Consider the following 288,358-nt stretch of genomic DNA (forward strand, 5'->3'; position numbering starts at 1 on the left):
TCTTAGCGGACTTGGAAATTTGTTTTGTTGTGGTCGAAAGAGGGATTCCCGATTGGAGGACTCGTGTCCGGTTCCTCCGATTGGAACTCCAACCTATGAACTCTATGTGAAGCATGGCGTGGGCCCCATCACGTATAATGAAGTATGGATCCGATACACCAGGAAGGATGGTGTCCTAAAATGGCCCCAATATGGTAGTTTTGACACGGAAGTTTTAAAGCCCGGCCGGCGATGTTTGACTCTTTCCGCCTCTGGCGAAAGGAAGCCAAACAGAAATTAAAATAGCAAAGAAAAATAAAAGAGAAAAGGGAATCTCGATAATGCAAGCTGCTATACAGTTTAAAGATAACGAAGAAGAACAAGCGAGTGAGCAGCTGCACAGGCAACGTAAAATGGCGATTGATAAATGCTACCCAGTTTTGCCGCCTCTTCAGCAGGATGAAACAAAGGAACTTGAGAAAGATCCTTTAATGTCGCATTTGCTGAGCTCGCCACCCCCTTATGCGCAGAGTGCTACAGCACCTCCGCAACATTTAGTTGTGCAACCTCCGGTTGTTTTGCCTTAAATTCTTCCACAGCCGCCAGCTGCTCTTCAGTTGGCTCCTACTGCTATGGCGCAGCCTCCTCAAGGGCCTCCAACTTTGCTACCTGCTCCACCTGTATTTCCTACGACTTTGCTTATTGTATCGACTACTTCTTCCGATATTCCTTCCGATACTGCCTCCTCACCTGCCTTGTCTCATCCTGTTTTTCCTCCTGTTCTTCTGTCGACTTCCCCTTCTGTTCGACAGAGGATGACTGATACTGTTGCTAGTCTTCTATCTCCTTTCTTTGGGGCACCAAGTATGACCCCTGTTTCAACGCGTAAACAGTTGCGTAGTCAACTGCCTGACTCTAGAGAACGGGAAACATTGGATTATTTGGCACATAAATGGGTTACTGATCCCACAAGATATGAGCTAGAGTCTGTTATGGGAAGCACCAAAGCAGAGATATGTTTTTGACAAAATGTGTTTTTCTTTGTGAAGAATTGGAGGATAATGGTGTGGAACCCAATCCACCTGAGTTGTGTTGTGTACGGTTCGAATTTGCGAAAGGCACGATTGTGGGTTCCGATGTTGAGAGAGCAGTTGCAACATTGTTGTCATTTAGGAGTGAGGCTATCTCTCGGTCGTTGTTTGAGCCTGATCCCTCTGTTAGGAGAAAAGCGCGACATTATCCAATGAGAGAGGTTCCTCCGGTATGGAAGGAAGAAGTACCTGCTGGCGCAAATAATAAACCCCCAGCTGTGCCATCACATTTTCAGCGTGTTTGGGTACATGTTCCATGGAAACGTGCTGAAGTTCTGGCTCTTAAGCAGACTTTACCTGACCCCCGGAAAAATCCTGCAGGGTATTATAAGGAACTATCTCAGACTGCAGACTCATGTGTTATGAATCTAGCTGATATAGACATGTTGTTTGGAAATATGGTTCCACAGCCTTTGTTGGGATTGATTTGTCATACAGACCATGCGCAGGAGTTAGGTGATACCTGGGTTATTATTGCTGCTGCAGATGGCCGGCAAGTTGGTGGTGCTAAATCTGAGCCTGTAGTAGCAGAACTCCCTGGTAAGATCGTTACTTATATGAAGACCTTAATGCCTGCGATGCGTGTAAATTGGGATAAATTGTCTGCATGTAAACAGAAGAAAGAGGAAACCGTGTCGGATTTCTTCACCAGGTTTGAAGAGACGTTTATCGACCACAGTGGTCAAGACATGAGTACAGAAGGTGGTCAACGATTGTTCGTTGACAAGTTTGTGCACAATTTACTCCCCGAATTGTGTAAGAAATTGAAAGATTCAGAGAGTTCTTGGGCCGTTTCCTCATCAGCACAGATATTGCCCTTAGTAACTTGACTGCTGAGCTCCAGTTGGATCGTCTTATGACTCTTCAAAACAGAGTTGCGCTTGATATCATACTTGCATACCGAGGTGGGGTATGTAAAGTGATCCAATCAAGTTGCTGTGTTTTCATTCCAGATAATGCTCCAACAGTGTACCAGGCCATTTCCAAACTGCATAAGATCTCCGAATCTATTCATGTGGATAAAGGAGATTGGTCGTTAATGGGATGGTTCTGGGTACTAATATCCGCCTGGGGCTGGAAAATTCTGATGGTCATTGGGATGATCTTAGCCATCCTTTTCCTGTTCTGTCTGTGCGTACAGTGTGCTCCTACTATATGTGGCCTCTGCGCTACATCATGTGTAAGGAAACCTGTATCGAGGAACGAGCTAAGTAATAGGATGATGCTACAGCAACATCTAGATGATTTTATGAATATAGACCTGGACTAAGATTAGCGTGAGTGTAGGTTAATTGCCTATGTAAGGGCAAAAGGAGGGTCTGTGGTAAAGAAATTTTAGTCCCGTGTCATAAACATTGTCGTATCATGACGATTTTGGTATCAGCAGACCGAGAATGACGAGTATACTATATACAAGTCTTTTCGTCCTATTCAAGTAATGAGATCACCCTGAAATCAAGGATTCAGTTCTGAACCCTCGGGTTCCATTTTGTGTACGGCAGCCATTTTATGGTTGCCCTCACATAGGCCGATGACTAAGGCCGACCGAGTCCATGGACACGTACACCTTTTGCTGACTCCTGTGTGACCTGGGCAAGCTGACTCCGGTGCCTAAAGCCAAAGCTGCTCAGCCTGTTTCTTTCCCAGTGGCCGAGCGAGATTAGGGATCAAGCCACAACATGCCATAAACTTTTCTATACACAACTATGTCTAATCTCACACACACCTGCCTCTGTTCCTTTCTTTATGGCCTGCTTTACGATGAGGAGGTGCCCGTTTTTATTAGGGGTCCGTCCGATATCTGAAGAAAAGTGTTGGGCCTTGCCGGGTAATTGATTGTGGGCTGGACAAACTGAAATATGACTTTTGAAAAATGAACAGCACCCTTCAAAATTAAATACACAGTTTTTTGATAAACGATGTCTCAGTATTTGTTAAGACACGTACAACATTGTCATGCTTGTTTTCCCAATGAATATATACACAAAAGACTTTAGATCTTCAATTTTCTTTTTTTATTCAGGTTTTCATTTTCCTTAAAATAGCCAAAAAGCCAACGCGTTTTGTCCGTCACCGGACTTCTTCAGGGCTATACATGATACAGAAGAGATACAGAAACACATATTTACAAAGTGCAATCCATAAAAAAGGAATAATACCTAAACAAACAGACGTTATCTAAACAAACAGAGAACCAGAATTGTTTTCAATACTACAGAGAAATTTTCACACATAATAACTTTTTGGGGGAAAACATTTTCATGGGTAAAATTACCAGATAATAGAGAAGACACAGGAGTACATATCCAAAGTTGTACATAAGACCTAAATCGAATAATATAATTGATGTGCATAGGTTCCCATACCTATAGTTGCTTTGTAGTTTTTATAATCGACATACTGGTGACTAATGAGGCCACAAAAAGGAAATTTCAACAAACCTAATGAAATCATATACATAAATACATTTATCTACAATTGCTGCAGTTGCATATGTCAAAATTATAAAAAACATGTTAGTAAATGTAACAATCAAGAGAAAAACATAGAAGAATACCTGAGTAAGCGTATAATAATCAAATTCATAGGTGCTGCATAATTTCACGTCAGAAAAAAGTTCATCTGCAAGGGTAATGATAACCTATAAGTATTCTAATACAGTTCGTTATATCGATGTTTAATCTGAATACAACTTTATATACTCACAAAATGTCAAAGGAAAATCCTTTCTTGTATATGGAGTTTTGATAGTTCAGAATGACGCCATAAAAAGATGTAGCAACAATTTTAAATTGGCCAAGGTAAGCCTTAAAAAGATAATAAAAAAAGAACAATGTTTTGTTTTCCTATTAGAAGGAAAGGAAAAGTCTTTATATCAAAACACACACAAAATTAAGTTATAAACTATAAAATAAGGCCAACCAGTAATAATTCATAGGCACGTTCTCCACATACGATCCCAATTTTGAGCAATGGGATACATAAGCAAGAAAGAAATCTAGTGAAAGTTATTTAGACGTCCTCAGTCCAAAGAACAGTATAAGATAAAGTGCAGCCCCATCTATCTTTGATAGGAAAATGCAAGGTACTACCTCACCTAAAAGAAAGATGTTTACTAGGAGTAATGAGCAGCGCCATCTTGGATAAACCCAAGGTAGACAGAGTCGTTATCAGGTACCTGCCCAATTTGCATGTGGAAGCGCCCTACAAACTTATATGCGTGAACAAAATGTATCTCCACGCTATATAGTCGTGCCCCAATTTGGTTCTACTACTTAAAAATGGAAGGAAGGAAAAATCGTAAGCTCCACTTACCAACAAACCGCAACGACGAACGTAGCAACAGGTCCTCTGGTTCAAATGAAAGGCCCAGAGGGCCCTGCTTATATACCCAAGGTAATTGACAAGTAATTGAACAATTGCTAGAGAGAGATCCAATATTAAGACGTGCGGGCGTGGTGAAAAAAGGTCGTAATCACACCATATTCAGTGGGCTGTGGAGCCGTCAAAAAGCGGCGCCATTTTGAATGAGCAAAAATCCTATCAAAACAACATTACCATGTGCTAACAAAGTGTACACAGCTTTACAAGTTAACAACACATAGTAAACAGTGATGAAATAACCCAAAAGGAAATGTACTTTATTATAACAGATGAGACAGAACGTGAATAGTTCATAGAACCCTATTTAAATTTTGACGCAAACGTGCTCCCATAATAACGCGAAACACTTAGTAGGTTAATCTATATAACCTTTGATTACTCAAAAGTCAATGTGTGAGAATTGTCACACAAAGTCTTTATACAATGTCGTATGGGGACGTTTCTGAATTGCTCAACCGAAGTAGAGACGACATATTAAGACAAGTAAAGGAACTTCACAAAACAGCAGCGCCATATTGGAACAGCCATATAATGCGAGAAAACGTATAACGTTGCGGTATAAGAAACAACAGAGTTAATAAATAACCGCCGAACACAGCGACATCACGAGACAACAAAACTACCTAAATCGATACACCATATTGAAAAAAATAATATAAAATATAAATGAATACACGCGTCCCTATATGGAAAATCTACCCGACCCGATCGCAAATTAGGAAAAAATATTACGAGTAATGCAATATAACTCAACGTAACTCGTATTACGTCTATAAATCTGAAATAGATGGATGGCAGTATATAATTACTGTGAAAAGAAAATAACACATAAAAAAGCACATCTATATGAGACAGCTGAAATATCAGCAACTTGTAAGAGCAAAAAAGAGAGGCAAAATGGCAGCGCCATATTGGAGCGAGTCAAACAATACATGAAAAGTTTCAAAGAATCAAAGTTAAGAGTTAACAATGGCCACGATTCCTTACTGTAATTTCCTTATTCGATTTAAGTCTTATGTACAACTTTGGATATGTACTCTGAGGGTATATGAATTCTTGTGTCTTCTCTCTATTATCTGGTAATTTTACTCATGAAAATGTTTTCCCCCAAAAAGTTATTATGTGTGAAAATTTCTCTGTAGTATTGAAAAAAATTCTGGTTCTCTGTTTGTTTAGATAATGTCTGTTTGTTTAGGTATTATTCCTTTTTTATGGATTGCACTTTGTAAATATGTGTTTCTGTATCTCTTTTATCATGTATAGCCCTGAAGAAGTCCGGTGACGGACGAAACGCGTTGGCTTTTTGGCTATCAGCGATTATTTTAAGGAAAATGAAACACTGAATAAAAGAAAGAAAATTGAAGATCTAAAGTCTTTTGTGTATATATTCATTGGGAAAACAAGCATGACAATGTTGTATGTGTCTTAACAAATACTGAGACATTGTTTATCAAAAAACTGTGTATTTAATTTTGAAGGGTGCTGTCCATTTGTCAAAAGTCTAGTTTGTCAAGGGAGTAGGGTTTCCTTATCTTCCTTGTTGGGTTTGTATAGGGATTACATTCCTGGTTCTAGCACCTTCGCTTTGGACTTAGTTGCGGTACTTAAATAGTGGTGCAAACGTCTTTGCCTTAATCCCTAAAATAAAACAAACTGAAATATGGGCTTGTCATCATGATTCTGCTTTTTCTTTGTCGTGAAAATATGTGAATGGTCAACTGTAAATAAGGAATGTTTGCCTGAAGCATAATATTTGGTATAAAAGGGATGACCAGCTTTGTAAAAGTTGAGCAGTCTCCTGAGAACATACACCGTGTTGTACTTCTAGGATGCCTGTTACTGGTTGCAGCCAATAAATTCGATCTTTGACTTCACCAAGAAGACTCTGTGTTTCTGTAGTCTGAGACAGGAGAACTCGAAGTCTTTGGGTGTGTCCCCTGGCACCGCTGGGTTCCTAAAAACCCGGTACTTCACCTCTGGTTTCCACCTCCAACATCCACAGTGTCAGCACTGCCAGAGCCAAACCATATGAGCGCTACAGCAGCCACAGTGTGTTCTGATATCCAGTGTAGTTCCCTCGGTGATTGCTTGGTGTTCAAAACTCTGCCGCCACCGCCCTCAGCAGCCCCGCAGAATGCCTACAGCATGACAGAGGCTGAAGAATTATGCCGGCGGAGAGAGAGGGAACCAATCCTGGCAGCTGCAGTCACGCTTCAGAGCAGTGTCAATCATTCATACATTGGCCAGCGTGATGCCGACATCAGGGAGAAGGTACAGACGGCAGTGGATGTGAGCTCTCGCAGGAGCTATGGTGCTCCTGATTTGGTGTTCAACGTGCCGGCCACCATATAGCCTGTCGCCTCAGCACACATGTCTCACTCAGAGCCGTTAATGCAGTTGAAGCCGATAAAGGTTTCCTAACTTTAACTTAGCCTTAATCTTTGTTTTATTGATTGTGTTGTCCGGTGCAGTGTCGTGGAGTGGAATGTCATGGGGTAGAGTGTCGCTGAGTAGAGTATTGTAGAGTGGTACCGAGTGGAGTACAGTGTTGAGACTGAAGTAACGTAGAGTGGAGTACAGTGGAGTGGAGTGTCATAGAGAGGAGTGTCATATAGTGGAGCGTCATACAGTAGTGGAGAGTGTCATAGAGTTGAGTGCTGTAGAGAAGATTGGAGCATATTGGAGTAAAGTACTGTAGAAAGGAGTGCTGTAGAGTGTAGTGTTGTAGAGTGACGTGTTATGGGTTGGAGTGTTCTAGAGTGGACTAGAATGAAGTACAGTGGCATAGAGTGGAGGGTAATACAGTGCAGTATTGTGGAGTGTTGTAGAGTAGAGTGGAGGAGAGGAGAGTGTCATTTAGTGCAGTGTTGTAGAGTGTACTGTCATAGAGAGTAGTGTCATGGAGTAGCATAGAGTGGAGTAGTTGAGTAAAGTGGAGTAAATTGGAGTACTGTGTCATAGAATACAGTGGAGTGGCAAAGAGGGAGTTGCTTAGATTGTCGCAGAGTGGAGTACAGTGTCGTAAAATGGCATGGAGTGGAGTAAAGTGTCATACAGATGCATAGAGTGAATAAAAGTGCTGTAGAATGGAGCGGCATAGAGAAGAGTGCAGTGTTTTAGAGGGGACGGGCGAAGAGTGTCGTACTGTGAGGTCGAGAGATGTGCTGTGACGTGTCATGGAGGAAAATGTAGCTGAACAGAGAGTCATAGAGTGCCATAAGGTGCTGTACAGTGTTGGAGTAGAGTGTCAAAGTGTGGAGGAAAGTGTTGTAGAGTGTAGCGTGAGAGAGTAGAGTGCCGTAGAGTGTCTTAGAGTGGAGGGGCATAAGGTTGAGTGATGTTCAATGTAGTGGCATATCATAGAGTTGAGTGATATGTCATAGATCAGAATGGTGTGGAGTGTTGTAGAGTGGAGTGGAGTTATTTAGAGTGAAGTGGTGTGTCATAGAGTGGAGTGGCGTGTCATAGATTGGAGTGCATGTCATAGAGTGGAGTGGCATACCGTAGAGTGTCTTTTGTCATATGTACATTTTTTTGGTTTGTTTTTAACAGGTACCGAGGAGTGAAGTGGTGTGTTGTACAGTATAGGAGAGTGCCATGGCATAGAGTGGTGTCATCAATTCTTTGTTTTCTTTTGTCTTTTCAAAAGATACTGTGGTACGTCCTAGATAGCACTGTGGTACTCTGTTACCTTAAAAAAATATATAGAACAGTAACACATATTTTCCCTAACTATTCACACTATTGTAAAGTACCTCAAGTCTTCCTATAGGTGAAAATGCATAACTTTGTATATCTGACAACCAAAACCAGAACAAGGCCAAAGTGCAGTAGGCAGACATAGCAACAAAATGGCTGAGTTATTGATTGCTACATGAGCTATCACTTATTTGTATGTTTTTAATCTATAGGAAGACATAAAGCACTTTACCACAGTCAGAAAAGTTAGGAAAAATTATTTTAATTGTTGTATATATATATTTTTAAAGGTAACAGAGTATTGCAACACTATCTAGAAAGTACCAGAGTATCTACTGAAATGAAAAGAAAGGATTTATGACTAACAATAAAACACTTTTTTATTGTTGTTTATTATTTTGTTAATGTTTGCCATATTTATTTTTTATTTCACAAGGTACTGCATTCTTTCGTAGGTAGTACCATTGGTATACCATTTCCTTTCTTGTGAAATATATAGAATAATATATATATACTTTTTCCAACTTAGCAATTATGTAAAGTGCCTTAGGTCTTTTACTACTAACATATATCTCAGATCTAAACCCAGAACACAGCCAAAAATGGTCTAAACAATAAAGATGCATTTTTCTTTGGTAAGGGTAGTTATTAGCCAATAATATTTAGTTTTTTCATCGCTATGTATCACATTATACCACAAAATTACTGTGGTATACCGTGACCCAGTATATCACTAATATTTTGTCCCTTATTACTGCAAAACTACTGAATGATTTTTTATGAAATAGCAAAAAGGATCCATGCCAGACCAATATCTATATTCCTGCAAAATGTCATAGACATCCATTCAGCCATTTTGCTGCTACGTCTGTCTAAAAAGTCTATGAAAGATGCATTGGTGGAAAAAGGTGTTTTCGGACCCCCCCCTTTTTTCTTTACACCCCCTTAAGTAATCACCCAAAAACGTTGCATTATCAGCCAATGTAAAAAAAATCCCATTTACTAAATAGTTTGCAATAGTGGAGAAAAAAAATCAAAAATTAATTTAAAGAAAGCTGGTGTGTGTAAATATTTGTAATATATTTAGGCATTCCTGTTTTCAGTTTCTATTTTTGCCGAATTATGGTGGGGTTTTTAAGTGTTTTCAAGCAATTTGAATACCTTAAAAAAGAGTGGTTATCAGTGGTTAACATTTTCACAGTATTAAAAACGACAGAAACAATGTTTTTCCGGTGTTTATGGAATGTTTAGCTTTTATTATTGCTTGTATTCTGCATTGGTAGTACATGGAATATAGACAATGTATGAATACAAGAGCTCCAAATACATTTGTTACAAATCAAACTTATTGTAGTACATCATACAATAATTCTTCGGGGAGTCTTTGGTCATGCACAATCACTCTTTCCTTACTATGTAAACATTTATCTGTGAAAAGGCCCTCTCAACATTGGCACATTAGACAGGCAAAGCCAAAACAGCCAGTACATAATTTGCAAACTCTGGCCACTGACATAGCATTCAATGCCAATACTGGTGCACCTGAAGTTTGCGATTCTCTGGGACAGGTTCTGCAAAATATTCGATGAACTGGGGGCATGTGCCCTTAGAGTTTTTGAAGCGGTCAAAAATGAAGCAGAACTTTTTAAAGTCCGGAGAAAATTCCCCTTTATGGAAGGGATCTAGAACTTGTGCAGAGTACCACAGTGAGGCTTCATCGCCCTCAAATGCCATGTCATGTAGATAGGCTTTGCCTTCATAATGTGTTAAGTTAGTATGAGCTTATTAGAAGTTTAAACACCATTTTTCCTTTCTGCTGCTTCGGTACACGGCACATATTGTTATTAATGCTTTGAGCCTAGTAGAATATTTTGCTTCACACGAGAATAATATGTTTTCCTATTGTTTCAGCTTTGCCTGGTAAGCTATTTCTGAACAGTGAGTGCCGAGTCCTTCAAGGGTATTTCAACACAGTGGTTGATGTTAGGTCAGATCAGCACACGTCCTAGACATAACACGTATGCAGCTGTGGCCAACTCTGGCTTTTGGCGCGTTTAATAATGCACTGCGCAGAGCATGCACACACACTTGATGAATATTTTGCATGCAGAGAGCTGGGGTAGAAGATGATGTGATTCCTTTCTACTGAGACCAGAGGTATGGGGACGCCCTTATAAAACCCAAAGAGACCTTCTTTAGATATAATATAATGTACTAGCAAGGGAGGGTAAGACTGAGGAGCTATTTAGCCTTCTTCCCTTTAGCATTTGAACATGCTTTCTCCCTTTGTATTTTATGGACTAGTAACTATGCTGATAACCTTGTTGCTTTTAATATGTTTGCTTGTATTAGCTAAGATACTGCGCCTGAGAACACGGCATTAGAAATAAATATTTCAAACTTGCACATGTCTTCATTTACTCCTCGTTCTGGATTGGTATGTTAGTATAACGAAAGAGTGTTCATGTGTTCCACGTTACCTGAGGTGTTCTAAGTCCATGTTCTGGGTTGTCTAATCATTGGGGGAATGGAAGAACCAATGAGACACTGATTGCTAGTCTGGTAGGGGATTTTGGATACTGAGGTGAGTTTTGGTACACCCTTATTCACTGAGGTTCTAAGTTCTATGCACAGTTCTGTGTAGGAGCAGAATTCCTGTGACATGGCACCCAATCGTTGGTGGTCTTATTACATGACACTTGAGTAGTGCTTATATCAGTCCTTAACCCCCTTCACTGTTGTTTCCGGAAGACAGTGGTGTCGGACAAACCTACCTATAGTCACATAGGTCTTTTCAAGCTTGAATCTTTTCAAATGGTTTCCTTTTAAATTACTACCCAGTTGTGCTACGTAGTTTTTTATTGTACCTCTTTCTTACTGTGTCACTATGGCTGACGTTGACATACCGCAGCATAGTCAAATTGCGGTTTGCATCATTTGCAGGCTTATAACATCGGGTTGGAGGGCATTGCAGTTATTATAGTTGTGAGTGCGGAAGTAGCTTACCCATACGAATTTTTCGATTCGTGGGTGACCTTCCCGGCTGTGAACGCAAATACTAATGTGTTCGACACTTTTACTGCTACTGCCGTGCCTTAGGAATATGTTCCATATAGGACACAGGAGGTTCCGATTAATGCTTGGCAGCATCGAGTTTGGTTTAATGGCGCCCTACCCCACACTTTGTTAGGCTCAAGGTTAGGTCCTTTGTCCATTCCAGGCGCTACATTGCCTGTTTTGGCTGGATTTACACCGCATCCTAGACATGGAGCGGTTCCCGTTGCTGATTTACGGCTGTTACATACAGTCACAATTAGTGTAATTCGGTCATTAGTGCAATACATTACCCTCAACCTCCCGGGCGGGGCCCCAGGTGCTGCAGCGCTTCCAGCCGGACCGAGCGGTATGAAGCTTAGTCCTGTTATGGTTAATGTAGTGATGGGCAAGCGCCCCCAGGATAAGCATGATATGCCTTTCTGGCTTGCCGAGAAATTTGACCAGCTGGAAGCAGCATTTCCTAACACGACTCCTGTTGAGAAACACAGGATTCTGACAATTAGTTTGCCTAAAGACTTGATACCAGAGGCAGGTGACTGTGAGTCTTGGTGTAAGATTTTTGCGGCGGTGTACACGAGGTGCTTCGGCACTCCGTCAATGACCGTCCTTCCCTCGGTCATTAAACTTGTTCAAGATGAGCACGGATCTGAGGCAGCGGTTGAATTTGGTATGCAGCTCTGCAGCAGTTTTGACGTAGTTTCCGGTTTCGTCCTTGCGAATGTCAAGGGAGATGCGGTAAGCTTTCAGGTGTCTAATGCTTTGCAAACGGTGCCCGATGCCGATAAACCCCGCCAGTTACTGAGAATTATTACGGCGGCTTATAAAACCGTGGGCCGTAACAGTTGGGGTTTCGAGCCTTTCTCAACAAAAGAGAAAAAGCAACCCCTAGGGCAGAAGTCAGAAACAGACAACCAGCCCAAGGCTAAGAAGCAAAATTGGCCAAAAAAACTAAAAAAGGGTAAACAACAGCAACAGAAACAGGGGTCACGACCTGCATGTGGAGTAGTGTGGCTCACTGGTTAGAGGCGGCAGACCCGGGAGCAGAAGTCGGCCCGGGACCAGGGTTCAATTCCCGATGCGGCAGGGTCGTGGACTTGGGTCAGCGGATTTGATAATTCTCGTTTCGGTGCTTACTCTAATCAGGGGTCCCACTCGGCAACTCTCGGCATTAGCTTGCCTAATCTCCACAATGGCCCCATCAACGCCGGGGATGCCTGGCTCCACCTTGGGGACTCCCAGCAGGGACCATCCCACGGTCTATGCCACAGCCTTAACCTCAATATCCCATCCGACGCAAAGCTAAGGCTTCAGTTGCGGAAATCCTTGAAAAATTGGAATATCAAGGTGTAATTGAAACTTGTGTGTCACCGATGAATAACCCTCTTTTTACTGTGACCAAGCCAGACGGCTCGTTCCGTTTGGTATTGGATTACCAGTGTTTGAACTCGCCTTGTCGTACCTGTGCAGTACAGAATACCCACGGCTCTGCTTTAGTGGATGGTCTTGTGCGTAAACGGTTTAAAACCACACTTGACATTTCCAAGGTTTTTTTTGCCCACAATTTGGATGGTCTTACAGCTAGATTCATGAAACAAAAATCGGCTCGCAAAGGGCCAGATTCTCAGAATCTGGCCCTTTGCAAGCGCAATTTTTGCATTTGGGATTCATCATCCCAAATGCAAAAAACGGTAATAGCGAAATCGCATATTTGTGAGGAATTGCATTTAAGGAATCTCTATTTGAGATTCCTTAAATGCAATTCATTAACCAATTTTAAATTGCGAATTCGCAATATTTGGTCGCTATTTACCACAAAGTCAGACTTCGTGGTAAATAGCGAGAAAAAAAAGAAAAAATCACTTTAGTGCATTTTTCTCAGTTGCATGTTACACACACACATGTCCTTTGGACATGTGTGTGCGCAACACCTGTGTAAATTTGCATTTCAGGGGTGCTACACCCCTGGCACCCTTGAAATCGCATCCTTATTTGCGATTAGCAAATTGCTAATCGCAAATAAGGAATAACACCCCATTCATTCCTATGGGCCTGTAGGCCCATAGGAATGAATGGGAAGTTAGTCCTTATTTGCGATTAGCAATTTGCTAATCGCAAATAAGGAATGTGTAGGAATCGCCATTTATTTAGCGATTCCTACATGAATCCCGTTTTGCCAGTCCTTAATAGCGATTCCTTATGAATCGCTATTGAAGACTCGCAAAACGGGTCTTTGATGAATCTACCTGTTAGTTCCCAATGGACCAGTTTTACAAGTGATGGCAAACAACGCCAACACAAACGTTCACCTATGGGCTATAAGAATAGTCCAGGCGTGCTTGCTGCCCGCATTGTCTGTCTCTTTGAGAGAGTGGACACGGATGCGTGTTCGTATGTGGATGACATATATCTCACAGACGACGAGCTTTGGGCGCATCTGTGTCACGTTGACCGCATAACTTGTACCTTTGCGGACTTTGGTTACAAATTCAACTTTGCAAAGTCTCACATTGCAGAGTACACAGTGTTGTTCCTGGGCTATGAGCTCAACGATGAAGGTCGAGGATTGGCTCCTCACTTCTTGGAGAAATGCGCACAACTGCGCGCTCCCACAACTCTGAAAAAGTTACAGTCCTTGCTGGGATTTTTGAATTTCGGGCGTACATACATTCCTGAATATACCCAGCGTATCAAGCCTTTGTATGCTTTGATACACCTACTTTTACCAAATCTTGCTGGCTGCTGGAACATTCAGCTATTTTGCAATCTTTGCAGGCTGATCTTCTAGAGTCTAAATTCTTACTGACTCGTGATAACCACACCAACCTGGTAATAAGAATCATCCCTGGGGCAGTGGGTTTCACTTACCTTACTTTTAACGAAGGAGACAGAGTACCTATTGCTTACAAGTCACACTTGTACTCCTCGGCAGAAATGCGGTTTTCCACGGTGGAAAAAGTTTTGACAGCAGTGCAGATGGCGATTCTTAAGGAACGTGCACTGTCGCAGTCAAAACGCATGTTGGTTGTTACCCCGTATCCTGCATTAGAGGCAGTGATGAAAGCCAGTGTACCTAATTCTAAAGCTTTGCACCCACGGTGGATACAATGGGCAGCATCATTGACGTCTCCGGATGTCACATTTATTTTTGATGCCTCCCTACAGTCGCAAGAGTTTTTGCAGTATGAATTTGTTCATCCTGCGCCTTTGACTATGCGGCCTTTGGAGGATTTCCATTGAATCCTATACACTGATGGTTCAGCGCAAGTTACGCATGGGTCTAAGCATGCATACGTTTCAGCTTGCGCCATTGTGGTAGGTGCCATAGTGAACGAGGAGTTCAAGTCCAGGGTCGTGCACACGCAGACCTTAGGGTACTGCACCGCACAATTGGCAGAGCTTCGTGCTCTGATGCTTGCATTGGAGTACGCTGATCCTAGTGTGACGACTCTTATTGTGAGTGATTCTTACTACTGAGGCCAATCTTACAATGAAAACCTGTTCTTTTGGATTCAGAATGATTTTCGTGATTCCAAGGGTAGCACAATAAAACATAAAATGATCTGGGACCGAGTGGCTGAGCTTAAAGAGCAGTTGCCACTCGTGATTGTAATTCATACTCTCGGTCATCAGCGCGTAGGAGTTCACACTGTTGGCAATTCTTTGGCTGATGAGGCCGCAAAATCAGCAGTATCGACATATTTGGTTGCAGCAGTTACACGTTCCAAAAGTAAGATTGATGATGATATCTCAGCAGCTGTTGCTGCGACTGAGAAGGGAAGTAAATATCCTAATGGGTTCCCTTCGAAGTATTCATACCACTTAAGTCCTGATAAAGTTCCTTCTGTGAAAATACCTGACGTTGGTGAAAGGTTGATTCCCAACGCGGACCGCAGGCCAGCGCTGATTACTGCAGCCCATGAAAGTGTTGCGTCTGCGCATGCGGGCGTTTCGGCTACTGTATCTCAGTTACAACAACGTTTCTGGTGGCGGGGACTGTACAAGCAGACGCGGGATTATGTCCTTCAATGTGACATTTGCCAGCAGATTAAACCTTCAACTGCTGCGGTCCGCTCCAGATACAGTTGTACATTTCTAACAAACCGCTTGGTTGTGTTTACTTAGATCACTGCGGTCCTTTTTCTTCTGATACTGCGTATAAGTACATCTTAGTAGCAGTTGATTCATGCACACGCTTTGTGTGGGTGTGGCCACACCGCAGCGCTGATTCACAAACTGTCATAAGAGACTTGCGTGTCTTTGTAGGGATTTTTGCCTGTGGCACCTTCCATTCGGATCAGGGTCCTTCTTTCGCCTCTAAGGCGTATAAGGATTCCATGGCTTCGTTGGGGGTCCAAGTCAAGTTTTCGGCTCCATACAGACCTGAGGGTAATAGTGTTGTGGAATGAATTAACCGAGATTGAAAGCAGTCTTTGACAGCTAGAGTTATAGGCACTGGAAGGAGCTGGCTGGCCCACCTCAATAGCGTGCAGCGTGCTCTAAATAATCTCACTAGAAGGTCTCTGGGTGGGCGGACCCCATACGAAATGCTCTTTGGTATCAAGATATTTGTACCGGACCTTGACAGTCTAGACCAGGCAGCTGTTGCTGCCTCCTTTGACGTAGATGAACATTGCAATTTTTAACAGAATCTACAAGAGACAGTCTTGCAAAGGAACACTTGCCCTCTGATGATGCGTTGCATATCCTGGTAGTTGGCTGGCTACCCCAAGTTGGAGAACTGGTTCGAGAGAAGATTGAGAACAAGAAAGAATTTGGTCCCTCTTATCGAGCTCCAGTTCCAGTGCTTGGTGTGAAGGGCACAAGAAGAGCCATTTTACCACCACTTCCAGGTCGTAAGGAAAACAGGTATATCTCCATTGACAATGTCAAGATACACAGAGTGGATGATTTTTCTTAGTATGACACTTGCAGTCTCATATCCTTCGATTTTGAGAAATTCTGTTATGGCCCCGGCTTCTGATCCAGTGCCTGATGTTGCCCTCGAGATGCCTGGAATTTCTAGTCCTTTATTGAGTACACTACCTGGTACTCAACTTGATGAAACTAACTACACTTACCCAACTGACTTATCAATGCCTGATTTGCAAACTCGCTTGGCTACGGAATCCAGATTTTCATTTGACACTGATTCACAAACATCGAGGAAACCTTCAAAGGTCTGTTTTGGCTAAATTGTTTAAGAAACATTTTTTGATTCCCCCTTGGACCTACATTTGGTTGGTGCTTTTTTCAATTTACCTTTTCATGTCAATTGGCTTTGTTGTGTATTTTTTTCGGCTTGTCAATGGACACTATGTCGAGGAGAGAACATGCTTTCGACATATCAATGGAACATTGGCTCCCTATTCCTCATCGCACAGCTTGAAGAGAGACTTGGCTTTTGTTAACATCATTGCTTGGCCCGTTTTAGATGGGATTGTATGGGATGCTGTTCGTTTTCAAATTCATTGGCCCACTGAGGTTATAAATGTCCCTAATGTGCTTAGAGTTTCTATGGGGGATGTAACTAAACAAAATATACGTTCTAATGATTGGGATGTTCAGGCCGTAGAAGCTTTGTTTTCTGATTTGAAATATTATGCTGCCTTTGATGCAGAAGATTTGTATTTAGAATCTGCTAATTACGGTGATTTATATTGTTACCAACATTTTGGCAATCACTACCTGCATAAAACTAATACCAGGAGGAACACTGCTAATTATACAGAATGGGAGCATTGTCCAGATCCTATACAAGGCAGTTCTGCTACCTTTTTGAAAAGGTTCACTTATTTTACTGATTTTGATCAGTCAAATCCCAATGCATTTTATTTTAAGATAACCGAAAAGTCCACATCCAAGGTTAGACTTACAGATACTAAATTATTGTATTCGAAGTCCTTTCTAGACCAGTTAGCTGTAGGTGGCTATGAGTTGTGGAAGGATACAATTGACCTTAAATCAGTTTGGGGTTCTAAAAGCTGGCAAGTGCAAGGCGCTGAGGCTTTGCACTGTGCATGCCTCATCCCGAACCATATGTTGTTCTTGAATTCTACTATTTCGTAGACAACAGGCTTTTGATTGGCTACTAGTAAAAAATTAAATGCTCCTTCTTTTCCTGAATTGGAAGAATATTCTGGTTGGAATAATGCCACTAAATTTTCGATCACAGAGTTACAAACTCTGTTGCAAAATTCTTCCTTTAACATATCCAGTTTGGATCCTAAGGGTTGGTTGCTCTGGCACAGAAGCGCTGATTCTTGCCAGCATCGTTTTTTGGGTTTGGCTCAAGGCTTTACACAGATCAGGGTGGATGCCCGTTTTGAAAGTGGCCATTCTGTTACTACCTATTCTGTAGGCAAATTATGTCAGAATTGGATCAAACATTCCACTTTGACGTCGGTTAAACTACATTTATCTAAACTGACTAACGATGTTGATCTGATTGATTTTATAAAGGGCCTGGCTAACGGCAGATCTAAAAGTTGGATATATGCTATTTACAACGAAGTCTGGAAAACGTCTCAGATTGAGGCGGCTACCCGCATTAGAGCTATAGATCAGGCTAATTTAGAGAAAGTGCTAGCAGTTGTAGATAACAGCATTAATACGCTTTCTTATCGCATTTACACATTGGACAATATTGTATCGTCTGTTGTTGATATTGTGCAGGATGAAGTATCTGTTTTGTACCATGGTCAAAATCAATTGCGTTCCATTATTCAGTTTGCTTGGACTTTACAAACCTTGAAAGCTGGCAAAGTGCCATGGCATTGCATGAACATGTCATCATTGTTTCCCCCGTTTAATTTGACTGATAAGCAGCGTTTACTGTCAATGAAAGATGCATCCTTTTCTATGTTACACATTGAAAGGTTAGAACCATTACCGTTTTCTGTGGCGGAGGCCGATTTGGCAACGTGGCTTATCCACGGGTTAATAACTCTCCCGTTCCCTCTGTTCAAGTTCGAGGGATGTATGAAGTACTTTGCAATTGGTAGATATGAACCTCTTGGAAGTGCTTATCTCCATGAAGCTTGGTCGCTTCCATTTACCTATTGATGCCTTAGGGAGGGTAAAGAGGTTTATTTGATTGGTGAGGATTGCACTGAAACACCAGATCACTCATTGATGTGTAGACATATCCAATTACATGGCTCTTGTAACTAGAATGAGCCGAATTTAGCCTGTATTTTGAAAGGTACACCTGTGCCTGCTATCATACCCACATTCACATTACTGACAAACAGGAGTTATTTACTTTTAAACAATGAAGATTGCTGTGGGCTAATAAAAGGAATTGTTTATGTAGTTACCGTCAGTGAACGTGTGGTTTGCTGTAAGAATGTAATGTATCCACCCCCGCATGGGAAGCTTGATGTTTCCATCTGGCCCAGAATTCCGACCTTGAAAGCAGAGTTCAACAAGATGAGTCGCCTAAGAGCTCTATTGTCCCAGAAAGAATTTGCACTCACATCTGCTCGTGAGACATTCGTCCTTCACGTGGTGCATGCTTTATTAAATACTGACTTGCCTTTGCATTTCGGTGAATTAATTCACACTATCTTTAATGCATCCTCCACAACGGGGCTGGCCCACTTTTTTAAAGTTATAAGCAGTGGCCTTGTGACTTCATTTCAAACTATATTCGGTGTCTTCCCTGCTTTCTTTCATTCGATTTTTTCCAGCCTATTTGGTGGATTTGCCTTACTGCTGGCTCTAGCTGCAGGCCTTCTATTGCTGTTTTGTTTAATTCAAAATGGATGCACGTCCTTTGTTTCGAGACGAGCTATCGCGACTGGCGCTGTTTCGCAACCGAAGGCTTGAGTACTATGGAGCGCTGCCTCTTGCAACCTTGAGTGCAGCTTATGGATTATCGTTTTGATTTTCCTACTAAACATGTGTCCAGCCTGTCTTTCATTGCCTGAGTTGCGATTTCAACTGGGCCCTGGTTTTGTGTCTCTGCAATACGGTGTCTCCCGATGTGGATTATATTCAGCTAATGAGCCCCTTAGTTGCTCATGAATTGCTTTGTTCTAATGGAGGGATTATGGCCTTTGCAGCGATGCATGGATTACTGGGTCGTTGGAATGTGTTCGCAGCTGCGCAAGATTTCTTGGCACTCAGCTTCATTGAGAACCCACCGAGTTGTCCTCTGATGGTGCTAGAGGCTAGAGGTAATTGAAGAACATGTATGTTCTTTCCCATTGTTGAATTGGATGGCTGAATTATTTTCGGATGAGAACAGTGACTTCCTGTTGGAGGCTGTTGCCGCATATTTTGCATATTCATTGTTAGGATGAGATATGTCATCGCTTCTCTCTCCCATAACCGAGGTCATTTATTGGACATCGAACATTTTTTATTTTTTTCAAGCCTCTACAAAAAAAATTCTCTGCCCCAGGCCTATTGACTTTGCTAAGGCCAATGACTCAATTTATTGGATTCACATTTACCTTTGTCTATGTGGATTTTTAAAGACGAAAGTTTTTATTTTTATTTTTTACCTTGTGCAAATTTGAGCTGACTGTCGTTCTTGAACTTCCAAAAATGTGCCCCTTATCTTATCTTATCCGTGCTCGGATCAAGGGAGGGTGTCATGTAGATAGGCTTTGCCTTCACACTGTGTTAAGTTAGCATGAGCTTATTAGAAGTTCAAACACCATTTTTCCTTTCTGCTGCTTCTGCACACGGCACATATTGTTATTAATGCTTTGAGCCTAGTCGAATATTTTTCTTCACACGAGAATAATATGTTTTCCTATTGTATCAGCTTTGCTTGGTAAGATATGTCTGAACAGTGAGTGCCGAGGCCTTCAAGGTTATTTCAACACAGTGGTTGTTGTTAGGTCTGATCAGCGCATGTCCTAGACATAACACATATGCAGCTGTGGCCAACTCTGGCTTTTGGCGCGTTTAATATTACACTGCGCAGAGCATGCACACACACTTGATGAATATTTTGCATGCAGAGAGCTGTGGTAGAAGATGATGTGATCCCTTTCTACTGAGACCAGAGGTATGGGGCTGCCCTTCTAAAACCCAAACAGACCTTCTTTAGATATAATATAATATACTAGCAAGGGAGGGTAATACTGAGGTGCTATTTAGCCTTCTTCCCTTTAGCATTTTATCATGCTTTCTCCCTTTGTATTTTATGGACTAGTAACTATGCTGATAACCTTGTTGCTTATAATATGTTTGCTTGTATTAGCTAAGATACTGTGCCTGAGAACACGGCATTAGAAAAAAATATTTTAAACTTGCACATGTCTTCATTTACTCCTCGTTCTGGATTGGTATGTTAGTATAACGAAAGAGTGTTCATGTGTTTCCCGTTACCTGAGGTGTTCTAAGTCCATGTTCTGGGTTGTCTAATCATTGGGGGTATGGAAGAACCAGTGAGACACTGATTGCTAGTCTGGTAGGGGATTTTGGATACTGAGGTGAGTTTTGGTACACCCTAATTCACTGAGGTTCTAAGTCTCTATGCACAGTTCTCTGGAGGAGCAGAATCCCTGCGACAGACGGGCAAAGCCAAAACAGCCAGTACATAATTTGCAAACTCTGGCCACTGACATAGCATTCCATGCCAATACTGGTGCACCTGAAGTTTGCGATTCTCTGGGACAGGTTCTAAAAAATATTTGATGAACTGGGGGCATGTGCCCTTAGAGTTTTTGATGCGGTCAAAAATGAAGCAGTACTTTTCAAAGTCCGGAGAAAATTCCCCTTTATGGAAGGGATCTAGAACTTGTGCAGAGTACCACAGTGAGGCTTCATTGCCCTCAAATGCCATGGTTGGTGAATGGACACTTCTATGAATCATTGCAAAACATTTCTAATGCATTGAAAAATAAAGTTTCCTGAATGGCTCCTCAACGTTTCTTGGCATACCAAGTGGCAGGCATTCTAACATGAAACATGCTGCAGTGCCAACGTCACTAAAAGTGTCTCCCAGCCTACTCTCAAGGAGATGTTTCACATCTACACCATCTGAACTTTTGATAGACAAGGGTGTTGGTAGGCTATAGATTTTTGATTATGCCCACTACAGCAGTCATGTTTTCCTATAAAAATCCAAGAATGCAGTAGAGTGTACTTTTTTTCACATCACTATCAATATGCGACCAAAGATCCTAACATTTCTTGCCTTTGGCATCATCACTAAGCAAAAATCCTGTAAACGTTCACCATACGGACAATATAGCATTTCCAATCTCTAGGACTGTGAACCACCAGCTTAATGACACAGTTAGGATGACTCTTTCTTTGATGCCACACAAAGCACAAGATGAGAAATCTTTGTGTTTTAGTTCCAGCGCAGACAAAACAGTGCACCAGAATAGACTACAAAGGCAATAGCATTCTTCATGAACTCTGAAGATTTTACAGTAGCTTTCAGCATACCATCTAGCAAGTAGCAAGGATAATTTACAGGAAAGCACTTTAGTTCAGGTATCACTTTTGACAGGTCATTATATGACGTTTTCTTATATGTAGCTGAATCACAGCAAATACAAACAATATCACTCCAATCTTTGTTGAACTTGGTAAGAACTTTTTGTAGCAGCATTCCAGGCGGCACTGCATTCCATATTTGCTTGATGACAGCACTCTTTTCACATATCACTTACTATCAATACTGTTTTGCTAGAAAAGGGGCTGATGTATCAAAGGGTTTCCCCCATTCGGTGTCTGTGGGTAAATGTGATGGTACATATTGGGAAAGAATCTTATGCAACAAGGCATTTTACCTATTAGTGAAAGAATCAAACATAGCTAAAATATCAATCATAATTGTGATATTTCCTGATTCTCTACAGTTTATAAAAAATTTAATAATACCTAAAACATGCTCTAAACACTGCATCTTTAGACCAAAGAAAACAAAACTGGAAAAAGCTAATGGAAGATGAAAAAATATTCTAGTGATATACCTCAACCACAAAACACAAGAAAAATATTAGCCCAGTCTTTCTTGCTGCTACCTTGTATAACAAAGTTACATTGTATTGGTCCCTTCAGGAAGAAATAAAAATCGCTCACTCTCCTTTTCCTTTCTTTGAATGGTATGGTGTTTGTGCTTGTGGAGGTTTTTATCAGTATTTATAGGTTTACACTGGTGAGGTCTATTTCCCTTTCGGTGTGGTCTTGTCAGTTAATATAGGTTTAAAACTAAAACAAGATAGTCTAAATATATTCTATGTTTTCATGTTTTGCCCTAAATATATATATATTTTTTTTATATGTCCAACATCTGTGTGCAAACAATATTCAAGCCTTAGCTCAACAATTTAGACCCAAACTGTTGGCAGAGATTTTGAAATCTAACTGCAATACACATTTTGTGAAGATAATGGCAGTGTCACATATCTGTGCTATTGGCTTCTTCCTGAACAATGTTAGTGAATCAAATGGAATGCTGCAGTAAAGTCTTTCAGCTGACTTCAGACACGTTTTAGATGTTAACATATGCATGACTACATTCAATTTTATACAGATAAAGCTACACTGAATAATGTCAAGACCTAGTTGTATGGTTCAGGAGGCATGCCACATGTTTTTAGTGTCATAGATGGGCCTCACGTTGCATTGGTGCCACCTCATGACTGGAACCAAGTGTATAACACGCTCAAGCACTTCCACTTCATCAATGTGCAGGTGACTTGCATATTAGACCTCTACATCACAAGTGTGTGTGTGTGTGCAAGATTTCCTGCCTCAACCCATGACTTGCTGAAGCTACACAAAACTTTGCGATCCCAACAGATGGAAGACCTTTCAGCAGTGAGGACCTGGCATGTTTCTAAGTGTTAGCATTAGTTTTGTCTTGATATTATTTGCTCAGATGTTGGCATTCTGCCATGCTTACAATTATATTTCGATTTATATTTATGTTTTTCAGAGAACTCCACTTATCCTAGCCACACATGCCTCATAACACCACTGAGAAACCCAACAACACCTGAGAAAATTTGCTTCAATGAGGCCCATGTGCAAAAGAAGAGAGAATGTGGAGAAGGCTTTTGGGCACCTGAAGGTCCAGTTCCAGTGCCTTGACAAGTCTAGATGGGCCCTTCTCTATGCTCTTGGGAAGGTCTGCCAGATGGTTATGTTGTGTTGTGTTGTGTTGTGCAATGCACAATATTACCCTGTGGAGGAGCATCCACTTCCTCACTGATGGCTACCAATGTGAACCCCAGGGTGATGTTGTTGAGATACATCCGCAAGATGACGGTGATGAAGAGGAAGGCAGTGGTTTCTGGTGTGAACTCATTGAAAACGTATTTGCCTGATGATAAGTTCATTGAAGTACAATAACAATATTAATTACAATACATACATATCCCCTTTTACAATGTTTACTCTTAGTACTATATTTTTCAAAGGTTTTCTTGCAAACATTTGCGCTATATAAATGTAGAAAATTTGTAGATTTGGCGAAAACAATTACATCCTTGAAAAGTGTCATATAAAGATAGGCATGTCATGTGAGATTACATATATTCTAGCTCTTGGTGATACAATTAATTAATCATTGAAATTTAAAAGGCAAGAGTTTTTTGCACACATATTAATATGTCTGCAAACTTTTTCCTAGGCCATCTCATCCTGTCACCTGCTGCAGCACTAACAAGACACAGTGGGTATTTGGTAGTCTTCCACAGACACTGATGCTATTCAGACATTGTAAGATGCCGGAATATTGATGTTATGTGTTTGATAATAATATCAGTACACTTCGTCTCATAGTGGACTGATGCTAATGTTACTGAGTTTATTTTAAGGTAATTGACACAGGCTGCATCTGCCTCAAACTATATAGATCTGTTTCTTGAGTTGTTCATCTGTGGTATGTCTATAGAAATTTGATGTATTCTACAAGTATGTCTGAGCATATTATGTGCAATAAATATGAGGAAAGAGTCAAAATGTGACTGATGATTCCTTTTGGTGTAACTAACATGTTTGGAGGACCAGTTGTAATAATGTAAACATGACTATTATCTTCAAAATAGGTGCTTTTTGGGTACAGCTCTGTTTTGTCCACCTTTTTCATTATTCATCTAAATATTTTTCTTATTTGTATATTTCCTACTGCTGTGTGTCATCTTTTTTTGACAACCAATTGTATTCAGTTTTTAATGTAACAACGAACAGCACCATTCAGAGCTACATGTACATTATCAGAATAGGGAGAAAAACACATCGCAGTGACATCAAGGTTACATAGGGAAATCAATGAGAGCATATCCACGTGTACCTGAAGATCAGACCACTCCATCTCAGTCATCGAGCACCCCGACCCATTTGCCCCACATGTGGCAACATTTCTCAGGACACCCTCTGGCTACATAAAAAGGACACTCCTGCACAGAGCACCAATCCACCCCCCGGCGCCAGTGCCCTAGAGTGGGAGGAGCAGTGTCCAGCCAATGCGCAGCAATGTCCCTCTTGGCGACCATCACTGCTGTGTTGAGGAAGAGCTTCTTAGCCCTGGAGCTGTCCAATCTGTCAGTGACGCCCAGTAGAACATGTGTGGGATCAAGAGGCACCTTCCAGCCCAGGAACCCTGTCTTGTGTTAAAGATTCCCAATATCTCTCAATCGCAGGACACAACCATACCATATGGTAGAAATCAGCGTGGGGGTGGGGACAGCAGGGTCAGTGGGCGTCAAGCAGAAGCCCAGCTCAATGGAGACACAGGGGTGTAAGGTAGGCAGCATGCAGAATATAAACTTGGACCAGGCGGAGCCTCGCCGATATCGCAATCATCCTGGGTGCCATCAAGGCGTCACTCCAGTCCTCATCCTCCAGAGCCCCAAGCCAGTCCTCCCACTTCTCGCGGAGTAGGGAAAGGGAATTAGCAGTATTGTTGGTGATTGAGCGGTAGATACGAGAGACTCCACCCTTCCCCAAATCCCCAGTCAGAACCTGCGCCTGGTGGGCTATATTCGGGTAGGGACATGCCGTCTGCAATGTGGGAGTGAAGGGCGTGGTGCAGTTGCAAGTACCGAAAGAATTGAGAGGGATGGAGGGAATGCCTGGCCTGTAAGTCCTGAAAGGATCGGATGTGAGTGGCGCTCCAGTTGTCAACCAGCAAGGTTACCCTGATAAGATACCACTGCCGGAACCCTGACAGGGAAGCAATTTCACGAAGCCTAGTGCCACACCATAATGGAGTGTAGCGGGTCAGTCTACCTGCCCATTGAGTATGACAAAGTGATGCATGCCAAGCCAGGAATACGCTGCACGTGACCTCTGGAAGAGCTCGGGGACCTGCAGACCCATAAAGCATCCCTTGGAAAGAGGAGAAGCCCAAGATGTGAAGCTCCAAGCAATACGCCAGGTCGGACCAGCCACCATTAAACCAGTCATGAATCGTGAGGAGGCGAGTCGCTAAGTAGTAGAGGTAGAGGTTTGTCATTCCGAGGCCTCCGTCAAAAGGTGGGATTCGGCATTGAGCCAGGGCCGGCCTGGACCTCCATCCACCCAAACGAATTTAGTGGCCATGCCGTCCATATCCCAGAGCCAAGATCTGGCAAAGGAAAGGTGGGTATTCTGGAGCATGTACAAAAAACGGGGCAAGATCATCATTTTGTACAGGGCAATCCTGCCCAGAGGGTTTAGAGGCAGCGTGCGCCATTTAAGGAGGTCGGCGCAGACCCACTTGACCAGCGCGGGTGACATTAAGTTCCCGTGCGAGGTCAGGGAGAAGGGAAACCCAGATCCCAAAGTACTTGAACGACAGCCGTCCAACAGGAATCGATGACTGCCAGTCAAAGCACTCGCGTGATAAGGGTAAGGGGAAAAAGACGGACTTTCCCGGGTTAAGCCACAGGCCGGAAGCTCGTTCAAAAATAGCCAGTGCCCGAAGGCAGCGAGGTCCCAACCAGGCTCGGTCCATCAGGAACAGCAACACATCATCAGGGTATAGCGCGAGTTTATCCTCCGCTAGGCCGGGCCACCTCCAGCCAGTCAAGGAATGGTCACTGCGGAACAGGCAAGCGAACGGCTCCATTGCCAGAGCAAAGAGGATCGGGGAGAGGGGGCATCCCTGCCTTGTACCCCGTCCAATGGGGAAGGGGCGGGATAGAGCTCCATTGATGAGGACCTGTTCCCGAGGACGGTGATAGAGTAGTCTCACCACGGCACGGAAAGGAGTGCCAAAGCCCATCTGTTCCAACACCGCATCCAAGTAGCTCCAGTCAACGGAGTCGAAAGCCTTCTCAAAATCAATAAGGAGAAGAGAAAAGTGTGGAGTAAGCAGGTGTCGGTTCTCAAGGGCAAGGTGAAGGCGTCGGAGAGAGTGTCTAGTCCCTTGGAGAGGCATGAAGCTGCATTGGTCAGGGTGGACAAGCTGGGCTAAATGCGGCCGTATGCGATTGGCCAATATGGAAACGAAGATCTTGAGTTCTGTATTGATGAGCGAAATGGGACGATAGTCCGAGCAGCAGCACTGCGAGGGGGCTGGGACTTAGGAATAACGACAATGGTAGCGAGATCCGTCTCTGGCCGGAATGAGCCACACTCCGCCACTTCTTTGTACATCGCCATGAGAGGTGGAAGCAGGGTATAGCGATAGCATGGATACAACTCCTGGGGGAGTCCATACGGCCCAGGAGTCCTACCAGCCGCCAGGCGCGAAATGGCGTCTGCCACCTCCGTGAGGGGAAAGTCCAGCGCAGCCACGTCTGAGTCACTAAGACGTGGAAGAGAGAGCTCCTCCTGATGGAGGAGGTCAGGGAGATAAAGACCAGGCGAACGCACCAAGTAGAGGGTAGTGTAGTAGAAGGCAAAGCATTGGGCAACCGCTACCAGGGCACGGTGGAGCATTCCATCAGTGTCTGTCATCTCGGGTATGATAAGGTTGGCCATAAGTAGGCGGGAGGCGGTGGAGGAGCTTCCCATTTTTGTCTCCCCAGCCATACACCCGGGCCACGGACGAACGTCAAAGAAGCTTGGCAGCTTCCAGAGAGGTCTGACTCATCTCATCTCATAGGAACGCCAGTCTCCGTTCCTGGCATCAGATCGAACGTCGGGGTTCAGCGCCTAAATCAGGGCGGCCTGTGCCTCCAGCCACGTAAGCTGTGAGTCGCGCGCCGTGCGAGCGAGTTTCCACTGGCCCTTGGTGAACCCCCTAATAGTGGCCTTACCAGTCTCCCAAAGGGCGCGAGAGGAGGACACCGAGCCTTGATTAGTGGTAAAATAGGTAGCAAGTTCAATACCATTGCTGTCCTTGAACTCCTCGTCCTGGAGGAACCAGGCGTTGAGTCGCTACAGCGGTCGGGAGGCTTAGGGAAGGGCCCCTATATGAAGTAGCACTGGAGAATGGGCCAATAGGCCCCTCGGGAGGATAGATACGGCCTGGAGCGATCAGCAGTTCTGAACCGGCAGGAAAGCATAGTCAAGGCACACATGGGTGTGGTGAGAGGCAGAAGTGTGGGTGTATTGCCTAGCATTCGGATGCCACAGTCTCCAGGCATCTCCGAGCCCCAAGCTGGCCGCCCATGAGGAGAGAAGACTGGACTGGACAGTCCTGGAATTAGAGGGAGGGGACGCAATGTCGAGACCAGGGTCCATAATGGCGTTGAATTCGCCCCCACCACGGTCAGTCCAAGGGGTAAAGCCGTGATCAGCTGGGTAAGTCAGCGGAGTGTAGGTGCCAGCAGAGCAGAAGGGGAATAGACAGACAGCAAGGTTAGCGGGCAGTCCCCAAGGGTCACTTCTTAAAGAATAAAGCAGCCCTGAGGGTCGTGTATCACCTTACGCGCCACTAGGGGAAGAGTGCGACGCACCAGAATTGCCACCCCTCTGGACCCCCTACAAAACCTAGAATGTCAAACAGCGCAATAGCCATAACGGGCAAGGAAATGACATATTTGGCCTAGTAGATGGGTTTCCTGAAGCATGAGTATGTCTAACGCCTGGCGCAGGGTGTATCACAGGATGGCTGCATGTTTGATTTTGTCCAGCAGGCTGTTAACATTCCAGGACATTAGGCGGCGCGATGAAAGCATGCTAGACTCGCCAAGGAGGAGGAGACCATGGGGGGAGCCAGGTTGCAAGGCAGCTTAGCTGGGATAAGAGAGGCGCTGCAACTCCCAGAGCCCGTGGATAAAGTAGCGTAGCTGTGTATGGGATGTGTTCTCCCAAATGTAGTGGATCAAAGGTGGTGCAAAAGACGGCAACTTTGAAAAACAAAGCAAACAGGAGCAGAGGCTCCAACCCCTCCCACACCCCCACCCCACACTTCAGGAACAGAAGCGTCTGTCGCCCGAACAGTAACAGAACACTGAAACACCAAGCTTAAAATGCTTGGAAACTGGGAAAGTTGTGGAGGACCCCTCCTCATATTAGGATGTTAAAGTCTTATACCACATGTGAACAGTTAGTGATCAAATGGGATACTAGTCTCGGACTCAGCCACTGGTCTCGGACGACCCCAACCAGGAACACTAACATCATATGAAAGGCTAACATCGCTGAGATGTGGTCAGGCCAGCTCGATGAGAAGAGTCAGGCTGCGGGAGAGATCGGTGTCCCGAAGATCTATCAAGGACGGCTGAGGCGAAGCCGAACTGGGGTCGGAGTGGTCCAAAGAGCCAGAGCGATGCCTGGCCGGAGAGGTCTCCCCGAAAGGCCCATGCATGTGGCCCCGCGAGGGGCCCATCCGAGAGGCAGGCGTGCATGTTGCCAGCCTCAGCGCCTCCCTGAGTGTCTGTGGCGCGGGTGGAGCACAGGCACATCCCACCGCGCGCCTCCGGTGGCAGCAGGCTGCACGCGGTCCTGAGCAGGCATCTGCAGCGGGCGTTCTTCTGTTGCCCATGTCCACACCTCCTCTGGTGTCTCAAAAAAAATGGATTTGTCCTGAAAGACCACACGCAGCCGTGCTGGGAAGAGTAGCCTGTATTGAATGTTAAGCGAGTGCAGCTTCTGCTTAACCTCAGCAAAGGAACGATGTTGGGATTGAACCTCCCGGGTGGAATCAAGGAAGACCATTATCGTCAAGTTCTTGTGTTTGAGTGGCTGCTTTTTCCGGGATTCGACCAGGATAGCATCTCTGTCCCGGTAGTTGAGGATTCGCAGGATAATTGCTTGTGGCTGCGGCCAGGGTGAAAGCGATCTGTGCACCCTCTCGATCATGAAACTGGGGGAGAACGCGTCCTCGGGCATCCAGGAGCGTATCCAACATTCTACAAAGTCCGCTGCCCGACCCTGCTCCACGCCTTCAGAAAATCCAACCAGGCAAAGATTGTTGCGGCGGGCATGATTTTCTGCATCCTCGGCCTGCCGGTGGAGCTCCTGTGTGTGGGATTGGAGCCGGTTCATCTGGGCCTTGATTTGCTGAACGTCGTCATCCACGGCAGACACTCAGGACTCAGCTTTCTTAATCCGGGTGTTAGCGTTGCAAACATCTTGTCGGATTAGCGTTTTGTCTACACGGACCTCCGCAATCTTGCCCTCGACCAAGGACTGAGATGACAGGAGCCAACGGAGGGGGCCCAGGACCCCACGCCGCACGAGCCGTGCAGCCGACCAGAAACCTCAGGCAGTTTCCGCAGACCAGGAGCTCCACATCGGACGGGTGCACCAGGTCAGATGAGCGTATCCGGGCAACCCAGCGTCGGTCCCCCCAGGCAGAGAAAGAAGGTGTAGCCACAGGACCACCCACAGGCCCCTGCCGAGAAGCCCAAGCGCCACTGCCCGAGGTAGTAGTCGAGGACTCACCGACCCTCCGGTACTCCACGGGTGAAGGTAGGGGAGGGGAGAAGCCCAGACGGGCACGGAGCAGGCTGCACACACCGTCCCTCCCCTGCAGCCTGATCAACGGTCAATCCCCCTCCCAGAGGACCGCACCCCCTCAGCAGCGTGAACACCTCCTCACCTCAGTTGTCGCAGGGGGGGAAAGGAAAGTTGCTCGGTGGCTCACAGATACCAGTGTAGCGTGGTCCAGGACCCCAGGATGGCCAAGCAGCGCCCCGCCACCTCCGTGGCCACAATGCAGCACCAAAGGCCGCCAGAGGGGTCACAGGCAACAGTAATCCAAACCGGACCCGGCCGACAGCCAGTCGGTCCACCGGATTCACGGCAGCTCAGGGGGGCCCACAGGAGCAAGGCAGTGGCCCCCCCAGCGGGGAGGCAGTCAACTAGATCACCGGTGGGAAGCGGAGACACCACAGCTCCTCCTCAGGCCACTCAGGCAGGGCCGGAAGGCGGCTCCAGGCAGATCCAGGCTCCCGAGATGCTGGGGGAGCCCGGGAAAGCAGGCAGGCGTCTCCTGGGCCCCCACAGCACCAGCCGCTCCACTGCCAGGAAAGGGGGCATTCTGCAGTCCCGCTGGCAGGGCACAGGAGGGCGGCGAGTCAGCCCCCGGGTTCACGGCCCACAGGAGCAAGTCGGCGGCCCCTCCAGCGGGGAGGCAACAGCACAGCCTTGCCGGGGGCAAGGAAGACACCCCTGCTCCTCCCCAGGTCAAACGGCTGGAGCTCGAGGGCGGCTGCAGGCAGTTCCACACTCCCAAGATGCAGGGGGGAGCCCAAGAAAGCACGCAGGCGCTCCCCAAGCACCCGCAGCACCAGCCGCAGCGATGCCGGAAGAAGGGGGGGAGGCAAATCCACAATCTCGCCAGCCGAACCCAGGAGGCCAGCGACGAAGTGCCCAGCAGTAATGCAGTCAGCGTGACGGAACTGGCAGGGAGCCAACGGCCACGGCGGAAGACGCCATCTTAAGAGAGGCCGTGAGGAAGTTCAGAGGAGAAGAGGCGTCAGCAGCGCCAAGGATCAACAGCCAGCACCACAGCGGGTGGCCTCCGGACCTTCAGGTGAGCGGGTGAAGATTTGCAGGGTCACTATGGTTCCGATGGCAGGTGGATGCAGGGTGGATGATGGAGGGGTCCGGAGCACTCCTAAAGTGCGACCGCCATCTTGACGCCCTTGGCCGCGCCCACTGTGTGTCATCTTAATGGTTTAAATTATGGCAAGTGCTTGTAGGATCAGATAATGGATACTTATTCCTTGCTGATGCATTTGGAAGCATAAATACTATGATATTAAAAAAATATATAGTCTAACTTAGATAAATGAAATGTTAGTCTTTTATTATGTTGAATTGTCTATTGTGTGTAAACAATATGAGTGCGTTTCATTATACATTAGGTATGTGTAAAATATTATTAAAACATCTCTTCTTAGTTTTAGAATAATATTCCAACATACATTCGCTAATTAAATCAAAAAGATAATAGGAAACAAATAATCATTTTCGGAAAATGAGTATACAGATATGGTGAATGAGAAATGATAGTCGAGCCTGCAATTGGTAAGAGTCCTTTTCTAGACACCAACCCCTGACTGGTTTGCAAATGTGGGAACTGAAGGTGGATTGGATGATTAGTCTGCATGCTAACAAAAGGAGTTATTTGCTTCTCTTGATGTACTGAATTTGGTTTGCTGCTGCTGCAGGTATAAGGTGAGAGTGACAAATGGCTTGTGCAGTTAGAGTAGTAGCTTTCATTTTGTGAGGTGAAGATGCGATTGATACGTTGATATAGAGCAGTTGTGTGTTTACAGACGTGTCTGTTAATATGATGGATGCGTCTGTCATCTGAAAACAAGTCTGATACTGCCGTTCTCCCTCGTGAGGTGCCCCAGTTCCACTTAGATGTCAGACTACTTTAAACATGGCTGATATATGTTTACCATACAAACATTCTTAGGGGCATATTACCAACGATTAGTGATATTTATCGCTAACTAGGCTTAGCAACTCATTTTTTATCGCTAAGCATCGCCGTAAATTATCGCTGAGATAACGTGCTATTAGCAACGGTTATCTCCAAAGTGATATATTTTCCGGCGATAGCGTCAATATCGCTGAGAATACAGCAATATTCACGCATTAGCGACAAAATGCTCTTAGCCATGTTATCCACCTTCCATTGGATAACATGGCTAAGAACTGGTCAGAGCAGGCGTTAGTTTTTGGCGATAGCGGGAATATTTCCATCGCTACGCCTGCCTTGCTAATAGGCGATAGTGACATTAGCGACTGCTTTCAGTCGCTAACAGGTTGGGTACGCCCACTTTGCATGTCATTAGCGATAAATATCGCTGACATGTAAAGCGGGACCCAAACTGCTCGCTATCGCCTAAAGCTGTCGCTAACTGCTGTTAGCGACAGCTTGCTAATAGAGCGATAGAATTATCGCCGCTTGGCGATAATTGCCTATCGCCCTGCTTGGTAACATGCCCCTTAGAGTTGCATCCATCAACGTTGGACTGGAAAACCGACGAAAGACTACTGAGGATAAGCCAACAAATCCTACTCTGTCATGATGGACGATGGTCCTTTAGCACAAACTTTAAATATGGCGTACTGTATCGTTACGGAGAGATGATGAAGTAACAACCATTCATACGCCAAACTCGAAATCAGGCCCTTAATGCAGTGATTAATTTGTAAACAAATAATTGCCGGGGTTCTCGTCAGGAGGCAGCTTGCACCAGCCCATTTCTCATTTTATCGGTGCTTTAAACAGCACCAACTGCTAACCATGAAAGTGGGGAGAGGATGTGGCGTAATGGCCAGGGCTACCGATTCCGCATTGGCTCAACATCCTGCAATTCTGGGCAAATCACTTAATCTCCCCGTGCCTATCATAAATGAATATGTCCTTAACTGGTGCTCATGAAAAGCACTGGTGTTGATTATTAGGTGCCTGTGCTGAGCACCGGAATCCACCGGCTCAAATTAATCACTGCCTCAATGTCACCAGGCAACACTATTACATGAAACCCTCACTATGATACACTCTGCACATGAGTGTTACGATTTGATTCCCCATTGGCTTAACCTGACCCGGTACTTTTGTTGTTCGCCCCAAGTCGCCCCTTTTCAACACCTACCTCTCACATTACATCTAGATCTTGTGTGGCTTTGAGAGGTTTTTCCATAGTTCCTTTCGGGAGTCTGCATTTCTACTTTCATTATGCAACTTTCCATTAAGAGTAAATGCATTTTTTCTCCATTTTATTGTTTCTTTATAATGTACCGCACTTCCACAACCAGGAGGCCTGGTCCATGCTTTTGAAAGCATTTTAAATAAAATAAATAAGAAACAACAATTAGGTTCTGAGATACTCTGTTGTTTCTTTATAGCAGGATTTTCCAGACTTGTCATTCATGTATGTATGTTTATAGATATGCACGTATTTTTTACTTTATGTAGAATTTGCATATAGTGCTTTGGCATCCTGGTCTCTTATCTGAAACGTTACCATATCTATTGTGAATATGGTATGCAGTGAAATTGTAAATGAATGTGCTGAGTGTTAAATCAATTCTGGGGATAAGAGTTAATTTCTGAATTTCATATTTATAGATGATCATTAGAGTTTTATTGTTTGTTTACAGCACTGTTTGCATTGTGCATGCGTTCTGCTGCCTTTTAATTGAAATAATTTTGATGACCAGAATCTATCATTATAATTTGAATGGGCAATATGAATTCCGTGGTAAGTGATGGATAGATTTTAAAGAAGGCGAAATGTGTTTTATACACTAAATGTGATGTAGTTTTGCAGGTATACTTAAGAAGATCAGTATTTATGTTTTGTTATATACCATAGTCTTGGTTTGTTACTATGACACGCGAAATGGTTGTGTTATATTTCTTAGGCGTGTTCCCCATTAGCAAATCAAGTATAAGTTTTATTATAAAACATGCAGAGTTAATAAAGACCATCACGTGTGTAAAAAAGAAAAAACAGTTAAATAAATTGTAATAGAGTTCAATGCAAATTAGAACAAATTAATTTCCAACGATTATACGATAATTAACTTGGAAATTAAAAATCCACATGAGCTAAAAGTACAGCTGCAATAAAGACAGTTCTGAAGAGATGTCCCTATGATATTCTCAGTATTCGGATTTTATCTTCTGTTTCATAACACTAATAAGCAGAGATTGTCGGAACTAAAAGTCCAATGAAGTACTAACGGGACTACGTTTCATGTGCTCAGGGTCAAGTGCTTTACACACGGCCTACTTTTGTCCCAAAGATTAAGCATAAATTGGTAAAATCGGCATTTATTATTTATTTTACAGGTTTCATCTATTCCACAGCAGCTTGTCTGTAAGTCTGAACTAGTATCTGATTGAACACTGTGTGGAGTAACAGTCGCAGTCCTTTTAGAAGCACGAGCCAGATGCATGACATGAATTCCTTTGCAGCCCCACAGAGCCTGAAATGTAGGTCGTTGTTGAGTTTGAATTTGAATTTGAATTTAAAAACATTTGTACAGCGCACGCTTACCCAACGGTTTCATGGCGCTAGTGAAAGATCAGTGGATGGCAGCGGCAACGGATTTAGGGGAAGGCTTGAGTGAACAGGAAAGTTTTAAGATTTTTACGGAACAGGGAATACGAAAGGGAGGTGCGTAGAGCTATTGGGAGGGAGTTCCAAAACGTTGGGGCCAGGACAGCGAATCTCACTCCGCCCGACCTCTGCTTTTTAAAGCGAGGGATGGTAAGAAGGGCCAAGTGAGCCGAGCGGAGTTCTCTGCCTGGGCAATAAGGTTTGATAAGAGAGCAGATGAATTTAGGAGCAGTGCCCGCTCTGGCTTGATAAGTAAAACAGCCGAGCTTAAACAGGGCGCGCTCTCTTATCGGGAGCCAATGCAGGGTCTTGAGTAGTGGGGTGACCCGATGATATCTGGGAAGGCCATGGATCAGACGGGCCGCCTGGTTCTGCACCAGTTGCAGACGGTGGATCATATATGCAGGGGCACCGTTATAGACTATGTTGCCATAGTCTATCCGAGATAACACCATGGCCATCATGATGATTTTTAAGGCAGGGGGGGAAAAGAAGCGGGAGACCTTCCTAATCACTCTAAGGGAGAAGAAGGATGAGGAGACCACAGAGTTAACTTGAGGGAGAACCGAGAGCTGGGGGTTAAGAAAGATACCCAGGGTCTTCACTTTAGGAACCGGGAGTGGAGGGACACCAAGGGAAGGGGGCCAAAAGGAGGGAGACCAGGGACTGCAGCCACCTCCGGTCAAGACCAGTTCAGTCTTGTCCGGATTGAGTTTGAGGTGGCTGCAGTTCATCCAATCTTGGATAAGGGTCATGGTGGTTTGAACATTCAAAGCGGATGCAGATGAATGGGATGTGAAGTGAATGCCGACCCTGTGCAATTATTGTTGACCTGTCTTTTTCAGCAGGTTTACACCCAGACCTTTTGCTTTTGTTGCCATTTTGGTTTTGTTTGGTTTAGATAAGGATTACTTATTTTTCTAAACTGGTGTGGTGTCCATTTGTAGTGTTTTCATTGTATTACAATACTGTATATGTGCACAAATACTTTCACACTGCCTCTGAGATAAGTCTGCCTGCTCGTGCCAGGCTACCAAAGGGGTGAGCAGCGGCTATTTTAGAAGTGTCTCTCCCTTACCCTGACTAGGAAGAAGGGTCCCTACTTGGACGAAGGTGCAAACCATTGCCAACTAGGGACCCCCATTTCTAATAAATATGAAGCGTCTTTTTAAGTTTTCAGAAAGGCTATTGTTGAAGTAGGACTGTGGCTTTATGGTGGTGTATGTATGTGTAATTTGCCGAACGTGGTTTCATTTCATAATTGAATCTTAGTCCTCTAACTAGGGTTTTTTCGGTATCAGTTTGCTCAATTTTTTTTGTAACTTCTAGTTGTTATTGACTAAAACCAAAGATAGTAGGTGCGCCTGTAGGTGACTCTTGGATTTCTCCAGATAATCTCTCTGAGGTCAGACTAAGCTTGTTGTAGCCATGTTGGGCCATATCAAATGATTCTGAGTAACCGGCATGGACTGTACCCAGCCTATGGCACATTTTTAAGAATGCTTTCCTACATTTCTACTTTCTAAATCTTGTTTAACAAGGCCAAACTCTAGCCGTACCTAGGCCTGTGCTGTGCAATCTAAAAACACACCTGGAGATCTGGGCAATCAAGGCAATCAAACAATCCAACAATTTGGTGTGTCTTCCCCTCAATATTTCCCTTCCATACTTAATGGGTGGGCCAAGTTTAGCTTTCATGACATCCAAATGGAGTTAAAAGTGGTGCCCCAAATAATATTTATAATGTGTTGAATGCTATACTTAACAACAATGTTTTTGATTTCATTAGTTTGCCATTTGGCATAAATGAGACCCTGCTGTCAAGTATTGACCCCCGGATAATTGTACAGCATTCCAGTTTCTAGTGTCTTGCCATTTATGTGGCAGGATCTGCAGATGTTAATTTTTTCTCATAATTTGTCAAGAATGCAAACATTGCAGATGTTGTTAAAAGGGTTTTCCCATACACATAATCAGGGCCAAGAGGTTTGACTAAGTTTCACATTCAGGCCGGAAACATGATTGATTTAGGGGCACTATTTTCAAATCAGTCAGCCAGGCCTTTTCTAGGCTTGTTTAGAATCAGACCTTTTAGAGCTTATTGTAGGAAACATGCATCTTGAAAGATAATTGTTAAATATTATTCTTAGGCTTATTGTTTTCAATTGCCATTAGCGTGTTTGGCGGGTGAGGACAAATATTCACATACAGATTTACTTACATGTATATTTACTACTATGCCTGGGTTTAAGTTAACACTTTTCTGCTATTCACCTTTTCCAAGTGTAGATTTACACCTAAATTTAGACTTACATATCTTCACCCCCTGTGGAGCGTCCTATAACATGGTTTACAAATTTAAAGGTACTGACTAACTTTTCACAAATAAGTGGAGCTCTCTATCACTGTGGCGGAGATTGCCTTAAGGCAAAGTATTGGGAAAAATGTTAAAGGGTAGTAATATTTGATATATTATTAAAATATTGTAACATAAAATATTAAAATATAAATGTAAAATATTTAAAACTAATTACTGTTAACCTAGAGATAATACAAGAAAATGTTACATCATACTGACAGAATATATTACATGTGTGTTAAATAATGTATTCATATATATATATATATATATATACATATTACCTACTGGCGGTCGCCAGTAGGTATATATAGTTAGGATTTTTTCTCTATGGGATTTTTGAAAATTCTATGTCTAATAACTTTGGCGTTTGTGGACGGAATTGGCTGAAATTTTCAGGAAAATGGCACATTTTGTTTCTGAGCAGCCCTTGAAAATTTGGGGGGGGTTCGTCAAGGGGGGGCCGAGAAAAAAGGGGGGTCCCAAAACGTGTTTTTAACATTGACTTTTCCATAGGGCGGTTGGCCTCACTTTTAGCCCGAACGGCTGAATGGATTTGCATGAAACTTGGCAAAATTGTAGGGACTGGTAGCCCGATGTGCCTTTTGTAGGTCTCAATATATGTGCTACAGTGGATTTTGAGAAATTAACGTTTAAAAAAAGATATATATCTGTAACAGCGGACCGGGCAGCGCTCCAGGACGCGTACTTTTCGCGCAACGGAGCTTTGTGAAGCGAAGCTGATTGGTTCTCCGGCGTCTGTCAACATTCCAAACAGTCCGTAGCGGCCGCCATCTTGTCTCTCGGTAGGATCGAGAGACAAGAGGAGGCGAAAGCGAAGGGGCAAATGACCATAAGGGGGAATAGTAGATCCTCGCTGACCCCCTAGGTTTGATGTGGAGGTTTTAAAAGGGCCCCGCGGGGCAAAAAAAAATAATAATAATAATAATCGAACGGCTGAATGGATTTGCACGAAACTTGGTAAAATATTAGGGACTGGTAGCCCGATGTGCCTTTGCTAGGTCTCAATATATGTGCTCCAGTGGATTTTGAGAAATTAACGTTCAAAAAAAGATATATATCTGTAACAGCGCTCCGCTTCGCGTAACGGAGGTTTGCGAAGCTGATTGGTCATTCTGTCACTGGGCTATAGTTGGGCTACATCTGGCTGATATTTGGGCTACATTTGTTTTTTTTCGTCTCTGGCGGCCATCTTTGGGCTACATTGGGCTACATTAGGCTTCATTGGGCTTCATTGGGCTACATTGGGCTACATTTGGGCTCCAACATATATATAGGCCAATGTAGCCCAATATATATTTTTCAAAGTTAATTTTCGTAAAAACCACTGGAGCATATATCTTGAGACATAGCAAAGGCACATCGGGCTACCAGTCCCTACAATTTTGCCAAGTTTCGTGGAAATCCATTCAGCCGTTCGAGCTAAAAGTGAGTCCAACCGCCCTATGGAAATGAAGGAAATGAATGGGTAATTTGTAATTAGCAAATAGCTCATCGCAAACTAGGAATGGTAAAGAATCGCTATTTATTCCTTAAAGTTCGCTATTTAGGAAATGCAAAAAACTTTGATGATACATATGGCGGTTCATCTCTAACAAGATAAGAAGCATAGGGATAGATTTATGATGACTGGCGCATCACCAGGGATGTGTTAGTCATTCTGTGCCGCTGTTCCGTCACCTATGGTGTGCTGCATTTACAATGCGGCGCATCATGGGGCAAAAACAGCACAGATGCGTGATGTATCTGTGCCGTAAAGGTGGCGCATTGCTGGAGTTGTATCGCAAGTGTGATGAAGCTCCAGCAAGGGTCGGGGGTGCCCCTGTCGCAGGGTTTCTGTTCTCACACAGAACTGTGGACAGAGGATTGGAACCTCGGCGAATTAGGGTGTCCCAAAACTCACCTTAGTAATCAAAAACCCCTTAGCAAGCTAGGTACAGTGTCACATTGGATATAACAAACTCTCAATGTTTAGACAATCCAGAATATGAACTTATAGTACCTCAGGATACGTGGAACTCATGAACAGTCGGTCGTTATATATTTCTTAGAAACCAGAACATGGAGTTAAGAAGAACACATGTGTATTTGAAATGTTTATTTACTAATGCCGTCTTCTCAGGCGTAGTATCTTAGATAATACAAGTACACATATTATCAGTAGCAAAATTACCAGCATAGTTACTAGTACATAAAAAGCGAATGGTGACAGTATGTTAACATGCTGTAAATGAATAAGAGTTAGCAACACTTATAAGCAGCCGCGGGCCGTGGAGGGAGTTACGGTGGGGCAGGGAGGCGGGGAGGGGGAGGGGCAGGGTGGAGAGGGCTCCACCCTGCTTCTCCCCCTCCCCGCCTCCCTGCCTCACCGTAACTCCCTCCACGGCCCGCGGCTGCTTATATCTCACCCTCCCTAATACACATATTATATTATTTGCTAAGAAGGTCTCTTTGTGTTGGTTTAGGGCGTGCCCATACTTTAGTGTCTTAGATTTGAAGGAATCACATCAGCATACACCAGCTCTCTCTTCATGTGAACCGCATCAAGTGTTGTGTATGTGTGTTCGGCAAAGCAATATAAAACCCGCCTCATGCCCAGAATTGGCAGAAGTTGCACTTATGTTATGAGTATGAAGTCGTGGAGATCAGACCTCATAACAATTCTGTATCGTGTTGTTCTTGAAACTTTAGCACTCGCTGTACAGATATAGTTTAACAAGCAAAGCAGATAGTAGAGCAATAACATATTATTCTCATGTAAACCACGATGAACTACTAGGTTGAAAGCTAAAGCAACAACTAAGTGTCGTGTGCAGAAGTTGCAAAAAAGGAAAAATGGCGTTTAAACCGGTAATGAGCCCATGCTAACTTAACACGGTGTAAAGATATCCAGGACCTAGATGACACCTCCCCATGATCTGGAAACGACCTGAATAAGATAATAGAAGTGCCATCTCATGAGAGCAGATTGCAAGTTTATATGTGGACGGTCCGCAAGGTAAAGCATTAAAAACTAGGAAAATTTAATGCTAAAGAAAAATAAAACAGCCAAGTACTTTATCGAGTCTTAAGCCAATAGGCAAGGTAAATAATAAAAACTTGACAAATAAGTCAATGAATGGTCAATGAAATGCTAGTACTCAGCATATCAAACATGAAAAAGGTCTATGACATAACTGTGTATGCAAAATAAGCTGCAACAGCCTCCAATAGGAAGTCACCGTCTTCATCCGAAAACAGTTCAGCCATCCAATTTAAAAGCGGAAAAGAACATACGTGCTCTCCCAGCACCGGATCCTCTATCACCATCAGAGGACAGCTCGGTGGGTTTTCAAGAAAGCTCTGTTCCAAGAAAGACTGTGTTGCCGCCAGTAAATTCCAGGGACTAATTAGTCCATGCATCAATGCCACAGCCATAATCCTTTCGCCAGGACAAACCAACTCGTGAGTAATGATAGGAGTCATCAGCTGATTAAAGTCGACGTCAGGAGAAACCGGTCCGCAGAGACACAAATCAATGGCCCAATCGAAATCACAGGTCAGGCAGTGAAATACAGGCTGGACACAGGTGAAGTAGGAGAATCGAAAAGATAATCCATATGCCGTGCTTAATATCGCCAACGGCATTGTGCCATAATATTCTAGCATGCGATTGCGGAACAGTGTCAGCAGCTGCAGGGCGGGAGGTTGCATAGGAGGGACATCCATATTTAAAAATGTAAAAAAGCACAAGAGCGTCCGCTGGTAATGCAAGTAAAAATGGCAATCCACGAAGCAGAGTGGAAAAAATAGAATGAAAGAAAGCAGGGATGACTCCAAAGATTTTCTCAAATGAAGTCACGAGACCACTGGTAACAACTTTAAAAAAGTGCGCCAGGGCCTTTGTGGAGGATGCGTTAAAGATAGTCCGAACCATCTTGCTGAAATGGAAAGGCAAATCTGAATTGAAAAGGGTCTGCACCTCTGTACGGGTGTTCGCTATGTGAAGCACGAAAGTTTCACGGGCCGAACTCAAGGCCACCTCTCTCTGAGACAAAAGAGCTCTTATTCTTGCCATGCCGTTGAAATCTGCTCCCAAGGTTGGTATTTGTGGCGAGATTGAAAACTCCCTATGTTCATGTGTGGGAGGAAATAGAACATTTCTGCAGCAAATAACCCGTTCACTTACTGTTACGATAAAAGGAATACTTTTAATTAACCCAGAACAATCTTCATTATTGAGCATCAAATAACTACCATTTTCCAACAACTTGAACGTGGGGATGATAGCAGGAACTGGCGTGCCTTGCAACACGCAAGCCATATTTGGTCGGTGTTTGTTGCATGAACCGTGTAACTGTATGTGCCTACACATTAGTGAATGATCTGGCGTCTCAGTGCATTCCTCTCCATTCAGATAAACTTCTTGATCATCTTTGAAACATCTGTATGTGTATGGAAGCGACCAGACCTCATGAAGAAAAGCACTACCTAAAGGTTTATAACGACCTATTGGTATATATTTCATACAATTTGAAAACTTATATAAAGCAAAAGGCAGCGTTAATAAACCGTGGATAAGGCACGTTGCCAAAAAACCCGCAATCCTCTGCTGATGATGTCACTGAGCATGTCATGAATGATGTAATATGTGACATCATCAGCAGTGGATTACGGGTAATAGTATCTCTAGTTTACTCCCCTATAGCTGTCTTTCTTTTAACATAAGTGTCTGTTTCCTTCCCTTATACTTACTGTTTTTGGTTCGCTTCCGGTTCGCGTACCGGCGAGCGAACTGGGAAGCGAACTAAGAGAAATAGAGGTTGGCACAGTTCCAAATATTGTACCAATTTTTTAATAACGGGGAGGTAGTTCTGAAAAGAACTTTTTTTTTATTGTTTTTGTTGTTTTATATTTTTTTTAATATTTTTCGGAACATTTTTTTACTTTTTTTGAATTTTTCTGAACAGTTTTATATTTTTTGGGGTTTTTCTTGGAGGGGGCAATGAAAACGATTCATTGTAAAGGGCTCAACAGGAGCAACAAAACAAAAAAAAAGTATTTATTATTTTGGGCGTTTCGTACAAACTTGCATATGATAGTCAATAGCTCTGTTGATCAGAGTGATGCTTCTTTCTCCGTAGCAAATGAATCCATCGCAAAATACGCAGATGTGTTTTACTTCACCAAATTTCATTTGTATATTTGGCACCATCTCCCTGCCCTCTGGTCCCGTTACTTCCGGTACAACAGATCTTTTGGCCATAATAGGGAGATTATCTAGGTCGTTCCGAAACTGTGCAGCACTGTAGTTGTTAGGATGCCACCTAGTCATATGGCGATGCATTGTGTAGTTTCCGAAACTGTATTTTTTCTCGGTTCCTCTGGACAGTCTGTCTTGACATATAAGGCAAGTTACGTATCTTGCATTTACTTTTTTCTGACCTTTGGGAATTTAAAAAAATTGCCAAATGAAGTTTTGTTTCCGGTGAGACGTCCTGGGCTCCTCAGGCAAAAACTGCCTCTCTTCGTGCTCGTCGTCCTGTTCCTCTTCTTCCTCTTCTTGTTGAATTATAACTTGAGCAGGTGGTCCACTCTTCCTTGGATGTGGTGGAGGTGGTGGGGAAGCACCAGCTGAAGCTACTAAAGAAGCCATTGCTCAGTGATCACAAAGGGTCTTTCTCTCACAATGATGAAAGTCAGAGTGAGGAAAGAAGGAGGGATTTTCATCATTTGGGAAAAACAAGAGTTCTCAACCAATGAAAAGTGTTCATTTTAGATTATATGACCTAGTCTTACATCATTAGGAAACCAAAAGTGAAATGAACCAATGAAAAGTGTTATTACCAAGTCACATGACCTGCTGTGTTTACGTTAAGCGCTTTGCAGGGCCTCCCGGTTTGCTTCCAGAAACCTGCGCTTTGCGACTCGCTTCGCGTACCAGTTCGCTAACGTAGCACGTCATATGACGTATCACGCGACAACGCGAAACGTCATGCGGACGGGAGGCGTCACGATGTTGTTTTCTAACGCGGCAGTTGCGGTAAAGAAACGTTTACCGGCTCGCGGTCTATTTCGCGGCATCAAGGTCAGCTAACGGGAAGCTTCCCGATTCGCGAAGCGGGAACGAAGAAAAAAAAATATTTAAATTTTTTTTTATTCATAAACATATAAAATATATTTTGGGATTTAAAGAAGAATACATTTTACAGCTACAGATATTAGCTGTTAAAAAACCAATGAAATTCACTGAAAAAACCATAGGTTATAGACCATATATAGTTAGGAATTAGCATTTACAAAACCTTGAAAATTCACTGAAAAAACCATAGGTTATAGACCATATATAGTTAGGAATTAGCATTTACAAAACCTTATTTTACTCACACAAAACCATTGAAATTCCATATATAGTTAGTTGCACTAACTATATATCGCGCACCCGCAATCCACTGCTGATGATGTCACATATTACATCATTCATGACATGGTCAGTGACATCACTGATGACATCACTGATGACATCTCAAATGACATCACTGATGACATCACTGATGACATCTCAAATGACATCACTGATGACATCATGACACACCAATACCAGTTACTACATACGCACTCACTGATTCCTACGTCTACACACACATTCACTCATTCACCCATACAATCACTCATACATACAGTCACTCATTATTACAACACTATCATATGCACTCATACACCTAGTCAGTCCTGTGAAGAATCAATCACACTTTGATTTTCTCATCTATACAGTTAAACACAGAACACCATACTTTTTCACACATATACTAACACATACTTACTCTGTTATACAATCACTGATACAAGTACACATTGATATGCACAGAGTCACACACCTCCCAGCCAGCCACACACACACTCAGTCTTCCATACATCCACTCATTCTTCAATATGTAAAACATATTTAAACTTTACAAAAACACACAGACACTAGATGATGTCATTTGAGATGTCATCAGTGATGTCATCAGTGATGTCATTTGAGATGTCATCAGTGATGTCATCAGTGATGTCACTGACCATGTCATGAATGATGTAATATGTGACATCATCAGCAGTGGATTGCGGGTGCGCGATATATAGTTAGTGCAACTAACTATATATGGAATTTCAATGGTTTTGTGTGAGTAAAATAAGGTTTTGTAAATGCTAATTCCTAACTATATATGGTCTATAACCTATGGTTTTTTCAGTGAATATATATATATATATATATATATATATATATATATATATATATATATATATGTGTGTGTGTGTGTCGGTGCCAATACATTTATTGTGTGTGTCCTGTGCCAATAAATTTGGTCCAGAAGCCTCTCGTGAGTGCTGTACTCTTTGTACAAAGATAGCCGGTATAAATATAGTATATAGACTATTAACGCAACATATCAAAATTGCTCTTTGGAGACAGCGTTCTGAAGTCTATCATTGGTGCCGTGCTTCATAAATCTGGCTACAGCCCAGTTATGTCCGCGGATGTGTTGCAGAGCAGGGAGGAGGCAGCCGACCTCGTGTTTGTGAAACCCCCGACTGGGGGGACAAATACAAGACAGCAAACAACCAATGTCAATGCTAATCCCACCATAAGGGATCTCTATAGGACATTGGAAAAAATGATGCTCAAAGAACAATTAAAATGGTGGGAAAATAAATCTCTAACTATGTACTTACAGGAAGGCAGAGTTCCCAGAGGTTTGCAAAGCAGTCTGGCACCAAGCTACGAGATGCCGGATCCTGATATGCTGACCGAATGGGCGGAGGCCAACTTAGAATCTTCTGCCAGATTAATGACTATCCTCATTAAATATGCCGAAACGGACCGCTGTAAGCTTCAGGCACAAATAGAGGAACTTGAGGAGGAAATTTCTGGTATGGGATCGAGTGAATCAACTGATAAAATGAGGGCGGATATGTTATTCAGACTGAATAAAGAGGAGGAGGTAATAAAGAAACGTAAGGCATTTAAATTCGAGCGGGACCGCTTGGATTATTTGCATGGACAGATTTTTACCTACGCCAAAAGATATGAGAATGTAAAGGCGCGTGCCAGGAAAAAGCACATTACACCACCTGGCGTTACTCCTGTCACCCCGTCCTTATCAGACGCCAGCTCTATAGGCAGTGAATCGGACAATGAGGCAATCAAAGATAGAGCGGTGGAGTTTACAAAGTTGTCCCTGGCTCAGGAGGTGAGCTGTATGTGCCAGGACCGCAGGGACACTTTGAGACCACAAATTCAAACTGGCGGCCCAAACGCCAAAGTGCAAATAGGAGGCACAGTGAAAGGCGCAAATATAAAGCCTGGAACAACAAACAACGAGAAAAAAGAGAAAAAACAACAACAACAAGTAAAAGGTCGTTGGAACAAATGCACTGCGAAGACACAGGCGCCAGCCCCTGCTCAGTAATAAACCTCACACAATTGGAACTTTCAGACAACGAAAATAAGATTCTCAGCCTTGGACTATCATACTGCCCTCCTTGTAATTTTAATTTATCAGATGTGCGGATGGACGCCTTTAGGTTTACTAGGAAGCTTAAACTCAAAAAGTATTTTAAGTTGCAGCCTGCAAAAAAGAAAATTGTGGGAGCCACCAATAGTCCAAATCTTCTAGATGCTGGTGATCGGACAGGATTCGACGAGATTTGGGCTTTACAGGAGGAGATATGTCCATCAACGTCGGTTCCATTGGTAATATCTAGAATTGACCAAGCAACTTGTAATACTCCTTTTAAACCCAAGTCAGTTTTCTTGCCTACTATGACACATGATAACATCGACGTGTATCAGGACCTCATTACTAAAGATCTAAAAAAACTATACATTATCACAACCAAAAAACATCAAGTGGTGAATAAAATGAATCAAAGCTACAACAATTTGGTAAAAAAGTTAGAATCCAACAAGAACATCGTTGTCCGCCAGGCCGACAAAGGCGGGAACGTAGTGTTGTGGCCTCGTGAATTGTATATAAAGGATGCTGAATGCCAATTAAAAGATCAATCCTGCTACAAAAGGAGTAATTTGGCGCAATTAAACTGGCTTGGCAAGATAAAAATTCCTAATTGGTGGCGTGGAAAAGCTGTAACTTGATAACTAAAGAGGAATTTAGGTTTTTAAAGAAGGATTTTCCAGTCATACCTTCATTTTATTTACTTCCTAACATCCATAAACATTTGGACAATCCACCAGGGCGTCCTATAATATCTGCTATAAATAGTTCAACGGAGAACATTTCCACCTACATTGATTATTTTTTGCAGGACAATGTGTAGGGCTTAAGGTCCTATGTACAGGATTCATCAGACTTTCTACGCAAATTGAACAATACTTCATGGAATTCAGAATGTGTACTGATTACGTTAGATGTAACCTCATTGTATACGTCGATACGGCACAATGATGGTATTAGCGCTGTAAGCCACTATTTAAATCAACGTGCAATTAACTTTTCTGCCCATAACACCATGCTAATCTCTATGATTAGGATCTGTCTGGAACAGAATTTCTTTCTGTTCAACAATCAAGTGTACCAGCAGATAAGAGGGGTGGCCATGGGGGCCTGTTTTTCACCCAGCCTAGCGTGCTTGCACATAGGCTGGTGGGAGGAACAAGTCCTCATGGGACAACATCTTGCCACTATGCAAAACCATGTCCCACTTTATTTGAGGTACATTGATGACCTCTTTTTGATTTGGCAGGGCACTTCTCAAGAAGCACGTATTTTTGTGGAACAACTTAACATCAATGACTTAAATCTCCAATTTACATCTACAATGAGTACATCGTCAATTTGCTTTCTGGACATTGAAGTATATGTGGAATCAGGGGGATTAGCGACAAGATTACATCGTAAGCCGACAGCGGGTAACACCGTCCTGCATGCGGCCAGTCAGCACCCCCATCACTTGATACGCAGCATCCCCTTTGGGGAGATGCTGCGCATCAAAAGAATATGTAGTACGGAGACAGAATGTGTTATGGCTCAGGAAGAGTATAAAACGCTTTCTTGCGAGGGGTTATTCGGAGGTAGTTGTTCAAAAAGCAATCAATCGCTCTAACAACATACCAAGAATACAGGTTTTGACACCTAAAATAACACCTAGTGTGACAAATATTGCACCTGTACCGGATTCCTCACGTATTATTGTTACTTATAATCGCCAGCACAAAGAGATTCGAAAAATCTTTTCCCGCAACTGGAACCTGGTGACAGGGGATCCTGTCATCGGTGATCTAGTGGGTAGGAAACCTGAATTCTCTTTTAGAAAATCCACTTCAATGACAGATGGATTGGTCAAAAACCATTTGGAGCAACCAATCCCAGAGACCTTCATGGCTCTGAGAAAAGGGTTTAAAAAGTGCTCAAGCTGCAAAGCTTGTAAATATGGCTGCAGCAAGACCCAATATCATACACCATTCAGACAAGTGCCTGTACAAATTACTAAACAGCTTACCTGCAAAACTGAATTTGCAGTTTATGTGCTGCAGTGTCCTTGGGAGCTCTGGTATGTAGGGAGCTCTCGGCTTCTGGCTCACAAGCGGATACTGCAGCACATAAGAGCAATCAGTACCAAAGATCAGTCCTACCCAGTGGCACGCCACTTTGAGAGCACTCATGGCCCAAAACATCTATTATACTATGTCATTGATTGTATCTTGCCCCTCAAAAGAGGGGGTAATAGAGATGCTCTCTTGAGGGTCCTAGAAACTAGGTATATTTTAGAACTAGATAGTCGAAGCCCGGGGGGTCTCAACGCCAGCGAGGACCTTTATACTTGCCTGTGAATCGTTAAACACCTATAAAATTCACCACAGCCCAGGGCGATTTTAGACTAATACTGTGGTTTCTTACAATAATAACCAAGTAGGACTTCATTTAGCTCATAAAAGGTTTTAGCTGATCTAAGAACAACTGATATAGAACCAAACACAGAAGGGAGGGGCTCCTCTCTTTCATACTATGTTAACATGAATTGACGAATTTTAATTAATTCATTTAATTTCAGCACTTTGCACTTTTTATATAATTTGCACTATACAGCAATAACTGCTCCTTGTCACTCTTAGTGATGTATATTGAAAATAAGTTTACATATGGATTAGAAATCCTTGCAGCAGCACTTTATTCAAACCCCCACTTGGGATTTATCAACTATGGTTTTTTAACAAGGAAACATATGATCTTTTATGTGATTTTATCAATATATGGTTTTATGATGTTACATATTTATATTTATTTATATGTATAGATATATGACCATTGCGATTTGTTGCACATATTTATTCTTATGGTGAATTATGTATGGTCTTTACTCACTACGAGTTTCATTTTTTAGACTGAGGGCTATCATTTTGTCTTCAGTCTTTTCTTTGTTTCCTTGAAATTAACCTAAGATTTTGTGGAGGGCGGGAATGTATGGTCCACCCTTTGTGTTTACTTATACCTCACTTGTGGCATAGCAATCACATCATGTTATCAAGACTGTGGAGACAGTCGAAATGCGTCATGGCGGCATGCTGAGCAGAATTATGCACTAATAAAGGCACTTTTGTTCTGGCATCAAATTGGGATCTACTCATCGTCATTCTTTCCGGTTGAAAACAGTAACTGGAGGCAGTGCCTGGCGAAGCTTTGTTCATATATATATATATATATATATATATATATATGACCAAGAGCCCGTGAGCTCGAAACGCGTCTGTTTTTGTGCCCAATAAAGAAAATGTAATCGTACCTGGCTGGTGTGGTTTGTCGTCCCTTCGTCGAGCGAGAGGATCGAGTGGATATATATATATATATATATATATATATATATATATATATATATATATATATATATTCACTGAAAAAACCATAGGTTATAGACCATATATAGTTAGGAATTAGCATTTAAAAAACCTTTTTTTACTCACACAAAACCATTGAAATTCCATATATAGTTAGTAGTACTAATTATATATCGCGCACCCGCAATCCACTGCTGATCATGTCACATATTACATCATTCATGACATGGTCAGTGACATCACTGATGACATCACTGATGACATCTCAAATGACATCACTGATGACATCACTGATGACATCTCAAATAACCTATGGTTTTTTCAGTGAATTTTCAAGGTTTTGTAAATGCTAATGCCTAACTATATATGGTCTATAACCTATGGTTTTTTCAGTGAATTTTCAAGGTTTTGTAAATGCTAATTCCTAACTATATATGGTCTATAACCTATGGTTTTTTCAGTGAATTTCAATGGTTTTTTAATAGCAAATATCATAAGCTGTCGAATGTCAAGTACGTGGTAAGAAAAAACATTTTCGTGTTTATGCACACTGATCTGCTTTGAATGCTGCCCCCCCCTCATTTCCATTAGGAGTACTCTCTCTTTGCAGATAGTGAAGGGTAGTTAACGCAGGCCTTTGCCCCCGTTGTAATCCGTCGTGCCTGCTTCTCTCTCCATTTGATTGATTGTTATCCAAGCATTTACTGTTTTAGAATTGGTTCTCTTTGGTTCATTCTCTATTTACAAACAAGCACAGAGTCGCAATACTCTGTTTAGTCTTTGCAGATAGCGAAAAATCGTGTAAAAAAACAAAAGGAATCGAGCACAATCAGTAGGCCACTAATGGGATCTCTTTTTGACCTCGCTAAAATAGAAACATTAGGAACAACCCCTCATGACAAATACGAAACTAGTGAGATGAACTGAACTCCACACCATGATGGCTGCAAAACAGCTCGGCTCCGCCACCCACCCCGCCCAAAATAACGATAAACTCTATGCAAATATTACAAATATATACAACACACCAGCAAAGTAACAGGGTAAAACATTTTATTAAACAACTATTTACATAACTATTTTATACTTGTTGTTGCCCGATCCGGCTAGCTCAATCGATCGAGCATGAAACTCATGCACTCTGATGGTTCAAAGTTTTGAGGAGTGCTTGTAACACTGTCTGAAGCCTATTTGCACTTGCTTCAGCTTCACTATTCTCAAAGTAAGTGGGGGCTGTTTGAGGACGTGACTGCATTTGTGAACAATGTGATGCGGTGCCACCCTGAACCGCTTGACGGAGGCCCCCGAGGGACGGTGTGATGGCGCGGACTCGGAGGGGGCGCTTGGCTCCGGCCCCCTCCCCAAGTCGTGTTCTCCTGGTGTAGCCTGAGATCGCCCCCGACATAGGTGGCCGGCTCCCGGGATCAAGCGGAACTTTTTGCCTTTTGGTAACTCTTCCATTCTTGACCTTGTCCCACAATCCGTTTCACCTAAAGACACGCTGTAGTGGGGCGCCCCTTTACCATTTCAGTTGCCATTCCGCTATTCAGCTGTTTACCGCCCGCTCTTTCGACTACAGCGTCTCGCTCACCATGTAGTTGAGTTGCTCCTGCTCTTGCGGTGCAGCGATAGGCGGCTGCCACAGGACTCTCAAAATGGCGGCCGGCTCTTCAGATTTGGGCGTGGTCCACTAAAATGGCCCTGCGACACCTTGGAACTCGGACGCTTGTCTGCTAGAGCTTGGGCTCCATTCTCGAAAGCGTCCCCTCAGCCTTGAAGATTCTACAAAAGTCTTGGGGGCCCCCGACTCCCGCAGGCTTCTGGTGGGGAGCGGCTAGCATGATTGCTCGTGCAATGGCCACGACGGAGCTACGAAATGGTGGTGCTCTCATGCTAACGCCAGCTTCAGTCTGAAACATCCAGAAACACTGTAGACTACCAATTCGATCAGTTCCGGTAGCGCCCCAATGTGACCCGGTAGAGAAGAACTAGCCCTCCCCTCTTTGACTGATTGTTCTTGTTGCCTGTCCCTTCTGTTGTCATTTAACAGAACTATTTAGCCTGCTGAAAGGGGTTGTGTTCCGACCGCTGGTTGGTGGAGACATTTTGACTATATTCTGGACCTGCGTTGTCGCGTAATGCGTCATATGACGCGCCGCGTTAGCGCATCCGGAAGTGATCCGGGGCGCGACGCGCAGCGCGTAACGTAAGCATAACAGGTCATGTGACTTGTTAATAAAACTTTTCATTGGTTCATTTTACTTTTCTTATTCTAATGATGAAAGGCTTGGTCATATGACCTAAAAATTACGCTTTTTATTACTTTCGAACATTAGTTTTTTCTTAAATATATGTTATAATGTTCCAGGCTAATGTACTTTCCCGGAAAATTTACAACTGTCCTGCAAGTAAAATATATTCCTTTTTCGAGAAAAAGGGCGTTTCTTCGTCCCATGACGGAGCCGTTGAGCAAAAGAGGGTCGGCCTGCTGTCTTAGTCGCCGATACGCCTGAATATGAGATTCTTATCCATCACTTTATGTTGCAGGACTAGAAAACACAACAGCCCTTGACCATTTATCTTTACTGCGTTCCTGCGTATTATACCTTTTACCCTTCATGTAATTGGACTGCTTTATTTCACTTGCCTTTTACTGATTCTAAAACACTGACTATTATTAAAAACTTTACCAATGTAAAAACTACTACCATGTTTTCTTTTAAAAACATTTAATGTGAAAATGTCAGTATACAAATACGGGCCTATAACCACGTGGGCCGGCCACGGAGCAAACTGTAATCGTATATGATGAGTAGACATTTACACTGTAGAGGAACGTAACGGGCGGGCCATTAGGTTGCAAGAACTAAGGTGTCTAACAGTTGTGGAATCGGTGGACGTACATTTTATAATTAAAATACGACAGGGCCAGTTACAATAAAATTATCTAGATATACATTTGCGGGCAAGTACCATGGGTGACGTTAATTCGAACTTTCAATAGTACAGTAATCAATAACACATCAGAACTTAATATCAATAGGGATGTCGAAATATTCAATCTATTCTCATCCCTGCCCGCCATGTGCTTCAAAACTGCATACGTATCTCGTGATATCAAGGTTGTGCAACCAGTACACAACAAGGAGTTACGAGTCCCATTTATTCCGGCGCCATTTTGGGCGAGGACGGGCAGGTCCAGGATATAGTCAAAATGTCTCTACCAACCATCGACTATGATGATGTTCATATGCTGTATTTATTAGAGTAACACTCATCTGTCCACATGAAATTAATTTGCCACAATCTAAACATGTCATTTTAATCTTTCCAAAGTTCTTCTAAATATTTGGGACAGTTTCCCTTGCCTCTGATGCTGTCAGTGCCACTTCTTTGATGAATGTACTGGCAGGTCGGGGGTTCTCCTCCAAATCTCTCTTTTATGCAGCACTATAATTAATCGGTGCCACCTCTCCATATGACGATGCATGGTATAGTTACCATAACTATATTTTTTTTCAGTTCCTCTGGAGAGTACATCGTGGCAGATGAAGCGTGTAACGTACCGGGCATTTACCTTTTTTTTACATGTAGAGGAAAGGAAAAAAAATTCGAGCATCCGAGTTCTAAGGTGTCCCAGGGCCATTTTAGTGGACCAGGCCCAAATCCAAAGAAGAGGCCGCCATTTTGAGAGTCCTGTTGCAGCCGCCTGTCGCTGTAGCATCAAGAGCGGCCGAAACTCAGCTGAATGGCAACTGAAACGGTAAAGGGGCGCCCCACTACAGCAGACGAGCCTCCACCTGGGAAGGCCCGTTCACGCCGCCTCCCCCCCCCCTTCGGGCACCCCACGCCGTTATTCGGAGCAGGATTGTAGGATGGCCACACCAGTGCGGCAACTTGCTAGACACCACCTCAGTGCCAACCGAATCTCAGCGCCTTGTGGTGTCTTCTATTCAGAAAATATTGTTGCGCTGCCTTTGGCCCTATTCGCACATCGGTCCGCTACTGACGCCACCTCACAGGCCAACGGGGCGCCCCACGCCGACTTTCAGCATTGTAGGATAGCCACACCAGTGCGGCAACTTGCTAGACACCACCTCAGTGCCATCCGGATCTTTGCATCTCAGCGCCTTGTGGTGTCTTCTATTCAGAAAATATTGTTGCGCTGCCTTTGGCCCCATTCGCACATCGGTACGCTACTGACGCCATCTCACAGGCCAACGGGGCGCCCCACGCCGACTTTCAGCATTGTAGGATGGCCACACCAGTGCGGCAACCTGCTAGACACCACCTCGGTGCCATCCGGATCTTGGCATCTCAGCGCCTTGTGGTGTCTTCTATTCAGAAAATATTGTTGCGCTGCCTTTGGCCCCATTCGCACATCGGTCCGCTACTGCCGCCATCTCACAGGCCAAAGGGGCGCCCCACGCCGACTTTCAGCATTGTAGGATGGCCACACCAGTGCGGCAACTTGCTGGACACCACCTCGGTGCCATCCGGATCTTGGCATCTCAGCGCCTTGTGGTGTCTTCTATTCAGAAAATATTGTTGCGCTGCCTTTGGCCCCATTCGCACATCGGTCCGCTACTGCCGCCATCTCACAGGCCAACGGGGCGCTCCACGCCGACTTTCAGCATTGTAGGATGGCCACACCAGTGCGGCAACTTGCTGGACACCACCTCGGTGCCATCCGGATCTTGGCGCGTTGTGCTGCCTTCGGCCTATTCGCACATCGGTCCGCTACTGACGCCGCCTCACGTGCCAACGGATTTTCTACGCTTTTTATACCCTATGCCGCATAACAGGTCATGTGACTTGTTTATAAAACTTTTCATTGGTTCATTTTACTTTTGGTTTCCTAATGATGGAAGGCTTGATCATATGACCTAAAAATAACACTTTTCATTGGATGAAAACTTTTTTTTTTCCCAAACGATGAAAGCCCCACCTTGTTTCTGGATGTTTCAGACTGAAGCTGGCGTCAGCATGAAAGCACCACCATCTCGTGGCTCCGTCGTGGTCATTCCGCGAGCAATCATGGCAGCCGCTCCCCACCGGAAGCCTGCAGGAGTCGGGGGCCCCCAAGACTTTTGTAGAATCCTCAAGGCTGAGGGGACGCTTTCGAGAATGGGGTCCAAGACCTAGCAGACAAGCGTCCGATTTCCAAGGTGTCCCAGGGCCATTTCAGTGGACCAGGCCCAAAAAGGAAAGAGCCTGCCGCCATTTTGAGAGTCCTGTGACAGCCGCCTATCGCTGCACCGCAACAGTGGGCGCAACTCAGCTGAATGGCGGATTTTGACACAGTGGACCAAAAGCGGACGGAATGGCAACTGAAACGGTAAAGGGGCGCCCCACTACATCAGACGAGACTCCACCTGGGGAGGCCCGTTCACGCCACCTCCCCGTCCCCCCCCCCGGGGCGCCCCACGCCGTTATTCGGAGGGCGGCAACTTACTGGACATCACCTTGGTGCCATCCACATTTCAGCGCGTTCTGCTGCCTTGGAACTATTCGCACAACAGACCGCTACTGACGACCAACCCCCCGGGACGCCCCACGCCGGATACCCAAATCAGTGCGGCACCCAGGCAACATCACCTGGGTGCCGTCCAGAAATCTGGACGTTGTGCTGCCTTGGGACTATTCGCACAACCGACCGCTACTGACCATTGTTCCTTCTTTTTCCCTAAAAATGTTTAAATGTTTTAACTGTTTTTGTTTTGTTGTATATATTTATAAGTTATTAAAGTTTTATAATCCTACTACTTTGTTGGAGTGCTATATATTTTTAATGTGACACATAATTGTAAAAACTTTGATGTACAAAGAGTCATCCCTGGAATCTTCCGCTTCAGGCTCGGTCCCCTCCCCAATCACAATACAGGATGGTTTTCAGATAGTAGGAACGCGTGTGGTGTGACGGATCTCATCGGGTGTGGGCCTTGATCTACTATAACTCCTTTGAAGAGGGGTGATTCTTTACAGCTGGGGCCATAAACTACATCTGCAGGGCTAGCTGATAGCCTGGGACCGGCCAGGACAATCGGACACAGAGGAAGAGGAGTGTCAGAGGGTGCGGTAGTGAATAGGGCGAAAGGGAGGTGTCGGGCGGGCACAGAGTGTGATTCTCACGGAAGAGCAGCGCAGATGGGGGGAGGTTTATTGCCCATGCATAAGACAGAGAGCGGGGGTGACCAGTGCCTGGGGGAGATGCTTGCGAGGGTGGGGAGCCATGCTACGGATCGACAGCGTGCAGAGAGTGGGTCTGGTCAAGGCATCTAAAATGGCTGCCGTGCACGACAAAAGTGTGGCATTTGAAAAAAGGCAAGATGGCGCAGACAATGTTTTTCAACACTTCCTGATTTCCTTCGAATCGAACGTTAACAGACGTTATCTCTCCCACACTACCGGTCCCCCTGGGCTTAAACGCCGAGATGGTAGGGACTGCATCCCGTGGAGATAGGCCGAGACGTCACTCAGCAGAAAAAAAAGTTTTAAAAAAGTCTATAAACATACAATAAGTTAAAAGTCAATCATTCTTCTTTCCTTGTAGTACGCTCCCCAGTCCACTTCCCGTTACGCTAACCGAGCGCACCCCACCAAAAAAACGATTTTTTTTTTTTTTGCCCCGCGGAGCCCTTTTAAAGCCTCCACATCAAACCTATGGGGTCAGGGAGGATCTACTATGCCCCCTTATGGTCATTTGCCCCTTCGCTTTGGCCTCCTCTTGTCTCTCGATCCTACCGAGAGACAAGATGGCGGCAGCTACGGACTGTTTGGAATGTTTACAGACGCCAGAGAACCAATCAGCTTCGCTTCACAAAGCTCCGTAACGCGAAAAGTACGCGAAGCGGAGCGCTGCCCAGTGCGCTGTTACAGATATATATCTTTTTTTGAACGTTAATTTCTCAAAATCCACTGGAGCACATATATTGAGACCTAGCAAAGGCACATCGGGCTACCAGTCCCTACAATTTTGCCAAGTTTCGTGCAAATCCATTCAGCCGTTCGATTATTATTATTTTTATTTTTTTTGCCCCGCGGGGCCCTTTTAAAACCTCCACATCAAACCTAGGGGGTCAGGGAGGATCTACTATGCCCCCTTATGGTCATTTGCCCCTTCGCTTTGCCCTCCTCTTGTCTCTCGATCCTACCGAGAGACAAGATGGCGGCCGCTACAGACTGTTTGGAATGTTTACAGACGCCAGAGAACCAATCAGCTTCGCTTCACAAAGCTCCGTAACGCGAAAAGTACACGTGGCGGAGCGCTGCCCGGTGCGCTGTTACAGATATATATCTTTTTTTGAACGTTAATTTCTCAAAATCCACTGGAGCACATATATTGAGACCTAGCAAAGGCACATCGGGCTACCAGTCCCTACAATTTTGCCAAGTTTCGTGCAAATCCATTCAGCCGTTCGGGCTAAAAGTGAGGCCAACCGCCCTATGGAAATTAACATTGGAAAAATGCGTTTTGGGACCCCCCTTTTTTCTCGGCCCCCCCTTGACAAACCCCCCCCCAAATTTTCAGGGGCTGCTCAGAAACAAAATGTTCCATTTTCCTGAAAATTTCAGCCAATTCCGTCCACAAACGCCAAAGGTATTAGACATAGAATTTTCAAAAATCCCATAGAGAAAAAATCCTAACTATATATACCTACTGGCGACCGCCAGTAGGTAATATATATATATATATATATGCCGTGGACAGCAATCATTGCCAAAGTGGTCTGTATTCACCAAGGGCTTGTTTAATTTGATATGGGGGCCTCCCAGGCACCTCCAAGTCCTGGGACTGCCACCTCCCTGGGGCTTTATTTTGTGGGTGGGGGCCTCACGGACCCCCCCAAGCCCTGGAGACCACCACCTCCCCGGGGCTTTCGTAAATCATTTGTGGGGGCCTCACAGGTCCCACCAAACCCCGGGCACCACCACCTCCCCGGGCCTGTAGAAATGATGGAAGGGGGGCGTGCGGCCCCCCTCTTGGAGCCCTTGATAGTGCTGGGGACTGTCATCCCCCAGGGCCGGCTCCTGCAATGTCCTCGGATACCCACCGCCGGGACATTGCTGATTGCTGAGGCAGGGCTGGAGCACGGATCCCGCACTGTCATAGCAAACTTCTGCTTTCCTTCTTCGAAGCGAGAGCAGGAAACCTGCTCTCGCATTCAGGAAGCAAAGCAGAAATGCTTTTGGGCAAGGGGAGCTGCATGCTAGCAGCTCCCCTTGCCCAAAAGCAATGCCAGCTCCCGTAGGAGGCAGGGAGCCTGCCGGGACATGAGGGCAATGGGGCTCCCCCCACAGTCTCCAACATGAGGCCAGGCCCCGGGGAATGGGGTCCCAGGGCCAGAAGTGGCCAAGGGACGGGGGGCCATGTGGCCCCCTCCCTTTTGTAATTTTTGAAAATAAATAAATAAATAAGGCTATACCCAGGGGGATGGGGTCCCCAGGGCCTTTAATGGCCTTAGTATTATATAATTTAAAAGGTAGTGTTGTATTTGTGAAGTTGTTTTAAAGAGGTACTGCGATTGAAGTTAATGACGAGATTACAATTGATAGATTTGATAAAAATATATCAAATTAAAAAATAATAGTTAAACTTGAAAAGTATATTGTGTTATAGTACATTGAATTCATGCTTTTTTTTATATTCACTACTATGTTATATGGTGGCTCTAAAAAGAGCCCTTGTGTTCATTATGAGTTTGTTGTAGCTACATGTAAGTGCAGATGCAGAGCTTTAGGTTGTTGAGAAAGACTCTGTTTCCTTGATCTGTGAAGTGTACTCCATCACTACTGTAGATGTCATCCATATCAAAAGGCAGAGTGTTATTGTAGATGGACCCCATTCTGTGATCTCTTAGGTATGCAGCAACTGCTTTATTTACATTTTACCTAGCTTTTTCTATCTGTGGACAGAATTGATTTGACCACTTCCATTTGTGTCTTTGGCATATATTAGTGTAAACAAAGACAGTTTGATGTAAAAGCAACATCATTTGTGCAAAGGTGTCCTTCATGAGCATCTCCAGACCTACCCCAGTCAATGTGCCTAGGTCAGTGCTACCACAGTGCAAAATCATGAGGTCAGGGGGGTGGACATGCAAAAAGGTTTTAACCAAAGGCATCAATTGGTGCCACTTTAATACTCTCTGTGCAATCCATTTAATATCCACATTTTGCAAAGCTAGGTCTTTTTTCAATACCTCTGCGTTCAGCATATCTTTTGCACCAGGAAACAATCCACACTGTAAGCATCTTGAAGGGACGTCTGGAAGGAATGAAAAGATGTATGTAGCTGAGGTAGCCAGTTGGTAGGATGAGAGGTATCCAAAATGGTGGAAAACATGCTGTTTTAAAAAAAGTAGATAATTGATTGGCTTTTTAAGAAGATTGTACAGTGACAAATAGGGTACATGTTACTTTCTTTAAAAAGCATGTTTCTTATTGGTTAGTAAAAAATATTTGAAAGGAACAGTAGATAGGATAAGGTAATAATTTGCAATTGACAATCACTCCTGCTGTTTGCATTTGTAAGCTTGTGTGCTGAACTTGAAGATATGGTGAACTTGTGACCTGACAGTTCACTACAATGTTCCATGAACTGTTGCTATGGAAACTGGCATTAGGCAGAAGTCGGAAGGGTTGATAGTTATCTGAGTTTTAAAAAATGTGAAATTGTAATTTATATATATAAGTTTAATGTTAATAAAGTAAGATTTCCCGAGTCAAGTACTATCTTTAAAAGTGGTGTGTTATTAAAAAATAATGGTATTTGTATTTGTAATATAAATTTGTATACTCGTGTATGAATTTGGGGCTCCACGGCGTTGGTGCACGGTGGAATCGTGACTCCAAAAAACATTCCAGAATCAGTTTGGGCACTTTTCGAAGTCAGTTGGTTAGTGTTAATATGTCTAACCAATAGAAATGTGTTTTACAATTTGAAATTATGTAGGAAGCAATGTAATTTGTTACATTTATTTGTGTGAAGAATGAGAAGGAAAGTTTGCCATTACTGGTTTTACCTTATTGAGAGAAGTGCATTACATTGATTGCATGCATAAGAAATCCTTTATGACTTTCTTACATTTCATATTCTACAAATCAATATGGAAGGTGCGTTATATATTTCTGAGGTGTATTATGTATTAGCTTTATTTTTAAACTTTGAAAATTATTCAAGAACTGTGATGTTTGAAATATATTATTAAATGTAGAGGTGTGTATTGTAGTTTGTTATATTGTTGTTAAATGTTGTAAGAAATAGATTTTGTATAGTATTAAGTGAATATTGGAAGATGGAGAATTGATTATGGTAGTTTGTTTTAGTGTGTGGATATGTACATTTGTATTGTACCGCATAATTTTAGGTGTTTGTTTACAATTTGAAGTGGAGCCTGTCACAAGTATGTTTCTACTTGTATGTGTATTTTCATATGTCTTATACATTTTATGGTGCATGATGTATAAGAAAGATGTGCTGTTGCTTTTATGTGGTAGGCTGAACACTGTGAGTAGTACAGAATGTTGAAGATGCAGTATAATAGTGTGGTTTAAAAGATGTTGAGATCAGGTATTAGTGACTATGCTACTTTTTACAGGTCTCTAAAGAGGTACTGTTGAAATATGATACATCATTTTGGTGTTTGTTTTAAACTTGAAGTTTGTTCTGTGAATTTTTGAGGTGTGCATAGTGTTGTGGTAGAGACATATGCATGCATGCTTTCAGGGCATTTTCACTCATTCAGGCAGTACTTATGCACTTATAAAATCACCCAGGCAGTTTCTATGTACTGGTGTAATCCCCCAGATATTATCCCTCAATGTATGCAAACACCCTGGCATTATGTATGTACTGCTTAGTTCCCGAGACATTATCTTTGCACTCATGTAACCACCAATGCATTAGCTATACAACGATTCAATCACCCAGGCACCGCCCTTGTGCTTCTCCAACCACTCAGGCACTACTACAGTATCCCTGACACTAAACATACACTTATAAAATTACCTAGGCACTTCCTATGTACTCCTGTAATCTCCCAGATATTGCCACTGCAATTATGGAATCACCCGCTATTACCTTTGTACTCCTTTAATCCTCACAACATAACTTCTGTAATCATGCAATCACCAATGCATTAGCTATAAACTGGTTACATCACCCAGGCAATACCCTTGCACTCCTCCAATTACCTTTTCATGATCTATGCACTCCTCCAATCACTTAGCCAGTGCCAATGCACTTATAAAATCACCCAGGCTCTGCCTCTACACTCTTCCACTGATTGAGGCACTACCACAGTTTTACTCCTATCACCCAGGCAGTGCCAATGCACTTATAAAATCACTCAGGCACTTTCTGTGTACTCCTGTAGTCCCCAGATATTACCTCTGAACTCATGAATCATCAATGCATTAGCTACACATTGGTTTAATCACCCAGGCAAAACCCTTGCACTCCTCCAATTACGTTTTCACAGTCTATGTACTCGGCCTATCATTTAGGCAGTGCCCATGCACTTATAAAATCACCCAGGCACTACTTTTACAGTACTTCACTCACTGAGGCACTACCACAATAGTACTCTAATCACCTAGGCAGTATTGATGGACTTATAAAGTCACCCAGTTTCTTTCTATATACTCCTACAAAGCCCAGATATGATCCCTTAACTGATGAATCACCCAGAGATGACCTATGTACTCCTGCAATCCTTTAGACATTACCTCTGCACTTATGCAACCACCAGTGCATTAGCTATGAAGTGGTTCAATCACCCAGGCACTACCCTTACACTCCTGCAATCAGCCTCTCAGAATCTATGCACTTGTCCAAACATTTACCTAGTACCTATGCACTTATAAAATCCCCCACTATCTTTGCAATCCTCCGATCAATCAGCCATTCCCTCAGTACTCCTGCAATCACCCAAGCAGTATTCACACACTTATAAAATCAACTACTCACTTGGTATGTACTTCAGTAATCCTGTAGATTTTAACCCTGTAGTCATGGACTCACCCAGGCACTAGGTATATACTACCCCTGCAGTCATAAAAACACACAGAATCTACCTATGCACTTATGTAATAACCCAGGCGCTAACTTTGCAGTCGTACATTCACCAAGGCGGCACTGTTGCACTTATGTGTTTATCTAGCCACTGCTCCATGACTTATCTATGCTTTCAGGTGCTATTTAAACACTTATCCATGCACTCAACCTGTATGTGTGCACTTATACAATCAGCCAGTCACTATCCATCTTCTCCTGCAATCACCCCGTGACTTCCCTTGCACTCATACAATCACCCAGGCACTATCCATGGAGTTGTGCAATCACTGACAGGTTTCAGTTGTAGGTTTCACTATATTCCAGAAATATTGTTTATATATTTCTTTTCGATATGATGATGATTTGAAAAGGTAGAGAAATATGTATGATTGCTTTTAACAATATGGAGGGACTTATGGTTGAGTCATGTAATAGTCTGCAGCTTTATATTTGGCTAAGCGCAGCACTTATGCAGTTATAAAAAAAAAAATAAGTACTACTCATGCAGTCTTCAAATGATCCAGGCACTACATATGCACTGCTGTAATAACTTAAACATTACTGTTGCACTCATAAAATCGCTAAGGTATTACCCAGGTACTCTATGAATCATGTAGTCACGACTCATGCACTTATATGCTCAGCCAGGCACTAATGTTGCAGTCCTTCTATCACGGAGGCACTACCCTTGTACTTATGTAATCACCCAGCCAGTAGTCATGCTGTTATGAAATCACCCAGGCACTACCTTTGAACTTATCTATTCACTCAGGCACTACTTTAGTAGTTCTGTAATCACCCATGAAGTACCCATGTACTTAATTCACCCAGTGACTTCCTATGTAGTCATGTAAATCCCTTGATATTACTGCTGTAGTCATGTAATCACCTAGGCGTTACCTGGGTACTCCTTTAATCCCTGAGATGTTACCCCTGTACTCATATAATCACTAATGCATTAGCTATACAGTGCTTTAATCAACCTGGCGCTATCCTTTTAGTCTTTTAATCACGGATGCACTACTGTTTTACTTATGTAATCACTCAGCCAGTTTCACGTCCCTTAAAGTCTAGCTGGAACCTTCACAAGCACAGATTCGGCCTCTAAGTAAGGTGTACAGTGTCCATAGTAGGAACGTCCTCCAACTAGTTCACACGGAGAATCCCAAAATAATTCTTATCAGCAGTCCACAGGGCTAATATATCGATTTGAATAGGTGGCTTCTTGTAGCAGGCACAACTTGATAATTTGCCGCTATTGGTCCATAGGAAGGGTTAGACAACAAGGACGTGTTGTCTCCCTTTGTCCATCCCTCCGGTCAGCAGAAATATGGCGCGCGTGGCGTAGCGTATGAGTCCCGTGCTTAGGATGTTGGATGTCGTCAAATATAAAGTAGCAACGTGAAGAGATGTCTCAGCTGTAAGTCTGCAAAGACCCAGTCTCTACCCATGCACTAATCCATGCACTAAGCCACTATATGTACAGTTCTTCAATCAGACAGGCACTACTCCGCCACTTTTGCAATCAGTCATGCACTATCTCTGCACTACTCCAATCACCCAGGCAGTACAAATGCACTTGTACATTTACTATTGATGCTTTTATAGATGCACTCAGCCAGTTCCTCCACACTCATGTAATCAACCAAGCACTACCCATGCAGTTTTCCAATCATCCAGGCACAACGTTTGCACTCATGCAATCATCTAGATCCTACCAATGCATTGTTGCAATTAGTCAGGCACTATCCATGCAGTCCTTAATGTATGACGGCACCATCTGTGCATTGCCCTAATCAGTCAGGTATTATTTTAGCACTCATGCAATCACCCAGGTATTATGTATGCCATTTTTCAATCACTCAGAGAGTACCCACGTGCTCTTGCAATCACCTAGGCACTAAGACAGTCTTCTAATTTTATAAGCACTACCCCTGTATTCTGTTACCACTTAACATGCTGCAATCACTCAGGCACTACTGCAGTCCTACTCCAATTACCCAGGTAGAACACATGCACTTATAAAATCACCCATGCACTTCCTATGTACTCCTGTAATCTCTTAGATATTACCCTTGCAGTTCTAGAATCACTAGGCATTACCTATGTAGTCCTATAATCCCCCCCAGACATAACTCTTGCAATGATGCAATCACCAATGTATTAGCTATACACTGGTTCAGTCACCCAGACAATATCCTTGCACTCCTACAATTACCTTTTCAAAATCTATGCACTCCTTCAATCACTTAGCCATTGCCAATGTCTTTATAAAAATCCCTCGGGCGCTACCTCTACACTCTTCCAATCACTGAGGCACTACCACAGTATTACTCCTATCACCCAGGCAGTATCAATGCACTTATATAATCACCCAGGCATTTTCTATGTATTCCTGTAGTCCCCAGATATTAATTCTGAATTTATGCAATAACCAATGCATTACCTACACACTAGTTCAATCACCCAGGGAATACTGTTGCACTTGTTCAATTACCTTTTGGCAGTATATGCACTCCTCCTATCACTTAGCCAATGACAATGTACTTATAAAATCACCCAGGCACTACTTTTACACTCCTCCAATCACTGAGGCACTACCACAATATTACTCTAATCACCTAGGCAGCATCGATTGACTTATAAATCACCCAGGTACTTCCTATGTACTCTTATAATGTCCCAGATATTATCCCTTAACTCATGAACCACCCAGATATTACTTATGTACTCCTGCAATCCCTTAGGCATTACCTCTGCACTCAAGGAATCACCAGTGCATTAGCCTTTACAGTGGTTCAATCACCCAGGCATTATCCTTACACTCCTCCAATCAGCCTCTCAGGATCTATGTACTCGTCCAAAGATCTAACCAGTACTCATGCATTTATATAATCACCCAGGCAGTACCTTTACAGTCCTCCAACCACTGAGGTAGTACCACAATAGTACTATAATCACCTAGACAGTATCAATGAACGTATTAAATCACCTACGCATTTTCTATGTACTCATGTAGTCCATCAGATATTACCCCTGAACTCATGCAATCACCAATGTATTAGCTATATACTGGTTCTATCACGCAGGCATTACCCTTGCACTCCTCCAATCACTCTGTCAGTATCTATGCACTCCTCCAATCACCTAGCCAGTACCTATAAACTTATAACATTAATCAAGCACTACCTATGCAATTATGCAATCACCCAGGAACTACCTTACTACACTTTCAATCACCAAGGCACTACTCTTGTTCTCATAGAATCACACAGGTACTATCTCTGTAGTCATGCATTCACTTAGATACTACCTCTACACACATGCAATTATCCAGGCATTATCCCTACACTCATGCAATTACCCAGGCAATATCCCTGTACTCATGAATTCAGACAGGCAATATATAAGCAATGCTTCAATCATCCAGCCACTACACATGCACTTATGTAATGACCCAGGCAGAACTTGTGCACTATGCAATCACCAAGGTATTCTCTATGCATAGTTCCAATCAGTCAGGTACTATCCATGTGTTCTTTGATGTACCAAGGCAGCATCTGTGTATTAGTCTAATCATGCTGGCATTGTTTTTGCACTCATATGATCACCCAGGTATTACCTATGCAGTTCTTCAATCACTCAGACAGTACCTATGTATTCCTCCAGTCAACCAGGCACTACCCATGCAGTTATGGAATCACGTAGTACTCATGCAGTACTCTAATTTCATAGACACTACACCTATACTCATGTAATCACTCAGGCACTATGACTACATAGGGTGCTGGGCCTAGTAAAATATATAGCCGCAACCTTTCATATGTCTCTGGTATAAGTGTTACAATGTTCTTAAAAACATGCATGCATATGTCTGTACTTTCTGTTAGTAGTATCATATATCAAAGAAACATACAAATAGATGTTTAGTTGTGTTTTATATGTGTACTATGTTCAGATGTATGACATATCACAATATATGAACAATATCAGACATATCTTAAACAGAAGACCATGAAGTCGTTAAAAGTTGACAGAGTGCACTTCCTATTTTAAAGAGACATTTACATTTATTTAGTGTACTTCAAGTGAAGTTTTACAGAGACTCTTACAAAGTATTATAATCACTAATGTGTTACGTAACATATGTTAAACATTACTTTTCTTCTGCTGCTTCTTTACCATTTTACTAGTAGTTAAGTGTTGAACATAATCAAAATAAATAAGTAAGAAGCATGAGAAGTGCAGACAGAAGCAACAGAGATGCAGAAGGAGGCAAGAAAGGTGCACAAACAGGCAAAAGAAATGGAGAAATATCAAAGAGCAGTGCAGAAGGATCCAACAGAGATGTAGAAGAAGGCAAGAGGGGTGCACAAAGAACCAAGAGAGGTGTAAACATTTGCAAGAGAGGTGTAGAAAGAAGCAACAGTGGTACAGAAGAAGATAAGACAACTACAGAAAGAGGCAAGACATTGGCAGAAATAGGCAAGAGAGGTGCTGAAAAGGGCAACAGAGGAGCAGAAAAAGGTAAGATAGGTGCACAAAGAGGGAAGAAGGATATAGAAAGATGTACAAGGGGTGCAGAAAGGGTAATAGAAGTGCAGAAAGAACCAAGAGTAGTGAAGTAAAAACTAAGACAGATGTAGAAAAAGGGAAGTGGAATTGAGAAAGAGCAAGAGAAGTGCAAAAAGAAGAAAGAGATGTGTAGAAAGAGATAAGAGAGGTACAGAAAGAGGGGGGGGTGCAGAAAGATACAACAGAGGAGCACAAAGAGGGAAGAAGGGTGTAGAAAGAGGTAACAAGGGTACAGAAAAAAGCAATAGAGTTGCAAAAAGAAGCAAGAAAAGTTGAGAAAGAAGCAAAGAGATACATAAAGAGCAAACACTGGTGCAGAAAGAGGCAACAGAGATGCAGAAAGATGGAAGAGGGGTACAGAAAGAGGTAACAGGAGTACAGAAAGAGGCAACAGGGATGCAGAACGAAGCAATAGAGGTGGAGAAAGAAGCAATAGAGGTGCACAAAGAGGCTCAAGGGGTGCACAAAGAGGAAGAGAGTTGTACAAACACATTCAAGTAGTGCAGAAACATTCAAGAGGGGTGTAGAAACAGTGAAGAAAAGTGCAGAAGGAGAGAACAGGGGTAAAGGAAGAGAGGAGACAGGTGTGCAACGACAGAAGAAAGATGTAGAAAGGAGTAAAGTTAGGTATTGAGTATAGGTAAAAACAAAGCAGCAACCCTTTACATGTATGTGCTGTAAATTTTATTTATTTTTTTGAAACCATGCATGGATGAGTCTGTGCTTTTCGCAAGTGTACAATATATAAAAAAGCATACAACTATATATGTATACTTCTGTTTTATATGTAAAGCATCTTCAAATGTATTACACATATGAGAATACATGTGCAAGTAGAGACATACCCCAATCACAACATTATGCAGGTCTTAGAAGTTGACAGACTGCACTTTAGATTTGATTTGGGTAGCAGTAGAGACATCCGTCAGTTGTGCTCTGTGATTTTGTTGTATAGCTTGTGATTTGTTCTAATGGTTGGAATTATGCAGTGCCTGATATAGGTTTGGAGTGCAATTAAAATATGTCTTTATTTATATAAAATTATTTTAACAATAGTAAATTATTTTACAAAACTATTTAAACTTTTCTTTTTTTAAGATATTCCCCATAATTATATTCAGAAAAATTCAATATGACAAGAAGAGTACAAAAGAATAGACAACAAAAAAAACAGTATTATTTAAAGGAGCGAGAAAAGCAGAAATTATATGAAGTACAACATGTGACGTTGATGAAAAAAACGTCTGGTAAGAGAACTAAAAGAGTTTTTAAGAATGTCATACATTTTCAATATGGGGAAATGAGAAAGAAAAGTTGTACAACCAATCAGAAGGAAATGCAAAAAGGACAAATAAATGGAAAATCAGTTTATGGGAAAACAATCTATATTGAAAGAAGGATGAAAGAATATAAAGACATTAGGAAGAGAATGTATAAAAGTAGAGTACTACAAAATGTATTGAAAGATTGCCAAAAATATAAAAGAAGATCAGCATTTTACAAGAAAAAACAACAGATTGAAAGTGTAGTCAAATAGGCTTTTAAATTGAAAAGAGAACTGTTTATATTAGTATTGAAGAGAATGAAGACATTGAATAAAACAATGCCGTTTATGAAGGAGAAAAGTAAAAGAAAAAGACTGGTGAATTGAAGCACACTTCTAGTACTGAAACTTTTTTTAATGAAGAAAGCTATTGTCAATAAAGTTCATTAGTTCAGGCAGTTGATACCAGGGGTCGTTGTTATGAGGTTAAAAACGGTTGCCCAATTGAAAAAGAAAAGATGGTTCCTAGAAATGTGGAACAAGTAATAGCTGAAGAAGTTCAAGGGAGGAATACATAAGCTCCAGTGTATAGGTGGGATTGTAGTAGTATTTGTATTAAACAACAGGAATCTATTGATATATTAATACATTTCTTAAAAGATGATAAAAAAATTGTTAAACAGAAAATGAAGATGTTGCGAGGACTTGATCCTTGTAAAGTGAGAAATTATTGTAACATGCAGGGTCATTCTATGGCTTGTCTTTCTAGAAAAGTGTGTGGAAGTACTTTTCTTCATTTAAGAATGTTAGCAGTACATCACTCAGAAATGCGGAAGTTAGTGAGAAGATTGTACTATGTAAAAAGTCCTGCATTATCTTTAAGTGAAATAAACACAGTATGGTCCAGTATTGGATGTAAAAAAAGTTTCTGATGATATAGAGTTTCGATTCTTTGGTACTCAAGATGAGTGTAGAGAAAGTGTAGGTTTTAAAGAAGAGGTGGGAGATAGTACTACTGAGAGGTTTGCAGAAGAAATTACAAAGTTTAAGGTAGTGTCTTTTGAGTAACCAAACTATTTATTTGTATTTGTTATCGGCATACTCACTATGGTAGTCAAACTAGGAATGTTGATGTGTATTTCAAAAGTGAAAAGGAAAACAATGATAATTGGGAGCAATTTGGTGCTTATTTGTTGGTGGAACGTCGTTTTGAGTTGGGTAGTCATCAACGTATTTGTAAATATTGTTACAGCAAATTAGAAGAGAACAAAATGCCAGCTAGAGCTGCACATAATAACCTAGAGTTGGTAGCTATTCCTCCAGAACTGATACATTTAAATACATATGAGTCCATTCTTATTCAATCTGTGCACCTGTTTCAGGCTATAGTTTGTAAGGAGCCTAAAACAGGTAAGCTGCCTCCCACAGATTTACAAAGAGTTTGAAAGAAAAAGTTGTGTATTTACCTTACACAAACGTACACCCCATGATCGTAGGTGTAAGAACCGTACCCCTACGATCATGGGGTGTATGAACCGTACCCCTACGATCATAGGGTGTACCAACCGTACCCCTACGATCATGGGGTGTACGAACCGTACCCCTATGCTCATGGGGTGTACAAACCATACCCCTACGATCATAGGGTGTACGAACCGTTCCCCTACGATCATAGGGTGTACGAACCGTACCCTATGTGATTGTGTGGCTCTCCGTACAAATTGCTCATACGCGTGTTTTACCGTACAAATCGCGTACTCATTCCCCGCTCCGGATCGTACTTGTCGGGTCGTACGGCATGTTTACGATTCGTACGCTTCACTTTCAGGGTCCGTATCGTACGGATTTTCCCTTGCTTTTTGTTCAGTTCGCAACAATTCAGACATATTTTTTTACTACGGATCGTACTACGCGATTCGGACGGATTTGTACGATTCATACGGAAACGGCTACGAATTCGAATCGTCGTACGGATTTGTTTCCCAAATCGGAATCGACCCCTTGGTCTCTTTTTGAATATAAAGAACTTATTAAGAATATGCAACAAGCAAGTGATGAACATTAGGGAAACATTCTTCAAGATATTAGAATAGGTGTTTTGACAAAACATAGTAAAGAAGCTTTACACAGTCGGCTTCTAACAAACTTGTTTCCAAATGAAAATATTGCACCTGAAATAATGTACAAAAAAACTGGAGAAAAGAAGTCTATAATTTGCCTAGTGACAATACTGCAAGAGTGTTCTACATTCAATTAAGAACTTTTGAAACTGGCGAAACAACCGATAGTGAAAATGGAAGCCATTGATAAAAATTCTTCTCTCCGAGAAATTAATTACAGTCAAAATTGGATTCTTTGGAAAAGCCTGTATCTAAGACTGCTGGTTTAGAAAAGACTTTATATGTATGTGTAAACTGTCAGGTAATATTAAGGCATCATTTGAATGTAGAAAAATGTTTAGTAAATGGAGCAATGGGAAAAGTTGTTGAGTATGTAAATTTACAGAACAGAAATGGAATTGAATTTTTGAAGATTACATTTGATCAGATTGGGCATTGTGCTGTTTGTTTTTTGCTTGTAAAAGACTTTTATGTTCGTAGAAAACAGTTTCCTCTTGCTTTAGCATATGCAAAGACCATTCATAAATCTCAAGGTGTAAATATAGACAGTGCTTTGGTAAATTTTGGAAGTACAGTCTTTAAAGAGGGCATGGCATATCTTGCATTGTCTCGAGTAAGAACATTATCTGGTTTGTATTTTATTGATTTTGATGAGAAAAAGGTTAGCGCTGATGCAAATTGTGTAAGAGAGTATAATCGGTTACAAAGACTGCATGCTCCTAACTTAGAAGAATATCCAGTATATGAAAAACGTGTAGTGTGCCCAAAAATGAAATATGACAAATATTATTGTGAGGATCAAAAAAAGAAAACAATTCAAGAGAATGATGACGCTGCAAAGAAAAAGAAACTGGGCACTGTTGATGGTATTGTAGGATAAAATAGTTCAGGTATTAACTGCTATGATAATGTAATTGTAAATGTTGTCTTTTATCTAGAGGATCTTAATCATGAAATTATGGAGAATCACGAAAAAAGATTCTGTACTTTACTGTATCATATTTTCCAAAAGTTGGTAACTGATAGAACTAAAATCCATACTGCTTCTAGCATTCAGCATCTTTTGGATATATGTACTGGTTCTTCGGAATTTGCACTTAACATACAACAAAATGCACAAGATTTTCCTATGTTTATGCTTGCAGTATTGGAAGATGAAGGAATAGAAATTGAACATTTTTTGGACTGAGTTACAGATGGGATCATAAATGTGAAGAGTGTTCATTTCGTTCTATCACTGAAATAGACACTGAACGATTCATATATTTGACAATACCAGATTGCAAATAAGTGTCTTTTAACAAATGATTATAAAAACAGCCAACAAAGATATGAAATGTTCTTATTGTAAATCAGAAATGTTGTCAACAGTATATATAGAAAGATTTGGTAAATATGTCATTTTAATGCTACAACCTTGTAGAGCACATGGAAGAAAATTAGAAACTAAAATTAAAGATTTTGTGGCAAGTCAAGTGTCAATTTCAGGAAGAACTTTTAAAGCAGTGGCTATTATATTCCATGATGGGCCTAATTCAACATCTGGACACTATACTGTGTATTTAAAGTGCAATAAAGGATGGACACGTTGCAATTATGCCCATTTGGAATGCAAATGTAGGTTGCCTTACGAATTACCAAATTCATATCTGATATTTCTGATGCCAAAATTTTGAAAACATCATTTGGCCTATTGGGAAGATGCGAACACAAAATAACAAGTTTGTTTTGGATATTATCAATGCAAATGGATTTGGAAACATTATTCTGCCTATTGGGGAGATGTGAACAATTACTGTTTGGATTATTATTTGTGCTATTTTTATTGCATTTTCAAAATTGTGTTTCAAAGAACTAGTTTATATATTTGATGTTTGATCTTTATATTATATGTGATGTAAATGAGAGTGTATATTTTTGAAAATGTACTTCAGAAAAAAAAAATTAATGTCGTTGAATAATGTAATTTAGAAACTGTAGATAGGTAAACAGATAGTTGAATTAGTTGAATTTGTTGTAAATATTTTCAACATTGATTTTTTCACAATCACATTGATTGTATTTTTTTCCCCGCTGTTATATGATGATCTATGTTGAAATCATTGTGTATGGTGAAATTCACTAGCATCTGAAAACAGCAAAAAAAGTAAACTGAATAAGTTATTGAATATGTTAAGTAATTGTAAAAGTATGTTGTGTTCTAAAAACCATAAGATTATATGTAATAGAATGTTTCCTTCTTTTTTATTACAGAAAGTAATAGTAAACCTTGAAAAGATTTTAGGTTCAGTTTACAACAACTGTAAAATTGTTTCACTGAGTTTGGTATGTGTTTGAATAAAGAAGGTAAGATGAAATAATGTAATGAGAATAATATTTATGAAGTAATGTTTACAGTCATTTTTATTGCACTGATCGATTTATTCAAATACTACCCATGCACCGATCTATATAATTATAGACTATTCTCATAATCCTACCATCACCCACACACTATTCAAGCATTTCTCTGTTCACCTAGCCTGAATGTATATACTTATAATATCACCCAGAGACTACTTATGTACTCATCCAATCACCCAAGCACTACCTATGCAGTCTTCCAATCATCCACGCACTACTCCAAAAATAATATTAGCAGGTGATTTAAATACATCCTATGAGCCATCATCTTATATTAGCAAGGTAACAGAAGAGGAGGATGAACAAAGGGGTATCAGAGCATTGAATGGGAAGCCGCAAACAAACTTTACAGCAACAGGACGTAAACCAGGCTCTATAACAGTGGGTAGAGGACGGAGGGCATGCACTGGTTGCACTACCTCAGATCCTGATCGAGCACTCACTTTTAGAAGAGGCAACCATGCGAGTGTTATAGTTTTTTGCTATCCTAGATGTGAGGCTATGGACATTCTTAGCAAACATGAGAGTAGATAGGTGAACTGACAGTGAGCATGATCCCCTAGTAGTAACATTAATCAGAGCCCCACTAGCTAGGGTAACAAACACATGCTACACAGCCATGCCTGAACCTGTTTTATCGAACTGTAGACATAATGTTTACTGGCCTATTTGGCAAACCCACTTTTGTTGGCCCAGATTTATGGGCTCTATATCAATTATTCTAAAAACTATGAAGGGATGAATGAATTGGAAATCCCAATATTGCATATAAATAACTTACTCTTTGACGAGCTGGAACAGGTGGCCAACAAGAAGTCAGCCCTGGGGAAAAATATCAAACAGTGTGATTTTTCCTGCAAACAAATGTTCCTAAGGACTGCCATTCTAGGAGGGGAAAGGAGTCAGATAGCCCAAGCCAGGCATGCTTATAAAGTCTCGTTAAAACAGGCTAAAAAAGAGTTGGGACAATTGAATCTGGGAGGACATGTTGCTTGTGGTTAAAACAAATGATAACAGTCAGTTTTGGCGCACAGTGGCCCAAACTAGAGCGGATAATGCAAAGAGTTACCAACATCATATATCGGCTGATAAGTGGGTATCTAATTTTTCTAATCTGTATGAGCTTTCGACTGATGCCCCATCAAGCACATGTGGTAACATCGGATATTCTATGGATTTGTCTTGTTGGGATGTCTCAGAATCTTATGATTCAGCCATTACCTTTAACTTAGAAGACACTGCTAATGCCATCTACGCATTAAAAACTGCTAAGGCACTGGGACCTGACAAGATCCCAGGGGACCTCTATTTTATGGCAAAGTGTTAAATCTGCACCACTAAAAAAAAATCATTTATTTACTATTCACAAAGCGTATTGGACCCCGGGAAGATTATCCAAAATTGGTTCCAAAAGAGTGAAGTGTCTACAGTGTTGGGAAGCTGATGCGGATGAAGCACATATGTTCTGGCAGTGTCCTTCAATCCAAATCTTTTGGGAAACAGTAGGTGAGACGATCTCCAGTATTATGGGGTTTGAAGTCAAGGTGAGTCTCCCACAGGTAATTTTTGGTGTAATGATGAGGATGAGGATGTAAAAACTAACGTATATAAACATCACAAAATTCTCATGTTTTTGCTCATTTTACTGGCGGGCAGGGAGCTGTGCATTAAGTGGATCTTGCCTGTCCCCCCTGTAGAGTGTGAAAGGCTCAACTCGATAAATAGGGTTGCAAAACAAGATAGGGCTATACGTGTAACAAAAAAACCTAAATTCTGGAATATTTGGGATGAATGGTGTAGAAGTAGGCAAATGTAAAAGAGAGAAAACTGCCAAAAGTAATGTTCTTTTTATTTTATTTTTCCATGGTAGCTTTTGTTTCTTATGTCTATTCGTTTGGTATGTATTTTTTCAGTTAAGCACATCTCCTTCTTCGATAAGTGTTATGGTGGTTACTTTAGTCCTATGATTATGTGGAAGCCACACATGGAAGGAAAAGTTCAACTGGTTTGGACTGATAGTCCTGGTGCGGAGTTCCTGTGGGACCTGTTATAATGGAGAAGGAAAATTGGAAGGGGAGAGACGAGAAGGAGGTTTAAGGTTTTGACTGGTTGAGGGTCCGAGATGTCTAGTACATCCTCTCCGTAAAAGGAGTGATCGGATCCCCTCATTTTGGCCAAACCAAAGCGGGAAGCTTAAAGTCTTCTTCTTTTATTGTTTCTCTCCTCTTTTTTGTTTTGAAACTCCAATTTATATTGGCTAATTACAATGAGGACAAAAAAAAAGATCCAAGGGGACCTATACAAATCAGAACCTGAGATTTTGGCATTTTATTTTAATTTACTTGCCAATGTTGTAACACGAGGAGGAGAGATATTTGATTCCTGGAGAGGGGCCAAGATTGTTACAGTATTGAAGAAGGGCAAAGCTTATGAGCACTCTAACTATAGGCCAAGTAGCCTAATTAAGAATGCTCAGCAGATCTTTGCGAGGCAAATACTGGATAAGTTGTTACATTGGGTAGACACAAATAACATCATCTCACCCCTTCAAGCAGGATTTTGCCCTAAGATGTGCACCATGGATCACGTTTCAAGAATTGCCACATTATACTGGAAATATATTTTACTTCAACAACAGAAGCTCTATGTAGCGTTTGTTAATCTTAGGGCTGTCTTTGATCTTATCCCCGCCCAAACCTATGGCTTCCCTTAAATAGGATGGAAGGTCCTGGGAACCTGATCCATCTCTTGTCCACATTGCATAGTAATAATTTTGCTCAGGTGCGGTGTGGCCATGCAGGAGAGCAAACCAAATGCATTCCCTTTACAGCGGGGGTGCGCCAAGGGTGTCTCCTTGCTCCTACGCTCTTTACTCTTTATATAAATGAAGCGGCTGACATCCTGAAGGATTGCAGAAATGATTTTCCTACCTAGAATGGCAACAAGGTGCCCATCCTCTTATTTGCCAATGACTCCCTTCTCATCTTCAAGACTCCAATGGGACTCCAGCTCCTTGTTGACAAATTCTCAGATTTCTGTGTGTCAAGGGTTCATGAGCTCAGTGCTAGTAAAACCAATTTCATGGTGTTCAGGAAGGGAGTGGCCAAAAACGTAGTTGTACGTGCTGGGGAGGAAACACTGGAGAGGGTGAAGCGCGTTGATTATTTGAGAGTCAAGGTAAGGGAGAGCCTGAAGTGGCACGATCAGCTCAGGAAAAGCATGGTACTACTCGAGCATAGAGCAAATGCTATTAGTAGGCTGCATGGACAAACAAACTCTTGTGCTGTTTAGCTGGTTATAGAAGTCTATCGCAGCAAGGCACAAGGGGCTGCTCTTTATGGAGCTGAAATATGGGGATGTGCTGATGTTTCCCTACTTACTGCCACATAAAAAATATTTGTAAGACGGCTTTTCTCTGTTCCCACCAGTACACTGCTAACTCCCCTTTTCTTGGATTTAGGACTCAAAAGAATTGCAGATCTAGCTGCTCTAAGACCACTTGTTTATTGGATTCGGCTTTGGGTTACCCCTGCGCTAAAGTAATTTAGGTATGGTTTTGTTGAAGGGCTCTCTATTAGGGGTGCCAAGTCAAGATCCTGGGTTAAACATGTTGCTAAATGGTTAAATAAACTGGGCTTAACAAGATTTTGGACTAACCTGGAAAATATGAGCAAAATCGATCGTAATATAATGAAATCTAGCTTCTGGGTTTATATCCAAGACAGTTATTTTAATAATCAGCATGTAGGCACACTGATAAATATATTTTTTAACATTATACCTTTTTCCTGTTTTGAGGAGTTCTTAGATTTTATTTTCTCTCCTCTAGCCAAAAGCCTTTCTATTCGCTTCAGTTTTGGTACTCTACCTTTAAGATCTCTAACTAATAAATGGCACAAGGTTTCAAGTCTCAGTATCTGTCCAGCGCGGCCTTGGAGATGAGAATGAGGTACATATACTATTTTTCTGTCCTCATTACCATGGCCCACGCTGGAAATGGATTATTCCCTTGTGTCATAATTTGAAGGTGTACAAACATTTAGTGGCTCTTAGAATTTTAAAAAGCGATGTTACTCCTGTTATTGTTATTGCTATGAACAACGTTTTACAGTCAGTATGGCATAGTAGATTGCTGAACTTGATTTCTAGTGCTTAGAATAATTCTTTTTTAATTATTGTCTGATTTTATTTGTGTTAATTTTACGTATTGTATATATTTTATGTATTAAGTAGAAAGGTAAATTGTACACGTTTTAAAGTGTTTTGCACTATTTGCACATAGCCTAGTATGCTCATAGCTTCTGTTCTTATGTGCTAGTAATAATAGAATAGAAATAATTTTGAATAGCCTCTATTTTCTGCAAAAACAGGGAAATTGATCTGTGTTGGAAGATATTTTTAAAATGTACTCTGATGTATCTATTGTAATGTTATATGTTTGTATACTTTGATGGTACTTGGCTACTGAATAAAGTTATTACTACTACTACTACTCCTGTACTCATGCACTCACCCAGGCACTACCCTTGCACTCCTCCAGACATCCAGGCACTATCTATGCACTCCTCCAATCACCCAGGCACTACCTATGCACTTATAAAATTACCAAGGCACTACCTATACATTCAATCACTCAGGCACTGCCCATGCACTCCTTTATTCACCCAGACATTACTCTTGCATTCATGCAATCACCCAGGTATTACTGATGCACTACTTTAATCATTCAGGCACTGACCATGCAGTCATACATGTGCTCAGGCACTTCTACAACACTCAAGGAATCAACAAAGCACTACCCATGCAGTCTCCAAATCATCTATCTATTCACTACTCCTACACTCATGCAATCACCCTGCTACCACTTAAACACGCTTCCAATCACCCATGAACTACCCAGGCAATCCTACATGCAGCCAGGCACTACCCATGCACACTTCAATTGCACCCAGGTCTTATCAATGCACTCCTTCCTTCCCCAGACATTACTCTTGCAGACATGCAATAACCCACACATTAGCCATGCAATCCTTCAATCACTCAAGCACTACCCCTGCAGTCATGCAATTACCTAGGCACTAGTTGTGTACTACTCCTGCAGCCATGCAGGCACTACTTATGCACCCATGCACTAACACAGGCACTACACTTACACTCCTCCAGTCATCCAGGCAATATCCATACACTTCTCCAATCACCCAGGCACTACCAATGCACTTATAAAATTACCAAGGCACTACCTATACACTCGTCTAATGATTCAGGCACTGCCCATACACTCCTTTATTCACCCAGACATTACTCCTGCATTCATGCAACCACCCAGGTATTACCCATGCATTAATTCAATCACTCAGGCACTGCCCATGCAGTCATACATGTGCTCAGGCACTTCTGCAGCACTCATAGAAGCAACCAAGCACTACCCGTGCAGTCTTCCAATCATCTACGCACTACTCCAGCACTCATGCAATCACTTAGGCACTATCTATGCACTCATGTAAAAACCCAGGCACTACCCTTGCACTCCTCTAATCACCCAGCCACTACACATGCACTTATGCAATCACACAAGCACTACCAATGCACTCAGGGAATAACCCAGGCACTACCCTTGTACTCGTTCCCTCCTACAGGCACTATCCATACACTCCTCCAATTGGCCAGGCAGTATCCACGCACTTACAATATCACTGCACTGAGGGAGTACCTATGCACTCGTCTAATTACTCAGTCTCTACCCATGCACTCCTCCATTCTCCCAGACATTACCTCTGCACCATACATTCCTACAATCACACAGGCACTGCTCATGTACTCATGCAATAACCAAGGCACTCTTCATGCACTTATACAATAGCCCAGGCACTACTCACACACTCATCCAATCACCTAGGCACTACCCCTGCACTCATGGAATCACACAGGCACTACCCATACATTTCTTCAATGTCTCAGGCACTAGCGATAAAATCCTCAAATCACCCAGGCACTACCCATGCACTCATGCAATCACCCACGCATTTCCCATGCACTTACAAAATTAACCAAGCAATACTCATGCACTTACAAAATCACCCAGGCATTACCATTCCACTCCTCCAATCACCCAGGGTCTACTCATGCACTCATCCAATTAACCATGCACTACCCATGTACTCCTCCAATCACCTAGACACTACCCATGCACTCCTTCAATTACCCAGCCAGTACCCTTACACTCCACCAATCACCCTGCCACTACCCGTGCACTTATAAAATCACCATGCACTTCTCTTGCCTTCTTCCAATCACCTAGGCACTACCCTTGCACTCATGGAATCACAGAAGCACTACCCATGCACTGCTTCAATCACTCATGAACTACCCATACACTCCTCCAATCACCCAGGCACTACCCATGCACTCCTCCAATCACCCAGGCACTACTCATGCACTCATGCAATACCCCCGGCACTACCCATGCACTCATTCAATCACCCAGGCATTTGCACTTACAAAATCATCCACGCAATACCCATGCGATTACAAAATCACCCAGGCATTACCAATGCACTCCTCCACTAATGCAATAACCCAGGCACTACCCATGTACTCCTCCAATCACCCATGCACTACCCATCACTTCTCCAATCACCTAGACACTACCCATGCACTCCTCCAATTACCCAACCAGTAGCCATGCACTCCTCCAATCGCCTAGCCACTACCCATGCACTTATAAAACCACCATGCACTATCCTTGCACTCCTCCAATCACCCACTCACTACCCTTGCAGTTATACAATCACTCAGGCATTACCCATGCACTCATGCAACTATCCATGCACTACCCTTGCACTCATGCAATCAGTCAGGCACTACTCATGCACTACTGCAATCACCCAGACATTACTCTTGCTATCACCACAGCATTACCCATGCACTCCTTCAATCATATATGCACTACCCATACACTTCTCCATATTATTCCACTTACCACAATTCATATAACACTTACAATTTTTTTCTTTTTTAAACCAAATAGGCAGTTCTGAAAAGAACCATTGTTTTCCGTTTTTTGTTTTATACATTTTTTTGTATTTTTTTTACTCTTTTTAACATTTTTGGGTGTTTTTTTGTTTAAATAATGAAGAAAAAACAGAACTAACAAAAAAACATTAAAAAAATGATGCAATTAAAACACATTGCATAAACAAAAAAATAAAACAAAATTAATACTTGTGGTTCTGAATTGCAACCAGGATGGCATTCACTGATTGCTCACAACACATAATGTCTTTCTACATTTCAAACAACGCTGCTCCACTGGTTGCAGCAGTTGTTGTGCCAGTAGAAGAGGTACTGTGTCCAGCAGTGTTGTCATCAGTTGAATCTTTTTGCTGTTGAGGGTGCAGTTGTTCCCTTGCGAGATGTCGAGGGTGCATTGTCTGCAAACGCTTCAGCAATGAAGACGTCCCACAAGAATATTTTTGTCAGACCCTTGTGACAATATTTTTTCACAAATGGTGCATGTCACCTTCCTGGCATTCACCTTTTTTTCACCAGGTGGTATAGTGAAAAAAGCCCACACAACACTTTCATACCGCACTTTGATGGGTTCCTCCCAATCTTCGTCTTCTTGTAGAAGCTGCTGTGTTGGATTTCCAACTGCCATTTTTTTTATGGTAACAAAAAACAACAAAAAGATACAAAGAAGAGATCCAAAAGAAAAGAGGTGTGCCTTCTGGGATGGTCTTGAAAGAATTTTAAAAAATGGGTAGGGTCCTTCAAGTTCTAGAATCAAAAACCTCTAAACCAAGGAAAGTCTTTCTTTTGAAGTCACATGGGATTCGCGCAGCTGGCGCGCAACCAGCTTGCACCCGATGCAATTTCCGAGAAATATATTCAACAATATTATATCTTTATTCCAGTTTCAAATGTATGATATTTACAATTATATTAAGTAATCTCTTGGTGTAATATATATAATAAAGTTATATACATACTTTTAAAACTTAAAGAATTGCAATGGATTTGCGCACCCGGAATGACCCCTGGAAATATGTTCGTGACTTTACGCGGGGCCGAGAACCGCGCAACCATTGCATACGGAACGCGCATTGTACATGACTTAACCAATATGGCGGCAAAATTCTTGGATTCGCGCAACCACTGTGACTGGTACACAATCATTACGCAAATCCAACTTTCTTTAAAAAAAAGCATATTTTAGAAAGCAGAAATATCACCTTATTTCTATAAAAGTTTAACATTTTAGAAAAAAGTATTTTTTGTACATTATAGTTAGACATTAGCATTTAAAAAACCTTTGAAATTCACTGAAAAACTATAGGTTTCAGGGACGTTATAGTTAGAAATGATCTTTCAAAAACCTTTCAAATTCACTGAAAAAAACATAAGTTTCAGTGACGTTATAGTAAGTTGGACATTTCACTTGTATAAAACCGTTATAGTTAGTACAGCTAACTATAACTCGTGTCCCCCCAATGCACTGCTGATGACGTCACATATTTGTGAACAAAGAAGGGGTACCCTTGAAAATGAAAATTATTCCTAAATCAGGGAGAAAACTACAATTGAGTAGAAAACATTTAGGACATTTAGGGGCCGATTAGGATGGAGGATTTTCCGCCTCCTCCGGGCCGGCGGAAGCCACCTCCGGCCCGGAGGAGGCGGAAAATCCTCTGCGGAGTCACCAAAGACCCTCCGCCGCATTACGATGGCTGGCGGGTCTTGGTTTCTGTCCGCTGCTTTTCCGCCGCGGTCGGATTACAACCGCGGCGGAAAAGCTCTCATTTGGCTGGCAGTGTCTATCAGACACCGCCAGCCAAATTAGGAAACATTTGTATACATGCTTTTCCGCAGCGGTTTTTCCGCCGTGGAAAAGCATGTGTACTTTTGATTTTGGGGGCCCGTTACGGGCCCCCAGGGTGTAGGCGGGTGGGGGGTGCACATGGGGGGTACCTATGGTACCCCCCAGCATTTACATGCACAAAGCGACAGGCACCGCGCGGTGCCTGCCGCTTTGTGCATGTAAATGTTAAACATGCACTTTTAACATTGCGGCGGGTGCTGCTTGAAGCAGCACCCGCCGCAATGTTAAATATCCAGGATGTTACCGCCAAGGTGGCGGTCACATCCTAATTTGCACGGAGGGACCGCCGCAGCCCATGCGGACGGTCCCTCCACCTCTGGGATGGCGGACGGACGCAAGTCCGTCCGCCATCCTAATCGGACCCTAAATACTAAGAGGACCTTTGAGATTTCTCCATCCAGGTAACATATAACAGATGCTTATCGAGTACAAAATAGTTTTTGTTTTTATTCAACACAATAAATATTTATTCCTTTTTTCATCATTTTGTTGTTAAAAATGAGTACGTATATTTCATTTTTCATATTCAAAAATTGAATACAGCGCATCTTATTTCATTTCATTGGTGTTATTCTGTTTGAAACAAATCCTGTCCACACTCTCTTCCACATTCGAACACTATTTATCTGACAATGTGATTTAGTACAAAAATTCATAGCATGTATTATAGTTTGAGGCAAACGACTGTTTGTCCAATCTTTTCATTACAGATGAATAATGATTAATGTTACACATGATGCAAATTGTAACCTAATATGGAATATATAACAATTTAATCAGGATGAGGTTTCACCAATAGGAAGAAAACAATCAATATAGTCATGGCTAAGATCAGTCATCTGATCTTAGCCATGACTATATTGCTTGTTTTCTTCGAGTGAAACGGAGGCTACATTCCTATGAATGTAGAAGAGAGTGTGGATTGGATTTGGTCAATGTGCTATTTGACTAGTCCTTGGTTTAATCTGTTTTCTTGCAGGTGCTAGGGCCAGCCACTCAAGTTGGGTACCCTTTTTATTGGAATCTGTGTGGTAGGGGTTTTGTTGATCCCCAAAAAGTATAACATTTTCTTTCACAGAAATTTGACAAAAATGTGTGATTTTAGGCAGAGTTTGAGTTTTGCAGGGCTTTGTGGATAAGAAAAAACATGGAATCCATGATAGCACATGACCCTTGACTCTGTTATGTGTCAAATTTTATACCTTTTCTGGGTTTTAGCAGGTAGTAGCTGAACCCAGGCCAAATACTACAGGTACCCTCATAGCCAAATCAGGTAATTCTTTGACAGGGAATGTTGATGTCTCCGCCTTGTATTTTGGGCCCTTTTGGGTCAAGGGCACTACATTGAGCCAATCAAGTGGGGAAGATTTTTATTGGGACAAGTGTCAGAATGCTGGCTGGTAGGAATTGTTTGGCTCCCTACAGATTTCAGAACTTTCTTTTGCAGAAATGTGAGCAAAATGTGGGTTTTTGTAAAGTACAAGGTTTGAAAGGAATTGTGGTTATAAACTGCAGGGGTAACCTCCAAAGCCAAACAGCCCTGGACTCCTGTAGGTATCTAGTTTTCAGATTTGTATGGGTTTAGGAGGTTTCCCTAGTTGGTGGCCAAGCCCAGGTCCAAAATTCACAACTACCCACATTGCAAAAAAAGGGCCAGTTTTTTGTGTAAAAATGTGATCTGCACATCTTGCCATTTGTGACCTTTTCTGCCTTGAACACTAGGCCACCACTCAAGTTGGGCACCTTTCTTATCAAGACAAATGTGGGAATTCTAGCTACTAGGAAATTTGTGGATCCCTAAGGATTTCAGAACTTTCTCTCACAGAAATGTGATAAAAATGTGTTTCCACCAACATTTGAAATTTGAAGGGCATAGTGGGTAAGAAAATGTCATGGAATCGACACAAGGAGCACAACTCCAGACTTCTCTGGTCACTAGCTTCTAGCAATGGCTGGATTATGTATGTTGCTCTGGGTGGCAGTGGAGCCCAGGCTCTTAATGAGCAGCTACCCAAATTACAATAAAGGTTATTTTGAGTGAAAAAATGTATCTGTCTGTGTTACGTTTTGGGGACTTTCCTGTCACACTCACTCAAGTTGGGTACCATTATGTATTGCTAGGTGATAGGACTTTTGGGGATCCCTGTATATTCCAGAACTATCCCTATGGATATTTAAGGGCAATATTTGTTTTTTGCCAAAGTTTGAGGTTTGCATGACATTGTAAATAAACCAGCCAGACAACTGTGGACTCCCCCTACTGTCTGTTTTTCAGAAATTCCTGGGTTTGGTAAGTTTCTCTGGGCGATGGCCTAGCCTGTTCCAAACTTCAGAGTTATCTACATTGTAAAAAAATAAGGGTTGGCTTTAAATGGAAAAATGTGATGTGTTCATGTTGCATTTTGGGACCTTTACTGTCGCAGGCACTAGACCTATCCACACAAATGGGGGACCATTTTTGAAAAGACAAATGTGGGAATGGTGGGTGGTAGGACATTTTTGGATTTCAAACTAGTCTGGAACTTTGTCTCACAGAAATATGTGAAAAATGTGAGTTTTCTTCCAAAGTTTGAAGTCTGAAGGACATTGTATGTAAGAAACCCTTATGGGATTGATGTAAGAAACACCATCGTGGACTTTCTTGGGTGTCTAGTTTTCAGAAATGCATGGGTTTGGTAGGTTTTCCTGGTGGCAGCAGAACTAAAACTCGATTTCTACAGGGAAAAAAAGTATGCTGCAGTACTCCCACATGAGTCACCTCTCAAGCTTTAGCCCCATGCTATTGCAGTACCCAGAGGAAGATTCATGGCACTACGAAACCATAGAGGTAAATTTTTAGTGGTAGGTAATGAAGGAGTGCTACAGTACTCGAAATAAAATAAACAACATCTTTGTGGGGACCCATGCTGATTGGTCATTCATGGTGGGATGAGCGTCAGCAGTGGGTTGAGTGCATGGCCTGGTCAATCACATTGGGTCTGGGTCCCTACTCAAATGCCAAAGGGTCAGGGTGTCGCCACATTGAACCCTACATTATCTTTACAAAACATTTTCAGTTCTGTACTGGCAATAGGAACATTTTGTTCTGAGTTGCGAACGGCAAATCTGACTGCTCAATGTAGATGGACTGTCCATTGATACACAAAAGGCCTATGAGAGAAAAAGCCCCCTCGACCAGTCAGAGTGGCTTTTTAAATTTCCATATTGCATGGCTCCCGCTGGACCATCCTATAAGTTGAGCACATATTAAACACAAATGTCTTGAAAACAGATTCCTACCAAATGACAAAAACATGCTTTCTGAGTATAATTTTAACTTTTTTCCAAATTTGGTGTAATTCTATGTATTCAATTTCTTTTTTTGTGTACCGGAGAGCAACATTTTCTTTATGAATGAGCATTGGAAATCAATGTTTTTGGACAGGCCAATGGGTGGGTTGAAACTTTCCTTGAAGGAGCTGAACTGAATGAACTTTTCCTTTGGAAAGTTTCATGCAGATTTGTCAAGCAGTGCTAAAGTTTTTAACTAAACAAAAAATGCCCTTATGTAGTTAAAGGTTAAAATGACATTATATTGAGGTATGGTGATAACATCTTACTTTATTTTAAAACAAATCCTACAAATTTACTAAAAACAAGCCAAAGGTTTCAGTTATGTTAGTAAGATCTTATAACCATGCCTAACTATATCATAACTTTAACCCATTGATACTTTCAGTCAATTTCTGGGATTTTTTAATAATATAAAATCACACAAATGAGAAGACAGAAGTAAGTCAGAGTGTTGACTCACCTTCCAATGTCTAACGCCTATCAAACAGAGAAAATCCTCTTTCCAGATTCTTAACATCTCAATCGTTTGAACAGCAAAGGCATAGAAGGATCTTTTAAAGGATTGTTAACCACTAGAAGCTCCTAGTGGTCTGCTTTATCAATGAGTCCAAGCCCAGCTACCCTCCGTATATTGGCAGGCTCTATGTTGACCTCAAGGTAGCACTATGGAGTGAGGTCTAAAAATTAAAAATGCTTGCGGGATGCTTATAATAAAAACATAATGCCCTTAAAAATAGGTTTAATTATACATTTATATTTTGAAAATATAATAATAAATCTAAACAACTGTGAAAAAATGACATTGAAAATAATAACAATAACTTACAAATTAAAATGGGAAAAAACATATACATACAACAAAAGATATATCAAATGTATATGAAAACATACTATACTAGAAAAAATGTCAATAGAAATTATTTTATGTAAATAACTTAAATAGTACATAAAAATATAATGTAAAATAACGAAAATTCAAAATAAACAACACTAGTGAAATGTACTTTGAAGGAGTCAGCTTTACTTTTCTAATTCCATTTTCATTCTAGTTCCAATCTAAGCCGGGCTGGACTTCCACAACAACTTCAGAGCTGCCACCAATGCCCCCCACCAACTCATCAGAAAAACGAGGAAAAAAGCGATTGAAGAGAGAATCTCCACTCATGCACACAACAGCAAAGAACTCTTCAACATCATCAAGGAGTTCGCCCAACCCACCAGCGAATCCACCGACATCCCTCCCTCACAAGACCTCTGTGACAAACTCAGCACCATTTTCCACCACAAAATCAAGAGCATCTGCGACAAATTCGGCAAAGACAACCAACACACTGAACACTCACCAACCACCCGACACCCTGAAGCCAGCAATTGACAACTGGACAGCCCTCACCACCGAAGACACACTGAAGACGACAAAGTCAATCCACTCCGGGGCTCCCAAGGACCCCTGCCCCTACCACATTTTCAACAGAGCCGCCGACACCATCGCGCCCATGCTCTGCTACACCATCAACCACTCCCTGGCAACCACCTCATTCCCTGATGACTGGAAACAGGCTGGGATCAACCTCCTCCTGAAGAAACCCTTGGCAGACCCCACCAACCTAAAAAAACTACAGACCCATCTCCCTGCTCCCGTTCCCAGCAAAAGTTATTGAGAAAGCCATCAACACCCAACTCTCCACATTCATCGAAGATCACAACATCCTTGACTCCTCCCAATCCAGCTTCAGAAAAAAACACAGTACAGAAACCGCCCTCCTCACCGCAACAGATGACATCTGTACCTTACTGGACAAAAGGAGAAACAGCACCCCTTATCCTCCTCGACCTCTCAGTGGCGTTCGACACAGTCTCTCACTGCACCCTAATAAGCAGACTCCTCGACGCAGGGATCCAAGACAAGGCCCTGAACTGGATCCGCTCCTTCCTTTCCGGCAGAATGCAGTAGATCAAACTCCCCCCTTTCCTCTCGGACCCTACACCTCCCGCCTGCAGAGTCCTCAAGGGGTCCTCCCTCAGCACTACACTCTTCAACGTCTACATGGCTCCTCTCACCCCCATCTTCAGAACCTATGGATTCACCATTGTGTCATACGTAGACGACACCCAACACATCCTCTCCCTATCCACCGAACCCAACACCACCAGACACAACTTTCAAGAAGGCATGGAAACCGTTGCCAAATGGATGAAAAACAGCTGCCTACAAGTAAACACCAACAAAACAGAAGTACTCATCATGGGCCCAAACCCCGATGCCTAGAACAACACCTGGTGTTCCCCCGCCCTCCGAAGCCCGCCCACCCCCACGTACCATGCACGCAACCTGGGAATCATCCTGGACTCAGAGCTCAAAATGGACCGCCAGATCAACTTTGTCTCGGGTGCCCCATGTGAGTACCCGAGCACTATATAATATTCTAATAATAAAAAATATTAATAATTTGCTATATTCCTACTCTAATCTACTCAAAAGTCGAAGAAAGTTTTGGACTCTCGAGGGGTTATCTTTACTATTCCCACTCCAATTTTAGGAACAGTAGGAAAGTAAAGAAAGTGTTTGCTTTTATAGGTCAGACATATTATTCTTAATCAATCATAAGAAAAATCAGGGAACATGATTTGGAGTGGTTAGATTTTCTATTGACACTCTAATCTAAACAGCAGTAAGAAAAACATTTGTTTTTGTAAAAAAAATTAAATACAGGTTTATTAAGGACTTGCATTGTCCTTACATTATGCAAGTTGAAGCAAGGCAACACAACTCCTTAAGTGAAAGTTACTAAGTCATGAAGGGTGTCCATTTGCATCACTTTGTACAACTTTGTAAACAAATGTAACGCATGCAGCAGCTTATGCTGATTTTTGTAGTGGTAAGCATTCTATGGATGGAGTATGGGTATTCCCATGCATCTACCAATGGCATTCGATGCGATCCCAGATTTACTCAAATCACTAAACCTGGAATTGTGCCAAAACCATGTGTCTACCTTTAATAGGCATTATTTCTCTTGGTGCCTTTCTCTTTCCATGTGCGTTGCATTCTGCAGCATAGATAGAAAGAGGACTATGCCGTTAAGGATTGTTTTTGTGCAGGAAGATATGTCTTCCTGCATAATAACAATCCAGCCTGTAACTCAAGTACCCTTGCACCATGATGTAGGGTGCATGCATTGGCACTAGCCAACGCACAGTTTACCAGTGCTATCAGAGACCAGAAATGCACCATATCTTGCTAACACTCTAGAAGTATTTGCACCTAAGCTGCCATTAAAGGTATCGAACAAATCTCAACAAGGAAAGTGGTATACACATGAACTCAAGGCACTCAAAAGAAAGTGCCAAACCACAGAGCATCACTGGAGGCTATCCAAACGACAAACAGACAGACAGGCATACAAAACAGAGCTGAGGAACTACAATAAGAAAGCCAAAACGTCCTATTTTACTAGAATAATTAATGAGAATTGCAATTCAAGTAAGGAGCTGTACAAGATAGTAAGGAAGCTATGCAACCCAGTGAGCAGATCCCAAACTCTGCCACCCTCAGAGGAAGGCTGCGAAGAAATCAGTGAGTTATTCTCAGACAAAATTAGTCAAATATACCCCACATTCAACACCAATACATCACTGCCAGTAATCAACCATGAAACTTCAACCCCCCCCCCCCCCCGACGCACTTGCCAGCATGGGCAGCTTCTCCCCATTCACAGAGGTAGAAGTTCCAAAAACAATGGGGGTAATTAAGTCGGGGTCTCCCCTTGACCCCTGTCCCCGCTTTGTCTTCGCCCAGATCATACCTATAATCTACCCACACGTTACCAAGCTATTCAATAACTTGCTGGATGCCGCAGTATTCCCAGAAACATGGAAACAGGCCATAGTAACCCCTCTTCCGAACAAAGCAGGAACAGACGTGCGTAATCTGGCTAATTACCGACATATTTCCCAAATGCCATACCTGAAATGTCATGGAAAAATTGGTCAATAGACAGCTGTCGAACCATCTTGAATCAAACAATTTACTACACCCCTCTCAAACTGGCTTTAGAGCCACCAACAGCACGGAAGCAACTCTCTTAGCTGTGTCAGACAATATAAGATCCCTGGTTGACCAGGGGAAAGCCGCCGCCTTGATTTTATTAGATCTGTCGGCGGCGTTCAACATTGTCTCACACAATCACCTACTGGAGAATCTTCATGGAATGGAATCTATGACAAAGCCCCTCAATGGCTGAGCTCCTTCCTGAATAATAGAACACAGAGAGTACAGATGGGGGAGTTCTCATCTAAACCAAAACCCATCAGCTATGGTGTTCCACAGGGGGTATCCCTGAGCCCCACACTTTTTAATGCCTATGGGTCATTTCTGGCAAAAATCAGTGAGAAGTGGGGCTTTGATATCTGCTCCTACGCTGATGACAGTCAATTACTGATAACCATTAAAAAAACAGCAGGAGAACACAAGACTAAAACTGAATAACTGTCTCTCGGAGATGGCAACCTGGATGGCAGAACACTGCCTTAAACTAAATGCAGGGAAATCTGAAATGTTACTCTTTGGAGGAGCCAAGCTTGTCTGGAATTCCACCTGGTGGCCTCAGACACTGGGGGATGCCCCAGTTCCAAAGCAATGCCCAAAATATCTGGGGGTCCTTATGGACAATACCCTATCCATACAGGACCATGTGCGGGTGCTGTGTGGAAGAAGCTTCGCGAAGCTGAAGCTTCTAAGAAGGCTATTTCCTTGGATCCCGCAAGATTGCAGGAGAACTGTTACACAGGCATTACTGACTACCAGATTGGATTATGGTAATGCACTATTTGTGAGCATGGCAGACTACCTTTTCACACGTCCACAGGTGGTGCAAAATGACGCCGCGAAACTGGTATGTAACAAAGACAGACTCAGCTCATCGTATGAGTGCTTGAAACTACTTCATTGGCTGCCAATGTCCAAAGAGTGAAATTTAAGCTGCTCAGCTACACAGACAAGGCCCTGCACCAACGGGGGCCTTTTATCCTACAGAGGAAAGTTGAATTTTATGTACCCACTAGGTGCTTAAGATCAGCATTTCTAGCTCTAGCCAGAAAAAACGCATTAAGAAAACAAGAACAGGGGGCCGTAGCTTCTCATACTTGGCAGCAAAACACTGGAATAACCTACCATAAGAACTTCGCCTCACAGAGGACTATCTAACCTTCAGAAAAAAACCTCAAGACTCATTTGTTCTCTGGAAAATAATACTGGCCAAACTCATGAACCACTCAGTTACACACCAGAAGTCCTAGCACAGCGCTGTGCTATCCTCTGGATGAATGACGCGCTTTTACAAATACAAATACTAGATATGGCGCATTTTCACTCTCCCTTTCACACAAAACTGCTCAAATTACCTTGCTATGTTGCATTGTGTTAAAGTTCAGTGAATCTAAGCCACAGGTCACAAAGAATATATATGGTTTCAATAAGCAAACTGATGCTATACCATTTATGGAAGATGAGCTATGTGTATACAATACAAGAGGTACAGGTATCTCTTACTATTGATGGTAGAATAATATGCTCCCAAAAGATCAAAAGGCCTAATCAAATGGAACTTTTGTTGTTGTTATGCATTACCAGAGTCAGAATTAAATTTGCTGACTTGAACATCAGCTAGATTTATTTTATTCATTGAAGTGTGACACTCATAAATATTTAAAAGTCCATGTTTGCCATGGCAGCACACCATTGTTGGTACTAGTTGAAGCATTGTGCTTGTCTGCTGTAATAATTATACCCTGACACCTTACTTCCTAACAGGTGTGGTGGTGGGCCTGTCTATTGTATCTGTGTCCCTTTCTCCCGGCTTGATAATCTCTACACTGAAAAAAGAGTCACTGTGGTGCAATGAGTTTGAGGCATTGTGAATTTCTTTGTCAACCAAAGAGGTAACTTTCACAATGGGTCCTGAATAAAGCACACATTTTTCAAAAAACGTAATAACTCAAAAACATGTTTTAGTGGCCAACCGACCTGATAGGTGCTGTGTGTTCACCTGCAGTGGAAAAAAGTCTTTCCTAGTTGATGATTATGTAGCTTTTTTGTAATGAACGACATTTGGCAATCCCTTGTTGTGTTTCTTTCCGTTTGAGCACCTTCATCCATGCCTCTATTTCTTGAACAGGATCTTTTTTTAAGGCTCAATATGTTATTGTTGTGCTGAATATTTTTAGGCTCTGGCAAAGAACTTAAATGTTAGATCTGACCTAGCCACTCACCTTTTTCTATGCTGTGACTTGGAATGTTTGTATCTCTGGACTGGGGTGGTCTGGCCACCTTTGTGGTAGAATAACTGCCTCTGAAACTTTGGGTTCAGGTAGTGGCTCAGCGAGGCTTGTAGTTTTACCCTGCGCAAGGTAGGCATTCTCTGTGGTACAACTGTTGAGCAGAGAAGAAGTGAAAGGGCTGCTGGAGCAAATTCTCAATACTGGTGGTTGACAACAGTGAATGAAGAGGTTTCGACTTGCTGGGTCCGTAAAGGGAAGCAGTGTGCTCCTGCACATTTACGATGCAGCTCCACGTCGTTTCTTCTTGTCGTCTGAGGTATGTACGATGGATCAAAATACATTTCAATGCATCACAATGTATCCTTGTTGCTTTCTCTGCACAGTTTCTGTGCTGCTGAAATTTCTCCTGCTGTTGTGATTGCCTCCTTTTTGCTTGAACCCAGAGGTTCATCTATTAACAATTTGGATAATATTCAAGAGCTATTGACAGATCAATACATTAACTGCTGAAGTACAGTATCTTGGATTGGCCAATGGTTGAATTAGCTGAACAGAAATGTAATGGAAATCTTCGCAAATGCCACCAAGACACATATTTATGCGTGAGATTGTGCCAAGATTGAATTTGTCATTAGCAATATGACGGGAAATACTGTTGCAATGGCCACTCCTCTAATTATTTAAGAAAACCCTTATTAGAAGATTATAACACTTTTCAAAATGCTTCTGTTGCTATGTTTGAACGATGAGACCAACAGTATTGAGCGCAAGATGTATTACTATCAATACATCAAGGTTCAATGCCTCTTAAAGTATATTTTCCCAACTTTAAAACCTTAGCTAGAGATAAAGACTGGACTGCGTCAATTCTAGTCTCTATCTCTAGAAAGTTTAAGTGATGAAGTCAAAGATGAGTTAGCCTTCATAGCAAGACCACCATCTTTTGCTAAATCAATCAACTAGTTCTATAAATTGATAACTGACTCATTGAATGGGAGTCAGAGAAGACAACTGTTCCATTAGGTACAAGGATTGTTTCAGACAAATAATTGCCCTTTTTGTCTAATTACTCAACCCACAGCTACTTGAGAAGAAAAACCTATGCAACTAGTGCTTACTAGGCTGTCATTTCCTGAAAACAAATACTTTATTGTTTTAAGGACAAATGTCTAAATAAACTTGTTTCTGAACCTCTACCCTAAAAAAAAGAAAATAAGGTTTATGGGCCTTTGCTTTTGTTGTGGTCAGGAAGGACATGTTTTAGGCTAATGCCCAACGAATTTAGTCCTGGTTTCACTATTCTACCTACTTTGAGTTTCTGTCTGAAGGAGTTAGCTATTCTTGTTTTAATAGACTCGGGTGATTCAGGAACACACTTGGATGTTTACTGGACAATGAATAGTAAAGTTACCTTTTGTAGGACTGAGGTTAATTTAATAGTAAAACATGCCAATGTCACTGCTGTGTCCTCTGGACCTTGAGCTTCACAAACTCAGGACATTCGTTTGCACATTTCAAAACCCTCTGAAGGAAAACATTGTATCCCATTGCTACTCTCAATATCCAATAATGAAATGGCCACCATTGCATAATCCTTTTATTAATTTGTGAGCATGGGCATTATTCTTAGTTTCTGAATATTTATCTTAACACTATTTAGCCAACAAAGAACCTGATCAGACACTAACACAATTGCAGTCACAATTGCAACCAAATGAATCACAAGAATTGGTAGCCCAAGAATCTTTAACCCCTTGCCTGCTCATGACGAGCTCAGCTCGTCATGAGTTGTGCCACTCGCATGCTCATGACAAGCTGAGCTCGTCATGTAACGTGGCTTTTAGAAAAAAGCCGCACAGCGCAAAAATAACTGCCGCACGCATGCCGTTAAATGCAACAGAACACCACAAATATATTAATTTATTCTTAGATGCTCATGAACGTTCACCTCCACATAGAAACTACAACTGCCTACTGAATTAATACCTATTTTCACAGTATGATTAGGAAGAATATACTCTGTATCTTTAAAGCAACGACAAGCTCTCCACAAATACTTGGACAAGAACTTAAAAATGGCCTCAATAGTTTGGTGGCGCGGATCCAAGATGGACGCGTGAGCACAGGGCTCCCGAGACCCCTTCCACCTCCTGCGGCTATCCTGTACAATATCCTGATTTAGACGACGGGTTCGACTGAAGGAAGCCCTGCTGATACGAAATTGTCTTTCGTAATTCGATTTGGCAGCCGGACACCGGACTTGCTGCATCTCGAACTTTCTGGCCTACACCGGCGGATGCCCACGGACTCGAGTTGCCGAACTACCCGAGTGGTAATTGAATAACAACGGTCACTGGGGCTTGATCGCAACCCTCGTGGTACTTTCGGTTTCGTTTTTGGTCGCTGTCCTCCGTGGCTTCCTGCCTGCCAGTACTGCTGGCCCATACCTTGCAGCCCTCCCCCAGCGCATCTCCTGTCTCTCGTATTTCTTGACTGTACACATCGGATCTCTGGAGAGCTGCCTTCGCCGTACCCTTCCGGAGGTCTGCCAAGACTCCTTGGCCACCATGTCGGGTAAACCTGAGAGCGAGAAGCGGGCCACCAGGGTCACGAACCGAGGGGGTTCTACTCAGTCTAATACCATTGATCGCTTTGCCCGCCCGAAAGGCACCCCTGGGGGGCTGGGTAGAGCCTCGGGTGAATCTGGGGAGGACCTTCCTGCGACAGACGACCTGACGCTGCGAGACGTCATGGGCGCCATTGCCAGTGTAAAGACCTCCATGGGCCAGCAGTACGAGACACTAGCCTCGAAGATAGACACTGTGGCTATCGAGGTTAACCTCATCAGAACGGATCTTGCAAAGATTAATGAGCGGGTAAAATCACTGGACATTAAAACAGCAAGTCTCACTACTGATGTTTCGGACCTCCAGACCGAGGTCCACAATCTCCGGAAATTTAATGACTTGTTTGCTCGTCGGCTGGATGATTACGAGAGCCGGGCCAGGCGAAACAACGTCCGCATCATTGGTGTTCCAGAAAGTTCCGAAGCAGTGTCCATGAATCATTTGGTTGAGGACCTCGTTCTGAACCACTTGGCACCTAAGGGCCTCAGTAACTTCTTCACTGTGGAGCGGGCCCACAGAGTCCCAGGTGGTAAGCCTAAATCGGGAGCGGCGCCACGGCCCATTTTAGCCAGGATCTTCAACTTTCGAGACAGAGACGCTATTCTTCAGGCATCGCGCACTGGTGGACCCACGAAATTTGACAATGCATCTATCAGTTTTTACCCGGACTTCACGCAGTCAGTCCAAAGACAGCGCATGAACTTCACGGGTGTGAAACGACGCCTCCGAGATATGAGCCTAAAGTACGCTATGCTGTTCCGGGCCCGCTTGAGGGTCGAATATGCGGAACGCACTTTCTTTTTTGATCGCCCGGAGGTTGCTAGTGACTGGCTTGATACTTTGACTACACGGCGAGATCGATCTGAACACTCCGGCGGTGCTGAAGGTGGACTGGAGGAGCGGGTGGAGTGAGTCCCCGCCGGAGGGCCGGCTATATGGACTTGCAGCAGCGGTTTGACTGTTATTGAGCGCATGTATATTTTTTACCCGGGGGTGGGAGGGTTCGGGTTTCTTCCTCCTCTAAGGGGATATTCTCTCTTTCCGTAGATTAGTTTAATGGGGCGACAGGCACACTGCAAGTTGGGGTGGTTCTTTGGATCGACGCAGGGGTGCAGGGTGGGGGGGTGTGTGTTGGGTATTCTTTCGGGGGCGGGGGGGATCTTTTATTTCTTTGTTTACTCCGAGGTTTCATTTCAATATACGATTCGCTGGATGTGACTGTCCTTATGCGGGGGGGACGCTGGTTACGTTTCTGCAATGGGGGTAGGGGGCTGAGGGTGTTGAGTTGGAATGTAAACGGACTGGGTGATAGGATCAAGCGGGGGATAGTTTTGCAGTACTTGAAACGTCTTTCACCTGATGTTGTGTTGCTTCAAGAAACTCATTTGATAGGGAACACTTGCCATGCGCTGAATAGGAGGGGGTATCGTCTAGTGACGCACTCAGGTTTCACCACAGGTTCGAGGGGGGCAGGCGTTTTGGTTCGTAACTCCCTCCCCTTGGAGATCGATGACGTCGTGCTTGACGATCGTGGCCGATATGCGGCCATTACGGGGCGATGGGAGGGGAAGACGATTTCCATACTCTCTGTCTATGTCCCACCAGGTCTACAGTCCACTACGTTCTCTGATTTGGGTGGGGTGGTCTTGAGCTTCCCCGAGGGCATGTTGATAATGGGTGGCGACTTCAATTCAGTGGTTAGTGGTGATGATGATCGTAACCCCCAAGAATTCTTTTGAGATCGCAGTCATGGTTGGGTGATTTTCTGGATGTGATGGGTTTAGTGGATAGCTGGAGGCACCTGCACCCTGGACAGTTACAGTACACCTTTCACTCGGGAGCGCATGGTAGTCTTTCGAGGCTTGATTATATTCTAGTGACAGCGGTGCAGATGGTCTCCGTAACCGAAGTGCGTCACTTGGCTAGGGGGATCTCGGATCACTCTCCACTTTGGTTTGGGATTGATTTGTCCTTGGGAGTGGAGGGCCGTGTTGCCCCGATCAACCCCTGGCACCTACGCAACCCCAAAACTAGGGCTGCAGTGGTTCAATGCATGGAACACTACTTTAATGAGAACGTGGGATCGGTGTCCTCTTCCGTTTTCCTCTGGGAGGCCTATAAGGCCCTGATTCGGGGTCAGGTCCTGTCCTTGATTGCTAGCGCTAAGAAAAGTAAGCATGAGGAGGTTGTTCGCCTTGAGAATGATGTCACAGCTTTGGAGGAAGACTTGGAGTCCGGGGTTACACCCGGGAAGTTGCATGTTTTAGCCCTTAAACAGGCTGAATACAAGGCTTTGGTGACGGATGCAGCCAGGATGATGTACCCTGTGCAACAGGGGAGAATGTATGATGTTGCTGATAAGGCCGGGAAGTTGATTGCTTGGTTGGACAAGAGAGAGTGTTTGAATAGGGTTGTGCCTGCTGTGGAAGGGGTGGATGGCTCGCGGGTTGTGGATCCTGTTGGGATAGTCGCGGCTTTTGCTCAGCACTTCCAGAAGGTTTACGCGCCGGTCTCGGACAGGCCGGAGGAAGACTCACACTTGCTACTGAGAGATATCGCGCTGCCTAGCCTCTCAGAGTCAGACCGTGAGCTTATAGAAGCGGATTTTTCCGCTGACGAAATAGCGCTTGCTATCCGTTCCCTTCGTTCAGGCAAGGCCACTGGCCCGAATGGTATTCCGGTAGAGTTGTATAAGTTGTGCCCGGATAAGATGGCGCCACATCTACGTCGCATGTTCTTGGAATCGCGAGATCTCGGACTTCTTCCCCGGGATCAGAGATTGGCATCCATTGTGGTCATTCATAAAGATGGGAAACCCCGTGAGCAGTGTTCGTCGTATAGACCGATCTCGGTTCTGAATGTTGAACCTAAGGTTCTGGCGAAAGTGTTGGCGAACCGTCTAGTCGCAGTGATTGGTGACTTAGTACATCCGGATCAGTCCGGATTTATCCCCCACTGTAATACTGCACTCAACCTTCGCCGTCTTAATGGCGTTCTGGCGCGGGCGGGGTCACTTCGTGAGCCGGCCATCTTGGTTTCTTTGGACGCCTCGATGGCCTTTGACACAATAGAGTGGTCGTATTTATGGGCGGCTCTTTCGAAGTTCGGTTTCGGCCCGCGTTTTATCGGGTGGGTTCAGCTCCTCTACGAACAACCATTGGCTCAGGTGGTGGTGAACGGCAGGGCCTCGGAGCCCTTTGTTCTTGGCAGGGGCACGCGGCAGGGCTGTCCGTTGTCACCGTTGCTCTTCGCACTTGCTCTTGAACCCCTTGCCGCGTGGCTCCGATGGGAGCCGTCGCTTAAGGGCATTAGTTGGTCCCCGGGATATGAGGATCGTGTCTCGTTGTATGCGGATGATATCTTGCTGTACTTGACTTCCCCTCGTAAATCCTTGGGAGTGTTATTTGATGTGCTGCGCTCCTTCGGGAGAAACTCTGGCTTGTCCATCAATTGGACCAAGTCTTGTATTTATTCGCTCACTGGAGAAATTCCCTTGCTGCCCCGTGACTGCCCGATACCTGTAGTACGTGACGGCTTTAAGTATTTGGGGATTTATATCTCCTTGGACTCTACGGTGCGGTATGAGAGAAATCTACTGCCGCCACTTCGTCGGCTGCGCTCGGACGTCGCGGGTTGGTGTGGCTTGCCGCTGTACCCGTTGGGGAGAGCCGCCCTGTTTAAGATGATGTCTCTCCCCCGGTTCCTTTATGCCCTTCAGAATACGCTCGATCTGGTCCCAGCTAGTTATTTCAGTGAGGTTGAGGGCCTCCAACGGCAACTGGTATGGGGTGGGCGGTCTCGCATTGCGCTCTTGAAACTGACTCTACCTTGGTATGATGGCGGTATAGCACTGCCCGACGTCCGGCGCTATTACTGGGCATCTCAGTTGAGTGCCATCAACCATGCCATGTATGGACCTACCCCTAACCCTGCGTTCGAGATGGACAAATGGCTGCTACCGGGCGGCGACTACAATAGAGCGCTTTATTCTAAAGCTGCTAGGAAGTCACTTACTGGTCCCACTGCGGTCGCTGTGCGAGTTTGGACTAGTGCGATGGCTGCCACGGGCTGGACGGACAAGCTGACTAGAGCAACTCCGCTTTATGCGACTGAACGGCTGGGGAATCTCTGGGCGTCGAAGGGGTTCAACAAGTGGGATCTTATCGGTATCAGCTGAGTGGGGGACCTCCTGATCAAGGACAGGATCAAGACTTTTGCCGAACTCCAGCAGGAATACAGCCTGAGTGACAGGGAATACTACCGCTATCTTCAAATTCGCCACGCATTTGCTTCGGTGTTTCCGGCTGGTGCCGTAGTCCCGGAATCCTCCCCCCTGGAGGATAGGGTGCTCGATGGGCATGACCCTGATAGTACCATCTATCTTATATATAAGAAGCTTATTAACGCCCGCTCTGACCTCCTCTTACAGCCCAGTAACGCCTGGACCGCGGATGGGCTTGAGTTGGATGACGAAGACTGGCAGGCCGCGGTGTCGTCTCCAAAGGAAGTGGCGATTCCGGCGCGTCTACGGTTGGTGCAATTGAGATTTTGCACCGCGTCTATGTCACGGGTCCACGCCTGATGAGGATGGGTTATTCGTTGGATGGGTTGTGCAGGCGTGGCTGTGGTATGCTTGCTACTTTTTTCCACATCATATGGGAGTGCCCGGCTGTGATGTCTTATTGGAGAGGTGTACATGTCATTATGGAAGAGGTGACGGGTGTGTCTCTACTGCCAGAGGCTAGGAGGTGCCTTCTGAATATCTGGGAACCCAATGATTATAGCGTGGCACAGACTCGGTGGGCCACCCTCGGCAACATGATCGCCAAACGGGACATAGCCCAGCTGTGGGGGTCCCAGAGGGCACCCTCGGCATCGGCGTGGATGGACTGCATGGATTGGTGTATGTTTAGGGAGAAAACGGTGTATGTTGCCCTGGGTAGGCCTAGGAAATGGGGTAAGGTGTGGGGTCAGTGTAATGCGTATCGAGGAGAGATTTGTACCCCCCCTCCGTGGATCCCGTTGTTGCCCCTCTGTCTCTGTGACCTCGCCTCCATGCATCTTTCCCCTATGCCACACTGTCTGCTTGCCCACTCTTGGCCCTTCTTTCCACCCCCTTAAGACTTATCCTTCTGTAGACCAGCTATTGGCTGGCTTTTTCCCCTGCTGGTGGAAATGGTCACTTCGACAACAATCTTACCTCGGACTTTGTTTTTGTGTCGTTTTGTTTAAAATATAAAATGTGAAACCTTTCTATTGTCCCCTTACAGCCGCCAGCCCTGTTTATTGACGTGTAAACATTGCATTGATTCAGGGGGTTGATGGGCCTTGTACTGTTTTCGATTGTGTTGCTGATTATTACTGACCGGCCCTGGGGGGTTGTAGGTCTGTAATTGTATGACTTTTCTGACAATAAAGGTTTTTAAAAAAATTAAAAAATGGCCTCAATGTACCATCCTGAATCCTAGTGTAAGTGCCATTAATCTTTGCACATAAAAGTAGTTTGACTGAGTTCTGCCCACATATGGAATATTTTAAACCCATGTGTAGATGATCGTGGTTTGAATCACTGTAATCATTTGACAATAATAAAGACAATGGAGTTGAGTTAAAACAGCATTTATGAGTATGAGAAGTAGTGCCACATGTGTACTCTTTTACAAACTATTACGTGTTGTTGTGAATGACACAAGAGGTACAACTTCCCATTATCAAAAAATCAGAGGGCACATTCCTTTTTACTCTTATTAGCTGTATATAGTGGGTACCTGAATATTCCTATTTTATTCCCATTTTTGACTTTTGGGGCCAAGTCACAAAGGAATTTAAGAGCACCTAAAAGACTACTGCAGGAATGGTTCTTTAGGTACTCAAAAATTACTTTTTGAATAGTCCCCATGCTAGTGATGTGCCTGTACACAGTCACATGTTGAAACGTCAACAAAATAAGTGCTATGCATTATATTACACATCTGCCATTTTTATGAATTCTGTCCAAATCTATAATATCTTAGTGTGGCAATGTACTTGTGGAAGTCAAATGAAGACCCATCTTCAATGACTATGTTAATATTTCCAATATTTCAAAAAGTAAAACGAGAACATCGATTACTTGTCAGGGACGATGGATTGTTATGTAAATAGCAGCTTTCGGATTGGAGGATCAGTGCTGCTCCAATATTAGTGGTATTGCTGATAGATAGCACTGATGAAATTGCCCTTAAAAAATGACTTCCCTTACATTAGGTGTTGTTTACGACCAGGTAACGTCAATAATCGCACAATAGTATAGAGGATTTAGCTTCAAGCTGAAAAGAAAGTTTTGCATATGGTCTATGGTATTCAAATCAATGTGAAACACATCGGCTGATCCCTATAAACATTAATCCAGTGTGCACTTCTTTAATATCATTCAAAAGGCACCCTGGAGATTTTTTATTTGGGGACTATTGTCTCATGTGAAATTTTCCATTTTGAATCCTAGGAGTCTGCACGTAGGTACAGAAGTACTGAAGAATATCATGCTAACGGGAGCTTTCACATAAAACATTCAAAATTGTAATTTATGATCAAACGTTGTTTGATGTAAATTATTATATCTGAACCGTCAGCCACTTATGTTAATACTAGCAGCCCGTCCCGATGTTGTCGGGGAGCAATTAGGCTTCAGGCCCCCCGCCACCCTGACATTGTCCGTGGGTCCCCCGGAGCCTTCCTTCATATATTGCAGTATTATACCTCTATGTTTACTTTGTATGCTTTTGTAACCTGCACACGTCACTTTTTCCTCCTGTAATGCACCGTTTGCTACACTCACGATTGTCACTTTTGTAATGCACCGTTTGCTAGCTCTTGTATTTTTTTGGCTCACGATTGTCATTTTTGCTTTTGCTTCATTTAATGTAACGTTTGCTTTTGTTTTTTGCTCACACCCGCGCTTTTGCTTCATTTAATGTAATGTTTGCTTTTGTTTTTTGCTCACACCCGCGCTGACTCTGCCTCACCCGCACTGACTCTACCCCAATTCAGCTGCCACACCCGCGCTGACTCTGCCACACCCGCACTGACTCTACCCCAATTCAGCTGCCACACCCGCGCTGACTGTGCCACACCCGCACTGACTCTACCCCAATTCAGCTGCCACACCCGTGCTGACTCTACCCCAATTAAATAAATAACCTACCTCATCCGCCGCTCACCGCTCCTCCCCGCCGCTCCTCGCCGCTCCTCACCGCCTGTCCGCCGCTCCTCACCGCTCCTCCCCGCCTGTCCGCCGCTCCTAACCGCTCCTTCCAGCCTGTCCGCCACTCCTCCCCGCGCTGATGTCCGCCGCTCCTCTTCCGCTCCTGCACGCCGCTCCTCCCCGCGCTCCTGATGTCAGCACGCAAGTCGCGGCCGGCGCTACTTGCAAGGGACTACTTTTTTTATCGTCAATTTTTTAAATAACGTATATTTTTTAAATTTATATAGCCTATGTCCATCTGCACACCCTGATGTTTACAATGATGTATCGGGTGTGTGGATTGGCGCTGTGGTTCCCGAGTTTACCCGCCTCAAAGGTCCAAAGTTCTTGCTTTATAATAGTAGTATAGATATAGATCAGCCCGGTTTATAGAGCCCGCAGGCAATAACATCCCCTTATCATGTACTTTATAACTGAAAGCACATTACAAAAAACACTGCAAAGCCATTAGGTATGGCTTGCACTTTGGTTCCTGTCTAAAATATTTTCAATAGCCTCTTGTAAAGAAAAAAAAACGGAAAAAAATAGCTTTCCGTATCCCATGCATATAGGAAACAAAAAAAGTACTGTGCTTTGATTCTATGTACTTTTGAAAGGTACAATAAACCTCCATGCATTGCAATATGTTCACTCTATAGGAGGCGGATTGATACAACAAATAGTCAACAGCATGAGGTGAGAGAGTTATTCCACTCTGGCCATTGCCAAAGCTCACTCTATGTATTTTATAGAGAATTGGTACCAATAGGCAGAAGGCGGTTGCCCTATCAAGGCACAATAACAAAGCAGTGAAGACAAACTAGGGGCCTCATTTATGAAAAGTGACGCATCGCTGCGAGAAAACAGCGTTGCGTCACTTTTCATTGCGCCCTCCTTGCGACACCAATGATGCGTCATATTTACAGTATGACATATCATGTCGCAAGGAGTTACAGATATGTCACTATTTCTGACGTATCTGTAGGCGCAAAAATTATGCATTGCTGGAGTGTCACAAAAGTGATACAACGCCTGCAATGAGTCATTACACATGGGCAAGTCCTATGTTAAATGTGCCTGCGTAAGTCTTACGTCTGCTATGAGACAGGCGTACGTTATTGACGCATTTGCGTCCTAGAAGTGGCGCAGTAAAATCTCATATATTTCACTGCATCACTTCTACAATCATTTCTTGCGTCGGAAGGCCCTCCTGCATGCATTATACCTGGCGCAGCTATAATGTGGGAAGGGTTTTACAAAGTGACACATCTACCTAGATGCGTCACTTTGTAAATAGTGACACATCTATCTAGATGCGTCACTTTGTAAATATGATGCAACATGGCGCATTTTTTTACACCACTGGTGCGTCAGAAAAGTGACGCACGGCGGCGCAAAAGTGATGCAAGGGCTCATAAATAAGCCCCTATAATTTAAACAGTGCACTACATAACAATTCACCACCAATCTTACACAGTCTAACTTGCTACTTGAAAAAGCTGGGCCACTAATGTCTAGCTACTGTTAGTTACGCAACCAGCACTCAAAGAGGAGGTTGGCAGAATTTCAATTTATAATCCTAGATGGCTATTAAGGCCAAAACAGATGTCCTATTACTGGCCCTAAGTAATGCTTTTAGCTCGTCTTGCAAGGACATTCGAAGTGGATTCCAAAGAATTGAAGACAAAGCGATGAAGCCTGTATCAGTAATAAAGCTGCTTGCAGAAGCACACTTCAGAATATTCTAATTGACAATTGTAGTCTATTTTCCACAGCACTCAGTAGGGCATATATTATTGGTGCGGTATTGAAGGCAATCTCACATCTGTTTAGAAGTCTTTAATATATTGTAATAGTCACTCGACGGTGTTATCTCTATGAATGTAATGCTGCAAGTGGCCAGGATTTTAACTTCATTCATGTTCATGCTGTGCCTGTTGAATAGCAGTCCGCCGATATTAATATTCACTGAAAAAACCATAGGTTATAGACCATATATAGTTAGGAATTAGCATTTAAAAAACCTTATTTTACTCACACAAAACCATTGAAATTCCATATATAGTTAGTTGCACTAACTATATATCGCGCACCCGCAATCCACTGCTGATCATGTCACATATTACATCATTCATGACATGGTCAGTGACATCACTGATGACATCACTGATGACATCTCAAATGACATCACTGATGACATCACTGATGACATCTCATTTGACATCATTCTTGTGCTAATACGATAAACCTCTTCAGACTCTAATATAACCTTAGATACACTCAGTGTATACAGACACTCACACACTGTCACTCATCCATGGAGTTACTCACACACCTAGTCAGTCATGCAAAGAAACAATCTCACCTCCATTTCCTTAACTATACAGTTATACACACCTTACTTATTCAAGCATATACTAACACATATTTACTCTCTTACACAATCCCTGATACAAGTTCACAATGATCCATACAGCCACTCACACATTCAGTGGCTCTCATGCACAGTTAATTATATATGCCAACTCTCACATGTACTGTGTTTTACATATGTACTTACTATGACATGTAGCATTGAGATATCCATTCACTCATCAATACACTCATGCACACAGTCAACTGCCCATGTAGCTGTTTCCACATGCACTCTTGAACTCATACACCTAGTGAATCAACTGCTGACACATCTATGCACAGAGTCACACACCTCCCAGCCACCCCCACACAAACTCAATCTCCCATACAAATACTTGGGCAACCAATCAATAACACATATAGCCTCTCGTATAGCTAATGATCAACACATGCAGCAGTTTACATCACAACAGACATACTGATGCACACATTCAGACTGTTTAGTCACTAACCCATGCATTTAGTACGACACATTTATTCACTCACTCACAGTCAGTCACGCACCTACTAAATCCTTCATCCAGACACTTATACATCCACTCATTCTTCAATATATCAAACATATTTAAACTTTACAGAAACACACAGTCACTGGATGATGTCATCAGTGATGTCATCAGTGATGTCATTTGAGATGTCATCAGTGATGTCATCAGTGATGTCATTTGAGATGTCATCAGTGATGTCATCAGTGATGTCATTTGAGATGTCATCAGTGATGTCATCAGTGATGTCACTGACCATGTCATGAATGATGTAATATGTGACATGATCAGCAGTGGATTGCGGGTGCGCGATATATAGTTAGTGCAACTAACTATATATGGAATTTCAATGGTTTTGTGTGAGTAAAATAAGGTTTTTTAAATGCTAATTCCTAACTATATATGGTCTATAACCTATGGTTTTTTCAGTGAATTTTCAAGGTTTTGTAAATGCTAATTCCTAACTATATATGGTCTATAACCTATGGTTTTTTCAGTGAATTTCAATGGTTTTTTAATAGCAAATATCATAAGCTGTCGAATGTCAAGTACGTGGTAAGTGAAAACATTTTCGTGTTTATGCACACTGATCTGCTTTGAATGGTGCCCCCCCCCCCTCATTTCTATTAGGAGTACTCTCTCTTTGCAGATAGTGAAAGGTAGTTAACGCAGGCCTTTGCCCCCATTGTAATCCGTCGTGCCTGCTTCTCTCTCCATTTGATTGATTGTTATCCAAGTATTTACTGTTTTAGAATTAGTTCTCTTTGGTTCATTCTCTATTTACAAACAAACACAGAGTCGCAATACTCTGTTTAGTCTTTGCAGATAACGAAAAATCGTGTAAAAAAAAAAGAAAAGGAATCGAGCAAAATCAGTAGGCCACTAATGGGATTTCTTTTTGACCTCGCTAAAATAGAAACATTAGGAACAACCCCTCATGACAAATACAAAACTAGTGAGATGAACTGAACTCCACACAATGATGGCTGCAAAACAGCTCGGCTCCGCCACCCACCCCGCCCAAAATAACGATAAAGAACGGCTGCCATGATTGGTTGCGGAATGACCACGACGGAGCTACGAAATGGTGCTGCTCTCATGCTAACCCCAGCTTCAGTCTGAAACATCCAGAAACACTGTAGACTACCAATTCGATCAGTTCCGGTAGCGCCCCAATGTAACCCGGTAGAGAAGAACCAGCCCTCCCCTCTTTGACTGATGGTTCTTGTTGCCTGTCCCTTCTGTTGTCATTTAACAGAACTATTTAGCCTGCTGAAAGGGGTTGTGTTCCGACCGCTGGTTGGTGGAGACATTTTGACTATATTCTGTACCTGCGTTGTCGCGTAATGCGTCATATGACGCGCCGCGTTAGCGCATCCGGAAGTCATCCGGGGCGCGCAGCGCGTAACGTAAGCATAACAAGTCATGTGACTTGTTAATAAAACTTTTCATTGGTTCATTTTACTTTTCTTATTGTAATGATGAAAGGCTTGGTCATATGACCTAAAAATTACGCTTTTCATTACTTCCGAACATTATTTTTTCTTAAATATATGTTATAATGTTCCAGGCTAATGTACTTTCCCGGAAATTTTACAACTGTCCTGCAAGTAAAATATATTATTTTTTCGAAAAAAAGAGCGTTTCTTCGTCCCATGACGGAGCCGTTGAGCAAAAGAGGGTCGACCTGCTGTCTTAGTCGCCGATAAGCCTGAATATGAGATTCTTATCGATCACTTTATGTTGCAGGAATAGAAAACACAACAGCCCTTGACCATTTATCTTTACTGCGTTCCTTCGTATTATACCTTTTACCCTTCATGTAATTGGTCTGCTTTATTTCACTTGCCTTTTAATGATTCTAAAACAGTCACTATTATTAAAAACTTTACCAATGTATATACTACTACCATGTTTTCTTTTAAAAACCTTTATTGTGAAAATTTCATTATACAAATACGAGCCTATAACCACGTGGGCCTGCCACAGAGCAAACTGTAATCGTATATGATGAATAGACATTTACACTGTAGAGGAACGTAACGGGCGAGCCATTAGGTTGCAAGAACTAAGGTGTCTAACAGTTACGGAATCGGTGGACGTACATTTTATAATTAAAATACGACAGGGCCAGTTACAATAAAATTATCTAGATATACATTTGCGGGCAAGTACCATGGGTGACGTTAATTCGAACTTTCAACAGTACAGTAATCAATAACACATCAGAACTTAATATCAATAGGGATGTCGAAATATTCAATCAATTCTCGTCCCCGCCCGCCATGTGCTTCAAAACTGCATACGTATCTCGTGATTTCAAGGTTCTGCAACCAGTACACAACAAGGAGTTACGAGTCCCATTTATTCCGGCGCCATTTTGGGCGAGGACGGGCAGGTCCAGGATATAGTCAAAATGTCTCTACCAACCATCGACTATGATGATGTTCATATGCTGTATTTATTAGAGTAACACTCATCTGTCCACATGAAATTAATTTGCCACAATCTAAACATGTCATTTTAATCTTTCCAAAGTTCTTCTAAATATTTGGGACCGTTTCCCTTGCCTCTGAAGCTCTCAGTGCCACTTCTTTGATGAATGTACTAGCAGGTCAGGGGTTCTCCTCCAAATCTCTCTTTTATGCAGCACTATAATTAATTGGTGCCACCTCTCCATATGACGATGCATGGTATAGTTACCACAACTATATTTTTTTTCGGTTCCTCTGGAGAGTTCATCGTGGCAGATGAAGCGTGTAACGTACCGGGCATTTACCTTTTTTTGCATGTACAGGAAAGGAAAAAAAAATCGAGCGTCCGAGTTCTAAGGTGTCCCAGGGCCATTTTAGTGGACCAGGCCCAAATCCAAAGAACAGGCCGCCATTTTGAGAGTCCTCTTGCAGCCGCCTGTCGCTGTAGCATCAAGAGCAGCCGAAACTCAGCTGAATGGCAACTGAAACGGTAAAGGGGCGCCCCACTACAGCAGACGAGCCTCCACCTAGGAAGGCCCATTCACGCCGGCTCCCCCCCCCTTCGGGCACCCCACGCCGTTATTCGGAGCAGTATTGTAGGATGGCCACACCAGTGCGGCAACTTGCAAGACATCACCTCGGTGGTAACCGAATCTCAACGCCTTGTGGTGTCTCCTATTCAGAAAACATTGTTATGCTGCCTTCGACCTATTCGCCGCAAGTGCGCACACAACTCAACTGCATAGCTTGCTAGACACCACCTCGGTGCCATCCGGATCTTGGAATGTCAGCACCTTTTGGTGTCTTCTCTTCAGAAAATATTATTGCGCTGCCTTTGGCCCCATTCGCACATCAGTCCGCTACTGACGCCATCTCACAGGCTAATGGGGCGCCCCACGCCGACTTTCAGCATTGTAGAATAACCACACCAGTACAGCAACTTGCTAGACATCACCTCGGTGCCATCCGGATCTCGGCGCCCCACTGCAGATGAAGTGCCTCTCAACTATGAAACCACCACGGTGACATCCGGATCTTGGCGCGTTGTGCTGCCTTCGGCCTATTCGCACATCGGTCCGCTACTGACGCCATCTCACAGGCTAATGGGGCGACCCACGCCGAGTTTCAGCATTGTAGGATGACCACACCAGTACAGCAACTTGCTAGACATCACCTCGGTGCCATCCGGATCTCGGCGCCCCACTGCAGATGAAGTGCCTCTCAACTATGAAACCACCACGGTGACATCCGGATCTTGGCGCGTTGTGCTGCCTTCGGCCTATTCGCACATCGGTCCGCTACTGACGCCATCTCACAGGCTAATGGGGCGACCCACGCCGAGTTTCAGCATTGTAGGATGACCACACCAGTACAGCAACTTGCTAGACATCACCTCAGTGCCATCCGAATCTTGGCATCTCAACGCCTAGTGGTATCTTCCATGCAAAAAATATTGTTACGCTGCCTTTGGCCCCATTCGCACATCAGTCCGCAACTTAGACACCACCTCGGTGCCATCCGGATCTTGGAATGTCAGCAACTTTTGGTGTCTTCTCTTCAGAAAATATTATTGCGCTGCCTTTGGCCCCATTCGCACATCAGTCCGCTACTGACGCCATCTCACAGGCTAATGGGGCGCCCCACGCCGACTTTCAGCATTGTAGAATAACCACACCAGTACAGCAACTTGCTAGACATCACCTCGGTGCCATCCGGATCTCGGCGCCCCACTGCAGATGAAGTGCCTCTCAACTATGAAACCACCACGGTGACATCCAGATCTTGGCGCGTTGTGCTGCCTTCGGCCTATTCGCACATCGGTCCGCTACTGACGCCATCTCACAGGCTAATGGGGCGACCCACGCCGAGTTTCAGCATTGTAGGATGACCACACCAGTACAGCAACTTGCTAGACATCACCTCGGTGCCATCCGGATCTCGGCGCCCCACTGCAGATGAAGTGCCTCTCAACTATGAAACCACCACGGTGACATCCGGATCTTGGCGCGTTGTGCTGCCTTCGGCCTATTCGCACATCGGTCCGCTACTGACGCCATCTCACAGGCTAATGGGGCGACCCACGCCGAGTTTCAGCATTGTAGGATGACCACACCAGTACAGCAACTTGCTAGACATCACCTCAGTGCCATCCGAATCTTGGCATCTCAACGCCTAGTGGTATCTTCCATACAAAAAATATTGTTACGCTGCCTTTGGCCCCATTCGCACATCAGTCCGCAACTTAGACATCACCTCGGTGCCATCCGGATCTTGGCATCTCAGCGCCTTGTGGTGTCAGTCAGAAAATATTGTTGCGCTGCCTTTGGCCCCATTCGCACATCGGTCCGCTACTGACGCCATCTCACAGGCCAACGGGGCGCCCCACGCCGACTTTCAACATTGTAGGATGGCCACAGAAGTGCGACAACTTACTAGACACCACCTCGGTGCCATCCGGATCTTGGCGCGTTGTGCTGCCTTCGGCCTATTCGCACATCGGTCCACTACTGACGCAAACTCACAGGCCAACGGGGCGCCCCACGCCGACTTTCAGCATTGTAGGATGGCCACACCAGTGCTGCAACTTGCTGGACACCACCTCGGTGCCATCCGGATCTTGGCGCGTTGTATTGCCTTCGGCCTATTCGCACATCAGTCCGCTACTGACGCCGCCTCACGTGCCAACGTATTTTCTCCGCATTTTATACCCTATGCCGCATAACAGGTCATGTGACTTGTTTATAAAACTTTTCATTGGTTCATTTTACTTTTGGTTTCCTAATGATGGAAGGCTTGATCATATGACCTAAAAACAACACTTTTCATTGGATGAAAACTTTTTTTTTCCCCCAAACGATGAAAGCCCCACCTTGTTTCTGGATGTTTCAGACTAAACTGGCGTCAGCATGAGAGCACCACCATCTCGTAGCTCCGTCGTGGTCATTCCGCGAGCAATCATGGCAGCCGCTCCCCACCAGAAGCCTGCAGGAGTCGGAGCCCCCAAAACTTTTGATGAATTCTCAAGGCGGAGGGGACGCTTTCGAGAATGGGGTCCAAGACCTAGCAGACAAGCGTCCGATTTCCAAGGTGTCCCAGGGCCATTTCAGTGGACCACGCCCAAAATGGCTGAATGGCGGATTTTGACACAGTGGACCAAAAGCGGACGGAATGGCAACTGAAACGGTAAAGGGGCGCCCCACTAAAACAGATGAGACTCCACCTGGAGAGGCCCGTTCACGCCGCCTCCCCCGGGGCGCCCCACGCCGTTATTCGGAGCAGCATTGTAGGATACCAAAACCAGTGCGGCAACTTACTGGACATCACCTTGGTGCCATCGTTCTGCTGCCTTGGAACTATTCGCACAACAGTTTGCTACTGATGACCCACCCCCCGCGACGCCCCACGCCGTTATTTGCTGGGTGGCAACTTACTAGACATCACTTTCGTGTCATCTACATTTCGGCGCGTTCTGCTGCCTTGGAACTATTCGCACAACAGTTTGCTACTGATGACCCACCCCCCGCCGGAAATCTGGACGTTGTGCTGCGTTGGGACTATTCGCACAGCCGACCGCTACTTCGTTGTTTTTCCCTAAAAATGTTTATATGTTATTACTATTTTTGTTTTCTTGTATATATTTATAAATTATTAAAGTTTTATAATCTTACTACTTTGTCGGAGTGCTATATATTTTTAATGTGACACATAATTGTAAAAACTTTGATGTACAAAGAGTCATCCCTGGAATCTTCCGCTTCACGCTCGGTCCCCTCCCCAATCACAATACAGGATGGTTTTCAGATAATAGCAACGCTTCTGCTGTGACGGATCTCATCGAGTGTGGGCCTTGATCTACTATAACTCCTTTGAAGAGGGGTGATTCTTTACAGCTGTGGCCATAAACTACATCTGCAGGGCTAGCTGATAGCCTAGGACCGGCCTGGACAATCGGACACAGAGGAAAAGGAGTGTCAGAGGGTGCGGTAGTGAATAGGGCGAAAGGGAGGTGTCGGGCGGGCACAGGGTGTGATTCTCAGGGAAGAGCAGCGCAGATGGGGGGAGGTTTATTACCCATGCATAAGACAGAGAGCGGGGGTGACCACTGCCTGGGTGAGATGCTTGCGAGGGTGGGGAGCCATGCTAAGGATCGACAGCGTGCACAGAGTGGGTCTGGTCAAGGCATCTAAAATGGCTGCCGTGCACGACAAAAGTGTGGCATTTGAAAAAAGACAAGATGGCGCAGACAATGTTTTTCAACACTTCCTGATTTCCTTCGAATCGAACGTTAACAGACGTTGGGGCATATTACCAAAGTTAAGCGATATTTATCCCTAACGATGCATTGCAAAGATTTTTTTACCGTCAGAAATTATCGCAGATAAACCTTGCTATTATCAAGGTTTATCGCAAATACGATAAAAAACGACCGCAATGCATTAATATCGCTGAAAACTCAGCGATATTCATGCATTACCGAGCTAATGCTCTTAGCCATGTTATCCACCTCCCATTGGATAACATGGCTAAGAACTGCTCAGGGCAGCTGTTACTTTTTGGAGATATTCGCGCTTATCTCGAATATTTCCAAAAGTTGATAATAGGAGATAGCGATGTTAGCGACTGTTTCCAGTCGCTAACATCTTGGCATGCCCACTTTGCATGTCATTAGTGATAAATATCACTCACATGCAAAGTGGGACCCAAGATGGTCGCTATCTCCTACTAGCCGTCGCTAACTGGTGTTAGCAACAGCTAGGTAATACAGATATAATTTTATCTCCGCGAAGCGGAGCGCTGTTACAGATATATATCTTGTTTTTGAACGTTAATTTCTCAAAATGCACTGAAGCACATATATTGAGACATAGCAAAGGCACATCGGGCTACCAGTCCCTAATATTTTACCAAGTTTCGTGCAAATCCATTCAGCCGTTCGATTATTATTATTATTATTTTTTTTTGCCCCGCGGGGCCCTTTTAAAACCTCCACATCAAACCTAGGGGGTCAGCGAGGATCTACTATGCCCCCTTATGGTCATTTGCCCCTTCGCTTTGGCCTCCTCTTGTCTCTCGATCCTACCGAGAGACAAGATGGCAGCCGCTACGTACTGTTTGGAATGTTTACAGACACCGGAGAGCCAATCAGCTTCGCTTCGCAAAGCTCCGTAACGCGAAAAGTACGCGAAGCGGTGCGCTGTTACAGATATATATCTTTTTTTTAACGTTAATTTCTCAAAATCCACTGGAGCACATATATTGAGACCTAGCAAAGGCACATCGGGCTACCAGTCCCTAATATTTTGCCAAGTTTCGTGCAAATCCATTCAGCCGTTCGATTATTATTATTTTGGGTTTTTTTTGCCCCGCGGGGCCCTTTTAAAACCTCCACATCAAACGTAGGGGGTCAGCGAGGATCTACTATTCCCCCTTATGGTCATTTGCCCCTTCGCTTTGGCCTCCTCTTGTCTCTCGATCCTACCGAGAGACAAGATGGCGGCCGCTACGGACTTTTTGGAATGTTGACAGACGCCAGAGAACCAATCAGCTTCGCTTCACAAAGCTCCGTTGCGCGAAAAGTACGCGTCCTGGGACGCTGCCCGGTCCGCTGTTACAGATATATATCTTTTTTTAAACGTTAATTTCTCAAAATCCACTGGAGCACATATATTGAGACCTACAAAAGGCACATCGGGCTACCAGTCCCTACAATTTTGCCAAGTTTCGTGCAAATCCATTCAGCCGTTCGGGCTAAAAGTGAGGCCAACCGCCCTATGGAAAACTCAATGTTAAAAACACGTTTTGGGACCCCCCTTTTTTCTCGGCCCCCCCTTGACGAACCCCCCCCAAATTTTCAAAGGCTGCTCAGAAACAAAATGTGCCATTTTCCTGAAAATTTCAGCCAATTCCGTCCACAAACGGCAAAGTTATTAGACATAGAATTTTCAAAAAACGCATAGAGAAAAAATCCTAACTATATATACCTACTGGCGACCGCCAGTAGGTAATATAGCTGCCTTCTCATTGAAGAGATGCGGATGGAAAATGGTGACAATGTGTGGAGACTACTAGGCCAAATCAGGAGTACATTTTGCTGTCAGTCATAGCACGCGCATTCGCTTGCTTACTCGTGGCTACTCCTACGAATCAGGAGCTTTTCAATTATTTTTCGACAAAATCAATTGTGCTGGAAATCCTTGCATTGCATTTCCTGATTTTTCCACACACGCTTCTCCTGTTACCTACCCCGGGAAACATGGATCACTTGAACTGAGTGGATATTAATACAAAAAATAGATTAATATGTGTAAAATATGGAAGGCATAATGTATGCTCTTATTTTGGCATGGTTTATGACTGTGTGGGATGCATTTACTGCCTTGTGACTCTCCCAAAGGTTGCGTGTTGTGGTGTACACATGAAGCAGCACCAACCTGCACAAACATATTCCAGTCCCCCTCCCAGAACCTGTGCATCTGGTGGGTGGGAATAGCCCATAGTTCATTAACATCATCTAGGGAATGTTTTCCCTTCCCTGTCTAAAACTCCCGTATGCACCGTATCCTGTTCGGTGGCCATCGCCCATGCTAATGGAAGCATGTGCCAAACTGATTCCAAGTCCAATGCACTGCTAGGGCCAGTTCCTAATGTCTGACTGAGGGCCCCGGGCTCAGAAGCCCATAAAAGCGGAAAGGATGCTGCTCCAGTACTGAAGATGTACAAGTGAATTTGATTGGCACTGAACTTCTGGTGTGCTCCATCTTTCCACTCTAGGGACCAGGAGACTATGTATTAGAACACTCAATCAATGTGGGGCTCATGCATCATCGTTGTCTTGGCACTGAGGCCTGCACCACAATGTAGGAGAATAGAAACCAGACCAGCAGTAGTAGAATTATATAAGTTTAAATTGTATTAATCAAAAGATTACAATAAAAAGTATAAAACATCATGATCAGTACAAGTATTGGAAGATGGGTAAAGCATTTCTAAAATGATGGTGTTATAAAATCAAGGCATAAAAGAAAACAGTTTCCTTGCATATGAACCAGACAAGTAGTAGGATCTCTACTAGATTGCTGCTTGTGCTCCAGAACGGGGCTATGCCGGAGACACTTACAAAATTGCCTAGCTGCTAGGAGAGCTTATTTCAGAAACACACTTGACTTCAACTTCCAAGAGTAGCCAGCTTGATCCCAGGAAGATGCAAATGAGACCCAGCTGGCAGGAAGATCTGCGTAGAGGAGATTTCTGAAGGACTGAAGCCACTTGGGAGCCATCAGGTTTCTGCTGGACACCTGACTAGAAAAAAGAACATAAAGAGCTTCATCTGGGTCCTGCCTCTTCTTCATTACACATATTGGTGAAATTATAGCATTCTTACTCAGCTTGCATGTCTAGGTCCGGTGTCAGGAGTCCTTCTCAAACTTGGTGTTTGGTCTAGTTCTACTGGTCAGAGGTGTTTTTCTGATTATAGACCTATTAGAATCTCTTTCCTAGCCCATATTGTTCCAAGATGTTGACTTTTTGTCAGGGTCTCACTGCAGCTTGAAATACTAGGAGCAAGATTACGACCTTACAGCAGAGCGGTGCCGCTGCGGTGCAAACCGCTGTGCCACCCCTCTGCCGAAGGTCGACACCGCCCACCGGCCAGGTTACTACTGTACAGTGGACTGGCGGGCCAGTGGTGTGGCGTATCCCCCTGCGGTGCCCTTTAAAAGGCAGTGGTACTTTTAAAAAGGCACTGCAATGGGAACTCCTTACAAGGTTACTGCACTGCATTGACTCGTAAGTCCACGCTGTGCAGGAACCTATGTGCATCCACACAGGGCGGCACACCTAATACGCCCCTGTTTGCAACCACATGGGCCTGAGGCACAGGGTGGCTATGTAGGGCCCCTTTGTGTCCTCTCTACCAGGCTTTTCATGGCAGAGGAACCAACTCATAATATGCTTGGCAAGACTGTGGCGGTTCTGCCAAGCAAATTGTTGACTCTGACTGCCGCTCCTAGGCCAGGGAAATTTATCAAGAGAACAGTGGTTCCTGCGGTATGATAATTGCACAGTGCAACGTCAGTACATAGTGTAATAGCTATTTAAAATTGTAGAGGGTTAGCAAGGGATGTCAAAGGGAGAAACTAAGCTCAAGATACCAGTTTTATGTCATCAAAGTTTTTGTATTTCAAAACAATGGTTTTCATCAATAATATACAATTGTTCACATAGTATTTTAAAGTGCAGAGTGTCCCAAATGTTTTTTGTGAGAACCAAGGAGTAATTAAGTGACAGTGAGTGAATATATACAGGTTTCTGCTGGGGATATTTACAAGAAAGGAAAATGACCAAGAACATTTGCATACACAATGATTATACAGTGGCTATCTATATTCATAAAGGGGGTGGTGATGGACAGAGCATCTGAAATAAGCAGAACACTCCTACCCAGTCAAAAGATCAGGGCTTGATCCATCACCGTTTTTTAGCTCACTGCACCATCCCAGTTCAGAACCTGGCTACATGCAAATTAGTCTGACCCTGGCCCAGTGCATCATGGGAACAGGGCAGACCAAACTACCAAGCAAATTCTTTACTGGAAAGGAAACAAGCTTCCGGGGACCGGTTTCTGGCATTGCAGCCGTCTTCGGCCCGGCTTGCTTGAATCCTGATGGTGCAGTGAGCAAGGGACTCATGTCTGAGCATACCCTTCCACTCCTGTAGTGGCCAAAACGATTCAAAAAGGGTGTGGTGATGGACAGAGCATCTGAATTAAGCAGAACACTCCTACCCAGTCAAAAGATCAGGGCTTGATCCATCACCGTTTTTTAGCTCACTGCACCATCCCAGTTCAGAACCTGGCTACATGCAAATTAGTCTGGCCCTGGCCCAGTGCATCATGGGAACAGGGCAGACCAAACTACCAAGCCAATTCTTTACTGGAAAGGAAACAAGCTTCCGGGGACCGGTTTCTGGCATTTCAGCCGTCTTCGGCCCGGCTTGCTTGAATCCTGATGGTGCAGTGAGCAAGGTACTCACATCTGAGCATACCCTTCCACACTTGTGGTGGCTAAAACGATTCAAAAAGGGGGTGGTGATGGACAGAGCATCTGAATTAAGCAGAACACCCGGCTTGCTTGAATCCTGATGGTGCAGTGAGCAAGGGACTCATGTCTGAGCATACCCTTCCACTCCTGTAGTGGCCAAAACGATTCAAAAAGGGGGTGGTGAAGGACAGAGCATCTGAATTAAGCAGAACACTCCTACCCAGTCAAAAGATCAGGGCTTGATCCATCACCGTTTTTAGCTCACTGCACCATCACAGTTCAGAACCTGGCTACATACAAATTAGTCTGACCCTGGCCCAGTGCATCATGGGAACAGGGCAGACCAAACTACCAAGCCAATTCTTTACTGGAAAGGAAAAAAGCCTCCGGGGACCGGTTTCTGGCATTGCAGCCGTCTTCGGCCCGGCTTGCTTGAATCCTGATGGTGCAGTGAGCAAGGGACTCACATCTGAGCATACCCTTCCACACTTGTGGTGGCTAAAACGATTCAAAAAGGGGGGTGGTGATGGACAGAGTATCTGAATTAAGCAGAACACTCCTACCCAGTCAAAAGATCAGGGCTTGATCCATCACCGTTTTTTAGCTCACTGCACCATCCCAGTTCAGAACCTGGCTACATGCAAATTAGTCTGGCCCTGGCCCAGTGCATCATGGGAACAGGGCAGACCAAACTACCAAGCCAATTCTTTACTGGAAAGGAAACAAGCTTCCGGGGACCGGTTTCTGGCATTGCAGCCGTCTTCGGCCTGGCTTGCTTGAATCCTGATGGTGCAGTGAGCAAGGGACTCACATCTGAGCATACCCTTCCACACTTGTGGTGGCTAAAACGATTCAAAAAGGGGGGTGGTGATGGACAGAGTATCTGAATTAGGCAGAAAACTCCTACCCAGTCAAAAGATCAGGGCTTGATCCATCACTGTTTTTTAGCTCACTGCACCATCCCAGTTCAGAACCTGGCTACATGCAAATTAGTCTGGCCCTGGCCCAGTGCATCATGGGAACAGGGCAGACCAAACTACCAAGCTAAGATTCTCGGGTAAACTCCTGTGTGGGGAGAACTTTAAAATGCCATCACTCTGTGGCAAATAAATTAGGACTGTTGGCTTAAAATTGGTGAGAGAGGTGAAGAATTGATTGGTAAATATGACACACAAATTACATATTGTAGATTATAATTTGGAAGAACCATCCAAACCTCTCAAAGAGAAAGCTAAAGAAAGCCTGTGAGCAAGAATCCAAGATCAGTGGTTTACACTCTTTATCAATGCAGTCATCTGCAACCTATATGTTGGAAACCTGGCAGAAAAAATGTGTGTACCGCTATATATCTTCACTACCCTATTCACTATTGAAATTTCATGTGGCTATTAATGTGTTGTTTAAAATAAGGAGAAATTGAATGTTTTCATGGAGGAGAACGGTAAATGAAAACGTGGGTTGGGTTTTAAACATTTGCATGTGCATCTACTAATTGACTGTTTTAATTTTTTAGGACTTATAAATGATGTTGACACTTACATGGTGGATGCCAGATCCCAAGTATGGGATATGCTGGTTCGCCAACCACGGAAGAGTCTAACCGCGTGAAGATGGAGCCAACCACGCCTGTCACAGCCATTGGCTACATTTGTAAAATGCGACCATCGCGGTTCAATGACTGTGGCCGCCTACAGATGAGACCACCAATGTGAAGGACTAACTGGTGACTGAGACCTGCTGGTACGTTGACTGCCAGCCGTTCACCGACGTAGGCCAACAATGAAAAATGCAACCAACGATGTCCAATGGCTGTGTCCATCTACACAGAAGTCCTATGTGGCAGATTTATTGGTGGCTGATTCAGCCAGAAATCACTTGCCTTCAGACACTGCTGCCTGTAAAACATCCTCATCATTAGCTGCTGTTTGCCACTTCTGGGAGCAGTAATACCAAGCTGAACAGGGAGCAGGGCCCATGTCTTCACTCCTGAGGAGCAGGAGATATTGGGGGACAAGGTTTTTCCCTGTACCATCAGCTCTACGGCTCACCAGAGGAACAGCTGAACACTGCTAATACAGTCTTAAATCTGCTAAATTGTTAGTATTCAAGCCACATTGTGGCTCAGTGTCCTAGATGCCTATGTCAGTAAGTCTAGGCCAAACATAAGTCTATGATGTAATGCTTCCCGTCGGAGTGTACTTTGTGGACATTACATCATAATGGTGATGTGTAAACAGGGCTAATCCTTGCACCTGTTGTATGCACATATTTATGCATGTTTAGACCTATTGTTGGCTATGATGAAACAGCTGATCGGTGAATGGAAGATGTGCTAACAAATGTGTAGGTGTTACACCCTAACTTGTGTATGTGTCCTGTAAGTAGCATGTAATGATGGCGCTAGATAGATGTACAGTTGCACATTTCCAGCTATGAGAAATTAGGCCTCACAAACCTGCTGTCGTGGAGAAACCATGTCCTCACATCCCCTCCTTCATAATTCACAACTGCTAGGTCACATATAGGTTGGCCACAAGGTGTACTGTAAAGTATGTAATGTGTGGGCATATAATGGTCAGGTGAGAACAGAATGCTCAGCATGCAGAGAGCAACCAAGACATTGAAATGTGGCCTAAGTGGTCCATGGCCAAGGCTGCAACAGAGTTGAAGTCCAACAGGAACTGTTGCATAAAGTACACTACCTGTACATATGCTGATTCTCTGATGTGACATACATCATTGTAACAGGAACATGAGTTGGGCTATTTCCATCTTATATAAACTCATTCGGTTAGGTGCAAGGTGAGAAGGCCAGACTCAAGACTACTGTCCGTGGACCCATAAAGTCACTGTGTTTCATTGCCTTAAGACATGTACCTTACTCCACATGTCTAGGATCTTACCATCGTATGAGTGATGGTGTCATTGTACAGGAACTCAGCTTATGTGACACATGTACACTGCAGATAGTTGTTTACATTTGCAGTGCTGTTCAGAAATGAATATCCCGATTTATCAGAATGACCAAGCATACAGTATGTACAATAGAATGTTTATGTCGTCCATTACATACAGCCAGGTTTGGTATGAAGTTTGTTCCATGAAGGCAGGACTTCCCACACACACAGACTCTGACATAGTATGATGTCCAAATGAATACATCACACATTTGCTGATCCTTAGAGTGGGAGGTCACAGTGATACACATGCCAGCCTTTTCATTGTGACTCACTTCTTGAAATGTGGTAATTATGATGATAGCAGTGTTTTGTCAGTGTATATGCATCCCATCATTTGTACAGACTGCTCAGATGTCAGTCCAGATGACACAATGGTGTGCTATGTCAGATGGTAAATCATTTCAGAGTACATTTGGTGTAGCCCTGGGCTATGTGATGTCAGTGGACTGGCCTACTTAGTATTGGAATGATCATGATCGAGGCAAGTCCTCAAATGACTTAAATAGTATGCTGTATAGTTTGTGTAGTGTTCAGCTTGTGTAGTATGTTCATTTTTGATCAATGGTTATGCTAACCATCTACACCTTCAGTGTCACACAAGCAGATCAGCTCAGTCTGTCCAACTATTACATCCATAAAGGTCAACGCCCATCAAAAGGTGTCAATGTGGAAAGCCATCACCCGGAGGATGTGGATCCTGGAGGTCGCTCGTCGGTGCAGTGTCCACTGCAGAAAACAGTGAGAGGATTTCCGACGCTGGACCAGGAAGATTGTTGAGATCGAGCTGAGGCTGTCCTCCCGATGCATAAGGGGCACGTGCTGGATGCCGACACCCCTGATGGCTGGCCACGTAGCGGTGGTGTACACAGACCTTGATGGGCAGTTGCAAGCCCAAAAGCAGCTAGGAGGGGTGAGTGTAAATGTCGCATAACCTTGTATCTTCAGTTTCAGGCTGCTAGTTCAACATCAACCTTGATGGTGACTCATGTCCCAGGCCATGGGAGAGTTGTTGCATGTGTAGGTCTTGCATTCAGTGTATGCTGACACACGTAGTCTATTGTCCATGTGACCAGGTATTAAGCAGAGTCCAGTTAAACAACAGCAAAAAGAGTTTAGCAGCCACAAGCTGCCCAATGTCACAGGTAGCCTACATCATCAGTTTGTGTCATGTGTGACAGCGGTCCTAAACAGCCCACTTGTAATCCTTGTGCCTGGAGTGCTTCCTCACTACTGTGTCTCATGTGACGGTGGACCACAGAGTTGTGCAAACCATACAATGCAATCTGGATGCAAACACTGTGTGCTACATCCCCTTGGTAAGTGGGAAATGTACAGTATTCTGATGTGGCTGACACCATTGGTGCCGCCTGTATTGATGCCTACAAGCTGGCATGTGTACCTTTAGGTGAGATACACAACTGTTCCATACATTAGCTAAGGGATGTATGACGATACAACGCATACAATTACAACGCGCGCGTATACAACGCAATTGTTACATCGCAAACTCTATTACAACGCATCATTTTACAACGCATACCATTACAATGCAATTATATAACATACATGTAAAGAGCCATTACAATGCAAGACAAAACAACGCATACTATTACAACGCATTTTTTAATTTTTGCAATAAAAATATAATTGTAAAATAACCCCCTGGAACGGGATGCAGGGAAAATAGGGTTTTGGGTAGGGAAGTGTTTTAAAAATGTGTTTAAAAATGATCAATTCAGAGGTGAAAAAAGGTATTTGCTTAATAAATGATTACTCAGGTATTAATGTTAATACTCGAGTACTATAAGTATTACAATTATGTTTTGAAGAATACAGTAACTGAATTTATATAGATAACAACAAAAAAATAAGAAAAAAAATGTGATCTACAGAAAGGTAAACAACGGAACCATCATTTTAGGAACTGACCTAATCTTAAGTCCTACAACTCTTTCAACACTTTCAATGCCATGAACATGACCCTCAGGGAAACAAAATGGAGGACAAAACAAACAGCGCAAGATGTAACGGGCATAATCAAAATCAAAATTTAAATGATATTTTCACACATCATATGAATGAGAGAAAAAAATGAAGCCGATACATATTTTTCTACAAATGTAGGTGTTCCTCTAAAAACGTATAACAGGAGCCGACCACCCTTATGAATTCAGTGCTTACCTGACTATCAGAGACACCACACATTTTTTTTGCTGCCAGGCAGTGTTACATCAGAAAGCTGCCTCAACAAGTTATTTTAATACCATACCATTAAACAAATAAAATAATAATTTTAAAGAAATATATTTATGATTTGACAAATGTTTATTTTTTACAGTTTATTGTAAAATATATCCTGATTTTGGTATAGAAGATTAACATTGTATTCGCATGACAATATCAAAAGTAAGTGAATACATTAATCAAAAACAAAAAATGTGTACAAAATAAATGTATATCTATATTATTCAATAAGAAATATTTTTGTTAAAATTGATAAACTGGTTGATAAAAAGCACACAAAGGGTTGCATAGCTCAGAGAAAATACTGAATAGAACATGATTTACAAAAAGTATTTTAACTCAAAGAGGTATTTGGCTGAGGTAAAATAAAGATTAGCGCTGGATTACAAAATAATATATCAACAGAAAATCCGTGCTTGCCTCATGCAAAAGGATGGAGGGTGGTGGTGAACTAATTACTATATCAACAGAAAGGGGTGCTGGCCTCTGGGAAAATGCTGTATAGTTTTCTGGTACTAATTAGTACTCAAAATCAAAAGGGAGAATACCTAATTGAAAACGTTGGATAGAGGTAAAGTAATAATTACTAATCCAACTTAAGGGTTAGCTTGCTTCATGGAAAATTCTACCTTGTGCTATGGTAATAATTACTCTTCAGACTGGCTATGGGGTGGTTGCCACGAGCTAAATTGTTGAATAATGGTTGAGCTATAATTGGTATACAAACTGAAAGGGCGGTTTTCATCAGTGAAAATGCTAGACAGTGGAGTTATTAAAAAGTACAATAGAACTAATAATTCTTTCTAAAACATAACTTGTAATAGATTTTAAAAAAGCAATTCCTTTTTCTTCTCCACCGATACCAACAGACAGAAATAGATCAAAGAAGAATCTAATTAGATCTATTTTTAAAAGATCCACAAAGTTCTTACGCATTTCAAAATAACAGGTAAAGTTTTTTAGTACGATCGAAAGAGTGTCTACCATCTTTCAAAATGCAGTAAAGTGATGTTATTTAAATGGCTATTACCACGAAAAGGGCTGTTTTGCTCTTGCAAAATACAAGATGGTGGTGGGGTAATGAATACTATTCAAACAATAAGGGGTAGCTGCCTCAGTGAAAAGTGAGGATAGTGATGGTATAATAATTAGAATTCCAACTCCAAAGGGTGCTCGCCTAATGCAAAATGCTGAATAGCCGTGGGTCTAAAATTACTTTTGTAAAACATGCTAGATAGTGTTCAAGGAAAAAATAGAATCAAAGAAATTTTAACTTTAAAAAGCATAAATCATTATTAAGCATTCTAAAAAAAACATTTTGTTTTCTCAAAAGATATGAACCGAAAGCAGCCACATTTACAAGAACTTTCACCTGCTGTCAAAAGAAGACGTGGAAAGTGCACTATTAAATTAATCCAGGTAAAACAATCTCCAAAAACAAAACTGTGGCTTGACTCTTGCAAAAAGCACAAAGTGCTGTGATTAAAATTAGAATTCCCACTCCAAGGTGAACGTGACAAAGAGAAAATGTGGAATTGTGCTGCGGTAATAATTACTATGCCAACTCCAAAGGGTACATTGAGAGAAAGCCGACCATCATTCAAAATTCAGTAAAGTGCTATTATTAAAATGGCTTTTACCATGAAAAGGGAAGTTTGCCTCTTTAAAAATGCCTGAAAGTGGAGGTGTGTAATAGAAACTATTCGAACAGCAAGAGGTGGTTGCCTCTATGCAAATGGTGTGTAGTGGTGGTGTTATAAATACAATTTCAACTCGAAGGGGTGTTTACCGTATGCAACATGCAGAATAGTGGTGGGGTAAAAATTTGTATTAAAAACACAATTGGAGTAGTTGCTTTATTGAAAATGCTAAAAAGCGTTGCCTTGAAACCGACAATGCAAGTACTTTTAGCGTATAAAAGCATAATTCAATGGGCGTTTTTAAAAATACAATACATTTTGTTTTCTCCAAAGATATCATCCAAATAAAAATAAAAGAAAAACAAAACAACTTTCACCTGCCATCAAAAGAAGACGTGAAAAGTCAAAGGTTGAATTAATACAGGTAAAACAATCTTCAAAAACATTACTTGTGAATTAGTCTTGCAAAATACACAAATTGCTGTGATTTAAATTACAATTCAAGCTCTAAGTTGTACTTAACAAACATATAATTTTGGAGACTGCTGGGGTAATAATTACCATTCAAACTTCAAACGGTGCATGGCTCATTAAAAATGCTGGATAGTGGTGTTGAAATAATTTGTATTGCCATTCAAAAAGGTTTTTTACCCCCAGGGTAAATGCTGTATAGAGGGGGGGTGTTACAATTACTAGTCAAAGTCCAAGGGGGGCTATCATATTAGATAATCCTTTTATTCTAACTCCGGGGTAGTGCAACAGAAGGGTAAGTGTAGAAAAGTGTAGGGGTAAGAATTACTATTCTAACTCCAGAGGGGTGCAAAAGTAGGCTAAGTGTTAGATACTGTAGGTGTGAAAATTACTACTCTAAGTCCAATGTGGTGCAACAGTAGGGTAAGTGTTGGATAGTGTAGGAGTAAAAAATACTTTTCTAACTCCAGGGGAGTGCAACAGTAGGGTAAATGATGGATAGTGTAGGGGTAAGAATGACTATTCTAACTCCAAGGGGGTGCAACAGTAGGGTAAGTGATGGATAGTGTAGGGGTAAAAATTGCTATTCTAACTCCAGGGGGGTGCAACATTACGCCTAGTGTTGGATAGTGTAAGAGTTCAAATTACTATTCTAACTCTGTGGTGGTGCAACAGTAGGGTAAGTGTTGGATAGCGTAGGGGTTTAAAATAATATTCTAACTCCAGGGAGGTGCAACAGTAGGGTAAGTTTTGGATAGTGTAGGGGTATGAATTACTATTATAACACCAGGGGGGTGGAACAGTAGTGTAAGTGTTGGATAGTGTAGGGATTTAAATTACTATTCTAACTCCATGAGGGTGGAAAAGTAGGGGAAGTGTTGGATAGTATAGGGGTTAAAATTACTATTCTAACTCCAGTGTGGTGCAACAGTAGGGTAAGTGTTGAATAGTGTACAGGTTAAAATTACTATTCTAACTCCATGGTTGTGCAACATTAGGGTAAGTGTTGGATAGTGTAGGAATAAACATGTATATTCTAACTCCATGGGGTGCAACAGTAGGGTAAATGATGGATAGTATAGGGGTAAGACTTACTATTCTAACTTCAAGAGGGTGCAACAGTGTGGTAAGTGTTGGATAGTGTATCGGTTTAAATTAATATTCTAACTCCTGGGTGGTGCAACAGTAGGGTAAGTGTTGGATAGTGTAGGAGTAAGAATTACTATTCTAACTCCAGGGGGGTGCAACAGTAGGATAAGTGTTGGATAGTGTAGGGATTTAAGTTACTATTCTAATTCCATGGTGGTGCAACAGTAGGGTAAGTGTTGGATAGTGCAGGGTTTAAACATTACTATTCTAAATCCAGTGTGGTGCAACAGTAGGATAAGTGTTGGATAGTGTAGAGGTTAAAATTACTATTCTAACTCCATGGTTGTGCAACATTAGGGTAAGTGTTGGATAGTGTATATTCTAACTCCAGGGGGGTGCAACAGTAGAGTAAATGATAGATAGTGTAGGGGTAAGAATTACTATTCTAACTCCAAGATGGTGCACCAGTAGGGTAATTGATGGATAGTGAAGGGATAAGAATGACTATTCTAACTCCAAGGGGTGCAACAGTAGGGTATGTGTAGAATAGTGTAGGGGTAAGAATTACTATGCTAACTCCAGGGGGGTGCAACAGTAGGCTAAGTGTTAGATTCTGTGAGTGTAAACATTACTATTCTAACTCCATTGTGGTGCAATAGTAGGGTAAGTAATGGATAGTGTAGGGATTCAAATTAATTTTCTAACTCCTAGGTGGTGCAACAGTAGGGTAAGTGTTGGATAGTGCAGGGGTTAAAAATACTATTCTAACTCCAGTGTGGTGCAACAGTAGGATAAGTGTTGGATAGTGTAGAGGTTAAAATTACTATTCTAACTCCATAGTTGTGCAACATTAGGGTATGTGGTGGATAGTGTAGGAGTCACAAAGTATATTCTAACTCCAGTAGTTTAAATGATATATAGTGTAGGGGTAAGAATTACTAGTCTAACTCCAAGAGGGTGCAACAGTAGGGTAAGTGATGGATAGTGTAGGGATAAGAATGACTATTCTAACTTCAAGCGGTGCAACAGTAGGGTACGTGTAGAATAGTGTAGGTGTAAGAATTGCTATTCTAACTCCAGGGGGGTGCAACAGTAGGCTAAATGTTAGATTCTGCAGGTTTACAAATTACTATTCTAACTCCATTGTGGTGCAACAGTAGGGTAAGTAATGGATAGTGTAGGGGTTAAAATTAATATTCTAACTCCTAGGTGGCTCAACAGTAGGGTAAGTGTTGGATAGTGTACAGGTTACAATTACTATTCTAACTCCATGGTGGTGCAGCATTAGGGTAAGTGTTGGATAGTGTAGGAGTAAAAATGTATATTCTAACTCCATTGGGTGCAACAGTAGGGTAAATGATGGATAGTGTAGAGGTAAGAATTACTATTCTAACTTCAATAGGGCGCAACAGTGCCGTAAGTGTTGGATAGTGTATCAGTTTAAATTAATATTCTAACTCCTGGGTGGTGCAACAGTAGGGTAAATGTTGGATAGTGTAGGGGTAAGAATTATTATTCTAAATCCAGGGGGGTGCAACAGTTGGGTAAGTGTTGGATAGTGTAGGGATTTAAGTTACTATTCTAATTCCATGGTGGTGCAACAGTAGGGTAAGTGTTGGATAGTGCAGGGTTTAAACATTACTATTCTAACTCCAGTGTGGTGCAACAGTAGGATAAGTGTTGGATAGTGTAGAGGTTAAAATTATTATTCTAACTCCATGGTTGTGCAAAATTAGGGTAAGTGTTGGATAGTGTAGGAGTCACAATGTATTTTCTAACTCCAGGGGGGTGCAACAGTAGAGTAAATGATAGATAGTGTAGGGGTAAGAATTACTATTCTAACTCCAAGAGGGTGCACCAGTAAGGTAATTGATGGATAGTGAAGGGATAAGAATGACTATTCTAACTCCAAGGGGTGCAACAGTAGGGTATGTGTAGAATAGTGCTTTCTCCAACACACTCCCAGCTTTATGGAACAAACTGGCCCCAGAACTAAGGAAGGAATGCAATCTGTTATCCTTCAGGAAAAAGTTAAAAACCGTATTGTTCAAGCAAGCATGGAGTAGCCTCTAGGCGTTGTGTTAAGATCAAGTAAATACCGAACCCCACTACGTAATCTGGACAAACAGCGCTTAGAGACCCCGGTGGTTATAACGCGCTATACAAATTAAATAAATAAATAAATAAAATAGTGTAGGGGTAAGAATTACTATGCTAACTCCAGGGGGGTGCAACAGTAGGCTAAGTGTTAGATTCTGTGAGTGTAAACATTACTATTCTAACTCCATTGTGGTGCAATAGTAGGGTAAGTAATGGATAGTGTAGGGGTTCAAATTAATTTTCTAACTCCTAGGTGGTGCAACAGTAGGGTAAGTGTTGGATAGTGTAGGGGTAAGAATTACTATTCTAAATCCAGTGGGGTGCAACAGAAGGGTACGTGTTGGACACTGTAGGGATTTAATTTACTATTCTAACTCCAGGGGGGCGCAACAGTAGTGTAAGTGTTGGATAGTGTAGGGGTTAAAATTACTATTCTAACTCCATGGTAGTGCAACATTAGGGTAAGTGTTGGATAGTGTTGGAGTAAAAATGTATAGTCTAACTCCAGGGGGCTGCAACAGTAGGGTAAATGTTGGATATTGTAGGGGTAAGAATTACTATTCTAACTCCAAGAGGGTGCAACAGTAGGGTAAGTGATAGATAGTGTAGGGGTAAGAATTACTATTCTAACTCCAGGGGGGTTTAACAGTAGGCTAAGTGTTGATACTGTAGGTGTAAACATTACTATTCAAACTCCAGGGTGGTGCAACATTAGGGTAAGTGTTGGATAGCGTAGGGGTTTAAATTACTATTCTAACTCCATGGTGGATCAACAGTAGGGTAAGTGTTGGATAGTGTAGGGGTTTAAATTACTATAATAACTAAATGGTGGTGCAACAGTAGGATACGTGTTGGATAGTGTAGAGGTTAAAATTACTATTCTAACTCCAGAGTGGTGCAACAGTAGGGAAAGTGTTGGATAGTGTAGAGGTTAATATTACTATTCTAACTCAAAGTTGGTGCAACATTAGGGTACGTGTTGGATAGTGTAGGAGTAAAAATGTATATTCTAACTCCAAGAAGGTGCAACAGTAGGGTGTTGGATAGTGTAGGGGTTAAAATTACTATTCAAACTCCAGGGTGGTGCAACAGTAGGCTAAGTGTTGGTTACTGTAGGTGTAAAAATGACTATTCAAACACCAGGGTGGTTCAACATTAGGGCATGTTTTGGATAGTGTAGGGGTTTAAATTACTATTCTAACTCCAGGGGTGCAACAGTAGGATAAGTAACTCCAAGGGGTTCTTGACTCAGCGAAAAAGCAGGATAGTGGTGTGGTGAAACTTAGAATTCCAATTAAAAAGTTGTGCTTGCCTCAGAGAAATGCAAACAAACAATGCAAATACTTAATATTTCCAATTTTCTTTTTTTACAGAACATACTACTTTTGAATATTTTGAGGCACATCCTTAATACTTCAACACATCCTTAAACGGTGAGTGTAATTTCTACATAACACATAAAAATAATTGCCTAGTTTTTCTCCCTAGCAAACAACATTTTTGAAAAATTAAATGAGTATTATTTTCAATGTTTTTTACTCTTCAAGATTTAAAGACAAGACAGCCGAGAAATCATAATTCCAAAAACCACAGGGACCTGAAGCAAGACCAATCTATTAAAAAGGTAATGATAACTTAAACACAGTGCAACCATATCTTATTTCTTTTTAACAGGGGCATAAATAATTTAGTCTCAAAGATTAGCAACATCAAATGATAGCCGCCAAAATTAGCATACATTTTTTTGCGTATAAACCAGTTGTTCTGCAAATAATACACTATCCTTAATAGTGTTAACAAATGCCTTTTCAAAAATCTCGATACAAACGTTACAAACAAACTAAGGTTTTTTTCTACCTTTTCATGTCATTACAGAAAATGTCTTCAAATGATGAAGCGAGATATCTCAGCTCCAGAAAGGGAAACCAGCTACTGAAACATTCAGGGTATATTTATTGTAAGGAGAGACTAACTAAACCCAGGTGTCATTGGAGGTGTGTGCAATACTACTCATCCCACTGCACAGGCAGTGCGGTTACTCTTGGTGACTCTGTTTTAAGAACCACAGAGCATAATCACTCTGCCTCTGCAATGGATATTGAGGTTAGGGAAACTATAAATGAGATCAAAGATATTGCATCCGCCTCCAATGAATCCTGTGGTTCAATTTTGAGGGAGGTAGCACAACACGTCCCAACACATGTTGCCAGCAGAACGCCTATCATTCCTATTCTGAGACGTATTTTTCAACGTAAAAAACAGGCAAGTAACCCTCAACGAGTAAGACCTCAAACCTTTGCAGATATACTTATTCCTCCTGAACTCTCTGTAACTGTTTCTAACGACCCGTTCCTACTACATGACAACAAAAACCCTCTAAAGAGAATCCTAATCTTTAGCACACACCGTAATCTTGTTAGGTTAGAGAATTGTGATATTTGGATGATGGATGGGCCGTTTAAAAGCACACGCTATCCATTCACCCAAATATACGCCATTCATGCTAAAATTAACAACACAGTAGTCCCCTTAGTTTCCAGTTTGCTACCAGATAAACAATCCTCAGTTTACACTGAACTTTTAACAGTGGTAAAATCAAAAACATCTACCAAAAGTCCTAGAAAAGTAATTATTGATTTTGAATTGGCAATGATTAATGTTATTACCAAAATGTACACGGATTCTGAAATTCAAGGATGTTTTTTCCACTTTTCAGTAAAATACAAAAAACGTCCTTAGTTCAGGATTATGGGCTAGATGTAGGTAATTCCGATTTACCTACTCTTAAATACCGAATTTTACCGATTCGGTATTTAAGAGTAGGTAAATAGGAAGGAGGCAGATGTAGGTAATTTTAAATTCAGAATTACCGAATCTGTAACATTCGGTATTTACCGATTCTGTAAATACAGAATCGGTATTTCCCATTGATTTCTATGGGCTTTGAAGCCCATAGGAATCAATTGGAAATACCGCTTCTGTATTTACAGAATCGGTAAATACCGAATCCTGCAAGGGTGCAGGGGGTGTCACTTTGACACCCTCTAGCACCCCAAGTACAGGCTTTGTGTGACATGTGGCACACATACATGCCCTAAGGGCATGTCTGTGTGTCACATTGCACAGGTGTGCATGCACAGATGTGCATGCACACCTGAATTCGGTATTTTACCACCCAATAGGATTGGGTGGTAAAATACCGACTCTTAAGGGCCTGTGGCACTGTAAACTGTGCCACCTACATTTGGAATTACAGAATCGGTATATTTACCGATTCGGCAATTTACCGAATCGGTAAATATACCGATTCTGTAATTTTCAGCCCCCTACATCTGAAAACCCTAATACCGGTCGGAAACGGCCGAAATCGGCCGTTTCCGACTGGTATTAGGGCTCCTACGTCTGGCCCTATGTATCTAATAGACAGCTGCAGTTTGAACTAAAACAATGGACTGCACTTTGCTTTGTTCCTCCTGATAGTGTAGACTAGTACTACACTTCTATTACTGAATCTGACTGTTTTACAACAAACGACGAAAAATTGGCACCACTACTAAATTACTTTGAAGGTACATTGATTGGGCATCTAAGCCGATCGGTTCGCAGGAGGAAGCCACGTTTCCATGTGGAGTGGTGGAACTGCTACTCGAGCTGCCTAGAAGGAGGAGCAAAGACAAACAATGCCATAGAGGGATGGCACAACTCCTTCTATCAGTCAATTGGAAAACATCACCCCAATTTCTATAATTTTTTGGAAACATTGAGGAAGGACCAAAGTTTCCAAGAAATTAGATTAGCACAAGCATTAACAGGTAGTCTGAACCCACAAATTTCCCAAAAATTAAAGGAAATTTCATGGAGACTATTGGTTGCACTACAACAGTTTAGGTTGTGAGTGGCTTCAGACTACCTGGATAATCTTGCACACATTCTACATTACTAACTCACACACCACTATTTTTTTCGTGTTTTGCCCTAAAAAATTTAACTTTTTCAAAATGTGCTTTTTTTTTTTTACAAATAACATTTAAAGTCGTGTCACCTTACGTTTTGATGCCTTCATTTTTCAACTCTTAGGGGCCGATTCCGATCTGGGTCAGAAAGCACTCTGACTGAGCCGGATCCGTGGTGTTTTCCGACCGAGCCGGACTGCTGCAGTCCGACCGAGCGAGTACGATGTGACCTTATGCTGTCGAACTCCCACAGAAGTCAATAGGAGCCGGTCGTACGACGCGTACATGGGCTCCCATTGACTGAATGGGTACGTTGCGGACAAGTGCACCCCCTACAGTTGGTACGCATCAGTGCCATCTGCACCATACATGCCTGTGTTGGGAAGACCCATGGGCCTCCCCCTGTGTCCGAGTCGTAAGGCTGCAGGTCACAGGGGGTCACAGGGGGTCAGACACAGACCCCTGAAGTCAAACTCAGGGAGCTATTGCGATCCAGATGCTCCGACTCGATCCGGCAGTCCGGATCGAGCATTGTATTAGCTCGGTCTTGAAACTTCTCCATTGCGTGCCACGGTTTGCTTGTGACCAAGTCATATGGAGCGGTTCAGACCCGGAAACAATGCGGTTGGAGATTTTGTGCTTGTTCACATTGTACTTCGACGTCCAGACCCATGTACGACTCGGACAGAAATTCAGCCTCCGAATCGGATCCGCTAATGCCGAACCCAATTCGGTGCCCTACCGGCCGAGATCGGAATCGGCCCCTTGGTCTTGACATCCTTTCATATCTTCCCCAAGAGTCCTTTTACAAAGAATACAATCCACAAAAAAGAATCCACAAAGAGTTTGTAATGCAAAAGTCCCTTTTTTGTGAAGTGCCATGTTGCCATATTTTTTTAATTCAAACTTGCACATTTTTCAAATTAAAGAACAACCCAAAATTAGAAGATTTAAAAAAAAAAGTCTATTGAAAAATAAATTATCAAAATTCATCATCGCAATCCAGTTTGAAATTGATACCACTTTTTTTCCCCAAAAAAGGGGCCGATTATGATGGTGGGCAGAGAAAGTCTGCTCGCCATCGCTTAGGCAAAAAGGACCCCGAGCCATAGGTACGGCGGTCCCGCAATACTAATTATGATGCGACCCCCACATTGGCCGCCGCATCCCGTATTCTGTACATTGCGGCGGGCGGCAGCACCCGCCACAATGTAAAAAGACATGTTTAGCACATGTATGTACAACGTGACAGGCACCGTGCGGTGCCTGCCACCTTGTACATGCATATGTAGGGGGGTGCCATAGGTAACCACCACCGCCCACCACCCCAGGGGGGGCCCACAACGGGCCCCCAAAGGTATTTACCTCCTGTCTTTTTGCGGCGGAATCTCCGCCCAAAATGACAGGCATGCAAATGCACATGGCAGTGCCTGCAGGGCACTGCCAGTATACCCCCCTAGTATCTTGTCCCGCAAGGCAGGTGGAAAAGGACCACCATGCGGGACCACGGCAGACGGTCTTTCCGTCCGCCGCGGGACGAATCCCATTCCCACCGCCATCCTGATGTGGCGGTTGGAATATTTAGGTTGATGGCGGGCAGACCGCCAACGCCGGGCCGGCGGTCCTCACCACCAGCCCAGTGGTGGCGGACCACCAGCCATTATAATCGGCCCCAAAGTCCTTAGAAGCCAAACAATTGAAATCCGTTGTCGCAATCCAGTCTGAAATTATTACCGCTTCTTTTTCCAAAACGAAGTCCTTAGAAGCCAAACAATCGAAATCCATTGTCGCAATCCGGTCTAAAATTGAAGCCAACTCTTTTTCCCCAAAAATTTCTTTATAAGCCAAACATTTCAAAATATCGAATTCCACCATATCCTTAGTCGACTTGTTATGTTTAAAGAACCACAAACAGAACCATCCATGAACAATTTCCGAAAACAGATGTTTACCAAAAAAACAAGCCAAAAAAACACTCTCAAAAAAATCCAGACGGCGCGACGATCCTCGATCTTTTCTTTTTTCAATATACAAATGTCAAAACACATTTTTTTTAAATCTTTTTCTTTTTTGTAAATTTTCACATTTTATACTAGGTAATGAGCTAACTAAACATTAATACTTTGTTAAACACGTGACCCTACATAGGCATACGCTGGCAACATTGTTGCTTTTTTGAATTTTTAAACACATAAAACTCTCTTAAAACCTCCCTTGTGTCTCCTTTCAATAAATATCACTCTTAAACTGTAGTGTAGTTCCTATATTCCCATTAGGCTCTGCGCATTGGAATAACACAAACAATAGTTTAGACGTAGGACTGAGGTCATCTAGGTCTCTACTGAATATGTTAGACTTAATTAGGTATGCCAGCTAGCTCAGAGGTCACTAGAAACTTTCTCGAATGAACAGGAAGGAGTTAACTTTCCTGATTAGACAAGAAGGGATTAGTTTCTGACAACCGCATAAACATGACAACTTTGCTCCCTCCAGAACAAGGAGTATATCTCCAGAGTTGTGTGATATAATAGACAGTTATTTCACTCAGTCAATCGTGGATACTTAGTTTCACCAGGAGTGCAGAGAAATATAGAGACGGGCATTTTCAATAAAAGGTGTTATTTATTGAGCAGTCCTCTTTCTCATGCAAGAGAAGTGAATTGCCACAATTGCAATACTTATCATAAAGTAAAGTGCGTACAGTAAAAGTAGTATTATGAAATAATACTGTAAAAGCATTGATATGGTTTCTGAGCCATATGATACTTAAAATGGATAAAATGTATACATATGTAAAATCATTGACTAAACGTACTCAACTGGTGCTTCTAAGATACGCCTACCCCGGTGTACCTGACCTAAGCCTAATACGTGGGAAGGAGTAAGTAAGTTGCAGTTTAAGTTAAGTTAGGTTTTTGCCAAGAATCTGCATCAAGAATTCTCTATGGATCTAATCAGCTCCGTACCTTGGTTTTAGAATGAAGGAGGTCTTGTATCTCTTTCTCAGGACTCGATCTCCCAGCAACCCGCAAGGGTGACTGGGAACAACGGAGCTGGATTTCTCGGCAGGAGAAACGACAGCGTCTCTCTCAGTGCGTCAAATGGGAGGGTTGGCTTCCTTCGGCACTCGCATCAGCTGGGCGTCGGGCAAGTAGATAGCCGCTCTGCTCCAAACCACCTTGTGTTTGCTTAAGGCAACGTTGGTATATTTATACCTGGAAGGTGCCGGGTTTGACGTAAGGTTGGACATAAGACGTCACTAAGAACTTACAGTTCTTTCTGGACTGCAGGAGTTCTTGTGCAAATCAAAACAAAAGCAGGGGGAATTCCCGGGCTGCTGGAGGCTTGGTTTGTTTAAAGAACGCGTTGTACTTTCCAGTGGTCTATGAAAGTAGCCATGCCGTATTTGGACTGCATTGGCTATTCACTAAATATGGACATGATTCTTATGCCTTCATAAGGATATGTTTTGTTATAACCATATAAGGGTATGAATCGGGAATATTTTAATTAGGGTCCTAGATACATTCACAACAAAACTATGCATTTAAAGTAAAGTAATACCTCTACACTTAACGCAGGTCTCCCTTTCTTCTGCTCTGTCCAGCGATGATCCACATAATGACGATTTTCACGTTTCACGTTTACGCGTCAACGTCATCGCTAGCTGAAAAAGTAAAAAAAAGACAAAATGGACAATTATTTTCAATAAACATACAGTGAAATATGTTCAAAAATTTATTTATAGTTTTCTTCAGATAAATATAATGTGCATTATAATAAAATTCAAAATAAAATGATGAATAGATATTTTTTTAATAAAGTCTTTTAAAACAGTAATATGCTTTGTCTTTATTTGTGTAAATCTAGCTGTGAATTACAAACGCAATGAATGTATTTCAAGTCTTTTATAAAAAAACTTTTTTAATTGAATATATGTATTATAATTAATGTTACCTTTCAGCATCTCCCCAGACCTTCTGCTCTGTCCCACGATGATCCTCAGAATGACAGTAATCACGTACACGCCTCTATATAACATAGCAAGATGTAAACATAAATGAAGGACAATTCTTACCATTTAGTTCACTGCTAAAGCATGGGAATCTTTTTTTCATATTTCTTTAAAAATCTTTCAATACATATTCAATACATACTATTACTATTACACTCTTTTATTTTTCATAAAATGTTAGTGTTTTATATATGTCAAAAATGTTAGATAAACTTTTTTTATGATTATATTAGTAATATATACAGTACATTTTTTAATATATATTTTGTTTAAATAAACAAAAGCAAGGTAAGTATTTTTCTAACCTGTGAGCATCTCCCCAGACCTTCTGCTCTGTCCCTGAACATTGTCATAATAAAATTAATCACATACACGCATCTATATCATAGTAACATGTATAAATACATTTAGAACAATTCCTATTATAATACACTCATAGATTTTTTGTTTTTTATTACAAAAATCAATAAATATTTTTTTTTATGTCACCGTTAAGTAATCTTTTCATTTTAAATATTTAACAATAATATTATTTAAACAACATAACATGATTTTCTAATTTTTTTAAAATGTAAAATTAGTATTACACTTAGGGGCCGATTCTGATCTCGGTCAGAAGGGCTCCGAATCGGGTTCGGGATTAGCGGGTCGGATTCAGAGGCTGAATTTCCGTCCGGTTCGTACACGGGTCCGGACGACGAAGTACGATGCGAACAAGCATGAATTCTCCAGCCGAATCGTTTCCGGGTCCAAACCGCTCCGTACGTCTCGACCGTATGCTAACTGTGGCGTGCAATGGAGGCGAATTCCGACCGAGCCAATACGATGCGTGATTCGGACAGCCGGATCTAGTCGCAGCTTTTGGCTCGCAATAGCTCCCGGGGCTGTTCTTTGGGGGTCTGCATCAGACCACCTGGTACCCGCAGCCTTACGACTCGGACAAAGGGGGAGACCCATGGGTTTCCCAACACAGGCATGTACAGTGCGGATGGCACTGACGTGTACACACTGTAGGGGGTGCACTTGTCTGGAACGTGCCCATTCAGTCAATGGGAGCCCATGTACGCATTGACTTCAATGGGAGTCTGACCGAAACGAGTCCGACAGCATACAGCCGCATCGTACTCGCTCGGTCGGACTCCAGGAGTCCGGATCGGTCGGAAAACACCCCGGATCCGGCTTGGTTGGAGTGATTTCCGACCCAGATCGGAATCGGCCCCTTAATGTAAACACAATTTTGGAGTATTTTCTGTTTATTTCCTTTTTTAAAATAGAATTGATTAATTTCTATGAATTCCTGAATTTTATTTAAAATATGCGTTATTTATTTATTTAAAGCAAAATTGTATTAGAGTTTAGTTTAATTTATCATAATTTTTGTATATAAACTGCTAATTACACCATATTATAAATTCTTATTAATCTTTTAAATTAAACCTAAGTAATAAGTGCTATATGATTGCTTTTAATTTTTTAACTGAGTATGTCTAAACAATCATCTTAAATATATATTTCTATCTGATAATGATTTCCTATTACAAAACACACAGCACTTGCAAATACAAACATTAGGAAAAACATAAGCATGCACGCATTCCCAAGACACTTGCACCCCTCACCACTGTATCTACTGACACACAGCAAGACACCACACAACCAGACCCTGCCACTACCCACATCAAAAACCCATACACCACAACAACACCACCAGCCACATACACATCATACATTGCTACAGACTAGATACATTTCACAAGCACACATACATCAGACTCATACACAGTTGCATGCACAGCCACAGCGCAGACCTCAAATCTCCCTACCTCCAAAACCCCACCTCTTTTCTTACCTACTCTCCCTTCGTGCAAAGTAGCATGCCTTGTTGCACTTGACTTCTTCCCTGCCACAGCAGCCCACCCCCTCCCTACCCAGGTCTGGTTTCCCACCCTTACCCCTCCATCCCAGTTCTACACCAGAGCAAGCAGTAGGTAAAAAGAGAGGTCCACACCCCTGGACAGACCCAAGCTTTCCCAAAACGCCAAAGACCTCTTCCCCTCACCAGTCCAAAGCCACAAAATCCAAGAAAAGTACGATCCCCATCCTGAGCCTAGACTTCCCAAAGCCCAACAAAGGTCTCCCTATTCTGAAACCAGATCTCCCACAGCCCAACCCAGCCCTCCTCATCCTGAGCCCAGACCTCCCACAACCCAATCTAACCCTCCCCATCCCAAAACCAGACATCCCACAGCCCAGCCAAGCCCTCCCCATCCCAAACCCAGCCCGCCCAAGTGACTTGATTGAGGTGCCTCGCTGCCCCATTAGATGACCCTTCCTGGGGAGGTTTCCCTGGCAGTGTACTAGAAGGCAAGTGTGTGGCACAGCTGGACCACACTTTGGAAATTGGACTGGCCATTGGTTTGGTTTCAGAACTAGACTTCCTTGTCTTTAATGAAGACATTTTTGTTTTTGATTACCTTTGTCCTGCCATTGCTAATGATGCCAATTGCTGTAATTGGCTATTTTGGGACCTGTGTCTACAATTGTGTGTGTTTGACCATGATAGCTGATCCATTTTCAGTGGTAAGTATAGTCAGACATTGGGAGACGTTATGGAGTTACAGAGGCCGAGGGTGAAGGTTAATAGGATGTATATGTGTGGAAGAGTTCCTATTGGGGCAGACATTGCTTTATGTGTTATCTGCTAGGGTAAGTATTGCAGCTTGCCTTGCATTTTCCAGGTTTTTGGCCTTGCAGTAGCATATGGGATGTAGGGGGGTATGTGTTTGAGGTATGCCAAGTTGGGATTTGTTTCTCCACACCAGTGTTGTATTGTCATACCTCTTTAGTACTTTGGGTGCACATGTCAGCATTTACATGTGTGTCCCTTACACAATTTTTAAGTAGATATGTAACAACTACTGTTGCTGCAACATATTTATTCTCAGTACTTGCACTTACATAGTAGCAACATGTGCATTTAATTTGTTAGAAAATTGTTTATCCATAGTATACCTCATGCCACAGGTCCTGTGCATATGCAGACTGTGAGGCTGATGCAATATGAACTGTGGCCTTGGCCCTTCACCTGCCATGGGTCCCCCTGGTTAGAGTAACCAATGTTTGCATGGAGTCTTTACACTGTGGAATTCAAATGTTTGACAACGTGGTTTATGTGAATTCCATTTTTCCATTTCCCTGCCTTCCCTTTTTCCTGTGTGCAGGCCCATTCCTGTCTATTAGCAGTAGAGGTGTGTTTTATGTTCCTCATACATCGAGTGTGACACAGGGCCTAGTTTATGAGCAAATTGAGGGTGCTGCTTCAGTGGAAAGCGATATCATGAATGAGGAGGGGCTATTTTGTGACACAAGTAATTTCACACATCAGTGCCTCAGAGCTGATCACTAATTCCTCCTCCTTCTGTCATTGCACAACAACAAGGTATGTGTTACAAAGAGTAGCATTGCACATACATTTAGCCAGGACTGTTGGATTTGTCAACGGTTCTTAGTACTAGCAAAAGTCATTGGTGATGTCAACTGTGGCATCACTGCATTTGATTATGATACTGTTTCAGTACTGAGCTGTCAACACTGCAAATGGAGTACTGTGAGTATCTTTGCAGTTACATCTGCCATAGAGGTTCTTCTGCAGAGTTAAGTTGATGTTGTGCCCTGAGGGTGAGTGCAAATACGGAGTGTGCAATGGGAGCCGGCTCTGCATCAGCTTTTTGTGTCTGCAGTTGGTAACAACCGGCAGACCCTATACCACTTCAAGCCCTGCTACGCAACTCTCACTACTCACTCTGTCTACTGTCCCTTCAGGCCCCCTCATGTCCAGCTTCTCATGCAATATGTATAGACAAGTTTTCCCCAGGGTGATGACTTGGGAACATGTCCCACCCCCCACCCAGGGCCGGTTCTATGACAAGTGTGACTCTGGGCAGACGTGGAATATGCGAGGCCGCTCTATTTTGTGTCTGGCGTGAATTGACCAGAAGCACCTTAATTAACTGTCATCCCTCTGACATTGTTGACTCAACAATGCAAGAAGCAACCTTCGTGAAGCAATTATAAATATATCATGAGATCATAAATGACAAGCCGAAAACCATAAGTACATCTGTATAAAACCTTTATATAAGTGGAAATACATTTTGAGAATCACACTGGGTCCAGTGCCTCCAAAACATCTATATTTACACCTATGTTAATAAAGAGGAAATCCAGGGTCAGTACATTATTAATATTAAATTGGGTGGCATTTATATACAGTTACGCGGGGACCCAGAGTGTCTGGCCACTAGGAGTCATCCCAGGAAGAAGGGGCCGGTCTCAGGATGAGTACTTAAGTCTTGTCCGAGTTGTGCTTGAGGCAGCTGTCTCTCATCCAGGTGACAACGGCCTTCATTCTGCTGTGAAAGTTGGTTCTGGCGGTTGTGGGTTTGTTGGCGAGGGAGAGACTCAACTGGGTGTCATATACGTAGGAGACAATGTTGAGTCAGTGGCTTCTGACGATGGCTGCGTGGTTGGCCATGTAGACGTTGAAGAGGGTAGGGCTCAGGGATGAGCTCTGAGGCACTCCTTTTTGGAATGGTGGATACAACAGGTTTGGCTCCCTTCGTCTTCTTTGCCTCCTCAGATAGTGGCCATAGGTGTCCCACAAAGGTCTTTTCTTAGCCCTCTTCTTTTTAACATCTACGTTACCGCATTGGTCCAATTAGCTGAGGACTTGGGGGCTAAAGTTATTGCTTACGCTGACAACACCCAGGTCCTATTTACATGGGGAAAAATGAGGACTCCATCCCTGCAAACTGGCTGGCCGCTGCTCCACTTAAGTGTAATGAAGAGCAGTCAGAAATACTCCTTTACGGAAAATCCCCCCTCAGTTCAGAGAAACGCTCTGGCCATCTGAGTCAGCCATGCCAACCTCAATGGGAAAACCCGCTAAGAATCTGGGGGTTTGGTTTGAGGAGAACCTTTTGTTCTCTACTCAGATTGAGAAGCTTGCCGGTAATTGTTTTGGGCTACTTAAAACCCTCAGGAAATGTCTTCCTCTTCTACCGAGGGCTATCAAAAAAACTGTCACCTGGGCCCTTATCTTATCCCTGTTGGACTATACTAATGCCCTGTATGCTGGCATCCCTGGATATATAAGCTACAGGTAGTCCAAAATGCTGTGGCCAGGATCCTCCACAACATCCCTATTAGAAGAGGCGTGAGACAACATCTGTGCGCACTACACTGGCTTCCCTTGGCAGAATGGGTTAAATTCTAATCCTTAGCCATTGCACATTGTGCCCTTCATGGCTTAGGCCCTATCTATCTACAAAGCGGTTCTCCTTTTAAACTCCTTCTAGACAACTGCATTCCACTTCTCAACTCCAGGCCCAGGTCCCCCCACTTCAAACGACAAAGGTTGGGTGGCAGCTCCCTTGCCCTGAAAACTGCCCTGGACTGGAATTCATTGCCTTTTGCTCTACATAGCACTCAGGACCTCACTCTTTTTAAGAAAAACTTGAAAACATTTCTCTTTGTTTAAATGGACTCTCACTACTCCTCAAGGCTCGTGCCGGGGCCCCATCCGGAGTATCTGTGTGCGTTATAAATAACATAACCCCGCAGCTGATCTCTGTAGCTTTCGAGAGGAATTGAGGTAGTCAGACTCGCTGAGTCCTGCCGGTGAGGAAGGAGTGGATCCAGTCCAGTGCCTTGTCGTGGCTGCCCACGTCGTGGAGTCTCGTAAGTAGGGTGCATTGGGAGACGGTGTTGAAGGCAGCCGATAGGTCCATAAGGATGAGGGCTGTGGTCTCACCCCAGTCTAGGAGGCCGTGGATGTCATCTGTGGCTGCGATGAGTGCAGTTTCTCTGGTGTTAGTGCTTAAGAAGCCAGGTTGGGAGGTGTACAGGACGTGGTCACTTGTATGGAGGCGGAGAGTTGATCTTTGATGACCTTCTCAATGACCTTGCTGGGAAGGAGAGAAGGGAGATGGGTCTGAAGTTCTTGAGGTCTATCGGGTATGACGAAGTCTTCTTCAGCAGAGGGCTGATCTCTGCGTGTTTCCAGTCATTGGGGAAAGTGGAAGTTTCGATGGAGCAGTTGAAGGTGAAGCAAAGCTGGGAGGCTATGGCAGTGTCTGCTCTGTGGAAGATGTGGTACGGGCAAGGATCCAATGGGGCTCCTGAGTCGATGCTCTTTATGGTCTCGAGTGTTTCATCTGTTGTGAGCGGGGTCCAGCAGAGCACAGTCTGTTGAGGTGCGGTGTGGTTGCGTGCAGTTGCGGCGGGCGTAGTGTCCGGGTCTGGGGTGTCAAAGTTGTCATTGATTTAGCTGATTCTGTGCAGGAAGAAGGCACCAAGCTTGTTGCAGAGGTCTTGGGAGGGAGGGATGACTGTGGTCTCACTGTTGGGCCTGGCAAACTCGTTAACGATGGTGAAGAGTTCTTTGCTGATGTGTGCATTGGTGCTGATTCCGTCTCGGAAGGCCGTTTTCTTTGTGGCATTGATGGCAGTTTTGACAGTAGTGTGGGTTTTCAGGGTTTTGTTGTGCGTCCATCTCTCCTTGAGTGCTCTGCAGCTATGTCTGGACTCATGGCGGGCGGGAGTGAACCAGCTGGCTTTCTTGCTTGCCTGTTCTTTTCTAGAGGGGTGTCAGAGTGTCCACGCAGTAGTAGAACCATCGGTGGAGGTTGTGTGCTGTGGTGTTGGCATCCATAGGAATTGGCAGAGAGGTTGTGCTGAGGGAGTTGACGAGAAGTTCTTTCGTGGCCTTGGTCCAATTGCGATGGGGGAGGCAGTGAGGGCAATGGTGTATAGTGGCAGTGGCTAAGGTGAAGTGCATGCAGTGGTGGTCAGTCCGGAGGAGTTCGGTGGTGGGGCTGTAGGTGATGTTCCTGCTGGTGGAGAAGACAGGGTCAAGCGTGTGTCCGGCTGTATGGGTTGGTGCAGTGACAGGTGCTTGAGTCCAATGTTGGCGAGGTTCCCCAGTAGGGAGGCAGTGTTCTGGTTGCTGGGGTTGTCCATTTTGAAGTTGAGGTCTCTGAGTCAGGGTCCGGGGAACTTGTAGTCGAGGGTGCTAATTCATAAGCGTACATTCTATATGCAATATTGTCACAGTCACCATTAACACATGCATAACTTCTATATGCAATCTTCATAAATGCAGTAATTTCACTGCTGGTTCTCAGCCCGTAGCAAAAATGTGCAAGTCAGTAGATTGGCGGTTTGGAGGTTCATAGCAGCACTTTTAACATTTTATTCTATTCTCAGAATTAAAGCCGCATTCTTTTATGCTAACATTTCAGACACTAAATACAGAATTTAAACAAAAATTATTTACATTACAGTTACGGAATTGAATGGCTTCATCCTTTTTTAGACGCTACTCTAAATGATGTAATCAACTGACAAGCATGTGTTACATTTTTGATAAGGAAAAGTAGCAAAAGTTCAAAAATAACAAGAAAAGTGTGGGGCGTTAAAGCTGTTCGAGGTGGGACAAGAAAATAACCCTCAATTTACAGAACATGAATGAAGCTGTCCCTTTTACTGGCAGTGCTGTTCTTACCTCTAAGTTCTAAGTGATTGATTGAAACTCATTGCCCACTTATGACCGCTGTAACTCAATCAATCAGCCATCATGTGCACTGACTTGCATTTATTTGCGTCCATCAACGTATGCAGAAGATAATGGGCCATTAAAAGATTTTCTTTCTGTGACATAAAAAAGTCACGCGGTTGACCGTCAGGGAAGCAGTTTTAAGATAAGGAAATCTTAAAAGGAGCAATTAAGAAATAATTGTTTTGGATCCTTGCCTTCCAGCCTGCTGGTTTTATTAAAACCTACAGTGTGACACAACAGCTTATCTTCGCGTCGGGACGATTATTTTAAATGTGGTTCTTTTCAATGCGGGGACTGTTTGTTGACACATGATATTTCTTCCCCTGCAGTAAAAAAAACAGATTGTCAAAACTACTATGTGAGATTAGAAATGTAAAGGTCATCTCCGCTAGAATGCCATAGGTGGAGATCTACAGAGACCTCATTATCAGCAAGAATGCGCATCAGCCTGTACTTAACCTTAGTTAATGGTAAAATGACAGTTTGGGAACATTGGACTGCTGATCCATAGAAATAATTTTCAAATGTTGTGTGAGCGCACCAAACCTTGGAAAACAATGCAGTACTAATGTTTATTCTTCATCTTTCTGCAGACAAACAACAAGTCTGCATTGTGACTTGTGAGGTAATGCAGTTTTCCCAGCGGCAGGACAAAGACCTTTGCATTCTGTCACGCACACCGGGGCCCAATCTACTGGGAACCCCTTTCCACCCAAGTGTTATGAATGTACTTAGCTACAGGAGGTCATGGGGCCCTCATTGCCTTCGCATGATGGGCCTAATCACTTCATTTTCCAGAGAAAATACGTTTGCATCTAAGCTGGTACAAACTGCCACGTAGCCGCAGTACATCCATATGGGTGGAGGAGCGTGGCCCCCTCCCCAATGCTGCGCAGATTGTGTGAACAATAAAATGGTAATAACATTAGTTTATTTCATTTTATTTTTTACTCGTACTCTGACCTGCCCACACCAAGTGTGAAGGTGGGGCAGGGACAGTGGGCCTTTGCTGCTGATTGGCTGTAGGGAGGAGTGGCCATTTCAGTTTGAAGTGCATGTCGGTTTGGCTGGTTATTTTGCGACGGCCAGCCGGACATGCGCAATTCAAACCTCTCCAAATAAGCTGCGTTAGAAAGCTGGGTGAAGAACAGCCTGTTGGAATGCACGGACAGCCATTCCTTGCTCTTCTCTCATGCAGCTTAACATAATTAACTGAATGAGAGCAGCGTCTGGATTGGTTAAGGGTGTTGGCGGCGGGACTGTAATGCCTCACCATTTTTGTATCCTACCAACCACCACTGCTGCCATGTTTTAGTCACCCTTCTGTGTCAATTACACTGTATATTTTCTATAGATGCAACATATTGGATTGTGAAATGTCAGATGTGTTTTTAACAGATTGTTAGACCTGGCATCTTTTGGCATGTTTCCCCTGGATTTTTGCTTTCTGGTCTCGTGTTTTCAATGGTATGTTGGACTTTGTTTGGCTGGTTTAGTGCCTCTGCACACTTTCTCACTGCTTTTCAGTGGTAAAGTGCAAGTGCTCCTACTGTAAATTGTGTTTGTGGATTTGTGTTTCCATGTTTCGCTAATTTGATTTACTGCTATGTCCCCAGCATAGTGCACTGTATTTGCTGAGGGCCTGTAAATCACATGCTGCTAGTTGGCCTGCGTCAAATATTGGGGTTGTGTCCTATAAAGTGGCCGGGTAGGACAACATGTAATGCTAAACAATAAGAAGGACCCGGTCACTGTTTTAATCTGCCTATATTTTATTTTACGCAGAATCACACCCTAAGGTGCTTAATCCTTGGATGTTTTAAATTTTCAATTAGTTAGAAATTACAGCACATTTTTTCTGTAAGTTTGAACCAAAAGTCTGAGGTTGCTTTGTCGTGCACAGAACATATATTTACATAAACTATAACATTAAACACATTGGAAAATTATAAATAAATACTTTTTTTCAATATATACAACACATTTATCACAAACAATGATTATTAACTTCAAGATTGTACCCTACTAAATGATTCCACCAGGTTTTAAAAGGGACTATTTGAGTTTAGTTTAAACCTGGTACCACAAAGGCTTAAAGCTCGATGCACTTTTTTTTATGACATTGAACTCATGAACATGTTTGACAAAGCCTTTTGCGAAAGAAGCATTCGTTTTTTTTAATATGAATGTCTCAAAGCCAAAGCCGACGCGTTTCCAAGTCCGTCATTCAATTATCGGACTTTTCTTCAGGGCCTAATAGCTGGGTACCTGTGTTAAAGTAAGGGGAGGACATATTTTAATGTGGGACCCTCACATGTATCGTCACCAGTAACATGATTGTTTGACTTGTCTCAATTACCTTCTTCTACCGAATGGTCGAATCTGTTGTATTGGTCTGAGACTCTTGGATTAGCGTTTAAGTTTTGCACTGTAAAAAAATAAAAACAAGGGATGTATCTCTTTAGTGCTGGGGACACTATGTTGCTAATTCTGTTTAATTGCCCCAAGTAGTCGGAATAACTTACGGTTTTCCTGCCGTGTGTCCTTTAGGCTGGTCAGTTGTTGAGGAGCTCATCGAATGCTGCAATGTTACAACAGCGTGCTTTTAATTAGATGGCTCACAGTGTTTAGCGACTACACTCTTTTAGGAAATCTGTGACTCTGCTTACTGCTGGCTTTGTTTTGCTTAACGGGGCGTCAAATAAAATATAGGCACTCGGCCGCCTGGTTGGGACCCCGGTGATGAAGCATGACACCAACCAGGTTGGTGTGTGAGGGGTCTTTTAATAGCACCTAGTGGGTCCTACGTTCAGGCCACAAAAACAGTTACTAGACTAATTACTATCACATAGTGGGCCTGTCCACATTGTTTAAACACAATAATATTAACAAACCATAGATATTAAATACCCATTTTGTAAAATAACAAAATGTAGAAAAACTATGAAGGGCGAAAATTTTTAAAAAATCAACATTTACTATTCTTTGCAGCATTGCTAAGGGCTGTGATGGACTGCTCTCCAGCACTCACTACAAATCCACAATCCATGCAGTATTATGTCAGTGGGGTAAAACTGTGAGGCCAAATCTTGAAGTTGAGATTGGACTTTTGAATGGACTCTCCTCTTCTGTGTTGTTGTGCTGCTATTGAAGTCAAGGGTCCTTCCGCTTTGCATTGCCTTCTTGCTGCTCTCTATGAACTCCCTGTTGTGCAGACAGAATATTGAGTCAGAAATATCGACAGTAAGAATATTGTGGTTAAGAATATTGATTTTAAGGTAAGACATATTGTATTAAATATAGAAGTCAATAATATCGTTTGCAAAAGTATAGTTGTTTAAAATATTGATTTTTTAATTAGTGTTATGTATTTTAGTGTATATTTTAAATGTATGTGATGTATTTTTTTGCATAAGAATTGTTTACGTTTTTTAATATATGTGTTTAATGTTTATTAGTTATCAATTTTATTTTAATACAATTAATACAATTTTGCATCTTTAGTTCCGTAGCGGGTTATGGGTTTATAGGGGAATAGGGTGGAAACTAATTTAATTATGATTAAATGTTTGTAGCTGATAGCACCAAGGTTATAACCAGAACCCTGGCAGAAGGATTAAGTGATGAACCCAGTGAAATCAGACCTGCTAATGCTAAAATTACGGTACATATGTCTGTTAATTTTAGAGGCCTAACCAAGTTAAGGATCTTATCCTGGAATGCTGTGGGTCTTAAAAATAAGCTTGATAACCCTGACTGGGGGGATTTTGTGGATCACTATGACATCTATATGTTCCAAGAAACCTGGGACAGGGAGGTGATACAGCGGTTGGGTTTTGCATCCGATAATATAGCCGTACCCTTCAGGGGCAAGGGTAGGCCCTCAGGTGGTCTCTGCATATGGGTCAGGTCCCATCTTGGCTATTTAGTTATACTGCTGAAGTTTTTTCTAACAATGTCCAGTGCATTCTTCTGACATTTACATCTAAGGTCAGAATTGCTCTTGTAAACGTCTACCCCAGGCCTGTTAGTAACAGCCATGAATCACCGACCTTTGATCAACTAGCAGCCTCTATATCTACCATCCCCATTAGCCATTGGATTGTCATTGGTGGGATTTTAATTGCCAGTTGAGCCCTTGAATGATTTTAATGGAGGAATACCCAGTGAAGAAGATCTACGTTGGGCTGTTCTAGAGGCAAGCATCCAGCCAACCAGGGCTGGACACCGCTGGTGCTTCAGAATAAATCCCTTACCCTGAACCCCTCCCTAAAGGCATGTAACGGCCAAACTAAGTCAGATATGCCAGGGAAACACACTTTCAATCTCAGAGGACACTCCTCCATCATAGATTACATCTGAATCGATATTGGGATCTGTTATCGGGTAGTTGACTTTGTTGTCTCCACCCGACATGATATTGATCGTAATGCCCTAATTGTGGAGTTAGAACCGCCGATCAGTGAAGTACCTGCTGGTTGAAACATACAGCCAGATGATAGATTAGTTTTGACCAATGATAGAAGAAGGGTCCGGTGGACAGCTATTCAGAAATCATGTGTTAAGATGACTTCTTTGTATGATGCAGTTATCCCTTGTCTAGTGGCAGAGGAACAGTCCATGTCTGGCATTGGTATTTTCACCTCCCTTGTACAAATGGCAGAGACCGATGAACTACTGACATCTACCCTAGCTGACAACTTTTTTCCATCATCACGCCCTAGTGGTTATTAAATGGGTAAACATCCTTGGTACAAGGACAGCTGCTGGAGGGCTAAGTTAGCCCTGATTGAGGCAAATAAATCCAAAGATAGACCCCTAATAAGAGCATAAAGCGTGCTTTATAGAGCTAATTTTACCATTGCCAAAAAAGCTTGGGAGTTGGACAAGTGGGAATCCTTAAAGCGGGTCCTATATGCTCATGCTATGAAGGCTTTCTGGTGTATAGTGAACACAGGCAGCAGGAAAGGGAAGTCGGCTATTGAACCAAACATCGCTGCAGATGAATGGAAAGAACACTTTGAGGCCCTGTATCAAAGGTTGGGGTATGCAGGTAATATTGGAAACACTGACATCGCTCCACTGAAAAAAATCTGTACTGAGGCCCAGCAGATAACCCTTACAGAGTTAACAACTGCCCTAAACAAAATGGCCCCTTCAAAAGCACCTAGTCTCAATAAGATCCCAGGGGACCACATGGGCCCATTATTGGTGGATCCTTTTTAATGCCATATTGCAGAGAATGGCTATTCCACCTACATGGGCGGGTGCGGAAATTCTCCCAGTCTACAAAAGGGTTTCACCGCTCCTCCCCTCTAAGAATAGGCTCATATATTTAATTGACGCAAGTCAGAAAATCTTTGCTGGGGTATTGTTGGCCTGTCTCCAAACTTGGATGGGCGAATACAGAATATTAAGCCCATTACAAGCTGGTTTCAGGGAAAGCACGCCCACCACTGACCAAATATTCAGGCTTCAACTCTTGTACTGGAAAAGAGTAACAACAGAGAGTGGCAGTCTCTATTTGATTTTCGTTTATTTTAAATCCACGTTCAATCTAGTACCAAAAGATAAACTGTAGGGCATTTTAAGTGATGCTGGGGTGCCTCTTTATCTTTTCCATATGCTCAGGCGTTTGCACAAAGGCAAGTATGCCCAAATTAAATTCGGCAAATGTGGGGAACTCACATCATCTATATCTACAGATAGAGGGGTAAGACAGGGGTGTGTGCTCGCATCCACCCTCTTCTGCCTGTATAGAAATGCACTCATAGAGTGTAAGTGTAAAATTCTTTATTGCGCGGTTAATTAAAACCATTACAATGTATAACATTCTGCAACATTAAAAACAACTTTTAAGGAATGGGGAAGGAATAATAAGTAACAAGGGAAGGAGAAGAGAATTTAAAAACGAGGATAAAACTATGTTACAAAAAACTGTCACTGGTTCCAGTGGGCTTTGCTGGAGCACAAAATTGTCATTCAAACAGTGTCTTTAGGTCTTGACGAGGGTCAATTCGATGGCTATGGGCCTCGTTTTTTTCACAAAGCTGTCCAGAAATTTTACTGATCGGCAGATCAGTTGAGGGTCCACTGAACATAGGATCTGTACTATCGCTGATCGACAGGTGCGGATTCCTTGCTCATTGAGTTTGTCTTTCAGCCAGTGCCTCCGATCTTGATACATGGCAGGACAGATACATACTATGTGCATAATGTCTTGTTTATCTGCACCACAAAGATCGCATTCCGTTGTTTCTTGCGGTCTCCATTTAGGTTGGTCTAGTTTTGTGGGCAGAATGCCCATCCGTAAATGGAGAAATTTGCGTTTAAGTGGCAGCGAGAATGCGGTGTCAAGGTAAACTGCTGGAGTGAGCCTTGTGTACGATTTAATGGTCATCCAGGCGTGGGTTCGAGTGCTAAAAGTTATTTTGTCAGTAAGAAACGAGTGTTTCTTAGCAATCCTTTTAACCACCTGGTTGAACGAAGGAACAGGCAATTTTGTTTCCCACAAAGTTCCCAGCTCGGTTGCTTCTAATGAAAGTTTCAGGTACTTTGAGTAGTCGGAGTTCGGACTAGACTGGATTGCTTCCCAAAGTGCGCTGTTCATTACGTTCTCCTGGTTCATCCAGACATTGTACCAGAACTTGATGGCTTCATATTTTTTCAGCAAAATTTGAGATTGCAGTCCGAACTCAAGTCTAACTTGAGCTGGAGAAGAACTATTTGCTAGCACAAAAACCCGTTTGAAGACTTTAATTTGTATTTTGTCCAGGAGAGTGGCACTTTTTCCATGATGCAAGACGCTGCCATATGCTAATGTGGGCAGTAATTTTGCATTCATTGCGATTAGCAAAGGGGATACGAGAGGACCCTTTAGCTCGGTTGCCAGTCTGGCAAAGGCGTGCAGTAGGGTTACCCCCTTATTTTCTATGGCTTTAAAATGCTCTTGAAAGTTTAGGCGCTTGTCTAGGTATACCCCCAGACATTTATAGCTGTTCACGGCTTCCAGATGATCATTATTTATTTGGAAAATTGGCTGTTTTTTGCGACGTCGTGTTATGAGCAATGTCTTTGTTTTCCTAATGTTTATTGTAAGTAGGTTCCTTTTTGTATAGCTGAACAGGTCGTGTAGCAAGCGCTGAAGGCCGATTCTTGTCTGGCTCAACAGTACCACGTCGTCCGCGTAGGATAAGTGCGTTAGACGAAGGGTACCTAGCCTGGGTGGATGTGCGTTGACCTTGTCTAAGCATTCTGTCAAATCACTCATGAATAAGTTGAAGTGTGGAGCCAAGACGCAGCCTTGCTTTAGTCCATCATCTGTGTAGATCTTCCTGGTCAGATGGCGCCCATTGTTGATTTTTACCTGCATCCACGTGCCGGTATGTAGGTTGATAATGGGCAAAAGAATTGAGTCCAGTAGGCCCTGATGTTTTAATTTTGCCCAAAGCATTTGCCTATTGACACCGTCAAAGGCCGCCTTGAAGTCCACAAAGCATGTGTAAAGCTCCTGGGAATTTGTAGACTTTTTTCAGCGATCAGGCATAGGGCCATAGCGTTCGTCATTGTACCCATGCCGTGGCGAAAACCGGTCTGGTTTGGTGGTATTTTGCTGTTCGTTTCAGACCATTCGATCAGATCATCTAGTATCGATGACCCGTAGTATTTTGATTCTGCGTCGAGGAGGGCGATCAGACGATAGTTGTTCGGATCCTTGCGGTCTCCTCCTTTGTAGATAGGAGTTATGATCGCCCCCCTCCAACTCTCGGGGATGCCGCCTGTGTTGGTTACCGATCGAAACAGTAAATTGAGTTTGTTAGCCCAGTACTGTGGATCCTCCTTATAAATGGCTTGCGGAACGCCGTTTGGGCCTGGGGCGCTATCTTGTCGACTTTTCCTGATTATTTTTACAATGCTTTGTACGTCAACTTGCCTGAGGCATAGTGCAGTTGTTCCGGAAGCCTTTGCGCAATTCCCTTGGTGAGCTTGGGAGGTGTCTTCCTGCTCGTGATTTTCTGTTGTTTCCGTGTTCAGGGCTGTGGCTGTCCTCAAGTTGTTAATTGAGAATGTTTCCGTTATATGTTTGGTCCATTCAGACTCGGTTATACAAGCCATGCTTGCTGGTTGGGCTGTCATTCTGGAGTTTTTGTTTTTCGATCCATAATAATTTCTTATATTGGGTCTTGGCCTTACGTACTGCTGCCCAGACACTGGCATGTCGGATTTTGCCTCGTGCTTGGTGTGTTAATTTATTCAGATGCCTTTTTAATAGTAGTACTGATCTGTTGAGTACGATGTTAGATTTAAAAGGTATTTTTGTTATATCGGTTAAGTTTGTCCTTGGAAGTTGCTTCAAGTAGTTGTTCCAGGCGTCTGGACTTAGGGCGTTCTCTGTCAGGAACTCTTCTAGTAAGTTTTTAGCGTCGTTTGCTATCAGAGGGAGAGATTCACTTGTCCACTTGAGCCGCTTCAGGTTGATTGTTGTGACATTACCTGATAGCATAGGAGCAGGTGCGAGTTTAGGTATGTCCGTCATGATCTCAAGATATTGTTTAGAGTGGTCGCTGTCCAAGGAGCAGTATTCGGACGAGCAGGGGTAGTGTGACAAATGTGTAGTCCAGTACAGAGCAGGAGTTGTGGCCTATGTAAGTCATGGAAGGGGGGTTATCTTGGTTGGTTCTTCCGTTTAATGCTCTCAGGCCAAGACTTTCAAGGTTCCGCATGAGTTGTTTGCCCTCCTTGTCGGTCTTCCTTACCTGAGGGATCACCTGCGGCGAGACGTTCCAGATTTCATTTGCGGTGTTAATATTGACCTCATCCTCCGGTTCTTGCAGAAGGTTTGAATTGAAGTCACCCGTTAGAATTATCTCCCAGTCTGGGTGTTCCAAACGCTTGTTTGAGATCACAGAAATGATGCGTTGGAACAGTACTTTTTTGAGAGGTTTTTTTGGGTTTGCATATATGTTGATTAGAATCAGCGTTCTGGTGGTGGCCGTTGTTGTGCTCTCTAATTTTAAGATTTGCATGTCCGTGGTTGAGTCAGAAAGTTGTGTTGTTCTCAATTTTAGAGCTGTTGATATATAGACGGAAAGGCCCCCACGGGCTCGCCGCAAAACGCTGTAAGCGAGTCGCGCTTACGTGATAACACAAACGGCCTGGGATGTCGATTGGTTCAGTTTGCCACGTTTCCTGTAATGCTATTATTGCGTATGGATCCCAGGTTGCGGCTTTACCGTTTTTGTTCATAATGTCTTTTGCGCCCGCAATGTTCCAGGAGAGGATTTTTATTACGTGGCTTTCAGTGTTAACGAATCTGTCAGGGGTTCAATTTGGAAGTGACATTTGCAACTGTAGGTGCTCATAGGCTGAGATTTCAGCTCCTCTAGCTCCTTGAAGGACCGAGCGCGCTGGTTGGTTCCTCAGTACTAGGTTTACACTCTTGGTGTACCTTCTTAGGAGCGGGGATGGATATGCTGGCTTAACCATTTCCTTCAGAAGAATTCCCCATTCCTTAAATTTAACGGTTTCTGAGAGGATGTGGGTTACTATCCCCATCTCCCTCCAAGTCGTGACTGTGCACTCTTTCTTTAACTCGTCATCCGTGGTTATAAACTCAACCGACGGGAGGTCAGCTGAAATGAGATAGCTGAGGCTGGGGATAGCTGATGTTAGGCGAAGTATGTTCCTGCGATTTAGGTAGTCCTGCGGGCCTTGTTGCTCATATTCAGGAATGAAAAGAAGTTTCCCCGCTTTGGGGACATCCTCCTTGTCGATTAGTGGATTGTCACAAGTTCTAACAATTTTGTGCTGGATCGTTCGATTATAACTTCCAGAATCTTTCACATTAACGATATGACTGTTCCCAAGAGGGGGGTAAACGCCGTTCAAGGATTGTTTGTGTGGAATGCTTAGTGGTTGTTCTTCATTTTCTGGGTTTATCGCGTGCCTTGTTGCTGGTAAGCAATCGTTTACGTTAGCTAGGTTCGCCGTGCGGCGACTTTCCCCCACTTCTCTGCTTATTGCGGGGTTGGCCCCCTTTTTGTCAGTTGGAAAAGTTATTTTAAGGAGATCGAGGTTATTCCTAGTCACATTTGTTACTGCCGCTTGTCTGTCAGGTTCTGCGGCCATGCTGGAAATGGTAATTAAGATTGGAGATGCTGTGTCATTAGTAGCTGTCTTTTTTGCAACTTCTCTGGTAGGCCTGTACTTTCTAAACTTAACAGTAGTTGGTTCTTCCTCAATACGTGTCGACTGGTTCTGCTTATTCTGTGAACTTGGGATCTGTTTGGGCAGTGATTCGGGTTTTCCCGATGTGGATAAATTAGTTACAGGTGGATTATTAGACTGACCCTCATGGATGTCTTCTTGGTCGGTAGTGACGTTTGGTCCCATTAAATCACAAAGCTCTACACCCGGAAGATTCCCTGCGCCCAAGGCTTTTGGCGGGGTGACTCCTACTGGGTGTGATGTTCTGTTTGTTAAATTTTCGTGGGGGTCAATTCTCACAGCATGTGGCTCAGGTATTGCTGACGTCCTCTGGTCCATGGTGTTTTTGTCTTTCGACGTCGTCGTCTGAGGAGAGTTAGGAGTTTTGGCACTCCTAATTTTTGCTTTGGTTTGGTCAAAGATAGGGAAGTTTGGTATCATCTGCTTATGATCAAGCTCACTGCTGCGACATTGATTTCTATTTTTTCTAGCCCTTTTTTTCTGACGTTTGGTGAGTCTTATCCCAGGGTCAAGATCAGGGAATTGATCAGAGGTAGGAAGTTTAATGCTGCTCTGCTGATTGATCACAGCAGTGTCAGATTTTGGGTTTTGCTTCTCTGGGGGGTTGAGTATAGTAAAAGTCGGATTGATGCATTTGTCGTTTCCTTCTATCAGCTGTTGGCAGGGGGCAGCCATGTTAGCTGTCTCCATGGTCATGGGCTTGCTTACGTTGTATGCTTGGAGCTCCTTGTGATCGAAGGAAATCAAATCGTTACTCAGTCGAGTACTTGCGGCGGTTAGGTTGGTCTGTTTGCATTCCTGCAGAATGTCCTTCAGAATGAGTGGCAACTCCTGAAGTTTTTCCAGTATGGGGTGACAAGTGCAGGGGGGCATTGGCTTACTTAGGTGGACTTGTTCTGTTAGATGATTGAATGTGCCTGCCATTGCGTCAAGTTTTTTGTTTATGCCAGCTATGTGTTCCGCTATTGTGCCCATTAAATATATTTGTACATCTAGTTTGTCCGACTGCATGTTCAGGGTTTTTATCGATGTTTCCAGTATGTGACCCAACGCCTGGTGTAGCGTGAGTATGGATTCTAAATTACTTTTTACATCTGTTTCAACTACTGGTTGTGTTATATGTTCTTTGTTATGAATAGTAACCGGGTCCGTGTCGATCTGACCATTTGGCAATTTTGTGTGTTTTAATTCGTGGGTTAGCTGTTTAATGATGGAATTTCTTTTGATGATTGCAATGTCTGGTGTCAAGGAGCTTGAAATTTCTAATATGGACACTGACTTTGAGTTATCCTTTCCACAAATGCTTGCATATGTAGGTAATGCATTTTCTTTTATCAATTCTTGTGCCGGTTTTGTTCCACTGAGGGTCGTTGCCTGGTTGGTGCTCAAAGGACCTGTAATTGGTGAAAGGGGTAGGATTACTGACTGCGTGTCGTGAATCGTTATTACCGAGTCCTCTAGTGCGGCAAGCAGTGATTTGTTGTTTATGTTGGGTTGCTCCGTTCCACTACCAGTTGTGTTGGTGAGCGGGTAATCCCTGCACCTTGTGATAGCTGTTGTGGATGTTTCAGGGTTCCGTACCTGGTTTAAATCTGTTATGTTAGCTATCCTCAGTTTTAGATTTTCGTTTGAGCGTGGAGCCATTCTCGGGGTTGAGTGATAATTGAGGTGAACCTTGTCTGATGGGTCGCTCAGGGGATTTTTAGGAGGGTTGTCCATTTTACTGATCGCTGGTTGTTAAGCGCGTCAAAATTGGGTTCCTCATTTTTTGGTGTAACATGGCACTTGCGACCCTCTAGTAAGTTGTCCAAGGCTATGTTTGAGTCTCGCATTATTGCAATTTTTTTCCTCTGCGTCGGTTTCTGCTGCGGATTCGTGCGTATTGTTGTTCCTGTGTACTAGGGCATGGCATTGCATGGTACGTTTCGTTGACTCATGAGCTGGTTCCATACAGGTGTGAGCCTGCTCTGTTCCGTGCGATGCTATAGGTATGGCTGGTTGGTCTGGTTGGACTACCGACGATTGCTTTTTCTCCATCGTTATACTACAGATGTTTGGAGTCATTGGCTTCTGTAAGCCGTTTGGAGTTGTCGGCGTTGAGTAAATTACTGACATCGGGTCCTTCATGAAAGTGAATTTCCCGGAGGGTTTCGCTGATACAAAAATTGAGTAGGTAGGGGATATTAGATTGGGGGGTTGGTCGGCTGACTGGATGTGGGCAGGCGATTTGGACTTAGACTTGGCTTTCTTCCTAATGTTTCTTGGTGGATTTACTCTCGGCCTCCCTGATCTCATCTTTCCACTCAGTTGGACTCGGGTGGTTTGCTTTATTGTTTTGTAAATTAGTTGTTGTTTACTTATTTATTATTTCTCGTGTTTTCTCGCCACTAGATCGAGAGCTGGCTGGGATGCTTGCTGGAATGTTTGCAGGAATCAGTGGTGGCCTATGCCCTTGTCGACACTTGGACTCTTGGTCCCTGCCTGTCCTAGTTGCCTGTCTCAGACAGGTTACGGACCAGGAGCAGTGCAAGGCCTTCTCCTGTATGCTGTTCGCTTTGTCCTTCTATTTGTCCTTCTATTGAGGCTGTTTAGAGCTTGTTTTGGGCTTGTCGCTGCTATCGTTTGCGCTGATTGTGTGGTGGTGGTTAAGATGGGGGAAGCGAGAGTGTTGTTATCACAGCGCTTCTCCTCTGTTTCTACTACCAGCGCTCTCACTACCTGCTGCCACAGGCCTACTGGCAAACGTCGTTTTTGGAGTATGTTGGAGAGTGTTGGAGAGTGTGGGCAGGAGTGTTGTTGTCACAGCGCTGTTCCCTTCCAGCGCTCGCACTACCTGCAGCCGCTAGCCCACGGGCCAGCACACCCGCACTCCCTCTGTCCTGAAGGTTGATTGGTCAGCGATTGGTTCAGTAACGGTTCAGTAACGGTTCAATAACGGTTTCCTCCGGTGTCCCCAGCAAGCTCACTGTCCAACCAGCCAATCCGCTGAGCAGGGCACTGCTAACCCGCCTGGTCGAACAGCTGGGACCACTGGCTGTTACCCCTGGCTGCAGGGCTAAGCAAGTCTCTGTTAGTCTCTGTTAGATCGTTGGGGGGTGGGCGGGCACCTGCTGCGTCTGCCTGTGCCTGCTCGTACTCCCGGCGCGTGCTCCTGGCCGCCGGCCGCCGGTCCGCGGTGGGTAGCAGACAAGCAGACAAGCAGCAAGCAGGAGCGGCAGGAGAGCGTTCGCCCCGGTCGCCGTGTTTGTTCTTCCCCGCAGCTTCCCGCAGCCTCCCGCGGTGCCCGCGGCCGTCTCCTACCTCCTTAGGGCTCCCGGTCTCTATGTTCGGGTTGCTCGCCCTCTGGATCTTTTCACAGGAGGAGAGTGCAGGGGGTTCCTCTCGGCGCGGTGTGCGGCGTCCTCTGACCGTTAGCTCCGCTCGCTGCTGCTCACCACTGACCTCTGCTGGACACAGTTTCCAATGAATGAGGGCACTCATAGATGCATTGAATGCGGAAAGGATACCAATGCACCCAAGATAGCAAGCAGGAAAATACTGGCAATGATGTTTGCCGATGATACTCTGTTGCTCTCAAATTCACTAATGGGCATACAGAGGATTCTCAACAACTTGAAGGCCTTATGTGATAGTAGGGGACTTGAGATTAATTGTTTGAAGACCAAATACATGGTCTTCAATCGAATTAGCACTACGCGCTCCAATCCCAGCCTACATGACACTCCTCTGGAGAGGGTTTCTGTCTTTGTATACCTTTGGGCAACCCTAACTGAAAAAAATTGACTGGGGGGCTCAAATTAATAAAACTAGTTTGAATCTAGCACAGAATACAGGAGGGTTAATTAAGCTATTCAGGAACTCTTCTTTTTAACCCATTGGACAAACAGTGGACATTTATAAAATGAAAACTAGTTGTTCTGCTATGTATGGGGCCAAACTCTGGGGGCACAGCTCACTGAGAAACATCACAAAGACTGAGAACTCATTCCCCAGGCAGCTTTTTGTTCTTCCCCCAGTACTCCTAATATACTGCTGCATTTAGATCTGGGATAAGGCCTAGTGGTGATGAAATTGCTCCTAGACCCCTACTTTGTTGGCGTCGATTATGGGAAACCTCAGAATTGGTTGTTTATTGGGATAAGCTAAAGGAGGTTCTGGCCCTGCGTGGTGCTGGGAAATTACTGCGGTTAGCTTATGATAGGGACACCTTCCAGAACATGGGCATAGTGAGTCTATGGCATTTCCCTGAGGAAGCCTGCATATCAGTTTTTCAAAAGGAACTGGTACATAGCTACAATGAGGACAACGTCGCCCGAATACAGGGGTGTCAGCAACAGGTTCACCAACAGTGCGTTTAACCGCATGCGTGCGGGCGGAATTACGCTCGTACGCTGAGTTTTCCGAAACCGCATGTTACGTGACGAGCTGGGCTCGTCATGAGCGTGCGAGGAGGCTACCTCATGACGAGCCCAGCTCGTCATCAGCGTCGAAGGGGTTAAGAAGATAAAAGACCAGTAGTGCCTAGAGCTTGCCCTTGATGAGATCCAACCCATACTGGCGAGGAAATTATATGCTCAATTTAGGAATGGGGCCCTTCCACTAAGCGCCTTAACCAATAAATGGACAAGTATACTTGCTCTAGGCTAAGCTGCTTGTAACCATGCATAGGAATCAGAGTTGCATATTTTCTTCTTTTTCCCTGGTTATAAAAAATCTAGGCGCCGCTGGTTGACACAGCTCTGTAGAAATTTGGGAACCAGACGCTGAGTAGAGGTATTTAGGCTACTGAAGTACAAGACCTTATCCCCTATTGTATTTGCGGTGTCACGTTTTTTACTATCTATGTGGTGTGCGCACAGGCCGCTTTCAAAACAAATATCTGTATAGGGCATGGCTGACAAAACCTCCCCTATTTTTAGCTGGGCTGGCTCGCTTTTCACCTCTCTTTTCAAATGTAACTTTTATATATGTGGTTTTATTGGGTCTTTCTTTTAATACTGTAGTTTATTAAATCAATCAGCACCTTTTTCTCCCTAATTGTTGTTATAAATTTTGTTCATTTATTGGGAAGTGGGTAATAGTAATGATTTGCAGCTGTAATCGTGGACTCTGGGGTCTCAAGTCCATGTATCTGTGATGTTTTTATTGTATTGTTGCTTACTTTGCACTTTTATGGTCTATCGACCGCAATAAAGTTGTTGATTAATTATAATAAATGAATGATTATTTATTTAATTGGGATTTTATAGTGTTAATTGTGGGAAGCAATTTACTATTAATTATCACTTGGTTGTTAATTAATATTAATTAATTAATTGCTAATTAATTATGGTAATTGTGTAATTTGTTTAGGTGCGATTTGTGGAGTTTATAGGGGTAAGGAGTGAGAAGTAATTTATGTTTAATTAATTAATAATTCATTCATCATTACTATTTATTACTTAAAGGGTGGAAAGTAATTTATTTTTAATTAATTATTAGCAAGTTGTTAATTAGTATTAATTAATTATTTGAAAATAAGATATGAAAATTGTATATTGAATTTTAGGTGCATGTTGTGGGGTTTTTAGGGGTAATGGGTGGGAATTAATTTATTATTCATTAATTATTACTTAGTTGTTAATTGATATTAATTAATTGATTGAAAATTAATTATGGAAATTGTGTAAATAAATTTAGGTGAGGGTTGTGGGGTTTATGGGGGTATAGTACTGGAAGTAATTTATGTTCAATTATTTAATAATTAGTTCTTAATTAATATTAAAGAATGGATTGAAAATTAAATATGGAAATTACATAATTAATTTTAGGTGTGGGTTGTGGGGTGTATCGGGGTAAAGGGTGGCCAGTAATTTATGTTTTATTAATTAAAATTGAGTTCATCATTACTATTAATTAATTAATTGATATTGAATTAGGGTAATTGCTTATATTTTTTTGTGTGTGGGTTTTACTTTTATAGTGGTAAAGGGTGGGGAGTAAATACATTTTACCTACTTTATAATTAGTTGTTAAAAACTATTAGTTTTCTATTTGAAAATAAGTTTTGATGGTGTAATTAAAAAAGTATGCATTTTAATTTCTATTTTAATTAATAACATCTCTTTAATTGGTAATTACTTATGTTAATTATGAAAGTATTTTTTTTTATTTAGATGTGGATTGTGAATTGCGTGGTGTTATAGTGAAGGAGATAAAAAAGTAAATTCATGTAATAATTAATTAAAAATATTTATATGTTTGAAAAATGTATTTTATTTTTTTGATATAATATAAGTAGGAATTTGTCATATGTATTCAACATTATAATATTTTATAAATGTGTAATATTAAATATATGTGTTTGTTGTTGTTAATATTTATTTTGTATTTAATTTTTAACTGACCTGAGTGAGAATATTAATTGTTACCCCTCCGCAATCCTCACTTTCCCTACAGTTGCACTCACTGGAGTGGGAATAGTAATTTTTACCCCTCTGCTATCTAACACTTTCCTTACTGATGCACTCATTGGAGTGTGAATAGTAATTTGTACCCCTCTGCTATCAAACACTTTCCCTACTGTTACAATTATTGGAGTAGGAATAGTAAATGTTATCTCTCCCCAATTCAACAATTTCCTTACTTTTGCACTGACCGGAGAGGGAATAGTAGTTTTTACCCCTCCGCTATCCAACACTTTCCCTACTGTTGCAGTGACTGGAGTTGGAATAATAAATGTTATCCCTCCGCTATCCAATACTTTCTCTACTGTTGAACTCACTGGAGTGGGAATAGTAGTTTTTACACCTCCGCTATCCAACACTTTTCCTATTGTTGCACTCACTGGAGTGGGAATAGTAATTGTTACCGGCAGTCACTGCTGTTCTACTCAGAAATAACCCATCGCAGAGATTTGCAAGGCTGAAACATAGCAATCGGTACATACCTTTGCTCACCATTTTTGTCTTGACTCAGGCAGGTGCTCGAATAGGGCAGGCTTCATTAAAAAACTCTTTAGTTCATTTTCTACTTAGCTGCTAGCAACTGTCTTGTATTCATACACAGGGTTATTGGATGTTCTAGCTACTCTATTCAGTGCTTATGACTATTGTTGAGTATCCCCTGGAAGAGAAGGACAAATTGATTGCCTGTAACTCTATTTCTCTTCCAGGGTCATAAGCAACCCTCCATCCTCCCTGGACAAATGCTTAAAACAGCAGCTGGGCAAGTTTAAATAAAGGTGCATGGGCCCGCACGAGCACCCTGTAGCCCCGTGGACCGCCCCTCCGTGGGCTATATATAATATTAAAGGGGGGATCTGCCCTGGGTTTGCCACCTTCCTGGGGCACACTTTTAAAAAAAATAATGTGGGGAAAGTCGTAGGGCCTCCCCTGCTGCCCCGGGGATTGCAACCTCCCAGGGGCACAAACTCTATTAAAAAAAAGGGTTGAGCCTCCCCCTTAACCCCAGGGACCTCACCTCCCTGGGGCGCAAATACAATAATAAAGGGGTCCGTTGCAAACCCCCAGCCCCGGGGATCACCACCATCCCAGGGCATATTCAAACAAAGGAGGGGGCCACATGGCCCCTTCCTGGAGCCCTACATGGCCCTGGGTACCGCCAACCCCAGGTCCGGACCAGCAATGTCCTGGGGTGCCTATCCCCAGTACATTGCAGTTTGCTATCATTTGGCGGAAAGTCTAGCAAGCAAGTGCTGTGCCTTCAGCAAGCAAGAGCAGAACATGTTCTTGCTTGCTGAAAGCAGAGCAGTGTCTTTTTCCCTGCCTGCTCTGAAACGAGCAGGGAAACAGACACATTGCTTTGGGATTCAGTGAGCTGCATGTTAGCAGCTCCTTGGGTCTCAAAGCATTGCAAGCTCCTGCAGAGGCTTCAGGGGCCTTCAAGCTCCCCCTGCGGTCTCTGAATGAATGAATGAATGAATGAATGAAGGAATGAAAAGAATTTATAATGCGCAAAAAAACAATAACCCGCAGGTATCAAGGCGCCTAATAATACAATCAGAATTTGAAACAAACGTCCTTACATATAGGCTTGTTGAAAAAGGCGAGTTTTTAGGGCCATGCGGAATTTCTGTAAGGATGGAAGAGAACGCAGGTCAAGAGGGAGATCGTTCCACCATTTGGGGGCCAGAGTGGAGAAGGCCCTGCCACCCCATTTGGCTCTTCGTACACGAGGGGTTTTGAGAAGCAATTTCCCAGAGGAACGCAAACTCCTACTAGGGGTATAATGGGAGATGATAGACCCAATACCAGTGTCGCTGTTTTTAGTGATGGCTCTATAAGTCATGCAGAGGACTTTAAACCGGATTCGGGATTCTACCGGTAGCCAGTGCAGTAGTTTCCTGGCTGCAGTGGCTGAGGAGCGTTTGGGGATATCCAAAACAAATCTGGCTATGGCGTTTTGGACCACCTGTAAGCGCTGTAGGTGGCTCCTGTTTAGCCCAGCATACAGGGCATTACAGTAGTCCAAACGAGAGCCAATTAATGCAACAGCTATTTGTTTTCTTGCCTGCAAGGAAAGATATTTCCTGATCCTTCGCAGGGTATGAATCAGACCCCAGCAAGTGGAGACAGTTCTGTTCACCTGACCACCCAAATCAAGGGCTGGATCTAACATCACCCCGAGATTCTTAGCAGATCTTGTGGGGGAGGGACATTTTCCTAATGAGTCAGGCCACCAATTGGCTGACCAGATGTTTTCTTTCCCCCCAAACACCAACACCTCAGTCTTCTCCCCATTCAGTTTGAGAGAGTTCTGAATCATCCAGTGACCAACCGCCTCCATACAAGATCTAAACTTGGAGGCGGTGATCACATCCGAATGGGGGAGAGAGACGAGTATTTGGGTGTCGTCTGCATAAGAGACTACCTCCATCCCGAAAGATCTTATTAGCCTGGCCAGTGGGGTCACATAGATGTTGAAAAGGGTCGGACTAAGCGCCGACCCTTGAGGGACCCCACATAGCACTGGTCGGGATGGAGAAAGGAACTCTCCCAGCTTGACTCTTTGTTCTCTCCCAATAAGGAAGGAGGTCAGCAGATCCAGGGCTGCACTACTCACCCCCACCTCCCTCAGGCGAGATGTAAGCACTGAGGGGGAGAGGGTATCGAAGGCTGCTGTTAGATCTAGCAGGATCAGGAGGGTAGTCTGGCCCTCATCTACTGTCGTGCGGATCTTATCAAGCACGATGGTGAGGGCTGACTCGGTGCTGTGTTCCCTCCTGAAACCATGCTGGGAGGAGTCCAAACATCCCGAGCCTTCCACGAAAGTAGCGAGATGCTTGTTAAGATGTGCCTCAAGCATCTTCGCAGGGGCAGGAAGCAGCGAGATGGGGCGAAAGTTTTTTAGGGCCTCCGGATCAAGGGATGCCTTTTTTAACAGGGGTTTAACTACTGCCTTCTTCCACTCTGTAGGGTAGATACCATCTCTAATAGCTAGGTTCATTATATCTAGCAGTGGCGGTAGGAGGGTCTCCCTACATAACTTAATAATTTTCAGTGGACAGGAATCCAGGGGAGATCCCGACTTGATCTTGTTAAGCAGGATCTCCAGATCCTGTAGGGTCAAAGGAGGGAAGGAGTCCATGGTGCACAGTGGGGAGATGCCAGTAGTGTTCACGTTCGTCTCAACCCGAGTGATAGGCGCACTCACAGAAAGCCTTTGTTCCTCGAGAGCCAGATGGATATCCTGTATCTTGGTGTGGAAGAAGGAGGCAATCCTGTCACATAAGTCCTGCGAAGGAATAACTGGGTCAGGGGCTTGCAGGTTGACTAAAGAGTCAACCGTTTTAAAAAGCTCCTTTGGCGAGGAAAGCGAGGTAGTCAGGGTAACAAAGTAATCTTGTTTGGCCTGTGTAATCTCGGCTTTATATTTCCTGACAAGAATTTTGTGATCCTCCTTATTCTTGAAATCCCAGCTGGCATGCCAAAGTCTTTCCTTTCGCCTCACTTCTTGCCTCAGAAGTCTGAGGGAATCGGAGAACCAGGGGGCAGATGGTCTCTTTCTGGCCCGGCGGCGAGACTGTACTGGGGCCAATTCATTCAAAGCCTCAGTAGTGACCAGTTCGAAGTGGCCAACTGCATTCTGTACGCTGTCCAGGCCAGTGACGGCAAGACTTGTAGCCCAGGGCGCAAAGGAGTCACCGCTAAAATTCCTGAAGTTTCTGGCGGTTTCTATGACATGATTCCCTCTTTTACAGGAATCCGACCTATGATGTTCCAGGGTAAAAGGAACCGCTAGATGATCCGACCAAGATAGATGTATCGGATCCTTGATGGTTAACCGGGGGTCATTCGAGAAGATACCATCCAAAGTATGGCCTGCCCGGTGAGTGGCTCCGCTAACTCGTTGCGTGAGTCCACATGCCTCCAGGGCCTCAATGAGGCATGATGTATCGGATAAATCATGTCGTTCTAGGTGATAATTAAAATCACCTAGAATAGACAGATTTTGTTGGCCGAAGTACGGTTCCAAAGCTTGGAGAAGATTGTGGGTAAAATGGGTTCTCGATCCAGGTGGTCGATATACTAAGATCCCATTAAAAAAGGGGCATTGCACTTCCTTTATTGTGAAGTGGAGTGCTTGAAAGCTATCCGAAGAATCGGATATAGGTGCAAGATGACATTGCAGATAGTCCTTATAAAGGATCGCTAACCCCCCTCCCACTCGACCCTGTCTATCAAATCTGACCAAACGATATCCTTCTGGGACCGCTTCAATTAAGTCGGGGTCAGAGGAATCTTTAGCCCATTTTTCAGTGATAAATACTATGGTAGGCGATTTCTCCAGTACCAGTTCTTTAAACATTAATTTGTTCTTAACAAGAGAGCGGGCGTTAAGTAAAATGCCCTCTACTCCTCCTTTCTTATGGCTGGAGATAGCGGGACAGGCAGGGAAGGGATATTTAGGTGCAAAACTGGAAAACCTAGGCATGGAGGAGCAACCGCAACGGAAAGGGAGGAGGAGATCATCCGGCGCGTAAGTATGCGAGCATCGCAGTCGATTCGGTTTCAGGCACAGCAATTGCCGATGGGAGTAGCTATAGAGGGCGGGGGAGGTATCACCGGAGTCCAGAGTCCAGCCGTCCAGCGCGTCCTCAACGCGGACGGGCGCAGACGGGCTGGACTCTGGCGTGACTCCGGCGTCACTATGGCGTCCACGCTGCGCGTATACGCTGCGCGCCATATCCTACTGTCTATATAGGGCTCTAATGAAACCACGTGTCTACTCCAGCCAATGGCTGAATAGCGCCGGTGACCCACCCAAGATGGCGTCCCAGACAGAACAGAGCGCGGGGACCGGGCCGCCCGAATGGCGGTGAGTGCAGACCAATTAAATGCAGCAGTGCGAACCGTGTCCAAGGGCACAGGTGGGGGCCTAGTAATATTAAACACTAATCTAAACAATATTCTAACAATTTTAAAATCAGGGGATAACGAGCGCGAGTCAAAGTAAATACAAAACGGGATATTTAAAATGCTATTACAGGCTTTCAGCGCGTAGCGCTATATGCAGGACGGGGATCAAGCAGGAGTGCGAGACTCTCCTACTAGCTTTAAATAATGTCCTCTAATATTTTAATTGTGGGTGCCCTGGATGGGTTCCCACGCTACAGGCCGAGCCCCGGGTGATGGGTCCCCAGGAACCAAACTGGCCTGGCAGGGGGGCTGCTTATTCCCCCTCTTTTAAAAAAAAAAAGAAAACACTAGTCCCGAGTATGGGGTCCCCGGGCTGAAATCAGACCAAGAGGGGGTCCGTGTGTCCCCTCTCCCTTTTAAAAAAGAATAAATAAAGATATATTTTAAAAAGGGGCAGGCCCTGGGGGATGGTATTCCCAGGGCTGAAAAAGGCCCAGGGAAAACGGGGCCCCTTCCTTTAAAAAATAAAAAGGAATAAAAAAAAGAAAGGCTGGGCCCGGCAAGTGGGGTACCCGTGGCCAAAATTGGCCCATGGAAGGAGGGGCCACGCTGGCTCCCTTCCTTTTAAAAAAAAAAAAAGAAAATTGAAAAAATGGAAGGCCGGGCCCTGGGGTCCCCAAGGATAACTGGCCTGGGGAGGGGGCCACACAGCCTCCTCCCCATTTTTAATATGCCAGGCCGGGAGATAGAGTCCCTGGGGCCAAAAGTGGCCCAGGGAAGGGGGTGGCTCTGCAGTCCACCAAAAAAAAACCTGGCAACTCCCCGGAGGCCCCGCCTCCTTTCTCCACCACAAATGCACATCCTGGCATATTGCTAATTTGGGAATGAATACCCCTTGTTTGCAGAGGGTCCTTGGGGGCCATCAAGCTCTCCTGTTACCTCCAGTAAGTCGCATACAATGGGAATATTGAGAGGTGATCAGAGGCCACGCCCTTTTTTCCCACCACTCTGCAAATGCACCTCTTGGCGCACTGCTGGTGGGGCTATGAGGTCACCTTCTCTCCTGAGGGCTTGAGGACAAAAGTGGACTTCTTCCCCCAAGCAGCACTGCGCAAGAAAAGGGGTTTGCAGAGCCTCTGACAGCCTCTGACAACCTGTCTGCAATCCAGCTGTGTAGGTCTATCTGGAGGTAACAGGAGGGGATTTGGCCCCCAAGTACCCTCAATAGACAAGGGGACTTCATCCTCCTACTTGTAGTGTGCCAGGAGGTGCATTTGCGGAGTGGTGGAGAAAGGGGGCATGGCCTTCTAGCAGGTCCCAGCAATCCCGCTGTGTGGGACTTACTGGAGGTAACAGGAGGGGTAGTTGGCCCCATAGGAAAAACTTGGGGGTCAACTACCTCTCCTGTTATCTCCAGCAAGTCCCATTCAGCAGGATTTCTAAGAGGTCTTCGGAGGCCATGCCTCCTTTCTCCACCACTCTGTAAATGTGGCTCACGGCGCACTACTGGTTGGGGAATGAAGTCCACTTTATTCCTGAGCAACCTTGGGGGCCAAGACGACCTACTGGTACCTCCTGTTGTTGTGTGGCATTTTAAGCTCTGAGTGAATGTTCCCGATTCATGCTCTTATATAGGTACAATTCACATTGCCCTTATATAGGCATAGAAATCAAGCCCTTATTTAGGCATAGCCCATGCTACCCAAATACAGGCATGGCAACTTCCACCCTTACCAAACGTCACAATGACTTCTTGGAAAAACAGCTTAAGCAGGCAGGGACTTCCCCTTGCTTGAATATTGATTTGTCCAAGAACTCAGTTACTTTACAAAGAACAACTATTCCCTAGGGGTTCTTTCCTGACGTTCATATGCCCGACTTTACGTCAAACTATGGCATTCCGAAACACCTTCAAGGTATAAATATACCTTCACTTGCTCTAGCAAGATACAGTGGTTCGGAGCAATTTGACAACCTAATTGCCTGACGCAGCCCGCTACATCAAGTGCAGAAGTAAGCCGACTCTCCAGCTGACGCACTGATCAAGAAGCTGCCTTTCTCCTGCTGAGAATCCAGCTCCAGTGTTTCCAGCTCCCCTTGCGGGGTGTTGGGAAATCGAGTCCCGAGACAGTGATACCAGACCTCCTTCATTCTAAGCAAAGGGATGGAGCTGATTAGAACCTAGAGTAACCTTTAGTAGATTCTTGGCACAATCAACTAAACCTATGCTACACAATACTTACTTCTTCCTGCGTACTAGACTTAGGTTAGGTACATTGGGGTAGGCACATTTTAGAAGCATCAGTTGAATATTTTAGTCAATGTTATTTATGTTTGTATTTTTATATGGCTTAGAAACCATACAATGCTCTTACAGTATTATTTTATAATACTATTCTCGCTGTAAGCATTATACTTTGCAGTCTGCATAACGATTGTAGCAGTTTACCTCTTATGCACGAGAAAGAAGTCTGTTCAATAAACCCCTTTTTATTGAAAACACCTGTCTCACTATTTCTCTGCAACTCTGTAGAAACAAAGCATGCACAATTGACTGAGTGAAATACTTATCTATTGTCTCCGCGACTCTGAGAGATATATTCTTATTCTTGGGAAACAAAGTTGTCATGTTTATGCGGTTGTCAGAAACGAATCCCTTTTTGTGTATTCGAGAAAGTTTCTAGTGACCGCTGAGTTAGCTGGCACACACACAATGAAGTTTAGCATATTCGATAGAGACCTAGTTGACCTCTGTCCTATGTCTATATAGGATATATTATTCCAATGCGCAGAGCCTATTGGGAATATATGACTACACAACACTGTAAGTCCTACACAGCGGGATTTCTGAAAGCTGGTCAGCGGCCCTGCCCCCTTTCTCCACCACTCTTAAAACATGAATAGTAGTAACAAAAAACATAGAAATTCAATGACTATACCAAAAGTTAAAGGGACGTTATAGTTAGGAATTAGCATTTAAAAGAAAACCTTAGCAAGTCACTGAAAAAAGCAAAGGTTACAGGGACGTTGAAATTGGCAAATAGAAAACCCTAGAAATTAACCGAAAAAATCTAAGGTGATAGAGATGTTATAGTTAGGTTCAGGTGTCACTCGCACACAACCAGAGAAACTGGTCACCTAACTATAACTCGCGTCCCCATAATGCACTGCTTATGACCTCACATATTACTACACTCATGACATGGTCAGTGACATCACTGATGACATCGCTAATATATATATATATATATTTCTCACACTCGGTCCTGTCACAGAGGGAACAGCTTCGTGAGTCGGTGCTGGATTCGGGGCCAGGGCCGGGTCCCGTTTGAATTTCATACGAGAAAGGAAATCAGCACTCCGCTCGTTGAAAGCTTTGTAATCCTGCCGTGAGAAGGAACCATTTGGGTTGAAACGCGTAGGCTACAACAATGTGGTGAATAAATTCAATTGCATTCAACGAGCGGAGTGCTGATTTCCTTTCTCGTGTGAAATATATATATATTTGGTGAACAAGAGTACGCCAGTACTCGAAACGTTGCATTTTGGAAGGCACTAGGAATAAATAACATCTTGCCTGGATTACGTGGGGTCTGTCTCTTCTTTCGCCGCTGCATGTGGAGGTTTGAAGATTTTGCAAATATATATATATATATATATATATATATATATATATATATATATATATATATATATATATATTACCTACTGGCGGTCGCCAGTAGGTAGTTATAGTTAGGACCTAGTTTCCATAGGAAATCCGCAACATTCTATTGAGAATAACTTTGGCGCCGGTGGACGAATCTTTGCGAATTTCTCAAAGAAGTTGGCCTGCTCCGCTCCGCTCCTTCCCTGAAAGTTTGGGGGGGATTCGTCAAGTGGGGGCTGAGATAAAAGGGGAGTCCCAAAACGTGTTTTCCCCATGTTATTTTCCATAGGACGTTTAGACACAGCTACAGCTCGAACGGCTGAATGGATTTATAAGAAATTTGGTAGAAAGGTAGAGTCCGGCTCGCAGATTACGCTTTTCTTTGAATGGTGTAAATATGTTCAGTAGTTGCTGAGAAAATTAACTTTGAAAAAATATATATTGGGCTACATTGGGCTATATATATGTTAGAGCCCAAATGTAGCCCAATGTAGCCCAATGTAGCCCAAAGATGGCCACCAGAGACAAAAAAAAACAAATGTAGTCCAAATATCACCCAGATGTAGCCCAACTATAGCCCAATGACAGAATGTCCCAGAGTGTTCTAAAGAACAACTAGAGCGCTAACAGTCTTACTTATGACAAAAGTATGGCACACCTGAAGTCATCTTGATTGGAATTAAGTGTTAACACTTAAAACATTTAATTTGCAAAGGAACAAAATGAGGGGGTTCATTTTGCCATGGAAATTATGATTAGTGCTGAAGAATGAAAAATTAGGGCACATTTTGAGTGACTTCTCAAATCCTCTTATATTTCATTAAAAAAATTCTGATATGCAGTCTCCCAAGATGGCCACCAGAGACAAAGGAGCCCAAATGTAGCCCAAATATCAGCCAGATGTAGCCCAACTATAGCCCAATGACAGAATGTCCCAGAGTGTTCTAAAGAACAACTAGAACGCTAACAGTCTTACTTATGACAAAAGTATGGCACACCTGAAATCATCTTGATTGGAATAAAGGGGTAACACTTAATACATTTAATTTGAAAAGGAACAAAATGAGGGGTTTCATTTTGCCATAGAATTTTTATATATATATATATATATATATATTCACTGAAAAAACCATAGGTTTTAAACACGTTATAGTTAGGAAGTAGCATTTAAAAAACCTATGAAATTCACTGAAAAAAACATAGGTTTTACACACGTTATAGATAGGAAATAGCATTTACAAAACTTATGAAATTCACTGAAAAAACCATAGGTTTGACACCAGTTATAGTTAGCTGGAAATTTTACTCGCATAAAACCAATGAAATTCCCACGTTATAGTTAGTTGGACTCACTATAACTTGCGCGTGCAATGCACTGCTGATGACGTCACATATTACATCACTTATGACATGGTCAGTGACATCAGTCATGACATCACTGATGACACCATCCTTGTGACAGAGTGACAGACCTGTTTTCACTGTAATGTAACCCTTGAAACACATATTCAAAAATAGAAACTAAAATTTTCAAAAAACATGGAGATACCCATACCAGTTACAACAACCAATTCAATAATTCCACCATCTATATACACATCCACTCATTGATCAACAGTTCTATATAGTCACTCGTACATATACTCACTCATGATATGTAGTGATACACCTATACATCCTGTTACACACCGACAGTCATCCAAAAGATACTCTCACACATATTCACACATGCAAATAAACTATTGAACATCCATTTATTTGCATATACAGCTATACACACACAACCACCTTACTTCTATGGAAACTTACACATACTTACTCTCTTAAACAATCACTTATAGAAACACATACTTATCTAAACAGGAACTCTTACAATCTCTTTCTCTCACATATACTCACTTATATACATCAATACTCACATATACTAGATTAAAACATATGTAGTTACTGATAAAGACACTAGTGTGACAGTCATTCACTCACTAACACACACATATACACACTCTTCCACCCATACAGTCCTGCACATATGCTGTCTTCAAAACACATACAAAGAGAGTCAGTCATTCATGCATCTATGTGTTAAGTAATACCCCCACCAAACCATACAAACACTCATACTGATACTAACAAAAACATCTAATAACCCATATACATACACATGTAGCTACTCACCAACCCATGCAACCACTTATACACAAAGTGAAACACTAATACATATATTTAAATATTTAAACATTACTCTCTAATATATGTATTCACTAAGATACACTTAATAAACCAGTTAACCAATCAATTTTTTTTTTTAAAACAGCCAAGTAATCACTTATTTAAACATTTATTCTTCCATCAACTTTTACATATACATATATGTGACCGCTCAGCCCTCCACAGGGCTTGGTCGCCCCACTAACTGCTGCCGCTCCTGCCTGCCTTTGCCGCCTCCTGCCTGCAGATTCCTTCGCTCGCTGCCCGCTGCTCCTGGGAATTTCCCGCTGCTCCTGGGAATTTCCCGCTGCTTCTTGGAATTTCCCGCCGCTGCCTCCCTACGGCCCCGCCCCCCTGTGATTCCATTTGCCGCCCCGCTCCCGCCACCCAGCTGCTCCTCCCTCCCGGCTCCTTACTTATGACGCCCCCAGAGCGACCGCGCAGCGGACGCGCGCAGCGGGAGCGCCGATTGAGCGCCGAAGGTGCGCCAAAGTTAAGCCCGTCTGCGCCCGTCCGTGCCTGGCCCGCGCCCAGCGCCAGGACCCCTGGCCCTCCCCGCCGAGGCAAGACGACCCGACTGACCTACGACGCCGCCACTCTCAACGCACTCAATGCCGGCCGGACCCACGCCTGCTGCCGAGCCACCCCGAGACGCACCCACGGACCCTTCACCTGCTGCACCTGCAAGTTCACCTGCCTCCGAACCTGCCCCGCACCTGCCAAGACAAACACCAGCAGCAACCACCTCAAGTGCATCCTGATCAACACCCGCTCCGTCCACAGACACGCCGTGGAAATCTGGAACCTCCTCGACGCTACATCACCGGACGTCGCCTTCCTCACGGAAACCTGGATGAACGCCTCCTCTGCACCCGACATCGCCATCGCCATCCCGGATGGGTACAAGATCATCAGGAGGGACCGCATCAACCAGACCGGAGGTGGCATCGCCATCGTCCACAGGAACACCATCCGCATCACGACCGACGCCAACGACTCCTTCGCCGCAGCCGAACATCTCCACTTCCAGATACACACCGACCCTAAGACGACCCTCAGAGGCACCCTCGTCTACAGACCCCCGGGACCACGCACACAATTCAGCGAAGACATCACAGACTTCATCAGCCCGCACGCCCTCCCCTCCACTGACTACATCCTCCTCGGGGACCTCAACTTCCACCTGGAGAACAACAAGGACCGCAACACCACCGCCCGGCTGGAAAACCTCGCCAACCTCGGACTCAAGCAACTGGTCAACACCCCCACCCACTACGCCGGCCACACGCTTGATCCCGTCTTCTCTTCCAGCAAGTAGATCACCTTTAGCCACGCCACCGGACTCCACTGGACCGACCACAGCTGCGTCCACTTCAGCTTCAAAAGATCCACGAGCCACCACCACCCGCAACAGGTACCTCACAGGAATTGGAGCAAGATCACCGCAGACCAGCTCACCACCTCCCTCAGCCAGAGCCCACCCGCCAACACAACGGACCCCAACGAAGCAGCCCGCAACTTCACACAGTGGCTGACCGCCTGCGCCGACGACCTCGCGCCACTAAAGAACCCTCCCAGCAGACCCAGAAGCAAGAAGGCATCCTGGTTCACCGACGACCTCAAGGACTCCAAGAAGACCTGCCGCACCCTCGAGAAAGCCTGGCTCCTCCACCGGACCACCGACAACATGACCGCCCTCAAACACGCTACCCGCAAGCACCACCAGCTCATCCGCACCACCAAGAAGAAATCCCTGAAGGAACGACTGGACAACAACGCCCACGACAGCAAAGAGCTCTTCACTATCGTCAAGGAGTTCTCCAACCCCAGCACCGGCACCAACGACATCACTCCGTCACAAGACCTCTGCGACTCCCTCGCCTCGTTCTTCCACCGCAAGATCGCCGACATCCACAACAGCTTCGGCGCCCCACCCACGCACCCAACCGTCGAACCAACGCCCCCCACCGCCACCCTTCGCACCTGGACCACGGTGACCACCGAAGACACAGCCCGCACGATGAACACCATCCACTCCGGATCACCGACCGACCCCTGCCCACACCACGTCTTCAACAAGGCCGACTCCACCATCGCACCCCAACTCCGGAACATCATCAACGCCTCCTTCAACACCGCCACCTTCCCGGAGAGCTGGAAGCACGCCGAGATCAGCGCCCTCCTGAAGAAACCTACAGCGGACCCCACCGATCTCAAAAACTTCCGCCCCATCTCGCTCCTCCCTTTTCCTGCTAAAGTCATCGAGAAGATCGTCAACAGACAGCTGACCGCCTTCCTCGAGACGAACGGATCCCTCGACCCCTCGCAGTCCAGCTTCAGAGCCAACCACAGCACCGAGACCGCCCTCATCGCAGCCACCGACGACATCCGGACCCTGCTCGACAAGGGGGAAACAGTGGCCCTCATCCTCCTGGACCTCTCCGCTGCGTTCGACACGGTCTGCCACCGCACCCTAGTCCAGCGCCTCAGCAACATCGGTATCCAAGAGAAGGCACTGGAGTGGATCATCTCGTTCCTCGCTGGAAGAACACAAAGAGTCCGCCTCCCCCCGTTTCGCTCCAAGGCCACCGAAGTCATCTGCGGCGTCCCGCAAGGATCTTCACTCAGCCCCACCCTCTTCAACATCTACATGAAACCTCTCGCAGCCATCGCACGCCAGCACAACCTCAACATCATCTCTTACGCCGACGACACCCAGCTGATCCTCTCCCTCACCAGAGACCCCGACACCGCCAGAACCTGCCTACATGAAGGGATGAAAGACGTCGCCGAGTGGATGAAGGACAGCCGCCTGAAACTGAACTCGGACAAGACGGAAGTCCTCATCCTGGGATCTTCGCCCTCCGCCTGGGATGACTCCTGGTAGCCCCCAGCCCTGGGCACCGCACCCAAGCCAACCGACCACGCACGCAACCTGGGCTTCATCCTGGACCCCTCCCTCTCGATGACCAGACAAGTCAACGCCGTCTCCTCATCGTGCTTCAACACCCTGCGTATGCTTCGCAAGATCTTCCGCTGGATCCCGACCGAGACCAGGAAGACTGTCACCCAGGCACTCGTCACCAGCCGACTGGACTACGGAAACGCCCTCTATGCCGGAACCACAGCCAAGCTACAGGAAAGACTCCAGCGCATCCAGAACGCCTCCGCCCGACTCATCCTGGATGTCCCCCGACGCAGCCACATCTCCAGCCACCTGAGGAACCTGCACTGGCTCCCCGTCGACAAGAGGATCACGTTCTGGCTCCTCACCCATGCACACAAGTCTCTCCACGACCTGGGCCCCAAGCACCTCAACGACCGCCTGACCTTCTACACGCCCACCCGCCAGCTACGGTCCACCAGCCTCGCCCTCGCAGCCGTACCACGCATCCGAAGAGCCACCGCCGGAGGAAGATCCTTCTCTTACCTGGCTGCCAAGACTTGGAACTCCCTCCCCATCCACCTTCGGCTGACCCAGGACCATCTCGCCTTCAGGAAACAACTCAAGACCTGGCTGTTCGAGCAGTAGCATACCCCTCCCCCCAAGCGCCTTGAGACCCTCCCGGGTGAGTAGTGCGCTATACAAATGGCATGATTGATTGATTGATTGATATATAACACATATTTATTTTCTAAAAAGACACACATTCACTGGATAGTGTCATCAGTGATGTCATGACTGATGTCACTGACCATGTCATGAGTGATGTAATATGTGACGTCATCAGCAGTGCATTGCACGCGCAAGTTATAGTGAGTCCAACTACCTATAACATGGGAATTTCATTGGTTTTATGCGAGTAAAATTTCCAGCTAACTATAACTGGTGTCAAACCTATGGTTTTTTCAGTGAATATATATATATATATATATATATATATAGACGCTCCACTTGCACCTGCCTGTCGCACTCCTTGGCTGGTGCCTGCTCGCCGGGGGTGCACCCGACCACAATATAACAGTGGTATGTACTATTACCACGTGATGATTTAAAATGCATTGAGGCTTTGCGACACTTTGTTGTTTTGAACACTGACGAAGGCCGAGTGCCGGAAGCGCGTTGTGAACGAATAAAAACTTAACCGTGTATTTACCCCTGAGTGCTGCTACCTGATTCCCTGAAATTGACGGGGAGGGATCGTTGGAGCTGATATATATATATATATATACATAACGTTTTTCTCCTCTTGCAGCCTTATTTTCTACTGCCCAAGTAAGGAGTACGGACCACAGAATCAGTGCTGCTTAGTTTTTATTCAGCTCCGCACACAACTCCAACAGCATGACGTGTTTCGATCCCCAAGGGATTACCTACTGGCAGTCTCCTGTAGTTAGTTATATTTAGGACCATGTTTCCATGGGAAGAGTGTTTTTTTACTTCCCTATATCCTCCGGCCAAGATCTATCCTACTGGCCCTTCTTTTCAGTCCAGCAGATCAGTGGATGGTAAAATGGTCATATGAAGACCTCGTCTTTTTTTCTGGACACTATCTCTCCTGGGGTAAGTTTGCCTGATTGACATATTCGGGGTGGGCCAGAAGTCCTTATCATCACTCTTCTCATGCACACTTAAGGGTAACATTCTGCCCCTCCCATGTAATTGTATTTCAGCTAGGCTCTCCTGATTTCTTATTTCTTTGTCAGCCCATCTCCTACATCGGCAGCCAGGTAGAGTGAGGGTTTCTGCTAGGGGCCTCTCTTCCGACTCTTCTCTAGGCTCAACTTCAAGGGGAGTCCAGGCCCTGCTCTGGCTTTTTCTTATAGGTGAGGGTGTGTTGTTCTCCTTTCCTATTGGGCTTCCCAGGTGAGAGTTATTTCTCTTTCTGACCTTTGCCTTTCTTCTAATTCCCACCTCGCCTGCCTTTTTCCCTCACTGCTGCATGCTGATCTTCTGACCTCAAGCTTACTCCCTGATGCTTCCTCCGCAGACTGAGATTTCCCGGTGAGGCACTCCCGACGGCTCCTCTCTCATTGTCAGACCTCATAGGGCTGGGACCCCATCTTCTGCTCCATTTCTGCTATGGACCTCCCTCAGACTCAAGAGCATTCAGAGGGGTGGTTAGGAGCATATGCTCATCATCTCCCTGGGACGTTATGGGCCACAACTGATGGGAGGTGAGGTTCAACTTTGAGGGAGCATGGCACCAGACTGGGAGGGGGCTGTCTACACCTTGCCATCTAGTCCCCAGACCTGGGTTGGCTGGCCATACCCAGGGGGAGGGAAGTGTGATGAGGGAGCAGGGCATCCCCAACTGGTATTCATACATCAAAGATCTGGCATTAGTAAGCACTTTCTCATTTGCTTATTATCTGCAGGATTAGTGCCGGGTTGGACTACCGCTTGCAGTTCCTGGGGAGAGCGATAAAATTGCAAACAATATATGAAGGGACTGAAATAATATATAATATACATCCCTTTGACTCAGTGGGAGCTGGTATGTGGGCCCATGGCTCCCACTAGTCACTATTTTTTATTGTTAGATATCCAGGGAAGTGATTGTTTACCTTGGTTGGCCTTATGATTTTGCCGCTAATATATAACTGCCAATGAAACATGTTGGCCGTCCTTGAAGTGCTCTACAACATGCTGTGTTTTTAACATTGTGGAGACTCACAGTTCAGAATAAAAGTGACAAGGTAGTGTGTGAGTCTAACCCAATATTAATAACAACTTCTTTAGTCTCATTTTTTCACGGGGTCTTGATTGTTTGTCTTTCTTCTACACTTTTCCTTCTCTGGACACATTTCTTTTTTCGTTTGAGAAAGTTATCGATGATGATGGGCAAGCTGGTGAGAACCTACCAGTAGCTCCTCTGGTGGTGCACACGTGAGAGAATTTTTTTCTTTGCAGTACACACACACTTAAACAGAGGGGGTATGTTGTGTTTTGAGTGAATTGACTGACCACTTTTCTTTTTCTGTAAATTGTCTTAAAATGAAGTGGGCACGGAGGATTAGGCCGTACTGTGCTAATAAGTAGCTGGCTGTGGGCTAAGATAAAAATATCTCCCCTACACTAATCCTGTAGATAATAAACAATGGAGAAAGTGCTTACTAATGCCATGTATGAATAGATGGTGATTAGAGGGTGGTCTGGCACCATTGTGCTCTCTAGTGCTCCTTATTGAAAGCACAGCCCCAACTGGTGTAAAAAAACATCTCCCAGGCCCAGCAGTCCGAGTCCAGCCTTGGGCAAACTAAGCAAGTCTCACCAACTCCTGGGCTTCCAGCCAATGGAGGCCCACTTTTAGTTCCAAAATGAGGGCGATACTCCGGTGCTAGAAGTCAGATTTTCCCTGCACTAGGGGTGTTGAGATAAACCACAGAGCTCTGTAATCCATGCACAATGATAGCATCCAAGTCAATAGGAAAATTACCCCGGGCAATCAGCCATTTCAGTTTGTGGCTCGCAATACGACAAGTCCCAGCTTCTCATCTGACTCCCATTGTCAGCAAGAAATTCTTCGTCCTCCTCTCCCCAAATGTTTCCAAAAGAAAACAAAAAAACACTTCAAGTCTGTTCATCAGATCATGTCCCTTCAGAGCAGTGTGAGTAGCATTTCACCAGGTAGGATGTCCTCGATTCCTGGTGAGACACAAAGCATCCTAAATCCAAGGGAGGGGGAACAACAGGAGGAGGAGGGGTTCCATAGATGACCATCAAAGCCCCTTGCACACAGTGCATGGGGATGCTTGCCACCACTCCCGGCTTGTGGATTAAGATTCACAGTGCCTCATAAACATAGTCCAATTAAGTTATAGGCTCGCATACGAATCACAGGGGCCACTGAGCATTATCTCTACTTCCAAGGATATGCCACAATATAACCACCCCTACACAAGACCCCACGAAGTAGCCCAGTGACCTCCTGGAATAAGAACAAAAGTAGCACCAAAACTGAAGTTTCCAGAAACAGGGCAAAGTCAAAACAACCAACTACATTAAGAAAAACATCATTACATGCCATGTGCAGAGACCAGAGGAATATTCACATGACACAGAGAACATCACAGGTCACTTCTCCTCACATTGCATGCTGCCCATGTAGGTAAAAAAAACAAGGAGGGGGGACCAAAGTGCTGACAAAATAACGCTACTCAACTTAAACTGATAATTTCCTACAAACTGTCACCACCTCTTTCCAGTACCTCACTAGAGAGTTTCACACACAGTGAAAAGAGATAGCGTGTACCTCTAAAAAGAGAAACACAGGAACTCTCTAAAAACTAACAGTGTCTTTTTTCCATGCTAACCTATAACATATGGTTCCTCTCCCGCAGGTCCACAATAGAACAACACAGGCATTGTTGTTAAAGCGGCCGGCCACTCCTTCAATTGAAACTCTCGAAAGGACATCAGCAAGGCCAGCTTCTCAAGAACACAGACTGAAAATTGACTTTACAAACAATTTTTTGGGAGAGAAAATGACCCTTATTTGTTCTACACCAAGACAAGACACCCCTTGGTGCCCAAATGACAGAAAACACCCCTGAAGGCCTTACCAGCACCTATGAATGCTTTCCAAGTTGTGTCATTTTTATTCTTGTACACACTCTGTTTAACATGTATGCTCTTGCAGCCCCACCAGACCTGGAAATATGCCTAGCTTCATGAAACCTTCTTCATCATTTTTGCAACGCATGTGCAGAGACCTCTCTCACCTCACTTACACCTATGATGAACCAAAAGCTATCATCCTCACACACAACACAGTGCACTCCCACCCAACACCTGGTATCTGCACATGACCACTGCGGGCACTCAAACCACAAATAGGTTGTGCTACATATGTTCACTCATACCACAGGCCTTAGGTTTTACTTATCCCAGGAGATAGCTCCCAAGAAAGCAAAATGTCTCATCCACCTCTACCTATGTAGGATTAGGGCCAAGATCAATCCTATAGAGTAGAACCCTGTAGAACTGTAGTAAACATCCTCTGGTCTGAGACCAACCTCCACTGCACCTTTTTACCAAACCTAAAATGGATCTAAACAGGATGAGAAGTAGGCGAACTATAGGGGAGCACTCTGTTTAGCTGCGGGACTCCATGGAGAAAAGGTTCTTGGAGGTAGCAAGGCCTCTGCACCAGTTTCACAAATATGTCCGCTCCCGCCTTCGTCTGCAGTTCCAGGGTGGCCCTTAACATCTTTGGGGCAGTGTTTTCAATGACAAGTTGGCCCTAGCTATGGAATTTCAGTGCAGGGCCTCTAACCTCTAACACACTAGCAGAAGTGAGTCTCATGGTAGTCAAGTGCCAGCATAGACACCCTTTGCCAGGGAATCTGGGATACAGAGATCAATATGTACCAATAGTTGGAGGAAAAAGGGCAACCTAATTGTACTGAAACTTAGACTGTATTCATTGTGTTTCAAAGCCAAAGGAACCATACTGCTTGGTTCTAATGAGCACTGCAAAGTAATACTGCATATTCTGGACCTGCACTTTGATGGATATGTATTGGCAGTGCAGTGAGTTTGCCTACACCCAGATAGTCCCCGGATGGCAGGGCCTCTGCATCCTCGTGACCATACACATCCCAACACCGGTCATCCCTGGTGAAGATCTGTCTGAATTGTCCCAACATCCACTACAGAAGGAAACAATTCTGTTGCATCAACCTAGAAGAAGAAGACCTGCTGATTATTTTGGCTGGGCTCTGTACAAGGACATTCCAGAAGAATTTAGACTGTTTTCTGAAACTCAAATAAATGCAGGGGTTCGATACCCTTTTTCACATTGCAAATGATGGCGAACGCCCGCTAGTTACAAATAACATGGTGGAAAATGCTGAAGATGATCAATGATACTGAGCACAACCAACACTATCAAGGAGGAACTGAGAGCCATCTGCCTTATGGTGATACAACATCGGTATGTGTTGGACTTGAAGACGGCGCTGAAGGGTGAGGTATGTGCCAAGATTGGTGCTTTCTATTGCACTTTTATTCCTGGAAATCATCTAAAAATGAAACTCTTGCTCTTCCCATCCAAGCACTGCATCATCTACAAGCTGACATAAAGAAGGAAGTAGATGCCCATGAGAAGGACTGGTTTCATAATAGTTTTTTGCGTATTCCCTTATGGGTGTCCAAACTATTCATGTCATTACTTCCAAATTATATATTTTTTTCTATTGTTTCTACAAATAAGGGTTTCCTGCTGTAAAAACACAGCCCTCAAATTAGATAGTAGCAAACAGTTAGAGAAAGAACAGCAGACATTACAGCAACACACACCATATCAAATAATGTGACTGACATGATGTACAAAGGAAATGATGTCGTTCACAATTCAACTAGAGGGGAGATGTTAATATCGGTGAATGCAATGTCATTGTACGCAACAGCGGCAATATCAGGAAATGCAATGTTGATGTATGCCATAAACTATGCATGCATACAAATGTCAAAACTAGTAAAAGCAATGTTGATGTACGTTACGACAGCTGTGCACATAATAATGAGAATGTAGTAAATATAATATCACCACATTCTATGCACATGCAACAACAAACTCATGTCACTGCAGTCAAATTCACCCAAGATGAACTCCCCATCATCCCCGAATCTGAGAGACATGGTCAGACAGAACCTACAACACAAACTCGGGCTTACTGATTGATAGGTCACTGGTGGGGTTGCACTCAGCCCGAAGACAAACGCCCAACGAAGGAAAACCCTGATCAATCCCAAAGATAGGCAGCTATATCTTAGAAAATTTGCGCCAAAAAACACATTTGCTGTTATTGTTGTTATTGTTATCTGAGGTTTGTATAGCGCCAAATCACCGTCAGGTCTCTAGGCGCTTCTGACAGATGCAGTAACAACAGTTAGATGAATGAGCAAAAGGTACAGATGTAACAACCTTGCTCAAGTGTAACAGAAAGCTTCCTTAAACAAAAGTGTTTTCAATGACTTCCTGAAGTGGAGAAGATTAGTTTCTTTGCGGAGTTGCTCTGGTAATTTATTCCACCTTTGTGGGACTTGGACAGAAAAGGATCTCCCTCCCTTAGTTGCCATTTTAAAACGCGGACAAGACAACAATTGACAACAACCAAAAGCTCCTGTTCCCAAAATACCAGAGTTCAATGCCACATGTTGATATGAACAGTTAGCCAATCAGGACACAGCACATAAACCACAGGCAATGAGCACGCTCTCCTCATGACGGACATCTGGACACAAACATATTGGCCCACAATAGCTCTCCCAGAGGTCAAGAGCCACCTGTGTCCTCGATATCAGGTGGTTGTACTTATAATTTATGGCTTGACCAGGGCCCACATGCTCTCTAAGAATTTGAAATCGGTTTATTATACCATATGAACTGTATATATAATCGGCCTAAACTTCTGTATATTGAGACTGTCTTTAAACGCTACTCCGTCGATGCTCTCCCGGCTATTGGTTTCATTAAACCAACATGTTCCTGTTTTGCCAAACACCTATTGTCTTTTCATTTTTTCAAGATAAATTCATATCCGAGCAACATAGGCAGTACTGAACCAGGGGTTGAAAGTGACAGTAGGTCACTAAGAGGCCTGGTGATTATCATTAATGAAAGACATGACCATGAACAGACAAAACAGTCAAATCTACCCACCCTCCCCCACGGAACAACCCAACATTTAGTGCTGGATGTCCACTTGAAATTCCCAGAACAAGGAAGAAAACATACTACAGGTGATACACACTATGGGACATAACAATTTTCCCAGCAGAGTAATGCCAAGGAGCAACATAAGAAATTCTATAAGTGTGCAAGCAGGCCCGCCCCCTCCAGGAACTGTCACATCTTTAACAGTTATAGTTCAGGATAGGAAGATAAGGTGAGAATTAATACCAGGTATATACTCAAACATGAAGTTGTCACTGGGCAGATGTAAGAAAGGAGGTCAAGCAAATAATGATCTCCTGGCCCAGCAGACTAATCCTCTGATGTTGCAGCCTGGGAATGATCATCATAATGAACGCTCCCAGCGGGGTTGACTGGTGTTGCAGGAGGGTTCCCCTAAGGAGACACGATCTAAGGAACTTCAGGGTCTCTGGAGCTTGCTGACAAATACAGGGTTTGCTATCAAGTTTCACCTTGAGTTTTGCAGGGTAGTGCATGGAATAACAGATGCCCCGATCCTGGACCATTCTGCGCACCTCAGTGAACCAGCACCTGACCTGAACCACAGTGGTGAAATCCTAATAGATGGAGATGGTCAATCCTTGATGATGAAGCGAGCACATCTCGAGAGATGGATGGAGGATGGTGTCACGATCTTGGTAGTTAAGAGTCTGGATTCAATGGGCTGTAGAGAAGCGCTGGTAGGGGTTCGTGGTCCAAGAGATCTGTGAACGTGTTTTATGGGGAATATTGCAGTGAAGTCCTGTAGCTCATACAGTGAGGTCATTAAGATCTCCAGATATGTGGCCATGCTTCCATTATCAGTGGATTCTGCAATGTCTATGATACAGAAATTATTGCATCTGTAGTGAGCATGTAAATCCTTGTTTTTCACTGTAATGGTCAAAACCTGTTTCTCCAACTTACAGACTTTGGATCTAACGTTTGTGCCATCCTCTTCTAGATCGGAAATGTGTTGCTCAGCTCCTTTGATCCACACAGCTTACCTGTCCATATACTCCATGAGCAGGTCCAGACGAGCAGTCATTAAGTCAATCCTGGCATCTATGGATTGCAAGCCTCTACAAAGGTCGACAAGGATAGCTGTCGTGGAATGTCAGGGCTTACCACTCACTGTAGCTGGTGAGAGGTCCATAGTGGTAGCAGAGGAGTCAATCTGCTTTGGAGTCTTCCTCATGTCAAAGGAAACCATCCCATGCTAGTGTTCATCATTATCAATCACTGAGGAGGGAAATAGCAAGTGCAGAGTCTGCTAGGAAAACCCTGCAGTCTGTCTCTCAGGGTCTCCTCCAAGCAGCAACGTCAAGGCAACGAGGATGAATCGACCAAAGTTGCATTGAGCATACCATGTGAGCCTGTGGATGCATCATCACAGGAAGGGGAACATCGCAGTTCAGCTGGGAGAAAAGGGAGGACGCCTGGTGCTGTTGCTAGTGACTAGATGGTTGACAGGCAAAAAAGCGCACAGTCTTAAGGACCACCACACAGGACCCCAAACCCCTTCTGTGACCAGGATCTGCACAAGCAGACAGACTCAAGAGAGGAGGGTCCCATGGGTGAATCAGCAGCACCACTCCCAGGCAAGGGGAGTACAAGCCAGGCAAGCATGTGGACTCCTCTAAATAGCCAGCTCTGCAATAAGGCTTCTCTTAGGGCATTATCCCCACTGAGAAGGGTCAATGCAACCACTGCCACTAATAAACCATGGACTGCCCATCAGGCCGGAACAACACCTGAGAGATCGCAGTCATTGCATTAAAAAAATGCTAGAGCTTGTGGCCACTCCTGCCTTCAAGCTGCCTGTGCTCAGCACTGCCACACGGTGTCACCAGCAGCTGGTATCAGTCCCTGCCAGGGCTCAGAGACATAGTGTGGTAGGGTGTGCCCAACAAACACAGTGGGTGGGAAGGAAGATAGGTTGCAGGCTAACCCTGGAATGTGTGCTGCTGCTGGGCATCCGAGGCCTACACGCCTGAGCAGGCAGTGTTTGCAATAAGCAGGCCCCAGAGGCGGTGGTGGACGTTCCCCTAGATGAAACGGGAGTTACTCTCTCTCTTCCAGGCCACCAGACATGGATGTCAGGGGGAAGATAGTTGATTCCGCATGCCAGGCTCTTCCTTTCCAGCTGAAGCTTTACCGTAAGTGACCATCTTGGACACCGGCATAGGCACGACCCGGGGAATGCCAACATCTTCATTTGCATATTTTTATGGTTGGTGCATTGGCCAGTGCAATGGTGCAAAGTAAATTTTGGCATGTCCCTCATTTCATGTCTATGATTTTGTAAAGTGTGTTCCATTCTAATGACTAATATCTGTACAGCTTACAGCATCTGTACAGGACATGCATTACCTCTCAGTTCAATTGGTGACAGTTTCACCATTCTTAATAGTTGTTCAACATCACATATTTGAGTTTCTCAGGTGTCCAATACCAAGTCTGAAATCTTTTGATATGGTCCACTTTTAGCTGAGCTTCATTTATCACTTTACCATGTGTTTCCAGCACTTTAATCTGTGTAGCAATATTCCAGGACAACATTTCATTTGTTATGTACATAGTCGCTCAGAGGCGTTGAGCACTGATGTTGCACTACTATATGATATAGCCCAGACATTAACCCATTGCAAGCTCCTCATATTTTTAGATATCACACTTTGGGAAATGTGCAATATCGGAGGGGCTAATTTGTTCCTCAGAAACCTTTTCAATTGCATATATGCCATGTTAGTAGTCTATACTCTTTTTGGAGGTATGAGAAATAATTAAGGTCCTTATTTGTCAGAAATTGGTCTAGTGCGTGTATTCTTTCGTCTTTCTATTCTGATCATTGTTTTATATCCTCAACTATTCAAATGTTAGTATTTTTCTGTACTGGTGCACCCTTAATCCCTTCGATACTTAGCCTTCCCCACCCTTCTTCCCCCCGTGCTAAGCCATTTTTTTGGCTATTTGGAGCTTTTGGCCACTTAAGGTATCCAAGCCAAATTTGGGTCCTTTTCATTCAACATCTTTGGGATTCTAAAGGTACCCAGTGTTTGTGGATACCCTTGGAGGGGTCGAAGAAATTTGCCAAAATACATCTAATAGGGTGGGGGGGGTTCAGAAAAATTGGAAACAAGTGCTGCAGAAGAAAGTGTCTGTTTTTTTTCCAAAGCAAAAGGTATAAACAAAGGGTTTGTGGTGCTAAAATAACCATCTTCCCTGCTTTCAGGAACAGCAGACTTTTGTCAGAAAACCAAAATCTTCTACACAGTTTTGGCATTTCACTGGGACATAGCCTGTTTTTCCTATTTTTTTGCTTTCAACCTTCTTCAAGTTAGTGGTAGAAATGGGTCTGAAAACAATAATAGATGCCCAAAAACTATACATTTCTAAAACGTAGACATCATTTTAAATTCAAAAAGGGTTCTTTTGTGTAGATCCTTCAAGGTTTTTCTATAAAAACTAACAATTGAGTTAAACACATTTTGAAATTCAGTTGAAAAAAACCCAGCCATTTGTGCCAATGTTTTCATCTGTAACTTCTTCTAAGCATTCATGATTTTTGAAATCAATATACTATTATGTGTGCTGTACCCTTTTGGTTGTAGGGATATATAGGACTTGTAGGTTCACCAAGAACCCAAGGTACCCAGAACCAATAACTCTACTGCTTCTTGCAATGGTTTCTCATTGTGTTATGGTTACATAGCAATTAATTTGGTGACATATGAAGAGTGAAAAATAGGTACAAAGGAAACCTATATATTTCTAAAATGAGAACAAAATATAGAGTTTCGAAACAGTGGTTATTTGCACATCTCTGAAACTGTGGGTAACCATACAAGCATGTGAATTTTTAAAAACAACTTATTTTGTACACATTGTCTTACATTTGGAAGGCAGAAATGCAAGAAAAGTCAATTGGTAATAACACGTATTCTACTATTCTGTGTTCTGGAATCTCACTTGTGTGGGTAGGCCTAGTACCGACGACAGGAAACGGCCCAAAACGCAATGTGGACACATCACATTTTTCCAGTAAAAATTGACCCATTGTTCCCCAATGTGCCTAGCTGTGTATTTCGGACCCTAGGTCTACTGGCACGTAAGGAAACATAGCAAACCTATACATTTGTAAAAATTAGACATCAAGGGGAATCTAGGATTGAGTGACTTGTGGGGCTCTCATCAGGTTCTGTTACCCTGAATTCCTTGCAAGCCTTACACTTTGTCGAAAGAAAAATAATTGTCCTCATATTTCTGTGATGGAATCTGAGTGGATCCACAAACTTCCACCCACCCAAAATTTCCTGAAGTCTCCTGTTAAAAATGGTACCTCACTTGGCTTAGTTACAGTGACAGGAAATGGCCCGAAACGCAATGTGGACACATCACATTTTTCTACAGAAAATTGAGCCTTTTTTTGCAATGTGCCTACTGTGGATTAGGGACCTTAGCACTGCCAGCACCTAGGGAAACCCAGTAAACCTGTACATTTTTAGAAACTGGAAACCCAGGGGAATCCAGGATAGGGTGACTTGTGTGGCTCTCACTGGGTTCTTTTACCAGGAATCCCTTCCAAATCCCATGCTTTGTAGAAAAGAAAACACATTTTACTTACATTTATTTGACCGAAAGTTCTGAAATCTGCAGGGAGCTACAAAATTCACCCCACCCAGCAGTCCACCAAGTCTCCTGATAAGAATGGTTTCACACTTGTGTGGGTAGGACTAGTACCTGTGACAGGAAATGGCCCAATACGCAAAGTGGACACATCAAATTTACCAGTGAAAACTGACCCTTTTTCACAATGTGCCTAGCACTGTATTTTGGACCCTAGCTCTGCCGGCACCTAAGGAAACCTAGCAAACCTGCACATTTTTGAAAACTGGAAATCCAGGGATATCCAGGATGGGATGACTTGTGTGGCACTCATCAGATTCTGCTACCCAGAATCCCCTGCAAACCTAAAACTTAAAAAAACTCATGTTCCTCATATTTCTGTGATGGAAAGTTCTGGAGTCTGCGTTAAACCATAAACTTCCACCCACCCAGCATTGCCCCAAGTCTCCCCATAAAAATGGTACCTCACTTGTGTGGGTAGGCCTAGTGCTCGTGACAGGAAACGGCCTAAAACGCACTGTAGAGAATTCAAAATTATTGATTACAAAAAGACCTTGTTTTGCAAGAGAGTCACTTGCGTTTTCGGTCCTGGGCTCGGTGGCCATCTAGGAGAAACCTACCAATCCCAGACATTTCTGAAAACTAGACACCTGTGGGAGTCAAGGGAAGTGTGACTTGTGTGAATCCCCGTTTTCCTACCCAGAATCCACTGCAAACCTCAAATTAAGCTGAAAATATCAAATTTTTCTCCCATTTCTGTATGGGAAAGTTGTGGGATCACCAGTCTGACACAAATTTGTTCCACCCAGCATTTCCTCTAGTCTCCCAATAAAAATGGTACCTTACTTGTTCGGATGGGCCAAGTACCCACAACAAGAAAGGGCCCAAAACATATTGGGAATACATCAAAATTATCTATCGTGCTTTTCAAAGCTTTTATCAGCATCTATATACTTAAGGAAACCAATTGTGGGGAAAAATAAGTAGAAGAAGAAGAATTTATCTTAGAAATCGTTAGAAAGAAAGGGAGGCGCTGGAGGCACCTATTACAGAAGTGGAAGTTGGGGGTGTGATTCAATCCCTTGCGATAGGGAAGGCGGTAGGAACAGATTCTCCTGGGGAATTTTATAAAAAACGTGCTTCCTGTCTACAGGAACTGATGAAAGATGTCTTTTTAGAGGCTCAAACGGGTAAGGAGGCACCTGACTCTTGTAGATCGGCCAATACAGTGGTATTTCCCAAAAAAGGCAAGTCAGTTAAGGAGCTGGGGTCCTATCGCTCTATCATGCTAATAAATACTGATGTTAAGGTGTATGCTAAAATCTTAGCTAACCGACTTGCAAGGGTAATAAAGAAATTGGTTTCCCCAACTCAATACAGGTTTGTCCCCGGCCGTAGCACCATTGACCATGTTCAATGGGCAATTGAGCTCTTTGATGCCACAAGGATTGCCAGGGACCCTATGGTGCTAATTCTTCTGGATGTGGAGAAAGCCTTTGATAGGGTTTCCTGGTCTTTTCTTTGGGCAACTTTAGAGAGCAGAGGCTAGGAAAAGGCTTTATTAAGGCCATTACAATAATATATAACAACCCAGTGGCCAGAGGAGCAATAATGGGTGAGATGTCGGATCCAGTTTTGATTAGTCGGGGGACTTGCCAGGGCTGTCCATGTTCCCCCCTATTGTTTGCTTTGTAGATTGATCTGCTATTCAGAAAGATTGATCGTAATAACGGGATCCTAGCAATGCATAGTAACGGGGGAGGACACTAAGATCCTGGCCTATGCTGTTGATCTAGCAATTGTCACTTTAGGCCCTGTGGGCGCATTAGAAGAAACTGAAAAGGAAGCTGATATCTTTGGGCATATCTCTGGCTATCGGCTTAACCAAAGTAAGACCCAAATTGTGATCAGTAAGGGGTTACAGTTGAATGGTTCACATGTAATACAGAAGGCAATGTATCTCAGGGTTAAACTTATGGCAGACGTGACAAAAATAGTTGAAACAAATCTGGGCCCCTTCCTCCCAAAATTTAAAAATGATTTTGCTCAGTTGGATAACCTTAAACTTACGTTGGTTGGGAGAAGCAATGTTATAAAAATGTTTTTTTTGCCAAAAATCTTGTATCTCTTCATGGCTATTCCTCTGACCATAGATAGTTGCTGGTTTAAGTCCTTGAATCAGATGATATTCAGATTCCTGTGCGCTAATGGCTGCCCTCGAAGAGCCCTTACATTATTAACGTGCCCAAGGGATAGAGGTGGGTGGGCTGTACCTAATTTCCAGCTATATCATTGGGCTTCAGTATTATATAAAATGTGTATCCTACTCAATGGGGAAAAGGATAGGTCATAGAGGGCAGCTTCCACCTCAATATATGAGCTAACACTAGACAACAAGGTTAGCGGGTGTCTTTTGAGGCATACTGATTTCAACTATTACAAAAGGGTTACGTTTAAGAATCTGACTTGTGCGTTTAAAGTTTGGACTTTGGTCCGGGATTTATTAATGCCTATACTCAAATGTACAATAAAGAGTCACTTCATGGTATTTTCAATGACGGTTATATGAAATGTTGGTATAATAAAGAAGTAATGATGATTGGTGATGTTATGCATGAGACAGGGGCAATACTGTATGATCTGATTAAGGATAGATATGGGGTGGAGAATAGACAGTTCTTCAAATATCTTCATATATGAGATCTCTTATCAAGAAAGGTGGTGGGGTAGTTGTAGCTTTGCCAGGGTGACATTGGTGGAGTTGCTGCTTAAAGGGCCAAGCACAGTTGGCAGGATGTATAAAATATTGAATGAGATGATGCCGGATGATTTAATCAGCAAAACACACAAGATGATGGACGGAATGTTGCACAATGGCATAGCATTCACCCCCAGTAACATATCTGGGTTTAATCCATCGTTATTTTGCGCACCAAGCCACCCCAGTTCAGACATGGCCATATGCAAATCAGTCATGGCCCTGTGCCTCATGGGAACAGTCCAACCCGAACTGCCAAGCCATGTCTTCCCTGGAACGGAATCAAGCATCCTAGGACCGGTTTCTGGCTATCAGCCATCTTCAGCCAGGATAGCTTGACTCCAGTGGCGTAGTGATCACAGAACCCACGTCTGGGCATACCCTTCCCACATAGGGTGAACAGCAAAACACACAAGATGATGGAAGGAATGTTACACAATGGCAAAACATTCACTCCCAGTCACAGATCTGGGTTTAATTCATCGTTATTTTGCTCACCAAGCCACCCCAGTTCAGACATGGCCATATGCAAATCAGTCTGGCCCTGTGCCTCATACCTTCTGGGGTCCTGCCACATCGATCTGGACTCTCTGGCAATTTGCTGAGAAGACTCCGCAGGATCCCATTCATGTGTCACTCTGGGGATTACGCTGAGGAATGTGTATATAGTGTCTTATGTTCAAGTGGATGCTTGTGAGTGTTTGGATGAGAAGATGAATGTGTATGATGAGAGGTTGATGTGGGGTTTTTATATGAAATGTATTTATTGATGTATGTACTGTTTAAATGAACTGATGAATCCATTGATCACAGTATCAGCTACCGGTTTCTGGCTATCAGCCGTCTTCAGCCAGGATAGCTTGACTCCAGTGGCGTATTGAGCACGGGACCCACGTCTGGGCATACCCTTCCACAATGGGGGAAAAGCAACACACATAAGATGATGGACGGAATGTTGCAAAATGGCAAAACATTCACCCCAGTCACAGATCTGGGTTTAATCCATCGTTATTTTGCTCACCAAGCCACCCCAGTTCATACATGGCCATATGCAAATCAGTCTTGGCCATGTGCCTCATGGGAACAGTCCAGCCCGAACTGCCAAGCCATGTACCCCCTTTTGTACCACTTTATTTGCCATAAGTTGGCAGGGTATGCTCAGACGTGAGTCCCTTGATCACTTTGCCACTGGATTCAAGCAAGCCTGGCTGAAGATGGCTGGAATGCCAGAAACCGTTCCTAGGAAGCTTGTTTCTAGTCCAGGGAAGGCATGGCTTGGCAGTTCGGGCTGGACTGTTCCCATGAGGCACAGGGTCAGACTGGTTTGCATATTGCCATGTCTGAATTGGGGTGGCAGAGTGGGCTAAAGAACGGTGATGGATTAAACGCAGATCCTTTGACTGGGTGTGAGTGTTTGATTGGTTCAGATGCTCCGACCATCACCACCCCTTTTGTACCGCTTTGTTCGCCATAAGTTGGCAGGGTATGCTCAGACGTTAGTCCCTTGCTCACTTTGCCACTGGATTCAAGCAAGCCTGGCTGACGACGGCTGGAATGCCAGAAACCCATCCTAGGAAGCTTGTTTCCAGTCCAGGGAAGGCATGGCTGGGCAGTTCGGGCTGGACTGTTCCCATGAGGCACAGGGTCAGACTGATTTGCATATGGCCATGTCTGAACTGGGGTGGCAGAGTGGGCTAAAGAACGGTGATGGATTAAACCCAGATCTTTTGACTGGGTGTGAGTGTTTTTATTAGTTCAGATGCTCCGACCATCACCACCCTCTTTTGTAACGCTTTGTTCGCCATAATTTGGCAGGGTATGCTCAGACGTGATTCCCTTGCTCACTTTGCCACTGGATTCAAGCAAGCCTGGCAGAAGACGGCTGGAATGCCAGAAACTGGTCCTAGAAAGCTTGTTTCCGGTCCAGTGAAGGCATGGCTTGGCAGTCCGGGCTGGACTGTTCCCATGAGGCACAGGGTCAGACTGATTTGCATATGGCCATGTCTGAACTGGGGTGGCAGAGTGGGCTAAAGAACGGTGATGGATTAAACCCAGATCTTTTGACTGGGTGTAAGTGTTTGATTGGTTCAGATGCTACGACCATCACCACCCTCTTTTGTACCGCTTTGTTCACCATAGGTTGGCAGGGTATTCTCAGACGTGAGTCCCTTGCTCACTTTGCCACTGGATTCAAGCAAGCCTGGCTGAAGTCGGCTGGAATGCCAGAAACCGGTCCTAGGAAGCTTGTTTCCGGTCCAGGGAAGGCATGGCTTGGCAGTTCGGGCTGGACTGTTCCCATGAGGCACAGGGTTAGACTGATTTGCATATGGCCATGTCTGAACTGGGGTGGCAGAGTGGGCTAAAGACCGGTGATGGATTAAACCCAGATCTTTTGACTGGGTGTGAGTGTTTGATTGGTTCAGATGCTCCGACCATCACCACCCCCTTTTGTACCGCTTTGTTTGCCATAAGTTGGCAGGGTATGCTCAGACGTGAGTCCCTTGCTCACTTTGACACTGGATTCAAGCAAGCCTGGCTGAAGATGGCTGAAATGCCAGAAACGGGTCCTAGGAAGCTTGTTTCCGGTCCAGGGAAGGCATGGCTTGGCAGTTCGGGCTGGACTGTTCCCATGAGGCACAGGGTCAGACTGATTTGCATATGGCCATGTCTGAACTGGGGTGGCAGAGTGGGCTAAAGAACGGTGATGGATTAAACCCAGATCTTTTGACTGGGTGTGAGTGTTTGATTGGTTCAGATGCTCCGACCATCACCACCCCCTTTTGTACCGCTTTGTTCGACATAAGTTGGCAGGGTATGCTCAGACGTGAGTCCCTTGCTCACTTTGCCACTGGATTCAAGCAAGCCTGGCTGAAGACGGCTGGAATGCCAGAAACCGGTCCTAGGAAGCTTGTTTCCGGTCCAGGGAAGGCATGACTCGGCAGTTCAGGCTGGACTGTTCCCATGAGGCACAGGGTCAGACTGATTTGTATATGGACATGTCTGAACTGGGGTGGCAGAGTGGGCTAAAGAACGGTGATGGATTAAACCCAGATCTTTTGACTGGGTGTGAGTGTTTGATTGGTTCAGATGCTCCGACCATCACTACCCCCTTTTGTACCGCTTTGTTCGCCACAAGTTGACAGGGTATGCTCAGACGTGAGTCCCTTGCTCACTTTGCCACTGGATTCAAGCAAATCTGGCTGAAGACGGCTGGAATGCCAGAAACCGGTCCTAGGAAGCTTGTTTCCAGTCCAGGGAAGGCATGGCTTGGCAGTTCGGGCTGGACTGTTCCCATGAGGCACAGGGTCAGACTGACTTGCATATAGCCATGTCTAAACTGGGGTGGCAGAGTGGGCTAAAGAACGGTGATGGATTAAACCCAGATCTTTTGACTGGGTGTGAGTGTTTGATTGGTTCAGATGCTCCGACCATCACCACCCCCTTTTGTACCGCTTCGTTTGCCATATGTTGGCAGGGTATGCTCATACGTGAGTCCCTTGTTCACTTTGCCACTGTATTCAAGCAAGCCTGGCTGAAGAAGGCTGGAATGCCAGAAACCGGTCCTAGGAAGCTTGTTTCCGGTCCAGGGAAGGCATGGCTTGGCAGTTCGGGCTGGACTGTTGCCATGAGGCACAAGGTCAGACTGATTTGCATATGGCCATGTCTGAACTGGGGTGGCAGAGTGGGCTATAGAACGGTGATGGATTAAACCCAGATCTTTTGACTGGGTGTGAGTGTTTGATTGGTTCAGATGCTCCGACCTTCACCACCCCCTTTTGTACCGGATGATTTAATCAAGCATGATCGCTTGCAGGAACTTCTACAGGTGGGATTGGGAGAAGTCAAAGATTCGCTACATTTGGCCCAAACTTCATTATTGCTGCTAACTTCCAATTGCAGTGCTTTAAAACATGGTTTAACCTATAAATCACTCTGGCTAAGATTGCAAAATGGGGAAGATTGGCTGGGTCCTCCTGCCCCGGCTTGGATGCTGTTAAAAGAGATGTCAGTGCCATACTGGAACCTCAACTGGATCTGAAAACAAATATGTCATCACATCATAGCTGGTTGTTCTAGGGTGGGAGATACTTTAATATTAGGGCATGTGCAGGTATTATTATTCATTGTTATGATAATTTTTAGAATCTTTTTAGCCACCCACAGGCATGATCGATTTCCACCAACCAACCAACGGTGGCAGGCAGGTTTTTGGTGGTGTATTGGTTGGAAACAGCAGTTTATGCTAGGAGGGGGCGCAGGGCAAAGAAAAGAGGGATGGAAATGTGGGCGCCTCTGAGAAGATGGTCCCGCAAGGGGGAGGAGTTGGTATCTAACTAATGAAACAAATAGGCTATAGGATATGGTGGCAACGTTTATGGCAAAGATGAAAGGGAGGATCATTTGGGAGACTACAAGGGGTTTCTATTGAAAGGATGTAACTTTTTTTGTAATAGCATGTATATCCTCACAAGTATAATTGCCCGATTTGTATCAGGTTATGCAATGATGATATAATTGTCAGTGTAAGAACTGTTTTTTTTGTTGGGACTTTTGTACCAGGGGATAGAGGGGCAGGGGAAAGTGGAGGGGGAGGGTTGAAATACTTTTCCGGTTTCTGTTTTTTTGGAATATACTTTCAATTTGTATTTATTATGAAAACAACAATAAAGATTTTTTTTTTTTAAGCTCTATCATGGTTTTGCAACGGGGGCCTGTTATAAGTCCATCTGTATCAGCAAGATGCACAAGAAGCCATGTATAAAAGCAGCAGCATCAGCAGAACATATAAAAGACTGCACACAAACACAATCTAGCTGCCTATTCAAGCTGAATCATAGAGAAATACCACGTAATATAGAATTTAGTTAGCTGGATTCTCACAAGCAAGGTTTAAATTGACAGAGAAAGTAGCAAAGGTAAGTCTAAGGAGACAAATCCAGTTGGAAAAGGTCAGCTGGGCTCCTAACAACATGTGTGTTCCTGTAGATTAACAGGAGGTCAGACTATTGACCTTTGGAGTGCACCTTTTGTTCCTGGGAACAAGTGGGAACAGGTCCAGCCATTAGGTTCTCCACACAGGTCACAACAGCAGGTGCAGTCATTCTTCTGTCTTCCACATGAAAAACAATTTTGGCTCCTGCAACTCATGGGAACTATGGCTATTATTCGACTGTTGCACATTCCCCCTTTAAAGCTGTGATATTTGTATGGTGTGTTCCTTTGTTTCCCCTAACAACATGTCTATTGCTTGCTGGCTCCCCTGCATCACTTGAAAACTGTCACTTTTATATTATTGATGCCCTGTCACCATTGAGAACTTATAAGCTATTGTATTGTTGACCCATCTAAACTATTCCACTTAAATGTATGTAATTTGAACATTTTGGTTTTTTAAATTTTTTATTAAGGTTTTATTAAAGTACAACAAGAGAAAAAAAAGAATAATGAGAAAGCATGGAATTACAGTACAGTATTAAGCAGCAAGTTAAAACAATAAACAATTTGCAGTCACGTGTCCCTGTGCATACATGTCTAAACCTGTACAATAGTAAATACAAGTCTGTATAACAGTGGATTAGTCATGACATTCAGTTACATATCCAGCGATTCCTGCAATGAAACATTTACCCAGATATGCCCCTGTTTACTGCGGTTCCAATGGGTGTAATCTGCCCGTGTGTAGAGGTGCCGTTGCCATCCCGCGTTGTGAGGAGGTAATATTGAAATGGCTGACAAATATTCACTGCAGGTGGCTGCAATTGTGCATAGGTATCACTAGTGGTATTACAGTATGGCATACTGTCAAGCTATTCATGCAATGTGGGGGCATGCTTACAAGCCCACTTAATGGCCACTTTGCGTTTAGCGATAAGTAGTGCAATTGCAACAAATCGGTGCTTAATTTAGGGAGATCTTGCATGTACCTCAGCAGTGCCATCAGGGGCGAGGGTGTAACCTGTATTTCAACCATATGAGAGAGTTCCCCAAAGATCGATCTCCAATAATATTCTATCTGGTACAGGTCCATGTCATGTGTGCAAAATCGACTTCTGGGTAGTGGCACCTCGGGCATTCGTATGGTTGCAAGGGGTGCATACTATGCAGATTATTAGGTGTCATGTATGCCCACCACAAACATTTTAAATGTAGCAACTTGTGCCGGTGATTAGGGGAGACCCAGGGTATTTGCATACAGCACCATCCCTACTACACATCTGTTAGCGGGTAACCCAGGTCATGTTCCCAAGCTGCCCGAACACCCATATCATGACAAGGAAGCATTGCCACTGCTGCCTTATGCATCAAAGCAATCAAATGACTACCATCCTCATCCTTAATTATCCCTGTCAATATTGGAGATTCAGGGGGTTCCAAGGGATAACTATACATGCTTGCACGCAATGCCCTCTGCAACCTTTGCAACACGAAGGGATCCATTATAGAGGCGTCTCTAAATTGGAGATCCTCAGAACGTGAGAAAATATGTCTGCCGGAGAACAGCTCGCCAAATACAATCAGCTAAAACTTGGCCAGTGTGCGCTTTACTAAAGTCTCCTGCAAGATGGGGACCCAGCCATTACCCGCAAATGGCAGTGCAGATGAGTAGAGTATGCAGGATCCCACAGCAACGTGTGCCATGCCCAGCTGGTCATGGACAGTGTCTGAATGTCTTCTGGGTTACACGGGAACCCAACTGGCAGTAGAGTTTTGACTGGTGACAGAAGCGCCAAATCGGCCTCAGGTCTGTAATATGGGATCCCGGCATCTACATGATACCAGTGTCGGGTAAAGCTTGCCTGCCTAAATCTGAAAAGTTCGGTACCCCAAACCCACCCCTCTCATACGGCAGCATTAAGGTATCCCAACCAATGTGGTGTTGCTTACCACCGCATGCTAGTCATATCAACAATGTACGAAGGGCTGTGAAGAATCTATTATATAGCGGTATAGGAATGTTTAGGAAGAGGTATAAAAACTGCGAAGGACCACCATCTTAATTATAGCTATTCTATCTGCCATTGACATGGGCAGTATCAACTAACGATCTATATTACATTCCAATTTCTCCATCACCAGTCCATGATTCAGCTGGAGAATACCATCCTTTACTCTATGGATGTGGATTCCAAGGTACTTCACTGAGTCATCACACCAACCAATGGGTAGTCCACGGTTCTTTCACAGGTAGCCCCTGTCAATTGAAAAACCTCCGACTTCTCCCAGTTGATACGTAGGCCAGACATGGTGCCATATCTCGTCACCTCCCGGAGAAGTGGTGTTAAATTTTCATCCGGATGCAGTACATATAATATATTATCATCGGCATACGATGTAAGTAATAGGGGACCAGTGTTAAATTTCAACCCCCAATGACTATGCCATTCTAGTAGATGTCGCACCAATGGATCAAGGCCCACAACAAAGAACAGGGGAGAAAGTGGGCCCCCCTACAATGTTCCACAGGTGAGTTGAAACCTGTTAGTCAATGTGCCATTGAGTCGAATATGGGCTGTGGGCATCGTATACAATAACCTGACCACTGCCAAGACCCGTTCCGGCACCCACAGTCGTCCCATTGTAGCATATAGAAAAGTTCACTCAAGCGAGTCAAAGTCCTTCTCTGCATCGAGAAGGACGGTGGCTGCCGGGACTGTCAGTGATATTCTATGCAGAGTGGCAAATACTGTTTGAAGATTAAGAACTGTTGATTTGTGAGGAAAAAAACCAGATTGTGCTGAGATATCAATTTCTCTACAATTAATGCAAACCTTGTTGCCGATATTTTAGCTAGGATCTTATTATTGAAATTTAAGAGAGAAAGTGGTCAGTATGAACTATATTTCCATACGTCCTTCCAAGGGTTTGGAAGCAAGATTATAACCGCTTCTCTCAAAGTGGGTGGGAGTACCCCTGCCTCAACTGCCTCCTGATACATGTCCATTAAATGAGGTTTAATGAGATTCCTATATTTTTTGTAGAAGCAACCCGTAAACCCATTGAGTCCTGGTGCTTTAGAGCCACCCAGAGCGTGGATAGCCTCAGTCACTTCCTTCTCTAAAAAAGGTTCGGCCAGAAACTCCTGATGCTCCTTCTCCATCCAGACCAGTGAGACCTCATCGAGGTAGTCACTGTTGTCTGTGGGAATCCCAGTAACCCTTGAGGTGTACAATGCTGTATAATACTGAAGTACCTCTAATAGGACCCCGCCATTACCCCTTATCCGCTCTTCATTAAGCCCGGTGGGCTCGGCTATATAGGTCCCCTGCGAGACTGTTGCATAAGTCTAGCCAACATTCTACCCGGCCTCTCACCCTCCCCATACCGCCTTGTCCCCGCATATTTGCTGAGGAAGTGTGCCTCGTGTTCTGCTGCTTCCCAGAAGTCAGTGATCAACTTTGCTTGTCTTAACAGATCAGGGGGACTCTATCTGGGCTAGTGTTTGTCAGAAATCCCTGAGTACTCCAGAGCTTTTTGAGATAGCCTTAAAGGCTTCCCATAGAGTAGCCTCGGAGTCCACTGACCCTACATTTATTGTAAAGTGCTCTGTGATCGCTTCCCCCAATTCAGTTGCAAAAACAGCATCTCTCAGGGTCATCTCAGGAAATCTCCATGGACGCTCCACCCCCCTGCTCTAGGGACCTTCAGTTTAACCAACACAGGTGAATGAATGGATAATGTTTGCAGCAAGAAAACGACTGCGTCCATCCATAGTACCACCCCAGCAGACAGGTACCAGTAATCCAGACATGTCCAGCTATTGTGGGGTACGGAGTAATGCGTGTACCCCTCACGGTCTGAAAAGTGGTACCTACATGCATCCACTGACCCGAACCTTCCTATAGTGGTCAACACCACCTACCTTGCCCTGGGTTTTGTGGCAATCATGCCTGCTTTGCTATCACGCTCCAGATCAAACAATAAATTAAAATCCTTCCATGGATAGGTGGTCTGCCCCATGTGCTCCTTGTGGGTATGAATAGTGTCAAAGAAGTCGGTTCCATCAACATTTGGTGCATACACATTAACCAATAAGACAGAGTGCTCAAGCAGACATCCCTTTACCAATAATTACCGCCTCCCGCATCTCGACAGACCTCCTCTTCCCGGAACTGCACCCGTTTATGTTTCCACTTTGCAACACCCCTGGCATATGACCTATACCCTGAAAATATTCATGCACCCCCCAGCTTGAGGCCAACGATGTCCTGGTGTTTAGTGCCAAATGGGTTTCTTGTAAAAAAGCAATGTCCACCTGATGACATTGCAAGTAGTTGGTCACTTGTTTACATTTATGGGCATTATTGAGGCCTCTAACATTCCAAGTCATTTTTACCACATTGTCTTCCGTTGTCACCTTATTAACCATAATCTATGTTAAACAGTTCAAACTTACTAACACATGGACCATTATTGCTGCACTACAAGTGACGACTGTAAGAAAACCATACTTATAACTTTTGCCTGCGAACCCAATACCCCCTTCCTACCACCCATCCCCCATACTGAACTCTAGGGGGAATGTTTGAATGAACATACAAACAAAAAAATTATTATACTGTAAACCTGCATAAACGTAAACAGGTGCATCCGCACTTGAGGGGGTGGCACCACTCCGACGCTTCCCCTTAAACTTGGTATTAGGTGCCTGCATATGTGCATCACAGAAAAATGGCTTTGAGTTTTTAAATATTGACTAAAATGTTTCATTACCAGCCCATTGCTCTGGCATATCAATTTTAGTGTAACTTAACTGTCAGTGAAAAGAGCAGCACTTGCACCAGAGACTGGTATGTCCTGCGACCACTGCGGGGACTTTGTGCCATGCTTCTACCCCGCATTGGTGGATATCTCACAGAACTCCTGGGTATTATGAGGAGAGTTGAAGATTCAAGACCGTCCGTGCACATCCACCTTAGCCGCGCTGGCTATAGCATTCCATACCGCAGCCCCAGACTACGTAGGGTCGCCTTAACCCCGGTGTATTTTCATGCTTCCTGTACCATAGCAATGAAGTACGGGTACATGAATATGGTCGATCCCTGCCATTCAAGTTGGCCCTTCTCATGCGCCATCCATAAGGTGGTATCCCTGTCTCTAAAATTCAATCACTGGGATATGATCGATCTTGCTGGGAACCCCGTATTAGGTTGGGGTCCCAGAATATGATGTGCACGCTCAACCGCAAATGTAGTTGTAAATGACTTACCGCCAAGGAGATCTGTTAGGAGTGTTTCCACAAAATGGTCCAGCTGCTCGGTATTGGGAGATTTGGGTACCCCCATAATTCGAATGGTATTTCGCCGCTCACGTGCCTCCAAATCTTTGTTCTCAATGGCTATGGCTTTAAGAAGCTTCTCCAGTCTTTCATACTTTTTGGTCTGGGCAGCACCATCCTCCAAGTCAGAGGCTCTGCCTCTACTATGATCAGACGCCCTTCCTGTTGATCCAGCCGAGCCTCCATAGCTTCCAATCTCTTATCCAGGGCATCAAAGCAGGTGTCCAGTGCTCTGAAGCCCGCTCTCAACTCCAACAACAGATCGTCAGGTCCAGCTGCCTCAGTTGTGTGCGTCACTCTGCCTTCCACCATGCTGGTCTGTTGCGTCGCAGTGCTGAAGACGGGTGTTTTAAAGGACAGCGTGCTTTGCTTTGCTTAGGGTCCTTACACCCCATAACCCAAGCGTATGATCATGGTGGTCTAGGTCAGGAGGACAGTCCCCTTATGTCCGACTACAATGTGGTATATGGTGGGCCCCCGTAATGTGAGGGGTTCAGTCCAGTATGTGGTACTGCACAGGCTCGCCATCAACCCACTTCACAAATGCCCCACCACAGTGGAATCAAACTGGCCTGATTACAGCTCCAAGTGTCCTTGCTGTTGGATTACCGCCTGCCTGCATACCCCAGATGTTATCCTATCTAAGAGGGCCCTGCTGCACAGTTGCACAAAGGCTGGGGGGGAAGAACCACCATCTGTTCTGTCCCCTCAACAATCGGGCCCCTCCAACAACCCATAACAAGCCACAGGCGTCCTCCACAGTGCCATACAGGGCGGGCCTGACTGGCACTACGTCCGCGTCACTGCCATTCATGTTCCATCACTGTGTGGTCCACCATCGCCGAATGAGCTCTGCTGCTGATTTTTGCCTGTAATGTGGGAGGAGGCAAGGGGGGGCTGCATCTCATGCAGGGCCGCGGGAAGCGTAGGCACAACAGATCTTGGCCGGGCGGCCAGTCCCCAGGCTCACCCGCGGCCCCTGACACTGTGGGGCCTTCAGGGAGCATCCATGTCCCATTGGCTGAGTCTCCGCAATTCCTTGCCCCCTCCGTGAGAATTTGTACATTTTTAATCACAATGTGCTACCACTTCAGTTTCTCTGCTCCCAGTGCCAACACTAAATGATGGACCCTGCCAGTACCATTCTTACTCTTGCTAGCAAGGCCACTCCTTGGTCAGTGGGTCCTTCTGCCACTCTTGCTTCTCCTGGTCACCCAACATAACACTCAACTCTACATAAGTCACTAGGAATACTCCCTGCCCTGTGCCATGTATAAACATCCCAGCAATTACTTTCTCTGCTTAATGATACCAAATCTCATAATCGAATATGCATTACAGCTGGTATTAGCCAAATGTTAGTAAACACTGCATGCTGCTGTCCTTTGAGTGCCAGGTCTGTACACAGCAAAACCTCACTTATCATTACCTATATTTATACACTGTGATCGTGGGCTGTCAGCGGGCTGGAAATGCAGGCAAGGAGGCTGGATATAGTGGGCAATAGTGTTCTTTTATTGCACACAAGGCAGTTCTTACAACAAGAGAGGAAACAAATATATGGCTCCAAAAACGGGGTGCACAGTCTTCTTCCGCCTCCGGGTGTTGTAGGGGCTCGGTGGGGGTCCAGGCCTTGGGCATAGACGTCTTGTGGAAGGTCGGGAAGGCTCCTCAGAGGGCAGTAAAAGAAAAACAAGGAGAAGGAGCCGTTAGTCCCACTGGGGCTAGAGGTCAGGTACCGTAACCTTCACCAGGGGTGAGAAAGTAGAAAGGACCGTGAGGAAAGTGGTGGGAAGGATAAGGAAAGGCGAAGTACAAAGGGGTGGTCGATGAGGTTCGTGTGGTGGCAGTCTTTATACAGTGCAAGGTGTTATATACTATATACAGGGTGTTAAACTGCTGCAAGTGACGTGCCTAGGATAGAGGGAGTAATTACATAGGGGCAGTACTATTTACACAGAGCACCTAGCGTGCTTTCGAGAAGGTAGCTGGTACTCACGCGCTCCGCCGCAACTCTCCGTCGAGTTGCGGCCGCTCTTCAGCCACGTGCGGGGGACTCCACCAGTCTTCGGACCACTCCTCGCTTTCTCCACTCCCGTCCTCTCCTTCTGCCGCAGCTCCAGTCGATATCTCCTGCCACGATACTCCGACGTCTTCTGCCTCTCGTCTTCCGTCTTTTCTGTGTCCTGATGTCGGCAGGGAGGCAGGATTTCCGGGGTCAGGGTGAAGTCTTTCCGGTTCGTTGTCTCCCCGGATTGGGTCCTGTAATAGAGAGAGGGGCGGGGTTCCCGTTGTCACGGACGCTTTTGTGGTTGTCTCCGATCGCGGGCCCTGTAAGGGAGAGCATCGGAGGGGTGACAATCCTGGCGGGGTGAGTAAAGGTCTCACGACCCGTGGGGCAATATCACATCCCCTTCCCCTAGCTGTCCTTCTTGTACGGGTTGGGGACATGGGATAGCGGGAGAGGTAGTCTGCATTGCCCTGGTCAACACCTTTCCGATGTACTGTTTTGAAATGGTAGGGTTGGAGCGACAGAAACCAGCGGAGGACTCGGTCATTGTGTCCTTTGTTCTAAGCCATCCACTCCAGAGGAGCGTGATCTGTGAAAATGGTAAAGTCCCGTCCCTCCAAGTAGTATCGGAGACTCTCCACAGCCCATTTGATTGCCAGGGCTTCTTTTTCCACCACGGCATAGTTTTTTTCTCGTGGGAATAGTTTCCTGCTGAGGTAGAGGATGGGTTTCTCGTTCCCCAAGTGGTCTTTTTGTGACAGCACCGCCCCTAATCCCTGTTCCGAAGCGTCTGTCTGGAGCAGAAACTGTTGTGAGTAATCAGGACTCACTAACACGGGACTAGAGGTCAGGGCGCTTTTCAGATCGGTGAATGCACGCCACAACAACGGCGTTGGGTTTCGTAGGGCTATTTCAGTTTTTGTGGACTTCTTTAACAGGTCAGTGAGTGGGGCTGCCCTTTGTGAGAACTTAGGTACAAACCTCCGGTAATAGCCTAAGAGGCCTAGACATGCACGAAGGTCTCTTCTAGTCTGGGGGAACGGGAGGGATTGGATGGCTTCGGTTTTGCTTTTCTGGGGTCGTATCAGGCCCTCAGCCAGGAGGTATCCGAGATATTTCACTGTTTGGGCTGCTAGGGTGGTTTTGTCGGGGTTTATCATGAACCCATAAGACCCCAGGGAAGTGATGACCTTGTGAAGGTGTTCCAGGTGTTGTGTCCAGTTATCGCTATAAATGACGATATCGTCCAGATAGGCTCCCGCATACAGGGTGTGGGGCCTTAATATGTGGTTCATTGCTCGTTGGAATTTAGCGGGTGCGCCATGAAGGCCGAAAGGGAGGACTAGGAACTGGTACAATCCTTCAGGGGTGGAAAACGCCGTCTTTTTTCTGTCCTCTTCTCTGAGGGGTATCTGCCAATACCCCTTACAGAGGTCTAGCGTAGAGATGTACTGGGCCTTCCCTATGCGTTTGACCATCTCGTCGACGCGAGGCAACGGATAGGTGTCAAAGGAGGATATCTTGTTGACTTCACGGAAGTCGATACAGAACCTGACAGACCCGTCAGGTTTGGGTACGAGGACTATCGGGGAGTTCCAGTCACTCACCGAGGGTTCTATAATACCCATCTTTAACATTTGTTCTGTTTCCCTCTGTATAACCGCCCTGCGGGCTTCGGGGACCCTATACGGTCTTTGTCGGACCACCTTCCCAGGTACCGTTTGTATGGCGTGTTCTGTGAGGGTGGTACGACCGGGTGAAGACGAGAACACCTGTCGTATCGGATATAGGACTTTCTTGAGTTCTAGACACTGTTGTGTAGTTAGTTCAGTGTCTAAACAGGGGGAAAAGGAGAGGGGAACATGATCGAGAGAGCCAGACAGGACGGGACGAGGGCCTTCCCATTTCTTTAGGTGATTCACATGATAAATTTGTGTGGTACCACGTGTGGGGTCCAGGTCTAACTCGTATGTGACAGGGGTCACCTGTCGAAGGATGGCATAAGGGCCCTTCCACTGTCCTAGGAGTTTCTGATCTGAGGACGGCATCATTAAAAGAACCAGATCACCCACGGAAAAGGCCCGTGTTTTGGTGCCCTTGTCGTATTGCCCTTTCTGGTTGTTTTGTGCGTTCTCTAGGTTTTGACGGACAATGTCCCTTATCACAGACAGGTGTGTTTTTAGGTTGTCTATAAATTCAGGAAGGGGACGAGTACGGTCTGGTTCTGCTTCCCATGCTTCTTGAGCCATGTCCAATAGGGTACGAGGGGGTCGACCATACAGTAATTCATAGGGTGAATAACCGGTGCTGCTCTGTGTCTTACAGCGAATGGCGAACAAGGCAAGTGGTAACATATCCTCCCACCTTTTTGCTTCTAACCCCAGCAATTTCTTTAGTGTTTGTTTCAGCGTGGCGTTGTATCTCTCTACTAACCCATCTGTTTGCGGATGGTACGCCGAGGTTCTGATCTGTTTTATCCCTAGTTGGGAGCAAACCTGTCTCATCAGAGCTGAGACAAAAGGAGTGCCCTGATCGGTCAGGATTTCCCGGGGAAACCCCACTCTAGAGAACACTGAGATGAGGGCTTTGGCGATGTTCTGGGTAGTGGGTTGACGCAAAGGTAGGGCTTCAGGGAAGCGCGTGGCATAGTCCACGATACCCAGGGCATAGCGACAACCGCTTCGGGAGGGTAAGAGGGGTCCGATAATGTCCATCCCTACTCTACTGAACGGGACATCAATAACAGGAAGGGGCTGTAGGGGTACCCTAGGGGGTCGATATCTGCTATGCTTTTGACACACAGGGCACTCCCTGCAATAAGTCTTGATGTGTTGGTAAACCCCGGGCCAGTAAAACTTGTCTAAGATCGCCTGACTGGTTTTTTTCGTCGCCAAAGTGACCCCCCAGGAGGTGGCTGTGGGCAAGGAACAGGACTTTATCTCGCAAGGGGCCAGGGATCAGAAGTTGGGGCTTTTGCTGGGTCCCTCCCTTGCGGTATAACAACCCCCTTTTCTTGAAGAAGTAAGGACCTACGTTAAGGGGATCCTCGTTGTCTAATGCTCTTTCCCACGCCTCCTGCAAAACAGGATCTTCTTGTTGTGCTGTCCTGAATTCCCTGTCGGTCTGCCAGGGATGTTCGTCCGGGATCACTGGGTAAACACCGGTGTACTCTCTCTTTTCCTTCTTCTTTTGTGATTTGGTTTTATGGGGTTTAGGCTCCATCGAAGGGGAGGGTAGACCCTGAGGGAATGGTGCTTCTTCCCACCATCGGGTCAGGGAATCAGTTGTGTCCTGTAGAAGCCTAGGCAATCCGGAATAGTCGCTCCCCAATATGGCCTGTTCCGGAAGAGCCGGTACAAGACCCACGGTGAGGGTGGTTCCTGGATCCTTGGAGTGTTGGACATGTACTTGGGTGGTTGGATATCATTTCGTATCGCCATGGACGCATTGAATGGCGACCATACCAGATGGGGGGCTAACAGGCGAGGCCAAGTCTTGGGGTCTGAGGACGCTCTGTCGACACCTGATGTCCGCCAAAGCCATGAGTGTTTGTCCGTAAATGTTCACAGGACAACGGAATGGGGGTGGTGTAGCACCAGGAATCGCGCAGACGTAGTTCTGGACAAGGCCAATCTCCATGGGCTCTTCCTTGTGGGGGCACACCCGAGCGATCTGTCCAAAACCCCCACAACTGTAACATTGGGGTCCAGGGTTGGCAGGTCGTTGCAGTATAGGGGTGGGTAAAAGGGGCGTTGGTTCCGGTCTTCTTGGTAGAGGTGGACGGTGAGGCCGGATGCCTGCGGAGGGATGTGGTTTATGTGGGTGTTCCTCCTTGCCTCGCTGTACCTCCTGTGCTCGGCTGTAGGCGCTTGCTATTTCCACTGCGGCTTCCAGTGAAAGACGGGCATGCTGTCGGACCCACCTTTGAGTGCCTGGATGCAAAGAAGTCAGGAACTGCTCCAGGTAGATTTTCTCGAGGATTTCCTCCTTGGTGGAGGCATCGGGTCTAAGCCATTGGTTGGTTAGGTCTTTGATTCTGAAAGAAAGGGCTCTGGGAGTTTCTTGTGGCCCTTCCTTGGCCTGGCGTAACTTTACTCGGTACGTTTCATCGTCTATGCCCAGCCGTTCGAGGATACACTTCTTGATATCCCCGTAAGGGTTGTTGCCCTGTATGTTTGCTTGTTGATACGCGGCTTGCAAGTCGCCGGTCAACAAGGGCCCAAGGTAGTGGCCCCAACGGTCGATAGGCCAAGAGGCGGCCTGCGCTAGCCGTTCGAAATTGGTAAAGAAGAAGTCCGGGTCCTCCCCTGGCACATACTTCTGGAGAACCACGGAAGGCAGGGAGTCCATTGGTCTCTGATGTCCCAGAACGTCGGTCAATTTCCCCATAGCCTGCTCGTGTGTGTCCCCCTGGCCTTTCAGTACATCGCGGAGCTGACCTCGGTCGTCCTCTGCTGTCTTCAGAAACCGTTCCATTAATTTCCCCAATTGTTCCTGGGACTCGGCTATCCTCGTCATCACGGCCTCCATACCTCCAGAGGATCCCACTTCTGACACCAGATGTGATCGTGGGCTGTGAGCGGGCTGGAAATGCAGGCAAGGAGGCCGGATATAGTCGGCAATAGTGTTCTTTTATTGCACACAAGGCAGTTCTTACAACAAGAGAGGAAACAAATATATGGCTCCAAAAATGGGGTGCACAGTCTTCTTCCGCCTCCGGGTGTTGTAGGGGCTTGGTGGGGGTCCAGGTCTTGGGCGTAGACGTCTTGTGGAAGGTCGGGAAGGCTCCTCAGAGGGAAGTAAGAGAAAAACAAGGAGAAGGAGCCGTTAGTCCCACTGGGGCTAGAGGTCAGGTACCGTAACCTTCACCAGGGGTGAGTAAGTAGAAAGGACCGTGAGGAAAGGTGTGGGAAGGATAAGGAAAGGCAAAGTACAAAGGGGTGGTCGATGAGGTTCGAGTGCGGGCAGTCTTTATACAGTGCAAGGTGTTATATACTATATACAGGGTGTTGAACTGCTGCAAGTGACGTGTCTAGGATAGAGGGAGTAATTACACAGGGGCAGTACTATTTACACAGAGCACCTAGCGTGCTTTCAAGAAGGTAGCTGGTACTCACGCACTCCGCCGCAACTCTCCGTCGAGTTGCGGCCGCTCTTCAGCCACCTCCGGGGGACTCCACCAGTCTTCGGACCACTCCTCGCTTTCTCCACTCCCGTCCTCTCCTTCCGCCGCAGCTCCAGTCGCAATCTCCTGCCACGATACTCCGACGTCTTGTGCCTCTCGTTGTTCCGTCTTTTCTGTGTCCTGACGTCGGCAGGGAGGCAGGACTTCCGGGGTCAGGGTGAAGTCTTTCCGATCCGTTGTCTCTCCGGATCGGGTCCTGTAATAGAGAGAGGGGCGGGGTTCCCGTTGTCACGGACGCTTTTGTGGTTGTCTCCGATCGCGGGCCCTGGAAGGGAGAGCATCGGAGGGGTGACAATCCTGGCGGGATGAGTAAAGGTCTCACGACCCGTGGGGCAATATCACATACACCCCCTCCATTACATGGTCCGGCATGGACCTACTGAAATAGTCTGGCTGTAATGCCAGAAACCGGTCCTCGGATGCTTGTTTCCGGTCCAGGGAAGGCATGGCTTGGCAGTTCGGGCTGGACTGTTCCCATGAGGCACAGGGTCAGACTGATTTGCATATAGCCATGTCTGAACTGGGGTGGCAGAGTGGGCTAAAGAACGGTGATGGATCAAACCCAGATCTTTTGACTGGGTGTGAGTGTTTGATTGGTTCAGATGCTCCGTCCATCACCACCCCCTTTTGTACCACTTTGGCCACCATAAGTGTGGCAGGGTATGCTCAGACGTGAGTCCCATGCTCACTTTGCCACTGGATTCAAGCAAGCCGGGCTGAAGACGGCTGTAATGCCAGAAACCAGTCCTCGGATGCTTGTTTCCGGTCCAGGGAAGGCATGGCTTGGCAGTTCGGGCTGGACTGTTCCCATGAGGCATAGGGTCAGACTGATTTGCATATAGCCATGTCTGAACTGGGTTGGCAGAGTGGGCTACAGAACGGTGATGGATCAAACCCAGATCTTTTGACTGGGTGTGAGTGTTTGATTGGTTCAGATGCTCCGTCCATCACCACCCCCTTTTGTACCGCTTTGGCCGCCATAAGTGTGGCAGGGTATGATCCGACATGAGTCCCTTGCTCACTTTGCCACTGGATTCAAGCAAGCCGGGCTGAAGACGGCTGTAATGCCAGAATCCGGTCCTCGGATGCTTGTTTCCGGTCCAGGGAAGGTATGACTTGGCAGTTCGGGCTGGACTGTTCCCATGAGGCACAGGGTCAGACTGATTTGCATATAGCCATGTCTGAACTGGGGTGGCTGAGTGGGCTAAAGAACAGTGATGGATCAAACCCAGATCTTTTGACTGGGAGTGAGTGTTTGATTGGTTCAGATGCTCCGTCCATCACAACCCCCTTTTGTACCGCTTTGGCCGCCATAAGTGTGGCAGGGTATGCTCAGACGTGAGTCCCTTGCTCACTTTGCCACTGGATTCAAGCAAGCCGGGATGAAGACAGCTGTAATGCCAGAAACCTGTCCTCGGATGCTTGTTTCCAGTCCAGGGAAGGCATGGCTTGGCAGTTCGGGCTGGACTGTGCCCATGAGGCACAGGGTCAGACTGATTTGCATATAGCCATGTCTGAACTGGGGTGGCAGAGTGGGCTAAAGAACGGTGATGGATCAAACCCAGATCTTTTGACTGGGTGTGAGTGTTTGATTGGTTCAGATGCTCCGTCCATCACCACCCCCTTTTGTACCACTTTGGCCGCCATAAGTGTGGCAGGGTATGCTCAGACGTGAGTCCCTTGCTCACTTTGCCACTGGATTCAAGCAAGCCGGGCTGAAGACGGCTGTAATGCCAGAAACCGGTCCTCGGATGCTTGTTTCCGGTCCAGGGAAGGCCTGGCTTGGCAGTTCGAGCTGGACTGTTCCCATGAGGCACCGGGTCAGACTGATTCGCATATAGCCATGTCTGAACTGGGGTGGCAGAGTGGGCTAAAGAACGGTGATGGATCAAACCCAGATCTTTTGACTGGGTGTGAGTGTTTGATTGGTTCAGATGCTCCGTCCATCACCAACCCCTTTTGGACCGCTTTGGCCGCCATAAGTGTGGCAGGGTATGCTCAGACGTGAGTCCCTTGCTCACTTTGCCACTGGATTCAAGCAAGCCGGGCTGAAGACGGCTGTAATGCCAGAAACCGGTCCTCGGATGCTTGTTTCCGGTCCAGGGAAGGCATGGCTTGGCAGTTCTGGCTGGACTGTTCCCATGAGGCACAGGGTCAGACTGATTTGCATATAGCCATGTCTGAACTGGGGTGGCAGAGTGGGCTAAAGAACGGTGATGGATCAAACCCAGATCTTTTGACTGGGTGTGAGTGTTTGATTGGTTCAGATGCTCCGTCCATCACCACCCCCTTTTGTACCGCTTTGGCCGGCATGAGTGTGGCAGGGTATGCTCAGACGTGAGTCCCTTGCTCACTTTGCCACTGGATTCAAGCAAGCGGGGCTGAAGACGGCTGTAATGCCAGAAAGCGGTCCTCGGATGCTTGTTTCCGGTCCAGGGAAGGCATGGCTTGGCAGTTCGGGCTGGACTGTTCCCATGAGGCACAGGATCAGACTGATTTGCATATAGCCATGTCTGAACTGGGGTGGCAGAGTGGGCTCAAAAACGGTGATAAATCAAACCCAGATCTTTGGCTGGGTGTGAGTGTTTGATTGGTTCAGATGCTCCGTCCATCACCACCCCCTTTTGTACCGCTTTGGCCGCCATAAGTGTGGCAGGGTATGCTCAGACGTGAGTCCCTTGCTCACTTTGACACTGGATTCAAGCAAGCCGGGCTGAAGACGGCTGTAATGCCAGAAACCGGTCCTCGGATGCTTGTTTCCAGTCCAGGGAAGGCATGGCTTGGCAGTTCGGGCTGGACTGTTCCCATGAGGCACAGGGTCAGACTGATTTGCATATAGCCATGTCTGAACTAGGGTGGCAGAGTGGGCTAAAGAACGGTGATGGATCAAACCCAGATCTTTTGACTGGGTGTGAGTGTTTGATTGGTTCAGATGCTCCGTCCATCACCACCCCCTTTTGTACCGCTTTGGCCGCCATGAGTGTGGCAGGGTATGCTCAGACGTGAGTCCCTTGCTCACTTTGCCACTTGATTCAAGCAAGCCGGGCTGAAGACGGCTGTAATGCCAGAAACCGGTCCTCGGATGCTTGTGTCCGGTCCAGGGAAGGCATGGCTTGGCAGTTCGGGCTGGACTTTTCCCATGAGGCACAGGGTCAGACTGATTTGCATATAGCCATGTCTGAACTAGGGTGGCAGAGTGGGCTAAAGAACAGTGATGGATCAAACCCAGATCTTTTGACTGGGTGTGAGTGTTTGATTGGTTCAGATGCTCCGTCCATCACCACCCCCTTTTGTACTACTGAAAGAGTCACAGCAGTCAATCTTTGCATGGTCATAAGACCTGCATTCACCCACACAGATCTTTGCACAGCGGAGGTGGTGATGTTGGGATCCTCCGAAACAAATTCCTTCGTTTGCACCATTGCCAGCCCCTTGACTCTCTTTTCACTTTGTTTAGGCAGACAACTGTTAGAATAGTGTCATGGAGGAGGGTCATATGAACTTTTAAGGGCCACTCCAGGTGTAAAGAGAAGGCTTAAAAACAATGGTTCAGTTTAATAACCCATGCACAGTTTACTTAGCAATTTCATCCTTCATCTAGGACAGGAGTGTTCAAACCGGGGGACGGGCCTCTCTAGGTGGCCTCAAGGGATCCCAGGAGGGTCCCAGGCTCTAGCCAAAAGAAGCATTATGCTGATAACAGTGCTTTGTTTCCAGCAGGGGAAAACATGAACAGCAGTGTTAGACCTGGCATCATTGGCGTTGGTTTCCCATGCATTTTTGTCTTTTGCCTCCTGTGTTTTTGCCGTGCGTTGGACTTCATTTTTCTGGTCCAGATGCTTTGGGCACTCTGCCACTTCAGTGCCAAAGTGCAAGTACTCCCTTTGTAAATTGTTGTTATGGATTGGTGATTCCATGATTGGCATATTTGATTTACTAGTGAGTCCCTAGTACACTGAGTGTGCCCAGGTTCTGTAAATCTAATGCTGCTAGTGGGCTGCAGCACTGATGGTACCACACACACAAGCAACCTGTAAATATAGCTCAGGCCTGCCCTTGAAAAGCCTGTGTGCAGTCTGGTACTGCCATGTCGACCTGGCTAGTGCACCCACTTGCCAGGTCCTAATGTTCCCTTTTCTTACATGTTAGCCATCCCTAAGGTAGGCCCAAGGTACCCCTGTGGGCAGGGTGCAGTGTATGTGAAAGGTAGGACATGCCCTGATGTGGGTGGCATGTCCTGATAGTGAAATACTGCCAATTTCGTTTTTCACAATTTTAAGGCTATCTGTTCCCATAGGATAGAATGAGGAGTTTGCTTATTGTAATTGTATTGTATTGTAATTGAATTTATATAGCGCTTACTACCCCTGATGGGGTGTCAAAGCGCTTTTTTCGGCAAGTAGCACGCTACTCCAGGTTTCATAAAGGATTAGTGTTGAATTAGTATAGTGAAATATGAAAGTAATTAAAGTGGTAGATAGGTTAGTCAGTTATTTGGATTCGGAAGGATAGCGGAAGGATAAAAGAGGTTTGTATTTATATGGCGCTTTTTACCCCTGAGGGGGTGTTAAAGCACCTTTTTTTTTCTTGGGCAGGAGCACGCTACTCCGGAAACCCATAAAGGATTAGTGGTGAATTAGTATGGTGAAATATGAAAGTCATTTGAGTGGTGGATATGTTAGTCAGTTATTGGGATTGAGAAGGGTTGGGGAATGGTAGTAAAGGGAAAAGGTTTGCATTTATATAGCGCATGTAACCCTGATGGGGCGTTGAAGGGCTTTATTGGTGAGCAGCATGCTACTCCAGAATCCATAAAGGATTAGTGTTAAAAATTAGTATAGTGAAATATGAAAGTAGTTTAAGTAGTGGATGTGTTATTCATTTTCAGTTGGATAGAGAAATGTAGCAGAGGGATAGGAGAGGGAAAAAGGTTTGCATTTATATAAAACTTTCTTACCTCTGATTAGGTGTTGAAGTGCTTTTTTGGCGAGTAGCACGCTGCTCTGGACCCATAAAGCATTAGTGGTTAATTAGTATAGTGGTATATGAAATTTGAGAAGTGAACATGTTAGTCTGTTATTTTGATTGAAAAGGATGGTGGAGGGATAAGAGAGTGAAGGATTTAGATTTTTCTTTTTTCCTGGAGGTCATAGCAGTAAGAGGAGGCTTTTGGATGAGTAAAAAGGGGTTATGGAGGGGAAGAGTCAGAGGGCAGAGTTTGCTTTGGGGATCGGTATAGTAAAATAGGTGTCAGATGATGCAAGGAGGTGTAGGGTAAGGGAGAGTCTAGAAACGGTTATTTTGGGCATCATAGTAGTGGTATGGGGTTTTGGATAAATGAGAGAATGGGTGTAGAGGATATATTGATAGATGTATAGGGTGAGAAATAGGGTAGTGCATTGTAAAGAGTAGTCAAAAGAAGTTTGAGATCTTATAAGCTGGGGCGGGACAGTGGCTCCAGAGAGTCTGATGAGTCAGGGCTGGGCTGAATAGACCTGGGCTGCATTTAGAGTAGGGGGAGGATATTTCCTTTCAACTGAATGGGCCTGGTCTGCCAAGGACAATGCTGTCTCCGCCTCCTGCCGGGAGGCTGCACCAGAGTGGACAGACCTGGTTTTGACTGACCACAGGGCTTCTCTGCCACCAGAGAACAAAGGATTTAGTAGTATAAATATTGGGACCCAGACCCGAGAACTTTACATCACTTCTGGGAATCAAGAGGAACCTTTGCCATGGAGAAGAGCAGGAGAAGCTGAGGAGGCCTACTGTCCCTGTGCTGTTTTGCTGTCTGGGGTTGGCCTGCAGTGGCTACTTTCTGCCAAGGAAAGGAGAAGGACTTTGCTCTCTGCTGTGTCCCCCACTTGAGAAAGATCTCCAAGGGCTTAAAATAGAGCTTTCCTCCTGTTATGAAGTCTCAGGGACACAAAGACTTCATTTTTTCTGTCTTTCTGCATCTGGAACTTCTGTTTCAGCCTGTCACTGACGGAAATTGCAACACCGACGCCGGCGAGCGACTCTTAACCTGCACCGAAGCCATGGTCACCGCTCGTAAAGAGCACGATGCACCGCTCTGACTTGCACCGTAGGCCCGATGCTTGCTGACGCTTTGCCGCTTCGACTCCGATTCCATCACCACAGCCGCTGCCTGGACCGGAGCCGAGGAGACCACTCGTGACATCCAAGATGCACCGTACCGACTCGCACTGCAGCCCCAACTTCACCGACGCCGGTGCTTTGTCAACACTGAGCCGATACTCGACGTGGGTGACTCCCGAATCCATCAACACCGCACCATTGTAAGGAACCGCCGCCACCGTGATGTCACCTCCCTGACACATTAAGGAACTGCTGTCTCTCCTCCCCTGCATCGCAGTAAGAAACTGAGGCTTCATCTTTCCTGGGGCATAAGGAACTGACGCCACCCCGTGCCAACGAAGCATCACCTCCCCAACGCCATGCACCATCTTTGTTTTCATCGTTTCCAAGGTACTGTTCTTTTGGGGTCTACCTGACTCTACGCCTGACATCTCACACTTCGTGGTCGGCGCCGTACTTTGAGGATTTTCATCTGTCATAACGTCGTAATATCTCCAGGTGGAGTTATTTGTTGCTAAAAACTTTATTTGAGTAAATAACTTATTTTTAAGGATATCTTGATAGCTGTATTGTGGATTTTTGTTGTTTGGTCTTGTTTTGGTTTCAATAAAGATTACTTATTTTTCAAAACTTGTGTGGGGTCATTTGTAGTGTTTTCACTGTATTACTGTATGTATTCACAAATGCTTTACCCACTGTCTCTGAGAGAAGCCTGTCTGCTTGTGCCAAGCTACCAAGTGGGTGAGCAGGGGTTATTTTAGAAGTGTATCCCCCTTACCCTGACTAGGAAGAAGGGTCCCTCCTTGGACAAAGGTACCTACCTCTGCAAACTAGAGACCCCCATTTCTAACCGGCAGTAATCCACTCTATCGGCAATAACTATCATTTTTTGTCATTTATATTCTGGAATGGAGATGGTGTCAAAAGGGAAAGAACTCCAAATATTCTTCAAGCCCCGCACCCCATGTCTATTAATCACACTGGGTATACTTTTCCTAGTTAGTAGAGCCTGCCTGACCAGAATAAAATGTTAGGAAATTATGTGTTTGATTGCAATTTTAAAATGGTACAGAACTTAACCGCAATGATTAAATAAACATAGACATATTTAAACACTGCCAGTTTACTAGAATAATTGTGATTTAAATGATTAAAGGAATCCGCCTATCACCTTTTATTCACACTAGCTTAATATTTTCAAATTAAGAAATAAAGCATACAAATGCTGCATGAGACTTGATCGAAATATTGCAATGACATAGCTTGTAATAGTAAAGCTACCCTGTATCTGTTTACTGAAATGAAAAGTTTTGTTCAGTTTCAAAAAGAAAGGATGCAGTATTTATATAAAAAAGTTCATAGGACATAACTATGTTTGTGTTTTATTAAATGAAGAGAGCAACTCGTCAGAGTGAATAGATAGAACGTGGAGGACAATAGACTTTGGCCTTCATGTGTCAAATGAATTGTGTTTCATATCTCCCAAGGGTTGGCATAAATATTATATTATATAAAGATATATTATTTTAGAAGGTGTAATGTGCCGTGCTGCAGGGATCAAAACTCAATTTCAGGGATTGTTTTCCAGAAAATAAAGGCAGTGGATCTTTAGCCAGTGTCAAAGACTTGCAATAGAGATACAATTAGTGGAAACCCACACCTATGCTATATTGTTACGGTCAATAACTTTTTATCACATTAAATCATTTAAAACATAAAGGGAAGCAGTTTGATTTCTTTGTCTCCCTGGCAATAACAGTGGAAAAAACATGTATCGAAAAGTTGGCAAGTTTTTTTAAGCAGCGAGGCTTCTTTATGTGGTTCAGAACGATAAATAAGAAAGAGCAAGACAATCGCTTGTAAAAAATGCAGTAAAGACAAATATAAAGTATTTTAAGACTTGCCAGAGGATTCATTTACTAGATGAACGATACGTAAAATTAAGTTTTATTCAATAGAGAATATTGTGAATTGTCTAAAGAGTAAATGCTCTGCACTATTTTAATATACTAGCATTTAAAAGTTAAAACAGGCCTAAAAGTCAAGATTTCCCCAATTTGTTGGTTTTCTTCCTGATGGCAACCATTCCTTGGTAATTAGACAGAAAAACAATGAAAATTGACTTCTTTATTTTCCATCATGAACTATTTTCAAATACATTCAACCAGCTAAAAATGTAGGGGCAGATTTATAATAACTGGCGCATCCCCAGGGATGCGCCAGTTATTGTGCGCCACAGCTCCACCACCCATGGTGCAAGGAAGGGCAGATGCGTGACGCATCTTTTGGCGTACGGGCAGCGCATTGCTGGAGTCGCGTCGCAAGCGCGACGCAACTCCTGCAATGCACAGGGGCCACCCATACATTACATGGTGTGTCACTCCTTACACCTGCTTCTAGCAGGGGTAAGGAATTGACGTAGCAGCTTTGGGAAAGTGACTCAGTGAAATCTTGTAGATTTCACTGAGTCACTTTCCAGGGGCGTTCCTGCGACGGAACGCCCCCCCCCTGCACCGGAGCGCCTACATGAAACCTGAAGTAGGTTTCATGTGGCGCAGGGCCTTACACCGTGACGCATCTCCATAGATGCGTCACGTTGTAAATACTTCGTAGGGATGCGCCACGTTTACGCCGCCTTGCGTGATGCAACAGCGGCGTAAACGTGGCGCAAGGGGCTCGTAAATCTGCCCCTATTTCTTGATAATTTAGCACACTATTCTTTCCAGTGATCTTAGCAAAGGATTAGTGGCACCATATAGTCCTCCCATTTACCGTGTTGTCATGCCATATACCCTATGCTGGCAAAGATGAATGAACAGTCGAGCAGCATTGCATGAATGGGAAAACATGCAGAGTGGATTCTTTACAAAGATTCACACGGCGGCGCTGCCATCGGCCACACGTGCAAAAATGGCTATTTTATCGTGACTCCACTGCACCACATCCCAAAGGTGAGACAGCTGTGTCTTGCATGAGATTTGTATTTGAGATTCACCCTCAAATAAAATGTATACGCGACTATTGCCGGGCACTTGCAAGTTCCGCAATAATGCCTAATTTTTGGAAAATTACACATTATTCCTGGGAATATCACATGATGTTCTTATTGCTCACTGTTTATTGCTTTATTTTATTTGGTTCAAGGATTTCACTGAAAGCACTGCAGCATCCCTATATATATTCTTGAGGGAGTTCAGAGAGAGAATTCACAATAAAGAGACCTTTCTTTATTACTCTTGAAGCATTTGCTGTGTGTTTAAGTACAATCAATTTTATGACAAGCAACTATGGGGCATATTTACAATGCCCCTGTGATACTTTTACGCCGCCGGAGCATCACTTTTGTGACGCTCCGGAGACGCAGTTTGCCATCCCATATTTACAGTGCCATGGAAATCTACCCTGCGTGGCTTTTCATGACTTGTAAATGTGGCCCCCTTTCACACATCATTCTGCATGAACGGGAAGGTCCATGGGTGCTGCTGTGGGTGTTACCACATAACACCCATGGAATTTGATGCATTAAGAGATTTACAAAGGTTTCATAAACCTGGGAATGTGTCACATTCTAATGCCTCTCCAGAGGATGCTTTAAAGTGCTACAACAAGGACAAATACCTTTGTTTGTCTTTGATTTTTCCTCTTTTTATGTGTGCTGCTTTCTGCAGCACACATAAAAGGAGGAAAATGCCATCGATGATTGGTTTTGTGCAGTAAGCAGTTGTGTCTCCTGCAGGTAATCACGTTGGGGCGTGAGATGTCGACACCTGGGGAGGCGTAGCATTTTGATGCTTTCCCAGGTTTACCACTGACTGTGAATCTGGGATTGTGCCAAAATCATTTGTGACCTACAAGTGACAACAGGGCATCTTTTGGGGTCAAATTTGTGACACCATGATGCAGGGATGCACCCTGTGATTCAAGACTTTATGGGGCCAAACACATGGCCCAATAAAGATAATAAACATTTTAATTTATAAGGAATGCAGGCTGAGGCCGCCCAATAGGGATTGCAGAAAAAGAGAAAAGTGTACGTCATGGCATCCTGCCATACACCACTGTCCTCCCACGGGAGGAAACTGACCTAGCCCCTGAAGCTATCTGTTTCAGTACACATATGGATGGAGTGATGAGACCAAACATTCTGGTATTTGCCTGGTTTTATTCGTGCTCTGAGGCGTTTATCTCGCTCAACAACCCTTTTGATTTTCTGAGTGTTCAGTGGAAAGGTGTTCGCGGTGCACTTCCGGCGAACCATCTTCAGGCGATGAACTTGCACACATGGTCAGAAAAAGGGCATTATGTCCAGTGCTTTTGATAGCGTCTTACATTTGACCCACTGAGGCTTGCACGCAATTGAAAAGGCGCGTTTTATGGTAACGCCTTGCCTATTTCGTCTTGTTTTATGTCAGCCTTGTTGCAGGACGCTTTCTCTGCAGATTAGGGCAATGGGCTGGCTGTGGCCCCAGGTGCGGGCGTCATTGCAGGCGAGGAGAGGTTGCAAGCAGGGGGACCAGGGGAGCTATTAACTCAGATGTTCTCACTTACTGTACATAATGTGTTTACAGGAACAAACGATAGATCTGCCCGGCATGGGGCCCGAAACCTCCAAAATCCAGAGCTTGGTATTTTCGCTGCACAGAAGCGTCTATTCTGGGTGGCTACTGAAAAGTTTTCGAATAAACTTTATTTTTTTTGTTCTTGCAGTTCACATTTAGTGTGAAATGTTTGAGGCTGCATTAACGTTTACAACAAAACGGCCCTTGAGATTATTTTCCATACACCAATGCCTCCTGCATCAAAAAAGGCGATGCCCTAACTCGTGAAAACATGCGCACAAATGAAATGGCTCTAAAAGTCCCAAAACCAAAACTATGAAAACGAAATTCATTTTAAAGAAGACAGAGCAGGTGTGTACAGCAATGTAAGAGGGACGTGAGAAAACATATGCTAAAAGACCCGATTCATGCGGGAGACTCACGATTTTTTGAAGCCAAAAAATGGTTTTATTTTATCTGTCTTCCGCCTGAAATTGCCTCTTCTGCAGCAGAGGTCAATGGAAAAATATGTTCCCCTGATTTATTTGAAAATCTCCCCCTTTCTCTTCTAAAATGTTGACCAGTGCATAAGAGGTTCCCCAGCAAGCAAGGAAATGCAACCCCACAACTTCCATTTAGGCCAACTGGGTAGTCAAAGACGGTCATGTCCGTGGTGCAATGGGCCTCTCACACCCAGGGACACTGGTGCTACTGCAGCTGTTGCACTTGTGACAGATAGCTATGTGACTGGCAATACAACAAAACAAATGGCAATGATCTTAGGGCATCTCTGTCCTTTCGTTGGGAGAGGGGTTCCCCCTAGAAGGATAAAATGTGACAGTTCTTAGCACTTGTTTGACTAAATACAATTGTGAAGTATTTTTTAGTAAAAACGAGATAATCTCGATTTCTTTCTTTCTGCCACAAGGTTTCAATTGACAGTGCCCACACTTTGGCATGTCAACGCCAATGCGTCCTGTGGCACCCAGGTGCAAATTAAGCAGCACAGAAGCAACGCTCTACCCCGAGAAATTAGTTTACATGCTTTTTTTAATTAATAACGGAGGTTCTCAGTGGTTTTATGGGGCGTAGAGTAAAAGAGAGTGAAGCTGCATTGAACATATTTGATCCGCGTGCTCCAGCGCTGGGAGTTTCACAAAGAGATATCCCTTTTCCTCCAAGCTCACGGGGTGAACTTTCTTCATGTCCTTCTCACACTTGTTGAGGGTCTGCTCTGCCCCCAGCTGCACCGCGCTGGGCCAGGCCCCAGCCTGCAGGACTCGCCATTCTATGGCCCTGGCAGAATCAATCTGCTGACAGCTTCCTCGATCTCCCTCAAATCGCGCCCGCCATTCAGCCCGGCCGCCCACTCGGAGCCCCCTTTTGTGAGCGAGAGGACTCGAGCCCGTCTTTAGCCCACATTACCGTGAGTGGTCTGGCAGCCTCACAGAGGCTTACAAGCCTCCCCCATTAAGGCCCGGCCGGGGCTGCGGCCTGCCATGCATGTTATAAGATGCACTCACTACTCTCTACTATTCTCTACTACTCACTCTATACTACGCACTCTCTACTACACACTCACTACTACACACTCTCTACTACTCTACTACTCACTCTCTACTACTCACTCTACTATTCTCTACTACACACTCTCTGCTACACACTCTCTACTACACACTCTACAACTCTCTACTATTCTCTACTACTCACTCTATATTACACACTCTCTACTACACACTCTCTACTACTCTCTACTATTCTCTACTACTCACTCCATATTACACACTCTCTACTACCTCCTCTCTACTACACACTCTCTACTACACTCTACTACACACTCACTACTCTCTACTACTTACTCTCTACTACTCACTCTACTACTCTCTACTACACACTCTACTACACACTCTACTACACACTCACTACTACACACAGTACTTACTACACACTCTCTACTACTCACTCTACTACTCTCTACTACACACTCTCTACTACACACTCTCAACTACACACTCTCAACTACATACTCACTACTCTCTACTACACACTCTCTATTACACACTCACTACTACACACTCTCTACTACATACTCTCTACTACTCAATCTCTACTACTCAATCGCTATCACTCTCTACCACACACTCTACTACACACTATTTACTATACACTCACTACTACACACTCTCTACTACTCACTCTACTACTACTCACTCTCTACTACTCACTCTCTACTACACACTCTACTACACACTCTACTAAACTCTCTCTACTACTCTACTACTCACTCTCTACTACTCACTCTACTACTCTCTACTACACACTCTACTTCACACTCTCTATTACACACTCACTACAATACACTCACTACTCTACTACACACTCTCTACTACACACTCTACTACACACTCTATTACACACTCTACTACACTCACTATTCTCTACTACACACTCTCTACTACTCTCTACTATTCTCTACCACACACTCTATACTACTCACTCTACTACACACTCTATACTACACACTCTCTACTACACACTCTACAACACACTCTCTACTACCCACTCGCTACTACACACTCTCTACTACTCACTCTCTACTACTCACTCTCTACTACTCACTCTCTACTACTCACTCTCTACAACACACTCTCTACTACACACTCTCTACTACTCACTCTCTACTCTCTATTCTCTACCTCTCTCTCTACCTCTCTCTCTACCTCTCTACCTCTACCTCTCTACCTCTCTCTACCTCTACCTCTCTCTACCTCTACCGCTCTCTACCTCTCTCTACGTGTACACATATGCACATATATATATATATATATATATATATATATATATATATATATATATATATATATATATATATGTATATGTATGCATATGCCTTTATATATGTATATGTGTGTATATATATATATATATATATATATATATACATACATATATAAACATGTACATACATCTGCATATCTATATAAATACATGCATACCTATACATATGCATACATATGCATGTTATGTACATGAAAGTTTGAAAAACACTAATGAAAGCCCAGCTAAAAAAACACCTAATTACAAACAGAATTGCTTTAACTTAAACGAGGGAGAGACCTATTGCATTTTCAATGCATGTTCTGTGTATACAGGCCGTTTTCTGCAGGAAATTAGCAGCAGCACTTTTCCATTGACCTCTCTAGCTACGAGAGTGGCAGTTTGAACCAATGTTTCCCTTATCGGCCCATACCAATACCCAGTACACGTGAGAAATCCCCTAGCTGAACACTCTTGGCTATTTTTCTGTCTCTGCTTTGACTTATTTGTACTAGATGTATTATCGTCGAAACATTGATCCCACACATTTGTTGGCTAAACCTAATCAAGTTGTACGATTATAATTCTGTTTTTTCTTTGCTTTATTTAATTTTTATCTGTTCTGTTTGAATTTTGTCGTTTTGTTATTTATCTTTTATATAATTCTGCACTTTATTTATTCTAGCTTGGCACTTGGTCTATCTCTATTTTTTTTGGTGATATTTTCCCTTATTGGTAGTGTACATATGTCTCTATTTTATCAATTTGCATCAATAAGCATGTTGAATCATTGAGAAATGCGACCCTCTGTGCTGTTGACCATTACTTCACAAATGTATTTTTTTTATTAAAATCCCTTTATATTTTGTGATAACTATGTTTACACCGAAGAAGTGGTATGATTAATATAATGAAAAAGATTTTTGCCTTTGACAGGTCCCATTGCTTTTCTTGTGGAATATACAGTATATGCGCCCTGAAGAAGGTGGCACTCAAACAAAAGGGTTTTTTCACCGAAACGTGCGTCAGCGCTTTTGAAGTGGTCCCGTCCTCTGATATTTTTTGAACCATGTACCTTGAAACAATGATGAAACATGTTGATAAGTCGATATTTTGAAATGATAACTAGTTTTGATTGGTTTAAGTGATTGCGAGGTCCTTATCATTATGGACCCATAAACAATTGTTAAAAATGTTCAAAATGTGTATAATTTACAGTTATGTTCAGTAGACTAAATTTGCAGCTTTAAACATTAATGGACATTGTGAGGGTGCATATTAAGCTTGTCTTGTATGTTTGTGATGTATGTATCCGTGGTCCTTGTGAGTATGGTTTGAGTATGAAGGTGGCTGAATGTGTCTGAATGAATGTTCATGCGATGGGATCTGATTGTATTTATTCATGTACTGAATCTTTTGCATTGAAAGTATATACTAATACATTACAAATTTTAAATAAAATAATGAATCAAATAACAAATATACTTTCTTGAATGTTTCTATATTTGTGTTAATGGTCCAGCCAGAGGAGGGGGCGGAGCTTGCCAGCAACGGAGATGGCCGCCTAGTCCGTCGGCTCCTCCGTCTCAAAACTATCCGACCACGAATCCTAGGGGTAGCACTGCCCTACATAACTCCAGAACTTGGCAGCGGAGGTCGGAGCAAACGGGGAGCTTGTGGATGGCTTCTCGGGGTTCCCCAGCTCCTGTGACGACCGCGGCTCGCACCTAACTGTGGACTACGCGGGTGCCGAGAGTGAGGCCTACGAGACACCGGACTCCAGTGAGGTGCCGACTCGGGAACTGATGGATCAAGCCCTGATCTGTTGACTGGGTAGGAGTGTTCTGATTAACTCAGATACTCTGTCCATCACCACCCCCTTTTTGAATCGTTTTGGCCACCACAAGCGTGGAAGGGTATGCTCAGATGTGAGTCCCTTGCTCACTGCACCATCAGGATTCAAGCAAGCCGGGCCGAAGACGGCTGTAATGCCAGAAACCGGTCCCCGGAAGCTTGTTTCCTTTCCAGTAAAGAATTGGCTTGGTAGTTTGGTCAGCCCTGTTCCCATGATGCACTGGGACAGGGACAGACTAATTTGCATATAGCCAGGTTCTGAACTGGGATGGTGCAGTGAGCTAAAAAACGGTGATGGGTCAAGCCCTGATCTGTTGACTGGGTAGGAGTGTTCTGATTAACTCAGATACTCTGTCCATCACCACCCCCTTTTTGAATCGACTCGGGAGCTGGGGGCAGTCCTGGGCCAGCTGTGCGGCTACTCAGAGGCATCAAAGTCCTGTCGCCCACCCGGAGCCTGCAACGGAGCCGACTTGAGAGGTGCCCCTGTGCGGCTCTGAAGATCAGAGAGCTGTGAGTGACCGGCGGCGGCCTGATAGAACTAATCGAGCCCCCGGCTCGGGGGTGTGACTAGGCCCGGGGAATCGTGACTTTCCCGAGGTCGGCGGACCTCTGCGACTGGGCCCCAGCCCCGACGCCCCACCCGCCTTGCTGGCGGTGCACAGCGGGGATTGCGGGGGCAGTTTTGTGGAGCCCGTGCGTTGGGGGCACCCACGCAGGCCAGCAGGGATCTCGACCGCGGCCTGGGGCAGGCGCCATCACCGTGGTGAGTGCGGAGGAACGACCCGCATGTGGCACTGTGGGACAACACCTGACCAGGAATCCTGGAGATCGGTGAGGCTGGTGGGCGCCCGTGAGGCCTGAAGAGAGCTTGCTGCGCTCCTGGGGGACGAGGCGTCCTCGGACGCCGGGGAGGCCATCGGCAGACTACTGCGGAGACGCAGCCAAAAAAGCCAAAATGACTGAGCCTTCTGCTGAAGAGTTCAATGGCGAAGCTGGCAGTTCTGGTGTGGATTGCAATGTTGAACCTGACATCAGAGGACTTTTGCTTAAAATGGAAAAGAACTTGCAAGGCGGTATTGCGTCTTTGGGCACCAAGATGGACGCCCTCACATACCGTATGGACAGGATGGCGGAGAGGATAGATAAGCATGCCGAACGCATAGACATGTCGGAACGTAGGATTGGTGAGGTGGAGGAGGCGCATACGACGCTGGACTCGGAGCAGAAGCAGATGGGGAGGGTGCTTCAGGTACTACAGGATAAGGCAGAGGACTTGGAGGCCCGTTCCCGTAGATGTAATATACGCATTACGGGTCTTCCGGAAACAGTCGCCACGGGCAACATGGAGCTATTTGTAGAGTCCCTCCTGAAAAAACTGCTGGGAGATGACGCATTTTCTACAATGTTTGTCGTGGAGACAGCCCACCGTTCCCTTGGCCCTGAGCCGAAGCCAGGCGCCCCTCCGGGTCCCATAGTGGATAAGCTCCTTAATTACAGGGACAGGGACACAGCACTGAGATTAGCCCGGGAGAAGCAACCACTCAATTATGAAGGATCTGTGTTGTCCCTGTTTCCAGACTTCACCGCGCGTGTGCAGGAGGCGAGGCGGCAGTTTGTGCCTATGAAATGGCAACTACGAGAGTGGGGGATCGACTATGCGATGCTGTACCCTGCGAGGCTGAGAGTCAACAGGCAGGGAAGATCTTCCATTTTCACTGATCCGAAAGCGCTACAAAAAGCCATGAGGGGCTGGAGACGCAATGAGAAATCCGGACGTCGTGAGGGGGACGCGGAATCGGAGGATGACGATCCCCTGGAGCAATAGAACTGAGACTGCTCGCTGATATGAAGGAAGGTATTGGAAGTGGTGAGGCTTAATATTGCGGGGTGGGCAGTGCATGAGGTCACGGTAGGGCTGACGCACCTTGCAGGTGACTCCTGGACAGTGACATTGTCCATGAAATAAGTGGAACAGAGATACACTGAGTACCCGGACCCAGATCTATGGATTGGTGGCCCACTTTCAGAGCATAGCCTCTTGTGTGTTGGGGCTGCGAATTATCAAGTCATGGGCCTCTCCCTGCGTGGGGGGGTGGTGGCGGGCTGCATCGTGGCTGGGTTGGTCGACATGGCAACTACAACTATGGTACCATTTGCATTGGGATTTTATTATCTTCTTATATAGGGATCATAGAGGTCGTATTTATTTATTTATTTATTTGTGCATCTTGTACCGCGCAAAGTAAAACCCAAAGGTGTCAAGGCGCCTAACAAAGGAATCAGAAAAGCATGGCATGACTACTCATACGCTTGTACAAAAAGGCGTGTTTTAAGGGCAGCTCTGAAGGTTTGAAGAGAGGGGAGGGACCTAAGCTCAAGTGGGAGGTCGTTCCACCATTTAGGAGCCAGAAGGGAGAAGGCCTTACCACCCCATCTGGCTTTCCGGATGCGAGGGACGTGGAGAAGAAGGTGATTGGAAGAGCGGAGAATCCTACCAGGATTGTAGTAAGTCAGGATGGGTCTGATGCCTGTAGGGCTACTTTTGGTCAAGGCCTTATAGACCATACACATGGACTTAAAAACAATCCGCTCCTTTATCGGAAGCCAGTGAAGCTGCTTCCTGGCCAGAGAGGCCGAAGAGCGTCGGGGGAGATCGAGGACAAATCTGGCTGCCGCATTCTGGACTACCTGCAAGCGCTGCAGCTGACTCTTATTCAGTCCAGCATACAGCGCATTGCAGTAGTCCAGACGGGAACCCAGTAGTGCGACAGTTCCTGATTTTCCTGAGCACGTGGATTATGCCCCAACAGGTAGATACCGTCCGGTTAACCTGAAGGCGCATGTCAAGAATAGGGTCAATCATCACCCCGAGATTTTTAGCCGAGGAGGTAGGTTTGGGACAGGAACCCAACGAGTCAGGCCACCACTCCAGGGACCAGATGTCTTCCCTTCCGCCGAACACCATCACCTCGGTCTTCTCCCCATTCAATTTCAGTGAGTTTTAAATCATCCACTGGCCGACGGCCTCCATGCAAGATCTAAATCTGGAGGCCGTCAGTCCAGTTGACTGGGAGAGAGACACGAGGATCTGGGTGTCATCCGCGTAGGAAACTACCTCCATCCCAAAAGATCTAATAAGTCTGGCAAGGGGGGTCACATAGATGTTAAAAAGGGTGGGGCTAAGCGCCGACCCTTGAGGGACCCCACAATGCACAGACAGGGATGGAGATAGAAATTTGCCCAGCATAACCCTCTGCTCTCTGAGGTCGAGAAAAGAGGAGAGCAGCCTCAGGGCTGCCCCCCGGACCCCAATCCCACCCAGTCGGGATGTTAAGACACGGGGAGATAGGGTATCGAAGGCAGCCGTGAGGTCGAGGAGAATCAGGAGGGATGTCCGACCCTCGTCCACACTCATACGGATGGAATCGAGCACCAGGGTGAGGGCGGACTTGGTGCTATGTTCCCTCCTGAAACCATGCTGGGAAGGATCTAGGCAGCCCGAATTCTCCACAAAAGCTGTTAGATGCTCATTTAGATGGGACTCAAGCATCTTTGCCGGGGCCGGAAGCAGTGAGATGGGGCGAAAGTTTTTTAATGCCCCAGGATCTAGGGAGGGTTTCTTAAGAAGCGGTTTTACCACAGCATTTTTCCACTGCTGTGGAAAGACACCCTCCCTCATAGCTCCATTCATGATCTCAAGTAATGGAGGCAGAAGAGATCCTCTACACTGCTTCATGATCTTAAGAGGGCAAGCATCTAGCGGAGACCCTGACTAGGTTTTATCAAGCAGCGTATCGAGAACTTGTAGGGAGAGTGGAGGAAAAGATTCCAGATAACCCGCCAAGGGGAGCTCCACCGAGGGGGCATCCGGGCTCACAATAGCCGGAGGCTCAGCCGTGGAAAGCCTCTCTGACTCCAGGGAAGTGTAGATGTCCGATATTTTGGACTGGAAGAAGAGAGCTATGTCGTTGCAGAGCTCCTGAGATGGAATAACAGGATCGGGGACCTGAAGAGATGTAAGAGAGTCCACGATCCTGAAGAGCTCTTTGGGAGATGAAAGGGAGGAGGTCAGGGCCACAAAGTGGTCTTGTTTGGCCCCAATGACTTCCAGCTTATATCTTTTAAGCAGGGATTTATGGGCTTCCCTGTCTTTGAGATCCCAACTAAGCATGGGCGGATTTTGCGGATTGGCAATCCGCGAACTTGCGTATTTACGGATTCGCAATCCGCGAAGATCCGCGAACTCTAGCGGATTTGCGGATTTTTCCGTTTTTTGTGTTGGCGCGTGTTCGCGCCGATTTTGGGACAAGTTCGCAATTGCAAACTTACTTTTCGGCTTGCAACGGCCGCGACTATGTTGTTTCTACGTCTGGTTTATCATCACAGGTTCACAGCACCCTCTGTTTCACCACTGCCACCCTCTGGGACACCCATGCCACCCTCTAGTACATCCTCACTGGCACCTATTAGGTTTATTTATCACTGTAGATTATGGTGGTTGAAAAAAGCAAGCACACCTGCCCTTCTTCAACTGCCATCAATTAATTTGTGTTTCATTAATGTGTCAGTAATTTTGAAAGTTCCAGTCTGGCTGGCACCTGCTTCCTTCCTTATCTGTAATTTGCTTTTTGTTGCAGTGAAATTTTTTTTTCACAGGACCTTTATGGTGCTATTCTATGAGCCTGCTGTTTGGGTCATAGCAGGGTCATAGAATAGTTGCAAACTCTGGAGGGGCCCATCAGGAAGCACTACCTTGAATGTTACTAATGTTAAGTTTGAACTTTTGCACCTGCTCATTGCTTTCAGTTTAGCTAAAATCGTTTTTTCTGCAATTTCGCGCGTTTTTTGGGGCGCGAATCCGTGCGAGATCGATTTCGGAAGCCGCGAATACGTGCGAATACAAAATTGTTTTGTTGCGACGTGTATGTTCGCGTGATCTTGCGCGTGTTCGCGAGGCGCTTCTAGCTATACGTTTGCCAAGTTACCCTATCGGTCGTACACGGGCGCGGCCATCTTGTTGGCGTGACGTAATTCCGTTTCCGCCCGCTATGTGTAATCTCGCAAAGTGTGCTGCTCGCTAGTACAATTTCGCGCGTACTCGCAAGGAAAATCTCGCGCGAACTTACCCACGCGGTCGTGAACGGGCGCGGCCATCTTGTTTCTCATTCATTGCTATGGTTCTGGGCATGCTTTCTCTATCCTCTCTCAATCTCTGCCATCCTTTGCTTGTTTGAAGTTTTTTTGATCTAATTTTACTTATTATCTAACCCTCTATTTTTCTAGCTCTATATTTTTGTGTTTTCTGCAGCTTTTAGTTACTTTTAAACTACTTTTTTAAACTCTTTTCTTTTCTTCTTCACTATTCTATTTCTTCTTTATCATTTAAGTTTATTTCTGCCCAGACCATGGTAAAGGGAGCCGGGAAGCACCCTGAGAAGGGGAAGGGTCCCGCACCCCGTGCCCGGCTCCCGTGCGGGCGTTTAAGGGGGGAGCAAGTGGTCCCGAGGGAGATCTTCAGCGCGGAGGAAGTGGCGGCACTGATCTTCCACGTCCAGCGCCGCCTCCCCAAGACGATCCTGGGAGGCGGCAAGATCGCGACCGGCTATGGCATCCGGGAGCGTCGCAAGCGGTGGGAGAAGGTGTGCCGGGCCATGTACAAGATCTCTGGGGTCCGGCGCACATATAACCAGGCCACCCACCGCTGGACCGATGTCATGGACCGGGAGCGGGACTTGCTGGACGCGCTCGGCGTAGAGGTCCCCGGGCTTGGTGAGTAGTAGTAGTAGTACATTTACTACTCTGTTTTATCCTGCTCTGTTATTTGCAAATCTTTGTTCTTTACCAAGAGCAATAATGCTGCCGATTACATTGAGGTAAATTATATTTCAAAATCTTCTATGCATTTCAGGTGCACTGCTCTCCTTCTCAGTAGCCTTGCTTGCTACTATGCTTCTTTGTTTTGTATGTTGTGTTCAGAAGCATTTCATTGGCCTGAGAAATTATGTATGAGTGTACTGTAAAGAAAAGAACTGCGTAATGCTAGACAGTAAGGGTCATATTTTCAATTACCGGCGCATCCCTGCAAAGTAGCAGGGATGCGGCAGTAATTGTGTGCCATGCCACCACCACCCATTGGCCCAAAACGTCACAGAAGCCTTACGCATCTGTGCCGTAAAGGCAGCGCATTGCTGGAGTTGCGTGCCAACGATGGCGCAGCTCCAGCAATGCTCTGGGGTACCCTATCTCCCCAATGCTGCATCAAGCCGTACGTCGGCTTCAAGCGCGCAGGGTTTGAGTCATGCATCATTGTCCTAAAAGTGACTGATTGACATCTTGTAGATTTCCCTCAGCCACTTTTAGGATTCGTTCCTGCGCAGGTACGCCCTCCCTTGCGCCGGAACGCCCCCTGATGGCGCAGGGCTTTACAACGTGATGCATCGCCCATATGCCCATATGTGTTTTTTTTTTTAATATATACGCCGCACCAACACCATGGCGAGTCTTTTGTTCTGCCGCTGCGTCAGAAAAGGCACGCAACAATGGAGGAAAATCAGCCGCAACTTCCGCAAGGGACTTATAAATCAGCCCCAACAGACTGAAGTCCAGTCCTTCCTTTAGACAGTCACATGGCTATAAGAAGAAATAGTGGCGGTGGTGGCGGGTGGATTGATAGTTTGAGTATTCACTGATCTGCAAGCAGGATGGACTTTGTCTGTCACGTGTTGCGCACTGCTGCCTGCAGTGCCAGGCCTAGGCAAACCTCTTTAGTAGTCTGTTTATTGAGTTACATAGGAACTTTCTAAGTCAACGTTCCGCAAATCAGGCAATACGAATAACGTAGTATACCACATGAGATAGATCCCGTGGAATAGTTGTCTATCTATTTGCTATTTTTCCAAAATATGTTGTTATTGTTCTTTTGAAATGTTTGATTTGGTTGAAAAATCTCATCCATGTTTTCTGGTTTTTCTTTCTTTCATGTTGTACATCAGCTCCCCCCAAGGGCAAGAGGACACAGGAGGAGGGTGCTGAGGATGCAGGCCAGGATCGGGCAGGCGAGGGCTCCTTTGCTGGCCCCAGTAAGTTTACATTTTAATAAACAGTACCTATTTTTTCCTAGCGTTCCTCATTCGATTTTTTCTAAATCGTCTTTGATCTTCTTGTAGACTGGATATAAATTCTTATCCTGCCTCGAATATGACTCCCTGTGGTATTACTAGACTATTCTTATTAGTCTGTCTGTGTAGCTAACTAAGATTGGACATTTGGCAATTCCATTGGACTCCCATTATATTCAGCAATACCTCTATGCACTGTCTCCTTACTGACTAGATAGTGTGGCAGAGTCATTCAGCTCCCGAAGTCACCGATTATAGATCCCCAATGATCTCTAGATTATCGTACGCAGGACAAGAGAGTAGTACGGAGTCACAGCACAGTCAAGAAGTGTCAGAGGCACTCATGCTTGCAAAAATTCCAAAACCTTTAGCTCATCCACTCTAGTCTAGAGGAACAAAAACCACAGAGTCTATTTAAGTTTAAAAGCTTTATTAAAAGTAAACACATTTATTAAAATCTACTTTGTCATAAAACTATTTAACTGTAAACGGAAAAGTGGTTAGTGCTGACGATTAATTGGACACATTTCTTGTGGTCGAGCCGAACTCTCACCTAGTTTGAACTTGATCCTGGTCGTGTTCTTAGGACTCAGGAGTCAAGCTTCTGTCTGTTAGGAGAAAAAGTGGTGCGTGTTAAAAATCAAAAGCAAGCATTCATCAGTTGTGCATAAAAGTGCAGCAAGACAACAGCCTTCCCTGGAAAATGGGACATTTTTACTATGGAGTAGACAGTCACAAATTATTACATTGTATTCTGTTTTTTTAACATTTCTCCTAGACCAAATATTATATAGTAGTGAGTGGTGTATTCTAACATTCTTAAATGTACTTTGTAGGTGTAACATCTGGTGACGGGGCCAGCGCGGAGGTGGCTGTGTTGGACCAGGACTCGGAGGCCTCTGGGGAGGAGGCGGCGGTAGAAGAGCTGGCGGCCGTTCCTGTGGGGGATCAAACGGTGGTGGCGGAAACAGGTAAGCTATATATTCCTTACTTATTGAGATTGAAGACTGCATAGTGTGCTTTCTGCACGGGTGTATTACAATTACAAATCAACCAGGTAGTAGCCTCCTCGAAATGTACTTCGACTTAGCTGTGAAGTTTTTGGTGAGAAGAATCCCAATAAGTTCTTAGACGAACGTGATGGATGGGATGAACGAAAAGCGAAAGAAGGGTGTAAGTAAGTGGGACGCGAACTTGTATGATGGCTGGCAAAGAAGAACGATATGTGTTTGCTTGGACCCAGAGGTGGCTGGGAAGGAAAGAATATGGTATGGTGCATGGCTGGGTCAATGATGAAGCAAGGATGGGTGGAAGGACAGCAGCCTGGGTGGGTGAAACAGAAACTGTATGTGTGCGTATACTTTGACTGAATGGATGCCTGGAGCATGGTATTCTCTGACTCTTAGATAGCACATGTGTATCTAGAGAGAGTAGATGGTCGCCAGGTGAAGTAAGTGTTACCTTGAAGAGCATGTACCACCGCACCCGCACGTCCGTCTCAGTGCAGGGAAGGCAAGGAAAAGAAATTGTAAATGTGTCCAATACTACCATGAATAGTAGCAGTACTTTGTATTGCGTTTGCATTCACAGCATATATCTGGTTATTACGGTGGACACTCCGTACCTCTCTTAATAACTTTAGTTTACTTGTAGTACGTCATTCATGTGTGGGTGTATCACTGTTCACTCAATATTAAGCAAAGCACCTAAAGTCATCTCATCTGTCATTAAATACGTCCCATGTGAAGTGATAGATAATCAAATTAGTTAGCTTCTTCAGTTTCCTTTTCTAGTACTCATTTGCACTGTAGGGTGAAAGGTAAATTAATTAAGCAGTAGCCCTTGTAACAGAGTATTCTCAGTGCCACCCGTAATAGAAAAGTAATAGCTTCACCACCTGCATGTACTGGACCGGTACAGTAACGCAAGTCTGTCTCACTCATCATGGTGTGCAACTTTTTTTCTCGGGTGCAACTTCACTGTGCTGTGTCCATGTCATTCTGCCGGCTTGCATAAGATAACGTACCCATTTCCCTAAACAAGAGAGAAGAAGAAGAATAAGACTGGTGTACTGTCATAGTCGACTGTAATGGAAGTCCATAGTGGTCGTAGAATTAGTTCATTAAACTACCACTACTGTTAGAGCAAGGATGCAGAAGTGGGAGGTTACATAGATACTGTCCTCAATAGTTATGTACTGTGCTTTCAATTTGCTACTTGTACTCTGTGACCCAACTTTCGGCTCAATCACTTTGTGTTATTAATAAGGAGCATTGGTTACAGACTATGTCTTTCTTTCTTCATATAGTTGCTCCTTCCAAATCAACAACAAGGAGGGAGCAGGCTAGATTGGCCCGGCAACGGAGGCTGGAGGCCACAGTCGCCGAGTATCGGCGGCTGGTGGCCCTGGAGGAGGAGGAGGACACGCAGTCGAGCGGGGCAACATCCTTGACTGTGACCACTGCATCCTCCTCCGTGACTAAGCCAGCGGGACCGAGCCGGGCTAAGAAAGACGACCGCCACCGCCAAGCAACCGAAATACCAGCTGCCCCCCACAGGAGCTGCAAGGAACGCCAACGCCACCTACGAGTCCGCATGTCCAACCTGGAGCAGGAGGTCCTGAGGTATAAGAACTTGGTTAAGGGCCTCCGCTCCGAGCTTGCCACCCTCCGCAAGGAGTATGATGCCCATGCCGCATCATGCACCAGCACCAGCACCCTCCAGTAGTGGAGTGTCCCTTGCCCTTTTTTTATAGACTTTTGGGGGGTGGGATTTGGGAGTTGGGATCGTTTTGGGACGTTTCAGAGACAATCGTTGGGGTTAGGGTGGGTGAGGGAGATTATTTTGTTAGGGCTAAATAAATATATTTTTCAACTTTATCTGACCATACCTGTTTTTTACTGCTTTTCAGTCTGGTGGGTGGGGGGCGGGGGTGTAACAGTAACTTTGTTTTCCTGAACAGTCGTAGGACTTTAGTAGTACAACCGTCAATCTCTTGTCTACTCCGAAATAATACTCCATTATACTACCTCCCACCAAACGCTTATCTTACCTGTAATTTGTGTTAGAAATTAGGGCTAGGCCCAGGGCTGGCTCCAGGTGAAATGGGGATTAACGTTGTCAATCCTGGGCGGGTGACATTTCCTCATTGCGGTGGTACTAGTGGTGTGACACAGTGGCAGTTGCATGCCTATGGAAAAAAAGAAAACGAAACCTTGTTTGTCCTCCTTACTGTAGCATTACAACGGTTACGGTACGATCGAGAAAATAGCAGGTGACAGTACACTAGAACAGTGCCATAATGTAGCCTAACAAATGGTAAAGTATTTGCTTGCAAGTATAACTAGTACTTGCGTTGAATTTATTTGACATTGGCTACTACTACTAGAAGATATAGTACTGAAGCTGAGTAAGTCTAGAAGATATCCTCGTATTCCTTCACCAGCCTGTTGCTGCTATGACCTTATCCTCCCCAGCAAGTGTGTGGAATTATTGATGTCATTTTAGTCAGACATCAAGCAAAACAACACAGCCCGGGGGAAGAGGGTTAGGGTTTGTAAAATGGATGGGAATGGGGGTTTCTTTTTGGGTAGGTTTTGTTGAGAGAAGAAAAAAAAAGCAGAGCATGGACAAACAATAATTGAAGATACAGAGTTTACAGACAATCTTTGGTTACAAACTAAAGGTAAGCACATGCAGTCACACTCATAGAATAAAAGACAACAATGGATACTGTATCTGTATTGCGTATGTTGTTGGAGTTGTCCTGTTGAAATTGGTAAGTAAGTTGCATGCAGCAAACAATTCCTCTTATTGGCGGCACTCCTCCATTCCAGCTGACGCTTCGTCCATCAATGTGGTGACCACTGACAGAAGAGACACCCTGTCCACTGCCTGCCTGGCGGATGTTGACTGAAACCCGGCCTGTAATTATTGAACGGAAAACAGGAAGTGCTATTACAATACCACTGATAAATAAATAAAAGGTATGTACGCTCTGTGGTTCAAAAAGTGACACTTTGATTTCCCTAATAGACAGTACAATATTTTTGAAATTGCGTGCTCTGTCTGAGTCACCTTTTTAAGGATCAATAAGTATGGCCAAAATATTATAGCGGATCTTTCCCCTCAAGGTGGGTGTACTACTGTGTTTTAGAACAAAATTTGACCTTCCCAGCAATGCTCCCACCAAGACCCTTACTAAAGCCAGTCGCAAAAATGTAGAAGAACCCCAATCATATCTCCAAAAACGATGCCTAGCAGAAAAATGGTTACAAAACGTACTTTGAAAGTAACAGTAGGCCCAAATACAGACCGTGGATTGTATTCAAACCACTTGCAAGCAAGCAAAAGTATCCATAGCCAGCATCGCTCCAACAGTGCTCTACAACAACAGAACCGCGTTGCAATAGAACCCCCCTAAACACATGCAATCCTGCTGCTAGGGCTAACCCTAACGAACCCTAACTTACAAAAAGTGCCAAAACTGGTGTTTCCTTATGGATTTTGTCCAACAAACTTCTAGCCGGTATTAGACCTTCCCAGGAATGCCCCAGGCAAGACCCGCCAACCCACCCGCAAAAAAACACCCGACACAACACCCCCAAACAGCGAAAAAGCTAAATCTCATACTTACAATGTCTCTCGGCCTTCGGTCCAAACGCGGCGCTGTGCAGCTAGGTCGTCATCATCATCAATCATCATAACTCCTGTTTTCCACCACGGATTTCCTGAAAAGCAAATGCAATCAAGATTAGACTGTCGCAGCAGTGCTTCGACAGAGACCCCGGCCGCAACCCACCCACGAACAGCAGGAAGCCCCCCAAAACGCTACATTGAGCAAGATGTCTGAAGAAATGGCAAAAAAAGCCTGTTCCTTATGGATTTTGTCCAAAACACTTGTATCCGGTATTAGACCTTCCCAGGAATGCCCCAGGCAAGACCCGCCAACCCACCCGCAAAAAAACACCCGACACAACACCCCCAAACAGCGAAAAAGCTAAATCTCATACTTACAATGTCTCTCGGCCTTCGGTCCAAACGCGGCGCTGTGCAGCTAGGTCGTCATCATCATCAATCATCATAACTCCTGTTTTCCACCACGGATTTCCTGAAAAGCAAATGCAATCAAGATTAGACTGTCGCAGCAGTGCTTCGACAGAGACCCCGGCCGCAGCCCACCCACGAACAGCAGGAAGCCCCCCAAAACGCTACATTGAGCAAGATGTCTGAAGAAATGGCAAAAAAAAGGCTGTTCGTTATGGATTTTGTCCAAAACACTTCTATCCGGTATTAGACCTTCCCAGGAATGCCCCAGGCAAGACCCGCCAACCCACCCGCAAAAAACCACCCGACAACACCCCCAAACAGCGAAAAAGCTAAATCTCATACTTACAATATCTCTCGGCCTTCGTTCCAAATGCGGCGCTGTTCAGCTAGGTCATCATCATCAATCATCATAACTCCTGTTTTCCACCACGGATTTCCTGAAAAGCAAATGCAATCAAGATTAGACTGTCGCAGCAGTGCTTCGACAGACACCAAAAATTACACACAAACCCCCGGAACCCCGCCAAAGAGCACCTCAAAGGCAAGCAAGTCAGCAAAAACGGCAAGAAATTTCCACCTCATATTTGGTCCAAAACACTTTTGTCCATTATTAGAGCTTCACAGCAATGGGCCCAAATCCGTCAACTCACCCGCAAAGAAGTACAACACCCCCACAAGTGCTGAGTCTTTCTTCATTGTGCGTAATCCAGCACTCTGCTTGGAGGGAAATCGCAGTCTGGAGGAGGAGGATAGAGGAGCATGTTCTTCAGAACTTGTGAACCTGAGGAATGTAGACTGCGGCACCTTCAAATCAATAAGCAAACAAGTGAAGACAGTTCTGATGATGGTCTTGTTTTTGGGATTAGGTGATTAAAGTTTGAATTAAATTAACTGTGCAAAACAAAGAAAGAGAGACACAAAGCACACAGGAATAAAAGTGAATAAGGACGAAAAAGAAAGTTCTTGATTGATTGTCTCATTTTCAGGGCTCGGTGTCAGGGAATAAGAACAAGATTTCGTCATCATACTCTGCGAATTCAGGCTGGATGAGGTCAGTGGCACCGAACAGAGAAAAAATCCCCTCATCTACGTTGCTGTCCTCCTCGTCTTCATGCGGCGTGCTTTCTCGTACTTTGTAATCTGGTGGTATGAGGTGCTGATTCATCTTGATCATTGTCAGCCGCTCCACATTTTTGGGCGAGAGGCGGCTCCGTTTGGGAGTTACAATGCCACCAGCAGCACTGAAAACACGTTCAGAAGACACACTTGCGAGTGGGCAAGACAAATAGTTTATAGCCAGGTTGAAGAGCTGTGGCCACAATTGTTTTTTGCCATGCCAATACTGCAATGGCTCATCATTAAGGAAGACCTCTGTTGAGTCATTCAGATAGTCCTGCACCATCGACTCAAGGTCATCAACTGTTCCTCCACTTTGCTTACTTTTTGCTGTGCCTGTGACATTTTTTCGAGAACCATACCCCATCAAACTTAGCCAATCCTCCTCCCCAGCCACTATTAGTGTTGTCATTGTGTGTGGTGCAGATGATCCAGTTGCCGGTGTCTTTAACGGCTGAGAGGTCACTTGTGCCCCAGCCACAGGTGCAGAAGTGGATTCTTGTGACTGCGGATGGCCTGCTGATGCTGATGCTGATGTACTGGCTTCTCCTTCAATAACCTGCCGTTCTTTTTCAAACCTCTTGGCTGACCAGGCTAACCAATGTTTGTACTTTTGAACATCTGCATCAGCGAAAGGAAAGAATGCGTTGTCTGCCAGCGCCTTTTTGTAGCGTGGATCCAGAATAGTAGCACAAATGTAATGCTGATCTGAGTTGATGTTTTGAAGACGTTCATCACCACGTAGGCGATGTAATAATTTCTCAGACAAAATGAAATGGGTTTTTTTTTTTTCATCTTTTTCAAACTCAGAAGAAACCGCCATCAGTTGGTGCTCCAGTATGCACAACAATGGGATAGCTTTTCCCAAATTACAGTCCTCCTGGCTGACTGCACGCGTGAAGAACTCAAAAGGACGAAGCATGTCTGTCAGGCTTTTAACTATGTCCCATTGCGCCTTACTCATCCGCAGGTCCTCCTTCTGAGATGTAGCCTCTGTCAAGAAATAGTGATCGAGTACCGTATACTGCTCATACAGACGCTCAAGCATGTAGAAGGTTGAGTTCCAACGTGTTGCCACCTCCTGGATGAGTGCTTTCACTGGCATTCCACGTTGAAGTAGCAGTCTCCGCAGATGCTTCCGGGCCTTAAAAGAATGGCTGAAATGGTTGCACATTTTGCGGCAGGTGGCCATTACCTCGAACGCTGGACTCTCTTTATCACTCAAGAATTTTTGAACTACCAGGTTGATACAGTGCGCCAAACACGGCACTCTAACATGGTCACCAATGAACATGGCCTTAACTACATTGGCGCCATTATCCGTGGAAACATAACCAATCTTGCGTTTTAGGGGGGATAGCATTGTCAAGACCTTTTTGTCAAACTCTTCCAAAAGGTTTTCTGCTGTGTGACTTTTCTCCAAGCCAAACATGGCTAGTGTTGCATGTTTCCGAGCAGCTTTGAAAACTTGGTCCGGGTCAACACCTGCGTTTAGCTTTGCTTTAACACCTGAAAAAGAGACCCAGTGTGCAGTGATGCACATGTAATCATCGCCTGGGCCACTGGTCCACATGTCTGTTGTCAGATGTATTGTGTGAACAGCACTCTTCTGCAAAGCTGCCCCAATCGCCTGCAGCACATCTTCATGTAGTGCTGGAACCGCAACTCTGGCAAAATAGAACCGGCTCGGAACCTTCCATTTAGGGCAGAGCGTTGCAACTAATTCAAGAAAACCTACCGCTTCTACAAAAGAAAAAGGTAGAAGGTCCACAGCTAGCATTTTAGCCAGCTTAGTGTTATACAGACGCTTCAGTGGGTGGTTGCGTTCATATGGCACGTCTGAAGTAAGCATTGTTCTAATGTTGCCCTGGACCAAGCATTTACGGGCTGATAATGACTTCGTTGACCCAATTTTGCTCGCTGGTGAACTTTTGTGCGTTGGTGTCTCACTCGCTCCAACACTCTTAGTGTGCCTCACATTGGGTGTGCTGCTGACAGGGGTACTGGGTGTAAGGGAAGTGTTTGACACGTCTTCTTCCTGCTCGTCATCATCAGATGAAACATCAACGTTTCCTTGATTTTGGCCTTTCTTGATCGCAGCTAGGTGCGCAAACCATTTGACAGCGTGCTTTCTCTCAAGATGACCACTCTGGCCGCCGGTACCATAGTTGGTACCTGACTTACCACGACTAACTGCAAGCTTACAAAGGGTACAAATGGCAAACTTTGGATTTTTGGGACAAACAGTAAAGAAGTCCCAAACTGGGGACTTGAAGTGTCTGTGGGACCTGGAGGAGGCGGCGATACTGGTGGTGGTGGTCATGAAGCTAATGCCAGATGAAGTGGAGGATCTGGATTGCCCAACTTTTGTACGTTTTCCACTTTCACCGCCACTAATTAAGGTCGAGGTTGACGGAGGTCTCTTCTTGCCAGAAAGAAATATGGAAGCGGGACGAGTTGGTGTACTACTTAACTCCAATGATTGTGGTGTTTCCACTGCCTCCTCATCGACAACATCATCATCATCATCACGCGCAGCAGCTCTTCGGGCTAGGGTCAAAATGTCTGTTTGCTGCATGCCCGCTGGGGCTGCAGTGACCTTTATGATGACTGGGTCGTCGTTGGCAGAGTCTTCATCAGCAGCAGTATCCGCCACTTCTTGTTGAGCCTCATCACACTCCATAACTCTGAGACTTTGGACGAGCTTCCTTTTACGCTTAAGTACCTTTGTTGGATCATGGTGTGCCTCACTCTCAGACGGCTGTGGTGCTGGTTCCCAAGTTTGATCCGTATCATCAGAAGGAGGTGTGCTTGAAGAGGATGTAGACACCACCCTTGATCTCTTCCTTGCTAGGGTTGTGGAAGACAATGAAGGATCATCAGGAGGAGTGGCTTCCTCAAATGATACCTCGCCTTGATTGTCGATTTCCTGATGTGCCCCTACTTCGGGAGGAACAACTATTGTGGGCACTTGTGACCCTCCATGCACCTCTGCTTGCGCATCTCCTTGCGCTGCCTCTCCTTCCACATGTACTTGGGCTTGTACTTGCACATGTGATTGTTGTTGCGGCTGTGGTTGTTCAACACTCGTCAGATGAGCTACAACAACCTGTGTTGATTGAGGGACATTGCTGCTGCTTTCTTGCGATGAGCCAACATCACTGGTCGATGGTGATTGAAGAATTATACTGGCTGCCTCTGCAGCACTCAAGGGCTTGGACTTAAGTTGGCGTGGTGGTGGTGGTGGCACTGAGCCCAATGGAGCGGGGGGGGTGCTGCCAGCTTGGTCCCCAGCAGATCCCGCTGCTGCTGCTGCAGGCATACTTTTTTTTTTACTCCCAAAAAAAGGGGCGGGCGGCACACCAGTCTCCTTGGTAACTTGCTTCTTCTGCTCCTTACTGGCACCTTTCTTGCTAGAGGAGCTACGGGTTACTTTTTTTGGGGCCATCCTCTTCAGAGCAGGTCAGCAGGCAGCAGTTGCACGAGTTGCAGAGGGTTCTGTGTCCAGACGTGACGTCGCGTGACGTTATGCTGCACACACCGCTGCAGGACTTCTTCCTGGCACTGGTGGTTCTCTTGAGTCTTCTTGTGCACCTAAAAGCAATGGAAGACAGAGGAACATCAGTTCAGTTATACACCCCAAAAATTCGACAAAACACAGAAAAATGAGCACAATCCCATGCCATCCTTGATGTTTACATTGAAGACACCCCACAGAAAGACTACGGACATGCAAGTATGCAACACTCACTACCCCTGGGCATAATGGATGAAAAGTAGGCAAAATAAGTGCAGGCCTCAGACACTGCCTCTCCTCAAAATGGCCCCTTACACCCCAGGCACATGTTGCCTGTACCAGCCAGCACTCAAGATGGCCACCACCACCACCCACATGGCCAGTCCACATCAACAGTACACCCCCAAAAAACAGAAAAACAGCCAGAAATCACCACAATCCAATGCCATCCATGATGTTTACATTAAAGAGAGTGAGACCACACCACAGGCACACTCAGTCCATGCACCACCCACCACCCCTGGGCAAAAGGCCACACCAGCAGCCCCCCAAAAACGACAAAAAACAATAAAATAAGCCCAATCCCAGCCCATCCATGGCCTCTATTATGTTTAAATTCAAGAAGACACCCCACAGAAAGACTAGGCCCATGCAACACTCACCACCCCTGGGCAAAGGGCCCCACCAGCAGGCCCAAAAAAACGACAAAAACAATAAAATCAGCACAATCCCAGCCCATCCATGGCCTCAATGGTGTTTAAATTCAAGAAGACACCCCTCAGAAACACTAGGCCCATGCAACACTCACTACCCCTGGGCATAATGGATGAAAAGTAGGCAAAATAAGTGCAGGCCTCAGACACTGCCTCTCCTCAAAATGGCCCCTTACACCCCAGGCACATGTTGCCTGTACCAGCCAGCACTCAAGATGGCCACCACCACCACCCACATGGCCAGTCCACATCAACAGTACACCCCCAAAAAACAGAAAAACAGCCAGAAATCACCACAATCCAACGCCATCCATGATGTTTACATTAAAGAGAGTGAGACCACACCACAGGCACACTCAGTCCATGCACCACCCACCACCCCTGGGCAAAAGGCCACACCAGCAGCCCCCCAAAAACGACAAAAAACAATAAAATAAGCCCAATCCCAGCCCATCCATGGCCTCAATTATGTTTAAATTCAAGAAGACACCCCACAGAAAGACTAGGCCCATGCAACACTCACCACCCCTGGGCAAAGGGCCCCACCAGCAGGCCCAAAAAAACGACAAAAAACAATAAAATCAGCACAATCCCAGCCCATCCATGGCCTCAATGGTGTTTAAATTCAAGAAGACACCCCTCAGAAACACTAGGCCCATGCAACACTCACTACCCCTGGGCATAATGGATGAAAAGTAGGCAAAATAAGTGCAGGCCTCAGACACTGCCTCTCCTCAAAATGGCCCCTTCTTACACCCCAAGCACATGTTGCCTGTAGCAGCCAGCACTCAAGATGGCCACCACCACCACCCACATGACCAGTCCACATCAACAGTACACCCCCAAAAAACAGAAAAACAGCCAGAAATCACCACAATCCAATGCCATCCATGATGTTTACATTAAAGAGAGTGAGACCACACCACAGGCACACTCAGTCCATGCACCACCACCCCTGGGCAAAAGGCCACACCAGCAGCCCCCCAAAAACGACAAAAAACAATAAAATAAGCACAATCCCAGCCCATCCATGGCCTCTATTATGTTTAAATTCAAGAAGACACCCCACAGAAAGACTAGGCCCATGCAACACTCACCACCCCTGGGCAAAGGGCCCCACCAGCAGGCCCAAAAAAACGACAAAAAACAATAAAATCAGCACAATCCCAGCCCATCCATGGCCTCAATGGTGTTTAAATTCAAGAAGACACCCCTCAGAAACACACTAGGCCCATGCAACACTCACTACCCCTGGGCATAATGGATGAAAAGTAGGCAAAATAAGTGCAGGCCTCAGACACTGCCTCTCCTCAAAATGGCCCCTTACACCCCAAGCACATGTTGCCTGTAGCAGCCAGCACTCAAGATGGCCACCACCACCACCCACATGACCAGTCCACATCAACAGTACACCCCCAAAAAACAGAAAAACAGCCAGAAATCACCACAATCCAATGCCATCCATGATGTTTACATTAAAGAGAGTGAGACCACACCACAGGCACACTCAGTCCATGCACCACCCACCACCCCTGGGCAAAAGGCCACACCAGCAGCCCCCCAAAAACGACAAAAAACAATAAAATAAGCACAATCCCAGCCCATCCATGGCCTCTATTATGTTTACATTCAAGAAGACACCCCACAGAAAGACTAGGCCCATGCAACACTCACCACCCCTGGGCAAAGGGCCCCACCAGCAGGCCCAAAAAAACGACAAAAACAATAAAATCAGCACAATCCCAGCCCATCCATGGCCTCAATGGTGTTTAAATTCAAGAAGACACCCCTCAGAAACACTAGGCCCATGCAACACTCACTACCCCTGGGCATAATGGATGAAAAGTAGGCAAAATAAGTCCAGGCCTCAGACACTGCCTCTCCTCAAAATGGCCCCTTACACCCCAGGCACATGTTGCCTGTACCAGCCAGCACTCAAGATGGCCACCACCACCACCCACATGGCCAGTCCACATCAACAGTACACCCCCAAAAAACAGAAAAACAGCCAGAAATCACCACAATCCAATGCCATCCATGATGTTTACATTAAAGAGAGTGAGACAACACCACAGGCACACTCAGTCCATGCACCACCACCCCTGGGCAAAAGGCCACACCAGCAGCCCCCCAAAAACGACAAAAAACAATAAAATAAGCACAATCCCAGCCCATCCATGGCCTCAATTATGTTTAAATTTAAGAAGACACCCCACAGAAAGACTAGGCCCATGCAACACTCACCACCCCTGGGCAAAGGGCCCCACCAGCAGGCCCAAAAAAAGGACAAAAATCAGCACAATCCCAGCCCATCCATGGCCTAAATGGTGTTTAAATTCAACAAAACAGTTGTATCATGCACCCCTAACCAACCCTGGTCCTACTGGATACTGTGGCTACCCACAATATAATTTATTTAATGTTCTGAAAAAGTTCCAAAATTTTACTTGCAGCAACTGTAATGCCCCAAACAAACTTACTTGTGAAAGTTGATTTCTAATCCAAAAGTGATCCAAAGACAGTCAAAAAGGCCTCAAATCCAAATATCCAGCAGCACCCACAAAAAGTAATCCTTCCAGCTCCAGATCCAAATGAAAGTGACCAGGAGATGGACAAAGCACTGGGAGGAGCCTGCTGGACAGGAACAGGAAGTTGGAGACTGTGGGGCACTTCCTTCCTCCCCCCCCCCCCAAAATGGACTCCTTGCAAAAAAAAGGCCATGCAAATGTCAACCTGAGGAGTGATTCTGATAAAAATCATAATTTTCTGAAGGTTTATCCTGTTTGCTGGTGATTTTCTTGTGCGAAATTGCAAAATCTCTATTTCGCAAGTGCGAGATTGTTCCTTTCCGCCGCAACTACGTGTTCGCAATTGCGAACTCTCGCGAGGTGTGCTGTGCAAGGTGGCAAGCCGCGAGTACGTATTCGCGGGCGCCAAACTCCCGCGGGAACACGCAGCAAGATCTAAAATGGCGCGTCACTCGCAAAGAAAAACAACTCGGCAAACGCTAAATGACGGAAAGTGAACGCCGTGCACCACGCCGCGCGCCGCAACCAAGCAAAAAATCCGCCGCGAGCGGATTCACGGATTTTCGACAAATTCGCGAGCGTTCGCGGATTGCGGATTTGCCGAAAATCCGAAAAATCCGCGAGCGGAGCGGATTTTACGCCCATGCTTAATCCCAACTTGCATGCCAACGACGCTCCTGTCTCCTTACTTCCTGTCTAAGGAGTCTAGGTTGTTCAGAGAACCAAGGGGCTGATGGTCTTTTCCTGGCTGAATAGCAGGACCGAGCCGGCGCCAATTCGTCCAGGGCCTCCATAAGAATATTATTAAAGTGTGGCACTGCCGAGGAGGGATCCATCTCCGAAATGGAGGACAGACTAGGAATCCACGGGTCAAATGAGTGTTCCCCGATGTTTTTAAAATTCCTACGTACCTCAAAGGTACTCGGAACTTTCCTAATAGTTTTTTGGCCAGGGAAGGCTACATTAAACGCATCAATTATGTATGTATGGAGTATACAGGCGCTTTGGCATCTTTCTTTGCATATTCTTGTCCTAAAATGCTCCATTAATCTGCTGGGGGCACTGCATGCCTACGGGGGATTCATTTTGATGTTTATTTGACCATACCGAGACGGAGGGGCGGGATACAGGGGGTGGCAAAGAGTACTGTTTTGCTTTTATATTGACTCAGTATGTGCGGGCAACCTACGCCCCTGTGTGTACTCCACATCCCTGCACAAAAGGGCATTACTAGGGTAATTGGTTTACGATTTGTATTGTTTTTGGTGCAGTGCTTAGCATGGGAGGGGTTGGTGGGAGAGGGGTGGGGGGACTGCATCTAGGGCTGTTATGGGATGGGGGGGATGCTTGGGTTGAACGGCGCGGCCAGGTTGGGGTTGGGCAAGCGTGGGAGGGGGAAGGTTTGTTCTATGTCTTTCCAAGTTCATGGTTGATTACGCTGATGGTAGGTTTTGTTAGGATATTCACTGCATCGGAGACCTATGTTGACACTGTAGTAAGGAACACTGTAAGTAGCTTCATTGCACGCAAAGACACCATAGTGGATAGAAATAGACACCGACAGTACTATGACACATAATTTCTTGGTCGCTGATAGCGACTGTGTGCGCGACGCTCCCTCCATCCAGACCCTGAATGCTCGTGACCCTGATACTGTAACGATTATAACATGGAATGTCCGTGGACTGAACGATCACAGAAAAGTTAGGACGCCTTTTGGGGTGAACTCGCAACAGATATCGAAGAATTTTTTAGTAAGAACGAGGGCACAGTGGACTCATTCCTCACAGTGTGGGAGTCCTTCAAACATACATTCGAGGGGTTATAATCTCCAAGCATAACGGTGTACTTCGGTCAATCAGAGATCGCCTGAAGTTGTTGGAGGCCCGACTCCACGATATAGAGGAGCGGCTGGTACGGGATAGGAGTGCGGACCTGACCCAAGAACTAGCACAGACAATTCGAGAATACAACGAGGAGGCGGACTCGGAAGTAAAGTACTTGGGGAAGTACGCTATAGCTCGCTCCTACGGCAAAGGGGAGCGTCCCGGTACAGTGCTAGCTAACTTGGCTAAGCGGAGTAGACAACATCCGCCTCCTCCTATGGCACATTCAGCTGGGCAGGGTGACGAGTTGACTGCAGAGCAGAAGGCGGATCTTTTTCGGGACTATTACCCCGCCTTATACTCATCCAGGGGGGCCATCCCAGATAGTGGTACTCTTGACTATCTCGAGTATATTAAGCTGCCCTGGCTCACCGACACTCATAGAGCGTTCCTCGTCCGGCCGTTTGAGAGGGAAGAGATAGCACTGGCACTGTCCTCTATGAAGGCCAGCAGTGCTCCGGGTAATGACGGTTTTCCGGCTTCGTTTTACAAAGCGTTCCCGGACTTATTGATCCCTAAATTACTAAAACTGGTGGAACAAGTTGCGGAATGCGGAGCGATGCCTCCCACTATGCGGGAAGCTACCATTGTGACATTACTGAAGCCAGGTAAACCCCCTGAGGACTGTGCCTCATATCGGCCGTTATCTCTGCTCCATGTTGATGCCAAAGTCTACGCGAAGGTTCTTGCTAACCGCCTCAGCCCCCTTACCGTTTCTGGTGGCGCCCGAGCAGGCAGGCTTCGTTCCCGGCTGAAACCTGACTTACAACCTGCGCACAGTGTTTGCAGCATTCCAACGTACTCGGCAGGACATACCAGCAGTGGCGGTTTTCCTCGACATGGAAAAGGCATTTGACTCCGTTGAGTGGCCCTTCCTGCGAATAGTGCTGCGGCGTATGGGAGTGGGAGACCTCTTTCTTCAGCTTGTGAACACGCTTTATAACTCACCCACTGCTAGAGTTAGGATTGGCGCAGTTACAACTGAACCCTTTAACATTTGTCGTGGCACTAGGCAAGGCTGCCCGCTTTCCCCTCTCCTGTATGCACTCGTAGCGGTGCCACTGGCTTGCGCGTTAAGAGAATACCATAGCCACCGGGGAATTAGATTTACAAAGTACAATTTAATTGTGTCCACATACGCAGATGACACCCTGCTTTATGTGAGGAATCCAGAAGAAAACCTCCCAAGAGTGCTGAGGGAGGTGGTGCTGTTTAGCTCGCACTCAGGCATTAAAGTTAATTGGAGTAAAACAGTAATGTTTCCGCTCACACCAGTCACGAGACGGGTAGCATCGGAGTATCCTATCCAGTGGACCACTACTTGGGAATACAACTCCACACAGATTCAGAAGTAGTCCTGCGAGAGAATTAAGGGGTGGCGGTTTCCAAACTGGAAGATAACGTGGAAAAGTGGAAGGATCTCCCCTCTCCTTGATGGGACGAATTTCATTGCTAAAAATGACGGTCCTACCCCGTTTTCTGTTCCTGTTCAGTAACATACCAATGGTGCTCTCGCAGGTTTTTTTCAAACAACTGCACGCGCTTGTGTTGCGGCTGGTATGGGCTGGCAAGCAACCCAGGGTGGCATGGGATATACTGATAAGACCATATGAGAACGGGGGACTGCAAGCCCCGGATCTCGAACTGTACTACCGGGCGGCTCAGGGTGCCCATGCTTATGGATGGATGCATGGCCCTCTAGACGCTCCTCACAACCGCATTGAAACCATAGTAACGGACCCTACGCCGCTGCCTGCTTTGCTTGCCAGACCGCGAGATTGACGTACTGGTCTGCTGGACTCGATCAATGTGGTTACACATGCCTGGTACCATCTAATGGATGCCCAGGCTTGCTCGTTGTTGTCCGCCCGGCAGCAAAGATCGACTGGTGTGTATGGCTTGGCCCTTGCAAAGACCGCGGGGTCGTATCAGCTCTTGCGAAGCTCAATATCCACAAAATGGGAGATTTGTTTCAGGGAGGAGTCGTTAGGCAGTGGAGGGAGGTGTGTGATGGAGAGGGTCAGAAGGCCACGGCGCTCACACACTTTCAGTACCACAGAGTACGGCTGGCTCTCAGAGACCTACTGGGGGACGATATGGCTGAGCCCCCGACTGTCACAGTGTATAACGATGTAGTGACAGCCAAATCACCTGCCAGGCTTATCTCCCGGATTTACCATGGCACACTAGTTGAGAAGATGACACACTATGCTAAGCCCCGACTGGCCTGGCAGACTGAACAAGATCTTCCGGAAGACACATGGAGGTACTGTTGTGCTAACATTAAACGGGTATCCTTGAATGGACGTCACCGTCTTTTACATTTCAAATTCCTCAATAGAATTCATTACACCCCTGAATGACTGTGCCGGTATGGTTTACGTGATTCGCCTAGATGCGAACGCTGTTCGGCACAGACGGCTGATTTTCTGCACCTAGCCTGGCTTTGTCCGAAAGTTGCAGCCTTCTGGAGAGCGGTGTTTGAGACCCTGAATGAGATCTGCGGTCTACAGTTGCCCCCTACTCCACTGTTGGCGCTGCTGGGCTATTCCAAGGAAGTGCCTCCGGAACATCGCAGACTGGCGGACATGGCCTGCTGATTGCCAAGCGATGTGTGGCTCTTACATGGATAAGGGGGCCAGCGCCTACGATATCTGGGTGGTCACGAGATATGTTGTATTGTTGCACACAATCGAGCTTGTACAGTGAGCTTATGGCCCCTCGCAGTCAACCCAAAAACTACTGGGCACTATATATGGAGAAGAGATCTGAGAACGATTAAGGGGGTACGGGTGTTGCGGGACTGCCTCCTAACACGGGAGCTACTGCGGAGCCTTGATATACCCTTGGTCTGCATGTGCCGAGTAGAGGGACTGCTCTTGTGGTATCATTGTTGTTGTTGGGGGGAGGGGTTGATGCACAATTGACTCGCATGTTGATATACCACGCTCATAATTACGTGTAGTGATGTGTCCATGATGCAAACATTTTTTTTTCAATACTGTCTACCGCGGAAGAAGTCAATTGGTCTCTTAATATATGACTGTTATTTTTTGAATATGCCAATAAATAAAATTAAAAAAATAAAATAAATGTCTCAATCATGCCATTGCATGTCAACCTGGCAAATGAAACCTCTTCCCACGTCCAACCCTTCCTTTTTAATACATTACAAAAACTCTGAAGTTGACCCCAAGCCTCCATCTAGAATCCTAGTAAACATGGGCACAAACAGAATCCCTTGAGCTAACATATCACCCAGACCAACTCCTCAATGCACCATTATCCAGACACTACACTCTACAAATATTAGTCGTAGTACATTAACCTAAATGCTTCTTAACTACAGTTCAGCAGTTAAAAACGCCATAGAAATAGCTGATACTATTCTAGTTAACAGAAACCTGGCTTAACGAACACTCAACCTCTATACTAGACTTGGTCAAACCACCTGGCTATTCCATGATTAGATGGGACGGATCAGGATGAATAGGGTGCGGGACAGCGATCATCCACAAAGAAGAAACACGGCTAAACACCTTAGGGTCCTCAAACTAATCATCTTTTGAATACCTTGAAGTCGAACTCACAACCAAATGCACCACTCCTATCAAACTCAACACCATCTATCACCCCGCTGCTGATCGCATACTCTTCACCGAAGAACTAACCAAGCTAATAACATGTTTTCCCTAACCAACACCAAAGACATGTTCTTATACGACTTCAATCTGCACTGAAATGACACACACAACACCACAGACTGTACCCTAATAACCCTTCTTGAAAACATCGACATCAAGCCACTCTGCAACAAATGGACCCACAACAAAGGCTCTACTCTAAATGTGATAATTACCAGAAGAGAGCTAGTATCCCTTTGATCCATCATGCCCATTGACGGGTCGGACTGCCAACCAATACTGTTCAAGCTGAAGGTTTACCCCAGACCCTAAGAGCCCCATCCAATAAACCCATGCACTGGGCAAGGAACTTCAAACAAATCCCACTAACAGAACTAGAATCCAGGAACAGCAACCAATCACGTTTTCAAACTCTTCTTCACACCGTAGATGACCTCATCACCCACTATAGTTCAGTGATCACAGATGTTCTTGACTAGATGACCGTGCTCAAACTAAAGAGGTCTCAAAAAACCCCTTCTAAATCCTGGCTCAACTTAGACATTAACAAAGAGAGAAGCAACAAAGACTGACTGAAAGGTTAGGGAGACAGAACCCCTCATTGGCACACCTACTACTCCTCTGATCAGAGCAGATCTCCTACAAGAAACACATCATTAGGGAAAAAGTAATTTTCTTTCTCATTCAACTTGACAGTGTGAAGACAGACTGAGGAAGCTCTTCAACATAATGAAACAACACACTACACTTACCTCCCAACATGAAATAATAGCCACCCCTGAATGCTGTGAAGAAATAGCCAACTTCTTCACTGACATAGTTGCAAAAATTGAACGATCTCATTTCCATGACAGCCCAGCCTGCTCCATTGACACACAAGTCACCAAAGAAACTCCTCCCCCAAAATTCAACTAATGACCAAAGTGCCCCCAAAAACCTAAAGACAATAATGATCTCCTACAACTAAAAAACAATGCTAAGTGGACAGATTGTTTTTAAACCAATCACAGAAGTCTTCAAAATAATCGAAAACTTGAAGTCCATATTTCACATTACTCTTCCCCTCCACCCTAATACAGAATCTCAACCACATCATCTCTCCATTTTGGACTAACATCATCAATGCTTTTCTCTCATCAGGCCATGTACCAGACTCCCTCCAACTAGGAGCTTTCACGTTCTAACTCCGTAAAGTTCTTGGGTATCACTCTGAACAAAAAGATGTGATTGGAGCAGAACATCAACAACTTAGCCAAAGGAGAATGTTCTACTTACTAAAACATCTCAAGAAAATAGAACTGTTTATTCCCCCAACGATCTTAAGATGGTAGTGCAATCATTAGTCATTTCAAAACGTAACGACGGCAACACCATAATCACTGTAACTCGAAAAGTCAGCTTGCGCCCCTAAGAGCACTTCTCAATGCAGGTGCCAGACTCCTCACATGAATTAAACAGTTTAATCACATCTCACCTGCCCTTAAGAGTCTCAATTAACTTCCCACTGAAGGAAGATGCATCTTCAAGACAGCTTGTATCACCCACAAGGGAAACAACCATTACAATGCTGATGTTACAATGCGTTGCCATTACAATGCGGTTGTAACAATGCAACTATCATTACATCGCAATCCCATTACAACGCATGGCATTTCAATGCATATGGTTTTACTACGCATGCCTTTACAACGTATGGTAAAGGCATACGTGTTTTACATGTAAGTGTAAGGTGAGTATAGGGTTGAGGGTGGGTGTGTGTTTCGGGGTGTAAGGGTATATATTTTGGGGTGCCAAGGGTAATTTTAGGGTTCAACATGGATTTTGGTTTTGGGGTGCCAAGGGTAATTTTAAGTTTTAGGGTGGGTATGGGCTTTGTGGTAGCAAGGGTAATTTTACAGTTCAGGGTGGGTTTGGGTTTTGGGGTGCGTAGAGTAGTTCTAGGGTTCAGGGTGGTATGGGTTTTGCGGTGCCAGGGGTAATTTTAGATTCAGGGTGGGTTTGGGTTTTGGGGTGCCAGGGGTAATTTTATGGTTAAGCGTGTGTTTGGGTTTTGGGGAGCAAGGGTTAATTTTGGGGATAAGGGTGCATATGGGTTTTGGGGGTATCAGTGGTAATGTTATGGTTCGGGGTGGGTTTGGGTTTTGGGGTGCCTGCAGTAATTTTAGGGTTCAGGGTGTGTTTGGGTTTTGGGGAGCAAGGGTTAATTTTGGGGATCAGGGTGCATATGGGTTTTGGGGGTGTCAGTGGTAATGTTATGGTTCGGGGTGGATTTGGGTTTTGGGGTGCCAGGGGTTATTTTAGGGTTCTGGGAGGGTTTGAGTGTTGGGGTGTGAGGGGAAATTTTAGGGTTCAAGAGGGGTTTGTGTTTTGGGGTTGTCAAGGGTAATTTTAGTATGAGGGAGGCTTTGGGGTGCAAGGGTTACTTTTGGGGATCAGGGTGGGTATGGGTTTTGGTGTGTCAGGGATAATTTTAGGGTTCAGGGTGGGTTTGTGTTTTGGGGTGACAGGGGTAATTTTAGGGTTCAGGGAGAGTTTGGGTTTTGGGGTGCAATGGTTAATTTTGGGGTGTCAGGGTGGGTATGGGTTTTGGGGTGTTAGGGGTAATTTTAGGGTTCAGGTTGTGTTTGGGTTTTGGGGTGACAGGGGTAATTTTAGGGTTCAGGGTGTGTTGGGTTTTTGGGGTGTAAGGGTTCATGTTGGGGTTCTTGATGGGTTTGGATTTTGGGGAGTCAGGGGTAATGTTAGGGTTAAGGGTGGTGTTGGGTTTTGGGGTGTCAGGGATGATTTTAGGGTTCAGGGTGTGTTTGAGTTTTGGGGAGCAAGGGTTCTTTTTGGGGTTCAAGGTGGTTATGGGTTTTGGGGCGTCAGTAGTAATTTTACAGTCAGGGTGGGTTTGGGTTTTGGGGTGCCAGGGGTAATTTTAGGGTTCAGGGAGGTTTTAGGTTTTGGGGTGTCAGGGGAAATTTTAGGGTTCAGGGAGGGTTTGTGTTTTGGGGTGTCAAGGGAAATGTTAGTGTTAGGGTGGGTTTGGGTTTTGGAGTGTAAGGGTTAATTTTGGGGTTTAGGGTGGGTATGGGTTTTGGGGTGTTAGGGGTATTTTTATGGTTCAGGGTGGGTTTATGTTTTAGGGTGTCAGGGGTAATTTTAAGGTTCAGGGAGAGTTTGGGTTTTTGGGTGTCAGGGTAATTTTTAGGGTTCAGGGTGGGTTTGGGTTTTGGGGTGTCAGGGGTAAATTTAGGGTTCATGGTGTGTTTTGGTTTTGGGGTGCAAGGGTCAATTTGGAGTTCAGGGTGGGTATGGGTTTTAGGGTGCCAGGGGTAAATTTAGGGTTCAGTGTGGGTTTGGGTTTTGGGGTGCCAGGCGTCATTTTAGGCTCCAGGGTGGGTTTGGGTTTGGGGGTGCCAGGGGGAATTTGAGGGTTTAGAGCGTACGGGTACTGGGGTAATAGGGGGAATTTTTGAAATTTAGGAGTTTCTGGGTATTGGGGTAGTAAGGGTAACATAAGGGTTTTTAGGGTCAAAATATATATATATGATAGTAGGGGGCGTATCTTCCGCGCCGTCGGGTGATGGCGTCTCCGCTGTGAGCTCCGCGGTGATTCGAGCTCTTGCAGCTGTTTACGGACCTCGGACGGCTCTATAGAGGTTTCCGTTAGCGGTCCCAGACGTCGGAAGGAGCCAGGATAAGAATGATGTCCCTGCCGATTCCCGACTGATCTGCAAACCCTGCATTTTCGTTGCTGGTAATTCTTTCAGATTTCGGACGCGGGCGGCTGCCATTTTGTGCCGCTGAGCCCGCGTCCCTTCCTTCAACTGTGGGCTTCACTGACTGGCATTATGAACTAACATAGCGCTCCTTACACTGCACATTCTCTTTCTTTTCTGCCACTGCGGTGTGGTGTGGAGCATCATATTTACAGCTATTGTCTGTGGATACTTCTCCTGTTTACCTGCCTCTGTTTCACTGCCTGAGGTGAATTTTGACCGCCATTTTGGGCTCTGGTGCAACTACTCCTCTTTACTTTTTGGTGGTCCCTGCAACATCGCTTCTCATGGAAATGCTGCAGAATTAGTTGGAACTTAATATTTCTTTCTGGCTTTTTTGAGAATGCTCATGTTTTCTGCTTATTATATATCCACACATCTTTCATTGCTGCAGTGTGGTGTACATCATGGTATTTACAAGCTCTGTTTGCTGACGTCTTTTTTTTCTTTTTTTTTTCTCTCTGCTGCTTCTTCACTTCAGTTGTGATCATCCTTGCCACCAGTGTGTATATTGGCATAAATGCTCGTTTTTGCCATTTTTTGAGGCTCATATTATTCTGCTTACCTTATAAACGCTTTGGAGTATATTCTGACTGGTGTTAACTTCGACTAAGTATCTTGACCCATACTGGCATTTTTTTTTTTTTTCGAGCGAGACAGTTTTTTTGTCTATTTTCCCACTTACAGCTCCAAATATGTCTCATGAGTCTAGCAACTCGAAACATTCTGTCACTGGTACTAAGGTAAAGAGACCAAAGAATGACCCTCCGTCTCCTACATCATCTCCAAATCCCGTTCTGGACTCTATTTTAGAAGAGATTCGTGGCCTTCAACCATTCATGTCTGCTACCAATGTCAAACTTAGTCAAATTGAAGCAAAATTGGCAGTTATGGATGGCAAAGTTCTAGAGCTGGAGCAACGTGTTAGCGATATTCAGGATGTTTCCACCAAGATCCCCTCGTTAGAACAAGAGATTCTCAAGTTGAAACTTCACACCAAGGACCTTGAAAATCGTAATCGGAGGAACAACCTACGTCTTTACGGTCTTCCTGAAAATGTTGAGGGGTCTGACATGGTGTCTTTTCTTCCAACCTTTCTGATGGATCTTCTAGAACTCCAACCTACGGCGCATCCTCTTAATATCCAGAGGGCTCATCGTTTAGGGCGCCTTCAGCCTAATGCCGCTAAACCACGTCGTATTATTATGTTGTTTCTTGAATTTACTGAACTGATGACTGTGTTGAAGGCTGCTAAGCTTAAAAGACGTCTTGTTTGGTCTGGTCACAATATTTTTATTTCTCACGATCTCTCTACTTCAACCAATGCTCGACGCAAAGAATTCCTCAATCTTAGTCCTCAAATAAGACAATTGAATATCCAATATGGCATCCTGCATCCATGTTTTTGTAAAATCACACATAATGGTCGTACTCGCTCATTTGATGATCCGCAAAAACTCCAGTCATTCTTGCAGAATATTTCTCCTTCTGGCATGGATACTAATGATTGAATTTTTCTCTCTCTGTGTATTACCTTTCCGTTCTGGTCCATCGTGAGTTCTGTGTTTTATATTTCTCCTCTACAATTTTTTCTCCTTTTGTGGTTTTTGTAGTCTTGAGGTGTTGCTTTTTCTTTTTCCTTTCATCTGCTGTGTTGCTCGCTGGTGGTTCGCTTCCTCTTCGGCGTCTCTACGTCCATGCTACTTTGTTCTCTTTTTTCTCCTCAGGCCTGGCTCTTTTGTTTTGGTCTGTTCATTTTTATCTTTCTATTCCTCTCTATCTGTTCGCTTTTTCTCTTTCTCTTTCTCCCTTTCCTCTCTTCCTCTCTTTTCATTCCTATTTTCTTTATGTGTGCTTCTCCCCTATTGGCGTGTATCTCTACTGGTTCATTTTTTCCGAAGTATATTTTTTCCTGTTTTATAATGTTGTTATTTTTTATATGCTACCCGCAATGTTTGGATGCTTTGTTATTCTGTGTATTGTTCTTTGCTTGTTCATTTCTGATGTGGTCTGTTTTTTCTTTCAGATGTTTTCCTACAATGTTTTACTTCCCTTCGTGTACTACCTTCCTTACCCTCCATTATGTGTAAACTTGTTACGTGGAATGTCCGTGGTATCGGGAACCCGGTTAAGCGTCAAAAGGTACTGTCTCATTTGTCCAAACTTAATTCTCACGTTGTTTTTCTTCAAGAAACGCATTGTATGGAAACTAAATCACTTAAGTTAAAGAGACAATGGGTTGGTCAGGTTGTTCACTCTTCTACTTCTAACAAGAAAGGTGGTGTTGCCATATTATTTCATAAATCCCTTTCTGTACAAATTTTAACTACTCAAACTGATGAACATGGTCGATGGGTGATGGCAAAGATTGTAATCCAAAATAAAACCCTAATTTTATTGATTATTTATGGCCCGGTTAAACCCGATCCTCAATTCTGGCATAATATTAAAATTTTACTTTCCTCACTTGATTGTCCCAATGTGATTGTTGCTGGCGATTTTAATCAATGGCTAGACCCATTTTCTGACAGGTTATCCACATAAAAATTTAACCCAGAAAAAAACTACCAAAGCTTTTCAGTCTGACATCACGTCTCGACCTATGTATGATGTCTGGTAGACCTGTAACCCTGATTTGCTTGAGTACACCTTTTATTCCAATGTACATCACATGAGATCTAGGATTGATTATATTCTGGTTAGTAAATCCCTGTTGCCCTCTATTCAAGCCTCTGATATAGGCACTATTTTTATTTCTGACCATGCTCCTGTTCATGCCACATTAGATTTTTCTCTCACCTCCTCTCGATTCAGTCGGTGGAAATTAAATACTTTCCTGTTATCTGACCCTGTTTTTGTTAAAGAACCTACTACTTTTACTAATGAATTTTTTACTTTCAACAATCCTATAGATACTAATATTCCTAATAATTAGGATGCCTTCAAGGCTTCTTTCCGTGCTTTTACCATCTCTTATGTTTCCAACAAGAAAAAAGTGTCACGGAAAAAATATGAGGATCAAATGAGTCACATTAAACAGCTGGAACATAACTATTTCCCCTCTTAATCGACATCTGCCCTTCATCAGTTAATTAAAGCTAAGTCGGATCTTAATAAATTGGCTACGTCAGAGACTTGTAATATCCTTCTAAAAATAAAATCTAAATACCATAGTGGCCAAAACAAGGCTGGCCGTATGTTGGCTAATTATTTAAAGATCAAGTCCAAACGTAAAACGATCGGTCCTATCCTAAACGAATCTTCTCATACCAGGGTTTCATCGGATGAAGAAATTGGAGATGTTTTCCACGATTACTACCAATCCTTGTACTCTGATGATACCTTCCCCTCGTCTCAGAATTTACACACTTTTTTTTCCGGCCTTCCTTCCCCACCTTCCCTGCCTGATGAATTTACTGCCTTAGAACAAGATATTTCCTCTCAAGAGATAATTAATGCAATAAAATCACTGAAAAAGTCCAAGGCCCCGGGGCCCGATGGCCTCACCGCTGAGTTTTATACCACATTTTCCTCTCTTTTTGTTCCTAAACTCTTGGCACTTTTCAATTTTTTTATTTCCGATGCAAAGGCCTCCAGCTCCTTTATGGATGCATTGATTGTTATCATTCCCAAACTAGATAAGGACCACTCCTACTGTAAAAATGATCGTCCCATTTCTTTAATAAATTACGATTGTAAAATCTTTGCAAAAATTCTTGCCACCCGTCTTGAGAATATTATTCCCCTATTAATTAAAACTGATCAAGTAGGTTTTGTTAAAGGCAGGTTGGCATCAGATAATGCACGCATGTTTGCTAATGTTATTTCTTATGCCAAAAGATTTAAATCTCCCCTCGCTGCCCTTTCTTTAGATGCTGAGAAAGCCTTTGACCGTATTAATTGGCAATTTATGTTTGCAACTCTCCAATGGTTTGGTTTTGGGCCCTCTTTTATCTCTTTAGTTAAACTGTTATACTCGTGTCCCAAAGCTAGTATTTTTGTTAATAATCACTTTAATGTACTTCCCCCTATCAAGAGGCACCAGACAAGGTTGTCCTCTCTCCCCTTTACTTTTTATACTTTGCCTTGAACCTTTTTTAGAACGTATTCGTATTAATCCACAAATCAAAGGCTTTCAGTGTAACTCTCTTGAAACGAAAATCTCTGCCTATGCTGATGATATATTAATTTACATGTCCAATCCCACTGACTCCCTTCCTTCTTTTCTGAATGAAGTACGTTTGTATTCTAGTATTTCTGGCTATAAATTGAATCTTTCCAAAACAGAGGTTCTACCCTTGAACTCCTCCTGTTATCAATTTATGTTTGATAATACTGAGTTTGCTTGGTGTCCTTCCAAAATAAAATATCTTGGAATCTGGTTTTCCCCCTCACTATGTGACACTCCCAAGCTCACATTTAATGCTCTAATATCCAAACTCAAGTCACTTTTACTTTCCTGGTCCCCATTATTCCTATCTTGGTGGGGTAGGTTAGGCACCATAAAAATGATGATTGCTCCACATGTTTTATAGACACGTTCGATGCTTCCTGTTAAAATTCCCCTTTTTTATTTTTCTCAACTTAATTCTATTTGTTCAAAATTCCTGTGGAGTAACAACACCTGCGTATTGCCATTACCAAGCTTATTCGTCCTAAGGGAGAAGGTGGGGTACGTTTTCCTAATTTCAAATTGTATCACTCTGCTTTTTTACTCAAACAATCCTTTGCATTAGCTTATGACTTTGGTGATGTTCCTCTCCCAACTTGGATTGTTTATGAGCGCTCCCTTCTTAAGGATTTTTCCTTTTCAGATGTTATCTCCATGTCCAACAGTACTTTTTTATCTACATATCCTATTTTAAATTACTCCAGATACCTGTTATATTCTACCTTCTCTGATGGTTTTACACCACTCCAATGTTTCCTATATTCCTCCCTATGGTTTAATACATTTCCTAAGTTTAAGGGTAAATCTTTTTATTTCAAATACTGGAAAGAAAAGGGTATCCAATATGTCCATCAATTAGTATGTCTTGGTTCTATTATTCCTTTTCTTACACTTCAGACCACCTATCACTTATCGAACTCTTCCCTTGCTCAATATACCATTATTTCCAATGCCATTCAATCACACTTAGCCACTTTTGTTATACTTAATGATACACCCTCTCTTACCCCTTCTTCTCCTTTATTCTCGCTTTTCCCTAATCATAGACCTAAAGCTGCCCTTGTTTATAAGCTACTGTTATCTCATGTTGATGAAAGACCTAAATCCCATATTGAAATTGTATGGGAAACTGACTTATCTGTGTCTTTTTCTACAGTTACCTGGGATAAGTTGTGGTCCAAATTGTTCAAAGTTTCTCCTGCTGCTCGTATCACGCAATCCCTGTATTTTATTTATAACAGAGCCGTTATCACTCCTATTTGTATTTCTAAATTTTCTACATCGTCTTCTCAGATGTGTTGGTCATGTTCTAATGTTAAAGGCACATTAATGCACCAATTATATGAATGCTCTAATGTTTCCTCGTTCTGGAAATCAGTTTGGGATATATGTATGACAGTTTTTCATTGTACTTTACCATTGTCATTTAGAAATGTTTTCTTAGGCTCTTTATCTCCTGATATCAATGCCACATCCCCTATTTCCTTGTTATTTGACCTTTTTTATTGCTCTTGCTTTCAAAGTTATCTTATCCTCTTGGAAAGGTACTTCTAAAATCTCTCTAGTAACTTGGTGGAATTTTGTTTGTGATGAGCATAGGATTGCTACTGTTTTTTCTCTTTCCCTTTCTAGCAAGATTAAATCTGACCTTTTATGGCTACCTTTTACTACGTATCTCTCTACATCGGCCCCGTGTTTTCTTGCTTTTTCTCCTTTGTTCTCTCTCACTTTCTTTTTCTTTCCTCCCTTTTCTTTTTTCCTTTCTTCCTCCTTTTTCTTTTTTTCTCTTTCCTGTCTCCCTCTCTCTTTCTCCCTCTCTTTCTTCTTTTGAAATATTTCTTTTCCTTCCCCTTATCGTTATGGTACTTATTTTGTCCTATTTCGTACTTCCCTGATTACTGAGTATATTTAGTATTTTATGCTTACAGCTGGTATTTGTATTCCATTGTACTGTTTCTTGCAAAACGTTTAATAAAAATCTCCTAAACAAAAAAATAAATAAATATATATATTTTGGTTGATGAGGTAATGGGGACCTAAGGCCATACCCCCAGTTTCACTTTGCGGGTTTCATGAACGCTTTGCAGAGCACCTTTCCCTTTGCTATTTTCTTGAATTTCTCAAGACCGCACCACAGCAATACTCACCTGGGAGCCACTGGTGCATCCTGGGACATGGAGTCCGCTGATTTTCTCGGACCCGTCATCATGAGGATTTTGTTTGCTGAGGGGCGGAGCGGACACACTCGCACCTATCATAGTGCGGCAGGGTGCATTTACAGACTGCAGAGCGTCAGGACTTCCGTTATCACCACCGCAGGCGCTGATGAGGCCATTCCGGCCGAAATGCATACGCCATCAATCTGAAATAAAGGGTGCAGCCTTTTTAATCCCCACTGAGGCTCCTGCTTCTTTCTTCGAGAGGAGGTGATTTTTATATATATATATATATATATATATATATATATATATATATATATATATATATATATATATATATATATATATATATTTTTCCACAATTATCCAAGTTAGACGCGCACTCAGAGGTAAAGTGGTACACAGTGTCGCTTTATTGCTGTAACGCGTTTCGGAAGCCTCAACTCCCTTGCTCACACAGCAAACCATTAGCTTTCCGCCAGTTACATACACACTGCGTGATAGCCATAGAAACAGGACTGTACATTTTCCATTTTGGCTGACATCTTTGAGTGTACATGTTCCACAATGTTGTTCTACACATAATGTCTCCTTTTACACAACCACTTATCCATTGAAGCAGTTAAGTACATTTCATTCTTTAAATCACATTTCATTCGCCACAGTGGCTGATTATGCAGTTACTGTTTCTAAACCCCTCTTCTTTCGCCTAGTGGCTTAATTAGGGTTTAATGTCTCTGGTTAAAGCTTTATCTCTAAAAACAAAAAAAGTGTCCAAAACGTGAACTAAAAGTGAATAAAGTTTCTACTTAGTGAAGAAGTCTTCTACTCTATTCTCCCGTGAATCTTCTGGGTGACAGGCTCGTTTCTCGTGAAGTGCACGTGATCCCTAACGATATCATCTTGATTTTGCCTGTTAGAGTAAAACAAAAATTAAAATTACAATCTTATTCCGATTCTCATTAAAAACATATATGTACACATTTCCAGCTTAGATACTTCCTTGTGACAAAACTACATAAGTTCTTACATTTTTGGTACAGGATTCATACTTTTCACCTATATATTTTTTTATGAATCATATAGATGAACTACTAGTTCCTCATGGTCATTGTGCCCATTCGGTTGTCGTGTTTCTAGTTCTAGAATCCATTTCGATTCTTTTTTTCTCAACTGCATCTCTCTGTTACCCCCTCTCTGATTTTGCCTCACCTGTTCTATTGCAAAGTATGTTAACAAGTTGCAATTCGATCTGTGATGTTGTGAAAAGTGTCTTGCGACTGGGTATTGAGGGTCCTGGTTTGTAATTGCCCTTAGATGTTGCATTACCCTATTCTTGGCCATTACTGTTGTGCTGCCCACATATCTTTTTTTACACGGACATTCAAGTACGTATACCACATGTGTTGAGCTGCACGTTAGGAATTGAGTTATCTTTCTTTTGGTCTTTCCATGAGGGAGATCAAAGTCTTTTCTCATAGGGCTACACTTTCAGGCTTTACAATGCCCGCATGGGAAGAAACCTGCAAGATTGTGTAGGTTCCTATCCTTATAGTCCGTGATGTCTCCCTTCGTGAGTATGTCCCTCAGACTGTGACTCTTCCTATAGGTAATAGCTGGTCTAGTACTTAGCTCAGGGCCAATAATAGGATCACTTTTAAGGATGTTCCAATTCTTTGCAATTATTTTCCTTACTTTGTGAGACCCCCTATTATATGTTAGAATTACTCTGGTGGTCTCATTCCCTTAGTCTTCCTTCTCTTTTGTTATTAAGGTGCTTTCCCTTGTTACACTTTCCATCTTTGACAAGGCTCTATCCAGAACCCACTTGGGGTAACCCCTTTCTTTGAATCTCTGTATCATATTTCCACTTTCTTGCTTATACTCTTCTGTGCTGGAACAATTTCTCCTTGCTCTTAGAAGTTCCCCATAAGGGATACTCCATTTTAAGGTATCAGGGTGACTACTAAGAGCATGGAGGACACTATTGCCTGCTGTTTCCTTCCTGAACAGTTTTGTTCTCAAACGGTCACCTTCTGTTCTTACTTCTACGTCTAGATATTCAACCTTGTGTCTATCCTTTTGATGAGTCAATTTTATATTATACTCATTAGTATTCAGTAGTTCTACAAATTCATCCGCTTCTGCATCACTTCCACTCCACACTACAAATAGGTCATCTATGTACCTGAGCCATACTATGACTCTCTTAAATGCCTGTCTGTACTGGGGGTCATTCTGTATTTCCTCTTCCCATTTCCCCAGGAACAAATTTGCCGTGGAAAGTAAACATATATATATACATACTTGAGACCCGATATATTATCTTGCTGGACAGCAAGATGCCTAACGGGCTCAACAAGAGTGAGGATTGCCATACTTATTTATAACTATGTCACACTATGAGAAAATCCATTCTGAACCAATTCTGCACAAATTAATTACCATCCTATTCAGCAACAACTTTTTAAAAAAAATAATTCCCTTATCCTCCACACAGACTATTTTGTGAATCATTTGATATTTTATCACTCTTTTATCTTTGGGCACTTTTTTATTCCACATTGATAGCACTTTATGATTTTAATTGCGTGATGTTGCACATTCATCCAACATGCACTGAACCAATAGCGATTTTTGCACAAGTGATTGAATTGCCCACATGGATTTTAACCATTATGAACTCATTTTAGAAACATTCTATTTGATTTACATGTCTTTTAATTGATTTTATTGTTGTTTTATTCAAACATACGGTTGACAATTTTAACATGTTTATAATTTTGGCAATCTTACAATTTGATTGCAAAATGAGTTTGGCAAGGATCAGGAATACATGTATATAATTTTTAATACACTGTTATAACATATGTGTTTTAAACATACTCAAACCTGATTTGCCAATCCACATATATATGTTTTCATCTTGTGCATCATTATGAGTTGCTATCTCAAGATCAGTGCAAATAAGTTTGATACAGCGTATTTATACAGCAAAACTGAACTAAAAACTGTATTTTACTGGCAGTATATTGTGTTGGTTTAAACTCTAATGTGTTAGAATTGCAATGCATTCAGGCACGTAGTATGTCTTCTATGTTCATCACGCACTTTAAAATGGTGGCCAGGCCCCATGACTGCGTCATGTGATCAAGGCTTTTGGTAGCCGAAACGTGTCGTGGCAGACCGGTGTTGGGCGCAATAAAAGTTTAAACACCACGATTTGGGTCTCGTCTCGTCTTTACCTCGATTTGGCTGTATGCTGTACTGCTGACGGACTGAGGACGATTCATACCGCATATATATATATATATATATATATATATATATATATATATATATATATGTATCTATATTCACCGAAAAAACCATAGGTTTCAGGCATGTTATAGTTAGGAATTAGCATTTAAAAAACTTTAGAAATACACTAAAAAAAACATAGGTTTCAGGGACGTTATAGTTAGTTGAACATTTGACTCGTATAAAATCATGGAAATTCGCCTGTTATAGTTAGATGAGCTAACTATAACTTGCGCGCCCGATATGCACTGCTGATGATGTCACATATTACATCACTTATGACATGGTCAGTGACATCACTGATGACATCTCAAATGACATCACTGATGACATCATCCAGTGACGGTGGTTTGGTTCGTTATTTAAATATGTATTATATATATACAGCAATCTGCATTGAAGAATGAGCGGATATATAAATATCTGGATGAAGGATTTAGTAGCAGTGTGATTGACTGTTTACTTGACTAATTTATAGTGTCTCACTAAATATATTGGATAGTGACTAAACTGTGTGAATAGCTGTATCACTTTGTCAGTTGTCGTGTAAACTGCTGTACCAGTTTGTTACAAGCTATGTGAAAGTCACTCATGACATCATCAAGTGAAAGTTTAAATATTTTTTTTTTATATATATATATATTCACTGAAAAAACCATAGGTTATAGACCATATATAGTTAGGAATTAGCATTTACAAAACCTTGAAAATTCACTGAAAAAAACATAGGTTATAGACCATATATAGTTAGGAATTAGCATTTAAAAAACCTTATTTTACTCACACAAAACCATTGAAATTCCATATATAGTTAGTTGTACTAACTATATATCGCGCACCCGCAATCCACTGCTGATGATGTCACATATTACATCATTCATGACATGGTCAGTGACATCACTGATGACATCACTGATGACATCTCAAATGACATCACTGATGACATCTAAAATGACATCACTGATGACATCACTGATGACATCACTGATGACATCTCATTTGACATTACTGATCACATCACTGATGACATAATTCATGTGATAATACGATGAACCTCTTCAGACTCTAATATAACCTTAGATACACTCAGTGTAAACAGACACTCATAGACTGTCACTCATCCATGGAGTTACTCAGACACTTAGTCAGTCATGCAAAGAATCAATCACACCTCCATTTCCTCAACTATACAGTTATACACACCTTACTTATTCAAACATATACTAACACATATTTACTCACTTATACAATCCTGGATACAAGTTCACAATGATCCATACAGCCACTCACACATTCACTGGCTCTTATGCACAGTTATTTATATATGTCAACTCTCACATGTACTGTGTTTTACATATGTACTTACTTTAACATGTAGCACTGAGATATCCATTCACTCACCAATACACTCATGCACACAGTCAACCGCCCATACACCTGTTTCCACATGCACTTTTGAACCCATACATCTAGTCAATCAACTGCTCACACATCTATGCACAGAGTCATACACCTCCCAGCCACCCACACACACACTCAGTCTCCCATACAAATGCTTGGGCAATCAATCAATAACCCATACAGTTAATCATATAGCTACTGATCAACATATGCAGCAGTTTACAGAACAACAGACATAATGATGCACAAATTAAGACAGTTTAGTCACTAACCCATGCACTCAGTGAGACACATTTAATCAGTCACTCATACAGTCAGTCATGCCCCTACTAAATCCTTCATCAAGACACTTATACATCCACTCATTCTTCAATATGTAAGACATATTTTAACTTTACAGATTTATACAGTCACTGAATGTAGTCATCAGTGATGTCATCAGTGATGTCATTTTAGATGTCATCAGTGATGTCATCAGTGATGTCATTTGAGATGTCATCAGTGATGTCATCAGTGATGTCACTGACCATGTCATGAATGATGTAATATGTGACATCATCAGCAGTGGATTGCGGGTGCGCGATATATAGTTAGTACAACTAACTATATATGGAATTTCAATGGTTTTGTGTGAGTAAAATAAGGTTTTTTAAATGATAATTCCTAACTATATATGGTCTATAACCTATGGTTTTTTCAGTGAATTTTCAAGGTTTTGTAAATGCTAATTCCTAACTATATATGGTCTATAACCTATGGTTTTTTCAGTGAATTTAATTGTTTTTTTAAAAGCTAATATCTGTAGCTATAAAATGTATTCTTCTTTAAATCCAAAAATATATTTTATATGTTTATTAATAATTTTTTTTTTTTATATTTTTTTTCTTCGCTCCCGGTTCGCGAACCGGGAAGCTTCCCGTTAGCTCAATTTAATGCCGCGCCCCGGTCCGCGAACCGGTAAACGTTCCGTTTGCGCAACTGCCGCGTTAGAAATCAACATCGTGACGCGTCGCGGAAGCGCGACGTATCACGTTGTCGCGTAATGCGTCTTATGACGCGCTGCGTTAGCGCACCTGGAAGTGCTCCGGAACGCGAACTGAGACGCGAAGCGCAGCTCCCCGGAAGCGATCTGCGGCGCGTCGCGAAAGCGCGACGTATCGCGTTGCCGCGTAATGCGTCTTATGACGCGCCGCGTTAGCGCACCCGGAAGTGCTCCGGAGCGCGAACCGAGGCGCGAAGCGCAGCTCCCCGGAAGCGATCCGTGTCGCGAAAGCGCGACGTATCGCGTTGCCGCGTAATGCGTCTTATGACGAGCCGCGTTAGCGCACCCAGAAGTGCTCCGGAGCGCGAACCGAGGCGCGAAGCGCAGCGACCCAGAAGCGATCCGGGGCGCGTTCCGCAGCACGTAACTTAAGCGTAAGAGGTCATGTGACTTGTTAATAAAACTTTTCATTGGTTCAATCCCTTTTTGGTTTCATAATGATGTAAGGCTAGGTCAGGTGACCTAAAAATAACACTTTTGATTGGTTTAGAACTATTGTTTTTCCCAAATGATGAAAACCCCTCCTTCTTTCCTCACTCTGACTTTCATCTTTGTGAGAGGAAGACCATTTATGATAGTTGAGCAATGGCTTCAGTAGTTGCTTCAGCTGGTGCACCCCCACCACCACCTCCACCTCCTCATAGGAAGAGAGGACCACCTCCCCAGTTTATCACCCAGACAGAGGAGGAAGAGGATGAACTAGAGGAAGAGGAGACCGAAGGACCACAGTTCTTACAGGAGGTGCCCCGGGTTTCCCGTCGGAAAGCCAGCTTTATTTGGCAGTTTTTTTCACTCCCTCGAGGGCAAAAAAAAGTAAATGCTAGGTATGTCACCTGCCTGATTTGTAAAGACCGGTTATCTAGAGGCACTGATAAAAAATATAGCTACGGAAACTATACAATGCATCGTCACATGAACAGGTGGCATCCAGTGAACTACAGCCGGGCGGAGATACGTGACATGCAAGATAACCCAACAACAACTCCTGTGGCCAGGTCAACATCACTAATATCGTTGACAGGAGCAGAGGCACGGGAAACCGTGCCAAACATCCAGGAGAATTTTGCACATATGAAATTTACTTGTATGTACTGCGGTGCATTGCTATCATGTGGTAACATGAGCATTACGTTAATCAACGTAGCTTATGTAAATCACAATTGCCCTAACCGCCCCAGACAGTAATTTTTTTTTTGCTCCTGTTGAGCCCTTTTCAATGCCTGTTTTTTGTTGTTTCCTCTCCATCAAAAACAAAAAAAAACATAAAACTGTTAAAAAAATACAAAAAAAACAAAAAATGTTCAAAAAAAATATATATATAAAACAACAAAAACATTAAAAAAAATGTTCTTTTCAGAACTACCTCCCCTTTCAAAAAAAAATTGCTAGAATGTTTAGCACTCTGGCAAGCTCTGTTTCTTTTAGTTCGCTTCCCAGTTCGCTTCCCGGTTCGCGAACCGGGAGCGAACCCAAAAATAAAAATTTTTTTAAAAAAGAAGAGTAAGTATAAGGGAAGTAAACAGAGAGTAATGTTAAAAGAAAGACAGCTATAGGGAGTAAACCAGACATACTGTTTAATAGATCTATTTACCGAAGAAAAGATGGAAGAGGGTATAATTGTGAAAAACAAAATAGATAAGGAAGTGAAAGAAAAAAAAGAGAGTAGAACAATAACAAAGAAGAGTTTCTTGGAGAATGTGAGTGAATGTTCAAAATCAGAGTAAAACATGTGGAATAACAGAGAGAAAAAACAGAAAACAAAAAAGAAAAAATAACAGAAAAAGATTAATTAAAACAGCAAAGAAATGTAAATAACATAGAGCCATATCATCAACATAGGCAATAAAAGTTTTGCAGCTTTTATCGGCAGAAATGTGTCGCTAAAGCCGCTTTTGCGGCGGAAAACTGCCGCTAAAACCACTTTTGCAACACTTTTCTGCCAATAAAAACAGCAATAATTTTATTGGCTGTGTTCATAATATGCCCCTTAGTGTGGTTCAACTACACAGAAGAAGCACAATGAACAAGTAGTGAAAGAGTGATCAGTCAAAGACACTAAGAGTAATAGAGACGGAGTGAGTGAACAAGAGTGAGGAACTATGAGAAGAGAGGGACTGAGAAAAGGAGTGGAAGGAGTAGAGTAAGTAGGTAATAGAGAAAGGAATGAGGGAAGTAGCAAAGGCAGGAAACTGAGGGTTAAAGAAATGAAGCTGTCAAACTACTAGTAGGTGAATGTGATAGAAATGTAACGAAAAGAGTACAAAACATTTACCTTATAATTGTCATTAACTTACTCACTTTTTATTTTTATACTTTCAATCTGTGAAAGAGAGAACAAACATTTGAAAAATATTAAAACATGTATTTAAAAATTAGAAAAGACAAGGGAAAAGATTGAAGGACAAACAGTTTTTCAACAACTTTGACACTTACAGAAGCTTCTGCTTCTCCAGGCCCCCTACACAGTCCTAAAGATATACATTTTAAACTAACAGTATCTTGATGTAGATGAAGTGAGGCCTATCTTAAAAAATGGTGCATCTTTTGCACTGCTGTTGTTTCACAAAAGTGTCGCAAGACACTAACATTTTAAATATTTGTTTCAGGATGCCAATAAGATGCGTCCTATCCAGAGGTTTGTTTGAGGTGAGGCCTACTCAGGGTTCCAAATGAAATTTCGAGTTGTTGAAGAGAACAGAGGACATAATACATGTGAAGGCCTACCAATGAAGTAAATCATGTCCACTTCACTCTTGAACAAAGGCCAGACCTCTTCTGTGTCCGTGGACAGACCTAAACTTCATCTGCACAATGTCATTCGTAAACTTAGGAAACACAGGTGATGTAATTGAAAAATGTGGAGTTTCTTTTCCTCATTTCACAATCACATCACCTGTGTTTCCTAGGCTTAGGTATCTCATAGTGCAGATGTAGTGCAGCATATTAAACAGTACCCAGAAGTGCAGCACTGCATGCAACAACTTTGACACTTACAAAAGCTTCAGCTTCTGCATGCTCCCTACACAGTGCTAATTATATACATTTTAAACTGATGGTATCTTGCTGGAGATGAACTGAAACCTATATTGCAACATGGTGCATCTTTTACACAAAAGTGACCCACAATGGAGCAAAAGAGGCGCACGGCCACCATAAATCTGACCCTAACATTTTAAATGATTGTTTGAAGATGCCAATAAGGTGTAACCTATGCACAGATTTGTTTCAGGTAAGTCCTACTCAGGGTTGCAGATGGAATTTAGGTTTGTTGAAGAATACAGAGGAGATAATACATGTGGAGGCCTACCAACGAAGTGAGTCATGTCCACTGCACTCTTGAACAAATGTCAGACCTCCTCTGTCTCCAGGAACAGGCCTAAACCTCATCTACACAATGTGATGTGTAATGTTAGGAAACACAGGTAATATAATTGAAAAACATGCAATTTATTTTGCTCATTCCACAATCATATCACCTGTGTTTCCTTTGCTTAGGTATCTCATTGTGGAAATGTAGTCTATCATATGAAAGACTACGTAGAATATGAGCACTGTATGCAACAACTTTGACACTTACAGAAGCCTCTCCTTCTCCATGCCTCCTACACAGTTCTAAATGTACATCATAAAGGCAAACAGTACAGAATTAATTATACATGTTAAATGGTTTATTTTTGCTGTTCTCAGAATGTATCAAATTTCAATAAAAACAGTGACTTGAAGGTATTCATCATATAACAGCGGGGGAAAAAAAACACAATCAAAATGATTGTGTTTAAAAAACCCATACAACATAACAAATCAGAATTCAGAACTCCTTAAAGTTAACTTACTTTCCATGACGTCGAAGGATGTCCTATGAACAGCTTACACTCTTTTGTGCTGTTATTACTTTCAGACCGCCACTTTCTGAAAGAAAATCTCCATCGTTTTGAAAAACATGTTACATACAATAAATGACTTCTTGCTCTCTACCACACGTTTCCACAAGGCCAAATCATGTCTGAGCCATTTATAACTCTTAGAATTCTTGTAAGCCAATCCCGTCATGTTGTATTTCCGCAACTTTCACAATTAAAATGTTGAAGATCATTATCACAATCCTGGACTAGTAATATCTTCCCCTTCTTGCTCAGTCATGTTCTACATTTCCTATGACACTGATACTGCTTACTATGAAGCAGACTTACACTACCTCTATGACAACTACAATTATTTAATTCTCTACATCACTTTTAATCACAAAGCAATGTAAAACAGTAGACAGCATTGCAGACTTACATTCCCTCTACTCCATGTTTTGATTGGCTGCTTCAATTAGCTTATAAAAAGAAACAGTTTTTCTGAACTCATTCAAAGTGCACTTATTTCTCCATGACGTCCAGTGTTATGGTAAGAAGTTATGTCTCTGTACTACACTTATCCTCAAGGCCAAATCGTGTAGGAGCCATTAGAACTTCTTGAAATTCCTCAGAGCACATCCCGAGATTCTTTCCCTAAAATTTTGATTTTAAAAACACCAGGTAAGAGTTTTTAAGGTCATACGGCAATTTTTTTTTGAAAATTAAAACAGAATCATTGCAGAATGACCAGCCATTTCTAGACTTTAAATAAGCTGTGTAATGTCCTGATGTTATTGAAGGACCGTCATGCTATATAATTGCTGCAGTTACAAAAGTCCTTCCTGATATTGACAACTGTGAAGCCACAACATTTTTAATTAAAGTTGTCAATTTTGTTCCATCAGGCCTACATCGTTGGAACAATAAAATAACATACTGGCCATATGTTCGTATAAATAATGTGGACATCATTTCAGATTTACATTGGCTACACTCCATGTTGTGATCAGCTGCTTTTACTAGTTTATTAAAAGAGACTGATTTACTGTCTGGCAAAGTTAAATATATAAATCTTTCTGAGTCTACACTAGTAGTACTTGATACCCTACAGTTGTCGCAGTCATGCTGCCATTGATAAGAAAGCCCAAACAGGTGATCTACATCTACACCTTCAACATGCAATACATCAAGCATATACATTAAAAACTCCTGACAATCTTGCTGAATATTTTGAGAGAATTGTGTTTGGCCTGAACATCTGTCTAACAGATTTCGAATTTCAGACACACTTTCTATTTTTGTTCTATCAGTGCTACATTTCTCTAACACAGAATTTAACAAACTGCAAAATCTTTGATCAGAATTGACCACAATCTCTTCTTTTACATTTTCTAGAGAAAACAAAACATTAACCACTACATTAGCATAGCAGTTGACACCAGAACTGTTTTCAAATTGAAAACCAACAACATCTTCAACAGAATCCTTTTTCTTTCTGCTTATAATTTCAGGTTCATCGACTTTTCGTCTTTTTGCTACAACCTCCCAAGTATTGGTCACATTTCTTCGTTTCCGGCCTACCACACGTTTCTCAAACAAAGGATATTGAGGCAAATGTGGCGCATACTCTCTTCTTAACCTATTGTATTCCTTAACACAATCTAGATCCGCACAAATGTTTGTGACATCACACTCAATCAAGTACAATCCCGATAAAGTTCTAACTCGTGACAATGCCACATATGCCATACCCTCCTTGAACACAGAACTGCCAATATTCACCAATGCACTGTCTACACTTAAACCTTGCGATTTATGGATTGTCACCGCATATGCCAAGCAAACAGGAAACTGCTTACGGCGAACATATAAGTCTTTTACAAGCAAAAATCTAGCAGAACAACGACCAATTAGCTGTACTTCCTCAATGCCATCAAATTTAATTTTTAAAAATTCAATTCCATCTCTATTTCTGTATTTTACAAAATCAACAACATTACCCATTGATCCATTTACCAGACCACTTTCAACATGTAAATTCCTTCTTAAAATGATACGGCAATTCAAGCACACATTCAGAGTCTTTTCAAAACCTGCAGTTTTAGATATAGTCGTCTCTAATGAATCCAATTTTGTTTTCAAATTCTCAGACAAAATAATTGTTGATCCCATATGCTCTACTCTATCAATAGCTTCCAGTTTCACAATCTCTTGCTTTTCTAAATGCAACATTTTGCGGTTGAATTTGGCACATTCTGCAAGAGTTGGCATCAAACATATTCCAGATTTCTTCTCAGTAATTTTCTGAAAAATATTCTCAGGCACAACATCTTGTTCTGGATATAAATTTGTCAGTAATCGTGCATGTAAAGCTTCTCTCCCATGCTCGGTCACTTTTCCAATTCTAACATCTTGTAGAATAGTCTTGTAAACTTCATCCTTCGCCTGACGCATATTTTCATGCAGTTCAGCATAATTGAAGTTTAACCATATATTGACGTTGCCAATGCTCCCTAGGCACTTCCTGGTATCTTCATGCGTGAGCATTTTGAACACAGGTTGCCCTTTCACTGGTGTCAGCTGCAGAAGATCTCCGAAAACAATGATGTGTTTGCCACCAAATAACACATCATACTCTGTTTTGAGAACTTCTTGCATTCTCAAATGCACAAAGGCATGCATGACATTGGAAACCATGCTTACTTCGTCAATGATAAGAAGTTTCATTTTCCTCAAGATTCTTGAAACTTCAAAACAAGCATCTCCAGATAGCTTGTGATATTGTAATTTGTTGTCATGCTCCACTGGCAGCATCAGTAAACGATGTAAAGTAATCCCTTTAATGTTATGTGCTGCCAGTCCAGTTGGAGCGGTGACAACACAAGACAGCGATGACTCTGTCCTTTCCTGCAAATAACATGAAATTGCTTTAATAAGGAAACTTTTTCCAGTTCCCGCTTCTCCACTCACGTACAGTCGGACAGGCTTCAACGACGTACATGAGCACTCTTTCTTGTCATGACTTAATCCATGATCAATTTGCATGGTAACTTCGTCATATATTTTCCTCTGCTCAACGTTGAGTTGTCTTTCCAACTCTTCTAAGTTAACCGCATCCTCCTGAGCATGTGCCATGGCTCTTTCCACTTCATTCATAGCAGTGGCAGCTTCATTTTCGATAACCGGTCCTCCTAGTGGATCCTGACTCAATGAAGCAGAACTCTGACTGTCCTGAGAACTGTCTCTGGCAATCTCGGCTGCAATCGTTGCTTCCTGCTCAATTTCCGCATTCAACATTTCTACATATTTGGGAAAAGCAGGACATTCTATGGTCTCCTTGGCAGCATTGAAAGAGTCTTCGTAACAGAGGAAATCTCCAAGCAGTTCCTCTTCTGCACGCCAAGGCTTGAAAAGTTGAAAAAGTGCTAAATAGAAAAACTCCTTTTTTTCAGGAGATTCGCCACTCAATTTTCGATGGTTTACCAAGTGGCATTTTCTTTGCTTGACCAGACATCCCTCACTTCCTATTACAGCATACACTCCTTTCTCAGTATCTTCTTTGATGTTCCTCTTGAATATGTAATTTTGAAGAACCTCATACAGACAAACATTCTCGAGGTGACTGCTTCGATTTGGATAATATGTATCCAACATGTTTGTCTTCAAAATGTCGGTACTGTTTGGCTCCTTTTCCGCCAAATACTAAATTTCCCGCACAGGTTTGAGAATTCGATTACGCGTTGCAGCAAGACCAAGACTCGCCCAAACGATACTCCTGGACTTGGCATAGAGACTTGCTGAAGACAACCGGTCAGAACATTCGTAAGCTCCGATTTCTCGATGCGACAACATCTTCAGACTGAAACTGTACAACTTCTTGCTGAGGCTCTTTTCATGGGAAATGTCTTCCCACATATCCTTCAATTCTGTCTTCTCTTTTTTGGTGATATAAGATGTCACATACCGAGCCACAGCCATACAGTTATCAGCCACAAACTGTATATCCATGTTAGCATTCCACATGGACAAAATCACCGGGTTGTAGTCGTTGATGTACTTAGACTCTTCGTTCCTCTTCAAATTGTATGTGTTTTTAGGTGATTTCTTCATCACATTATGTCGCAGCGAAGACATCAAACTGTTCACTCTTCCTTTAGAAATCACCGGTCGTGGAAAGCCGAAACGACATTTGGTGTAGAACTTGTCCTTGTTTCGGAATTTACGACGACAGTACTTTCCACATCGATAGCTTTGGAAACGTAGAACTTTTTCTCTTAGGCTTTTCTTCTCCTTTGCGTTTGGAACAGCACACGTAGAATACTGTTGTATGAAACTCATCACTGAGTCTTCTGGATCCGTTCCAAATTTAGGTGCATCCTTGATCCACAGCAACATATGTATATGAGGAGCACCTCTTGCTTGGTACTCCTTTCTCCAGAAGAAATCCAACACCTCTCCAAGAGGTGGATTCTTCTTATTCATGATGAAAGACATCATAGCTTCAAATCTATGATTGAAGTACCTACATACATTGACTGGATCCAAAGAGCACAGTTCTCCGGGTGTCTTGAATTCGATGTTTTCGATGTTTCCATTTGCCTCTCGTAGAAATTCAAGTAAGTCTTCCCAGCCATACTCGGCACAGCTCAGAGTGAGGAACCATGTGGGAGTTCCTAAGTTCCTCAGCATACATTTTAAATCACCATGACGACGGTACCAGTACTCATTAGTACCACGCTGACACGCCATGAGATTAATCAGGTGAGAATCCAAAATACTGTCTTGGACATTGACTTTATCCATAAAGTCACTTGCCGAGATGTTTTGCATGTGTATACCACTTTTCAAGATGTGGTTCACTGCATATGACAGTCCAGACAGATCGCTTTCAAACAGGAGATGAAACAAATAGGGAATGCATTGTCGAAACCTAGCATCTCCTGCATACAATCGCAAAGTCCGGTATTCAGAAGCAGGAATTTGATGAGGTCGCTCATCATATCTTCCTCCCTGACCTGTTGGAAAAAGCTGTGGGAAACACCGAGCTTCCAAACTTTCCTCCCAAACACTAATGGGACTCCCTTTGGCTTGTTTCATTTGAAACAACTCAATAGCATTCCCCATGACTTCCTTGGAATGCAAAGGATGAACACTATAATGTTCATATATTTCTTCACTAGTAGAGGGTTCTACTTTCTCAATTTGACCAGCACACAAATCGCTATCCTCTTCCTCACTTACTTCCTCTTCTGCAACATATACATTCTTATAGTATTTATTATTTTTTTTCAAATACAATGTTGCCTTTTTAACTTTCCTAACATCCACTAAATCTTGCCATATTTTCTAATTCTTTGTCGGAACCCCATTAACTAAGATAAGCAGAGGTTCCTCTTCCACTTTTTCTACTCCAATTGTGTTAATGTTTTTCTTCAAATCTAGAGGCAAATAAACAACTCTTCCCTTTAATCCTCTCTGTAAATCTGATGGAGGCAATTTCCCTGTCTTTGGCTCCATTCTTACTATAGCCTGAAAGGGATGGATACTTTGAATCAAAATAGATTCATAAGTATTTAAATCCTTCAATTCAGAAGGAATCTCAACCAATTCCAGATTATTATGAACTGCTCTAGCAGGCATCTGGTTTTGATTTAATTTGTTACAACAATAAGTACACACACGTTGATCCAATCCCAAATCAAAACAATTTTCTACCATCAAGTATGTTGTGAAATCCTTCCATTCACTATTATTTGCCCTTTCACTTTTTGCATATAAATCCACTAACTTAGTCTGATTCTTATAATAAGTGCGTCGACAACACACACTAGTGAAATTTGGCCTCTCACTTGATTTGACCTGAAACGTCGCAATTTCCCTCTGGAAATTATCTGTACTGGAAACCTGTACACTATCTTCCACATTACCCGCTTCTTCTTGGTCAATTTCAACATTCTCCTCTTTACTTCCAAAGTAACAAAACTCAATTTCTTCACATATATTCTTCACATCTATTTCAGAACCATGCAAAAGAGCAGCGCATAATTGTTTAAGCATAATTGCTGGACTCTTAGCATAATACAACATTCTAACTAATTTCCTCACTTTATTATGATGCACTGCTAGCATCCTGAAATGATGAAAAACACTCTGGCATACTCTCCTGGAAAGACAAGCCAGTGAATGACCATGCAAACCTGTCACTTCTCTCACTCTGCAAGGATCTAATTCTTGCAACAACTTCATTTTCTGCTTCAAACTTTTCTTATTAAATGACCGTACAAAATCACAAAGCAAATTGATGGAATCCTGTCGCACACTGCAAATACTACCACACTTCCAGGTGTACACAGGACCCTTAGGACGTCTTCCTAAAACCTCATTACCTAACACCTCTTCTGCCTCTGTTGTCACAAGTTTTTCTTTTTCAACTGGACAACCATCTTTCACTTCATAAGTTCGACCACTGGTGTCAACTGCATGCACCAAATCATTATCCTGGAAATAACTCTCCTCATTAAAAAATGCCTCACAGCTTGAACTATGCATCCATTCTCCAGAAAAAACTTCACAAAAATTACTACGATTAACTATTCTCTTCCATCTACTATTTCTTTTGAAATCATAAATTGCCTTGTTTAGCTTCCTAATTCTATTGATTATCAAAATAAATAACTTACGTTTAATTTCAAATGCCTGATCAATAACTTTCTCAACTTTTTTTTTCTCTTATAAAAAAACACTTTCTGTTGACCTTTCTTAATATTTTTTAACAAATTGCCAATTATCCTGTTGCGGAACATTCGTTTACGAATGTCCCTAAACTGTTGTTTCCTTCTACTATCATGCACAGAGTTATCTCTTGCTCTAGCAGTAACATTTTTCATTGGCCTCTCCTTTCCGTTTGAATTGCTTCTCCTTTTCTGGACTGAAACATTTTCTGTAGTAATATTTTTTTTACTACAGATATTTCTTATGAATGTTTTTGTACTCTTACCCGGTGCTTTCTTGGTGACTTGACAAATCTTTTTGTTAGAGGACTGCTGCTTTTTTTCATTGACCTGCTGTCTTTGACGTTTTGCAGCCTTTCTCAGTCTTTCTTTGGTTGGCATGGTGAAATCTTGAAATGATCTGCAGTTGAATCTGTGGTAAAATATATTAAAAAATGTTATTAACCACTATTACCCAACAGTAAATCAATAACAGTAATCAAAAACTTAAAAAACTACTTGACATTTTTACATAGAAGATTTTTTAGTGCTTGGCAAATTTAGAATACAGAAATAGCAGAAAAGAAATGGAATTTATATTCATTTTACCTGTGCTATTTTATATGTGAATCTGATCTAATTTTATGAGCATATTTTAATATTTTATTGAAGACACTACACATAACCTGTTTTTGAAGGTGTCTTTATTTTTAAATTAAACGGTTTACATTTTTACTTTTTATTTATTATAAATTTTCAAAATAAATGTTTATAGTTCCATAGGCTCAAGCACGTCAGCTTCCCATCCTATGTCATATAATTCTGACAAATCTGCATCCTCATCACGTTCTTCTTCATCCTCAGGATTTAAATCATACAACGGATCAACATCCACTGATGTTTCAATTACGAGTTCAATGATGAGGTCGAAATCAACTGATTGCTGATTGTCGCTCATGTTGATGTTGTCTTTATCTTTAAAGAAAGATAACAACAATGAGATGTTGCAGAGTAAGAGACAAATCTCAGAGATTATAATAGTAAAATTGTTTAACAAGAGTAACATTTTGCAGCTATTATTTAGCCATGTCCAGCGATGTGAGAAGGTGAAGCCTATGTCTAATTTTTCAGTGAACAGGACTCATCTCTTCTTAACCTTGGATAAGCCTCACCGACTCTGTGTCCCCTGCACATACTTAAATGTAAAGGGGCAGATTTATGTTAACTGGCACATCCCCAGGCATGCACCAGTTAACGTGCACCGCTGCTCTGCCACCCATAGTGTGCCGCATTTACAATCAGATAGGACAAAGCTGCGTCAAAACCCTGCGCCTGCTTGAAGCAGGCATAGGTCTTGACGCTAGTCAAAAAATGACCCAGTCCTCAAGGCAACACAGAGATAAGTGGGGCTGTAAACAGTTCTAGATCGTCCAAAGAGCACTCTAATTATATCTCTATTTATAGAGATTATAACACTGTTTCAGTCTATTGCCAACGTTAAAAATAAGCCCATCTCTGATAAACAGAAAACCGTCCAACACAGTACAGACATTCACTAGAAGGACAACATTTAGAAAAAAGTGTGAATAGCTAGATGACACCTCACGGACGCACCACCAATGGGGCCCCTGGTTGGTACTCACCAGGTCGGCCCTGTTCTCATCATCGGTGTCAAAAAGCTTAACGAAAACGTGTCCAAAACCCAAAGTAAAGAAAGTAACAGTGAATGGTGCAGTGTACAAACAACATATATGTGACACGGACTAACAACGTTCAACATATAACACACACAAAACTGCGCAACAAGATACTACTCTTACTTTATTTATATCTTCTTGTTGCATTGCAGTTTAACATGTAATATAGAAGGGTGAGTTATGAATACTACCTATCGCCTCATACTCAGCCCACAGCCGACATGTTTCATTGCCTTAGGTATTATATCAGGCAATTTCTTCAGGGCCAACGTATATTTACGATGTCACTGCCAGCGATACTGTGCTTTTAAAATGCTAGATAAGTCCTTTACTTTCATACCGTTACCGCTCTGGCTCTGTGCAAAATCATAGACCCCCTTCCGATCTGTAAGTAGGGTCCCGCCTCCCTTCTTTAAGTGCTCGTGGAGGTACTGCAAACGGCGTTTCCTCAGTGTTGAGGAAACGCCGTTTGCAGTACCTCCACGAGCACTTAAAGAAGGGAGGCGGGACCCTACTTACCGATCGGAAGGGGGTCTATGATTTTGCACAGAGCCAGAGCGGTAACGGTATGAAAGTAAAGGACTTATCTAGCATTTTAAAAGCACAGTATCGCTGGCAGTGACATCGTAAATATACGTTGGCCCTGAAGAAATTGCCTGATATAATACCTAAGGCAATGAAACATGTCGGCTGTGGGCTGAGTATGAGGCGATAGGTAGTATTCATAACTCACCCTTCTATATTACATGTTAAACTGCAATGCAACAAGAAGATATAAATAAAGTAAGAGTAGTATCTTGTTGCGCAGTTTTGTGTGTGTTATATGTTGAACGTTGTTAGTCCGTGTCACATATATGTTGTTTGTACACTGCACCATTCACTGTTACTTTCTTTACTTTGGGTTTTGGACACATTTTCGTTAAGCTTTTTGACACCGATGATGAGAACAGGGCCGACCTGGTGAGTACCAACCAGGGGCCCCATTGGTGGTGCGCCCGTGAGGTGTCATCTAGCTATTCACACTTTTTTCTAAATGTTGTCCTTCTAGTGAATGTCTGTACTGTGTTGGACGGTTTTCTGTTTATCAGAGATGGGCTTATTTTTAACGTTGGCAATAGACTGAAACAGTGTTATAATCTCTATAAATAGAGATATAATTAGAGTGCTCTTTGGACGATCTAGAACTGTTTACAGCCCCACTTATCTCTGTGTTGCCTTGAGGACTGGGTCATTTTTTGACTAGTGTTGGATTGAGTGGAGGGCGATCCAGTCCTTTCTGCCCCTCTTGACTCCTAGTATTTGAATATAGGTCTTGACGCAACATTGTGGAGATGGGGCACCCCTGAGCCTTGCTGGAGCTGCATCGCACTTGCGATACAACTCCAGCAATGCGCCACCTTTACGGCAGAGATGCGTCACGCATCTGTGCCATTTTTGCCCCATGCTGCGCCGCATTGTAAATGCAGCACACCATGGGTGGCGGAACAGCGGCGCAGGATGACTGGCACATCCCTGGTGATGCGCCAGTCATCATAAATCTATCCCTAAGCTTCTTATCTTGTTAGAGATAAACTGCCATATGTATCATCAAAATATTTTGCATTTCCTAAATAGCGAATTTTAAGGAATAAATAGCGATTCTTTACCATTCCTAATTTGCGATGAGCAAATTGCTAATTGCAAATTACCCATTCATTTCCATGGGCCAGGAGGCCCATAGGAATGGAGGTGCAATTTGCGATTAGCAATTAGCTCATCGCAAATTAGGAATTTTTCCAAGGGTGCAGGGGTGTCTCAAGAACACCCTGCTGCACCCCTGAAAAAGAAATTTGGGGGCATATGGCGCACATACATGCCCTAGGGGCATGTATGGGCATCATATTGCACCTTTTGTTTTTTGGAAAAAAAGCTTTTTGAAAAGAATTCGCAAATTACCACCAACTAAAAGTTGGTGGTAATTTGCAAATCCTTAATGGCATTTTTTGCATATTTTTTGTTTGATACATTGCATTTAAGGAATCGCAAAATGTGCAAATCCTTAAGTGCAATCGCAAAATAAGGAATAGCAAATTTTGCTATTCCTTATTTTGCATCAAACTTGTTTGATACATACCATTTGTCTAATTAGCATTCGCAAAGGCCGAAATTCGCAGAATTTTGGCCCTTGCGAATGCTAATTAGCTTGATAAATATGGCCCCAAGTGAGGCCTGTCTTGCAACATGGTGCATCTTTTGCATCACTGCTGCATCGGTTTCATGTGGCACGTTTTTTTTACACCATGACACATCTGCCTAAATGCATCAATTTGTAATTTTGTCGCCTCATAGCAAATCTTTTGCACCGCCGCTGCATCAGAAAAGTGACGCACAGTGGCGCAAAAGAGGCATACACCTATCATAAATCTGTCCCTAGCATTTTAAATGATTAATTCAGGATGACGATAAGGTGTGGCCTATCCAGAGGTTTGTTTAAGGTGAGACCTACTCAGGATTGCAGATTAAAGTTACGCTTGATGAAGAATACAGAGGAGATAATACATGTAAAGGCCTACCAATGAAGTAAGTGATGTCCACTTCATTGCGCCAGTCATCATAAATCTATCCCTAAGCTTCTTATCTTGTTAGAGATGAACCGCCATATGTATCATCAAACTATTTTGCATTTCCTAAATAGCGAATTTTAAGGAATAAATAGCGATTCTTTACCATTCCTAATTTGCGATGAGCAAATTGCTAATTGCAAATTACCCATTCATTTCCATGGGCCAGGAGGCCCATAGGAATGAAGGTGCAATTTGCGATTAGCAATTAGTTCATCGCAAATTAGGAATTTTTCCAAGGGTGCAGGGGTGTCTCAAGAACACCCTGCTGCACCCCTGAAAAAGAAATTTGGGGGCATATGGCGCACATACATGCCCTAAGGGCATGTATGGGCGTCATATGGCATCTTTTGTTTTTTGGAAAAAAAGCTTTTTGAAAAGAATTCGCAAATTACCACCAACTAGAAGTTGGTGGTAATTTGCAAATCCTTAATGGCATTTTTTGCATATTTTTTGTTTGATACATTGCATTTAAGGAATCGCAAAATTTGCAAATCCTTAAGTGCAATCGCAAAATAAGGAATAGCAAATTTTGCTATTCCTTATTTTGCATCAAACTTGTTTGATACATACCATTTGTCTAATTAGCATTCGCAACGGCCGAAATTCGCAGAATTTTGGCCTTTGCGAATGCTAATTAGCTTGATACATATGGCCGCAAGTGAGGCCTGTCTTGCAACATGGTGCATCTTTTGCATCACTGCTGCATCGGTTTCATGTGGCACGGTTTTTTTACACCATGACACATCTGCCTAAATGCATCAATTTGTAATTTTGTCGCCTCATAGCAAATCTTTTACACCGCCGCTGCATCAGAAAAGTGACGCACAGTGGCGCAAAAGAGGCATACACCTATCATAAATCTGTCCCTAGCATTTTAAATGATTAATTCAGGATGACGATAAGGTGTGGCCTATCCAGAGGTTTGTTTAAGGTGAGGCCTACTCAGGATTGCAGATGAAAGTTACGCTTGATGAAGAATACAGAGGAGATAATACATGTAAAGGTCTACCAATGAAGTAAGTGATGTCCACTTCATTGCGCCAGTCATCATAAATGTATCCCTAAGCTTCTTATCTTGTTAGAGATGAACCGCCATATGTATCATCATACTATTTTGCATTTCTTAAATAGCGAATTTTAAGGAATACATAGCGATTCTTTACCATTCCTAATTTGCGATGAGCAAATTGCTAATTGCAAATTACCCATTCAGAGGCCCATAGGAATGAAGGTGCAATTTTTTGATTAGCAATCAGCTCATCGCAAATTAGGAATTTTTCCAAAGGTGCAGGGGTGTCTCAAGAACACCCTGCTGCACCCCTGAAAAAGAAATTTGGGGGCATATGGCGCACATAAATTTTAACAACATTCCTTTACCTCAAAAACGATTTTCAAGTCATAATTTGAAAACACTGCCCACGGGGAAATGACTTAAAATGTCCTTAAGACACATGAAAGTGTTTTTTTAAAGGCTTTGCAACTTTTTTGGGTCACTTTTAACATGGCTATGTAACTCAAACAGTCAAAATCTAAATTTACCATGCACAGGTGGGAGCATATTTACAAGGAATTTGCTCCACAGGGAAATGTCTTTTAATTTAATATGGGAAAAATAACATCAGAGACACTGAAATGCCTTATAAAGAAGCATACACCATTATGTCCTTGTCATAAATATTAAAATCATTCCTTTTCCCCAAAAACGATTTTCAAATCATAATTTGAAAACACTCCACATGGGGAAATGACTTAAAATGTCCTTAAGACACATGAAAGCGTTTTTTGATTGCCTTTGCAGCATGTTTGGGTCACTTTTAACATGGCTATGTAACGCAAACATTCAAAATCAAAATTTGCCATGCACAGGTGGGAGCATATTTACAATCAATTTGCTCCACAGGGAAAGGTCTTACATTAAAATGGGAAAAATAACATCAGAGACACTCAATTGCCTTATAAAGAAGCATACACCATTATGTCCTTGTCATAAATTTTAAAACCATTCCTTTACCCCAAAAACGATTTTCAAATCATAATTTGAAAACACTCCACATGAGGAAATGACTTAAAATGTCCTTAAGACACATGAAAGCGTTTTTTGATTGCCTTTGCAGCATGTTTGGGTCACTTTTAACATGGCTATGTAACGCAAACATTCAAAATCTAAATTTGCCATGCACAGGTGGGAGCATATTTACAAGCAATTTGCTCCACAGGGAAAGGTCTTACATTAAAATGGGAAAAATAACATCAGAGACACTCAATTGCCTTATAAAGAAGCATACACCATTATGTCCTTGTCATAAATATTAAAACCATTCCTTTTCCTCAAAAACGATTTTCAAGTCATAATTTGAAAACACTCCACAGCTCCTATGCACAAAAAAACCCTGTCAGTACTAATTCTTCACATTTTCTCCAATTACAATTTCTCAAAGAAACAAAATCTATTTGTAAAACACTTGAGACAAAGCAACATTTGAAAAACACAACTTTCTTCATAATTTTCTCCTTAAAGCACACTATTCTCTATCTAAATTAAAGAAATCTTTTCTCACCTTAGCAAATACTTTATGAGTTTCAAAACAGTCTCAGAAACACACCAATTTGTCTTCAGCAGAGCAAAAGGTATGCACTCCAGAGTCTGCAGCTATCAAAAGCACAGAAATGCTGTAATTCTTCACACATATCTCTCATGTCACCCAATCAAAACTCTTCCCTCACTTTTTTTCAAATCAAAACCCTTCCCCCCTCTGCCCTCTCTGCCTTTTTTGCATAGCAACCACCTCTTGGAAGACCTCTGGTGTTTGCAAGTTCACACAACAATGTTGCAATTGAACTCTGAACTCTCAGTGCACCTCATATCCAGTGCATTCTTTCATTTAATGTTTTTTTCTTGTCCACTCAAAATACATCTTTCAAAGAACTCATCCATGCACCCTAACTTTCTGTTTTCAGCAATCAAAATCCACCAATCACTGTTACTGCTTCATTAACACAGAAACTCCACAGTTTTTTTTCATTTTAAACTCTTATTTTTTCAACTGCCATTTCATTGCCACACTTCATCTGACTGCAGGAGAACCTTCTCTCACCATGTTTTCTGTCTGGATTGTTGGACATAGTTACATCTATTGGGCTCAGAGGTATGCTGAGAACAGAAATTTACCTAACCTCAATTTACAAGATGTGGAAATTAAGTGGTTTGGCCACAGAGGATTAAAATGTCACCAATTGATACCATTGGTGAAAACCTTTATGCATTTGCCAAAACCTGACCTGTTAATTGTGCACTGTGGAGGTAATGATTTGGGCACTTTGACTGGGGTAGGTCTGGAAATGCTTTTAAAGGACACCTTTGAGCAATTAAGGGCACTTTTTCCTCAGACTGCCTTGGTATATTCAAATATATGCCAAAGACAGAAATGGAGGTGGTCAAACCAATTTTGTCCACAAATTGAGAAGTCGAGGAAGCATGTAAACAAATCTGTTTCAGCTTACATAGGAGACCATGGAATGGGCTCCGTGTACAACAATAACTTACGTTACTACATGCAAGATATCTACAGAGGAGATGGAGTTCATTTCTCAGATGAGGGCAACAGAATTTTCATTCTGAATTTAAGACTGTGCATTGGTACCTACTTATAAGTACCTAAATGTACCATAAACCCAAAAGCTCTTCTCAGAGCTACCCTACATCTGATCACTCACAATTATTATTTTACTCTAACTTTTTTCACTAATTTTCAACAAAGTACGCTCCCCGGGGCGCTACCCGGTACGCGAACCGGAAGCTAACCTCGCGAAATTTTTTAAAAAAATGTTTTTTTTCGCACATATAAGCCTCCTCAGCCACCCTCAGAAAACCTAGGGGGTCAAGATAAGTCTACCGTGCCCCCTTCTACCCATTCTGAACATTATTTGCCCTCCATCTTGTATCTTAAGTCGACCGAAACACAAAATGGTGGACTCCCGTAACGCTTAAGGTTCGCGTACCGGGGCGCTCGCTAGTTCGCGTACCGGGTCGCTCCCTGGGAAGCGCACCATCAAAAAAGGTGGGAAAGTAATTTACAGGAAAACGACTGGAGACACTCTCACCAAATATAGATTAGCTCATACTACATACCAATCCCTACCATTTTCACAAATTTGGTTGGAATTCCATTTAGCCATTTAGCCTGTAGACCTCTCTAAATACCCTGAGGTAAATTACTTCACAGAACACATCTGAAGTGTTGGAATTGACCACCAATGAAAATGTTACTTTCATTTTCTACTTTTTTTACCTGACATTTGATTGGTTATATACCTGAATATATATAAAGGAAGAGAATGAAACACAGCCATTTTGACTACTACTTCCTGGTGTACATTTCAATTGGATTTTCACTAATCACTTCAACTTCTTTCTAAAGGTAAGTTGTTATTTTAAAAACTGAACTATATTGTGCACTATCAGTTAATATGGTAAACTTTTTCTGATAGTTATATACTATCCCTCTGTAGTAGTTATAGATTTAGATAGACTTCTCTGTTATAGTTATGGATGGAGTTAGGCTTCTCTTGTATAATTATGAATTTACTTACGTTAAATCACATACACTTTTTTATATTCCTACTTCCACTCTGATACTATACACTGCCCAAAGATAAATTCACTGATAAAAACTGCCTATCTAAAATTAATCCCAACAGTGCCCTATCTCTACTAATATATATTTTTTTATCCAAATTTCAGGCAACATGGAAGGCGAACAGAAAGTTTCATTTCAAATTGTCCTGCAAGAGAGCAGCCAAGAATTAATTGATCCAAATTATATAGAATTTATGGATGAAACTTGGGACCAAGAACTACTGCAATGTGTGCAAGCAGTGGATGACCTCCTTCAAAATGAGGACATTTTACACCCTCATAGATTACAAGCTATGTTCAATGAAAATGACGACATTTCAGACAGTGAAATGTTAGAAATGTTATTAAATTTTGAAACACAATCACAATAATAAATAATTGCTTAAAAAATAAAGAAATTAAAAAATAATCAACAAAACCAACAATCAATTAACATACAGTATTTGAAAAGTCTATCATCCTTTTTTCCTCATAGTACGCTCCCCAGAACGCTTCCCGGTTCGCGAACCGGGCGCTCCCCACGCAAAAAAGAATTTTGTTTTTTTTGTTTTTTTTGTTTTTTTGCCTTGCGGGGCCCTTTTAAAGCCTCCACATCAAACCTAGGGGGTCAGGGAGGATCTACTATGCCCCCTTATGGTCATTTCCCCCTTTTGTTTTGGCCTCCTCTTGTCTCTCGATCCTACCGAGAGACAAGATGGCGGCCGCTCCGGACTGTTTAGAATGTTGACAGACACCGGAGAGCCAATCAGCTTCGCTTCGCGAAGTTCCGTTACGCGTAAAGTACGCGCTGCCCAGAGCGCGCTTACAGATATATATCTTTTTTTGAACGTTCATTTCTCAAAATCCACTGGAGCACATATATTGAGACCTAGCAAAGGCACATCGGGCTAACAGTCCCTACAATTTTGCCAAGTTTCGTGCTAATCCATTCAGCCGTTCGGGCTAAAAGTGAGGCCAACCGCCCTATGGAAATTAACATTGGAAAAACGCGTTTTGGGACCCCCCTTTTTTCTCGGCACTTCCCTTGACGAACCCCCCCCAAATTTTCAGGGGCTGCTCAGAAACAAAATGTTCCATTTTCCTGAAAATTTCAGCCAATTCCGTCCACAAACGCCAAAGTTATTAGACATAGAATTTTCAAAAATCCCATAGGGAAAAAATCCTAACTATATATACCTACTGGCGACCGCCAGTAGGTAATATATATATATATATATTCACTGAAAAAACCATAGGTTATAGACCATATATAGTTAGGAATTAGCATTTAAAAAACCTTTTTTTACTCACACAAAACCATTGAAATTCCATATATAGTTAGTAGTACTAACTATATATCGCGCACCCGCAATCCACTGCTGATCATGTCACATATTACATCATTCATGACATGGTCAGTGACATCACTGATGACATCACTGATGACATCTCAAATGACATCACTGATGACATCACTGATGACATCTCAAATGACATCACTGATGACATCACTGATGACATCTCAAATGACATCACTGATGACATCACTGATGACAACATCCAGTGACTGTGTATTTCTGTAAAGTTAAAATATGTCTTACATATTGAAGAATGAGTGGATGTAGAAGTGTCTGGATGAAGGATTTAGTAGGTGCATGACTGACTGTATGAGTGAGTGGTTAAATGTGTCTCACTGAGTGCATGGGTTAGTGACTGAACTGTGTTAATTTGTGCATCATTATGTTTGTTGTTCTGTAAACTGCTGCATGTGTTGATCAGTAGCTATATGAGTAAGTATATGGGTTATTGATTGGTTGCTCAAGTATTTGTATGGGAGACTGAGTGTGTGTGTGGGTGGCTGGGAGGTGTATGACTGTGCATAGATGTGTGAGCAGTTGATTCACTAGATGTATGGGTTCAAAAGTGCATGTGGAAACAGCTGTATGGGTGGTTGACTGTGTGCATCAGTGCATTGGTGAGTGAATGGATATCTCAGTGCTACATGTCAAAGTAAGTACATATGTAAAACATAGTACATGTGAGAGTTGGCATATATAAATAACTGTGCATAAGAGCCAGTGAATGTGTGAGTGACTGTATGGATGATTGTGAACTTGTATCAGGGATTGTAAAAGAGAGTAAATATGTGTTAGTATATGTTTGAATAAGTAAGGTGTGTATAACTGTATAGTTGAGGAAATGGAGGTGTAATTGATTCTTTGTATGACTGACTAGGTGTGTAAGTAACTCCATGGATGAGTGACAGTCTGTGAGTGTCTGTTTACACTGAGTGTATCTAAGGTTATATTAGCGTCTGAAGAGGTTCATCGTTTTATCACATGAATGATGTCATCAGTGATGTGATCAGTAAAGTCAAATGAGATGTCATCAGTGATGTCATTTGAGATGTCATCAGTGATGTCATCAGTGATGTCATTTGAGATGTCATCAGTGATGTCATCAGTGATGTCATTTGAGATGTCATCAGTGATGTCATCAGTGATGTCACTGACCATGTCATGAATGATGTAATATGTGACATGATCAGCAGTGGATTGCGGGTGCGCGATATATAGTTAGTACTACTAACTATATATGGAATTTCAATGGTTTTGTGTGAGTAAAAAAAGGTTTTTTAAATGCTAATTCCTAACTATATATGGTCTATAACCTATGGTTTTTTCAGTGAATTTTCAAGGTTTTGTTAATGCTAATTCCTAACTATATATGGTCTATAACCTATGGTTTTTTCAGTGAATTTTCAAGGTTTTGTAAATGCTAATTCCTAACTATATATGGTCTATAACCTATGGTTTTTTCAGTGAATTTCAATGGTTTTTTAATAGCAAATATCATAAGCTGTTGAATGTCAAGTAGGTGGTAAGAAAAAACATTTTCGTGTTTATGCACACTGATCTGCTTTGAATGCTGCCCCCCCCCCCTCATTTCTATTAGGAGTACTCTCTCTTTGCAGATAGTGAAGGGTAGTTAACGCAGGCCTTTGCCCCCGTTATAATCCATCGTGCCTGCTTCTCTCTCCATTTGATTGATTGTTATCCAAGCATTTACTGTTTTAGAATTGGTTCTCTTTGGTTCATTCTCTATTTACAAACAAGCACAGAGTCGCAATACTCTGTTTAGTCTTTGCAGATAGCGAAAAATCGTGTAAAAAAACAAAAGGAATCGAGCAAAATCAGTAGGCCACTAATGGGATCTCTTTTTGACCTCGCTAAAATAGAAACATTAGGAACAACCCCTCATGACAAATACGAAACTAGTGAGATGAACTGAACTCCACACCATGATGGCTGCAAGACAGCTCGGCTCCGCCACCCACCCCGCCCAAAATAACGATAAACTCTATGCAAATATTACAAATATATACAACACACCAGCAAAGTAACAGGGTAAAACATTTTATTAAACAACTATTTACATAACTATTTTATACTTTTTGTTGCCCGATCCGGCTAGCTCAATCGATCAAGCATGAAACTCATGCACTCTGATGGTTCAAAGTTTTGAGGAGTGCTTGTAACACTGTCTGAAGCCTATTTGCACTTGCTTCAGCTTCACTATTCTCAAAGTAAGTGGGGGCTGTTTGAGGACGTGACTGCATTTGTAAACAATGTGATGCGGTGCCACCCTGAACCGCTTGACAGAGGCCCCCGAGGGACGGTGTGATGGCGCGGACTCGGAGGGGGCGCTTGGCTCCGGCCCCCTCCCCAAGTCGTGTTCTCCTGGTGTGGCCTGAGATCGCCCCCGACATAGGTGGCCGGCTCCCGGGATCAAGCGGAACTTTTTGCCTTTTGGTAACTCTTCCATTCTTGACCTTGTCCCACAATCCGTTTCACCTAAAGACACGCTGTAGTGGGGCGCCCCTTTACCATTTCAGTTGCCATTCCGCCCGCTTTTGCTACACTGTGCCTCTTCCGCTATTCAGCTGTTTACCGCCCGCTCTTTCGACTACAGCGTCTCGCTCACCATGTAGTTGAGTTGCTCCCGCTCTTGCGGTGCAGCGATAGGCGGCTGCCAAAGGACTCTCAAAATGGCGGCCGGCTATTCAGATTTGGGCGTGGTCCACTGAAATGGCCCTGCGACACCTTGAAACTCGGACGCTTGTCTGCTAGAGCTTGGGCTCCATTCTCGAAAGCGTCCCCTCAGCCTTGAAGATTCTACAAAAGTCTTGGGGGCCCGACTCCCGCAGGCTTCTGGTGGGGAGCGGCTAGCATGATTGCTCGTGGAATGGCCACGACGGAGCTACGAAATGGTGGTGCTCTCATGCTAACGCCAGCTTCAGTCTGAAACATCCAGAAACACTGTAGACTACCAATTCGATCAGTTCCGGTAGCGCCCCAACGTGACCCGGTAGAGAAGAACTTGCCCTCCCCTCTTTGACTGATGGTTCTTGTTGCCTGTCCCTTCTGTTGTCATTTAACAGAACTATTTAGCCTGCTGAAAGGGGTTGTGTTCCGACCGCTGGTTGGTGGAGACATTTTGACTATATTCTGGACCTGCGTTGTCGCGTAATGCGTCATATGACGCACCGCGTTAGCGCATCCGGAAGTGATCCGGGGCGCGATACGGGGCGCGGCGCGCAGCGCGTAACGTAAGCATAACAGGTCATGTGACTTGTTAATAAAACTTTTCATTGGTTCGTTTTACTTTTCTTATTCTAATGATGAAAGGCTTGGTCATATGACCTAAAAATTACTCTTTTTATTACTTTCGAACATTATTTTTTCTTAAACATATGTTATAATGTTCCAGGCTAATGTACTTTCCCGGAAAATTTACAACTGTCCTGCAAGTAAAATATATTCCTTTTTCGAGAAAAAGGGCGTTTCTTCGTCCCATGACGGAGCCGTTGAGCAAAAGAGGGTCAGCCTGCTGTCTTAGTCGCCGATACGCCTGAATATGAGATTCTTATCGATCACTTTATGTTGCAGGAGTAGAAAACACAACAGCCCTTGACCCTTTATCTTTACTGCATTCCTGCGTATTATACCTTTTACCCTTCATGTAATTGGACTGCTTTATTTCACTTGCCTTTTACTGATTCTAAAACAGTGACTATTATTAAAAACTTTACCAATGTAAATACTACTACCATGTTTTCTTTTAAAAACCTTTATTGTGAAAATGTCAGTATACAAATACGGGCCTATAACCACGTGGGCCGGCCACGGAGCAAACTGTAATCGTATATGATGAGTAGACATTTACACTGTAGAGGAACGTAACGGGCGGGCCATTAGGTCGCAAGAACTAAGGTGTCTAACAGTTGCGGAATCGGTGGACGTACATTTTATAATTAAAATACGACAGGGCCAGTTACAATAAAATTATCTAGATATACATTTGCGGGCAAGTACCATGGGTGACGTTAATTCGAACTTTCAATAGTACAGTAATCAATAACACATCAGAACTTAATATCAATAGGGATGTCGAAATATTCAATCTATTCTCGTCCCCGCCCGCCATGTGCTTCAAAACTGCATACGTATCTCGTGATATCAAGGTTGTGCAACCAGTACACAACAAGGAGTTACGAGTCCCATTTATTCCGGCGCCATTTTGGGCGAGGACGGGCAGGTCCAGGATATAGTCAAAATGTCTCTACCAACCATCGACTATGATGATGTTCATATGCTGTATTTATTAGAGTAACACTCATCTGTCCACATGAAATTAATTTGCCACAATCTAAACATGTCATTTTAATCTTTCCAAAGTTCTTCTAAATATTTGGGACCGTTTCCCTTGCCTCTGATGCTGTCAGTGCCACTTCTTTGATGAATGTACTGGCAGGTCGGGGGTTCTCCTCCAAATCTCTCTTTTATGCAGCACTATAATTAATCGGTGCCACCTCTCCATATGAAGATGCATGGTATAGTTACCATAACTATATTTTTTTCGGTTCCTCTGGAGAGTACATCGTGGCAGATGAAGCGTGTAACGTACCGGGCATTTACCTTTTTTTGCATGTAGAGGAAAGGAAAAGAAATTTGAGCGTCCGAGTTCTAAGGTGTCCCAGGGCCATTTTAGTGGACCAGGCCCAAATCCAAAGAACAGGCCGCCATTTTGAGAGTCCTGTTGCAGCCGCCTGTCGCTGTAGCATCAAGAGCGGCCGAAACTCAGCTGAATGGCAACTGAAACGGTAAAGGGGCGCCCCACGATGAAAGCCCCACCTTGTTTCTGGATGTTTCAGACTGAAGCTGGCGTCAGCATGAAAGCACCACCATCTCGTGGCTCCGTCGTGGTCATTCCGCGAGCAATCATGGCAGCCGCTCCCCACCGGAAGCCTGCAGGAGTCGGGGGCCCCCAAGACTTTTGTAGAATCCTCAAGGCTGAGGGGACGCTTTCGAGAATGGGGTCCAAGACCTAGCAGACAAGCGTCCGATTTCCAAGGTGTCCCAGGGCCATTTCAGTGGACCAGGCCCAAAAAGGAAAGAGCCTGCCGCCATTTTGAGAGTCCTGTGGCAGCCGCCTATCGCTGCACCGCAACAGTGGGCGCAACTCAGCTGAATGGCGGATTTTGACACAGTGGACCAAAAGCGGACGGAATGGCAACTGAAACGGTAAAAGGGCGCCCCACTACAGCAGACGAGACTCCACCTGGGGAGGCCCGTTCACGCCGCCTCCCCCCCCCCCCCCGGGGCGCCCCACGCCGTTATTCGGAGGGCAGCAACTTACTGGACATCACCTTGGTGCCATCCACATTTCAGCGCGTCCTGCTGCCTTGGAACTATTCGCACAACAGACCGCTACTGACGACCCACCCCCCGGGACGCCCCACGCCGGATACCCAAATCAGTGCGGCACCCAGGCAACATCACCTGGGTGCCGTCCAGAAATCTGGACGTTGTGCTGCCTTGGGACTATTCGCACAACCGACCGCTACTGACCATTGTTCCTTCTTTTTCCCTAAAAATGTTTAAATGTTTTTACTGTTTTTGTTTTGTTGTATATATTTATAAGTTATTAAAGTTTTATAATCCTACTACTTTGTTGGAGTGCTATATATTTTTAATGTGACACATAATTGTAAAAACTTTGATGTACAAAGAGTCATCCCTGGAATCTTCCGCTTCAGGCTCGGTCCCCTCCCCAATCACAATACAGGATGGTTTTCAGATAGTAGGAACGCGTGTGGTGTGACGGATCTCATCGGGTGTGGGCCTTGATCTACTATAACTCCTTTGAAGAGGGGTGATTCTTTACAGCTGGGGCCATAAACTACATCTGCAGGGCTAGCTGATAGCCTGGGACCGGCCTAGACAATCGGACACAGAGGAAGAGGAGTGTCAGAGGGTGCGGTAGTGAATAGGGCGAAAGGGAGGTGTCGGGCGGGCACAGGATGTGATTCTCAGGGAAGAGCAGCGCAGATGGGGGAGGTTTATTGCCCATGCATAAGACAGAGAGCGGGGGTGACCAGTGCCTGGGGGAGATGCTTGCGAGGGTGGGGAGCCATGCTAAGGATCGACAGCGTGCAGAGAGTGGGTCTGGTCAAGGCATCTAAAATGGCTGCCGTGCACGACAAAAGTGTGGCATTTGAAAAAAGGCAAGATGGCGCAGACAACACTTCCTGATTTCCTTCGAATCGAACGTTAACAGACGTTATCTCTCCCACACTACCGGTCCCCCTGGGCTTAAACGCCGAGATGGTAGGGACTGCATCCCGTGGAGATAGGCCGAGACGTCACTCAGCAGAAAAAAAGAAAAAAAAAGTCTATAAACATACAATAAGTTAAAAGTCAATCATTCTTGTTTCCTTGTAGTACGCTCCCCAGTCCGCTTCCCGTTACGCGAACTGGGCGCACCACACCAAAAAAAACACATTTTTTTTTTTTGGCCCGCGGGGCCCTTTTAAAACCTCCACATCAAACCTAGGGGGTCAGGGAGGATCTACTATGCCCCCTTATGGTCATTTGCCCCTTCGCTTTGGCCTCCTCTTGTCTCTCGATCCTACCGAGAGACAAGATGGCGGCCGCTACGGACTGTTTGGAATGTTTACAGACGCCGGAGAAACAATCAGCTTCGCGTTAATTTCTCAAAATCCACTGGAGCACATATATTGAGACCTAGCAAAGGCACATCGGTCTACCAGTCCCTACAATTTTGCCAAGTTTCGTGCAAATCCATTCAGCCGTTCGATTATTATTATTTATTTATTTTTTTGCCCCGCGGGGCCCTTTTAAAACCTCCACATCAAACCTAGGGGGTCAGGGAGGATCTACTATGCCCCCTTATGGTCATTTGCCCCTTCGCTTTGGCCTCCTCTTGTCTCTCGATCCTACCGAGAGACAAGATGGCGGCCGCTACGGACTGTTTGGAATGATTACAGACGCCGGAGAAACAATCAGCTTCGCTTCACAAAGCTCCGTAACGCGAAAAGTACGCGAAGCGGAGCGCTGCCCGGAGCACTGTTACAGATATATATCTTTTTTTGAACGTTAATTTCTCAAAATCCACTGGAGCACATATATTGAGACCTAGCAAAGGCACATCGGGCTACCAGTCCCTACAATTTTGCCAAGTTTCGTGCAAATCCATTCAGCCGTTCGGGCTAAAAGTGAGGCCAACCGCCCTATGGAAATTAACATTGGAAAAACATGTTTTGGGACCCCCCTTTTTTCTCGGCCCCCCCTTGACGAACCCCCCTCAAATTTCCAGGGGCTGCTGAGAAACAAAATGTGCCATTTTCCTGAAAATTTCAGCCAATTCCGTCCACAAACGCCAAAGTTATTAGACATAGAATTTAAAAAAATTCCATAGAGAAAAAATCCTAACTATATATACCTACTGGCGACCGCCAGTAGGTAATATATATATATATATATTAGCACTATATATATATATATATATATAGTGCTAATATATATATATATATTAGCACAATTCTCCCCGCAAAAAAAGAAGGTGAGCCGCACACGTAACTTGCTGAGTTCATTTAATCGAATATTTGTTAAGACAGCATGGCAGTCCTGACGCGCTTCAGTCTAACATAGCCCTTTATCAAAGGTAAGCCTGCACCTCGCGTACCGTTTGTGTCCACAGCCAAGTGTCTTGAATTTATGATTCTTGCCTCCGGTGGCTCATTTTTCATTGCATTCTGGGGCATGTGGTTTCAAGCGGCAGCCTGTTTGTCAATCCCTCCAATGGGCGGTGCTTTTTATGCTGTTTCAACAGATTAC

This window comes from Lissotriton helveticus, chromosome 2_1 (genome assembly GCF_964261635.1).
Source record: "Lissotriton helveticus chromosome 2_1, aLisHel1.1, whole genome shotgun sequence".
Classification (NCBI taxonomy): domain Eukaryota; kingdom Metazoa; phylum Chordata; class Amphibia; order Caudata; family Salamandridae; genus Lissotriton; species Lissotriton helveticus.